The sequence below is a fragment of the Sarcophilus harrisii genome, chromosome 2, assembly GCF_902635505.1.
Source record: "Sarcophilus harrisii chromosome 2, mSarHar1.11, whole genome shotgun sequence".
In the NCBI taxonomy this organism is placed as follows: Eukaryota; Metazoa; Chordata; class Mammalia; order Dasyuromorphia; family Dasyuridae; genus Sarcophilus; species Sarcophilus harrisii.
In genome coordinates, this window is record NC_045427.1 from 211,537,072 (window position 1) to 211,803,949 (window position 266,878).

A 266,878-nucleotide genomic window follows, 5' to 3' on the forward strand; every position below is an offset into this window, starting at 1 on the left:
AGACTTAAAAAGAAAAGGGGGAAAAGAAGGGAAGGCATTTCAACAAAATCACCCACCCCATCCTACTTTTCTGCATAGGCAATATTCCATACCCAGCATGGTACAATGGAACATGCACTAGATTTGGAGTCAGGGAGCTTGAGATCAGAATCTCAAGCCAGCTACTTATATGAACCTCGGGTTATGTGGCCAAATCACTTCACCAAACTGGACTTTAATTTCTTCACCTATAAAATGAGAGCCCTAAACTAGATGATTCTGAGGTCCTTTAAACTCTAAATCTATGATCTATGATCATCCTATGATCCCTTTCTTCTATAATAAAAGGATGTAAGTAATTTTCTCAGCTCTTCTCCAGAGCCAGACTTGGTCATTATTTCATAGTACATTTCATAGCATTCAGTTTTCTTTTCTTTTTTTTTCTCTTTACATTATTTGAATCATTATATTTATTTTTCCAGATTGTGATCCTTTCACTTTATCAGTTTACAAAAATCTCTTTCCTGCTCAATAATCTAATCCCATCAAAATTAACCTGGGAAAAGCACTTCTATTCTGGGGTATTTCAACACACCAGTGAGTTGGTGGTATACAGACCAAAGTATGCAATGATGTCTTCAATATATACTACTCTACAGATTCTTTCTTTTGAAGTATACAGCATATCCACCACTTGCTCTCTCTTTAGTACTGACAAAATTCTATTCCAGGCTTCATCACCATACGCCTAGATTACTAAAATGATCTCCTAATTGGTCTCCCTGACCCTGCTTTCTCTAGCTCATATCCATGCCGTATAGCACCAAAATCAATTTTATCCTGTCACTCCCCTGCCCAAAACCTTTCTCTGACTCTATATCATACATAGGATTGAAAGCAAATAATGTGGTTTAGCAATCAAAGCCCTTCACAATATGGTCCCAATCTACCTTTCCAAAGGTATCTCATATTAATTGCCAACATCCTGCTTTGAGCAGGCCACTCTAGATGTATCCTCTTACATGCCCTGTTTACTCTGATAATCAAGTCTTTGATCCTGTGATCCTTCTTCTAGAATCACCTAATTGATTATGCATTGATTAAGTACCTACTGCATACCAGACACAATGTATTGTAATCAAACAATCCTGACCTTCAAGAATCTAATATTTATTTATGAAATTTAAATTAAAATTTTATTTAACTTAAAATTTAGGAAAAACAACATATGCAAAATAACTATATGCAAAAAGGTCATTTGGAAAGGGGGAGAGAGGAGATAGAAAGTATTGTTGGGGGAACAGGAAGACCAGCTTAGTCTTTGTGAAACAGAAGTCATCTAAAATAATTTCTAAGGCTAAAAAGTTAAGCTGGGGGTCAGTTTGAGAAGGCCTTTAAATGCCAGAAAGAAGAGTTCATATTTAATCCTAGGAGTAATAGGAAGCCACTAGAGTTTAAGTAAGAGAATGAGATGGTCAGAAATTTGCAGAAAATCAAAATCAAGAGAGACTTGATTAAGGGAACCTAATGGGCAAGTTATGAAAGCCAAGTTAGAGATGATGTGGCTGTATGAGTAGAAAGAAGGAACCAGATGAAAGAGGTTAGACTAGAAACAAGATTTGTCACCTGAGTCTTTGTGCAGTAAGGGCGTGTGAAGGAACAAGGGTCATACCAATGGCATGAGCCTGGAAACTATAAGAGTGACAACTCCTTTAACAATAAGGGAGAAGTTCTAAAGAGGGGGAGATTTGGGGAGAATGATAATAAGCTCCATTTTGGACTGAGTTTGACAAGGAAAATATTCTGCTTCTTTCTTCATATGCGAATCCTGTTCCGACTCAGGCTCCAATTCAACTTTTACCTTCTCCACAAAGCCTCCCCAATTCCTCCAGCCCACAATGATTTCTCCTTTCTGTAAGTCCCTGGAGTATCTGCTCTCTCATTCTGGCAATGTGATTGCTATATTACATTTATTCTTCTTAAATTTGTAACCCTGGATAAAAGTGAGGTAGTACCTAGGTAGTACAATGGATGGACCTAGAGGCCGGGAGACTCATCCTCATAAGTTCAAATACAGCCTCAGAACAACCTGTGTGACCTTGGGCAAATCACTTAATCTTATTTGCCTCAGTTTCCTCATCTGTAAAATGAGCTGGATAAAGAAATAGCTAACTATTCCAGTATCTCTACCAAGAAAAATCACAAAGAGTTGGATGTGACTGAAAATTACTAAACAACAATTAATGTGAGGGTTTTTTTTCTTTTCATTTATTCCACAAGTAACAAATAACTATTTTGCTTGAGGTCTTGTTGTTTTAATTTGGCTCCTAAACTAAATTGTAAGTGTCTGGAGGGTAAACCTGCCAAGTTCTATATTTTGTATAAGTAAATTTTTTTTTTTTTACTATTTATCAGAGTCGTGCACATATCCAGCTATTCACTGACTATTTTGTTAAATCCATGGATGGATAGATGAATGGATGGAAATATGTTTGGATGAATGAATAGAACATTCAATCAGAGCATGATTTCAAAGGAACATACAAATAAGCACACTGTAATATCATTTAGTATAAATAGCACAAAAAGGACTATCACATTATAGACAAGAACAGTGAATGAAAAAGTCAGAAGATCTAAACTGTAGCAGCAGTTCTGCCATTATCTCACCCTGTGATAGATACAAATCCCAATTCTTCCCCTTGCTACTCATAGGACTGTCAGCAAGTCACAGCCCTCTGGACCTTAACTTTCTCATCTGCAAAATAAGAGGGCTAGTCGAGATGGCTTCTTAGCCCCTTTCCAGCTCTCAGCCTATGATCCAATGACTATGAATTATTTAGGGTCAGGGAAGGGTTGGGACATTAACTTTTCTTCATATGTAAAATGAGAGAGTTGAACTTAACTGATCTCTAAAGATCTTCCCAGTTCTAAGACTCTGTGATTCTTAGGTCTAAGGGAAAGCAGAGTAAAGAAATAATTCTATTTCCCCTATCTCTTTCAATTAACCTGTGACACTTTTAACATCCTCAGAAGTAAGGGTGACAGGCTGTCCTTTTCTACATACAGCGACATTATTCAAGAGCAGATGCCACTGCCAATTGAAAAGTTTTATATATTTCATATAAATTGATTGGGTCTATTTCTGCTAAATACATTATCCACTCACTGTGGAACAACTATTAGAGATAATAGAATTTGTAGCTAAAGCCATTCAGTCATTAAGTTTTGAACATACCCTCCTGGGCATGACGACATCATTGGAGCCAAACTAGGACAAAACTCAAGAAGGCTATTTCCATTGGAACATTGTCCTTAAAATTATGTGTCTTTCTCTAAAGGTTGGAGGCAGATGTATACCTAGGATGGAGGGAACCAGAACTTTGACTCAGGACACCAAAATTGAGGAGGCACACAAAAACCTAATAACGTCTTCAGAAGAGTACAAATAACCATGTTTCATATCAAGTTGCCAAAAACAATCCGTTAAGTATGAAAACTAAAAGATCATGAGCATTTTAATAACACCTGTTTATGAGACTCCATAGTAAACAGTTTGTCTCCAAATAGAAATTTCTACAGGCTTCTGGGGAATGTAGTTTTCAAAGAAAATAACTTGTCTTGCATTCTTAATTACTTCTTATGTTATTTCTAATCATGAATTACCAAGTTTTTTTCAAGGACATATTTTGAACTGCTTGCCCCTGGTGCTTCATGCTACTTGCCTAGACTCCAAAATTGCTAATTATGGCTTAAGTTAAAGTATCCCTCTCTTTCAGCCTAGATCTTTTCAGATATTCAGGATTCACTGCTGATTTGTCTTCCAATTTTACTAAGTCCATTTCAGAAAAAAAGATGTTTTTGAAAACAGCTCATAAAATGCTATCTACTGTCCATCTTCAGAACTGCTTTATACCAGAGGTTTTGAATAGATTGAGAAAGGAAATTTGTCTGATTATAGTTTGGAGTTTTTCCTCCTTATTTTATTGAACTACACCCATAATTTAATTGGTATGGAGGAATTCCATAAGGGCACTCTCTCTACCAATGCAAATTAGGATACTTGTTCTTCAATTCATAATCTTAGAGACTTGCCTGAAGCTTTAAAAAGTCAGATTTGTCAATTTTCACCTAGATAGGACTTGAATCCAGATCTTCTCAACCCCAAGGTTGGCCCTTTATCTATTACTTCAGAATGTTTCTCTGTCTTAATTTTAAAGGGGATTAAATTCATCACCTTTTCCCTAAACTCACTCCTCTGAACTTCTTTAGTTCTGTTGAAGGTACCAACATCTTCCTGGTCTTCCAGGTTATTAACTTGGGAATTTTCCAAAATTCTTCTTTCCCCTTCATCCCTATTTCCAAACAGTTGCTAAATCTCATGTCTGCCCCCATAATATAGCTCAATTCTATCCCATTCTCCCCATTCACCCAGCTATAACCCTAAATCAGACTTTTTTCATCTCTGACCTGATCTCCTTAATTGTTTTCCCTACTTCCATCTTTTTACCTTTCAAATTCATCCCCCACATAGCCACCAATAATTCAGTGCAGGAGAAGATGGCTTCATCTGAAATACTGAGGTTTAGTTCCTCATTCGGCCTATGTGGTTAATCTTGGGCAAACAAGAATCAGAGATTTAGAATTGGAACCCACAGTCAAAATCCCTTATTTTATAAACACTGTGTAAATCCTGAATTTGGCTTGTTTGTACATACTTGTTTACCAGCTGCTCCCCTTCCCCATTAGATTGTAAGGTCTCTGTAGGTAGAGATTGTCTTTTGCCTTTCTTTGTTTCACCAACACTTAGCATAGTGCCTAGCATGTAATAGATACTTAATAAATACTTGCTTCTTTTCTTTCTTTCCTTCCTTCTTTCCTTCCTTCCTTCCTTCCTTCCTTCTTCCTTCCTTCTTTCCTTCCCCTTCACCCTCACTCACATTCGTATGAAACACATTTCCCCCCTAAGTACAGGTCATCTTTAGTTCAGATAATTTTTCAAAGAACATTAAAGCTGAGAGCAACTTTAACAGTCCTACAATACAGATAATAAGATTGAGATCCACAAAGTAATGTGATTTGGCCAAGCTCACAGGGGCAGTAAGTGTCAGAGCTAGAACTCCAGTCCAGTTCTCTGGATTCTTAAAAGCAGTATATTTTTTTACTACTGTATCTTCTGTCTTTATCATTTACCCAAATTGATGTGCTGTTTCAGGAAAAAGAAATTCTAAAGGATAATTAATTATTCATGATTGCTCAGTGTGTGTGTGTGTGTGTGTGTGTGTGTGTGTGTATTGTTCAGCATAGCTATGTCCCAAGAGCTTGATAAATATAGTGGCCTTTATGCAGACTACCAGGGAAGCACCATTTAGGAGTCTAAAAGAGGAAATATTCATCCGTAACTCTAGAACATGAGGAAAGGTTCCAGATGCCAGGAAGAATATGGCCAACCATGGTACTGGAAAATATTGGCATAATTATAGCTCACACTTCTATAGAGCTTTTGGATTCACAGAGTGTTTATATATGATGTCCCATTTGAGCTTCACACCACCCTATAAGACCCTTATTCTAGGTATAGTGCCCCTTTATACAGTTGAGGAAACTGAGGCTCAGAGAAGTTTAAGTCACTTGCCTGGGCCACTCAAATATTAATCATCTGAATATTCAATATTCAGTATCAAAACCTGGATCTTTACAACTCCAAGTCCAGCCCTCTATGCATTTTGTCAAGTTGACTCTGACAAAATTAAAAAGTAAAAAAGAATACTGGTCTGGGAGTTAGGAGACCTGGGAATCTGATGATTGACCCTGTCCTTATCTCACTGTGCAGATCTAGGAAAGCTTTGTCATCTCTCTGGGTTTTATTCTCCTCATGTATATATGGAAAGATAGAGTCAAGTCAGACATCCCAGCTGAGTGACCCTGGCAAGTTTTTAATTTCTCCAACTCAGTTTCCTCATCCATCTGGAAAAAAAAGATGCAATAGTATCATACCTCCCATAGATATCTACCAGGACACCAGAATCTACCTGGGCATTTTGCCATCTGCCATGCTCCCACAAGGATTGCTTCTCTGCTCTGCCCTTTCACCTTCCACTTTTACCATTAATAGAATTAGTAGAATAATTTACTGTTAATAGAATTATCCACCTGATGGCTTTTCTCACAAACCCGGGAGCTCTCTGGACCAACACTTCCTTCCCTTGTCAAAACCATCATATGTATTATTTCACCCATGGGAATGCAGGCTATTTCAGGATGGGTACTGTATCACTTTTGTTTTTATGTTCTATCTGCCTAACATGCCGCCCAGCAAGTACTTAATAATTTTTATTCTTCATTTATACTTACAATATCATTCCAGAAGATAATACTAACAATTGAGAATAAGTGTTAAAGACAGCTAGATGGCACAGTAGAAAGCATTGGACCTAGAGTCAGGAATCTGCCTCAGATGCTTATTTAACTGTATGTTTCTGGGTAAGTCATTTAACACCTATTTGCCTCAGTTTCTTCATGTATAACATAAAGAGACTGCACTCAGTAACTTCTAAGGTCCTTTCCAACTCTTAGCCTTTTGCCAGGTCACATATCTAGATAACAAGGGATCAGTCCATATCAGGGGATGTAGTGTCTACTACTCTAATTGGGGAAAGCACCTGGATCATGGACACTTTCCTGTTAGAAAGTATTTTTATTGACAGTTTTCTTTTTTCCCCAAGTTTATTTTATGTGAAGAAATAGAATAAGCAAAAAAAAAAAAAAACAGAAAAATAATACAAAACAAAAGAGAATATTATCATGTGCCCAGCTGAACATCGGGGAAGATTCAAAATATATAAAAACAAATACACTTTTAAGAAAGTATATACATATATATATATTAATAGAAGAAATTAATTCATGAGTATCCATCTCTTCTTTACTTCCTTGTAAATTGTTCTTTTGTTCTCTGCTGTGCATATTATTTACCTTATTCTTTCCCCCCTTTCATCCTTCCCCACAACCCCCAAGCAGTCTATCGTTAAGAATGCATGTATTTATATGTACATATATAGATATACGCATATATATACATACACATACACAAAGACACACATATAACTCCCTTTCATTCAAAGAGAATCATCCTCCTAAGCATCACTCCTAAGCAAATTACAGTTAAGAAAAGCTATATTTATATATAGACATATATGTATAAAAAGTAGATTCACATACACACACATAGGCCCCCACATTGACAGAAATTCCAAAGAGAATCAGTAGGTCTAGGAACACTTTTAAATTCACAAACTTCATCCCTGACCCTTCTTAACTCTGCAACCCTGAACTAATCACTTAATATTTGAATTTTTTCACCTCTAAAATGGGGATAATAACAATATCTTCTTCAAAAAGGCATTGCAAGGATCAAATGAGATCATAAGTATTAAGCCCTTTGGAAATATTAGATGGCAGCTATTAAGAGACAGCAGGGAAAGCAATTCTCATGAGTCTAAGCAAGTGGCATTTTTCTTTCTAGAGATAATAAATACCACATTAGAGAGCTTAGAAGGTACCTTGTCACCAAAAGATGAGGTTAGAATTTCCTGTGAAATAAAGCACTGAAAAGGCAACCTAGCATAATGGATGATGAATCAGCCAGTTGATCAGCAAGACCCAGCTTCAAGCCCTGATACAGACAATCTGATAGAATGATCCTGGTCAGGACACTTAACTTTTGGGGTGGGGGCAGACAACTTGCTAAAACCTGACCTAGCAGAGCAGATGCTGATCTGCTCTGGCAAAAGGAATTTGCTTAATGGGAGCTCTTTTTACCAAAGAAAGAACAAATCTAGTCTGAAACAACAATAATAACAGTAATAATAATGCTGGGCTCATTGGGAGGGGAAGAAAATCCTATACTTGAGCATCTGAAGACCTGAGTTCAAATCCCAAATTGGATGCCTACCAGCCATGTTAACTCTTTTTCCTTGAACCTCAGTTTCCTAATATACACAATGAGGATAAAAATCAAGTTCTACTACTTCCTTGGGTTATCTGTCATGAAGATGGTGCATTGTATTAACCGGAGATCTATAGAAATGTAATCTATACAAACATAGCATCACAAATCCCCAAGGGCTATCCAGTCCAATCCCTTCATTTTAAAAATGAGAAAACTGAGGTCCAGGAAAGTGAAATGATTTGCTCCCAAGGTCACACAGAGGCATGATTTGATTCTAGGTCTTCTTACCCCAGAACCAGAAGTTTCCACCAAACTATTATGACAAAAAAGGAAGAATGAATCCCACATCCTCCAACCTCAAACATCTATCTTCCTCTGACTTTCATCCCACACTTACTGGAGGGAACATTTCCCCATTTGCTTCAGGGAAAGGTTGTATAATAATAAATTTGGGAACTCCGAGCTCAGCATGCCTCGATTAAGGTCATTAAGCTTGCTGTCTCCTCAGCAGGCAGGAGGCTCCTCCATCATCATAAGAGAATGTGCTAAGCATTATTTGTTTGGGAGGGATGCTTTTAATTATAATTCCTCCCCAGATTTTCTGGCTCTGTCTGAGATATAATTCCATGTCCCCCTTGGCTCTGCTCAGCCCCCAAGGGTATCTCCCTCCCCAGCTTCAGTGGCCTTTTATGTGCTGAAGGTTCTTCTTGAGTTAATGTGCAGGTAAAGTAGGACTGACATGGGGGAGGGAAGGACTATTGAGAAACCAGCCTGAAGGACCCTGGAGGCCATGAGTGACCGCCACTGCTGGCTAATGGTAACTGAGCAGGAAAAATTGAATCCTGCAGTAGAATCCTTATGCTAATAATGAACATTCTCAGACCCTTCAAAGTTTGCAAAGTGGTTTCTAAATGTGATCTCATGATAACTCTGAGTTCTAAGCTGTAGATATTATCCCTATTTTACAGATGAAAAAAATAAGGCTAAGAGTTTCTGTGACTTCCCAAAGTCACCATAGTTGGTCATTGCCAGAGATGGAATTTGACCATGGTGTTCTTGGACACAAATCCAGCACTATAATATAGCATGTAGAATCCATTTAATATAGACCTTGTCCAAAGCATGATTCCCCTCTGCACATCTCCAGATGCTAATAAATAACAACCCTCTCCACCCCTTTCACCCCCATTCCAAAATAAGAAACTCACTACTGAGCAAATCAGGTCATTCTATTTTGAGGATTGGCATTAATTGTTAGAATGCTCTTCCTTCCACTGAGCAGATGTCTCCCTGGAGGTGACTTCCACTCACTGTCACTCACCATGATAACTCATATTCATATCAAGCTCTAAGGTTCCCTCACAGCCACCCTGTCAGATAGCTCCTATCATTATCACAATAGCATATATTTCTATTCTTCAAAAATCTATGATTTCTGTCACAGAGAGCACCCACTCCACCAAGACATATCACAATCTCTCCCCAGCTTAGTAGGTAGTCTTTGAAAGTTTCTTGACCCAAATAATTTATCTCCTGATTACCAACCAAATAATAATTCCTTACAAATTCATCTAGACTGGTCCTTAGAAAACAGATGTTCTGGCTATCACTGAGTCTTGAAGTGTATCTCAAAATCACTTAACCTCAGTCTACTTATCTGTACAATGAGGTCATTGGATTAGATAACCAGTTAAAATCCCTTCCTGTTCCAAATCTAAATATATAAGTTGCCAGAATTTACATAATCTCTTAAGTGGACATTAGACCTGTGCTCACAGCATAAGCTGTAAGATCTCCCATTTATGAAGTACTTTTGCAGATATAATTACATTAGATCCTTCTAACAGAGGAACTGAACCTCTATGTAGGCTTCTAATTCTCAGTGACAGATCCTTTAAGGTCTTTTCCAGGACTGAGATTCAAGAATTTAGGAAACAGAAAATTAGCAAAAGCTTGCATTCTATTTAGAGAACAATATAAATAAGTAGAAGGTATGAATGAAATAATAAATATAAGGGAATTTCAGGGTAGAAGAACACTAACAATTGGGGGGACAATGGGGATTCAGAAAGATTGTGAAAGGGATGACCCTTGAGTTAAGTCTTGAAGGACCACAGGAATTCTAAGAGGAAAAAATGAGGAAGGCAGTGTATACCAGGCATCACAGGTGATAACCTATGCAAATTCATTGGGATGGAAGATGAAGCATTGTGCACAGGGAACAGCTCCTCATTCTTCTTTCCTCTTCCCTCCACTCCCCTTCCTATTTCCCTACCATTTTCTCTTATTCTGATATCTTCTTTCTTTTATCTTCCTTGTCACCAAAATAGTTTCATTTATTTCTTATCTTTGACTCTCTTTGAAACTGCCTCCTCTCTCCTTCATTTCTTCTTTATTTATGCCCCTACTAAGACCCTTAGTTTGTTCTAACTGTCTCCTTAACACTTCCAGCTAAAATGTCATTGCCTCTCTGGAGTTATTGGAGAGAGGGAAGGAAGAGAAGGAAAATGAACAAGAACGAGGGACAAAGAGAGGAAAGAAAGAAAGAGGAAGGAGGAAGCTTCCTGCACATATTCCAAAGACTTGGAAGGAAATTTGTTCACAAGCACAAAAAGACCATCCTTGTCTCTAACATTCCTGAAACTTGCTATGCCATTGGGTGGATCTGACATCTCCAGTGGGCTTGTTTAGAGAGAAAGCACTAGAGAATGAGACATAGATCTCCCTTCAATTTTCTATAAGGGCTTTTCTAGCTAGAGTGTGGAAAACAGTGTGCTTCCTGTCTTTGGGGCTTTGAAGGGGGCCCAAAGATCACCGGAGACATTATAAGGACTCTGGGTTTCATAGTGAGAATAAAATGAGTCCTTGAAAGAGATTGATGGAGGGCAAGGAATTAATATTTCTTTTTTTAAATAGCTTTTTATTTACAAGTTATATGCATATATGCATGGGTAATTTTACAGCATTGACAACTGCCAAACTTTTTGTTCCAATTTTTCCCCTCCTTCCCTCCACCCCCTCCCCTAGATGGCAGGATGACCAGTAGATGTTAAATATATTAAAGTATAAATTACATACACAATAAGTATACATGACCAAACTGTTATTTTGCTGTACAAAAAGAATTGGACTCTGAAATATTGTACAATTAGCCTGTGAAGGAAATCCAAAATGCAGGCAGGCGAAAATATAGGGATAGGGAATTCAATGTAATGGTTCTTAGTCATCTCCCAGAGTTCTTTCACGGTTGATTTCATTGCTGAGGATGACCAGGTCCATCAGAAATGGTCATCATATAGTATTGTTGTTGAAGTATATAATGATCTCCTGGCCCTGCTCATTTCACTCAGCATCAGTTCGTGTAAGTCTCTCCAGGCCTTTCTGAAATCCTCCTGTTGATCATTTCTTACCGAACAATAATGGAATTAATATTTCTTAAAGCTATGATTTCATTGGAGTAAAATCCTCCCTTTGCTAACATGGACCTTCTTAGAAAAAGAGGTATCCATTGATCAATGAACCCTATAGCCAATCTATTGATGGACCTTTCCAAACTTTGTCATGCTGGTCCTTAAATGACATCCACTGATCCATCCCAACTTCCATTCTTAATGCCCATCCCATTTGGTGGAACCATCCAAAGTAGGACCATCTAGCTTAGCCTTGGAAGCCTGAGGGCACCTCCATATCACATAAGGTGCTGGAGTGAGAGCTGAGGGGACAAGCAGGGTTGTTGTGATGATCAAATGAGATAATGATTACAAAGTACATAGCACAGTGCCTGGCACATAGCCCCATATAAATGTTAGCTATTATTATTATTAACATGTTAACCAAAAGGATCCTTAGAGAACATATTTGTGGGTGAGACAAACTGAGGTCCAGTTAGTGAAATGATTTATGTGGAGTCACACAGTTATGGAGCAAAAGAGTTGTGAATAGAATCCAGCCCCCCAAAAGGCCCAGGACCTATGCCAATTAGCCCCCACTTCTAAGCAGGATCTCTTCTAAAGTAGTTGTAACTAATACTTGTCTAGGAAACTGAGGTTTTAGCATCTTCAAGTAGCTCAAGGAACTTGTGTTTACTGGGACTTGCTCTTTTCAGACCTTTCTGGATTTCCTTCTTTTCTTTTCCCATGTTCTCCTAAAAGGCAACACAATTATTCCCATTTGCAAAGTGTTCAATGTTAGTTGCCATAATGATGTTGATGATGTATGGCTGTTTTGGGCCCCACAAGTACTGGAATTCCTATTGGTACACATCTACATGGGTTTTGGGTATGATGAGTAGGTGGGGTTTGAAGATCAAGGAAAAAGACCTGCCCTTAAGTGATCAAATATTTATCTATTTGTATTAATTAGAATAACAACCTAGAGGAGTTTTCTGAGAGGAATACAATGTAAATATGAAGTCTCTGAGACCCTAAGAATATCCAACTTACTGGGTATGTTAAAAAAAAAAAAAAGCTATAATGGAACAGTGAGGAGATGGAAATTTGATTTGGTAATTAAGGGACAAAAAAAGGGTGAGTGAGCCCACATAGAATGCCAGAGTGCCAGGCTCTGGAAAGAGGAAGTACATAGTATAAAGTTACCAGGGCCTGAGAGGAGAGTAGGCACCAGAGGAACAAAGACCCCAAGAACAGAGATGGGAGGACACTAAAGATAAAAATGCCTACTTCATAATGTTCTTAGGCTCTCAGCTGATTTGTTAGAAAGCCCAATAACTATTATTTTTTTTACCAGAATTCAAATATGTGAGTGGATAGCTAAGAGCTCCCTTTTTAAAATCCAGGTACAGCTATTAAATTAGAAAGCTACATGAGCTTCAGTGTCTCCCAAAGAATGATATCCCCCCTGAGGTAAGAAGGTTATCTAAAATTCTAGACTTAAATGAGGGAGCCTAAGTGTTCCCAAACTCTTGGATTATTCCTCTTTTCTTTCTTCCCCAGCATGAAATTGCTCTTGGAGAATCATCAACCTCATCTCAATTAAAAACCTCAGTTCTCATTACTATGCCCACTACACACTTGATAACTTCCATAACTTTGCCTCCTCCTATACTAATTAACCAGTGAATCAATAAGCATTTATTAAGCACCTATTGTGTATCAGGTATGGTATTAATCACTAGGGCAAAAGTGAAACAGTCAAGAAACTTACATTCTAACAGAAAAGACAAAATGTACCTGTATATGTAAAACAAATACAAAGCAAGTCTGGAGGTAAAGGCATGAGCAGGGATCAGAAAAGACTTCAGTCATAAAGTGGTACTTGAGCTCAGGATATTAGAAATCTAAGAGACTGAGGTGAAGGAAAAGAAGGTTCTTGCACGGCTGCAATGTTCTCCCTCCTCGACTCCATCTACTAGTCTCCTCAGTTTCCTTTAAGTCCTAATTAAAATTCAACTTTCTATATAAACTTTCTCTTCCTCCCTTAATTCCAGTGCCTTATCTTGCATATAATTTGTGTTGTATATATTTATTGCATGTTCTCTTCCCCACTAGACTGTAAGATCCTAGAAGGCAATGGTTGGTTTTTTTACCTCTTTTTTGTATGCCCAGCTCTTAGCACTTAGCACTGAGTGCCTGGCACTCAGTAGGTATTTAATAAATGTTTATTTATTGCTTAATTAGTTGATATGGATGAAATAATATGTAATAAGGCTGAAAAGGCAGGATGGAATCCAGTTTTGAAGGACTTTGAAAGTCAAACACATGAATTTACATTTGATTTTGGAGGTAATAGAAAACCACTGGAATTTATTGAGTAGGACAGTGACATACTCAGATCTACTGCTATTGTTGTTGTTGTTTGTCCTTCATTTTCAATGACATTAAGAAGGGATGCCATGACATGCAACTGAGTTTGATTTAAGTAAAGATAGGTTTTGCAAAATTACCAGCCTGATTCTCTCCTGCAAAGCTATCTGGGTCCAGTGGCAAGATATAAATCAGGACAACTAGACATGGCCTTGGATACAGTGGGAGATCTTGGCCTTTTTTTCAGACCTACTATACATATTAGGAGAGTCATATAGTGGTTATGTGAAGGATGGATTGGAGTAGGGGAGGGTATTTGAGGTGGGAAGATCAATGGAGAAACTAATTCAGTAGTATGGGAAAGAGATGATATGGACCCAAACCTTCGCGTTGGCTATGTTCTTTCTGTGACTGGAGAGAAAGGGTTAAGTGTGAGATATGTTGTAGAAACAGAAATGACAAGAATTTGCAATTGATTGAATATTGGGGGGTTAGTGAGGAGGCAAGGATGACTCATAGATGACTCTATGACTCTATTTCTAGAGAAATAGTAAAGCTCTCAACACAAAAAGTAAAGTTCTGAAGAGGGATGGGATAATGGTGGGGGATGGGGTTGTGATTTTTTTCCAGGGTCATACAGCTAATAAATGTTTAAGGAGAGACTTGAACTCAGGTCTGGACTTGGAACACCAAGTTCAGTGCCCTATACAGTATGCCATCCTGCTTCTCACCATCTAGTCCTTTCATTTAATATATGAGGAAATTGAAGCCCAGAGATATTAAAGTAAACACATACCACCACTTTCTAGTCAACCTTCAGTGACTACATCCTACCCTGTTCCCGTGCTTTGGCTATCCATTTTGTTCAGTACATTAAGAATGCCTAAAAATGTCCAACCCATGAGAATCAATATCAGCCTGGTCCTTGCTTCTTCTATATTCTTTCCTGTCCTCCCCACCCATACCTAAACCAGAGCTCTTTTCTCTTGATCTTACAATGCTCCTAGTATTCCAAGTACATTGGTGTGGGGAACAAGAGGTAAAGGGGACGTAAGGATAGAGAAAAAGAAATTAAAGAAAGAAAATGAGAGAGAAGAAAGGGAAGAGGAAGAAGAGGAGGGAGAGGAGACAGAGAATATTCAGAATTTGAGACAAAAACCAGAGTTTAAATTATAGTAAACTGTGGTACATTGACATGAATCTAGAGCACTAGGATTAAAGCTAGATGGACACAAGCACCACTGGCCTTTTGAAAGTAACTAGATCTGGGGCAGAACATGGGCACAAAATAAAATGCCTAGCAGAGATAATTGGCTTTATGCTCCCAACAACTGCCTGTAGTGATGTTAGGTTTCTCCCATTACCTTTATTTTACTGTTTTAATCTTTTTCCAATTAAGGGAGTTAGCAGTGCAGGTACTACAGCTTTAGGTACAGCTTGGATATGGTTGTGATTGAGTTTCTGTCCCATATTGAATTCTGTGTAAGGTGCAATGAGCGTAGTCCCTGCCTCAGGGAGAGGAGAAAAGAAATGGAGTAGAAAGAGATTAAAGACAAAGCAACATTTTACTATTTTTATTATCATTATTATAACAATCAGATCAATAAAGATAGGATCAGAGGGTTTAGAACTAGAAGAAACGCCTTCATTTTTTTAGACGAGGAACCTCAGACACAAAAAGGGTGAAATAGCTTCTACAAGACCAAAAGATAACAGAGTTGGATGTCTATCCCTTGCTTGCAGAGGGAGGGGCCCAGGGCTCTGAAACATAGATCTTATTAATGTCAGGCTGAATGGATATGTTCTACTGAACTGGATGGATTGCATTTTGTTTGTTTTTTACATTTTGTCACAAGAGATAACTCACTGTGTAGAAGAGAAAGAAGGGATATATTCAGAAGTGAACGTGATGTGAGATAAAATATATCATTAGAATTTTTGAGTTACTGAGTCAGAATTTAAACTTACCATTTTATGATTTTCAAACAAATGTTTTTTTCCCCATTATAAAACAATGCCCTTTTTCTCATAATATAAACTGTTGTTTTTAACTCCTGGAAAAAAAATAGGAAAAGGAGTGGGGTGGGGATGGTCAAGGAAGGCTCCTTGGAGGAGATGCTTAAGGAAGGGCTTCATGGGTGCCTGCAAAGAGAGAGACAACAGAGAAATAAATACACTGTAAGCAAAGGAATAGAGAGAAACCTGGCTGTGCACGGGGCTCCCCCTGGTGGCGACACATGGGAGTTTTCACCTTCCTCAAGAGAAACTGAAGAGGAAAAATAAAAATGTCTCTTTGATGGATTCTCCTTTTCCTTGTCTTTTATTACAGTTCACTGGCTGTTCACCACATGTGGAGCCAGCGGGCCCCAGGGCCCCACGCAGACCCAGTGCAACAACGCCTACAGGAATTCCAACCTGAGCGTGGTCGTGGGCAGCGAGGGAGCCCTGAAGGGTGTGCAGATCTGGAGAGTGCCAGCCACCGACACATACAGGTGTGCCCTGCGTGTGCATGTGCGTGTGCATGTGCGTGTGCATGTGTGTGTGCCCCACGCGCACCCAGAGGCAGAAGAAATGATGATCACACCGGTTCTAACCGGGATGGAGCAGGGAAGAAGGCAGACAGACTGCACGACCTGCCTTTTTTGCATGGAATTTGAGCCCTCTTTTGCATGGAAAGACATTTAAAGTCTTCTTTAAGCGCCTACTGTATGCAGAGCGCTGTGCTGGACACAGCTGGAGGATAATCACATGCTGCCAACAAAAGAGGCATACCACAAAACTGCTGATAGGGTAGTATTTTGTCTATATGACCCTTTACACTTTATAGACGCCTTTATTCACAAGCTGGGTTCTCTGAGTATTGTTACACCCATTTTTCAGATAAATATGGAAAGTTCAAAGACATCATGGTTACAGGACTAACTTGAGATAGAGGCATTCTATCACAACCACTCTTCCCATGCCAAATCCAATACTCTCTGAGATCCTTAATAAACTGAGATGGCTTCTATTATATCCCATTGTTTCTCCTACATCCTAGTGTATACATACATAGATAGATAGGAAGACACACATATATTTACATGTATATATATGGGTGTGTATATATGTGTACATATATAAATATGCATGTGTATATGGGACATTTGTGTGGAAAACTCCCTATGTGAAAATTCCCTCCACTAATGCAGCTGGGAAGTTCTTCTGTAAATTATAATTTTAGAGAATTGCCCAGGATGGTGAGAGCTTAAGTGACTTAACCGAGGGTCACCCAGCTGATATGTTTCAGAGGCAGGGGCTGAAGAATTGCTAATATTTATATGGTGCTTACTTTGTGCCAGTCACTGTGCCAAGTGCTTTGTAATTATCATCTCACAAGAACCCTAACAGGAAGGTGCGATGCTTATCCCACTTTAGAGACTGAGGAAACTGAGGTCAATAGCAATTAAGTGATTTGCCCAGAGTCACACAACCAGTAAAGAGCTGAGGCAAGATTTGAACCAGGTCTTCCTGCTTCCATGCCCAGAGCTCTGTCCCTTGGACCAGCTCACTGCCTTTCTTGTCTTCAAGGCTGGCCTTCTTTCCATTATGCCATATTGGCTCTCAATATAACATTGTATAATATAGTAATGGCAGCAGTAGATTGTTGTTGCTCTTCTCATTCGAAGAAGATGCTACTGGCTCCCCATGCACAGGGTCCTTCATTCCCCGTGTATATTAAGCAGCCTGCTCTCTGCAGAGCACTGAGGGAGCTACCTGAAAGACACAAAGACATGATTACATGAGCCCTGCTCTCATGGAGAATACAACGTAGCAAGGGGATACAGCATATACATAGAGATACATGACTATATAATAGTGATACAGTAATTATAGGAGTTTCCAAAAGGAACCATGCAAAGAGAATGTGGCTGCCACTTAAACTCCTAATGCGCCTGCCTTGGGACATGTAAGGAGAGAAAGTACACTTCTGAATAGGCACAAGAGATGATGAAGATCAGGGGAGGATGCATGGAGGAGGTAGCATTTGAGTTAGGCTTTGAATGACAAGTAGGGAATATCAAAGAGCAGACATGGAGGGAAAGACATTCCAGGTGCAGGAAATGATATGAAGGGAAGCATTCAGTTAGAAGAAGCCCCAGGAGCCAAGAAGTCCAACCCCTTCCTCTTACAGATAAGTAAAGAAAGAAGTTTAACTTATTTTCCCAACATTCCTCAGGTAGCAAATGTCAAAAGTAGGCTTTGAATCCATGCTCTGTGACTCCAGAGCTAGGACTTTTTTTCAATTCATCTCAATATCAATTTACTGTAATCGCTGTCATTGTGTTGTTTTCAGTCATATCCGATGCTTCAAGACCCTATTTGGGATTTGCCATTTCCTTCTCCAGTTGATTTGACAGAGGCAAACAGGATTAAGTGAGTTGTCCAAAGTCTTATAGCTACTAAGTGTCTGAGGCCAGATTTGAATTCAAGAAGATGAATCTTAATGACCATGAACTCTATGTACTGTACTATATGTCAATAACTCTCCTGGAGTTACTCTGTATAAAAGGTAGAACTATGGAAAGGGAGGTTGGCAACAAATTATAGAGACCTTTAAAAATTAAACTGAAAAATACAGAGTTCCTATAATAAGCCATGAAGGATAATAAGGATTGTGTTTTTGAGCAGAGGAGTGACACGGTCATATTTGAGCATAGAGAAAGAACAGAAGAATAAAGAAAAGATTACTTCTGTAGAGGCCACAAATCAGGAGAAAAAACTATTATAGGACAAAGAAACTGTCAAAGTCTAAATGAATGGAGATAGAGGGAAGGCATAGTGAAGAGGAAGGTCCACCAAGAACTAAGCAACTGATGTGGATATGAGAACTGAAGCATCAATGACAAAGGCTTCAAGTGTGGGCAGCTGAGTAAATAGTGGTGGTACCAGCCATAGAAATAGGAGTCAGTACCTGCTTCTGGCTTTGGCCAAGCCAGAGGTTCCTGGTCCTTCATCACCTTCTTTCTAAGTGTGGTCAAGTTATTTCTTTTCTACAGGTTTCATTTTTCCTATCTGTAAAATGAGAGGATTCAACTAGACACCCCCAGGGATTCCATCCAACTCTGAATCTACTTTCTGATGAGATTGATGAAAAAGAGGTACTTATGGCCCTTTGTAAGAGAATCTTCTGTGGATATACAAAGACACAAGGCAGCCTGGCTAGGGGTGTGGACATGGAGCTTCCAAAGTCTCTTCTTTGGGCTTCATTATAGAGAATGGCATAAGGATAGCAAGTTGGTACAGTGCTGGGCCTGGAGTCAGGCAGACTCATCTTCCTGCGTCAAAATCCAGTTTCAAACAGTGACTAGCTGTGTGACTCTGGGCAAATTAATTAACCCTTTTAACTCAGTTTTCTCATCTGGAGAATGAGCTGGAGTAAAATGAACTGGTGAAGGAAATGGTAAACCACTCATAGCATGGGGTCACAAAGAGTTAAACATGACTGAAAACTGAACAAGAGCAACAACAACGGGCAGTGACACGTACCTCTCCAGATCTAGAAATGGCTTTGCATTAAGGCAGCAATATTTCCTACCCCATACCTCCTGTCCCCATTGGACAATGGTAGTCAGTCCATCAAGCGTTGTATTAAGTGTTTATTATGTGCCAGTCACTGTGCTAAGCACAAAGGAAGCAAAGCCAGAGTTAGAGATACATGATAGAGGATCATGGAAAGTTTGATTTCAGGATCAAGTTCACATTATATGGGTTTATGGGATACTGTGTCACTGAGGGAACCCTGCTTTCAGTAGTTAAACATATTCCTATACAGTTTCTAATAATAGATAATTTTTCTTAATTCAAAGCAGTAACCCCAAACTAGTAAATAAGCATTTATTAAGCATGTTAAGTATTAATTATGTTAAGTATGTTCTAGCCAGGGCAGCTAGATGGTGCAGATCTAGAGTCAGGAACACTCACCTTCCTAAGTTCAACTCTAGCCATAGACACTTAATAGTAGTATGACTCTGAGCAAGTCACTTCCCCCTCTTTGCCTCAGTTTCTTCCACTGTAAAATGAGCTAGAGAAGGAAATAGAAAACGACTCCAATATCTTTGTCAAGAAAACTTCAAATGGGGTCATGAAGAGTTAAAAATAAAAAATAAAAATAAAAAAAACCTACTGAAAAGCAACAGTAAATGTTCCTGTGTTAAGTGGTTGGGCATAAATATGCAAGCAAAAGGAAAAATGGCCCGGGCCCTCAAGGACCAAGTTGTTGTGCTCAGTATGTCAGCCTCTGCCTTACATTCAGCTTTCACTGACACTCCACCCCACCAACTCCACCACTCTCAGCTTCCTGCTACTCTCTTTTATCTGTTCCTAACTGGTTCAATTACAAGAGTATGTGAAACTATATCTCACTCCAGAGGAGTCAATTCTACCCTACTCACTTCTCCTGATCTCTTTGCTATAGCATTGTGGATTGAGCCAAGATCCCTGCTTCCCAGCTCTAGTTTTGCCATTGCCTTAATATATGCTTGCTAAAAGTGTAACAGAACACTGACTTCTTAAGGATGTACAAGTGCTCCATCACTTCTGCTGCAGAGGAAACTAAATGTTTATTTATTTTTCTTACTCTATCAACAAAGGCAACAATATCTTTAGTGTGACATAAATGTACCCCATAGATAATTGGTCTAAGTCAGATAAAGTAAGGTAGAAAAAGCACAAGAATCTAGAGTCAAAAGTCAAAAGGCTTAAGTCAAATCCCATCCATGACACTTACCTATCTGGGTAATACCTTTGGGTAAGGTATTTAATTTCCTTTCACCTCTATTTTCTCATCTGTAAAAATGGTGGTTGAAACCGCCAGCCTCTGCTTCTTATAGTTCTAATCTATATCTGTGGCCCTATAAATTGAATGACTAAGAACTACAGAGAACAGTTTACAATTCAATTCGATTATGCAAATATTTATTGAATGAATGAAAAAGCATTTACTAAGTGCATACTGATTGCAAAGCAGTATGCTCAGTTCTGGAGATGCAAATAAAAAATGAGGACAATCCTTCCTTTCAAGGACTTCATATTCTAAAAAAAGGGGAGACAGCATGATGCTTTAGATTGTGGGCTTTTTTTTCCTTTTTTGTTTGCTTTTTATTTAAGAAAAATAAAATAAGAAAAAAGAAAAACCGAAAAGGAATACAAAGCAAAATAAAACAAAACAAAAGAGAACATTGTCATGTGCCCAGCTAAATGTCAGGGAGAATTCAAAATCTATAACAACAAATTACCAGTTCAAGAAAGTATGTGTGTATGTGTGTGTGTGTGTGTGTATAATATATATGTAGAAGAAATTATATTCATGTCTCCATCTTTTCTTTACTTCTTCATAAATTATTCCTTTGTTTTCTGCTTTGTATCTTTTTTACTTTTTTCTTTTTTTCCCCTTTCATCCTACCTTCCCACCCCTAAATAGGCTATATTTAACAAATATGTATATATAGATATAGATATAGACATACATATATATACCCTGCCTCTCCCCCTACCTAGACACACATATCTTTCCTATTCCTACTCTTTACTTTAATTCTGCTCCTTGCCTTGCTATTACTTAACCTGCCCCCACCCATGGATCCTCCCTTGTCTTCTTCCTCCCCCTTTGCTACCCCTTCTACCCATCTCTCTCTCTTTATTTCCTAAAGATTTTGAAAGGTACTATACCCTTCATGGTATATATATACAGTGTTGCCTATTTAACCCATTCACGATGTGAGTAGGTTTTCAGAACTAGGAGCCCTCCTCTCTCCCCCTCCTCCACCTCCCCCCCACCCCGATGTTTCTGTGGCTATAGAATGCAGGTTGAGAGCAGTAAATGTTCTGAAAGTCAGGTGAAAAGGACCAGTGGCTCTTAGGTACACATGACAAAGCAGATTTTAAAAAATCATTTCCCCTGATAAAACCCTATCTGTTTCTGATGTTGATCCATGCACCAACAACTCTGGCATTGGGAACTTCTGGCTCTTTGCTCACCATGGCTTCTGAGGAATTTGGAAGTTTTTTGCATCTCCTATATTAGAGATAGTTGCCTGGTCACATCTCTGCAAGAGTTGTGTCCCTTGGACATTGGCTAAAGGGACTGGAGTTAGCAGGGAACTTTTTACTGAATAGTATCTAGATACTAGATCGTATTGACAAGTCTCTAAGGCATGGTAGTGGTGAACATTGTTGGTAGAGTTGTGAATTGATCTAACCATCCTGGAGAGCAATTTGTATCTATGCCCAAGGGGCTATTGTTTCTCCCTCATGTTGCCCTGGTACTTCAGGCAGACTGAAGTAAGTAGTATGATACCAGTTCAGATAGACTGCTGTGACTTACTTGCCCCAGTAGTGGCGGGTGATCCTCATTGGTGTTCGTGGTAGTGCAGACAGCAACACCCTTCTCTAGAGAATTTGCTTCCCTAAATGATGGCTGGTGACATAAATGGGGTTGGGTGATGTATAAGGTATCATCTTGGGCTCTTCAAGAGATACAAAGAAAATTAAAGAACAGTCCTCACTCACAAAAAAAACCTTTAAAATCATCAGGATAGACAGAAAGAGTACTAGGTTGGAAAGCAGAACCTGGAGTCAAATCCCACACTGATGCTTACTACTGAGGTGACTTTAGGCAAAAATCTCCTAATTTTTTTTAATAATAGCTTTTTATTTTCAAAATACATGCAAAGATCGTCTTCAATATTCACCCTTGCAAAATCTTGTGTTCCAAATTTTTCTCCCTCCCTTAGACAGCAAGTAAGCCAATATTATGTTAAACATATATAATTCTTCTATACATATTTCTACATTTATCATGCTGCACAAGAAAAAATCAGGTCGGGGGGGGGGGGGAATAAGGAAAAAAAGCAAGCAAACAACAAAAAAAAAAGTGAAAAAACTACACTGTGATCCACATTCAGTCCCCACAGCCCTTTCTCTGGGTGCAGATGACTCTCTCCATTACAAGATCATTGGAATTGACCTGAATCACCTCATTGTTGAAAAGCAGCTTGTCCATCAGAATCAATCATCACATAATCTTGTTGTTGCTGTATACAATGATCTCCTAATTCTACTCACTTCACTTAGCATCAGATCATGTAAGTCTCCGCAAGCCTCTCTGAAATCATCCTGCTGATCATTTCTTTTAGAACAATAATATTCCATAACGTTCATATATCATAACTTATTCAGCCATTCTCTAACTGATGGACATCTACTCAGTTTCCAATTCTTTTCCCCTACTTATAAGGCTGCTAAAAAACATTTTTGCATATGTGAGTCCTTTTCTCTTTTTTATAATTTCTTTGGGATACAGACCCAGTAGAGACCTTACTGGATCAAAGTTTGATAGCCCCTTGGACATAGATACAAATTGCTCTCCAGGATGGTTTGATCAATTCACAACTCTACCAACAATGTATTAGTGTTCCAGTTTTCCCACATCCCCTCCAACATTTATCATCACCATCATCATTATTATTGGTGAGCCAAGTGGGTTTAACTGACTTGTCGAGGATCACACAGCTAGGAAGTATTAAGTATTTTAGACTGGATTTGAACTCAGGTTCTCCTGACTTCAGGGCTGATGCTGTATCCACGGTGTTATCTAGCTGCCCCTATTTATCATCATCTTTTCCTGACACCTTAGCCAATCTGAGAGATGTGTAGTGGTACCTTATAATTGTCTTAATTTGTATTTCTCTGATCAATAGTGATTTAGAGAATTTTTTCATATGACTAGAAATGTTTTTAATTTCTTCATCTGAAAATTGTCTGTTCATATCCTTGACTATTTATCAATTGCAGAATGGCTTGTATTCTAAAAAATTTTAATCAATTCTCTATGTATTTTAGAAACGAGGCCTTTTTAAGACCCTTGGATTACATTATTTTTCCCAATTTTTAATTAAATTTAATTTAAAAATTATCCATTTTGCATTTCATACTGTACTCTAGTTCTTCTTTGGCTATAAATTCCTTCCTTCTCCACAGATCTGAGAGGTAGGCTGTCCATTGTTCTAATTTGCTGATAGTATTACTCTTTATGTCTAAATCATGAACTCATTTTGACCTTGTCTTGGTATAGGGTGTTAGGTATTGATTAATGTCTAGTTTCTATCATACTATTTTCCCATTTTCCCAGAAATTTTTGTCAAATAGTGATTTCTTATCCCAAAAGCTGGGGTCTTTGGATTTATCAAACACTAGATTACTATAGTTACTGTTGTATCTTGTGAACCTAATCTATTCCACTGATCAATTGCTCTATTTCTTAGCCAAGACCAAATGATTTTGATGACTGCTGCTTTATAATATAATATTTTATATTATCTATAGTATCAAGAAAGCATCTAAAAATATAAAATTTCCCCAAGAATTGCTTTGGCTGAATCCCATAAATTTTGATATATTGTCTCATTATTCTCATTCTCTTGGATGAGATTATCAATTGTTTCTATGTTTTGTTGTTTCACCTACTCATTCTTGAGGATTAGATTATTTAGTTTCCAATTAATTTTGGTCTATTTTCCCCTGGTCCTTTATTACATATATTTTTTGTTGCGTCATGATCTGGAAAAGATGCATTTACTATTTCTCCCTTTCTGCATTTGATTTTGAGGTTTTTGTGCTTTAATACATGGTCAGTTTTTGTGTAGATTCCATGTGCTGCTGGAAAAAAAAAATATATATATATATATTCTCTTTCTGTGCCCATTCAGTTTTCTCCAGAGGTCTATCATACTTAACTCTTCTAAAATTCTATGTATCTCCCTAACTTTTTTCTTGTTAATATGATAGTTTGATTTATCTAGTTCTGACAGAATGAGATTGAGATCCCTTACTAGTATAGTTTTGCTGTCCATTTCTTCTTGCAGCTCTCTCAACTTCTCTGGGAACTTAGATGCTATACCATTTGGTGCATACATATTTAGTATTGATATTACTTCATTATCTAAGGTACCCTTTAGCAAGATGTAGTTTCCTTACTTGTGTCTTTTAATTAGATCTATTTTTACTTTTGCTTGATCTGAGATCAGGATGGCTATCCCTGCTTTTTATTTTTTTTTTACTTCAGATGAAGCATAATAGATTCTGCTCCAACCTTTTACCTTTACTCGGTATGTATCACTCTGCTTGTAAACAACATAGGATTATGGCTTTTAATCCAGTCTTCTATCCAGTTCCATTTTATGGGAGAGTTCATCCCATTCACATTCACAGTTAAATTACTAACTCTTTATTTCCTACCACCTTATTTTCCCCAAGTTATGCGTTTCTCTTTCTTTTCCCTCTTTTCTTCCTCACCAGTGTTTTGCTTCTGACCACCACCTTTCTCAATCTGCCCTCCCATTTTACAGCCCCTCCCCCTTTCTTATCCCTTTCTCCCTCTATTTCTGTTCTCCCTTCTATTACCTCCCCCCTTTGGTTTTCCTTTCTCCTCCTACTTCCCTATAGGATGAGACAAATATCTGTATTAAATTAATTATGTCTGATATTCTCTCTTTGAGACAAATCTGATGAGATTAAGATTCATCTCATACCCCTTCTTTCTTTCCCTCAGTTGTAATAGGTCTCTCTCCCTTCCTCTTCTTCCAGTACAATCCTTTTTACATCCCTAATTTCTTTTTCATATCGTCACAGTATACCTACACTCTCTAAGTATATCCCTGACAAAGATGTAGTTCTCAAGAATTAAACATATCATCTTCCCATATAGGAATGTAAACATTTTAACTTTTAAAAAACAGGGTTTTTTTTTTCTTTCCTTTTTACCTTTTTATGCTTCTCTTGAGTTCTGTATTTGAAGATCAAATTTTCTGTTCAGCTCTAGTCTTTTCATCAAAACTAAATAAAAATCCCCTATTTCATTGAAGGTCCATCTTTTTTTTCCTGAAAGATAATGCTTAATTTTTCTGGATAGTTGATTCTTGGCTGCATTCCAAGTTTCTTTGCCCTCCAGAATATCATATTTCAGACCTTTTGATCCTTTAAAGTATAAACTGCTAGGTTGTGGGTAGTCCTAATTGTGGGTTCTCAATATTTGAATTGTTTCTTTCTGCCTGCTTGCAGTATTTTCTCTTTGATCTTCTCATTCTGAAATTTGCTTCAATATTTCTTAGAGTTTTCATTTTCAGATCTCATTCAGTAAATTATTGATGAATTTTTCCAATGGCTGCTTTACCCTGTATTTCTAGGACATCAGGGCAATTTTCCTTGATTATTTCTTAAAAGATGTTGTCTAGACTCTTTTTGTGTGTGTGTGTGGTTTTCAGGTAGTCCATTAATTCTTAGATTGTCTCTTCTGGATCTATTTTACAAGTCAATTGTTTTTCTAATAAGGTATTTTACATTTTCTTCTATTTTTTTCTTTTTTTTTTTCTTTTTGTTTTATTTGACTGATTCTTGATGTCTCATCGAATCATTCACTTCCATATGTTCAGTTCTGATTTTTGTGAATTATTTTTCTTCAGTTAGCTTTTTTATCTTCTTTTTCATTTGACCAATTGAATTTTTCAATGAGTTGCTTTGTTCATTGGATTTTTTTCCATTTCTGTTTTTCAAGGAGTTGTTTTCTTTTTCCATTTCACCAAAACTATTTTAAAGAGTGATTTTCTTCAGACAGTTTCTGTTTTCCTTTTTCAGAACCCTCATTTCCTTTTACCATTTTTCTCCTAACTCTCTTTTAAGACACTTTTTTAATTCTTCCAAAATAACTTTGTGAGACAGAGACCAATTTATATCATTCTTTGAGCTTTCATCTGGAGATGTTTTGCCTTTAGTGTTCTCAGGGTTCTTCCCTGTCTCCATAAAACTATCCATGGTCAGAGTTCTTTTTGCTTTTTTGTTTATTTTTAAAGATTGAGGTCTACTTTTTGGGCAAAGAGGAGATTTCCCAAGCTTCCTCCACAGGCAACAGGGACTTCATACTGATCTGAAGCTGGTGCTGCTAGCTTCCTTCTCATGCTGGGTGGGCATGGCTAAGTCCTGTTTGTTACGCTAGGGTTCAAGAGTTTATTATTTGTCTTCTGTGGTTTTTTGAAGGTCTCACAGCTACTTTGCTGATCCACTGGCTTCTGACAGAGGACAGAGTAAAAATGCTGCTGTATTTTGGCTATGAATCTTTCACTAAATTCCCCCAGAGCATGGAAGCCTCTCTACCCTGGGTCTTTTTGCACTGAGCTGTGCCTGCACTGGACTGTACCTCCTTCTCACTCCCACCTGACACAGACCTTTCCTGAAGTTCTTCCAAAATATCTTCTGCTGGAAGTTTGTTACATGCCAAATATTCAGAGGCTTGATCTGATGTTAATCTGAGGGAAGTCAGGAAGTACTCAGATAAAGACCTGTCTCTTCTCCATTACCTTGGCTCTGCACCACCCCCCCCCCAAAAAAAAATCTCCTAGTTTCTAGTTGCCACAATTTCCTTATTTGTAAATAAGAGGATTGGACTGGATGGCCACTGAAGTCCCCTCTAGATCTAGATCTTTGATCCTAAATTATTTAATCTCCCTGGGTCTCAGTTTTCTTACATAGAAAATGAAGGAGTTGGGCTAGATGTTAAATCTATGGTCCTATTTGTTCTTTGTGACAATCTTCCCCTCCTGCAGCAATACAGCACAGGGCTGAGTAATTCCATTCCCTTGCCCTACTCCAACGTGTAAGTCCTCTGGGAAGGAGAAGATGAGAGAAGTAGTTTTGTTTGTTTTCTTTTTTTCTTCTAAATGTTTTCATGGAAGAGCTGCCCCCACTCTTGGGACCAAAAGATAAGTGCATTTATAGGGCTGCTCTTGCTGGAGTGAGTGCTTTTAGGAGGACATTCTATATGGAAGTGCGATAATGAAGTTTGGTTGCAATTAAGTTAGCAACCCACATGACACCAGGCATCTCTTGGGAATCATGTTCCAAAGACAGTATTTGCATTGACTTGGCCTTTGGCTACCAATGAACTTTCCTGTGTTTGCCATCCCAAACCTCCCTCCTTACTGGAAAAGAAAACACAAGCCTTGTGGGACAGTCGCCTGGGATTAGGAGGATAAAGTAGAAAGAATAAAAGAGAATAGGTCTCAGCACACATGCTCTATGTGTGCATTGTGAGGCACCTATATTAGGAATCTCCTCTAAGAAGTCGTTTTGTGAGCCTAGAGAAAGCTGGAAAGGATAACAAATTCCTATGGTAATATTGATGGGTCACTTTTTGCTCATTCTCTTTTAAAAAGAGAATTCAATTTGGTTCAATATAGTAAGCAGTTATTAAGCACTTACTATGTGATGAAGTAGATAAAGTTCTAGTTTATCTAATAGACAAAGTTCCTGATTACAAAATCAGGAAGACCTGAGTTTACATTCTGCCTCGGATTCTTACTTTTTGACCCTTCACTTCTTTTTTTCCTTAGTTCCCCATCTGTAAAATGATGAAATTGAACTTGTTTTTTAATGCATAGGATTTGTATAACAGTTTCAGTTTTACAAACTCTAATTCTATTCATATTGTTTTTCATTTGAGCCTTACAATAATCCTAGAAAGTGAATGCTATTATAGTCCTCATTTTCTAGATGAGGAAACTGAAGCAGAGAGAAATTGAAAGGTTGTCCTGTGTGACAAGAAGCTAAGACTAAATTTGAACTGAGCTCCAAATCCAGACCTCTATCTACTTTATCAACTAGCTGCCCAAGTTCTAACTCTGAATCTATGATCCAATGTACCAGGTGCCAGGGATGCCAAGAAAAAATGACAATTGGAGAAAACATCAAAATAGAGGACTATCAACCAGCTATAAATGGGGGATGAGCTCTATATAGAGTCAATCAAACAAAAGGTCTTATTAAATTTCTTCTATGTTAGCCATTCAGGGTAAGACAAAATGAAAACAAAGACAAAAATGAGACAATTCATACTCTCAAGGAACTTATATAAGAGCTCTTCTGTGCTCAAAACACTTTAGATGGCTATAAATCATTTTAAAAGCCTTTACAAATCACCTACTATTAAGTTTTCCCATCCCAGCTTTATTAGAGAAGGAGGGAATGATACTAACTCCAGAGCCAGAAAGGAATGAACAGTGCTCATCTCCTCCTGTTGGGACAGAAATAGGAAGTAGTCAAATAGCTCACCATCTCCAAAAGCCCACAGAGGTCTCCCCTTATTGGGTTAACCCATCCTCTATTCCATAGGGAGATGGATTTAATAGATTAAAAATAAACTAGTACTATCCAGCCTATACCATATGGGCCCTCACAACTACACTTATTATAGAGTAAAAAAAAGCCTTTTTCTTGGAGGGGACCATGTCCAAATATAAATCTCTCTTTCAGTCTGAGATTCATTCATTGGGCTCTCTAGTTGTAAGTTATTTCCACCAGGTATTTTATTGCTTTTCCATCTTGACAACACTGAGAAGTAATAGGAGAACAGGGATTCTGTTTCCCCAGGAGTGTCCCTGAAAAGGAAATGGAGATACAACTATGGATTCAAACAGGGGTCTCCTCTACCCAGCCCTTCACCCACTCCCTCTCGTTCTTGCTGCCAGTTCATATTAACACTCACATTCAAGGTTTGTATTTCTCCTACAGCAATTCTGTGAAGTAGATAGGGCTGATATTATGCTATTTTATGTGCTTGGAGCTGGCAAGGTCCTCTAGGTCATCCAATTCAATCCACACCTTAAAACTAATGTGAACCATAGATGCCACATATAGTCATCCTACTTTTGTTTGAAGGCCCCTCTACCTAATCCTAATCCTGTTATGTGCACTAACCCAACTCTAATATACTCCTCCCCAGTGCCTTCCTTCTGTTGATTATTACAATTTATCCTATATCTATCTTGTTTATACATGATTGTTTGTACGTTGCCTCTCCAATTCGACTGTAAGCATCTGGAGAGCAGGGATTACTTTTCACCTTTCTTAAATAATATCTAGCACATATGATATCTTTCTGACCAAAAACAGTTCATTTTAAAACTAGTTATTCTAAGTCTATCCTCTGCTAAAATTGTTATTTAGTCATTCCAGTTGTATATGATTCTTATTGATACCTTTTGGAATTCTTTTGACAAAGATATTGAAATAGTTTGCCACTTCCTTTTCCAGCTTAGATTTTATAGCTGAGAAATTGAGGCAAAAAGGGTAAAATGACTTGCCCAGAGTCCACAGCTAGTAAAAGTCTAAGGCCAGATTTGAATTCAGGAAAATGAGTCTTTCAGACTCCAGGTCTAGAACTCTATCCACTGTATCAAGTCTAACACCCTTATTTTTACAGATGAAGAACTAAGGAAAATAGGACTTAAGTGACTTGTCTAAGGTAACACAGCTAGTAAATGTCTGAGGCTAGATTTGAATTCAGGCCTTCCTGATTCCAGGGCGAGTGCTCTAGCCATTGTGCCAGCTGGCTGCCCTTCTGTAGAAGTAGCCAGGAACAATTCTATTCCTGCTTCCACATACGCTCTAGCTATCGTGTCCACTGCCTTCTCTCTTTCTCATTAAATATTTCCAATTCCCACATTAATACTGATTAATAAATCCTCTTTCCTCAATTCCTCTTAAAAAGAGGATTCAGTTTGGTTCTCTTCTGCCATCACCTTATGTCCCTTTACCACCCTGGCTGCTCATGTTTGGACATCTCCGGCTTATCCACAACCTTCCTGAAATGTGCCCCAAGTCCTCCACCTGAGAGAAGCCTGATTGGAGAGTGTGCAGAGGGGCTATGATCTTTTTACTCTTACCCTTCCAGCTTCTCTTAATGTAGCCCCAGATAGCATTAGCTCTCTTGGCTACTACATCTGTCTCTTGGCTCATGCTGAGATTGTGATCCACAAAAAAACTCCCAGTTCTTTCTCAGCCAAACTGCCCTCAAGCTATGCTCACCCTGCCTTGAACCTGGAAAATTGATTTTTAAAAATCAAGCATATGAGGCCTTTCCTGATCCCTTTCTTATACCTTTTCCCTACCCCTAAATTACCTTGAATTGACTTTGTGTGCATATAGATATATATTTTTTAAATTCGTATAAATATATTTAAAGCTTAAATATATCAATATTTATTATTAAATAAAATGTAATATGCATTATATATTATACATTATAATGTATATTATATAACATGATAGAATTATACATTATCATGTTTATATAAAAATGTAGAATTACATATAATTCTAAAAGATATTAAAAGTTAAAAGCTATTCTAAATCTACTTATATGTATATATAGTTATTCTTTCCATGTAACAAGAGTCAGGGGTGTGACACTCCTACAATCCAAAAAATGTACATTAGAATTTTTTGGCACTCCCTTCATACTGGTGAAGTCTGAGTTATTATTGTAGATTAAAAGATAAAATATGTTTTTATTATACAACACTACACATATATTTTATGAGTTTCTAAACTTTTTCTGTGTTGCCTACTGGTCTTCATGTATCATTTGTGGCTTCCATAAAAACCTCAAAAAATTTCCATTTAATTTCTTATACTGACCTGCAATATATGCAAAAGGTGAAGGGAAAAATCATGATGTAGAAGGGATAACTGTTTTAATAAGCTCTTTTGAACAAGTGCACTTAGTCTTTTGCTTTTATATTCTCTATATACCAACATAGTGGCTGGTACATAGGGATAAATGTTTTTTGATTGGATGACTGATCTCCATTACCCTTAGTGGTATTTGTTTTGGTCCAGAATTCTAGCCTGTGAAAATCAGTTTTATCCTAATGCTGTTATCATCCTACCTCTTAGCTCTCTCTCCCCATCCTGTCATCTGCATACTTGTTAAGCCCAAGTCCAAGTCACTGATAAAATGTTAAATAATATATGACAAATAGCACATTCCTAGGACCCTTTGGTGGAGACTTTCCAAATTCACACTAAACTATTAATGACTGAAAATGAAAGAATGAATTAATGAATGAATAAAAAACATCAATTAAGCACTCTCTATGGGCAATTCACTGTGCCAAATGATGGAGTTACACAAAAAAGCAAGGCAGTGCCCTGTTCTATTCTATCTATCACCATCTTTTCCAAGTTGACATCCTAAAGTTCCTAGAGGGTAAGAACTGTTTAATTTTTGTCTTTGCCCTCTCTCTCATGTAGGGGCTTAGAATAGATCTTTATACTTAACAGGCACTTACTTCATACTAATTGATGGTTTCATGGAGCATACCATTAAAAGACTATTCTTTGGTTCTACCAATTAAACAGTTCAAAATCCACCTGTCTGTACTGTTTTATATCTCATATGTTTTCAACTTATACATAAGAATAGCAAGAAAGTCTGTCTAGTGAGACAGTTAAGTGGTACAATGGATAGAGTACTGGGCCTGGAGCAGGAAGACCCACACCTGGAAACAGGAAGAGTGAGTTAAGCCATAAGATTCAGACCTAAAACTAGAAAAGATCTTAGAAATCTTTGGGTCAAATCCAGCCTCAGACACTCCTAGCTGTGGGACTCTGAGAAAATTATTTAACTTTATGTGTACCTCTGTTTTTTTAACCATAAAATGAGTGCTTAATAAATGTTTATTCCCTTCCCTCCTAATGATGGAGAATGAAGTTCAAAGATGCTAAAGTTTGGATTTGCCCAGGGTCACATAGCTAAAGCGTATTGAAACCATCATTTAAACCCAGATTTACCGAAGCTAATTCCAGTGTCCTTTCTTTTTAAATATGTCTCATTCCAGGATTTTCAAGTGCATTTTATAATTTTAAGGTTATAAGAGAATCAATCAATCATCCTGCATTTATTAAGCATCTACTATATGTCAGGTCCTAAGTGTGGGGGAGAAATAATTCCTTCCCTCCTCTCACCCTGCCACCAACCACTTCCCAAGAATTTCAATGAAAGATGAAGTTAATTCCAGCATTTTCCCTACAGGAACATTAAAAGCTTTGGCACTCAGTAGATACTCCTTGGATTGCTACTCATCTTTTATTTTTTAAAAATTAAATAAAGAAAAAAGAATAAGACTACACCTAAATCAGGGAATAATAGCCTATAGTCAACAATACAAAAAGCCTACTAACCATCTATTCTGTGATAAAGACAAAGATGTAACCAAAAATCAACAAAAAACATAGCAACGGCTTGTCGGGCAAAATATCTTATGATCTCTAGTAAATTGGAATCCCTATATGACATTCCCCACATGAATGACAGGTGGGTTAATTCTTTGTTGGCAGTCAATAAATTGTTTATAAGTGATTGAGAAGAAGCAGCAGGCATGCGGGTTATAGTGATTACTCAGATGTGGCTCTTGGATATCTCTATCAAATTCATACTCCTAAAACAAAGGATCCAAATGCACTTGGATCTGTTTTCCCATCTTCTCCTATGCCTGGGGTCAGGGGGACCTTGGACTTCCTTTCCTACACCCGTCCTTCCCTTCATGTATCCTTTGTCCCATTTCAGAGATTTATAACTCTTCCTGCCCTCTCTCACTTCCACCCTGACCCCACTTTCATGTTCACCAGTGGGGTCCCACTGGGAAGTAATGTGTCCCAAGGCCCACAGCTAGGAAGTGCAGATACTAAATCAGGCTTTCCTTCTCCTTCCAGATCCAGCATTCCAATTAAGCCTCCTTATTTGTGAAATAAGAAGAGTGAATTAAACCACAGGAGCATAGACCTAATGCTAAAAGAGACCCTTAGAAGTCAATTAATGAATCAATTATTAAGGCTTTGTTAGGTATGCACCAGTTACTGGATCTGGAAGGAGAAGGAAAGCCTGATTTCAAATCCAGCCTCAGTTGCTTACTGACAGTGTAGGCACCCAGATTGTGCCTACACATTTTTTTCTATTTTAATGGGGGAAATTATGTGTATACATATAGGTGTGTCCGAGATGCTCTTAGAGACATGGAGGGAGGCAGTGACTGTAGGACACAAACCTGGAGTCGACTCCTCATGTGTTCCTCGCCTCACAGCGTAATCACGCTGTGGCAGCTTTAAGCCAAAGAAATGAATGTATAATTTTGGAAGTCTGAGCATCATCAAGCTGGTGATGGGAAGGGGCAGGAAGGGGACAAGGAGACTTCCCAGGATCTCCCATGTGAGACCAACAGATGCCTGTTGGAGCAGATTTAGAACCAGAGAATCTGGGTTCAGGTTTTGATTCTACTATTTATTTTTACCCTTGTGAAAACTCACTTCACTTCTCTGGGAAGCTTGAAATCTATACAATGAGAGAGCTGTGATGGATGGATTTTAGGTTCCTCCCAGCTCCAAATCTATGATTCTCCAAGTCCCTCCCTATTCACTATTTATGAGACCAGCCTTACTCTTATGCAAGATTTTCATGTTACAAATATTTGACTTTGACTCCAATATGATCAAATCAGTGTTGAACTCTAATTTCCCCATTATTAGCATCCCTATGGCACACTCAGAGAAATAACTAGGGCAGTGCAACTGGGACTTTATACTAGGGTGCTGGCATGAGGGAAGGGGTAACTTCATCCCTGTGGGGTTCCTCTAATTCCCTAATGAAAGGAATTTTCAGGAAAAGAGGCCTCCCAACATGTTCTAATTTGATTAAGAGGGTACTTTAAGACACTTCTCTGCACCATCCTGGGAAAAGAATAATTCAAGAACCAGGCATCCCCATGACCAAACGGTGGAGTTAAGAAAGAATTCTTGAGATCATAACCCACATACCCCCACCTCAACTGAATTTATCCCAAATTTAAAAAGTCATAGTTATGGCTGAATGCTTCATGCTAGCCGAATAGCTGAATTTCTGGCTAAAGATCTAGTCAACAAAGCACTTATAGCTGAGAGTCAGGCCAGGGCTTGGCAGCCAGAGGTGGGGAAAAATAGAGCCTAAAAGAGGGAAAATATTTAGGCATGAGCAACTTGTAAAATATAACCGTTTTTGGCTCAATTTAAATCTATGAGAGAGTTCAGGGTGATTCTTAATGTATGCAAATCTATGCAAATATTATTCAAAGGGAGGGAGGAGGGGGAAGGAATGCTGTTTCCAAGTCATCACATAGACAAGTGCAGACCCAACAGGACTGTGACTTTATCTACATGACAGAAGCACTTACAAGCAAACTGTATCTTTGGGGCTGAAATGAATTTTTCACGCAGATCTACATGGCACCAAAAATATGGAGCAGCTGCATGGGAGGTCTCAGTGGATGTGAAACACAGCTGGCCACCATCTTCTGTATTATCATTGCATTTTATCCATATTGCACTTGGAAACCATAATCAGGGCACCCTTCCCAGTGTTCTCCTCTTCAGGCTAAATGATCTGGGTTCCTCTCCTTATGTATCCTTTCCCCAAAAACCTTTTACTTATATTGGTTATTTTCTGAAATTTCTCCAAATTTTCCTTGTCTTTAAAAACTAGGTCCAGAATTCTGTGAAGGGTTCTGATCTCTGTTAGAAAGAAGAATTGCTTTGTAGTTTGTACATAATGCAATCCAAAGTCTATATCCCAGTGCCATATTTGAAATTCAGCAGACCCCCAACTGACCTCTCCAAAATTATCCTGTCCTAGTCTCCATAGACCCTCTGTTCCAACATGCCATGAGTATTCTTCCTTCTGTCTCTTGCTTCATCCCCTCCACATGGAATGCCCTCCCTTCTCTTTTCCTTTTGTCTTCCTTCAACCCCCCCCATCACGAAGCTTCTCCCAACTGCCCTAGGATTATAGCATCATAAGTGTTTTGCAATCCCTAAAAATTTATATAAGTCAGTTATTTTTATAGACTTAGAAGTGAAAGGAACTTTAGGGGTCACTTAGTTCTTTTTTTTTCTTTTAAAGATTGGGTCCCCCATCTCACTATCTCACTCAAGCTAAAAATGTAGCTGACACACACACGCTTAGACCCACCCAATTTCCAACTTTAGGCAATCTGGTGACCCCTGCCCCTAAGGGCCTGTCATTCTAATGCTGACCTTAGGGCAGATAGCCCTTCAGTATAGCCACTGAAGTTGGGAACTGCTCAGCTCAATAGATCTAGCATTCTCCACCTCCCTAGCAGCAGGGATTACAAGTATGTACAGCCATCCAGGCAAAATCAGGTAGTTTAACCATTCTTTTGACAACCAAGGAAACTGGGATCCATAGAAATTAGCAGTGGGGTGTTATGCTGGAAAGACTATTGGCTCTCCAGGTAGAAGACTTGGATTTAAATCCTGCTTCTGATATTTATCATCTGTATATGCTGAGATCTTTTACCCTCTTGAGTCTCAATGTCCTTGCCCCTTAAAATGAAGGAAATTGGACTAGATGGCTAGAGATCCCTTCCAATTCCAAGGCTATGATCCTATCATCTGATGATCCCATAAGACTTGCCCAAGATCATGCAATGAGCAAGAAGCAAAACAAAGCAAATTTCAGGGTTTCTCTACTTTAACAGGTGACCTCTCCTTCTCTGAACTCTTACTGCCTTCCTATCTATACCACTCATCTGGTACAAACATAAGATTTGTACTATTTTATCTTATGTGTACAGCTCAGCTAAGTAAACAAGCTCCTTGAGGGGAAGGACCCTTTTGTAGCTCTTTGTGCCCCCTAACATCAGGGGGCTAGTAAATAATCATAAGTGTTTAGTAGATAATTGTAAATTGTTTTTGTTTAAAAGATGATGATAGACCCAGGAAGAAGTTCAGTATGGTTTCTCAGATCTTTCTGTAATATTAAGAAAGAATTATCCATCTAGCATTTGTGATTTGTAAAACAGTTTAAGTCCTTGCCTGAGAATCAAGTCAAATCATTGAGTATTTATTAAATGCCTGCTGTGTGCTTAGTGCTTAGTGCTGCCACTGTGCTTAGTGCTGGAGATTAAAAAAATGCAAAAGCCATCTCTACATTCATGGAGCTTATGATATAAGGAGGAGAGAACATGCAAATAGCTACATACATACAAGATCTATACAGGATAAATTGGGGATAATCTCAGAATCCCAGACATTAAGGAGGACCAGAGAAGATTTCTTACAGAAGGGTGGATTTTAGCTGAAAGAAGCTAGGCGTGCCAGGAGGCAGGGATGTGAATGGAAAGTGTCCTAGTCATAGGAGAAAATCAAAAAAAATTCTTGGAGGCAGTAGGAAAATTGTTTTATGAGAGCAGTAGTAAGAAAGTCATTATTAATTAGACATAGAGTATGTAAAAGGGAGTAAAACATAAGATTGGAGAGGTAAGAGGAAACTAGGTTATAAAGGGCCAACCAGAAGAGTTTTATTTTTGTTCCTAGAGGTTAGAGAAAACCCATGGAGTTTATTGGCTAAGGAAGTGACATCAGACTTATGCTTTTTGTCCAATTTGCCCATTTGAGCCTGATTTGTCTGATGAGTTTGCAATATTAAACATTACTTAACCACCAGTGTATAAGATCATTACCTCTAGAATCAAAGCATCTGGCTTCAAATTTACTACCTAAGTAACTCTGGGCAATTCATTAAATCTCCATTGACCTTGGGTTGCTCATCTGCAAAATGAAAGAAATGGCCAAGATGGCCCCGAACATATTTTCCAACTCTAACTGTGATCCTATAAGTCTAAGTGTATGGAAGCCACTGAGCATGTGTGAATATGCAAAGCTACCTCCTGCTGCTTCCTCCCAGGTGCTTTTCAAAAAGTGCTTTGGATCCCAATACACTGGGGTTTGAAAATGTAATGCAATCACTTCTCACTGACAGGTAGTCTATTGGGGGAAATTTGTAGCACAGATACTAACAGTTCTAATGTCTGGCCATGCTTCTTATATAGTGCAGGAATTAAGTTCTATTTTTTCTTCTTGCTTAACTTCATCTTTATGACCTGGGAGGCAACTGAAGTAATGTCATTTTCCCATCAGACCATTTTTATTAGAATTTCTCCTTGTTGTTGTTTTCCACATACATATTTCTAAAAGGAAAAGCTTCTGGGACAATTGATTTAAAAAGTCTTTGCTCATAAACATGGCTGTAAATCTCATTCTCCCATTTGCAGTTGCTTGCTATCTGACTAAATGATGTAGCTTCAAAACACTTTACAAACATCAATTACTCAATTCATTCAGCACGTGGCACCCTCACATTTCAGGAAGGGGAAAAGGGCCCAGAGCATGACATCACAGAGACAAGGCTATAAATCAGTGCTCTGGGAGGGCCACAACCTCCCTTTCTATCAGGAGAATCTCTTTCAGAGCTTCTCTTCCACCCTGTCCTCCATGCCCATTTTGGTATTTGAACAATACCCTGGTGCAGAGCAAAGAACAATGACCTGGAATGGCAAGACAAAGGTCTACTTTGTGAATTTGCTAATTGTTCTTCCCTCCCAGGATGCTGCTCTCTTTAGCCATTTCTGAGACATGCAGACACTGTCCAAACACATACTGACCATTTATTAGTTTTATGATCTTAGGCAATCCACTTAATTTCTCTAAGCCTCAGATTATTCATCTGTAAAATTGGGTTAATAATGCCTATTGCACAGAGTTATGGTGAGAACCACATTGAATGAGAATGATGAGGTGTATGAATTTGCTGTTTGCAGCAAAGTGCAATACAGATGTTAGGAATTATCATTAAAATTGCTTTTTTCTTTTTGTAGCATCTCAGGCTACGGAGCAGCTGGAGGTAAAGGAGGAAAGAACACTATGATGAGATCCCATGGTGTATCAGTTCTAGGAGTCTTTGATCTGGAGAAGGATGACTTCTTATACATCTTGGTGGGACAGCAAGGGGAAGATGCGTGTCCCAGTGTAAGTGCTCATGGCTCTACTTTTATATCTACTAAGGTTTTCAAGTTGTGCTAAATTCTCTGTAGAATGGACAATCGACACAATCTTCTGGAAATCTGTATTCTAAGCTGATACAATTCTCCTGTAGGAAACCCACTGTTAGTTTTAATTTAGAGTGACCAACCTTCATTAATGTGCATGAGAAAATAGTGGGTTTGGAATTATATAATATGTTTAAATTTCACACAACATGGATCCTGACTCAGTCAATACCTTGACTGTGAACCTACAATCAAGACACAATCTAAACCAATCTATTATTCTATTTTATAACAGAAATGAAAGTAAAGACCCATTTGCTAATTGTTTTTCCTTGCCAGGAAATTATTTTCTTTATCTACAATATAGACCCAGATAATCTCTATAAATTAATTTATGGCTATTTAAGGCTTGTTACATGCTTTTGTTTTAGGTTTTATTACATTTCTTTTGCTGTTTCCTCATCTTTATTTCTCATCCCTGACAAGTTATATCTTCATGTCCTGTAGTCCTAGAGACATCTCATCGCTTGGGCTTCCTGACCCCACTGGAATGTTAGTGATTAAGGAAGCAAACAACAGTGAATCCAAAAGGCCAGAACTGGACAAAAATTAGAAGGAGGAAAATAAAACAGATAAAAATAATAGCACTAAAGTCATGTAAACTCTGCAGTGTCTCAGCTCTGTGTTTCTTGTGTACATATATCTTTTAAGAAAATCATTACCAAGCTCAGAATGATTAGAACTCATTAAAAATGAAGAGGAAAAAAGAGGTCAAAGACAAAAACAGAGATCCCATATGTTGCAGAATATTCATAGCTGCACTTTTAGAGATAGCTAAGAACTAAAAACAAAGCAGTTACTCATTAAATGGGGAATAGCTAAATGAACTTGTTCATGAATTAATGAAATATTATAGTCGAGCAAGAAATTATAGTTATGAAAAATTTAGATAAACATGAAAAACTTGTGTGAACTGATACAAGGAAAATGAACACAACCAAAGGAACATTAAACACGATTACTGTAATAATATAAACCAAAAGATTACTAAAGGGAAGCCAAATTCTGAGTAACTAGAAAGGTCAGTGATAGTCCCAGAAAAAGGTATATCCCTCCTTTTCGCTTAAGGTGGTGGATTAGTAGGCAAGAATGTTGTCCATATTATTGGACATGGTCACTGCACTGAATTTTTATTCTTAACCCATTTTCTTTGTCACAAGGAACAGTTCTGTTTCAGGCAAGGGATGAGATAGAGAAGGTATTTCCAAAAATGAAAGTGATGTAAAAATAAAAGGCATCAGTAAAACTTGTTTAAAAAAAATAATAACAACTGAACAGGGAGCAGATAAAGCACCATTGCTAGAGATCTACCATGATAAGAACTCAGAAATCTGTGTGATCAGCCTCTTGGGACATTCAACACACCTTCAGGGATAAGCCCCTCCTTGAAAGCCATAATGCCCCACAGACAACCTCTTTCTGGGTGGGAAAGAATCAGCATAGCAAAAAGACATTCCTTGTGGTTCTGATGGGCAGGACCCTGAAAGTGAATTGTCCAGGAGCCTGGAGGCAGGACATCTCAGAGAGTGCAAGAGAGCTGAGAAGGTCTAAATGCTCAGGATCTAGGATGGGAGCTCCAAATGGCCGAGATAATCATGGGGTTAAGCCAGAGGAAACAGGAGAAAGGTTAATGTGAACAACCTTTAGAATGAGAAATGCCCCAACTCTAACTTTTATTTAGCAACTATAATCAGGACATTCCAGCTTGATATAATATATGAAGTCATTAAATTACAGGCTGCTGTAATCTTAGCGAGAATTTATCGAGTGCTAATGCAATTCTTTCATCTGAGCAGAGAGATTGCATTGACTTCTGGAAGGGACTTTTACTTGATTGGATTGTAATCAGTTATGTCTTTCACATGACTACTTTTTTAAAAATTCAATTGTAATCTACTTGTTCCTCTGGGTCACCGCACTTTATCATGTTATTAATCAACCTACTTGCTCTCAAACTTTGGACTCAATTTAGAAACATGCCGTATTCCAAAAGAGGTAATTCTCTGCTGGCAGTCCTGGGCATCCACCTGTACTAGACTAGCCAAATGAGGTGATGGCATGTGGACAGAAGCATTGGCCTCCCATGCATCTCCTTTTGCCCAGATGGGAAAAGAACTGTAGGAGAGAATGGAGGGGAGGAAAGAGCCTTAAATCTGGATTCAGCCACCTGGGTTTAAATTCTAGACTTACTACTTACTACATATGTGACCTTGAACAAGTCACCTCAGTTTCCTCATTTGATGGCTTGGATTCAATGATTTCTAAATTCCCTTCCAGCTCTCCATCTATACCCCTGGGATCCTAATGTCCAATATTTTGTCAGTTTCCACTTCTTTGTTGGCAGAAAAAAATATATCAGTTAGTAAGATTCTCCAGACATTAAAATAGATATCTATATGATTAAATTCAATAAAAGCAGAATTACTAAAGAGGATTGGCTTTGGAACCAGAAAGATAAGGGTTCAAGGCTTGCCTTTGATGGGCAAGTAAATTAACTTCTTAGTGCCTATGAGGGAACTTCTTAGGACTCTCTATTACTGATACATTGCTTCAGTGCTAGAGAGTTCCCCACATCAATAACAAATGTGGAAATATGTTTAGAAGAACTGCACACATTTAACCTATATCGAATTGCTTTCTGCCTTGGGGAGGGTTAGAAAGGAGAGATAGAAAAATCTGTAACAAGGTTTTGCAAAAGTCAGTGTTGAAATTTCTTTGCATGTATTTGGGAAAATAAAATACTATTAAAAAAGGAAAGAAAGATTACATCAAGACACACATCTCACCCCCCTGCCAAAAAAAATGAAAGATAGACTGTCACAGTAGATAAAGTACTGAATCTGGAATCAGGATTCTCTGAGTTCAGATCCTGCCTGTGGTTCCAACTAAGTTCCCCAATTAACTTGTCATTTAAGATGTTGGAGAAAATTCTTTAAGATTTCTCTATAAAGTCACAGATGGGTTGCAATCTATATTGGTGTAGACAATATCCACACTGGTATACATTATTTAAGTGAAACCAGAGATCCTTCATACATTTGCATTATTAGATTGGATCACCCCAGTCCTATTTAATGTTAAGAGGGCCTTTCTTTTCCTAGAGCTTTGTGTACAAAGAGAGAAGTCAGCAGTCAGTTTTGGGGAAATGAGAACTGAATTCCTAACTCTTCTCTTGAAGCAGAATCATAGGATAAAAGATTAGAGAATATTGTAGTCCCATCTACATTACTACTTAACTGTGCATATGAGAAAATTATATCACCTCTCTTGGTCTCAGTTTCTTCCTCTGAAAAATGGGGATATTGGACTTCCTGACCATTAAAGGCTCTTCTAACTCCAGCCTTCTAGGAATTTATAAGTGCTGCTTGGGCAACAGTTTCATGAAAGCCCTTACCCTGGTACTCTAGTTACCCAAGAGTTTTGTGTCACCCAAATACAATTTGTACTCATAGAATATGAGAATGAAGATCAGGAAGATTGCAGAACAAATAAAGAAATAACATGGATTATCAAACAAAATCTTTTCAAATGGACCAGTGATTCTCAAACTTTTTGGTCTCCGATCCAATTTCTACTAATGAAAGCTATTGAGATCCGCTCCAAAGCACTTTTACTTATGTGGGTTATATCTATTTCAAAGTTATTGCATTAGAAAGTAAAACACCTTAGTTTCATTAAGAAGAAATGAGATGGCCCAGTGGCTAGAGCAACAGACTTGGAGTGAGGGAGACCTGAGTTCAAATCTGGTCTTAAATACTTACTAGTTATGTGACCCCAAATAAGTCATTTAGCCTCTGTTTGCCTCAGTTTCCTCAACTGTAAAATGGTAATCATAATAGCACCTGCTCCTTATCTCTGATTATTGTAAGGATCAAATGAGATAATAATTGTAGAATTGAGATAAGAATTGTAGAATTGTAGAATAATTGTAGAATTAATGCGATATTATTTTCAATTTTCCCTTCCCAGTGATCCATTCCTTACAACAAAGAATGTTAAAAGAGAGTTGAAAAAAAAAAAGTTTAGCAAAACTAATCAACATATCAAAAAATCAACATTATATACAGCATTCTAATCCTAGTCCCCGCATTTGCAAAGAAGCATAAGGAGTTTTCATATTTCATTTTTGGAGTCCAAGTTAGACTCCAAATATACATTTGTTTTATGTTATATATTTGTATATTTTATCTAATATATACATTTGTATAATCTAAGATTTACCAAGCATTTTATTCACCTTAACACCTTGAGATAGATAGCATGGTCATTATTCCCATCATTTTACAGATGAAGAAACTGAGTCTCAGAAAGGCTCAGCTATTAGGCCATAGTCTGTCCCTAAATAAATATTTATTGAGGATTTATGAGGGACTATACTAAGTACTGGGAATACAAAGAAAAGCAAAAGGCACTTTGGGTGCTCAAAACACTTTTAGTTTAATTAAAGAAAACAACCTACCAAAGGAAGCTCAAAAAGGCAGCCCCATAGGGGCTGGGGACATAGTGGAGAAGTCCCAGGAAATAAAACTCTGGAAAATGAAGAATCTAGAAAATATCATACCCAGTGTCCAAATCCAGAGGACATACCCTCTCTCTCTTGGGGCCTTCTCATGATCCTGTAGGACCAGAAGGGCCCCCCTGTGGTCCAGCCATTTCTTCTCTCTCTCTCTCTCCATCTCCTCCTCTCCCCTCACCCCTAGGTCTTTCCTTGCTCACATGAATAAGGAGAAAAACATATCAGCACTGTCAATTCAAAACCTTTCACCCAAACTCCGTCCACTTTAAAAGAGTTCAAATTATTCCCATCATTAAAACGAAAACACCGTAAAACAAATAGTGTCTCGACCATTCATCTCGATATTCCTCTGGTGCTGAGTCCTGGCGCCTCTGTAAGTGCTCCGGCAGAAGAAGCGGCTGAAGATGAATGGCCCAGCCATTTACTGGGTACATCGCAGCTGCGGCGTTAGATGGAAATTTGATGTTTTATTAGCTTTTTTTTCGATTAAACAAAAGAAAAAAAAAGTATTTTATTCTGACATCAATTTGATGAGAGAGGAGCTGCCTGGCTGACAAGGCAGCTGTGATTGTCCTGAGTGCTGCTGACAAGCTCCAAGAGGGAGTAGAGGGTGCTGGTCATGCAAAAGCAAAAATGAAGGAGTCCTCCCTTCAGAGAGCTTTCCTTCCACTGGGAGGTAACATACATACACAGAGAAGGACGTACAAAATATGCACTATTACACAGGAAATCTCGATCTTTTTCAGAGGGAAAGAAAGCAAGGGGGCAAGGGCGAAAGAGAAAGGGGGCAAACAACTCATGAAAACAGAAAAGTTTTCCTGAAGGGATGGTATTTGAGGTGGATCTCAAAGGAAGCAAAGGATTGGATGAGGCAGAGTGAGGAGGGAGAGTCTTCTAGGCTTGAGAAACAGCTTATACAAAGGCAAGGGGGTGGGAAATGTGCAAGTCAAATGAGAGAGTTTGAATGAAATATCATCATGAATTAAAGGGAAGCCATGGGCAGTCTATCTAGAAAAATAAAAAACAACCACAACAATGTACAATCTTTCTGGATTGTAAAGGGTTTTAATCCCAGATAAATGAGATTGCTTTTTATTCTAGAGCCAATAAGGAATTATTAAACTTTGATATGGTCAAATCAGTGCTTGGCAATCAGTTACATGAGTAGACTTATTGAACATTATTCCAGCAGGAATCCTAACATCTTTGAGTTAGAAGGAACTTGATGTCCTAACTTCAACAGTATCTCCAATAAGAAACCTTCCAGAGAAGGCAGTAGGCATTAAACTTGGTTCTCTTAACTGCCAAATGCAATATCTCTTTCTCAGTCTTCATTCTCCTTGACTTCTCTGCAGCTTTAATGCTGTCAACTGCTCTCTTCTCCTTGATACTCTTTTCTCTCTAGGTTTTCAGAATACCTTTGGGTTCACCTTTTATCTCCTCAGTCTCCTTTCCCAGACCTTCATCCAGATCACACTCCCCAATTGTAGATGTCCCACGAGGCTCTGTCCCAGATCTTCTTCTTCTTCTTCTATTACAGTCTTGCTTTGCATCTATTGATTCAATTACTATCTCTTTGCAGATGATCCTCAAATCATCTGCCTGGTCCTAATCTCTGCCCTGAACTTTTGCGATATCTGAAACTGGATATCTCATAGACATCTTAAAATCAACATGGGCAAAGCTGAACTCATTGCCTCTCTCTCCCCTAAACCCACCCCTCTTCCTTACTTCCTTATTATGGCCAAGTTTATCACCATCCTCCCAGACTCAAAAACCTCCTCCTCCTCCTCCCTCCTCATTTTCTGCTCCTCCCCCAAACCCTATCCGTTGTCAAGGCTTACTGATTTTACTTTTGTAAGGTCTGTCACCCCTCTCCTCCACACTGGCACCAACCTGGTCCGGGCTCTCAACAACCCTACGCCAAATCTATTGAAATATTGTAATGATCTGTTGGTTAATCTCCTTGTCTCAAATCCATCTGGATTTTAAAGCCCTTCACAAACTGGCCCCTTCCCATTTTCCTAGTTTTCTTACAAGTTACTTAACCCCACATAGTTTTTGATGACATTGTCCTCCTTGCTGTTCCTCCTAGGAAACACTCCATCTCCTGACTCCAGGCATTTTCACGGGTTCTGCTCCATGTCTGGAACTCTCCTTCCTCATCTCTACCTCCCGGCTTCCATGGCTTCCCTAGCTGAGGGCCCACTTTCTGCAAGAAGACTCTCCAAGTCCTTCTTCCTGGTCTTCCCACTGAGAATTTTTGTTGTTTAGTCACTTTCCAGTCGTGTTCATCTCTTCATGATTCTATTGGGGATTTTCTTATTAAAGAGTAGTTTGCCATTTCCTTCTCTAACTCCTTTGACAGATGAGGAAACTGAGGCAAATGGGGTTAAGTGACTTGCCCAGGATTACACAGCTAGTGAGTGTCTGAGAACATATTTGAACTCAGGTCCTGACTCCAGTCCCAGCACTCTGTGCACTACCAGTCAAACAAGAGATTATCTTCAATTTAATCTGCCTGTAATCTTATCTGTATATGATGATCTGCATATTGTCTCCACCATTAGACTGTGAGTATCTTGAGAGCAGGAACTGCTCTTTGGTTTTGATTTTGTTAGGTTATTATTTACTTTCTTTGTTTTCCCAGTGCTTACTCAGGTACCCATATAGTAGGCATTTAATAAATGCTTAGTGACTTGAGTTATAAGACCCAACTCTGATTTTGCCATTTACTAGCTTCCTGACTTTGGTCATAACATTTCCATTTTCTCATCTGCAAAATGAAATGCCAGACTCAATTATCACTAAGGTTCCTTCTAGCCTTAACATTCTGTGGTAAAATGGATCTACTTAAATGCCTGTAGTGATGGAGAACTCATCACCATTATATTTGGATAGCTGTAATTATTAGAAATTTCTTTTCAAGTCTGCCTTCTTATACCTTCTACCCAGTAGTACTAGTTCTCCCTAAGGCTGTAAAAAAATAATTCTAATCTCTTTCCATCAAGTTTCCTGGACTAAAAAGTCCCCTTTGACATATTGACTTTTAATAACTTTCCAGATGATACCTGTACCAAGTAACGGCAACAGAAAGGGATAAATTGAAGGTTGACAAAGCAAAAATACTTCCCAGGAAGAATATAGCCGGGGATCCTGACGGCTCGCCTAATCTCAAGCCTTGGAACTGAGAGCATCTAAACTCCAGGGAGATCCTGATGAAAACTGTAACTCTTATTTATTCATTCTGTCTACAGACTAATGAAATTATCCAGAAGGTTTGCATTGGAGAGAACAATGTGATAGAAGAAGAAATCCGAGCCAACCAAAGTGTGAATGAGTGGGCTGGCGGTGGAGGAGGTGGGGGTGGAGCGACCTACATTTTTAAGGTATGGCCCCCCTTTTTCTTCCAGGCTGCAGGCTATGCTACATAGCTCTGGGCCTTTTATTTTGGATTTTCCCCAAGGTGTAATACAAGCACCTTAAGTTTATACCATGCTTTATATAAGACTTAAAAGGGCTTTCACCAAATTTTTCTCACTGGCTCTTCTCTATAACCCTCAGAGGTAAGTAGGGCAGACATCATATTAATCATATTTCACAACTGGCTCATCCCTTGACTTCCTCAGTGACAACCATTTCCTTACAAGAAGATAGCCTTCTCAACTCTAAAACCACTCATTTATCCACCAGATTTTGCTGCCTCTAGAATAATGTCTTCCAATTCTAATTGTAATAGATATTTACATAGGGCTTTCAAGTTTACAAAGCCTTTTACATAGATTGTTTTATTTGAACCTCATAAACAACCCTTTAAGCTAGATGCTCCAGGTATTATTAGCCCCATTTAACATAATTTTAAAACTCAGAGAAGCTTAAGTGATTTATCCATGGTCTCAGAGCCAGCAACTGACAAGGTTGGGAACTGAGCCCAGGTACTTTGTTTTCGGATAACATGAATGTTCACATCACAGCAGGATAAGGTATAAAGATTTTAAAAGGCTATGGGTACAATGTGCCTTTTGCCTCTCTGGATCAATTAATGTAGAATAGAGTTATTCTCGAACCTCTCAGTAATTGAATACTTCCCAATATTGAACTTCTCTCCCTATTCAACTGCCATATTTCAAGCACATATTACTACCATAACTCCCTCCACAAAATCAAAAGTAGAAATTAAAAGTGAAATATTAAAGAGTCTTAATTGTGATTTAGTATACACTTTATCCTTGACCAAACCTAAACCATCCAAAAGGACAAGAAAATGAAAGCAGAAATAATACATTTCAGTCATATTCACTAGAACCAGCATCCAAATTAGGGTAGGACCATGAGTCTTTGTACAAGGGCAAGGAAATTTTGAGGGCACAACAATACTTACTGGAAATGCTTCCTACCTTTCCATCCAGCTCCTTGCAGCAGCAGTTTCTCCTTTGGGACAGCAGCCTAGAAACTTCTTGGTCTCCTACTTCTTCCCTTTATTAGCCTGCAACCCTGATAAGATTCCTTCAACTTTTACCCCAAGTGAAAAAATTGCTAGTTGTATCTCTAATTGCAACTGGGGAGACAGACAGAATGTAAGAGAAAAAAATCAATCTGAATTTGAGGAATTAAAATTTTACCCTTCCTACCCTTCAATTCATCCAACAGTGAGCATTTATTAAGTGCCTGTTGTATATTAGATACTGTGCCAAGTGCTGGGGGAGGAAGGTACCAAGTCCTGGGAAGAATTAAGATAGACAAGGTAGGTAACCCTCTGGGTCATTGCACATAGTCACACTTTTTATATTTGCATACTTTTAATACCTTTTCCATGGCATATGGCTATTTTTCTGTGATGTCAAGTTTTAATTGTTACAGTGAAAGATTATAGCCCGTGATGGATGGTTACAGAGGAGGCAGGTCAAATGGTGTAATTTTTAGCCCCAGAATTTTGCCCAGGCCACCCAAATGCCTCATCCCAACTTCCCCTCTCCCCCTACCAGCCCACACCTATCTCTGAGATTTACAGGATGCCATGGGCTTTCATGGGAAGAATCTGACAGATGGCAGAACAGAGATCCCTCAAAAAGTGAGCTTATTGCCTTACCAGCAGCTTTTCAGAGTGGAGACCAGAAGCCAAGTTAGGGTCCAGCTCTGGCCAGAAGAGGATGGCCCCTTCATTTTTGAATTTTTCCTTTGTCAGATGAAGAATGGAATACCAGTGCCTCTGATCATTGCAGCCGGAGGTGGTGGGAGAGCCTATGGAGCCAAAACAGATAAATTCCATCCAGAAAGACTGGAAAATAACTCCTCTGTTCTAGGTCTGAATGGCATTTCTGGAGCCGCAGGTAATGTGACCACATACCACTGCTCACAAAACGCAGCCAGGCTCAGGGACTAAGCTGGTCCTCTGGAGTCAGTAAGAAACAGGACCCACTCTTGGGGGTTGGGACGGGGCAGGGGGTGCTGGTGAGGGGAACATGAATAAAGTTGGGACTTGAGGAATATAACTTACTACAGCAAACAAGTAACGTCCTAAGGCGTGCTTGTAGAGCGCTTTCTTATTGCTATTGTAGGTACCAGAACCCCAATCCCTAGACATTATTTCTTATGGCATCTCTATTATTCTGGTTATTATAATAATAACTTACATTTCAAATATATATTAAGATTTGGGGAACCTTTGAAAGGGTCCCATGATGTCTGACTTTAAGGGTCCTGCCTAGGTAATCCAAAAAGTATCATGACCTGAGCTTTTACTGCCTGGGACACAGAACCATGATTGCCTGATCTTCCAGCCTTATCTTTGCCAAGACATCAGGTAGCATAGTCCTAAGGACACAAACAACACAGGAAATCAAAGATACCCAGAAAAACCCTCTCCGAAACATAACAGAGCTGTGAGATACCTGCGCCAAATAGTGCCCTCCAGATTTTGTAAGTGAGAAAACTACAGCTGAGTCAGAGAGAGAAAGAGAGACACAGAGACAGAAACAGAGAGGGACAGAGACACAGACCCAGAGTGAAAGACACTAAGACAGAGACAGAAGGAAAGAGACGGACAGAGACATAGAAATACAGAGAGACAGAGATAGAAACAGAGAGGGACAGAGACATAGACACAGAGAGAAAGACACTAAGACAGAGATAGAAGGAAAGAGACAGACAGAGACAGAGAAATACAGAGAGACAGAGATAGAAACAGAACAAGACAGAGACATAGATACAGAGAGAAAGACACTAAGACAGAGACAGAAGGAAAGAGACATTCAGAGACAGAGAGAAACTGAGAAATACAGAAAGACAGAGACAGAAACAGAGAGGGACAGAGACACAGAGACAGAGAGAAAGACACTAAGACAGAGACAGAAGGAAAGAGACAGAGAGAAACCGAGAAATACAGAGAGACAGACAGAAACAGAACAAGACAGAGACAGAAACAGAGAGACAAAGGACACGATTTGCCCAGTGCCATGCAGCTAATAAAAGGAAGAGCTGCATTTGAGCTCAGTTAGGTCTTCTGACTTCTAATCCCATACCCTTGCCACTATACCAATACCATCTGCACATACAAATCCAAATAATGGGACTCCTGCTATTTCAAATTACTTTGCTGTTCCCCATGGGACATTATTGCATTTTGACTTGTTCTTAGTCACAGAAAATCTCCCGAAGAATTGGGAACCAAATCTAGACTCTCTGCCCCAGAGTGACTAAGTTACCCTGAACTGAAACTCTCCCAAGGCCTCCACCACTATCACCCTAGATTTGTATCTAAAACAAGAATGAGAAGCTCCTTCAAAATCCTATGCCCTCTTATCCTTAGGAGAAATAGAGACTTATGGCAGAACAAAGCCTTTTGCCTGCTCTTTCCTACAATCTCCATCTCTCTGACCTCCACCACCTAACCCCTATAAACTAAAAAGCTGATCTCACTGACCCACAGCCACAGAAGTAAAACAAGAAGCCTGAGCTGGTTTCTGTTGAATAGTTTCCTCCGGAGTCAGCAATTATAGAAAGAAAAAATAAGATCTTGGGGCATTCATTTGTGTATTGCTTTTTTTTTTAATTCTCAATATTCAGTCCAGGAGAGAATATTTAAGTAATATTTCAGAACGGGTATTAAATTAATTCATGGAAATAAAAGAAACCAGGTAAATCAGTTTTCTTTTGGATCAGAAATGCACAGAGATAGCAGAAGGATAATGAGAATCATCACTTTCGAGTGAGACAAGACTCTATCTTATCCAATCCTCCCCTTTTATAGGAAGAAGATACAGGGCCAGAAGGATTAAGGGAATTTCCCGTGATTATACAGACAGCAAATGGCAGAACTGGGATTCACACCTAGGTCTTCTGAACCTTCCCTTCCTGATTTGTTACTTTTTCATGGCACCAGTCACTCTTATTGACTTTTGGTAGACTCGCAGCTAGAAAGAGAAGTGGAGGTCACTCTAAAACATGCAGAGGCAGGAGGGGAGGCCTGAGTTCCGGAGTTTCAGGGAACCCCGCACCACTCCACAGGCACTGGTGAGACCGGACACAAGTCAGTGACAGGAACCCATTTCTGATTCTGTTTTGCCAAACTGCTGCTATCAATGGCCCCATAAAGACCCATTGGTCCTGACTCCTTCAGGGACTTGACTCATGGACTTCTCTGTTCTCTGAGGTTCCTTTCCCCATCCTGCTATGCACAGGAGCAGAGGTTAATCCTTCTATTCTTTGGGAAAGCTGGGGAGAGGTTGGAGTGTTAAGAAATCTGCTGAAAATGCCATGAAAGGAAAAAAGGAAAATAGAGTTACCTAACTTTATGATATATTTAAAAGGAACAGCAAGTTGTACATTAGAGATTTGAGGTTTCATATACAATCATCTTTTTTTATTCTACTATGTTATGGAAATGTTTGTTTTATTTCAAATCTCTTATGTATACAGAATAAAATAATATTTTTTAAATGCCACGAAAAACAGTGACTAGTCCCAGCATTGGTAGGAAAGATCAGACTATATTGACAGAAAAGGCTTAAGATGCTTTAGAGTCAGTATCACTCACTTCTCTTTAGGAATCACCTTGAAAGGCACTCATGGGATTCTGCACGTGTCTGTACCCTGAACAGACAAAGCAGAAAGAGACCTGGTCTCATAATTACCAATGCCTACATTTAGATCGAGTCCCTGTCCCACCATGGTTGTATGTCACTTAATATCTCAGCATCTCCAGGTCACTAAAACTACAAATTGCAGAGAGGTCCTACCTTCCTTGGTTAACGAGTTTCCTCTTTGTGAGCTCCCAAACCTCTTGCCCAGCCTGGTAATCCCAGAAGCAATAGCCTCTGAGGCTCCAGATACCAGCAGAACACAACTTTCTGTGGGAGCTTTATCTGCCCATCTTCCTTCCACGCCCTCAGTTTGGGAGACCCTCTCAGGAGACCAGCCTCTTAATTCAGGCTAAGCAGGTCAGAACTGAAGCTGGAAGGAACTTCAGCTATTATCTCATTTGACTCTCCCCTACTTCCTCATTTTACAAATGAGGCAACTGAGTCCTGGCCCAAGGTCTCATAGCCAGGTCTGGTCCTGGAGCCCAGATTCTTGACTGATGCTGAAGTACTGGCTCCGATGAAGTCCAAGGGCCATTTCTCTTGTGACCCCCATGATTCTGCCCTCGATAGCACTCACCCCAAGGAGGCACTTGGACTTTTGCCTTCCTTGAAGATTAAGCCATGTCAGGGCCTCTTGGGATGAACCTGGGAGGGAGGGAGATTAAAGACCCAAGATTTTGGAGTTAGTGGAGCAGGGAAATGAGGATGAAACAAATTTAGTCAACTCCACAGCTCCCCAATCCCAGATGATACTCATCTCCAGGGAGCTGACCGCCACTTCTAGTTTGGGTCAAGTGCCTCTGAGGACAGAGGGGAACAGAGTGCTCCAACCAAAACAGGAACAACCCGGCCCAACAAACATCGCCTTTCTCCATTTCCAGCTGGGGAAACTGGACTCCACCATTTCCATGCAGATACCCCAGGGAAGGGAATATAGCACTTTAAAGATTTGCAAAATGTCTCTTCTGTTGTTATTGTTTAGTTGTTACAATCCTATCTGCTCCTTCATGACCCCATTTGGGGTTTTCTTGGCAATGATACTGGAGGGATTTGCCATTTCCTTCCCCAGTTCATTTTACAAATGAGGAAACTGAGGCAATCAGGGTTAGATGTCTTGCCCAGGGTCACCCAGCTTGTAAGTATGATTTGAACTCAGGAAGAATGTTATGCCACAGTCTCCTTGAACTGTTCTACCTCAGTTTCCCTGCATTAGTTTCACTTATTGTCCTGAGTTTCCCTGAATTGTTCTACCTCAGTTTCCTTAACTGTTCTGCCTCAGTCCCCTTAGTTGTAACCGCCCCCCCCCTCTGGTTTATTAAGACTGAGGACCATTTGCTCTAAGGTTATAAATTGTCAATGTGAGACTCAAAATGAGGGGGAGATCAGACTTCCTGGCTCCTAACCCTTCTGCCCTCAAGAATTTATGACACTACCCCCTCTAAAATATTCCAAAAGATAAGACTATCCTGGACAACTCATTGACATCTTTACTTCTGTTTATTCAGACATCCTGACTCTAGCTTTTAGTAAGAATTTATAATCTCCTCCCTCCCCCCCCCCATCCTGACAGAACCAAATGGATCTGTGAAGAAGTTTCCCGCTTCTTTTCCCCTCTTTGTTTGAAAAACATATATAAAGACTTGAGATTTCCCATTTGTCACTTTGAGACAAGAGAGTCTTGTTCAGTCAATGATACTCTCCAATTAATAAAATATTAAAAACTCTCTAGTCTCTATCTTGCCTCAGTTTCTCCGGCCTTACAAGATGAGTCTTTCTGACTCCAGGTCCGGCCACTCTGCATCATCTTATCTGAACTTCACAACTCTGGGAGGGAAACGCTGTGATCATCCTCATTTGACAGATGGGGAAACTGAGGCAGGCAGCAGTTTAGGGGATTTGCCCGTAGTCATAGAGCCAGGAAGCTATGAGGAAGTGCTTCCTGGTTACACGTCCGGCCCCCTGCCCGCTCCCAGACTTCCCGGCCTGCAGCTTTTTCTACCAGGTTCACTTTCTGGGCTCTGCTCACTCCGGGACCTTCTCCCTCTCTCCTCTGCAGGTGGCGGAGGTGGTTGGAATGATAACACTTCCTTGCTTTGGTCGGGAAAGTCTTTGCTGGAAGGTGCCACAGGAGGACATTCCTGCCCCCAGGCCATGAAGAAGTGGGGGTGGGAGACAAGAGGGGGTTTCGGAGGGGGTGGAGGGGGGTGCTCCTCAGGTGGAGGAGGCGGAGGATACATAGGTAAAGATGCTTCGCGTTCAAGGTGTCAGTTTCCCTCCTTTAGCCATAGAGGTCAGGCAGGCCTGAGCCCCACTTCCCTGGTCCCTGGCCTTCCCGCCCCTTTCCCTCTCTTCTCCTCCCCTGACCCTGCCTTGTGATGCCACGGCCCCCCTCCTTAGCCGGGCGGGGTGAATGTGCCCGGGGCGGGCATGGTGACAGCCTCCCTGCTGCCATCTTGCCTTGGCCTCCGTCAGGACAGCATCAAGACCTCATGTGGTTCTTGATCCCCCTCCCTGTCCCCCCCGCCCAGGCCTTACTGGGAGAAGAGGCTCCGACCTCTCCCTGTGACTCTGAGCACCCCTCGAGGCGCCAGAGGGGACCCCGGGCTGCGGCCCTGGGAGGGACGGCTGCTCACAGCCTCTGCCCGTCCGGGCCTCCCTCGGGGCGGCCGCGCCTGCTTCTGAGCCAAGGCCGGCCCCCTAAGGGACGGACTGGTGCCGGCCCATGAGAAGCCACTCTCCGCGCTGATGCTCCGGGGCTCGGCCCCTCCCGGCCCCCAGGCTCCTCAGCGGGCAGCAGGGCCATTGACCCGGCTGCCCTCCTCTTGGCTCTTGCCCCAACCAGCTAGGACTGACGGGCCAAGAGGAGGGGAGGTGGCACAGCCCCCTTAGAGCAGGGCACTGTGCATGCTCTGTGATCTCTGTGTGATTGTTTACTCTAACGCTTCGTGTAAGACGCTTGTGTGGTCATGCTTTCATCTTCCGGGTCCGGGAGGGTGAGGAGACCAGGCCAGGACTGCGGGGGCTTATTTCTGAGCAAAGAACAGGCGCCCCAGGGAAGGACCTGCACTAAATCCCGAGGCCCCTCATCTCCTACTACCCTGACCTGACAGGTCTGAGAAGTGGGGGTGGAGAGGGGGGGAGCTTTCAGCTCAGAGGGCTGAGCCTAGTCTTGTTGGGTCTGGGGGCGAATCCTGGCTCTTCCATTTCCCACCTGAGTGACTTTGGGCCAGTCCTATAGATTCTTGAGCTCCCTGAGCCTCGGTTTCCTTATATATAAAATGAGTTTGGACTAGATGCCCTGGAGATCACGCCAAGGCCAGTATGGCACCTATCCAGTACCCCTGGGTATTCCGGGCCCCCAATTTACAGCTGCCAAGTGGGCAACGGCATCATCCTGCACAGGAGCCTGTGGAGCTTAGCCTTGCCCTGCTCTGACCTGCCCCCCATCATAGCACACCTTCTGCCCTGCCTAATGTCGGCTCCCTCAGGACCCTGGGAAGATGTCAGCTGTTTGCTCTGCTAGCATGCTGTGACTTATGTATATGTGTCTGTGTTTGTGTGTGTCATGATTCCCTACCCAGTGTTCAGCTTTTCTCTGGTTTGCGACAGGGGGTAATGCAGCTGTGAACAATGACCCCGAAATGGATGGGGAGGATGGGGTCTCCTTCATCAGTCCAATGGGCATCCTGTACACCCCGGCTCTGAAAGGTACCCCCTCTCTCCCTCAGATGGCGGCAGTCAGGTCCCTCCAGGCCAGGCCACAGTTGGGCCTCAAGACAATATAGGTCAAGGGGCTGTTGGGTCTGTGGTCCCATGATAGAGATCCACTTGCAAATAGGAAGCTCCTGTACCTCCAACCAACTAATTTAATCAGCTATTAATACATCAGGCACTGTGCTAATCACTGAATATACGAAAAGAGGCAAAAAAAAAATGACCGTTCAGGCCCAGCAAAAATTTATAAAAGTAACTATTACATACCAGGTATTGTGCTAGTCAAGGAATTCAAAACCAAAAGTGAAATAGTCTCTGCCCTCAAAAAACTTACATTCTACACTCACACACTCATACACATAATCCCTGTCAAGACCCCTATATGATTACTTACTCACCCACCAGCCCACCCAGACAAATGTGTGCATCTTCTACTTCCCCTCAAACAGCGTAGCCTTCACTCCCTGGAGTGGTCCTACCCAGGGGGACATAGGAAAAAATGTGCAGATAACCCAAAGAAACCATATGGAGAACAGGATAGCCTCCGGTCCCTCCCCATCTGTGAAAGCATTGGTAGATGATGTGAGGGGGAGGCAGGAGGGCAGCCCCCCGGCTCAGGATGACCGTGTTTCCTGTCCCTCCCTTGTCACCCCAGTGATGGAGGGCCATGGGGAGGTGAACATCAAGCTTTACTTGAACTGCAGCCACTGTGAGGTGGATGAGTGCCACATTGACCCAGAGAGCCACAGAGTTATCTGTTTCTGCGACCATGGCACGATACTGGCCGAAGACGGGGTCTCCTGCATAGGTGAGAACGCATCCTGGGGCCAGAATGCTGCTGGGATGCAGATTTGCAGGGAGAGGGGCTGGTCCTATGGTAGTTCACAGCACTGTTTCCTTGCCCCTCTTCCTGCTGGGATAAAGAGAACTAAGGGCTTAAAAGCAGCCTGGAGAGAGGTCTCATGCTCAGAGAGACCTTAGAAGTCACTGAGTCGCCCACTGGTAAATCACACAAATCACCAGTTGTGTCCCACGACTCATGGGCATTTAGAGCTGAGTCTCAAATGGAAGTTTCTTGTCTTGACTCTCAATCCAATATATGTTCACTCCTTTAGTACCGTGGAAACAACTGAGATTATCACCCAACTAACAAAAAATAATGAGTCAGAATAGGGAGGCTAAAGCAAAAGGGTATTTCTTTCCCCATCTTATCCCTCAGTGGCTACCCCCAGGTGGTCTCCCACCACAGTGACATCCCTAGTGATTGACAGTCTCTGTTAGACCCTCAAACCCCAGTAGAAGTGAGAATATATTTTTGTGCCACTTGCCCCAGGGGCAAAAACTGCTAGTTTGAGCTCTTTAGATAAGAGAGAAGCACTTTCTTCCTGCTCCTAAATTATCTAAGCTCATTAAAAGGAGGAAAAAGTCTCCAGAATGTGCAGAATGAGGAAGGACCGGAGCTGGCAGCAGGGCTTGGGGGGAGAGGGGGGGAAAGGCCGAAGCCTCTGAGGTTCTCAGTCCCCCCTCCTGCTGTGTCTTGCAGTGCCTCCCACCTCTGAACCCCACTTGCCTCTCTCCCTGATACTGTCTGTCGTGACTTCAGCCCTGGTGGCTGCCCTGGTCCTTGCATTCTCGGGCATCATGATTGGTGAGTAGTCTGGGCCCATAGAATCGCAAGTGCTGGAGGAGCCAGGTTGGGGGGCTCTCGGACTGAGGAAGCATGAAGTTTCTGGGTCTTCTCGGGAGGGTTTAGAGAGCCTTGATGGCAGGAGGGTGGAGGGACGGAGAACGGGACCCTTTCACTGAGAGAGCAGCTATGGAGAGGCTCCCCTCGCCCCCAATTTTAGCCTCATTCTTTATGGATAGGGAGAAATGTGTCCTGCTCCCAGGCCTTTGCCCACCACTTGTTAGTGACCACCTGGGCCTTTCCAGCCCAAGCTGTTCTTTGCTTCCACAATTCCCTCAGACTTCCTCTATCGTGTCCCCTTGGGAAACTTCTCCACTCCACTTGTGGCGGGGTCACAAAGTTCTTCACCAGCCTGGTTACCTGCCTCCAGATGCTCCCCAATGTGCCAGTGTCCTTAGTGTGGTGTCCAAAAGGGGGTGGAGAGTGGGGAGAGGGGCTCAGAAATAAAGATGGGGGGGAAAACAAACAAGAGGATGGTTTGTTTTTAATGTTTAAAGAGTGAGGGGGGGGGAACTATGACACCAAAACTGACACAGTTCTGCAGAGGCGTCTGTCCGGCGCCTGGGCTGAAACATTAGGCCCTTCCCAAAATTGCATGAGCTTTTCTTCTTAGTGAAGAGGTGACACACCTTGCTTGGAGGTAAACACCTTCCGTCCCAGCGGACCCACAGAGAAGCCTTTCTGCAGCCCTTTCTATATCTCAGGCTTCCCAGGTGTAACCTTCAAAGGCACCTCCTCGATACAAAGGGTCACTGGCATAGGACTCCAATGGAGGAACCAGAGCAAGTGTTGAGAGCTCTCAGAGTAGCCAACACTGTGGCCTCTGCGGCCGATGCTCCTCGGGGTATTTCTGTGGGGTGCTGCTGTGTTTGGGTTCCTACTCTTCTCCCTGAACATCATCTTGGTCTGCTCAGTCTGGGATGGACTTCTCAGTGAGATGCACCAGAAATGCCCCCGGAGCTTCGACGCTCCTTTGGCTACATCCATTAAGCCCCCCGCTGCGGGGCTTGTCTCTGTCCCCAGTGTACCGCAGGAAGCATCAGGAGCTCCAGGCGATGCAGATGGAACTGCAGAGCCCCGAGTACAAGCTGAGCAAACTGAGAACCTCCACCATCATGACCGACTACAACCCCAACTACTGCTTTGCCGGCAAAACCACGTCCATCAGCGACCTCAAGGAGGTGCCTCGGAAAAACATCTCCCTCATTCGGTATGTCCCAGTCTGCCTTCTCTGACTGAGTCTGAGGATGGGGCCGGAGCATCCAAGATGGCAGAGCTCAAGGAGAGAGGGGGGGTGGGAGGGAGGGAGGGAGAGAGAAAGAGAAAAAGATAGAGAGAAAGAGAGAGAGAGAGAGAGAGAGAGAGAGAAAGAGAGAGAGAGAGAGAGAGGAGAGAGGAAGGGAGAGAAAGAGAGGGAGGGAGGAGGGAAGGAAAGAAAGGGAAAAGGAGAGGGGGAGAGAGGGAAAGGAAGGGAAAGGAGAGAGAAAAGAAAGAAAAAACAAGAAACTGGGTTCTAATCCCAGTTCTTTTACTTATTACTTATATGAATTAAAGCAAATCTACTATAGGTCTTGATTTCCATTTGCAAAATGCAAAACTTGGGATTAAATGATCCCTAAATTTCCTTCTAACTCTAGAGTTCTGGACTTGAAATCCAGAAGACCTATATTCAACTCCCAATTCAGATGCTACTCTGTATGTGATTCTGGATAATCTCTCTGTACCTCAGTTTGTTTGTTTGTAAGGCTAGGAGGTTGAATTCAGTGTTTTATATAGTATGTTTCAGTGTTAAATTGAAGATCCTATACAAATCATAAAATTGAAGTTTCAATGGAATTAGTCTGATGTTGACATGCCAACATTCCCACTGACTTAGACCTGATAATTAAGTCAGGTAGGAGTAACCTAATCAAGCCCCTTCATTTTAAGAAGTTTTACTAAGAGAGGATTATGCAATCCCTAAGAGCATTTCACACAAGCTTTACAAGAGCTAATCATTCTTTCTGCTAAAAAAAAAAAAAAAAATACACTTTTGCTGCTTTATATAACTTAGAGCATACACTTCACAATTCAAAAGAAAGCCAGGGGTTTCATTTTTAGACAGCTTCCACTACATATTTTAAAGTAAAGGTTTATTTTCAGTCTCCGCTTTCCATCAGCAAATTTGAATGAACATTTGGTTATTATACTTACTAATTGGGACAGCAGATAACTTTCAAGTGTTCTGTCTTCACAATGATATTTAGGGAGAAAATTTTGTCCCGCACTAATTGGAAAGACAATAGCCATTTATCAATATCACTGATATGCTGGATGGGCCAGTGGACCTATGTTTAAATCCTTTGTGACACCAGCCAAGTCATTTTCTAGGCCTCAGTTTCTTTATCTTAAAAATAAAGGGGTTCCACTAGATGTTGTTTTGAAACCTTGTCCAGCTCTAAACCTCTTGATCCTATGAGGAAAGGCAGGCTTCAGAGATGGGGTCATGGAAGCCTGTCCCTGCTGTCCCAATCCACAAAGCCCAGTGTCAATTTAAGGCAGGAAGTGGAAAAGGTAATTTCAAGGCTGGATGACCACATGTCAGGTATGATGTAGAAAGGATTCTTTTTCAGGTATGGGATATGGCCTGTGAAGTTCCTTCCAATTCTAAAATTTTGTGATCTGTGAAAAACAAACAATATTTTCTTTTATTTAACTTTTAAAATCTAGACTACCTATTTTTCTTTTAAAAATTAGGTGTAGTTTTAACAAAACAAATATATGTATTTAAAATTTTTTAAACTTTCAATTATAAATTGTGAAATGTATCATTTTTAAAATGGTATTTCATAAGCTTGTTACGAAGCCTTCAAGTCTTCTCACCCTTAATACATTTGAAAAGATAAGCTTTCCTACTTTTTCAATTCCCTGTGATTCCTGAGTTTGAATGAATGTATTTAAAAGAAGCAAATCTTTTTTTATGCTTATAGAAGAATCTGTTTTTGCAAAACACCAGGATTACCTCTTCAATCTTTTATAAATCTAGATGTTAATTAAGAGAAGGACTCATTTATGTAAAATTTCATCATTAAACAGCAACCGCTTATCTTTGTTGTTGTTCAGTTGATTCTTCATGACACTTCATGACCCCATTTGGGTTTTCTTGGCAAAGATACTGGAGTGCTTTGCCATTTCCTTTTCCAGCTCATTTTGCAGATAAAAAACCGAAGCAAACAGGGTTAAATGAGTTGCCCATCTTTACACAGCTCCTGAATATCTGAGGCCACATTTAAACTTAGGTCTTCCTGGCCCAGAGCTCTAGCTACTGTGCCCTATTGCTTGTCTGGTTCATCCTGAATCCGTGGATGTACTATACCTAGTATATTCCAGGAAAAAAAATTACTGTATAATCAGAACCCACTGCCTAAGCCTCTGAAGGCTTCCAATCTGTCCATCTCACTCTTTCTTCTGCTTTGTCCAGGGGTCTGGGCCATGGTGCCTTTGGGGAAGTGTATGAAGGCCAAGTATCTGGAATCCCCAGTGACCCCAGCCCACTCCAGGTGGCAGTTAAGGTAAGGGATAACCCACATTTCCACAGGCTCTAAGGCTTGAGGTCTAAGTCGCTGCTTCTGAAAAGCTTATCATCCTTCATGAATCCTGACTTAAAACTTTCCCTTCTCTCTTCCTTTTTCTTGTCTGTGTCCAGACCCTTCCAGAGGTGTGCTCAGAACAGGATGAGCTGGATTTCCTCATGGAAGCGTTGATCATTAGGTAAACTGAGTGCGGAACACAGAAAATCTCTCATGAAATGGTGAAATCTCAAACGGAAGGTGGCCTTCACATCGTCCTCTGGCCCTACTCTTTCACTTAGCCCTCTGACCACAGAAAATCTGTCCTCAGGGAAACTGGAAGAAATGCCAGTAGCCTTGGGACCTAGATAGCTATCATCAGTTCTTCTTGGTAGAGGGAAGCTACCATGTCCCTGCATACCACTTCTGTCCCCTTCCACTTTTCTGTGGACTTAAAAATTTCCAGTAATCTGGAGAAAGAGCCTTCATTCCTTCTTCATACTCAATATCAGTGGTTCTCAAACTTTTGTTTTCAGTATCTTTATCCTATTAAAAATAATTGAGGATCTCTCCAAAGCGTTTTTGATTATCTGGATTATATTTATAGACATTTACCATATTGGAAATAAAAACTATTTTTGAATTTGTAGACCCTCTAAAAGGATTTCAGAGATCCCCAGGATTCTCTAGGCTCCAGGGGTCCTCAAACTTTTTAAATAGGGGGCCAGTTCTGTCCCTCAGACTGTTGGAGGGCTGGACTATAGTGAAAACAAAAACTTTGTTTTGTGGGCCTTTAAATAAAGAAACTTCATAGCTCTGGGTGAGGGGGATAATCATCCTCAGATGCTGCATCTGGCCCGCGGGCCGTAGTTTGAGGACCCCTGCTCTACATCATACTTTGAGAACCACTGCTCAATATGGTAGATTTTACCTAGGTTATAGGAAACTCTTATATGGGTGGGAAAATTTAAATAGGTCTCTGGTTGGAGGCAAAGACATTAACTAGATTGAACTCTCAAGTTTACTTCTAATACATGACAGTAAAAGGTTATCATCAAAACTAAATATCCCAAGGGCTCTGTGGTACTTGGAAAAGTACTAAGATCTTCTAGAACCCCAAAATGATTCCAACTAGTTAACTCTAACTTACCTGGGTTACTGTTGCCCAAAAAGTGACCCGATATGTATTCTGTATATTTCTCTTTAACTAATGTTTAAATATTTAATAATTTTTAATTATTATGTGAATTTTAAAATTCTAATGGCTTCAATTATAAATAAATATAGTCTGTTTTTCAAAAATATTAGGTTGCTTCAAGTTGATCAATATGAGAAGCTGAAAACATTGGGTTAGGAAGCTAAGTCTGTCTGTTCACAAACTAGTAAAGAAAGATGAGCTTTCCTGCTTTTTTGTTCCTAAGTGATTTCTCAGGAAGAACTCTGAATGGGATAGTGAGCAGAGTATAATTTCTTATGGAAGAATGAGTGCACTTAGACAGCTGAACAAGTCTCTTTTAACACAGTTAACTTTTAACATTCCTTTCTTCTTCTGCAGCAAATTCAACCACCAGAACATTGTTCGCTGTATTGGGGTGAGCCTGCAGGCCCTGCCCCGATTTATCCTCCTAGAGCTGATGGCTGGAGGAGACCTCAAATCCTTCCTTCGGGAGACTCGCCCTCGCCCAGTAAGTGAGGTTGCTAGGTAAACAGTTTGATAGATGAAATAATTAGGATAGGGCTGAATGAACTTGAAAGACAGTAATATGCCAGCAGCTCAGGATGTAAGGGAAATCAGCCGGTGGTCTGAATAAGGGGAATGGCCAGGAAGGAATAATTGGACAATGGTACTAGTCAAAGTATCCAAAACCAATGCAAATTTTACAAGCTTAAGTTAATTGACTAATTAACTTTTGCATTAATTAATTTTTAAATCTGGTCTAATAGGAAGAGAATTGGACTAAGAATCAAAAACCTGATTTATTATCTGAGTTTCCACTTAGTGACCCCATAAGTCTTCATGAACTGGATTTAGAACTAATTAAACCATACAATTTAGGGCTAGAAGGAACCTGAGAGACGTTCTAATCCAAACTCTTCATTTCATCCCTAATCTCTCTCCTCACTTCCAATTTCACTTCGCCAACTGACATTTGGCCATCTTGAACTGGATGTCATGTTTTATTGTTGTTCCGTTGTTTCATTAATGTCTGACTAATGTCTTTAAGATTAATGTCTTCATGATCTCATTTGAATATCCTTGGCAAAGATACTGGGATGGTTTGCCTTTGCCTTCTCCAGCTCATTTTGATGAGGAAACTGAAGATTTAAGTGCCCAGGGTATCTGAGACTACATCTTCCTAATCATCCAGGTTCACACTCTCAGTGTCATCCCCAACTCCTCATCCCCATTCACCCAAAATATTCAAATCTTTTCCTATTTTCACAACATATCTCTCTTTCTCTCTGTGGTTCTTTGTCTCTGTCTCTCTGTGTGTGTCTCTTTGTCTCTGTGTATGTCTCTTTGTTTCTGTCTCTATCTCTTTTTCTGGTTCTCTGTCTCTCTGTATTTCTCTATCTCTGTCTCTGTGTCTCACTGTCTGTGAATGTCTCTGTGTCTCTCTGTTTTTCTCTCTCTCTCTCTGTCTATGTCTATCTCTTTCTCTCTCTCTCTCTCTCTCTCTCTCTCTCTCTCTATATATATATATATATATATATATATATATACACACACACATATATACATATATATATATATATATATATATATATATATGGCAAACTAGACAAGGAGTCAGGATTAGGAGAGAGCCTTCCTAAAATCATCCTTATTACTTATTATTATTTTAAGGAAAGCTCTCTTTATCTCTATGCTAAGTGTTTTTAATAAATATGGGTACTGTATTTTATCAAAAAAAAATTTCTGCATCTATTGAGATTATCATATGATTTCTGTTGGTTTTGTTATTGATATGGTCAGTTATAGTAATTGATTTTGATACTAATATTGAACTAGCCCTGAATTCCTAGTACAAATCCCACTTGGTCATAGTGGATTATTCTGTTGATAAATTGCTGTAATCTCTTTGCTAATATTTTATTTAAAATTTTTGCATCAATAGTCATTAGGGAGATTGGTCTGTGATTTTCTTTCTCTGTTTTGGCTCTTCTTGGTTTAGATATCAGTATCATATTTGTGTCATAGAAGGAATTTGACAGAACTCCTTCTTTATCTATTTTTCTAAATAGTTTACATAGTATTGTAATTAATTGTTCTTTAAATGTTTGGAAGAATTCACTTGTAAATCCATCTGACCCTGGAGATTTTTCTTTGGGAGTTAATTAATGACTTGTTTATTTCCTCTTCTGTTAATCTGGACAATTTAGATTATTGTAAAAATTCATCTATTTCAGTTAAATTGTCAGATTTGCCCCCATACAGTGGGCAAAATAGCTTCTAATTATTGCTTTAACTTCTTTTTCATTGGTAGTAAGTTTACCCTTTTCATTTTTGATGCTGATGATTTGGGTTTTTTTTCCTTTCCTTTTTCTAATCAAATTAACCAAAAGTTTATCTATTTTGTTGGGGGTTTTTTTTCATAAAACTAACTTAGTTTTATTAATTAGTTCAATCATTTTCTTAGTTTCAATTTTATTAATCTTTCTTTTTATTTTCAGAATTTCTAATTTTATATTTAATTGGGGTTTTTTAATTTGTTATTTTTCTAGCTTTTTCAGCTGTATACCCAATTCATTGATCTCTTTCTTTATTTTATTCATGTAGTTATTTAGAGAGATAAAATTTCCCCTAAGAACTGCTTTGGCTGCATCCCATAGGTTTTAGTGTATTGTCTCATTATTTTCATTCTCTTGGATGAAATTATGGATTGTTTTTGTGATTTGTTTGACCCACTCATTCTTTAGAATTTGATTATAATTTTTATTGCCTCATGGTCTGAAAATGAAGCATCTATTATTTCTGCCTTTCTACATTTGATCGTGAGGTTTTTATGCCCTAATACATGCTCAATTTTTGTGTAGGTGCTATGTATTGCCAAGAAAAAGATATATTCCTTTCTGTCTCTATTCAATTTTCTTCAGAGTTCTATCATATCTAGGTTTTCTAGGATCCTATTAACTTCCCTAGTTTCTTTCTTATTTATTTTGTGATTAGATTTTTCTGATTCTGAGAAGGGAGAGTCTCCCACTAATATAGTTTTGATATCTATTTTTTCCTGTAACAGGCTTAATATCTTCTCTAGGAATTTGTATGCTCTACTACTAGGTACATATACATTTAATATCACTACTACTTGATTATTTATGGTACCCTTTACCAAGATGTACTTTCCTTCCTTATCTCTTTTAATTTTTTTACTTTTTACTTATTTTTTCTTTTTTTTACTTTTGCTTTATCTGAGATCAGAATGGCTACCCCTGCTTTTTTTGCTTCAGTTAAGCATAATAAATTCTGTTCCAGCCCTTTACCTTTACTCTGTATGTGTCTCTCTGTGTCAAATGTGCTTCTTGGGTTTTTGTTTGTTTTTTTGTTTTTTGGGGGGTAAAATGACTTACCCAGAGTCACACAACTAGGAATTAATAAGTGTCTGAGGCTGGATTTTGAACTCAGGTCCTTCCAACTTCAGGGCTGCCACTCAATCCACTGAGCCACCTAGCTGCCCCAAAGGTGCTTCTTGTAAACAACATATTGTAGCATTATGTTTTTTAATCCACTCTGGTATTCACTGCCGTTTTATGAGAAAGTTCATCCTGTTCACATTCATAGTTATGATTACAGCTCTGTATTTCCCTTAGTCCTATTTTCTTCCCTTTATATACTTTCGTACCTGCTTTCCACCCTGTCCTTAGTAGTGTTTTGTTTTGGTTTTTTTAACCTACCCCACCCACTACTTTATCTTTTATCAACCCTTCTTCTCTTCTCTTACCTTTTCTCCTAGTATTTCTGCCCTCCTTTCTATCCTGCTCCTCCCTTTTCTTTTCCTCTTTCTCCTCCTACTTCTATATAGGATTAGATAAAATTCTATATCCAACTGAGTGATTAAATTATTCCCACTTTGAACCAAAACTGATGAGATCAAGCTTCAGACAATGCTCATTCCTCTCCCTTCTTTGCTTCAATTGTAATAGGTCTTTTGCATTTCTGGTGACCTATTTTGTCCCCTTTCCTCTTCTTCCAATACACCCTTAATGTCTTTTTCTTTGATATCATCATATCATACATTCACAACTACATCCTCAGGCCATCCCCCTCTGTCTGCCCCAGTGATAGAGTTTGTTACAGATATTGTTTTCCCATCTAAGCATGTAAACAGTTTAACCTTTAAATAACATATTTTCCCCTGTTTACCTTTCTATGCTTGAGTCCTGTGTTTGAAGATTAAATTTTCTGTATAGTTCTGACTTTTTCCAATAGAAAGTCTCCTACTTCATTGAAGATCCATTATCTTCCCTGAAAGATGATGCTCAGTCTTTCTGGTAGTTAATTCTTAGTTGTGACCCTAGGTCCTTTGCCTTCCCAGAATATGGTATTCCAGGGTCTCCAGTCCTTTGTGGTAGAAGCTGCTAGATCCTGAGTAATCCTGGTTGTTGTTCCTTGATATTTGAATTGCTTTTGTCTGGCAGCTTGCAGTATTTTTCTTAAGTTGTAGTTCTGGAGTTTTATAACAATGTTTCTTGGGGTTTTTCTTGTGAGAGCTATTTCCAAAGGTACTCAATGGATTCTTTCAATGACTATTTCCCCTTTTGTTTCTAGAATATTGAGGCAGTTTTTCTTGATGATCTCTTGAAGAATGCTATCCAGATTCTTTTTTTGGTTATGACCTTCAGATAGGCCAATGATTTTTAAACTGTCTCTTCTGTATCTATTTTCCAGGTTGGCTGTTTTTCCAATGAGGTATTTCACATTTCCTCCCATTTTTTTTCATTCTTTTTAGTTTGATGGATTCTTGATATCTCACAGAATCATTAGCTTCTATTTGCCTCATTCTAGTTTTTATTGTGTGATTTTTTCACCAATTAACTTTAATATTTCTTTTTCCATTTGGTTAATTCTAATTTAGAAGGTGGTGTTTTCTTCAGTGGATTTTTTTTATTTGGCCAATTATATTTTTTAAGGAATTTCCTTCCTTTTCCAAGCTGACTCTCTCTTGCGTACCTTTCTTTCCTCCTTTTTTCTTCTTTCTCTTATTTGCCTTTTAAAGTCTTTTGTGAGCACTTCCAAGAAGCTTCGTTGGGCTTGAGATCAATTCATATCACTCTTTGAGATTTCCTCTGTGAACATTCTGTCCTTGTCTGAGTTGGTGTTTTGGTCTGCCCTGTCACCGTTGTAGCTTTCTATGGTCAAAGTTCCTTTCTGTTTCTTGCTCATTTTCTTTCCTTTTCTTTTGGTATTTCCTTTTTTTGTACTTTTATGTTAGAACTCTGCTCCTGAGGTAAAAGGACCACTGTCCCGAATTTTCTGTGAAGCTCTGAGCCTTGGCTTTGAGCATAGGGACCCCTTGTATTTTCAGGGAGTAGTTTTATCTGGTCTTTCCAGGAAACATCTTGATTAAGATGTTTCCAGAGTTTGCTTTCTGAGCTGGAACTGAAAGCTGCCTCCCCCCCATCTGCTTCTCTACTAGGCCAGGATTAAGGGTCTCAGTTGCTGATCTGCTGTGATTAAGACCCTCTCACCAGCTTTCCCAGAGTCTATCTGAGCTGGGCTGAACTCCCTTTTAATCCCAGTGAGACTGACCTTTCTTGAAGCTTTTCAGTATATCTTGAGCCAGAGAATGCTTTCATTCCATCACACTCTGTTCAGAGACTTGGGGTCTCTCTCTCTCATGGGGTTTTCAAGGGAAACTTAGAAAGTTTGAGGAGCTTCTTGGCTTCTCTTCACCATCTTAGATCCACCCCTGGAAGTTGTGTTCTATAATGTTTTAAAGATGACAAAGCATTTTATATATGTTATCTCTCATTCTCACAACAAGCCTATGATGTTATTCACTTGTTTTACAAATGGGGAAACCGAGACTGAGAGAAGTTAAGTGCCCCACCTGGGATCCCACTGCCAAGTCAGTGTCCGAGGCATTATTTTGGGTTTTCTTGACTTTAAATCCAATACTCTATCCGCTGTTCTGTCTAGCTGCAAAAGTAAAAATACTCTTGAAGTGGGAAGTATGAGAGAGAGGAGATGGTGGGTACATACGGCCAACAAGCACTTATTAAGTGCTGCTCCGCACTGGGCACTGTGCTAAACATGAAGAATGGCAAACAGACCCAGCCCTCCAGAAGCCTGCGTTACAATGGGGGAAGACATCACACAAAAGAAAGGTACAAAAGAAGACTGTCAAGCAAAAGGCAGTGTACCTCCTTCCCAACCTGGGGGAAGATGAATACTCTATATCCAGTTTGCCAAAGAAAATATCTGAAAATTGCTACCCTTTCTGGACTCATCTACTTGGACAGATCTCCCACTTTCAGCCTCAGTTCTTCATTTGATTGGAGTAGATGACCTCCAGAGTTTCTTCCAACTTTGAATCTATGATCTTATGAATTGAATTGATTTGGTCTTGAAAAAAATGATCATTTGTAAATTTTCCAGGCATTTTTCTAAGAAGTCAGGCGATTCTTTTCCAACAACTACACCACCTCCCAGGCTGGGCTCTATATCCTGAGCTCAGAGGTTGCCTGTAGATGTTCCTGTTCAATGTAGAATTCCCCTTTCTCAACTATTACATCCTATTGGTGAGTCCAGTGAGCCACATCAGCCCTCTTTCTTGAGTAGGAAGGGATGTATTCAGGTGACAATCACATGTATATCTGAGAAGTCAAGGGGAAGCTGGTGGCCTCAGCATTTACGCCGAGAAACAATCATTTCTGCTGCCTCACCCAAAAGAAAGAGGGTTGCACATTAAGTAAAAAAAAAAAAAAAAAAAAAAAAGACACAGGGAGCTGAGATTTGCTGCCACAGGCTAATGATCGACTATGGGTAGGAACTAAGCCATATGGGCTTCGGCACAAGGTCCTGAGTATTTGATGCCCCAGTTATCTCTTTGTTGGCAAAAGAGTCAGTCTCCTGTGATGATGAAAAAAGGGCATTTTTCCCCTTGGGAATTCATCACCTGCAAACCATCCTTCTTCTAATGAGGGTGAGAGCAGCAGCCTGCGGGCTCCCTCCTCTCTCTTTAACGTCCAGGCCAACAGCCATCCCTGCCAACCTCTGATCTCAGACAGCAAGGGAAGGAAGGAGCCCGGCCAAGGCCCAGAGCCGAACAAAAAGCAGTTGGAAGACCAGTGAAGTGGTAGCTTTTCTGTATCTACGCCCCATGAGCTTCCTGACTTCTTCATTCCCTGCTCCCCATCCCTCCTCTTAAACCAGTCAGCCAGTCAGTCAGCATGTAGTAAAGCACAGACTATGTGCCAGGCACTGTGCTTAGTCATGGGAGTGCAAACAAAAGCAAAGCAAAACAAAATAAAACATCAGAATCCTCTCCCTCAAAGAGCTCATATTTGAATGATAGAGGCAGTATGCAAATAACTGTATATATGCAAAATACAATAGCTAATAAAAGTAACAGCTGACAGTTATAGAGAGCCTATCATGTGCCAGGTGCTGTGCTAAGCTGAGCTCTTCACAAATCTCATTTATTCCTCACAATAGTCCTGGGAGATAGGGCTATTTTTGCAGATGAGGAAACTGAGGCAAATGGCAGTCAAGTGACTTGGCCAGGGTCATTTAATTAGTAAGTGTCTGAAGCTGGATTTGAATTCAGGTCTTTCTCTCTCCAGATCCCAACTATGCTACCTAGCTGCCCTTAAGCTCTGTACACACAGTGTAAATAGGAGGTAGTTTCAGAGAGAAGATAGATGAAGGATGGTTTGCAGGTGATGAGGGGGAAGAATGGTGGAAGATAAATTGCTCCATATGGGGAAGGAAAAGCAAACTGCCACTTTGTGTGGAACTTAGTGTCTAAAGGGGAGGATTCAGGAGTCATAACTTAGTAGAAAAAAAAAAAGAAATTAGGGTAGGGCTTAGAGCAGAGAGACTGAAAGTGTATGAAAGGAAAGACATTCAATAAGATATTAGAAAGATATCAAAAAAATCAAAATAGAAATTTATTAACATTGTAGGAGAACCTACATAACTTGGCTTGCAACCAGGAGGAGTAGATTTTATAATTCATTAGATGACTGAACTCAAGGCCCCATCCTTCTCTTTACCCAGATATTCCCTGCCCTCCATAGAGGAATTATCCTCTTCCCCATTCCACCCTATGGCAGCTAAGTGGGGCAATGGATTTGAGTGCCAGCCCTGAAGTCAGGAATACCTGAGTTTAAAGCCGGCCTTAGACACTTCTTAGCTGTGTGATTCTGGGCAAGTCACTTAATCCTGTTTGTCTCAATGTCCTCATTTGCCAAATGAGTTGGAGAAGAAATGATAAATCACTTCAGTATCTTTGCCAAGAAAACCCCAAATTGCGGTCCCAGACAGTTGAACATGATTGAAATGATTCAATAACATTCTACCAATCCATGGGCACCGATGAGAGCCGAACTCTGTGGGGAAACAGTTGAAATCATGCAAGGACCACCTGAGAAGGAGAGAGAACAGGGGGAATCCTCTACCCTTCCCCCAGAAATTCCCTCCAGAAAGTGGAAGCCTCTGTTTGTGTCCTTGACATTTTCAGGACCAGCTACAGCAAAGAGCTCATTAAAAGGAAGGGCTCTCCAGTAATGAGAGGCACCTGGTAAAGAAGCTGCTTCAGCCTTCTCAAGTTCAGTTAATGAATCAATCAAGCAACAAGCATTTGTTAAGCACTTACTATGTGCCAGGCACTGTACTGAGCACTGGGAATACAAAGAGAAGCCCAAAGCGTCCTTGTTGCTTTTTAGCAGCTCAGTCTAATGGAGACGGCCCCATATACACATAAAGGTATGTAGAGAACACACACACACACACTAAATGCAACACAAGGTAGGGGAGTGATACCCTATCATCTGGGAAAGGCTTCATGAAAAAGTGATGATTCATTGTACATTAGGATCATAAAATCACACAGTTACAACTGAAAGGTTCCAGTGGACTCAAAAGGTTTCCTCTATTTTTATATTAAGACAAGGATCTTGAAAGTCATCTAATTCATGGATGTCAAACCCAAGTAGAGACAAGGAAAACTAAAGATCCCTGTCAACCACATTGATTTCAAAAACCTCACTTTAACACTATCTTTATCCTACTGTATTTTTATTTTGTTAAATATTTTCCAAATATGTTTAAATTGAGTTCCACCCAAGAGTTGCCGGTTTTTCTCATACTAGAAATGTTGAAAAGATTATATGAATATTTGTTGGGTGAGGTGGGAAAGGGTGTCCAGTTCCCCATGTTTCCCTTACTATCATTGCACTTTAAATTTGTGCTCACTCTTCCCATGGACACCATGTATATTTGTAAAAGGCTACATCCCAATTTTCTAGGTGAAAATATTCCGAGGATCCTGTTCTTACTATGCTATTTTAGTAAATGTCTTTGTCTTGGGTCAGTTATGTCTCCTGGATTACCAGGAAATGCAATAGTAAGGACTTGTGAACTATATTTTTGAAACAGTGATCTCAAAGAAATACTCTTGAACATGAGTCCTACAAGGATATCCCTTGTCTCCCCAAAAAGTATTACTTCAATACTTCTAGCATCTGTGATTTCATTGGCCTAAATGTTCCCTGCCCTGGCAGATTATAATCTTTCTATACCAGATGACCTTGTGAGTTCCAATATCTTAAAAATCGATCGCTCTGTAGACAAGTTAGTAATGAAATTGAACTTTAACTATGTGGTAGGATTTATCATGCTGGGTTCCTCTCATTTTTAGGCTATGATGAGGGAATACAGTAAGACTTTAGTGCATTGTAGGCTTTTAAATCCTGTAAAATGAGTTGCAGATGGAAATGGCAAACCATTCCAGAATCTTTGCTATGAAAACCCAAAAAGTCAAAAAGAATCAGAAACAACTGAAAAAATGGCTAAAAAAAAGTTGTTCGTTCTGGGGAAGAGGTTTCTGCTGAACCCTGGTTTCAGAACTGATTCTGTCAAACTAGCCATGTTTACATACAGTGATCTTGAGGACTTTTTTCTTCTAACAACTTGGAAAGACAATCAACTCCTTCAAGAACATTTTGTTAAATTATCAATGTGATTTTTTTGAAATCAACAGACACTATAGATCAGGGTTTGATTTGTTTCATTGATTGTCTAGACTCTAGAAAATGTAATGCACATTAAACTTAAGTATGTTGTGCATATGTGTTTGGTTTTTTTTCAGAGAGCATTAGCAATCTGTGCCCAAGAGAATTATCCCCACTGTTTCAGGAGGCAGAAGGGAAAAGGAAAGGAATGGCCATTTATTAAATACTTCTTAAAGGCTTTACACATATTATCTAATTTAATGAAATAAACTTTTATTTAATCAGATAAATTTAATTGTATCTTATTTAGGAGCCTGTTCTTTTTTTTTTTCTCAGTAATTTCTAACTCTTCTCATCCCATTTGGAATTTTCTTAACAGAGTCTGAAGTGGTTTGCCATTTCTTTCTCCAGCTCATTTTTACAAAGGAGGAAACTTAGTCAAACAGGGCTAAGTGATTTGTCCAGGTTCATACAACTAATAAGTGACTGAAGGCACATTTAAACTCAGGTTTTCCTGACTCAAGATCTATCCACTATGCCACCTAATTGCACAGGATTTTGTCATTTGTTCAATCATTTTAGTCATGGCTGACTCTTCATGACCCCATTTAGGTTTGGCTTTTGTTTTTTGGCAGAGAGATTAGAGTGGTTTGCCATTTCCTTCTTTCCCTCATTTTGTAGGATTTAGAAACCTTAAATAAATCCTAGTTCAGCTCTCCTACACACTTGGATATAATCATTTATACCACCCAAGGCTAGTTACTTATCTACCCAAGGTAGGAACTATATTTCTGCTCTTAGACATGCATATATACCTTCATATGGACTCCCTCCTCACAATATACTCGGTGCTGGACACTGGAGTTATCAATATGTCAACATCATCTGAACTAGAACAATAAAGAAAGGCTTTAACTTCTTTTTGAACTGCACAAATACATGTCCCAAATTGCCTCAAACAGGATAAATTTGTTGAAACTCCTCTAAAATAAAATAAAAATCTGGCCACAGTGGGAGCCAGATGCTATGAGGGCCCCAGGAGTGTGAACTGTTTGCTAATTTTAAAATCTACTTGTTCACAAATTTCTGCATGTTTCTATGGCCTAGGTTCTCTCTTTTTTGCATATGTATGCAAAATATATACATTTATACACATATGGACATGTACATTTAAAATATACTTTGGGGCAAAAGGGAGAGAAGATAGAAAGCCATTAGCATGGAAACTAGAGAGATGTAGCAGGGTTACAAGGAGAACAGCTGAACTTGTGTCACAAATATATCACCCCAGCCTGTGGCAGTAGCAGCATCTAGCTAGGATATTGAAGTAAAAATCATTATTATTAGTGATGTCAACCAGGTAAAAGCCCAACCCCCAAATGCAGAGGAGTCCATGCTGGGCTGAAAGCCGAAAGGTTTTATTAGGAGGAAAATCAGACTCTCTAGTACAAGGTACAAAGAGTCCACAGCTCAGGAAAGGCATGGAAGATTCATGCTTGAAAACCACAAAAAGGAGATTCAGGGGAGGGCGTGGGAAAAAGAATGGACAATCTCTCCCAGGAACAGGGAGATGGAAGCAGCATCTTTTGCAGGAACAGTTGACTTAAGGTTGGTTTGGGCCAGTTTGAGGGAAGAGTGTCACAGCTCAGCAAGGTCAGAGGCAAACACCAGCAAGGCTTTTGGCTAACTGCAGGCTCCTGATTGGCCCCTTACAGAGAACAGACGTACTCTGTGGGGTCCCATATACCTACATCATAAGGTGATCATAGAGAATAGACATGTTAATCTTAGGAGTGTTTCCACAGGGGCCACTAAGTTTGGTGGTGGTCAGTGGGCTAGGCAACGAAGAGAACTGAGCCAAGTAAGTCTTGAAGTTGTCAGGCTGGTTTCTTCTTAGTTGTAATAAACTTTCTGAGCCATTGGTTGGACCAGCATTATCACGATCACTAAACTTCCATGACTGAAACTATCAAATAACTATAAGAAATTTTATCTTGCCTATACTCCTCTAGGAATCCTTTCATATCTTCCAGACTTCAGTATCAGTAATTTAATAAAACCCTCCCCCTTTCTCTGTTAATCAGTCAATATACATTTATCAATCACCTACAATTGCTACCACTTGAGGATACAAATATAGAAAAATCAGTCTCTGTCCAAGTAGTTTACATTCTATTGTTGTACTGAGAAATTTCACACTAGGGGAGCTGGCTACTACATGACTTACAAGCTAGGATAAGCAGAATAGTCTAGGTGATAATGATAACAGCTGATAGCTAGCAATTTGACACTGATATTAATGTGTGAAAGCACTTTACAATTCTTTTGTCCTCACAACAACCCTGGCAATTAGATATTATTTTCCTCATTTTACAGATTAAGGCAGATACAAGTTAAATGATTTACCTAAGGTCATATAGCTAGTCTATGAATCAAATTTAAATTCATCTTCCTGATGGCAGTCCCAGAATTTTATCTTCTGTGCCCACATTTGTTTCTGGAAAAAGGTTCTCAAACTTTTTCGTCTCAGGACCCCTTTATACTCTTAAAAAATTTTAAAGACCCCAGTGGGATCCCAAAAGATATGGGTCACAGCTATTAATATTTACCACATTGGGAATTTACAAGGAAAATAATTTAAATATTTATTCATTATAAATAATAATAACAAAGCCACTACATGTTAATAATTAATATATTTTAATGAAAAATAATTCTATTTTCTAAAACAAAAAATTAGTGAGAAAAGGCATTGTTTCATACTTTTTTGCAAATCTCTTTCATGTCTGGTTTAATAGAAGACAGCTTAATGCATTTAATCTGTTACATGTTGTTTTGGATGAAGTATACAAAGAAAATTTGGCTTCACAAAGATATATAGTTAGAAAATGGAGGAATATTTTAATTGGCAAAAATATCTTAGTATTATGAAAAGAGTTTTAACCTAATGGACCCTCTAAAAGGGTCTCCAAAACTGCAAATTGTGCTTTGAGAACTACTTCCCTAAGAAAATTAAATGGAGCTGCTCTTGATCAGATGAAGAGACATTGGAAGATGAAAGACATTTTATGGGCTTTAAGCTCAGGGTCAAACTGTGTTTGAGGACCCACACTGAAAACTTGACACAACTAACTTCTATGCTAGAGACACAAGAAGGCTGATCACAAGTAGTTAAGTTAATGATTTTTGACAGCTACTAAGGGGCTGGGAAGAGGCAATACTGGTTGAGATATTTAGAAAAGGCTTCTGTGAAATAAAGAAACAATTAGTGGGGCCTCTGGTTCCTACAGAGCTGCCAGGATTAATAGATGTCACAGTCTAGTTCATTGATCATTTGGTCCCTTCATACTTTTCCAGTCTTATACTTTACACTGGCCTCCTTATAATTCTTCACACAGGACACTCCATCTCCAAATTCCATGACTTTCCAGGGGCTATCCCCCATGCCCAGAATAGTTTCTTTCTTCAGTTCTACCGCCTGGATTTCAGGCTTCTTGGAAATTCAGCTCAAATCTCACTTTGTGCTAAAGGTCTTTCCCAGTAGTTCCCCACTGCTCATGACTTCCCTCTGAGATTAATGTTTACTTCCACTGGCTATATTTTGTAAATAAAACTTTTTGAATATTCTCCTCCTTTCAAATGTGAGCTTCTTGAGGAAAGTGTTTAATAAATGTTTGCTTACTCATTGCCTGACTGATTGGATGAAATAAAGATGAATTCATGAGCATAGAAAAGAAGCAGTCATGGGGGCAAGATTCAGTCTGTATTATAACAGAAAAGGAGACATTGGTCTCCCCGGGATACGGACCAAGATCATTAAGGCCTTTGCTATCTTTGTTTCTTTGTGAGCCCAGTCATTGGGTTTGACTGTGTAGAAAAAGATCCTTTTCTTTTCTGTTTTCTCCTAAAATCGTAGAAAAATAAGGAGGAAAGAAACATAAGTTTGTGTAAAAGAGGGTTGAAAATCAAAATGGGGAGGAGGAGAAAGATGAAGCAGGACACCCGCGATGGTCAAGATACTTTGGCCCCACTCTTTCCCAAGGCAAAAAAAAATTAAAATAAAAAAAGAATCCAAGTACTGATTGGCTTTAGAGTTTCAGGCCAGTATTTCAGCCAGGGGAGGGAGAAATCTGCATCAGGAGCCTGTACAAGAAAGGGATCTTCAGGAGCAGGAAAAATTGGGAGACACTTAAGTGTGCTATGAGGTATCTCCCTTACATGGTAGGCAGATTATCGAAAAGGACAGATAGTCCTGGATTTAGTCTGTAAAATGTACACTCAGGTGGTTTTTGGACTCTTATGGAAGAGGTAGTGTAATCCTTAATCTGCATGAATTTAACTGTTTTTCAAATCAAAAACCTGGGCCCATGCCTAATAAGTGCCCAAGATTACCATTTCAGCTATGGACTTCTCCCTTTAGGCTAAGATTGATGGGGATGGAATTCCTTACAAAGGAAGTCTTCTAGACAAAAAAGGTAGATAAATTATTCCTACAGAGTGATTGGATCATCTCATAGATCTCCTGCCAATTTATCTCTTACTCCTATTCCCAAATACATGAATTTGTACATTGAATGAGCACGAGACAAAAAGTTACATAGGTACATATGTGTGAACATAAAGAAGGGGGTCATCCAGCTTTTATAGTTGTCAGCATGATTGTACCCCAAAAGGAAGCTAGGTGGGCCCCTAAAACCATTACTAAGAGATCCAAACAAACTCACCATTTGTAATTGTTGCTCTTGGATAATTTCTGTTAGTGTCCAAGGAATATAACTATAGAACAGCTAAATTGGTGTTGGGCATTTTCTTTCTTCAATTCAATCTTGGAATGAGTGGAAGACAACCTTGATAATGTAGTTTGGACATTATGAATACTTGATCATGCCTTTCAAACACATGAGCACTGAAATTCTGGTGAACTTTCTCAATCAATATGAAATAAAAATAAAATAAAAAAGACAAGAAATAAAAAGAAATAAAAGACATTTTAATTTTCTCTTAGCCTGAACAAGATCACATTATTTAAATGGGAGTACCGACTTGGTGCCTTCATCATGGCTTGTATTGCAAGGCTGAGAAGTCTGATTCTTATCAAGTAACTTTTTCAAAATTTATACGAGGTCACAAAGGGCTCTCTGTGTATAAGGGACCTGTCCAAGACTGAATTTCACTAACAGAGACAAGACCTTGTGGCATTTTTAGGTACAAAAAACAGCTGTGCAAGTCCACTGTAGGGCTTTGAAAATTGACAGAATTCCTGAGTCTCAGGAGACAAAATACCTTGAAATATATTGCCAACAATTCAGAAACTTGAAACCTGGTGGGTGTTATGTATCTTTGGAGTATGGCTCATTCTCTACCATTCTTAGGATGAGATTATGAACCTGATGCCTACTGTGAGTTCAGTCTAGCAATGAGAACCCAATCACCAGATAATTACTGACACAGAGGATCAGCCAGACTCCTAGGCTTATTTCAATCTTGTAGTTGGCACAGCAAACCAACTTGCTTGCGAGCTAATCAACTTGGAAGCTGATCCCCTTGCCTTTGTAGCCATGCCTTGTCAGTTTTATAGAAATCTGGAGGATAGAGTCCCCAATTAACTGATGCTATAGCTTACAAATTCTTAACTCTTTTCCATTTATTTCTATGATTCAAAGTCACTTGGTATGGAGAAATACTTTCCCCCGATACCTCTTTTCAAATTCCCATCCCTATCCCACTCATTCCTAATCACACTGCTATCCTAGATCTCTTCATCTCACATGCTTTCCATCTTCTGGCACTCTTAGAAACCTGGCTCTCTTTTCAGAAGACATTTCATCACTGGCCATACTCTTTAAATTGGTTGGTAAATCCAAATCTTCCAAAAGCCAACATCACTCTGAAGTCCTCCCTCCTTTGAGATTTGCTCCATCTAAATTCTTATTTCCATAATCTAAGTATTTTTTCCTCCCTTCTCAAGACTTTAGAACCTGATTTACAGTCTTTCTTCTCAATTCAGTCCTCACCTTCATAAATGCAAATTTCAATTGAAGTTTGTTTCCTGGAAGTTCATTAGCTTATTCAGTTTCCATCACTGGTAACTTCATTTTGCCTCAGCCACCCACAAGGATAGTATAGATCTTACCATTACCTATAATTGCCACATCTATAATCCTGAATTAAGAAATTTTCTTCATTGATCATCATATCTTATTTTTTCTCATTGTGAATTCTAAGTATTCCATACTTATCCCAATTCTTCATCCTTGTTCTGGCCTCTCATTTATCATAAAGTTGACTTATTCAACTTTATACTGCCTTCTACCAATGAGTCCCTTCCCCTCATACTAATTTTTAAAAACATAGTTATCCATATATGTGCCATATAATAGGCCATCCCCATATCTGCCTTTTCTATTCTTCCATGCTATGTATGTGGACTGCAGGGAAAGCAGTGGATCCATACAGACTGAGTGGATCTATTACAAAGTCATTATCTAATCTCAACTGGTCCCTCACTCCTACAGGCAATCCTTTTATTCTTCCCTGATTAATTCTTTAGCACAACAGCAACTGAGAACCTTTACTTATCTCTTGATTATAAAAAATCACCACTACTACTTCTTGTGCTCTACTAAACCAAGAAAATGAAAATCACTGTGAGCTTCCTTACCTCCTCAGTATATCGAAACTCTTCAGTATCTCCACTCACTTTCACCTTCATTGCTCTAGTCTCCAAAGGAGAAAAACTCTTCTAGGCTCTTAGTCCCATATCAGTCCTTTATATCTGGGAGCTGATATTCCCACCCTCTGTTCAGTCTGTCCCTTTGTACTGAAAACATATTGAAAAAGTCAGACTTCATTTGCCCAGGCCATTCCCCTGAACTTAATCTTTATCTTTCTTCCCTTTCATTGCCAAACTCTCAGAAAGTAGGATCACTCCTCACAATCCACTCAGCTTTTCAAGCTTCTAAGTCTCTACTGAAAGAGCTGACTCCAATGTGACCAAAAATCTTTAATAGTCAAATCCAATGACCTTTTGTTATTCATTATTAATTTCTGTGCAGCTTTTACACTATTAACCATCCTTCATATGCTATAACTCCTTCCTCATCTTCTATCGCCTATCCCTTCTCTTCATTTACATTGACTTTTGTAGATCAGAACTTCCTAAACTTTTTCTACTCTAGACTCCTTTTCATCTGAGAAATTTTTACAAGATTCTGGGTAAATAGGCATAGGAAATGGGTCTATAAATCAAACACTGATAACAAATCATAATTTATTGACTCCCACATTCAGTTAGGGAACTAGGGTCTTGAACCACAGTTTAAGAACTGGGGACTAGCTACTAGCCTCTTCATCAGGTTCCCTACTTCTAGTCACTACCTTCCAGCCTCTTTACAGATCTACCATAATAGTCTTCTTAAAGCATTTCTGACCACGTCACTCCCTGCCCCTCAAAAACTTTCATCGGTTCCTTATTGCCGCTAAACTACAAACTCCTAATAACTCTTTATAAGTCTTCAAAGCCCTCTATAATCTGACCCCAAGCTACTTCTGACATTCTGCTTATTGGCCAAATTCTAAGACTAATTGTTCTCTAAAATCTACATTTCTATCAATGAACTCGATGTTAGCACATGTCATAACCCCTCCCCTGACCTGGCAAGTCCTCCTGCCTTCTGTCCATCTTTCAGAAGTCTTGCTTTCTTCAAGGTTTCTCTATGAATCCTACATCCTACCTTGATCCCCACTGCTCTGACTCTTCTTGAATTATCTTGTATTTACCTATCTATGAATACGTTGCCTCCCCATGATAGACTGTAAGCTTTCTTGTCTCTTTTCACTTGTCTGTTAAAGAAGGGAAATAATATGAAAAGTTGAGCGGAGGAACAGACATCTTTTTAAAGGAGGTAGAGAGGGGAAAGCCCACGTATTAAGCACCTACTATGTTCCAGGCACTGCAAAGTGCTTTACAGATTTGATCCTCACAACTACCCTGGCAGATAGGTGCTGCTATTATCCCCATTTTACAGTTGAGGAGACTGAGGCAGCAGCTAAGTGACTTGCACTCAGTCCCACAGCTAGGAAGTGTCTGAGGCAGCATTCAACTCAGGTCTTCCTGCTTCCAGGCCCTACACAGCTGGAGGACTGTGAACTTTCAAGTGACATTTGAAGTCTAACTGCCCTTTATGTTGTGGATACAAGACACTTTTTGAGTGGCTCTGGAAGGTGCTGTTGGGGTTGGAAGGAACTCCAAAAATAGATGGGTTTCAGCTACTCCTCATACCCCTCCCTACAAGTCAGCAGATAAATCGGGGGACTAAGCAATTTCTGCCATGCTATCTGGCACCCTTACAGAAGAAAGGGGTCCCGTTCCTACAAATGGCACCGCCTGCTAAAAATAAAGTCCTGTGTTCTGTCATTGGCTGCTGACCTTTTCAGGAATCCTTTGGGTTCTCCCCATGAATTTGGTTAGCAGACATCCCAGAGACCCAGCAAATGTTAGCGGCTGGAACCCAGATGCTCATCCTGCTGTCCACGATGAGATGCCATGGTGGCAGTGCCCCTGCCGGGCTCCCCACCACACACCAGCTTGAATCCCTCCCCTGCCCTAGGGCCACATCCCAAAGACTGCAGGATGTTTCTGCAGAGACCCATTAGGGAAGCAATCAATTTGCAAACACTGACCAGAGACGGGGGGCCCTGATAAACGTGGTCCCCAGGGTTGGCATCTGGAAGTGTTTAATCACTTTATTATTCCAGTTGTTTTGAGATGTTAACATTCCAGGCATCCAGGGACAACTCAGCTGGCCATTCTGATGAGGACTAAAGCCCAGGAAGACACATGCTGGGAGGAAATCTTCCTCACATGATTTCCAAGGTTCAGAAATAAGTCCTGCTTTTGCAGGAAGAAAAATTATTTCCCTCACGAGGGGAGAAAAAACATTTTTTGACATCAACAAAATGAGTCAATTTTCCCAAAGGATTTCTATTAAATCTGTGAATTTAATTTTTTGTCCCAAAAATACAAGTGTCCTGCCCTAAATATACATATACACCCTTTAACCTACCTACCTCTCTTCTATCCCCCCAGAATCTCTTAAGCCTGTGTAAGAAACCAACATAGTCACAGCAATAGCACCCAAGTGGTACAGCCCTGTTCTTTGGGAAGGCTCTTTCTCTATCCTGGATTATTTATAGTGACATAGAATGATGATTTAATCATAGGCCTGTACTATATTAACTCAGGAAGGAACCCTAAAAAATAAAGATAGCTGACATCTGTTTGGCATGTTAAGCTTTGCAGTGCATTGAACATGATCTCGTTTGACCCTCACAACCACCCTAGGAGGCAGCTTCCTTTTACAGAGGAAACAGATTCAGAAAGCTGGTGACTTGCTCACAGGTAATAAAGGCAAGGGTTCACCAACTGGTTCTCATTTGGTTTGACTTACTGGTTTGTTGATTGTCTAGACTTGGGGAGGTAATGGAGTCAATGCAAATAATGCAAGCTAAACTTAGGTCATACATCCACCATCCCCCAGCCCAGTTAAACATTTACTAGCACACTCCTGAAATAAAATAAAAGTCTTCCTGTCTCTAAACCCACAACTCTGGACACTACACCATTCTACCTGTATGTATGAATAAGAATACTGAAGCCCAGACAGAGAAGGAAGGCTAGCTGGGATGCCCAGCCAGAGCCAAGCCTGGACCTCTTGATGGCCAGTCCATTTCCTTAAGCAGTTCAAAGTCACAGGGGGCCGGGGGCCATGGAGAGAGAAGAAAATAATAGCCAAGGGATTGGGGCCTGGCCACCCCCATCTACAGAGAGTTCCTGCTTATAGTTATTTGCTGCTTAACAGTTCTCAAAGTCTATTTACCTGAAGAGGGAAGGAGTCTAAATCACAGGGTGAAGTTACAAAACTTGCAGGGGGGAGGAGAAGGAAAGGGAACCATGGCATAAAAAGGATTCATCGATTGTAAGGCAAAAGGTGAGCCACTGACAACCTTAAGTTCAATTCTCTGACAAGAAGAGTTTATGAGCTCTTTGAGTGCTTTATGGGTTTTCCATATCTGTTTATGGACTACCTCCCTCACTCAATCAATAAGCATTTATTGTTCCTCTGAGTCCATTTTCTGAATTTTCTGGGTGAAGAAGTAAAGGCTGTCTGTTACTTGATTTATATTTGTTACCTTTAGTGCTTATATGGAATTGGGGAACTCCCTTTATCCAAATTTTGAGGAACTTAGACATGAGCTATGCCTACTCTATATTTGCATATTTATCTGAAAGTAAATTCTGGAATAACACAATAACCCACAGTGAGGGTTACTCTGTAACCACTGTAACACAGTGAGATACAGTCTCTATTGGTGTCAGCATCTAAGATCAAACCCAAGCCTTGTGAGCCCAGAGGTTTGTGAGGACCTGGCCACAGGTTCCATCATTGTTATTTGCCAGCTAGCTTTTCCCATCTTTTATACACTGATACTCTTCTGGGATTTTCATATGGCTTCAAGTATAGTTTCTAAAGAATTAAGTTTGAGATCAATCAAAGGAAAGTAAAGGGGTGCTAGTGGGCAGGAATACATTATAAATTGAGAAATTATACAGAAGTGTCGTCATCAGGGAAATGGGTAACTGAAAAAACAGACGGGCTGATGACATGGAGAACTGGCAGGCAGCTCACATTCCACTGCTGTCCATGGAACACCAAGAGAGACCCCGGCACAATGGGGGACTCCCTGGGACAGAGAAGGGGCCACATCCACATGGGATGGGTACCATGTGACCTGCAGTAATTGAAAGACATCTGTGAGATTACAAATCCATTGGAGTATTGTTGTGAAGCATGTAAGAGAAATAAGTGACATACTGCCATCCTCAGTGTGCTTGCAGAACACTTGGAAAGGAAAGTTATACAAATAGGAAACAGCTAAAAAACAAGAAAGTGAGTAAACAAGTGTGGAATTCTGGGAGAGAAGAGGTGCTTCCTTTCCCTTCCTCCCTCCCTCTCTCTTCCTCCCCCATTTCTTCCCCTTTTTGTCTCCTTCCCTTTTTCCCTCCCTATCTGTGTGTTTCCCCCTTTTCACTTTCTTTTCCCCTTTTGCCCCATCTCCCTCTTTCTACTCCCTTTCTCTGCCTCCTCTCTCCTTCCCCCTATATATCCTTTTTCTTTCTCCCCATCTTTCTCCTCCTTTTCTCTCTCTTTTCTCTCACTTCCCCTCTTCTCATTGTATCAGACTTGAGCCCCTGATCAGTTTGGTGGTGGGTCTTGCAATGAACTTGATTAGAATACAAAGTTGAATTTTTGTCCAAAAAAAGGAGCTTCCCATATATAGGTCTGTACCCTGGTCTCCTGATGGGAAGACTCAGTGAGCTCCTTGGTTGACTGGTTCCTAGTAACTGGAACTATTTTCTGAGTGTTAAGTGAGGCTGAGGGAGTCAGAGAAGGGGGTTAGAAAGGAAGTGGTGTACTTCTTTTCTCCTTCCCTCCCCTTCTCCCATCTATCTTGCTGCACTAATGCAGAAATTCTTGTTGAAACGAAAGGGAAAGGGGGAGTATAGGTTATTGCAGGTGTCTTATAGAATGAGGAGAAGGTCTTTTAACAATCCATCCTTTTCAGTCAACCAGTCATCAGGAGGCATTCCTATCATTGAGGACCAATCAGAGGAACTTACTGTATCCTCCCAAAGCAGCACTATACCCAAAGATTATCTGAGAGGGGTTAGGAAACAGGTCTAGTTCAATGGGAACTATTCTCTTCCAACAAAAGTTCATAGCCTGTAATCTCATCAAATTGATTCAGAAACCTACCAAGCTGACTGGTAGTTGTACTCTTTTTAAACTCGCCTCCTAGTAAATATTTAATAACAGGATCAGGGAGAAAGCGGGGGGGGGAGGGGGAGAGGGATTGAAATATATACAGGACATATTTTTACATTTAATTTGCATTCTTAAGATTTTCTCCATCACTTTTGAGTGATTCAAAGTTGTCAACTCCACAGAATAATAAACCAAACCCTGATCTGTAGTATTTGCCAATTTTAGAAGTATAAATGCTCATACTGAAAATTTAATTATCATCCAGCTATTCCATAACTTCCAGCATATAACTCTCTATTGGATCATAAACTCTTAAGGCAGGTAAGGGCAGTATCTTGTCTAAACTTTATGTCTCATCAAATGGTTGCTCATCAACCATTTAACCAGTATTAAAGCTTCTATTTGGATACTATAGCTAAACCTTTGCAGGTTTGCATTTGACTCGAAGCTTTTTGATCAAAATAAATTTAAAAGGCCTTTTTAAAGGTTTTTCTTTAAGTCTCATGAGAGCTAAAATCACAGCATTTACATATACAGAGCAAGTCCTAGAAATATATCAATTGGAGCCAAATGTCATTGATTAGCATGGGGCACAACAAATCTTTGGTAACCTAAACTGCATTTCAGGTTGAGATGAACTTCTAAGCAACGAAAAAATATGGAAAGTTTTTCATAGTATGGAAACTCATTGCACTAGAAAGGATATTAGGTTTAGAGAGAGAACCTGATTTAAATCCTAATTCACCATAGGGGCCATCCTAACTCTCAGTCTATGCTCCTATGATTTATGTACAGTATTTGGCACACAATAAGAATGGAATATTCATTGGCTGAATGTACTCATACCCATGAACAATGATTCAGATAGTCTGAGAGGTAAGAAGAGGGCATTTAGGGCAAAAAGAATAGATTAAATAAGAATGCAAAGAAAAAATGGCAGTGCTTAAAGAGTTCTATTAAGGAGGAAGAGAAGGAAATAATGTAGGATACAATCAACAGGAATCAGTAAGACTCATCTTCCTGAGTTCAAATCCTATCTTAGACATTTACTAGCTATGAGACCCTGCATAAGTCACTTAATTCTGTTTGCTCCAATTTTCTCAACTGCAAAATAAACTCATTGAAGGAAAGGGCAAATTACATCAGTATCTTTGCCAAAAAAAAAACACAAATGGAGTCAAAAAGTGAGATATGACTAAAATGATTGAACATCCACCACCAAAACTCAGAATCCCCTCATCTTCTCCTCCCCTCTCTCATTTCAAGAAAGAGAATTCCTGAAGATGCTAAACCTTTTATTCTCTCTGAACATTTTGAAATACATCTGGATAGAAAAAACCAGAACCATTTTAAAAGATTGTACTCAGTGGTTTTTCTTCCAAGCATTTACATAAATGCCACCCCATCCCTGTCAGTGACAAGCCATGTAAGATTAGCCCCATATCCATTTTCGATAGGTTTCCTAAACTCACTCCTAAATCAGAATGCTGTGGCTGTTGTTCATTCCTTTCCGTTGTATCCAACTCTTCATGACCCCATTGAGGTTTTCTTGGCAAAAATATTGGAGTGGTTTATCAATTCCTTCTCCAGCTCATTTTACAGATGAGGAAACTGAGGCAAACAGGGTTAAGTGACTTGCCCAGGATCACACAGCTAGGAAGTGTATGAAGTTGGATTTGAATTCAGATTTTCCTGACTCCACACCCAGCACTTTATCTGCTGCAACACCTTAGGTGCCTGACTTTATTCAGTTTTATGTAAGTAGTCTCTGTACATCCAGGATATAAGCTCTATCATTTGAATCTCCCTCCAGCTGAACCAATCCCTTACACTTCAGATGTAGGTATTTAAATCAACTGGAGTATAAAATATAGTATAAAAGTGTCGGACTTGGACACCTGGGTTTAAATCCCCCCTTTTTCACCTCTTTTTTTTCTACCTCTCCTCCAGTTTCCTTATCTGTAAAAAGAAAATGATAATATAATACATAGGACAAAGGGCTGATCCCAGGCTCAAATAAGATAACATACATATAAAGAGCTTTGTAACCCTTAAAGCACTATGTCGGTTCTAATTATGTGATTGGAGTAAGCAAGGGAGTGAGATAATGAAAGTCCAGTTGTAGGAGCTTTTGGAATGGGGAGAACTGGGTCTGGAAAAGCAGGTGGGAGGGGAGTTGTGGCATTTCAGATACAATATGGCAGCAGCTCCTTCGATGTGGGACTCCAGTCGATCCACTCAGAGCACTCAGGGTTAGTAGCTCTAAATGTATGCCATTGTAATGTTCATGTTTCATCCTCAACTCGATTGTTGTGTTTTAGATTTTTACACTTAAAGAGGCTGGAGAGAATATAGATTTGGAGTCAACAAAACCAAGGTTAAAAATCCCATTTCTGACACTTAAGGGTAGTGTGACCTTAGACAACTCACTTATTTCTTATCCTGAGGTTATTCATCTATACAAATTTATATAATAATATCTACATTATCCACCTCACAGGATTATTGGGAGGAATAAAAAATGACTTTACTCACCATAAGATCACAGATTTAAACATAGAAAGGCCTCAGAGACTATATATCCCAACCCTTAATTTCATAGTTGAGGGACCTTGGGCCCAGCTTACTCAGGATTACATAGGCAATATCAAAACAGGGATTTTAACCCAGGACCTCAGATTACAATTACACGCCTCTCCTTCCCACATGTGAGTTGTAATAATAACTGTTGTTCTCCCTAGTTAAACAAGCATGAACTGCTTTTCACCCGAGGGTGTCATTACTTCTGTCTCTGCAGAACCAGCCCTCCTCCCTGGCCATGCTAGACCTGCTGCATGTGGCTCGTGACATTGCCTGTGGCTGTCAGTATCTGGAAGAAAACCACTTCATTCACCGGTAAGTCAGAGGCGTCTGCTTGGTCTTGCCCGCCATGGCCTCGGGTAGCCTCATCTTCATTATGCTGTGAGGGCACCGACCTGCCCAAATTGGAAAGAAGGAACACTTGTCCCTTTCTTTGCCCAAGGGACAAGCTGCAAAAGCAAGGATATTTTTCTTAATCAACCAGGGATGCATTTTCAATGACTGCTGAATCCACTGAGATTTAAGTTTCCCCATCTGTAAAATCAGCAACATAATTTTGATTCCAGTGGCAGAAATGGAAACGATTTATTCTGGGAACCTTGGTTGTGTTATTGTATCCTGTATAGGAGGGGGAGGGAAGAAGGTTCAGCTGTTGATTATTCATGGCAGGCTCAAATGTTATAGGACTTTGGAGGGAGAGTGAAATGGAATTCAAAGTTTCCAAAATTGTGAAATCTGTAAGGATAAGGACTATTTTCTTTACTTCATAAATCTCATTCTCTCCCTATCAACATTTACTTTAAATGTATGACTAAAGGGTATCTAGATTAGGGACCCCATTGAAATACTTGCCATGTTACACTTGTTCCTTCTATGTAGTCTTCTTGTCTGGAGGTCTGACATTAGACTTAAAGCAAAGTGAATTAATGGATTCTTTTCAAAGCTTATTCAATCATTTTATAAGTTAAATTTCACTATTCTCTTAGTGGGTAAGTAATATACATAAATCCATATAGAGATTCAGATACTTAAGTATTATGGGGCTGTCTCCCCTGCCCCAAACCTTCCCACCCGCATACCCTAAGATGCCTGCCCTTAATGGATACTTAGAAATTTTACTATACAAAGTGTAACCCTGAAGTGTTCACACTAGACTTTCCTCACCAATAAAGGGCATGATGACAAGATGCTCTCAGACCTTCAATGTCCCAAGTCATCATTTTTTCCATCAATGAGGGTCTTATGCAAATATTTCAAGCTTGACTCCTAAATTGTTAACATGGTGCTTGGCTACCTGCACTGACAGGCTGGAATACATCCAGAGAAAGGTGATAACGGAGAGGACTGTCATATGAGGATCAATTCAAAGACCTACCCTAGACTGTATTGAACTGCCTTGGATTGTAATGGGCTTCCCCTTCCATAGAGGCTTTCAAATGAAGTCTGGATGAAATTTGTTAGTGATATTCATAGATATTATACTTAATCAGGGAAAGTTTGGACCAGATGACCTCTGAGCTTGTTTACAAATCCAAGATTCTCTGATTTTTTTTTTACTATGTCATCTAGTCTTATCCCCTATCTTCATCCTGGCTGGCTTCATCTTAACTAGTCCAGACACATGAACATCTATCAGTTCCTTTCAAGATAGAACAGCAAGATATGGTAGAATGGAAAACAGTGACGGATCAAACTTCACAGATTAGAGAGTCCTTGAGGCCCCTTTCCTTCCAACTCTAACAATCTATGATTCCAAGACCCAGTCAAGAATCCCAATTCTTACTAGGTTATATATTCCTTTTATATGTTCCTTCCTTCAGAATGCTCTTCCATCTAAAACCTCTTTCAAAACTAAATCCTTAGAGAAAGAGTGAGGCACAAGTCACCATGCTTCATGGAATTACTATGAAGAATCCCAGGGACCTCAAAGATCATCCTCCCAACCAAAGTGGAAATCCTTTCAACAAAAGCCCTGATGCTCTCATTGAGCATCTGATCAGGGTATATATACACAACATCGTGTAAGTTAGCCCAGACCATTATGAAGTGTTTCTAACTGTTAAAACTTTGTTATAAAAAGCCCAGACTTTCCTCCCAGTAACTTTTACCTGGTTACATCTTAGCTCTTCCCTCTAAAGCTATTCAGAATAGCTAAGGGTACAGTCATAGCTACGTACCTTTTGATTTATTGTTCTGTTCACTGTCTAGACTTAAAATGCCCATTATACAGATTAAAATTTAAAGTATGTGCATATGTTTTTCCCTTGAAATCCCAGTTGCTAAACATTTACCAATATATTCTGTACTGTTCCATAAACTTTCCTTGAGCTCAGGAAAAGTTCCATAGGTGGTTTATGGAATGAAGTCATCCCCAGCCTGGAAGCTTGGTGACTAGAGTATAACAACAACTGGCATTTATGTTATATTTTATTGTTCAAGAGGTGCTTTCCATCCATTATCTCATTTGAATCTCAAAACACCCCTGAGATCAAGTCTACTTTCTCCTCCACAGCATTGTCTTGTTCCCTCTAAATATCCTCATGCTGTTTCCCACAGGACATTCCCTATTCCATCATGCCCTTCGTCATCTTCCTCAAATGAACTTTGGTTTGTCAATACCTTTGCCTCCAATGAGGTGGTCAGAACTAGAATATTTAAGATGTGGTCTGGCTGATGCAGAATAGTTAGATCATTAACTCCCATTATCTAGACACTAAATGCCTATTAAGAGCCTTTAAAATGTGTTAGCTTTTTTTTTTTTTTTTTAGTACCCTTATATAACTCTGGGTTTATATTGAGCTTGTGGTCAACCAAAATTTCAAAGTCTTTTTTCACACAAAACCCCCACATCTCCTAAATACTATAATTGTGTAATTGAGTTTCTTAACCCTAAACATATAGCATTTCTCTGCTACATTCTATCTTACCTGGCCCAATTGAGATTATCGTGTATCTTGACTCCATCATCTCTCCTATTAGCCATCCTTCTCAGCGTGGTGCCATCTACCAATTTTACAGGCCTGCCTGTTCTTTGTCTTCATCCAAAACACTGAGGAGAAGAGAACCAAACACAGGGCCCTGCCACACATTAGAAGCCTCCCTACTGGTTGCCATTAATCCACACTCTTAGTTCAGCAAGCAGGGAATCCAATTTACTATACTATCATCCAGCCTGCATCTCTCAATCTTGTACACAATATCTCTCAAGACATACTTTGCCTCAGATATTGAAAAAAAGATGTTGCCCATGATTTCCCAGCTCACTAACCCTTTGAAAAAATGTAGAAGTGTGGCTGTGGGGAAATGGGGGTTCTCAGTTAACCAGTTAGCACACAGGGGACTTGAGTCAAAAAGAACCTCAGAAGCCCAACTAGTCCAACTTGACTTGAGCATCCCCTTTATGATGTCCCTAACAAGCAGCTACGTAGCCTTTGTTTAAAAAATTTCTGGAGAGGAAAAACGTATTACTTCCAGAAGCAGTCCATTCTACTCGAATTCTTAGAACATCATCTTTACATCTATCAAACTCATAGAAGCCTGTTTGCCACTTCGACCCACAGCATCTTTTTAAAAGTTTTTTTATTTTCAAATTACAGCAAAGATAGTTTTCATCATTCACTCTTGCAAAACCTTGTGTTCCAAATTTTTCTCCCTCCCTTAAATAGCAAGTATCTCAATATCTATTGAATATGTGCCCACTCACAGCATCTTGTTCTGCTGAGGTCAAGCAGAAAAAGCTTTCCAAATACTTGAACAAAACACAGGTCATATCCACAACTCCTTAACCCTTTTCTTCTCCAAGCCAAAGATCCCTGGCTTTTTTGGTCAACGGCATGTTCTCCAGTCTTTTCATCTAGTTGCCTTTCCTCACAATGTTCTCTGATTTGTAATCATGTTTCTTAAAATATGACATCCCATACTGAATACTCCAATTGGACAATACTCCAAAATGGTCTAACTAGAGAAGAATACAGAGAGACTATCACTTTCCCACTCTATTCTGGACCCATTAGCTTTATGGAATGCTATATCATTATTATTGTTGACTTATTAAACTTGTCCACTAAAATAATCAGATTTTTTTTTCAGACGGATTGCTAGTAGCCAACCTTCCTCTACTACTACTTTCTGTAGTCTAGTATTCAAGTATCCTCAGCCCTTGACCACCCCTTGCCAAAAAAAAAAAAAAAAAAAAAAAAAAAAAAAAAAAGTTCCATCATACCTTGTCAGACTTCTCTTGGATATTCCTCTTCTTACCTTCTGTGGTCCAGTCAAATTAGACCACTAGTCATTTCCCAATGGCATCTAATCATCTCCATCCTTTGAACATTCATGCAGGCCTTAAAATATCCTTATAACTGATTTCATCTTATTGAAATCATTCTTTTCCCCAAGACTCATTTAGGTGCTTCATTTTCTCTGGTCTCCCACCTTACCTTCCCCCATTTCCAGCAGGAAGTGATTCACCCCCTCCTTAGATCTTCCTAGAAGCCTTATGTCTGTATTTCTTTTGCCCCTAACATATTTTACCTGTGATTCGTGTGTGTGTGTGTGTGTGTGTATACATACACAATCCATTTATATGCATTTGTGTGTGAGATGTGTGTGCAGACATACACTATATATGTGTGTGTGTGTGTGTGTGCAATATGTATGTATATATCATCCCCTTTATTTGATTGTCAGATCCTCAAGAACAAGGATTCTCTTTTTTATACTCATGGCATTTAATGCAGTGCTTTGTACACTGTGCATTAAAAATCTATGCTGAATGAAATTCAGTTTTCATCTATTTAAACAAATTCAAACCATCTTTTTATCAAATTGTTCTAGAATTAATAAGCTTATCATTCTGAAGCTGGCATCTACCTTTTTCCGTTTCTTGAAAATCCAGAATTTTTTCTCATATCTAATATAATCTCTTCCATTCCCCATAAATTCAAAAAGGTTACTACCAGTGGTTCCATAATCACATCATGACAAGTGATTCATATGAGCCTAGAGACTTGAATTCATTCAAAGTGGTTACTATTTCCTTTTGCATTTCAATTCCTCCAGCTCATGCTGAATCTATCCTTTCCCCTTCAAAGACTAATGGAACAAGGAAGACATTCTCCTTAATAGAGAATATGGAAGCAAAATATGATTTGAGTAGTTCCACTTTTCTCTGTCATCTGTTAACATTCTATTATATTCCTGGAGGGTAGATGTATTCTTCTTGATCCTTCATGTTCTTTTTTTAAAAATTCTTTACTCATTTCTTCCCTTTCCTCATCTTTAAAATTTTCTGCAGGCCACAACTCATTCTAGGCTTTAGTCGAGACACCATTAATAGAGTAGGCATTATTATTTTCTGTTCAGACCTTTCCATCTTTTTATAGGACCTTTAAGGATTTGAACTGAAGAGAGAGCGTCCTGTGCAGCTATATTCATTTCTTTAGCTGCCTCTCTCTTTTATGATCTTCATGCTTGGATACTGTTAATTTTAAAGTATCTTATCCTTCTTGAGCTAGCTTCTTTTTAGAATGTCCATAAAGTCATCCTATCTATTCTCTGATCTTTTTGAAATCTGCTTTCCTAAAGTCCATGGCACATGTCTAATGCAGTCCAGCACCCTCTTCCTTTGTTATAATAAACTCTAAGATCATTTCGTCATTTTCCCCAAAGGTTCAGCACATTGGCACATCTCTGACCAAATTCTTCTTTGCTGGTTAAAAATTAGGATGAGAATAGCAATATTCCTTATGGGATCCTAGACTAACAGAGTTGGATGAGGGCTTGGAATTCATTGAGTCTCTCATTTATTTCATGGATATACAAGCTGTGTTGGCTCAGCTCCTCCCCATGAAGGAACTGCTTGGAGGGAAGATTAAGGAAAACTTAGCAGTTGCAGTCAAATGTGATTAATGAATTCACATGGAGTGACCATATAAAGCCAAAGATAATGTGCCATTTCCTTTGTATCTTTTCTCCTGCTATAAATGCATTTAGTAGATATACCTGCAGGTACAAAAATGTTTTTCTTACTCAGATTGATGCTTATGAGCAGTTCACTAACTTCCCCTTTTCCTTATCAACCCCTAAAGAGTCAAACAGTTCTAGATCTATTTTTTTATGAGAAAGTGACTTGCCCCAGGGTCACACAGCTGGGAAGTGTTGTGTCTGAGGCCAGATTTGAACTCGGGTCCTCCTGACTTCAGGGCTGATGCTCTTATCCACTGCACTACCTCGCTGCCCCTCTACATCTATGTTCATGACCACTGGATTTAATCTGCAATTCCAGGCAAGGGTATTTGGGCTTTACATGGATGCTGACTCGTTTTCTAGAACCGTACATGTTATCTACATATCCAGCTCATCCCTTCCCATGGCTTCTATTCTCTTCCAAAGTCATAGTTTTTAACTGAAAGAAGTGATGTTCCAGAAGCTATGACTTTCCCACTCGTAAATTTAAAGCTATTAGACACATATTCTAGATTTCTTCAGGTTGTATCATTTATTTCTACATATATTAGTAGTTTTACTTGTATTAGCAGGGAGGAGTACAGTTGATGAATTTTAGCAGGTTCTTAATCATATCAAGGAAAATTCCAGATTAGCCTTGGTGAGGTGTCTGTATCTCTGCCTCCCTATCTCACAGCAGAATCATAATTATTTGAAAATATGACAACCCAATATTTTCTTCTCAGTGTTTCATAGGCTTAACTCCTTTGACCTTTCTTCACGGATCTGTGGGACCAAGGAGATGAAGGGATTTCTGTATAATGACAAATTAAAAAAAAAAAGACTTCAGTGAGTAAAGTTGGAAAGGTGATATGATTGAAGTCTATTGAGGTAAAAAGAATAAAGATGGGGTATAGCCTTAGACTTATTTAGTCGATCCTAGAGCACTTTCACCTAGAAACACTGCCTGAAGTATAAGGAAATGGCTTTAGACAAATAGAGAATAATATTGCTTTATGTAGTAAAGGCAAACAACATGAATGAAGAGCTGGTATTGGAGTAGGAAAAACTATGTTTGAATGTCTCAATGACTTCAAGTGATTCTAAGACTGATGGACAAAAGATCTGGAACTCCTTAATAGGGAGTTTCTTCACAAGAGAGCCCCATTCTCATGAAATCGTAGGACAGAGTAATTACTTTACCTGGTGGGTAGTAAATATATAGCTTAAAATTTTGATGATTTCATGGGTGATACATCTAGAAATTTATTTAACTGAAGCTAAAAACTTTTAGAGAACATTCCTGGTTTTGAGGGGTCAATATCCTGGAAAACAACTGCAATTGTGCTTCTATAAAATAACCTTTGGTTCCATTATTTTTAATTCATTTTTTTTAACCCATTGGACACTTAACATCTTTTCTAGTGCTAATCCCCTTTAAAAGTTACTGAGCCTCCAAATGTAATCTCTCATACTGAAGTATATTCTAGGAATGCTGGACAGAGGAACAAGCTTTCTGGACATAAGATGAGGAAGAGAAATTAATCTTTGTATGTATATTCTCTTTTCACTTAAATTGTTTGGGAAACTTGAGCTTGTTTCTCTCTCTCTTCCAGGGATATTGCTGCTAGGAACTGTCTCTTGACCTGTCCTGGACCAGGCAGAGTGGCCAAGATTGGAGACTTTGGAATGGCTAGGGACATCTACCGGTGAGTAATAATCATTATTAACCTTCCATTAACCACAAACATATGCCCAATTTCCCTTGTGATGTGTGGATAGATTCAATAAAGCTGTCACTTAGAATGCTGGATCCGGAATAAGGAGGCTCTGGGGTCAGATCTTGGAAATGCAGATATTATCCCACTTTTACAGAGAAGGAAACAAATTTACCAATAGTCACAGAGCTAGTATTTTTCAGAGGCAAAATTAAAGCCCAACAATCTTACCACTATCCCCTTTTTTTTATAAGCTAGCAGGGTAGCTGCTCCTTATACCAGCTTGCTTAGAAAGAAAAAAGATGTTCTGTGCTCTGTTGATTCTTTAAATTTTTCATATGTAAGCTATGGAAAACAGTGGCCAGAGACCCAGCATCAAAACCTAGTGTTGCAATTACTTTTTAAACAGCTTAACAAGTCACTTTGTTATACACAGTACATTTTTTGTCAGCTAAAACGCTAAGCACTTTGAGAACAAGATCTATGTTGTTTTTATTTTTGGATTCACTAAAGAATAGTTCCTGGTACATAGTAAGTGGGTCATAAATACTTCTCACCCCATTGGATTATCAACAAAATAATCATCATCAAGAAAACCAAAACTAAGATTGGGTTAAGGAAGATGAATGTCATTGTAATACATCTTTGAGGATTGTAACAATTTGTAAGTTCATTTGAGAAAAGGAGTCTAGAACAGTATAGGAGTACAGAGCTTGTTCATTCAAGTCTGGCCTTGGACAAGTCCCTTAGCCTGTTTTGTCACAGTTTCTTCAATTTTAAAATTGGGATAACACTAGTACTTATCTCCTAAGAGTGTTGGAAGAAAAATATATTTGAAGTACTTTGCAATGTTATACATTATTGTCGCTGCTATTCTTATATCACTACAGTGACACCGTTATGGTAGTCATTGTATTTAGAAGTTTTTTTTTTATGTTTATAATTAGTTATCAATTATCTAACAGTAAATTGTCAAAAATAATTTTGTTGCCCATCCCGCACTGCTTCCCCTGCTAAGACTTGCTTAGCTGATTGAGTAGCTTGAGGACACCTTCTACCACATACCTTGACAACTTTTTACAGTCAATATTTATGGACAATTTCATTCATCCAAGCAACACATTCATTAAGCACCTACTGCATGTAAAGCATGATGCTATAGGGGATAATAAGATATTAAAACAGCTCTTAACTCTCAATTATTCTACTCTGAACAATCTGATGTGGCTCATCAAGTCTATGCTTATTTTTAAATAGCTTTTTATTTTTCCAAATATATGCAAAGATAGATAGTTTTCAACATTCATCTGTGCAATATCTTTTGTTCCAGACAGCAAGTAATTTAATATAAGTTAAACATGTGCAATTTTTCTAAACCTATTTCCATATTTTTCACAAGAAAAATCAGATCAAAAGGGAACAAAACATGAGGAAGGAAAAAAATAACAAAAATGGTGAAAATTCTATGCTTTTATCCATATTCAGCCTCAATAATTCCCTCTCTAGATGCAGGTGGCTTTTTCCATCATACGTCTACTGAAGTTAAGGTTCTACTTATTAAAAGACTTTAGTGATATTATTTTAAGACAAATAAAATAGAAAAAACCAAAGGGGGAACCTCTAAACCTTTGTTGAAGCTAGTATTTTCTTCTTCTATTTGATTTTTTTCATCTATTCCTCTTATGTGTCTCCTTGATCCAACTAATGATTTTAACTAATGATCTTTCCTTCCCTCAACCAAGCCTCCAATCCCTCATTAAATTTTAATTTCTTAATACACTGTCAAGTTGTTAGTTGAAGTCTCTGCTCAGTTCTCTGGCTAGAATGACTTGTTTTCCTCTTCTGTCCTACAGTGCAAGCTACTACAGGAAGGGAGGATGTGCCATGCTTCCAGTTAAGTGGATGCCCCCAGAGGCCTTCATGGAAGGGATATTTACATCCAAAACGGATACCTGGTGAGTAATCCTCCTTGCCCTCCTTTGAATATCATTGATTATCTGCCTTGCATGGGTGAATCACAGACTACCAATTGATCATAAGGATCTAGGTTAGCAAAGAATGGAGCAGATGTTTGAGCTAACTGTGTTCACAAGCAATCTCAGATGTCTCTATTGGGCATTATTGACTGATCCTGTTTAAAGACATGGGTTGGGTTATTAGAATGAGAGGACCCGGATGCAAATAATCACCCTGCCTCAGATGTTTACTATCCATGAGACTTTTGGCAAATTATTTAACCATTTAAAGTCTGTTTTCTAGTTTGTTTTTTAATGAAATGATCTCTGATATTCCTTCCAGCTCTCAAAAACATGTTGGGCCAGGGACATTGATGTTCCAAGATGATTAAATTATGCCAAAATGAGATTTCATACACACACATTTCTCTGCTGAACACGAGTGATAGAAGGCAAATAAGAATTTCAAATACAATTCACCATTGGCATGGTGAGGAGGAAAGGATAGTAACCTGCAAACTACAGGGGTATGTGGCTCTCACAAGCCCCCTAGTGTTCAGCAAAATTTCAGTTTTCTCATCTTAAGTGGCGCCATTTGGATGGCCAGAGTTATGTAACATTATAATTCATTATCTCTCTTCTTTGTGCTTGAAAACTCCTAACTTCACTCACTCATGTCCTGACTAAAGAGTGCATCTCCATCCCAAGCACTTACACCGCAGTGAGCTGACAAACTAAGGATGAGTCACATAATTCAAATTCAACATTTCAGTTCCTTTCAGGAGCACATGCTGCCAATTGTCACTCACTTTTTTTTTTCTCATGAAAAGTGACTTTTGCTATGACTCAGGGCTACAGTGAAAAAGTTTCTCATGCAAAGATTTGCCCTTTGTTGATCCCATACTGGGCAGTTTTATATATAGAGGGACTTGAATGACACAGTGAACAGATAAGAGTCAAAAAGGCCTGAGTTCATGTCTGGCCTCAGATGCAGGAGAAGAGAATGCAAATCATAATCTTCTGCCTCAGTTTCCTCATCTATAAAATGGAGATAACAGGATTAACGTAATGCTCCATGAGATGATGTGTGTAGTGCTCTGGAAATGCTGTATGAGTGTTAGCTGTTATTATGGTGATGATTTAGTGACCTCTATCAGAAAAAGTTATTGTTGGATGGAAGCTTACTCCATCAGTAGACATGCATTAAGCACCAGCTGTGTGCTGGGCACTATGCTAGAGTTGCAAAGAAAAGCAAAGAGAATCCCTGCCCTTAAGGCTCCCAGTTAATGGGACTGCAGCATCCTGATTTCCTTTATGTCCCCAGTGAGAGAGGGACAGCAAGGGGAAGAAGAGAAAGAAAAATGTGCTGGAAGTTAACTAGCAAATGCTAGGCTAGCTGCAGACTTGAAAGATGTCCAGTAGTTCCATCTCTGAAACCAAGGGGCTCAGCTTCAGTCTTCTCTTCTAAAGAGGGGAATGGCATTTGCCTCCTGTGCTTTCAAGGGTAATAAAGCACTTGGATTCCTTGAGAGAAAGCTCTTATCTGAGCAGAATGCGGCAGATTTAAATGCTCCAAGGCCAAACCACTGTGCAGCACCAATTCTGGCTCTTTCTCCTATTCTGTATGTTCCAACTATGAGCCCAGAAAACAGAGTCCAAAGGCGACCAAGATCATTTATCTTCAGAGAGACATTACCAGAAGGCTGGCCACGAGGTGATTAGCTTTCAAAGACAACTTTTTGGCCAGAGAAACATTCAAAGACATTAGTTATGGTGTGGAAGGGCTGTGGTTCCTCTTGGGAGGAGGATGATGAAATCATGGCTCTTCAATAATTAACATATTTATGAAAACACAGTATCTAAGTATAAAGCCCAAGGTAGGCTCTACTTGTTCAAAGGTTAACTGCATCCTCTGCTCTCTGTCCAGGTCCTTTGGTGTGCTTCTTTGGGAGATATTCTCTCTTGGATATATGCCATACCCAAGCAAAAGCAATCAGGAGGTCCTGGAGTTTGTCACCAGTGGAGGACGGATGGATCCACCCAAAAATTGCCCGGGGCCTGTGTATGAGACCCTCTACTAAGTATAATTTTTCTCTTTAAAAAGTCTTTTAATTTTAAACAGAATTTTAAAACAACTCTGCATTTGAAACTGAAGCTTTAAAAAGCACTCTGCTCTTTTTTGTTTCCCAAGATAGATCAGAGTTGCTGAAACAAAACACTGTACTTGAATGGGTGAATGGGGGAGAAAAACATTAATTAAATGATGAATGAATATGTTCCATGTATTATACTAAAGGCTGGGAATATATATGGGAATCAAGAATAAGAAATAATGGGACATTTGACTCACCAAGTCTACCACGGTTTAGGTGTTTCCTAGGACTTCACATGTGACTTGAATGCTGGTAGCTGAACACAAATGTTCTGTGCGATACCCTCAGTGGAAAACTTCCAAGGAGTTAGGGGAACTGGGGGGCAGCCCTCATTTAGGGAAGTTGTCAATGAGGACGCTAGATTCCATTCCTTCCTGATCTCATTTTGCCCAGCTCTGCCTGTCTCACAGCTCACTATTCCTTGGCCCAACAGCAGAGGGCAGCTTGGGATGGCCCCACGTTCCCTTTCCAGGGACCTCCTCTGGGTTCTGCTGCTCACCATTCCTTTTCTCGTTTTCCTGGCAGGTACCGGATCATGACTCAGTGCTGGCAGCACCTGCCCGAGGACCGGCCCAACTTTGGCACCATCTTAGAGAGAATTGAGTACTGTACCCAGGTACCAACTAATTTGTTTTTACCTTGATGGACGTTCCCTCGTCTTATGTCAATAAAACTTCTGAGAACAAAACTGAGAAATAGGAAACTTAAATTTTAGGTGATTTACAATAACCCAAAGTTAATGTGAATGATCTCTAATGCAGACTCTATAAAGAGAAATGTGGTATGGAGAAAGCAAATACACATGAAAGCATCTGTTTCTGTGTCAGTTCAGCCAATGAGAGTTGGAACGAGGGCGAGCAGGACCGGGGGGGATGGCACTGACATGGGTAATTGAGGAAGGGGGATACACTGGCCTGGCCTTGCCATCTTAGGGCAGAACTGGTTCATAAGGAGAGGGGAATCGACAAAAGCCTTCAATACACACAGACCTCTGGGAGTCTTTCTTCACTGCAAAGACATTCCCAAGAAGGGACAAGGGGATTAGGACATTTCTGTCATTCCTCGGGGGCAGAGGTGGAGGGTGAATGTAAAATATGATATTCCACCTATAACTGAGGATGCATATCTACTAAATGATCACCTAAGACTCTACTCAATCCTTCTAAGAGCATGTTTGAATGCCCCAAATATTGCTGGATTTACAGAGTACTGTACTTGTTCCATGACAAACAAATACAGAAAGTAATTCTTGCCTTCACGAAGTACTCAATCTAGCAAGAGAGAAAGGACAGGTCCATTACAATCCCTCAGACCTTTGGAAACTAACCATTCTTGTCTTAAGAGTATCTAGACCTTTCATCATAATCATCCTCCTCCGGACATTCTCTAGAGTTTGTTCACATTCTTTTTAAAGAATGGTCTTTAGAACTGAGCAGAACATTCCAGAGTCAGTCATCTTCTCAGGAGGGTGTAAGGGAAGAGTACTTCCCAGTTACCTGGACAGTCTTTGTCAGTATAACGCAGCATCCTCACCTGACATGCAAGGAACTAAGGCTCAGTTCTCTAGCAGGTGATTTTTGAGAGCAGTAGCTAGGAAGTCAGCTCAAAGCCAAGAAGACCTTTGGTTTTGTGACCCTGTGATTCTAAGTGCTGTGAGCAGATATTTAAGACTCAGATATTTAAAGTATACAGGAGGTACCAAGATATGTTGGCAGATGTCCATCCTATATGAATGAAATCCTAAGTCCAGTGGCACACACTATCCTATCTCAGAAATATTCTGTTAACTCTATCTAAAATTGTTAGCTTTTTTAGGGTTTGGCCTTTTGTTATACCTTTCCCTGAATCTTTGCCACATGTTCTACCATCAAATCAGGGCTCCTCTAGCTTACAGATGTGTAGTTCATCTTTTTTAACCTAAATGCAGGACTTTCCATTATCTATGTGACATTTAATGTTGGTCTTGGTTCAGTAGTCCAATTCTGTACAAGGCAATTTCAAATCTCGATTGAGTCATCTCTTGTTTATTAGGTATTCCTCTCAGTCTTGTCCACTTCAATTTCGAATCAAGATTCTCACTTCTGTGTTTTGATCAGTTATTGGCCAAAACCAGACTTGTGGTACTTCACTAGAGAGCCAACTCTATGGATTAACATTATTAATCACTTTGGGTATGATTCTTCTACTTAGATGCAAATTTATCTAACATTGTTACCTCATCCATATTTCAGTCTCTTATCCATAAATGTGACATGGGAGACTGCATTTTGATGCTGATGTCAAGATGTACAATTGCCAAATGTTCCTCTGATCTACTGACCTAATAAACCTAACAGAAAATGAAGTGAGTTCTTAATTCTTCATGTTGGTCCCAGTGATCATTGTTTGCTTCTAAATGCCCACAACTGAGGTTTCATAATTTCAGAATTTTCCCAGGATGGACATCAAACCTACCAAGCCTGTGATTTACAAGATAATCTCTTTCTAACCCACCAAGCCTATGATTTATAAGCAAAACCCCTTTCTACTTAAGAAAAATATCAGATTTGTTTATATCATCTCTTGATTCCTCTCCTATCTTCCATGATTTTTTTAGAAATTCCATCTTGTATCCTAAGATCACATCTGCAAGTTCATTCATCACCTTGAGAAGATTCTGGTTGTGCATACTATAACCTATGTGCCTCTGAACAAGTCACAATCTCTCTGGTCATTAATTTCTTCACATGTAAGGTGAGAGGATGAGTCGAAATCACTTCTAGCTCTAAATCACATGAAACTGTGAAGACAACCTTCAGGAAATAGTGTGATATTCTCTTACCATATCCCCACATTCTTTGGGCTTCCACTCTTTCCTTAAAATGGAAAACCTTACTTTTTCCAGCATCAATATGGCATAGAAAGTTAAAAGTTCTGATTTTCCATTTCCTTCTAACATCACTCCAGCTGCCTCCCACCACCATCAAGAAGTGGGCCCTACTTTATTCTTTTATTAAACAAAGTGAAAAACATTTCTTCTTCAGTTACATTTCTCATCTCCCTACTAAATGGATTTGTTGTTTTTCTCCTTTCCCCAATCCCCCCAAGACTGCATATTTGGGATAAGGGTTTATTTTCCATAGTCAAACACAAACTTCTCTTCATTGGTCCTATTGAAAAAATAAAGTCTTCATTCCACATCCTGAGTCTATCAGCTCTCTTTGTTCTCAGGCAGGGGGTAGCATGCTTCATCTTTGGTCCCCTGGAATCATGATTAAATAACGCATTGATCAAAGTTCTTATCTTTCAGAGTGTCAGTAAATAAATTGTTCTTCTGGTTCTGCTTACTTCCCTTAGCATTAATTCAAACATCTCTTCCCACATTGCACTAAAACTTGTTCTTTCATTATTTTTTACACAGTATTTCATTGCTTCAAGTCAGTTAAATGATACAGCAGTGGAGAGGGTACTAAATCTAGGCTCAACAAGACCTGGGTTTCAAATTTCAGACATCTGCTACCTGTATAAGCCTAAGCAAGCCACTTAACTTTTGTGAGCCTCAGTTTCATCTGAAAAATGGGAATAATTACACTTACCTCCTAGGGTTGGTATGAGGATAAAATGAGCTATTTGTAAAGTGCTATTATTGTTGTTATTTTATATAGTTATTTTATATATTGTTTTATATATTTTATATATTGTTATTACTATACCATAATTTACTCACACTCCCTACCTTTACTCTTTAGTTTTTGGCCTCTATGAAAAGAACAACTATATTTTTGAAAATATGAATCCTTTTCCTCTTTATTTGACATTTTGGAAATAAAGGTTCAATACTGGCATTGCTAGCTCAAAGGATAGACATAGTTTAATGAAAGTTCCAAGTTGCTTTCCAGAACAGTTAGACAAGTCCATAACTCTAACAATAATGTATCCATGTATCTGTTTTCCCTCTAATGAGTGATTTGGGACATTTTTCAGCATGGCTACTGATAAGCTTGGATTTATTTTCTTTGAAAACCACCTGCTAACATACTTTGACTTTCTCAGTTGAGGCTTCCTACTAAATTCCTAATTCCTCAGAACAGATAGTATGATTTTTTCACACATTTTTTTTGCCATGCTTGTATTTTAAGTAGTGGACATTTAACAAATGCTACTGAATTTCATTGAATGTCTCTTAATAATTTGAGATGACATTTATCATAAAGTTCTAAGTCTGGAAGAGACTTTAAAAATCTAGTCCAACCTCCTCATTTTACAGATAGAGAAAATGAAGTCCAAAGAGGTTAAGTTTATACAGATAATAATTGACAGAGTTATAACTACAACAGCTCTAAAGATGTCCATTATTTTTCCTATAATCATTATTGCTATGAATATATTGATCTATTAAATGTCTATAAACAGATGACCTTGAGCCTTGGCAAATTATCATAACTATGTAAACTGTAAAGCATTATATAAATGAGCTGCTGTTATTCTTAATATTTTTGCCAAAAAGATGACACTCTCTCCCTTCTCCAAACCCCTTACGATTTGCTCCAACAGCACAGTGATGTGCTTTCCAAATGTCACCTATCATTATATTCCATTTTCGGAAGGAGTTATCCCTAACCACCCCAATATATCTATTACACTTGGCAAGCCTAACAGGATTCTTCTCAGTACAAGTATGGAACATGGGATGTTCATTCCAGAATATTGAGAAGGTTATTCCACAAGAGAAGACTTGTAGCTCTCAAGCAAGTCCAACAGCACGAAAGATGTTTGTTCTCTTGTTGCATCCCATTCTTTTTCTCATTTGTCTCCTCCTGTAATTGATTTCCTTCTACCTTTTTGGAGACATTTTCTTTCTGGTTTCATTTCCCAGATACTTCTTTAGTTTTTCCTAAGAATGTTCAGCCTCTAATAAATAGATGTATAAAAGAGAAGCTCTTCAGGCATGTTAAACCTTTTCTTCTAGTCTTGAAGGGAGAGGGGAATCCACATTGAACATTCTATTATGTCACTTTAACCTCAGTCAGGAAAAGCAATAGAGCACATCTTCTCTACGGCTCAGCAGTCCCTCCTTTGCATCGTTAGCTGTAGCAGCATAGCTCCCTCTGCGAATTTCTCTGGGAACTGCAGATTTCCTGGTGCCTCTGGATTACAGGGGTTTCCTTGCTAACACCTCATCTTCCACCCCGCCCCCGATTGTAAGCCATAGTGTAAAACGAAACTAAATGAGCTGTTCTTCTAGACTGACTTTTCTCATTAAAAGTGTGCATATCAAGAAAACTTACTAGGAATTTCTTATGAAATACTTAAAAGCTTAAACTTAAGAACTAAAAAAAAATCTAAAAGACCTAGGATTCTACAATGTGTGCGTGTGTCTGTGTATCTGTGTGTCTGTCTGTCTGTCTCAAGGGCCTCTGGATAAAAGTGCCTCAGACCTCTCCCTTGGTCTCATCCAGTACCAGAAAACTGAAGAAAATAATACCTTTCTAAATTTCCAAAAAGAAATTTGGATAAAACGCACTTACTTTCTGATCAAACAATTCTCAAGTTTTCTCACTCCATTCCCAAGAGAAACGTGTTGTAGAGCTGAACAACTACTACTGCAACATCTCTTTTTCTTTTTAAACCTACCTGGGGCTATTTATGTGAAAGGCTATACTTTAAATGTCATTTTGAGATGTATGTATATATGTGTGTGTTTACTAGATATTATACTATTGATCTTATTTTAAATATTTATAAATCTTTGGTTCTGAATTCCATAAGATGATGTTTCATTGCATAAGGGAGGTTGTAAATGGGTCATTTTTAAAATAACAAGTATGTTAGATCTAAAGAACTCAAGGGGGGATGGGGAGGAGTCATTATTATTTATGAAATTTTACACATGGGAGTAGAGGTATTGTGACAAATACCAAAGTTTAAAGTTTTTTAAGGCCCATATATAATTTTAACATGGAAGGTAAGAGAGAGTACCTGAAGAAAAAAAAAGTGGGCAGCTCCTTGTCACTTAGAAACGCTTTCAAGGTACCATAGCAATCAAGGCGAGAATGTCTTATAAATTGGTCTCTCTTACCCCTAGGATCCAGATGTGGTTAATACTGCTTTGCCAATAGAATACGGTCCAGTGGCTGAAGAGGAAGAGAAGGTGCCCATGAGGCCAGAAGACCCAGATAGAATACCGCCTCTCTTAGTCTCTCCACAGCAAGAGAAAAAGGAGGACGTGTGTCCATCACCCGGTCCCCCTCCACTGCCCACCACTTCCTCTGGCAAGCCCTTGAAGAAAGCCCTGGCTCTGGAGCCCCCAGTCCGTGTCACCAGAGGGACGCCTGGAGGAAGAGGAGGAGGAGGACACGTCAACATGGCATATTCTCAGTCCAATCCACCCACAGAGCTGCACAAAGGGCGTGGATCAAGAAACAAACCAACCAGTCTTTGGAATCCCACTTATGGTTCTTGGTTTACAGAGAAATCTACAACCAAAACCAATCCACTGACCGAGGAACAGCAGCCCGAGAGAGGTAAATCTGGGCCAGATGGACACTCTACCACCAGCCCACCCAGTGTCGTTGCTGGCAGGCTGCCAGGGTCCTCCCTGCTCCTGGAACCATCATCCCTGACTGCCACCATGACGGAAGTGCCTCTCTTTAGGCTCCGCCACTTCCCTTGTGGGAATGTCCACTATGGCTATCAGCAGCAAGGCTTACCGTTGGAGGCCACCCCGGCAGCTGGCAGTTATGGGGACTCCCTTCTTAGAAACCCGAGTAGCGTGACCCAGCCTGGTCCCTGAGCCTGTTCTGCACTCGCTTCTCCCCCTCGGGATTCTGGAGCCCACGGAGGAGAGAGTTCTACACAACAGCTCCACCACCAAGCAGAGACCAAAACATTGCCTTTCATTTTGTGCCAACCTGCTCTAAAGTGCCACACACACAGAGACTGAATTCTCACAATGCACCAGAAAGGATGTGAGCATGGGTTCCTCCTACTCTTTCAAAAGAATAATATGTCATTAAAAAAAAACAAGTGTTAAATGCAAGGCCCCAAGTTGGTCGCATAAGCTCCCATGCATGGTCATTGTGCTCCTCCTTATGCTTCATGTCGTAGCTTCTTGTCACACACAACTTGCTGCCTGCGTGTTCCATAGCTTGGCGTCACAGGTGTCATGTACTTACCAGTCAATGTGGACATAAACCATTTGAATGTGGGGGGAGGTGGGAGAAAATTATTTATCTATTGTAATTTAGTATAATGAAGCCCATCCATTTGGAAAAAGAAAAACATCTTCAGCTGTGGGGGTTCTTCTGAGGAAAGTAAAGGGATGGGGATAGGCCCAAGAGGAACAGACAGTTACAAGTTATATATTTTCACCTAAATGGAATACAGATGTACAGAAGAGGAATATGAAAAGTCACCAGCAAGAGGGCCAGAAACTGAAATATCCCTTTACTGTACCTCTCGCCTTAAGAATATCTTCCTAAAAGATGAAAACTCTGAGGTTTCCCATTGGACTTTAAAACCTAAACTGTCTACTTACAACTAACAAAAAGTTTCCATTAACAAAAAGTCTTGTCAAAGTTGAATGAAGACCAAAAATGATGGGCAAAACTGCAGCCATAGCCACGCATTTCCAAAGCATAGAAACATGGCCATTTGGGGCCAAATATGTCAATAAATGATATACCAAATCCTAGCAATGATTTCAGCCACACAGCCTACTAAAGAGAAATGCCTCAACTCATAGCCATACCCTGGCTTGCAGGAGCAATAGGAAATCCAAAAGAAGAAACATTGAAATAGCTATCTTCTTCCCAAGTATGGCCTGTTTTGTTTTGACTCCTTTGTTCTCTATTAGCTGATCATGATGTGAGTAGAACACCTCTGAAATATGCACAACATATTTTCTGGATATTTTTCAAGCAGAAGGAAAAATGGTTTTGCAATTTTCTTTGGTGTTAAAAGGCCTAAGGAATTGGGAAATATTTGAGGAGTTGATCATATCAGTGCACCATGGTTTCCTCAACTTCCATAGATGGACATGACGGTGATATAAGTGACAGTTTGGAAGTTCTGCAAACTCATCAACCTCTATTTTAAAGAAATGATAGTTTACTTTCAATTTTTCAAGGTGTCACTCTAGTCTTCCCTTCACTTCTACATGTTTTTCTCTCACCCTTCTCATTATCAATTCCTTTCCCTACTCACCAATGTGTTTCAATTATCATTTTAGCCTCCTTTGGGGCAAAATTTTTCAGTAGTTGCCGAGTATCATAATGTTCCCAAGCAAAATGTCAATGCTTTCTATTCTCTTTCTGGTTCTATATCTACTCTGTCCAGCTTGACTAGGGTTAGAGTAATATTTTAATGGACAGGTGCTTGGAGTCAATGCTAACCAGTTGGAAAACTTCATTTCTCCTGATCCTGGGATATTAATCACCTGTAAAATAATAACCTGATCCAGGTTCTCTAGCTGCTTTGTTCTACAGAAACCATTTTTAAGACTGTGGCAAGACAAAATACCCTGGACACCTTTCCTCTTTCCCTACCACTTACTTACAATTGAGGGAGAAATAATACCATTATAATTATAGCATAGAGATGAAAAAAACAGCAAGTCTATTTTAGTAAACTTAGTAAATCCACCTTAGACTCTCAAGTGAACAGTCTACAAACCACCTTGAGGGCTCTTGTAACCACACTAAAGATAACCTGGAATGGAGGCTATGGCCAAGGCCAACACTGGCTATGAGCAAAGGTTTCCATTTAAGAGCATCCAAGACTAGCTAATTAAGCAGAAACAATAATGCATTTCAAGCTGATGCACTCAAGGACTTAGCACAGAACTTAGCCCTTTAAAAGCCTATTGATCCACATAGGTTCAGAAGAATTTTTATTCACTGAACTACTACAGCTTCCAGTTCAATACCCAGTCCAGATGATTTCAAGAAGCTTCATGTGGCCTTTTGGTGTTCCCCAAGAGAGCCGGCTTTACCCATTAGTCTTTGATTGATGTCTACCCACCCCTAGTTAAGAGCCCTTTAAATTAAAACTGCATCCATTAAAGCTATAATGAATCAGAGTCAAAAATGTTTTTATTTCTTCCCTTACCACATCTAGGGATAGTTCTATAATGTTTTTCTGTCCAGACATCATCCAACCCATCTAATGAGTTCTTCATGACATGTTTTACCTCACCTGTCAAAAAGGTGATTTCTTGAGTATATACTTCTGTGTACAGAGCCCAACTAATATTAATACTAGATTCTTTTCAACCTAAAAAAAAAGTAATCCACATTTTCAAAATACTACTTTAGTTTCACATTTACCATTAGGGCAATACAAATGGCACTAGTCCAGGAGGTAGGAAACTAAGTCTAATCCTGCTTCTGCCAATCTGCCAGCTAGGAGACCAAGCAAGTCAATTCGCTTAGTATTTTCAGCTATTAAATAAGGGGAATGTGTGGGATGATTGCTAAGGTGGTTTAGCACGCTAAGGTTTTATTATCATAAAAACCTAGAGTCAACAGGTTAAGGTCCCCAAATCATCAAAAGACATGTTTCCTTTTAAGCTCTGCTTTAACATATTTTCTGAATCCTAGATGGTTACTCAACTGTAACCTACATTAACCTTAAAAAGCAATTTCCATAGCCATCCTCAAAGGAGACCCCAATACATGAATCTCAGTGAAGGGTGCTTTTCACAGTGTCTCTTATCCCCAGGAATGGCAATATCATCATTTTGGATACTAGCGGTACTGTGACATGCCAAGAGAACATTGTACACAGTGGCCAATTAAGCTGTCTTTACTAATAACTTTCCAAAAAAGACTCCAAAGAAATTAAAATCTGATTGGCTTCATTTCCTAGTAGCAAACGATGTTCTGTGTTCTTTTGTGGGGGTACACGAAACAAAAATTAAAAGTTCCCAGAAACCTCAACCTGCTTCCCCTAAAAGAAAGGATTATTATTGAGAGCAAGCAGCAAAGTTTCTATCAGGAGCTCATTTTCACTTTGTATGCTGCATGGGCATGTTTAATTTTTAATAGCTTCTCAAGAACAAAGATTTATTTTTAATTCTATTCATGGCTTTAGAAAAGTATTTTAAAAGTTTGGTAAGAAAAGCCAGCCAACTTACAAATACTTAATGAGGGAAAAGTAGACGCCAGTCAGCGAACTAAAAAGCAACAAGCTTTCTGAGTCTAAAACAAGACTGTGCTGATCTAAAGCTATCAATACCTGTGTTAATCCATGCAAGATCACAAAAAAGATGTCACTATCTCTTCTATATTTTTCTTCTTTTTACCACCCCCTTCCCATATGTGTATGCGCCCACATAATACTTTCTCCAAGTTATTTAGTTCTCTCATGCTGCCTTTTGGCTGACAGCTTTCCTTTCCCAATGGCTCTGTTACCCATCTTTCCCTCACCCCATCAAAATGTCAACAGAATGAGGGGACCAATTGTCAACTTTATTTAAACTAGCTCTGAATGAGGCAGGAATTGTGACTTTGGGATTTTCCAAGTTGTCACTTTTTAATCACTCTCTCATTGGAAGAACCCCTTGACAACCTACAAGAAAGGCAGAACAAACACAAAACCACAAGACCATAATTCCACTTGTGACCATTTACTAACTGTGTGACCAAAGACAAAGTAATTCCCCTCTCAGAGATTTGATTTTCATATATATATATATATATATATAAACAAAAAGTTCAGCCTAGATAATATTTAAGGTTCCCTTCCACTTTTAAAAGCCCATATTAGATTCCCTGTAATCAAGAAGTCATATGTATCTGACTTACTCTTTCCAGAGACAATGTGGGATAAAATCTATGGTCAGGGTTTTCCATGACCTTGGCTGCTGATTCAAATTTAAGATTAAAGCAAAATATTAAAGAACTAAAGGACAGGTTTGACTCCTTTGCAGACCTACACACAATATGGCATATCACACATTTTACTGCATGATTTTGGAATAAGGAACCAAATTCAACAACATGCATTGAGCACTTACCATCTGCATTTGTAAAAAGAGCTGGAAATACAAACCAAAGAATTTTAAGACATGACCCCTACCTTCAAGGAGCCTAGAATGTGGCAAGCAATACAGCCCAGGCAAATTAAAAAAAAAAGAAATATGAATTAATAGATAAGACAAAAAATGTAGAAGACTAGATTTTTATATGGACTGACCCACTGGATATACACAAGTGCTAGGAGGATAATTATGTGAACAGAGAGAGTAAAACTGCATGGGCTTTACAGGTCTCATGGATTAAATGAAACTGACAAGATAGAAAGGAGAAACAAGTCTATTTAATGAGAAAATAGTGGTCCAGTCTTGGAGGGATCATTATTATTTCTCTCCTACCTGGAGGGTATCAAAATTGGGACGCTACCACAACAGCAACCCTATTTGAAGTCAAATTGAAACACTATTATTTTTCAAATTACATATTCCCTTTTTAAAATATGTCTACTTTAAAATATCTGTTGTATTTGCTGATAGAGGAAGTTAAAGTATGATGCAGATAATTCTGAAATAAACTCTGGCTCAACTCAACTCTCTTAATCTTCCTCATCGAGATAATCTTGAGCAGGTCAGTTGACCTCCTTAGGTGTCAGTTTCCTCACGTATAAAATAAGGGGACTGAACTAAATTGACCTCTGAAGACCCTTCCATCTATAAATCTATGACATTATGTATTTTATTCTTAAAAGATCAACACAGAAACTCGTGGGTAGCCTTCTTTTGGGCTGTACAATAAGACCCAAGATAAACCAGATGTCACTAGGGTACAGCATCTTCTCACCATTACAGCAGCTATGCTGTCTGTGACCATTGGAAAGTCACTAAAAGTGACAGTGATGACAATCAGTAACGTCTCTCAGAAGTCATGGTCCTGAGGTGAAAAAATCTTTTCCCTTATATTTCTATATACATTGAGCTGCAGAATCAATTGGATGATAATTCTTATAAATTCTCCTTGATGACAATTATGTTTATTTGGAAACTTTCAAAAGAAATGAAATCTTATGCATCTCCTCCCAAAAAGTGTTCACATCTGCCTGATAAATCAATTTCCTGCATCTTAGTACATCTACTAAAATAAATGGCAAATTTAAAAAATTCAATTAAGCCTAACTCTTGTTCCTTTAAATTTTAAGAAACTGCACTATTCTCAGAAGAACAGATATTACTCAGGACAGAGCTCATTCTCATGTCTCTGAGAACTAAAGCAATGTTTGAAAAGGAATGGGCAGAGAGGGGTCTGGGTTTTTTAGTAGTCACACAGCACACCAATGCTAATTCAAGCCATTAACTCTACATCCTGTCTGCATTTCTTTCTGAGACAAAGTAGGGGGGAGAAGTCTTTTGAAACAATTATCATAGTTCCAATTCTGTCTTTCGCAATATATTGGAATTACTATCAAGATACATTTTCCCCTGGCCAGTTTAAGAAAAGAAATTATTCCCTGCTGCTAGGCCTATTGTCTAGATGAAGGTTAAACCATAGTCTCCCAAGCTGTCATTGCAGTACTACACATGATCATTAAAACATATTTTAAATCTTTCATAAAAAGTTTTTCTGTCCAAAGGTATTTGCTAGTAATCGCCTTCCTTTATTAAAAACACCTCTGTGGAAGCAGACTTTGTCACTGACACTGCCTGTTTGGTGATGTTCAACTGAGCCTCCAGAATCATATTGGAGTCAGAATAAGAGAAGAACCTGAATTCTTCTCTATTATTTCATCCTGGGTCTTTTTTTCATGATGGACTGACACAATGTATTACTATAAAGAAAAACAAAATTATCAGTTCAATTTTCAAATGACTTGGTCTGACTTTAGTTAAAATCACAAATGACTCAAGATAAACTTAAGAGAACATGTTCCCAATAAGATGGACACATAACCAGCAGAACACAGCACAGCCACTGGATGCTTAATTACCCTCTAATGCTTTATAGATCACTCAGTTATGACACAATGCCAGGCAAGGGTCAAGAAAAGTGGTTTTATTTCACCAATTCACAAAATACAACCCATGGAGAATGTTGAAAGCATTACTTAAGAATATGCTAAGTGAACAGCAAGGATTCTTAGCTACTGGAGTTTGAATCGAGGTAGGATGGCCTGTATACACACATCTATGTGTACATACATACATACACACACACACACACACACAGAGCAAGAGGCTGAATGGTGTATAAAATACATGAATTCAAACAACATCCTTCAGGCTAGGCTGATTTCTGATGGAAGAACTAAGGTTGAAATAGATTTATAAGTAGTGTGCAAAACCCATACTGGTTCTTAAATGACGCCAGTTATCATAGGTAGGCAGGTGACATTTTTGGCTAACAGTCTCTCTTTAATAACCTGAAATATGGTTCTCACTATCCCCTCTAGTTAAAAATCACTCTCAGTTCGTCTGTCCAAAATGTGCAGTCACAGAATTATATACAAGCACAATAACAAGCACTTGGTTATGTTGTCATCACAGAGATTAGAACAAATTCTCAAAGAGGGACAGAAAGCTCTTCTTCTCTCCTCCTTGTGCCTTTTCCCACTGAGGGAGAGGTTGTAAGAAGTAGGTAGTGGTCTTACATGATGAGATTCCTTCATTTGCTATCTATAGCTCTAAATTTCTCCCCCTCAAATGGCTTCCATAAAAGCTTTAGCAAAATTTTCAGTAGAAAATTTCCTTTTGCTTACACAAAGATATCTTGCTGCTCTGCTGTTAATAAAATCTTAACTTGTCCTGCTTAATTTATTCAGACCCACCATACAGAAAAGTTTCCTGGGGTCATCTATTGTATATACAGCAGCTTATGTGACATTGTTTATAAATAAGGGCCTATGTACTTCAGGGATACTATTATGAGACAAATAATACTAATAATATATATGATAATGAGTTTTGTATTGACTATTGTATTTGTATTGTAACCAAGTGTAGTGAAACAAAAGGCATGAAGAAAAATGAAAAATAAAGTCTCATTACTGGCTTGCAAACTGTGGTGGTCTATGTTACAATGTCTCTGAGTCAATTAGGAAACCTGGAATCCTAATGAGAAGCTTTAAGGAGTAACAATGTTGTGTCTGACAGGCAAAATGATATGAGTGCAAATGTTGCCTGTGACACTTAAAACCGGGGAGGATCATGGGCAAATTATGACCTTATCTGAGTTTCCTCATGTATAAAATATTACTTCACCAAGATTGCTGTAAAGCTCAAATAACATAAGGTATATAAAGTACTCTGCAAACTTTAAAAGTACAGTACAAATGTCAATTATTAGAAATTTAAATTATGGTCAGATCTATTCCCCCAATAAGAATGATTCCAACTCCCATTTTCAAACATATACATATGGTTTGAATGATTTTATAATACAAGACAATTCCAGTGTGGAGGAATCTGGTTGTCAATCCTCAACTGGTCACTTCCTCCTTCTTAAGTTTTCCTGGGTGGGGCTCAGTTCCCTCATATATCAAATTGAAAGTTTAAACTAAATGACCTCTTAGGTACCTTCTACCTTTTAATTCTGAAACCCTGTAACATACTCACATAACAGCACCACTAAAAAAAATCATTATAGGAGACATTCCCTGGGGAGTTACTCAGTCCCGTGGGTTTTCTAAAGGCGCATTCTCTGTGCTGAATGATTATTTTAGCATACTTCTTTCAAACTAAAGCTATAGAAGACTTAGAAGTACAAAGTTTATAAAGTTCAGTAAGTGAATTTACAGCTACAAATTAGCATACCAGATGAATAAATCAGTCAACTAGAAATTAAAAGTTGTTTCTTGACTCTGAAAATGATACTCATTTATCATGATTTTTAAATACTGTCCTAATAGGACAACAGTTATCCTTAAACAAGGAAGCCAAATTTAATTCTGATGGCCTTTCAAAATCTCTATCCTATACCTGACTTGAAATCATCCCATCCTCATTTTAATCCTTTCCAGAAAGCATTTTTAGGTAACCTCCTACTAGCAGGCAACATTTCATAATTCAAATATGTTCTGACCTCTTCCCACCCCTAAAAATTAAAAGCCCTATGATTCTTACAAAGCCCTGGAAGTTGACCAAAGTTATTCTGGAATTGATTCACTAAATACTATAAATTTACATTTTTACAAAAGCCTTCAGTTCCCTTAATCTAAATGGGTAACCATGGGAATATAAAACACTGTAACTGGAATAGAAAGTATTTTGAGGGCAGGAGAGCCTTTTTAGATTTGACAGATAAGAGATTAAAATTTTTTGGCTAAAAATCTCTCCCCCCAAAATTGAACTTGTTCTAAAACAAGCACACCAAGAGTGAAACACATCTCTTTGGAGTTTGACTCCAGTGAACAAGTATGTATTGAAATTTAGTAATAGAAAAGTTTTGAAGAGTTTGATATTACTTCTGATGTAATAAAGTTTCTTCTAAGTATTATTCTTCTTGACTATTTACATTATTTGACTTTTACAAGTTGTTTGAGGACTGTAGAAAATATCTGCAAATAACTTCTAAAGACTCTCAAGAATTATATGAACACAATTATAAAACACTCTTTACAGAAAAGTCATTGCTCATGGCTGAACCATACCAATATGATGAAAATTATACTGCCTCAATTAAGTTATATATTTTGGGCTGTACAAATCACACTAGCAAAGGGCTACTTTACAAGGCTAAAGAAAATAATTCATTTGGAGGAACAAAGTGTCTAGAACAATAATAAAAAAGTAGGAATGAACTTCCAGTACTTCCAGACCTCAAACTATATTATTAATTTGTAATTACCAAAACTATTTGGGACTAGTTTAAAAAAAAAGAAAAGTACATCAGTATATCAAACTAGAAAAATGAGTCATAAACACCTAAACTTAACAGCCAAGTGTTCAATAAGCTCAAGAATAAACAACTTAGGAAAACACTCCCCATGAGATAATCACTACTCAGAAAATATAAAACTATCTGACCAAAAAAAATCATTAATAGCTTTAAACAAGCATCTACTATCATATATTATATTAAATTCCCAAAAGATATATGAGCATAAGAAAAAAATTTCATGTTCAACAGAACAAAATACCTTTCACATCTATGAGCAGGAGAGAATTCTTAACCAAACAAGAAATAGTGACTATAAAGGATAAAATAGACTATTTTGGGGTAACATGAAAAGCTTTCATGCACACAAAAACAATGCAAATAGATCAAGAAGTATGGATATCATAATTTCAGGGGGGGAAAATCTTTCCATCAAATATTTCTTATAAAAATATGCTATTCAAGCTATAGAGAGCATTAAAATATAAAACCCTGAGTCATTCCTCAAGATATGTACTTAAAAGGACATGGACATATAATAAATATGAAAGATTGTTTCAGATGGCTTTTAAGAAAAATGCAGATAAAGCAACTCAGATTTCTCCTCACGTTCAACAAATTAGCAAAGATACTAGAAGATAGAAATAGTATTAGAGAGACTACAGGAAAACAGGGAACACTCTTGACAGATCTATGATTCAATACAACTGTTCTATAAAAACTAAGAATTATGCAAAAACAAGTGACTAAAATATGCATACCCTTTTATTTCAGCAATTCAACCGCTAAGCATATAACCCAAAGAGAAGACTTTGACCCAGAGATACCAAAAAAATTCACAATAAAACTTTGTCGTAGCAAAAAAACAAAAATAGTTCCCTCTCTTCACCCCATCTCCAAAAAGAAAAAAAAAAAAGGCAGAAAGGCAGCCAGAAGGAATCAGACAAGCAGGATAGCTTTGAAAGTAACATGTTACATTTATCATATACTCAAAAAGAAAATTAAGTTCTACAGAGATTTGAAGTTTCATGTACAACCTTCTTCTATTCCACAATGAATATGGAAATGCTCATTTTATTTTATGTCTGTCAAATTCAAAACTTTTAAAAAATTAAAGTGACTATGGGGGCAGAAAATCACAGACCCTTCCAGATATAATCAATATGTCTGTTGATTTTACTTGACTGTTTTTCTTCTCCTGTTACTAAGTAAGGTTTATTCAGTAGGGGAAGGCAGAGACATTTAAACATGACTGATGTCAAAATAAATAAAACTTATAAAAATAATAAAAGCAGTTTTCTGAAGTATTACAATATCTGCATCTTTAGTCTGAGGAGGCGGTATTGTCATTTATTTTAATGACATATTTTCTCCTCTTTTGTTCTGGATTTATGGATAATCATCTCAGTCTATACAAGTTTAAAACAATCTGCAAACACTGCTTTCCAGCATAATTTTTTAAGTAATTCTTTTCTAAAATGACCATATCACACTAGTTATGTTTATATCTAATAGAATGGCACTTCTATTTAGATCGTTACTTTGAAACTTCTGCAATCTTTCCCAAAACTTCACACTTTAAGGATCCATGATTTCAGCACTAAGATTACTAACCCTATCAACTCATCAGAAGCTCTCAGTGATTTCACATAAGGGTTTTCTTGAAGGGTTGCTGTGGCCCCAAAAGAACATCACGTTCTGAATAACCTGGTGATGAACCTCCCCAACTTGATTAGGCTATTTCTTGGTTATTGGACAATAAAAGGGTAGTGTCCATAGTCAAAGTCTTTCAAGTTTCGGCAAGTCCTGTGGAGATAATTAACAGAGCTAGCTAGCATTGTAATGAAAAAAGTTTTGAGAACCCAGGGTCACATCCTTGCCACGATAAAGCATCAAATCATAAATTTTAGTAAAAGAATATATTCAATTCAAAAATATTCTGCAAAACATTTTTTTATTCAACACAGACTGATGAAGAGCCTACTGCGTGTCAGGCACTTAATAACAGTGATGATATACTGCACAAGGTAATGGGAGAGATGTATTAGGAAGTTTACCATCTTGTCAATTAAAAAAGTGTGAATAATAAAATATAAAAATGTAATTAGTCTGATAGGACCATGTGTATGGATTTTTCCTAAAACTGTTTTCTTTGCATGTGTATAAAAAAAGCAAAACGACTATCTTCTGTTTCTAGCAAGTGTTTGTGAAATAACATTCCATTTATTAAAATAATATCTGCAATAGATGACTTGTTTGACCAACTTGGATGTATTAAAGAAAGCACGTTCATTTTTGAGAAGTGTTTAACTTCTGTTAACAGTAAGCAACAACAACCCAAATTCTTTATGAAATGTTTTGTTTGTTTTTCTAAGAAAGTGATTGTATATTCTAATATCCTAGAACATGGAAAAAGAAAAGAAAAATAGAAAGAGTCCATCAGACATTATTCCAAAACATAATGGTTTCCATTTTATTTATATTTGAGAAGCTACAATTGAGCACAAGTAGACTGACAATAAGCTAAAGGTGAAAAAAACTGTTTTCATGTATTTATGCAAGAATGTATAAGTCTGTATGGATTTAATAGATATTCTCTATTCACATATTATATGCATGAAAGAAAATAAAGGTTGCAAGAGAGAAAAAAATAGTGGTTTATGGTTTCCTTAAAAGCAAATCATTGTCAACATCAATATAACAGATTTTAATTTATAGGGCTCTGATGTACAACAGGAAACATTTCGGACTTTGTAAAAGTTCAGTGAATCCACATACATCTCAAAGTATAAATAAACAGTTTTTAGGAAACAGTATAATAAAATAAGTTTACATTCAAAATCACAGTACATTCATTTTCTTTAGTCAATAAAAATATTCCTTGATTAAAAGGCAGTGTATTACAGCCTTGTTTTGCAAACCGATTTCAGGAAAATAGGTCTAGCAGTATTCGAATACCAGCTTTTTTCAAAAGAGCAGCAGAGCAGCAGGATTCAGTTTAAAAATAGTATATTGCAAAATATCTGAACATGTTATTTCTAAGTGCAAAGGCAGTTCCATTGTTAAGGATAATTTTAAATCTTATAAAGTGAACCATTTTACTATTTCTGTAGTCTCTTCAAATCTAAATATGTACAATAAAATATAAATCTTTTACATTTATGGAACACAAACATCCAGACACAGACATAACACAAATTCCTTGTAACATTAATTCTATTACAAAGTTTAAAGTCAAAGATGGGCACAAGCCACAGACTGAAAATGGGCTCTCCCGCCAAATTTGTGTAGCATTTAGCCAAAGCTCAAATACTTGTGCTTTGCTACAGTTGGGAAAATCCAAAACCAACTAAGGCAAATGTCATGGCTGCCTTAGGAGTAACACTACAAAGAGAACTACAAAGACGTGAAGAAATACTTAAATGAACATGTACCACATATACCTTGACTAACTGTGCAATATTCACTTCTATTCTTGGGTGAAGAAAATTATGTGGTAAACCACACTGCTCTCTATATGTAAGCCTAGGATATGTCAATCTGCTTCTTGCTTTTAAGTGAATTTTTAAAACTGGGTTGTTTTTTTCAACTTCCATAGCCAGCAGGGAAAACTGGCAAAGGACTTCAAGATACAGCGAGGACTTTCCACAAAGATGAAAGTGCATCAAATTTTAAAAGTGCTTCTTCCCAATATGGTCTTTTATGCAACAATAAGGTGGTATTTAAAACAGGACCTGATTCGCTACATGGTGCTTTGTCAGTGATTCCTGTTAAGTGATTCAGAAGAATGCCAAGGATCCCTAAAGTATATGTGGTGCAGATGGCACAAGACTGGGGGTCAGGAGGCCTGCTCTGCACTCCCTACTTTGCTATCAGCTATGAGCCCATGGAGAAATGACTTCATGTTTCTGTACCTCAGTTTCCTTATCCATAAACTAAGAGGAGTGGCTTAGATAAATCATTTCCAGTCCTAAAATTCTAAAGACTGCAAATCTTCAGAGCAGGGATCTCTCAGGAGGATCAGAGAGGAAACAGATGTTTTCACGTATATAGCCCTTATTGATGAAAGCGCAGAAAGGGATAATTATTCCCAAAGCACTATGGACAGCTAAATGAAATACCAAAGTAATATGCTATTCAATACTTTTAACAATAACCCAATTGTATATGCTAAAAGACAGAACAAGCAACAGAATACATCAGTTGGTCTCCTAATGGCATAATTTTCTGGCATCTCAGGACCACACTTGGGTCTAAAAACTTTAAAAAATAAGTTCCCTTTAAATGATCTTAAGAGATTCATGATTCTTAAAAATTTCATACTCCTTTTGTTTAAAAGTTAATCTATAAATTGTCTTAATGATACTATGAAGATTGTTGTGTTATCAAAATGTGAGTAACAGTTAAGTAAGTCACCATTTCCCATGCACTCACATATATCAGAGCCTCTAGGGTGACACAGTCTCTGCACATGTAATACAGCTGACCTCATTTAAGAGATCAAGTTCATCAATCATCATCCACAAGCTTTGACCCATTAATCCCCCGATAGGTTACTCTGCTTGGCCGAACCAACACTCCATGATTTGGCTTACAGGTGAAATAACGTTTGTCCCCCACTGAGCCATCATTCTTTCCCCTGGCACTTTTGAGTTCAAGTCCAAGCCAGGTTCCTGGGGCAAAGTCAGTGGGGCCCACATACCTAATAATGGCCATTTCATTAGAACTTGTCAGGAGAACCTGAGAGCCCTCGTGCAGCTTCACAGCTCCTTCCATACCCCCAGTTGATGGAGTACTGCTCCAGCTTCGACGAAGTAAAGCATTTTTTGGCCTATTCGGGATAAAAAAAAAAAAGGATATAATATATATTTTTAAGTAGTCACAACATATAATTTTTATATTGATTTTCAGTGGCAGAAATAATTTTTAGGTTCAATAATTTTTTATAATTAAACCATAACACACCATCATCAAAAAAGATCACCAAACTATCATTTTACAGAAATATTCATTATTACTGCAGGGATCAGGATAAGGGTGAGAGGAATTATGGTTATAACAAAATTAAGATGACTTTTTGTTCACTTTTTAGAATATTTCTGTCATTTCTAGCTTCACAGTATTTCCTATACATGGCTTTTCTCCACACTCACACAGATGGTACCCTACCTGACTCAGGCATTACTTTTTCCCTGGATGGCTAAAATAATGAGCCTTCTATCTTCAACCTCAAGTCTCCGCTCCCTCTTCCATCCTTCTAAGGTATGGGCCTGATCATGGCACCCTGCTGCTCAGTAAGTGTCACTTTGTCCTGCTGCCTCCAACAGCAAGAGACCTCTTTGCTTGGCATTTAAAGCTATACCTAATGTGGCCCCTTCCTACCTTTAAAGCATTCTTGTTCTTTCTTCCTCTAGAGGCCCTTTCCATGCCAGCATCGGCAACCCTGGTCACCTGGCAGATCATCCCTCAATTACCCTCCCCTCCCTTCTTGGTGTTTCTACCTCCTCCTTTCCCCCCTCCCCCCAGAAGTGCTAGGGATATTCTTCAAGTCCTAGTTCAAACCAATCACATGAGGGTCTTTCTGATGTCCCCAGCTACAAATGCCTCTCACTCTCTGATGCTTTCCTTCAATCTACTTGGTATGTAAACACAAAGAAATAGATGTGTGTGCATTTGCCTAAATGTTTATATATCTTCCTGACCATCATAATATAAGTTCCTCAAGGAAAAAAGGATGTTTTGCTTCTCTTTGTATCTCTGGTACTTAGGGCAATACCTTATGCATATTGAGCACTTAATAAATTAGCATTCTAGGGGCCTTCACAACCCTCCCACACACACACTTTCCAGTCTTCTTACATGTTACTTCCTCCCCCAGCACCTGCTTACCCTCCAGGCCTAAAATACCCCATAGGCCTGAAATACTCTCCATTTTCATCTCTTTTAGCTTCTTTAAGTCTTAGGTTCCACAAGAAGCTTTGTCATCCAGCATCCCCCCTTAATTCTAGTCTCTCTGATAATCAGATATTCTGACATTATCTTGTCATTATCTCCCCTATTACACTGTGAGCTCACTGAAAATCAGGACTTTGATTTTAACCTTTCTTTTTACCCCAAGAGTTTAGTACAGTGCCTACCACATAGTAGGCAGTTATTAAATGCCTACTGACCACAGACTAAATATTTATTGACTGGTTGATTACTTACACATACACACACTCTCACACATCATAAGGCAGTATGGCACAGTAGAAAGAGCCCACCTTAGAGTCAGGAAGCTCTGGTGTTCAAGCCCTACTTCTGGCATACAACTAGCTGGCTAAGTGATGTAGCCTCCCAGTGGCCCTGACATAGAAGACTTTAAATTGCAGAGAAAATGCAGACTTGCATTGGTAAAGGAAGCTTCCTCATGGCTGGGGAAGTGGGAGAGGAGGAGGTACTCTATTCATGAAATTACATATCTCTACATATCTCAGTTCATCCTGTGTACACCTGTGCATCAACATCAATGAATACAAGCATTCAAGTATACCCACATCCATGGACAGTTAGGTAGGTATACACCTACACATATAAGCATAAATAACCAAATACATACAGATAAGCAGAATCACACACAAATGCACAATACACATGCATTTTAAGGCAGTTTGGTGCAACTGGACAGAACACCAGCCTAAGAATCAGGAAAACTCTTGACTCCTACTGGTTGTTATCACCCTGGGCAAGTTCCATAACCTTTGGGTGCCCCAAGCAGCTTTCTAATGCTATCAGCAACTGACCTGCATTGATAAAGGAAGCTTCCTCACATATTAGTGACATCACAAGTTCTAAATACATATGCACACACATATGCACTTACTTGTAAGTACAAACCCTTCCATATGCACATACATATGCATCCACATATGAAAACACACTCAAATGCACATGTGCATGCAAAAGTATGTGTATATACATATGTGTATATGCACCCCTACATACACAATACATAATTACTACATTCACAGATATGTGTATATAAGTACACATATACACACAGGCACACAGACACATACACACACATATACACCCTTCTTATCTCCAAGGCAGTCATTTCCCCAAAACTCTCCCCCTTTCCAGTCTTTTCAAACTATTCACTCGAAAAACAAATACTGAAGCTACATAATGAGAAGACAAGACTCATTAAAAAGATCCTAATGTTAGAAAAGATTGAAGGCAAAAGGAAAAAAGGGATGGCAGAGAAAGAGAGGGATATACATTGTCATAGAAGCAGAGAGACAGTGAAGGATAGAAGAACTTGGCTTGCTGTAGTTCATGGAGTCATGCCAAGAGTCAGACTACCAAACGATAACACTGTGCTATGCACTGGAGATGCAAAAAAGGATAACAACAGTCTCTGGAATCAAGAAACTCACTCAGTCTTATGGTAGAAACAACATGTAAACAAATTTGTACAAACCAGATTAATAGAGGATTACTTGGGTGATAGATGGCCAGAGGAAGGTGCCAGGATTAAGGAGGATTAGAAAATGCCTCTTAAAGAAGGTAGGATTTCAGCTAAGACTAGAAGGAAATCAAAGAAACCAGGAGGCAGAGATGAAGAAGGAGAGAATTCTAAGCACAATGGTTGTTGTTGGACAACCAATGAAAATACCCCAAATTGGAAGATGGAGTTTCTTGTAGGATGAACAGTCAGAAGGCCCCTGTTACTGGACTGCAGAGTAAGTGAAGTGAAGAAAGATGTAAGATGATCAAAAAGGAAGGAGGAGGCCAGACAATGAAAGGCTCTGAATGCCAGAGGTTTAACATTTGATCCTGGTAGTAATAAGAAACCACTGGAATTCACTGAATAGGTGGGGCAATGTGATCAGACTTCCTTTAGGAAAATCAATTTTAAAACTAAGAGGCCATTAGAGTAGAGGGGAAGAGACTCATGGCCCGGAGATCAGACAGCAGACTACTGTGTGTAAATTATAGTATGAGGGCTTACACTTGGGTGATGATAGAGTTAGAGGAAAGAAGGGGAATCTGTCAGAGGTTACAAAGCTAACATTAACAGGCCTTGACAACAGATTGAATATGGGGGTATGAGAGAGGTAGGAATCTGAATGACTAACAGAATGGTGATAATCTTGATGAAAAGAAAAAAGTTTAGAAGAAGGCAGGTTTTGGGGGAAAAAATAATGAGTCCAGCTTTGGACACACTGACTTCAAGATGTCTACAAGACAATATTTTGAAATGTCCCATATTCAAAGTCTACTAGCTAGTTAGAACCAGCCAGAGTTTGCATAAACATAACTTTCAAGAGTTTGAGGTCAGCTCCATATCACAATGAGGCATTGGAAAAATTCTAGTTTACTGAAGGTATATGAAAATAAGGCATGGCAGTTCTATTATCTTCCTATCAGTTTGTGTCCACAAAATAAAATTTTATCTACAGCATGTTTATAAAGTAGTTAACTACCCTGAAATTAATATCCCTACTTCCATATAAGTAATTCACATCAAGTTGATTCTTGCTTTAAAACATCTGAGTTGTATTTACTTGGGGACAGCACATTTGATAAAATAAAAATCCTTAATACTCTTGACTTAGGATATAGTGTGGTTCACAGAAATAGGAAGGAGAAAACAGAAATAATATATTTATGTAGTATTGTAATTTTTTTAAATAGGTAACTGGCATATATTTTATTAAAAGAAGGGCAGCTGGGTAGTACAGTAGCGTGCTAGACCTGAAGACAGGAAGACTCACCTTCCTGAGTTCAAATCTGGTCTCAGACACTTAATTCCTAGCTGGGGGATCCAGGACAAGTCATTCAACCATGGCTGCCTCTATTTCCTCATCTATAAAATGAGCTAAAGAAGAAAATAACAAATCATTCCAGTATCTTTGCCAAGAAACCCCCAAATGGGGTCATGAAGCGTGAAACAAAACTGAATAAAATATTAAAAGAAAACTGTCAGGGGGCAGCTAAGTGGCGCAGTAGATAGAACACCAGCCCTGAAGTCAGGAAGACTTGAGTTCAAATCTGGTCTCAGACACTTAATACTTCCAAGCTATGTGACCCTGAGCAAGTCACTTAACCCCAATACCCTCAACAAAAAAAAGAAAAAAAAAGAAAAAGAAAACTGTCAGTGTCTGGGATGGGGCAGTAAGAACTGAGAGGAAGGGAAAGAGAACTCAACATTTAAAAAGGAAAGGAAAGTTAAAAACATTTTTTTAAAAAAGAGAATATTGTGTTAAGTTTCTTGGGGGTATCTCTATAGATTATTTCAAAATTTTAAATTATTATGCCCAAAGACAATAAAGAAAATAAGTGCTCAATTAGGCTAGAAGAATCCATGAAACATCAAAGATACACAGTTTATTTTCTTAAACTGTGAAGGTTTTTCTGTAAATAATATAATTATAGTCAATATATGTATATGGAGATGAAACATGACAACTATCATATAGCTGTGAATTTGTGCCTACAGAATAAAGCACTTAGCTTTCTTCTATAAAAAAAAGTTCAAATCTAAATGGATAAAAGGGTTAATGTGAGAAAAGTAGATCTAGGGAAAGTGAAAGGAGTGAGATTTAAAGAAGGCAGAAATTCTCTGTTTAGATAAACTTAAAGCAGAATATCTCAGAATATCTAAGTTACACCAAATAACAAAATATTGTTTTCATTTAGGCAAAGTGGTTTTAAGGTTCTCTTACATACTTATTATTTGCACTTAATAGGAAAAACACTAAATCAATTTTTCCTAATTAGTTACCAAAGTATATTTGACCAAAAGAGAGTCAAAAGGGAAATCCATCCAATGCAGTGGTAACACAAACAGCAACCTTTTTTTACAGACCCCTTAGTCTTCAAAAAGAGAAAATCATAAAAGATAACCTGATAGACATATATATATATATATATATATATATATATATAAATATTTATACATATATGTGCATATATCTAAATATACACATATATGTATATGCATATATGATATTAAAACATTAAAGTTTTTTATAAATATTTACAAAAGGATGATATACTCACAAAGTATTTCATTCCATTATTAATGCAACCATTACACCAAAGAATAAATCGCAAAATAATAGGTTCTTCTTTCATAACATTCCAGGTCATATTTATTTCATTTATCTATATTTCTAATTAACTTGATACTCACTTTTCAAAAGCATTTCTTCTGTTTATCTCTTTTTGAGAAGATGCAGAAGTTGTACTGAAACTTCGTCTAAAACCTAATTAGGAAAATAGTAGAAAAAAAAAATTTTTAATCCCAAACTTATAGGCCTATTAAACCCCATATTCTGTCTCTACTACTGCAGATGTTCCATTATATCAAATATTTCCTTGGAAGCTGAAGTCAAAGGGAGAAAGCATATATATATATATATATATATATATATATATATATATATATATATATATATATGGAACATAATTATAGCTTAGATTTGTTGAGAAAATTTTATCCAAAATAAAAATGATTTCTTATATCCTCATTAATCATACATATAAGAATATAATCATTTTTTAAGAGTACATTCTTTTTTTTTGTTAGAAGACATTGGATATGTCTTCTAAAAAAGTTTCATAAAAGAAAAAAAATTTTAAAAGGACAACAAAATCACTCTATATACTGATGAAGCTACTATTTTTTTCTATCAAACTTAATGGTTTTAATATGCTATCAAAAATTAAAGATAAAAATCAAAGTACATATGCCAAGAAAAAAAAACAATGTTTATCACTAAAGACACCTAATTCTTTTTTTAAAAAAATTTTTTATTATAGCTTTTTATTTACAAGATATATGCATGGGTAATTTTTCAGCATTGACCCTTACAAAACCTTCTTTTCCAACTTTTCCCCTACTCCCCCCCACCCCCCCTCCCCAAGATGGGAGATAGACCAATACATGTTAAAGATGTCAAAGTATATGTTAAATACAATATACGTATACATATCTATTCACAGTTATTTTGCTGCACAAGATGAATTGGACTTTGAAATAAGGTAAAATTAAACTGAGAAGGAAATCAAAAATGCAAGCAAACAAAAAGGGATTGGAAATGCAATATAGTGGTTCACACTCATATCCCAGAGTAAAGATACCTAATTCTTTACATGTTCAAAGAATTAATTCCTTTAGTATCACAAAAAGCAGTATGCATTGATATCCTAACAATATATCCTTCAATTTTTGACTACTGGAGGCTCTATCGATTGCTAGTTAAAAATAATGAAATAGCTTCCACAAAAATGTCAATCAAGGAATCTATATGTAGTCTCTTTCTTTTAAAAATGTTAGAATATAAACAGTTAATAATGCAATACAGAATTAGTAGGGTATTTTTTAATTTTAATAAAATTCTTAGCCTTACCTGGAAAAGGATGATTTCGTTTACTTGATGCATTCTCCAAAAGAGTATCTTTTAGTCTATTGGTTAAAAAAAAAATGCAAGTATTTCAGTACAAGTATTTAATATTCAACTGCAACAAGAGCCTATTGATTTATGAATGACATTCATTTATTTGATATTAGTTTTCAATGTAGAAGTGACAATAGTTGTGATATTAATTTCTATTCTCATAAAGCAATCTTTAAATGGTTCCTCACTCTGAAAATGATCTGTTTTCTCCAAAATCTTAATGATCTTTTATTCTAAAGGCTATTTAGTCTCTTAGGTTTGAGTTTATTTGGACTTTAAATTCCTCAAAAATAGAGACTACATCTATTCTATTTGCTTAGGAATGGCCTCACATAGCACTACACGAGGATTTAATAACATGGAGACGACAAGACAACCGAGACATAACATAGAGTATAAAAAATAGACCATTTAGAAATGGCCACCTTTGTTTTTATTTTTATTTTATTATTATTATTATTAATTTTTTTTTTGCTGAGGCAACTGGGGTTAAGTGGCTTGCCCAGGATCACACAGCTAGGGAGTGTTAAGTGCCTGAGGCCACATTTGAGCTCAGGTCCTCCTGACTTCAAAGCTGGTACTCTATTCACTGTACCACCTAGCTGCCCCTCTTCCTTTATTTTTAACAGAGAGAAATGGAGAAAAGTCAGAAAGAAAAAAGATTTGTCTTCATCAATAAAGAGTAACTGAAATTATGAGGGAAAAGGTAATTTGGAAATATGATATATACGAAAGAAAAAATAACGTAATGACCAGAGATTTAGGGTCACTTATCATATTAGAAACAGTACAAGGTAACACACAGAAAACAGATATTCCCTTAGCCTCTGCCACTTATAAGTCATATAATCTTGAAAAGAGTCAATTATCCTCAGCTATAACGGAAGGACAGTTAACTCTTCCCAGAATTTCAGTGGCAATCCAATGAGCTAATAATATCTATGATTGTACTCTGAAAACCATTTTATAAAAAAAATTTTTTCCTGTACTAAATTTCCCCTAACTTTCTTACTTTTTCCTTCCTCTGAGATTTAATTCAATTTTTATGTCATTATTATTATTAATATCTTAACAACAATACCATCATATATAGGTGAGTTTAAATGTGTATACATATATATACACACATACAACATATAAATGCCATCACCCAGCCATAATTAAGACAGCTAAATAAGAAGTGAATTATAAAATGTCAGAAAGGAAAGAAAAAAAAAACATTAATCAAGAAAAGTCTAAATTTAAAGTTTTAAAATTTCTGTTAAAACTGTGTTAATGAAATAGAAAAAAAAGTTATCATAAATGTAAAAAAACAAAAAAATTTAGGAAAGATTAGAAATTTACAGAAAAGAGTGGGGTAACAGAAAAAAAAGTATGATGTGGTAAAAGGTTTGGAGTTTTGTAATTTTAGAAAAGGGTGTATGTATATACATATAAAAGCTATTAAAGCTTAAAGCTGCACTAAGACTTGGGGCACACAAATGGAACAAGAGTTAGCCTTACAAATTTATAAAATCATTTCAGAGATCTCCTCAAAAAATTTTGAAATAAAAACAAGGTGAATGACTCAAAACTTACTTTTTATTTAAAATAATATCACCTACTTCCCATGGTTGTTGTAAAATGTGTAATAAAATATTTTGTCAACATTAAATCACCATATAAATACAAGATATTGTAACCATATTAATACATGACCAGCATATGCTCCCATATCCAGCCCAGTTCTTCTCAAAATACTGTGTTCAATATGCACCATATTCAGCTCAATAATTATTAAATGACTAAGAATTTATGTCCTTGTTGCCCAAATAACAGTAATCCTTTTAAAACAAATAGTACTATTAAAAGAATAAGGTATAAAGGAAATTGCTTTCCACATTTACAAAAACGGGAAACAAAACCACAAGGAAATATGAAATAATTTATCTGGGACCTATTTTGACTGTATCTGTATTTATATTCTATTATCTAGTATTTCTACTGAATTAGATGAGGCTCACAGCTAGATAACAGCTGGAAGAGCTCGTGGTTACATCATTCATGTTATTTTGCATTTAAAAATTATACCATTTCCCTTCCACTGAAGTGTGTACCAAGACACCATGTTTCTCAATATATCAGCATATATGACAAGTCATCTCACATAATGATGCCTAGAATTTGTAGAGGATTTGCTTCCAGTAAACTTATTTTTTAAAACCAAAGTGAACTAAAACAATTTTCAAAATGCAGTATCTTAACAAAAAATAGTGAGCTAGTTTATTACATATTAAAAAAAAATCCTTGAAGCTCCACTTCCCCCAAAGATCTACTGTCTATCTATTTTTGAGACCAAAAGGAATCAAAGGAAAAAGCCATTTTGGTTCCATTAGGTTTGTAAGAGAATGAATGGGGTGCCTGCTGGCAGGAAATGTAATGCAGTTAGGATGTGACTGAAGCAATCAGATAGCATTTTAACTTTTGTTTGCATGACAGATTAAGCTTGCTGCTCTCACTGTTCTTAGCTGCAATGCTCTAATAGCCTACATGTACTCATATGCTATGCAAATGAGGAAGGATGTTTTTTTTTTTTAAATTGCAAATCCTCAGCAAAAAGAAATTTTGTTTTCCCATGAGCCCTCTCTCTAAAGGTAGCTACTTAACCCCTTGAAAGAAAGAATAAACTGCACCCAGTGTTCCATTCTTAATATTAAAGGAAGAACAAAAGCCAATTAGAAAATGTGTGTCTGGAAATAAATGTATGTGTATATATAAATATTCCATTTTTACCTCTGCACTCTGGTTGGGGGAGCAAATATCCCATATCTTGGTTGACAAGTAAAGTACTGCACACCTCCAACTGAACCATCATTCTTGCCAAATGGTTTTTCAAGCTCAATACCACACCAAATTCCTAGAATATGAACACAGAGTTTATGAAGTACCTAAACTTTCCCCAAGACCAGTATATTAGTCCTAGGTCCAGTGCAACTGAACATTCTCAGAAATGTATTATATAGTATAGGCAATAAATTTTCAAATGATAAAAATTACATTGCACAAAGTGATCAGAAACAACAATATGATTTAATAAGCATGACTGTAGGGTAGCATATTAGAAAAGGAAAAATAAACTCAAGAAATAGATGTCTGACAAACACTAACTCTACATAAATATAACCAAAGTACATACAAGAGCCCATAATAGATCAGAGTGGAGAAGGCAAACATGATATTAAAACCTCAAGACTAAATTGAGGAGCTCTTCTTACAAGGTAAAACTGTAACTATCATCTTCTAAGGTTGATTACTATGTCTAGTTTCACGCTACCCAATTAAGACAGGGCATGTAGAAAAGTCACCCAAGATGACTTTGTGGTGGGCTTTTAGAAAGTATGACAGAGTATTACAGGAGGAAATCAGTTACAGTTCAAGTACACAAAGAATATTCAGATAAGACAGCAAGCAATTATATTCTAAAATGATCCAGAACAAGAAAGATAACATCATAACAGGTTTTTAAGTGCTTGAAGGAAATTACACCTAAATTATATTAGCAGATTTTTCATGGAACACCTAGAGGTACAGTGGAAAAAGTGTTAGATAATTAGCTATATGACCCTAAGCAAGTCTGCTAACTTCAAGGTGGAAAACACTAAAGAAACCAAAATGTGAAGCTACTTTTAAGATATAAAAGGAGGACCAAGGATGATTAAAAAATTCAAATAAATGTTAGACTTAAATATTATAAAGTTATCAAATTCATAAATCAATGTCTTCTCTTGGATGACCAATTTAAAGATTTAATTAAATAACTAGTAAAAATAACCCAGAGAATATTTTACCATTAGTAAATGTTCATGTTCAAGTATCATGTTCAAAGATGACAATTTTCCACATTTGAGAATGCAGTGAAAAGACTAATGTATAACTTATTCCTATTCTATGTACAGGCTATCCAATAATGAGGAGCTGTAGAGCAGGGAAGATGGGACTACAATGGTTTTTAGCTATTTAATGTCTTACAAAAATAAGCCATCATGTGTTCCATGATAAGTCATTATCTGCTTCTGCCATTTTCTATAACATATCAGCTATGTCATGTTAACTGAAGTCACATTTCATTGTGCCCCGAAGACAGAGGTATCCTGTCAGCACAGTCCCTGATCTGCTCCCAGGAGAACTTCTGCCCCTGTGCAACTCGAAAAGGCTGAGCAACATCATGATGTTTCAACAGGCTATCCCATCATCTCTGCTGATGATCCCAATTTATCATTTATTGTTTGCTAGAGTTCACAAGTGACAGATAAAACTGCTCAGAAAGACAACATATTTAACACATCAAGGTTTTGTAGTGATATTGAGGGTCAGAAATCACATTGCTTGGTAAGGCCTTGTGTATTCTGAAACCTAATGTTTTTCATTTCCATCTTTGTAGTCTTATCACTTATCACATTGTCTTGCACTAAGAAGACATTAATATTCAATTAATTATAAGTAATATACTTGACTTACTCTCCCAAAAAGACTCTATAGAAGGAATAAAAAGAATACCCAAGATACATGACCTCAGCAGAAAATGTCCTTTCTAGAAAGGGAAACATGACTCTAAAGGACCTCTAAATGACCTATGACTAAGTTTTTATTTGGGAATCAACAGGAAAATGCTAGCTGATTTCAATTACCATATGAAGGAGGGAGAGGAGAAGGGAGGAGGGGGGGGGGGGCAGGCAGGCAGGGAGGGAGAGAGGGAAAGAGGGAGAGAAGGAGAGAAGGAGTGAGGGAAGTGAATTCTAAAAAAGGAACCAGCCAACAATCAACCTGAAGTATTATATTCAAAAGCAGACAGGTAACCAGTAAAGGATAAAAAGAATAGAATATTATGTGCTTATTTCTCATCAATTTTTCAGCATGCATTTTCTTTTTGAAATATTGCAATGCCACCATGTGTCAAAATGGCAATACTGCCATTTAAAAATTTTAGCATAGTTTCACTCAACATGAAACTAAGCTTCCATTTGAAAAAGTACAATAATGTATGGTACATGAAAGTACTTTGTAAATTGTAAAGCATTAAATATACAACCTAATCACAGTAATAAAAAATGCAAAATAAAGTCTCTTTTACATAAAAACACAAGATTAAGTCTAAGTTTCTTTTACATAAAAACACAAGATTAGGTCTAAATATTTCTTTAACCTTATGAGAAGTCCAGATATAAATATAGGGATATATCAATGTTTAAGTGAGTTGTATTTACATAAGCTTTTAGTTTGTGTTAGCATAGCATAATCAAGCAAAATCACTCTTCTGGAAAAAAAGAATTTTCTGTTCTCTGCAAACAGAATCTTCTGTTCTCTACTCTAAACAAAGTTATATAGCCAACTCTTCATTGTCTAGAGAGAAAATTATTCATTTTATTAATTATTTCAGGAAAAAACCATAAGCCCACCCTTATTTTTCTCACCCAACATTATTATTAAAAACCTAAAAGAAATATACCTTGAAAGAAAAATCTGTTGTGGAAAAATGGAGAATGTTATCAAAACAAGTATAAATGGAGGGAAGATTCTCCACTTTATATATATATATATTTGTTACCACTACATCATCCACTGAGAAAGTTGAATGTAATTCAGTTTCTCAGATGCAAAGTTCTCAATTTTTTTAACCTAAAAAAATAAATGAACCAAGGTATGCTACCTGGAGCAAAGTTTGTTGTGCCAAAGAACCTGACAGTGCCAATCCTCTGGCCTACCACCAACACTCGGTCACCAACACGAACCTCTTCTTCCCGTTTATTTCCCAGAGATGTAGCTGAAGTGGTCGACCCTGCTTTACAAATAAAATAACAAGTCACTATCAGTCCCAATCTGAAGAGAAATAAGCATATAAGGCTATTAAACATTTTATAAATGTGTCTAGGATCCCTGGTCTTGATGAGTATCACTTGTTCCTTCTTTGATGAATTCTGCATTCCTCTACGCCTTAATATATAGTCTTTTGCTAGTCAATGTGAATAAAAGTTATTATTTCACAGCTGGTCTGGAGATGAACTTTTCTGAAAGTGGCTAAGCCATAGTCTTTTGCTAGTCAATGTGAATAAAAGTTATTATTCCACAGCTGGTCTGGAGATGAACTTTTCTGAAAGTGGCTAAGCCAGGCTTGGATGCCAAATGTAGACTGTGACATCGCCTTTCCAACCTAATAAGATATTCCAGAGTTTGTACTGCATTCCAAGGCCGATATGGCCTTGGGAAAATTCAGAGGCAGCTCTATACCTCAACAACAAGGTGTTCAAATAAGACCTTAGCAGAGAAATGATGAGACATTGCTTCTTAAAAAGCCTGAAACAAGCCCATACTACAGTAATAGAATTCCTGTGACAGATATCTCAGGAACTGAGAGTACCTCTGCAAGCTGCCCTGGACAGACATGTTAAAAGAATTATGCTCAATTCTTGATGCCATATTTTAAGAGGAACAATGACAAATAAGCATGTATAAAAAATGGAAACCAAGATGATGAGGAATATGAAAACTACATGTAAATAATGAAAGGAAATAGGAATAGTTAACCTGGAGATGAGAAGACAAAAGAAACAGATGGTAGCTGGACACACATAGGCAAAATAATAGTATATATGGCTTTACAACCGATTGAATAAACAGACCACAAACAGCAAAACTGAAAATCTTATTAAAGGTGGTATCTAGTGGGTTGTCCCTGGGATCTGACCTCAATTATATGCTGTTTAACAGTTTTGCAATTATTTGAAGGAGTGCATAACTTATAGGCTTCTCAAATTTGCAGATGACATTAAGTTGAGTAAGCTGATACACAACAGAATCCAAACCCCCAAATACCTGTATAGTCAAGATATATTAAATCTACTAAGATTAAATTTAACACATATACATCTCTAGTCTTACAATTCAGCTGGGAAAATTAAATATACAAGTAGAAGACATGAGAGGTGTACCTAAACAGCAACTTATATGAAAACACCTCTTCCAAGAAGTGGCAGGTCTACAGAAGTGCAACATTGTATATACTGTCAGATTTTTCTATAAGCGCATCAGTTTTATTGATTTTTTTCTGTTTTTCTTTTTTAAAATTATTTGTTATAAAAGGATGGCTCTTAGGGAAAAGAGAGAGGAATAAAGGGAAAAATTTAATGTAAAACCAAAAGCTATCAATAATTTTTTAAAAGGAAAAAGACCTGAATGTTTTTGTATAGGATCAATTCAACATAAGTCAATAGTAGAATGTGAAAATAAAAAATACCTAAGTCAGCATTAGGATGCATTAAAAAAAAAAAAAATGAAGCACAAAAGTTGTACTCTCACTCCCTACCATCTTACTTAGATCTGAAGTGCTATACTGAATATCCAAATGAGAGTCATGTTTAGAATAAACCTAAGTGGGGCCAAAAGAGGATATCAGGTGAGGGGGTTATAAACCATAACAAATTGATTAGGTAGAGGGTTCAGAAATCATTTTTAGACTAGAGAAGAACAAATTTAGTGGGAATATGCTATCTATCCTCAAGGAATCAAAAGATTGCTGTATGAAAGAAAGATATGACCCGGTCTGCTTGGTCCCAGAAGCCAAAGCTAGAAGCAATGGGCCAAATTGTAGGCAGAAAAATCCAGTTCAACACAAGGCAAAATTTCTAAGAACTGTCCTTGAATTGCCCCAGGAGATAGTAAGTCATCAAGCTGTCAAGAGATGCCACAGGTAATTACTTTTCACTTGAACTAGATGATCTCTGCATATCATTTTAATCACCCTTTCAACTATGAGATTCTAGACTGCTTTCCTTCATATGGTATCCCTCTGTCTTTTCAGCTTTATCTCCTGCTCTTCCTCTTCAAATGTTCTCCCTTCCAACTCCTCTACTGAACGTAAGCTGTCTCCTGTACTCCCACATCTTCTTGCCATGTCCAGTCTCTAAGCCTTTGGTTCATGCAGGTCCTCATGCCTGGAATAACCTCTCCCTATTCATACCCATCAGCACCTTTTAAAGTCCCTCCCCTTTAATCTTAGCTTCAGTTTTCACGTCTGTGAAAAGGGACCATTTTCACCACTTGCCTCACTGGACTATTGTAAGGAATATGTTTCACACCTCAAAACTCTTTATGTTGAGTTATTGTGTCTCAACTTTTGCTACATGTTTTTCTCCAAAAAGATCACCATATGTAACAGAGACTTCCTTTTTGTAGAAAATTTCCAGAAAAAGGTCACTTGGGAGTCCTTATGGGGAGTAAAAAAAAATCACTACACTCAAAGTCAGGAGAATTGAGGTTAACTTCCAGTCCTTACACTAACTAGTTGTGGGAAAGTCATCTAATGTCTCTTTACTTCAGTTTCCTCAATTGTAAAATGGAGATTATACTTTACAATCCACTTAAGCTCCATGAAGTTATAATGAAAAAAGATCTAGAAAGATCTTCATAAATGTAAGCTACTATTCAAGTCTTTCAAAGGCCTACTCAAATGCCATCCATTCCCTCTCCCCCTAAGGTCTTCTAAGACCTATCTCTTCCAGCCTATCGCTGTCCAAATCTGATATAGCTAAGCTGTTCTTTAATTACATTTTACCTTGTATCACAGTATTTGTGTATATTATCTTCTCTATGCTATTAAAGAAGAGTCTAATTTGAGTTTGTCTTTGCATCCTATAGATACCTTATATATACCAGATATTTAAGGAATGAAATAATAAAAGTGATAATGGAAGAAAGCAGTGAACTCTAATATTGGAAGTATTCAAGCAGGTATTGGACAATCATGTGGCACAAAGGTTAAAGAAAAACTGCCCAGTCAACACAAATGTCTTCTCCCACTTTTAAGTTCCTAAGCTATTCTATGACAAGGACACTGAAAGAAGCAAAAACTAAGTCTAATGCATAATAGTTTTTTTTTTTTAAAGTAACCATGAATCTAAAAGTTAAGACTGCAAAATATGCAAGTTCCGTGAGGAATAGCTCCAACTAGACAGCAAAAAATCATCTATACAGATGCATGTCATATAAAGACTTGTCAGTCACCAACTGGTCTCAGCTATGCCCACAAAAACAGAACACAGTTGTGAGAAATTTCTTCTTCAAATAGAAAAAGACAGCATTTCCTGCTACCCATTTTAAAATCTAAGTCCACTGAAATTGAAAGATCAAAAACCAAAAAAAAAAAAATTTCTTTTTTAATTTTAAAAAGACGGAAAGAAATCCAGGATAAAAAAGTCACAAGTACCAGCACTGGCTCTCGATGAAATGGAAGAACTTTTCATCGACGCCTCCTTATTATTGTTGTTTGGATTCCATTTCTTGGGGTGCATCTGTTTGTTGTCCAAGGAGGAGATAGAAGAGGAGGAACTGATAGAAACAGGTGGAACAGCTGAAACAGAGAGAAAGGAGTTTCAAGAGATGGCATGAAAATATTGCAATGAGAAGAACTTTCCTCTTGGATTTCCAGCAATTAGGTGAGATATCAGGTGTCAAGCGTGGTGCAATGAAAACCTATACTGATCAAGGCCTCACTTTCCTTGTGCAAGGCTCCTTTTTGAAATGTCAATAACTGCTACCCAACCCTATTTCATTAGCATGTTCACAGGAGTTTTATTAAAACCAAATGAGAATATATATGAAAACACTGTCAACTTCATAGCAACAAAAATGAATGTCCTTTCTTAAATGGATTGTAAATGTTGATATCACTTGTAAATAATGCATTTCATTAACAAGAACAAAAATAAATATTGCCAAGTGTTTGCTGGGAAAGCGATATTACTAAGAATTAAAAGATAAAAGAGATGGTGTTTGCTCTGTTTAAAGGAACAAGGTGGTAGGATAAAAGTGACAAAAAGCAGATTAATATAATAAACAACAAACATTTTGAGAACAGAATATTTTAAATTACCTTCCTTCCCAGGTACAGTTTTCAGTGCTTCACCAGGAGACAATAAAGATGTTGACTCAGAACCACCTTCTTTTTTGGATGTTGTTAATCCTGGAGTCAAAAAAAAAAATCAACACTTTTTCGGAAAACAGGAAAAGATTGCCAAATAGTTTGGAGTTGAACACACAAATGAGTCTTTAATAAAAATAGTAAGCATGATTGCTTTTTTAAAGTACTGCATTAGTAGTGGCCAAAAAATGGAAACTGAGTGGATGCCCATCAATTGGAAAATGGCTGAATAAACTGTGGTATATGAATATTATGGAATATTATTGTTCTGTAAGAAATGACCTGCAGGATGATTTCACAAAGGCCTGAAGAGACTTACACGAACTGATGCTGAGTGAAATGAGCAGGACACCAAGAGGATCATTATATACTTCAATAACAATACTATATGATGATCAATTCTGATGGACCTGACCATCTCCAGCAATGAGACGAGATGCTCCAATAGAGCAGTAACGAACTGAACCAGCTACACCCAGTGAAAGAACTCTGGGAGATGACTATGAACCACTACATAGAATAGCCAATCCCTCTATTTTTGTCTGCCTACATTTTTGATTTCCTTCACAGGCTAATAGTACACTATTTCAAAGTCTGATTCTTTTTGTACAGCAAAATAAATGTTTGGACATGTATACTTATATTGTATTTAATTTATACTTTAACATATTTAACATGTATTGGTCAACTTGCCATCTGGGGGAGGGGGTGAGGGAAAGGAGGGGAAAAATTGGAACAAAAGGTTTGGCAATTGTCAATGTTGTAAAATTACCCATGCATATAACTTGTAAATAAAAAGCTATAATAAAAAAAAATAAATTAAAATAAATAAATAATAACCGAATACCTATACAAGAGAAACTTATGAAAAAATCTATGTTAAAAAAAAACTTTTATAGTCACATATTACAATCCCAAAGCATTTCTCTTCCACATGTCTTACAATTCTTGGATCAAAATTTAAATTATTAATATGTCATAAAAGTATTTTTAGAACAACTTTAAAAAACCAAATGATCTTATAGATCTTGGCACTTTGGAATTGTTAGATCATGTTGCCTATCTAAATGAGAAGTGAGTTCTGTCTGATTCCAACTTTCATGACCCTTAGCCTTCTTATCAAGGAGGCAGCTGGTGGCACAACAAATGTAGTTAGTATTGTGCTTGGAGTCAGGACGAAACCTGAATCCAAATCTAGTCTCAGAAGTTTACCAGCTGTGTGAATCTAGGCAAGCCACTTAATTTCTGATTTCGTTATTTTCCCAACTGTAAAATGGGATAACATTAGCATCTACTTCCTAGGGTTGTGGTAAAAATCATATGATTTTCATAGCATCACATAGCATAATACTTGGCACATTAATAAATACCACTGCTTTCCGACTTAGTATCCTTAACTGTAAAATAATAACAACACCACCTATGTCCCACCCAGGATTGTGGTAAGAATCAAATTTGTAAAGGGCTTAGTATAATAGCTGGTTCATGGTAGGTGCCACATAAATGCTTATTCCAGTATGTACTTATTTGTGAAGATGACCATTTATATTCTTTCCCAACAATATTGTAAACTCCTTGGAAATAGCTATAGATCCTGTGATAATCATGTACCTGGACCTACAATGCTTAGCAAAACATCTTTGACTTAGAAAGCACTCAGCAAATGGTTTAATATAACCACTAAAGTCAATGTAAGACAAAAGTCTTACAGAACATATCTGATATATATAGCTCTCTAGCTTTTTCACAGATAGCAGATTCCACGACTAGAATATTGTATACACTGTCACATACACTCAATATACAGAATGTTTTTTAACTTTTCATTTGTCACAAAGGAGGGTAGCAATGAGGATTCATTATCGTTATAACAAGTTAAACATTTCATTGCTTGTTATTAAAAGTTATTTTTTAAGTTATAAAGATACAAAGTATTTATTAAATATTTATTACATATCAGGCACAATATTAATCACTGGGGACATCCATAAGCAAGACAGTTCCTGTCTTACTACATCCTGAAAAAACACATAAATATATATCTATATATCCCTTTAAGTAGGGTAGGAGAAGAAATGGTAGAAGAAGAAGAAAATTGGCAAATACATACTCCAGGGAAGTTAAAGCCAAAAACATACATTATGTCCACTCATTATTTCTATTCCAGCCAACTATTTTATTCCTACCTTCAGTCTTTCAAATGTTTAAAGTTATATGACCTAAAAATAAGCCCTAATTCTGATAGACATTAATTGTATCACTTGACAAGTCTTACTTAAAACTCTTAAGAGTCCAATTTTCCTTATCTAAAACATGGGATAACAGAATGTGCACAACATAATAGCAAAATTCAAAATGCCATCTTAGAACCACACTGCTTCTTGCTCTTCTGGTAGCTCTCAAGTTTTCAGTATTTTATGATAAACAATGAATATAAATAATTCAAAAAAGTATGCAAAGATTTATATGAGATGACACAAAATGAAGTAAACAAAACTAAGAAAACTATATACGCGTGTATGTTTTATATATATATATATATAAATGTAGATATAGATATAGATATAGATATATCCTCCTAAGAGTCTGTCACAGTGGATTCACCAAACATTTTTGAGGGAGAGGCTTTACTTTTTCTCCCTTGACACTCCCTTATAAGACCTTCCAAATTAGATCAATTATACTTTGATAATTATTTTAATGCAAAAACAGTCAGATGGAAAGATGGAAAAATTACTAAAAAATATGGGTCAAGAGTAAGAAATGAGAAATACTGGGAAAAGAAGGGCTTTTATTCTCACAAGAACTATAGAGAAAATTGGCAAAGAGAATTCCAACATCACATACAAGACCATAAAAACACACACTATTTTGACTTATACCAGAATATGCAACATTAAAAACAAATTACAAGAGAACAAGATCAGATAACTTTTATTTCTTAACCAAACATGAGAAAGGGGAGATTACAAAAGACATGAGAGAATTTTGATCACATCAAATTTCAAAGTTTTTGTACAAATAGAATCAAAGAATACAGAAGTAGAAGAAAAATCAAAGAACAGAAATGATACAGGGTATCAAAATCGTAATGCAGTTTTAAGCTGTTTGGCAGCTTAATAGCTTTAAAGTACACTATCGTTTTGGGCACATTCTGTATTTGCAGCAAATATCACCAATAAAATTCTGATATTCAAAATATATAAGAAATTGACACAAATATCAAGAGACTTTTCCAAACAAATCAGTGAGCACAGTGTATAATTTCCAAGAGAATAGCACAAACAATAAATGACCACATGAAAATGTACTCCAAATTGTTAAAACCAAGAAAAAATGAGCATTAAAACAACTCTGAAGTTTTGCCTTATACTATGAAAATTGGCATATGTAATCAAAGATGGAGATAGTAAATTCAAGAGAAATGATGGGAAAATAGATACTGTGTCATATTCTTGGTGGAGCTATGAACTGGTCCCACGGTTAGGAATTTTGATATGAAATTTTGCAAGATGAATAAATTGCCCATCTTCTTTTACCCACTGCTCTCACTACAGGGCATTAAACTCCAAGGATTTCAAAGTCAGGAACAAAGATTCACTACTTAGGAAAATATTCACAGCAACCCTCTTTGCAGTAGCAAAAATCTAAAAACAGGGATGCATAGCCATTGACTGGCGAATTGTTGAAAAATTTTTGATAGATTAATATAACAGAATCTAACAATAAAATAAGGAATTAAGAGAAACTCAAAAAGTATGGGAATATTTAGATGAACTAATGCAGCGAAATAAGCAATACCAATATAAATTACCAAAAGGAAATCAAACTTTGAGTAATAGAAAAATCAATGAAGTTCTTTGAATGAACTGAATGAATGAAAAAAGAATGTATTAAACAATTAGTATGTACAATGCACTGTGCTAATTACTGAGGAAACAAATAGAAAATACAATCCCTCCCCTTCAGGCTCCCAACGTTCTAAAAAAGAAAATACACATAAAGTTTTAACTGCATGTTAAATGGAAAAATCCCTTGTTAATGCTACCTCTTATCAGTCTCTGACATTTGAACCAAGTGAGTGAGTGGCATGAAGAATTTTGGTGGTAACAGCTTCTTTTTCTAACTCTTGAGTAGCTGGGGGCAAGAACAGTTGCCAGCCTGTGTCTATTCTGGGGTTAATTTCCAAGATGTACCAAGATCTACTCTGTGGACCCTGGGTACAAACAATGCTATATCCAAAGGTTTGATTGGTGAAAGTAATGACCGGCACGGTGGGGGACAGAAGAGGTACTATTAGCCAGACCTGGCACATGCTGCCCTCCTGTCTCTGCCTTAGGATGCCTGCTTCTCCAAATAAACTGTCTGTCTGCCCTGTGTGTGAGAGCTACTTTGGTGGATGGTGGGGGAAACAGGCCTCTTGCAAGGCGGCTGCTTCCCTAGATAATGGCTCTGAGGGCTGAGTTGAAAAGATGGAAGTTAGTGGGATTTTCTACTTTTATGTCAACTGGCTAGCAGTTGCATGTGGTAAAGTAGTATGGAACATGTTCCACACATGGTTCATGTTCCACACTACATAGACCCCTTCTCTACAATAATTTCTCCACTCAGTGATGGTCATGAGCTTATGATAGAAGCAAGTCTGGTGGTTTGGTGGACATATCACTATTCCCGAGCTGTTGGGCTCAGGGCCTGGGCTATCTTCATCAGGGTCTGAAAGGAGATGATAATCAGAATAATAGGGATGATTCGACTTGCCTAGCATATGCTGCCTCCTGGCTCAATTTCAGATGATAAAATCTATCCTTCCTTCCTCTCTACCTCCAATATAGCAGAGAGATGGAGGATTCCATGACCAGAATATTGTATATACTGTCACATATACTCACTATACAGAATGTTTTTAACTTTTCATTTGTCACAAGGGAGGGTGGCAATGACTGAAATATAATGTTGAAAGGCATCAATAAAATATATTTTTAAAGTAAAATACATAACCCTAATGAAAGAACATAAGCCCAATGTATCTAAGCAGAAGAGTTTATATTATCAAGTAGTGTGAACGCTAACATGGGTACAAAAATATATGAAGAATAAAAGCTAGTTGAAAAAATGTTATGCACAATGATATTTCACACTTATAGATTACCACTAGTACTATTCTGTAGCCTAACCACTAGACATGTCCCTTATGCCACCAATAATTTCAAGTCTTCAGAGAACATGGCAGAGTCTGAAAGTAGCAGTCACAAAGAATCACTGGGAAGATAAGAGTATAAAAAGACAAAGACTTTGGAGAAAATAGTGTATATATAGCTTTCCCTGGACATACATACTAATGGCTGGCTTCCATGGGCCACCTCTTCCCTCAGAAAGAAGTAATATGCACTACTTTGTCCATTTTGTTTTTCTTGCATGTAATGATACTTCCTTCCCCCCCCCCCTTTTTTTGGTCAGTTTTTATGGAGCAAACTTTGTGGTATTCTGGGGCTCAAGGTAAGAAATGCCAGATTCTACACAGAAAACCCACCTCAGACTTACCAATACCTTGAAAGAATGGTTCCCTGATAAAGCCTAACTAAATGCTGATAGGATTGGCTCTGTGATCATATCTACTATAGAATCATGTATGATTTTGACTGGAGATAACATACTTGAGGAGAGTCTCTGAAGATGCCTTCTGTTATAATAGGCCAAAACTTCTCTTGAAATCATCTAACAGTAAAAACAATAAGTTCTTATAATCTCTGCAAAGACAGCCTTAGTCCTACTCTGTAAAATTTAAAAACTATCAGAAGCAGAGAAAAGTCTCTCCCACACTGGATGATTTCTCTATTAAAGATTTATAGACACACACAAACAAGTACAAGAAGGCATAAAGGACTTTTAGTCTGAGCGGGTAGAAGTGACTACAATCAAAAGATCAGGGATCCACTAACAAATCAGATAGAGGGCCATCCATCACCCCTGCTATTTTCTAACACTACAATATTCTCCATTACCCTCCATAATCCTTTAAAGCCTACCTTTATGCTACTCTCTCTCAAAAACAGCAATGACCTCCCATCTTACCCTCACATGTCACTTGGCACCTTCTTTATACATTTAGACATTATAAGGCAAAATAATGCTTGGTGTATGCCATGGCCTCCCTCTATAAACTTCATGGGGACATGAAGTCCTATCTTCATCTAAACTATGCATCTCCCCTGTGATGCTGCATTTGTTGCTGTTTATGACATTTGGAGTTTTCTTAGCAAAGCTACTGGAATAGTTTGCTATTTCCTTCTCCAGCTCACTTTACAGATGAGAAAACTGAGGCAAACAGGGTTAAGGTACTTGCCCAAGGTCACATAAGTAGGAAGTGTCTGAGATTAGATTTGAAAATCTTCCTGAATTCAGGTCTGGCACTCTATATACTGTGCCACCAAGCTGCCCCACATATAGAGGGTACTTAATAAATGAAGGTTAAATTGAACTCAAATTCTCCTACTATTTTAAGCTTATTTCTATTATCTACTACATTGGATAAAATACATGCTTAAAAAAAGACTGGCTGTGAGCACCGACTTCCTATCATGCCATAAACTTGAATTTAGCCAGCATCCATACACTAAGCAAGATTTGGCTGCCCTATACCAATAAAGACCCCAAAGAAACAGCTAATTTTTCAAGAAGTAGTCCCACTGGCATCCCTACTTCAAAATTCTGATTCTATTTATTTCTAAGTCAAAGGACTGAAAGAGGATGCCATCACCTTAAGTGTGAGAATTTAATTTCCTCCCTAATAGCTCAAAACCCCCAGTTTAACACACAACTAACTACCTTACAACACCCACCCCTAGATAGCAAAAAGGGCAAATATTATCTCCATTTCACATTGGGTGAAAATGAACATGTTATAGTTAAATTGATAAGTGATTTGACCTAAGCAGATAATGCTTTTAGGAAGCAAATAACTGTATCCATAAATGACAACAACATGCGGTTTTGTTTTTGGATGCAGCACTCCAATTAAAGCTAAAAGTTGAACAAAATTTATCAAACTGTGCCCTGATTAAATTTCATATCTTTTAATAAAGAAATAAAATCAAGGGAATGCAAGAAATTAAAATCATCAGCATACACTCACACTTCAAAAAAGCTCTGAATTTTTAAGACATCCTCCCACACTACCAGTTAATCAATTACCTAGATTAAATCTAATGGGTCCTTTGGCACAAGTACATCTTAAGACAAGAGCTCGACTTATACCATTTGCACATCTAACCTCTTGGGGAAAAGATGTGGAATTTCCTCCCTCACTGTATTTTACATAAACCATTTATCAATTTAGGATCAACTTCTATTGTGTGAGACTTTTAGAATAAACCTATAAGGAATGCATTATCTTTCCGTTTAAACTGTGTTTCTTAAACTAGAGAAAGAGAAATGGTACACAAGAGAGTTAAACATAAACTCCAGGTAAGTCACAGATTCGCAGATTTCCCAGATGTGGGAAGCCTGTAATGTGCTGTAGGAGTATGACTGCAACAGACATGTGGTCCAACACTGTTTTGATCCCTGCAAGGCCATCACACTCACTGTTTCCATATGAAGGCATATGAGTCCTACGTGCCTTATCTCCAAGAGCAGCACTCAGACTGAGTTTATCCTGGGGACTCTGGATTCTGTTTTCCACCTACTCAAATATAAAGAAGGCCCCCCTCAAGTGGCAGCTTCAGATTTTTCACTTCTCCCTCTAAGAAGGATACCTGGAAGGTGTGCTGATCAGTTTTGATTTTTTTTTCTTCTTTTCTTCCTATTTTTAAAAATTCTTTGCTACAAGGGATAACACTCTGGGAGGGAAGGAGAAATACAATGGGAAAACATAGATGACATAAAGATAAAAGAAATCAACAAAATTATCAGATTTTATTAAAAATAATAAATGCAAGCACATATACACATACTGCAAGTACGGACTTTCTGTGGGTGATACTTTAGCAAGCTCTGATCTTATAAAAACAACCAGATTATTTTGATGAAATGATGAGATCAGGTTCTGGAAAGTCATGGAATAAGAAAAGCTGAGAATTTTTATAATTATATAGTCAAGGTTCTAGACTAGTCTACTTTGCCTACTTCCTCTTATCATCAATGGAGAAAAACAAAATATCAATCCAGAGAAGAAACACAGAAATCCTGTGATTTCATTAGTGTAGGGAGTTCCTGGAAAGGATACTCTCTCTATAAATGCAGATCAGCAACTGTTCTTAGGGAACTGATTGAAGAACAATTAAAAGTTAAGGGACTTGGGGTGGGGGGGAGTCATACAGCCAGTAAGTAGTGTCAGAAGTGGGTCTGGAACCGATTTTCTTGATTTTGAGGCCAACCTTGTAAGTACTCTATCCTGCCTTTTTGGTAATACCTCCTTAAACCTCCCATGACTCTCCCTGAGATCCTCTTATTTTATTTTTTAAAAAATGAAGCCATTGACCGTGAGATCCCCTTTTCCCCTTCTTACTCATCTCCTATGACTCAGACACCTTTGGTCACTATCTTCTCCCCCTCTTACAGGAAGAGGTAGCCTTACTTCTTGCTAAGGCAAACCCTTACCTGCACAAATGATCAAATTCTGTCCCATCTCCTCCAACAGACTGCTCCCTAACTTCTGCCTACTGATTTCCCTAACTAACTACAAACATGTCTATGTCTCCTGCACCCTCAAAAATCCCTCATCTGAGCCTTCCATCCTCATGATCATCTGATATTCTCCTCTGCCTTTTGTGGTTAGACTTCTTGAAAAGGCCATTGACAAAAGGGGTCTTGCTTCTCTCCTCTCATTCTCTTAAACCTGACAGTGTAGCTTCTGACCTTATCATTCCACTAAAATTGCTCTCTCCAAAGTTACCAATAATCTTGCCATACCTAGTGGCCTTTTCTAAGTCCTCATTCTCCTTGACCTCTCTGCACCTATGTCAGTGTCCACCATCCTCTTCTCCTTGATATTCTCTTCTAGGTTTTTAAGAGACCACTGTTCTGGTTTTCCTCCTCTCTACTTCTCTTACCACTCTTAAGTATCCTTTTCTCCTCATTTTAGATCATGCCCATAAACTCTTGAGTGCCTCATAAGGTTCTGTCCTGGGCCTTCTTCCCTTCTATATTATTTCATTCAGGGATCTCATCAACTCCCATAGATTTAATTACCATCTCTATTGCTGATGATTCTGTCAAATCTATCCATCTAGCCCTAAATTTCCTGCTGACCTCCAATTTTGCATCTCCAACTGCTTATCATACATCTCAAAATGGATGTCCAGGAGACATCTTAATCCAAAAGGTGTCTAAAATTGAACTCGTTATTTTTCCTCCTAATTTTTCGTTCTACTTTCCCTTCCCTCTATCTATAGAGGCCACTACCATGTTTTCCAGGCCCTGCTCAAAACCTAGAAGTCATCCTAGATTCTTACTATTATCTCTAAACCCCTATATCCAATTTTTTGCCAAGATCTCTAGACTTTACTTTGGCATTATCTTTTTAAAATGCTCTCTTGTATACTCTGACACTGCCACCATTCTAGTGCTGGTCCTCATTACCTTCAATTACTTGACTTGGATTACTGCAATAGCCTGCTAGTAGATCTGCCTGACTCAAATTTCTCCCTTCCAATACATCTTCCATTCAGCAACTAATATGATTTTCCTAAAACTTTAGTTCAGCAATGTTACCTTCCCCTCAATAAACTCCAGTGGCTCCCTATTATCTCCAGGGTCAAATATAGAATCCTCTGTTTGGTCTTCAAAGCCCTTCATAATCTACCACATAATCTACACAAACTACATATTTCTTGTATGTACTTTTTTTTTAATGTTCCATTAAAGCTCTTTGATAATAAGGACCATAATTTTGCTTTTCTTTGTTCCCCCAGTGCTTAGCAAAGTGTCTGAAATGATAAATACCCAATAAATGACTGACTTTTTAATCCCAAAGTAGCTTTTCCCTCACAAGTTCCTGAACCTCTCCCTTCACTGCCAGTTAATATGTACTCAATGAATAACAATTCATTTAGTATTAGCCTAAGTGAACTCTAATTAGAAAGGCAAATCTTCTGGATAAAAAATTAGATACCATAAAATGAATTTAGAAATCACTAAGAACAACTCCAAGGCTAACTATTGTTTTGGATATCCTCCACCATCACTCCAATGTAATAGTTCACTGAGAATTGATTATGCTTTTTAATCATTTATTCTTCTTCACAAATTTCTAATGTGATGAACTTCCTATATCAATGTAAAAATAGGAAGAATGTAGAGGATTTCCAAGAGAGGAATAATACTAATTTGACCCAAGGTCAAGTATTGACCACTGAGTAGCTTAGAAAGAATGGAAAAAAAAAAATCTTCTCTAGTTTTTAACTGCTGCCCAGAGTAGCAAAAATAAACATTCCTTTCTATCAGCCACCCGACAGCCAGCATGTACTTCTGTTTCTAACACTGAGTTTGTTATGACTTTAACACCTACAAAGAAGTCCCTTTCAACCCTTGAGAAGATCAGTCTCATTGGATAAATACACTTCCAGATATTAAAGCCAAGAGACAATAAGACCAATGCTTCAATGGCTCTGTGACTGCACTGGTATGGACAGTACCTCCAACATTCCAACAAGCCAGATTGCAGTCTCTATCCAAGCAAAGATGCACTAATCACACATCTTCAGACACTGTCTACTGAGCAACTTGAGTAAGGTTACCCTAATTCATGAATTCTATAGCCATTACTACTCTGATGCAACCCGATAATTAGAGCACCAACCCTGAAGCAGGAGATCTGGCTTCAGACAGTTACTAACTGTGTGACTTGAGGTGAGTCACTTAATCTTTGTTTATCTCAATTTCTATTTTTTTTTCCTTACTGAGGCAATTGGAGTTAAGTGACTTGCCCAGGGTCACACAGCTAGGAAGTGTTAAGAACTCAGGGCCTCCTGAGTTCAGGGCTGGTGCTCTATCCATTGCACCGCCTAGCTGCCCCTCTTAATTTCTTCTATTATAAAATAAAGATAACAGCACATACCTACAAGATGTATTAACAAAATCAAAGACATTTGTAAAAGTGCTCAGTAAAGTACCTCACATATAGTAGGTGTTGTATAAATGCTTATTTTCCTCCCCACCTTCAGATTTCTGCTACATTATTTGTGTGATCTTTTCATTTCACCTCATTTGTCTATCTTTAAATCAAGAGGTTGGAGGAAATGTGTTCTAAGATCCTTTTCTAGCTATAATCCTACGAATCTAGGATCCCTGATAAGTGTCTTCTGTAGTAGCCTGTCTCTCCTTAGCATAAGGTGGAAGGCCTTCTTTCCCTCCTGCACAAAGGAGGGCAGGAATCCCACCGAGGAACTCAGCATCACTAAATTATCCATCCAACCTGCAAAGACATTCAAACCTGATAACCCTGAGACTTCCTAGGTTCAACCTTCACAAAATGTTGATTACAGGCCTTCCAAGCACTATGAGTTATCGCCTACTTTTTCATGTGTGAGTAAACTGCCATAATTGTATCCCATTTATGCTTTGTTCTAGCCAGCCATCAAAAACGATCCTCCAAGTAAGCCATGAGACATGCTACTGTCCATAGCTGCCCCATGACCGGCACACAATGGATAGCAAATAGCCTCTCACAGTCTCTCTCAGGCCCAAGTTGGTAGTAGATCACTGCTCAAACAAGAGGTCCTCTCCCCCCCAGTTGTCCATTCACATCATCCATAAGCTATCCTTTATTCTCTGTAACAGGCCTCAACTTGTTCAGAAATCCTTATTGAGAGTTTAGTAACTAATTTCCAAACATTTCCCCTTTCCAATTCTGAAGGGACCTGGGAAAGCCCCATCGTTTCAGGCAGCTCAAAAACACAACACTTGCATTGCCCTTCTACCTATTCTCTTCTGTGCCTTCCCCAGAGAACAAAGCATTGTGTGAAGAGCTCCCACCCTTATCCCCACAGCAGTCAGCCAAACCATAGTCAGTAAAAATATAGGGTATAAATATAATTTATGTAGTTCAGATAATAAATACAAAGAAGGAAGGCATTAACAAAAACTAAAAGTCAGCCATGATGGCTTCCCAAAGGAGATGGGACTTGAATCAATTACTAACTAATAGTTAAGTTTGTGAAGAGGGGGTCAAGTTCTAAAGTGCTTAATACGGTTTCTAGCACACAGTAGGTGCTTAATAAAAGTTTATTAATTGAGTGATTGAATACTAAGGGGAAACAGAATATGCAAAGCTCCAATGGTAAAAATAACATGAATATTGCATTATGAGAAGCAATAGGAAGAATAAAACTGAACCGATGTATATATGTGGGGAAGGTGGGGGAGATGAAGCTGAATAAAGTTATGAAAAAAGAAGACTATAGAGGACTTGGGACCTAATTAGAGAAAGAATAGAAAGGTGAAAGTTGTGCTATGAAAAGATTATTCTGGCAGTAATTTTCAAGATAAGTAGAAAAGAAGATTCTAAAGCAAAGGTTCATAACCTCATAAATAGAGATCATAAACCCCTTTGGCAGTCTGGTGAATCCTGGCAACCTCTTCTCAGAAGCAGTAGGAAAAAAAATTAGGGTAAAAATACAGGAAGGGATTTGTTACTATTATTAGAAACAGAAATCTTGAAGCAATAGGGAATGCTAAACATATCCAATGTTAAATTCTTACCAACCTCAGGCTTCAGAGCAAACTACATACCCCAAATTCCAAACCACAAGTTATATGGAAAATCTTTTTATACAAAAGAAGTGTTAATGTTTAAGGAGGTAATGAAATTTCCAGTATTACTTACCAGTGTTTACTTTTGAAGTTACATGAGTAACATCAATTTTCTGGGATCTGACGGATACTGTAGTGCGTGCAGAAGGTGTTCGTCCTATAGTTTTCTTTCGATCTGTAGCTTTGCTTATCTTTGAAAGAGGTGCAAAAATGCCTAAAGGAAAATGCAAGTTTCTGATTATTACTAAATACCAAATTCAGAATTTCAAATAAAAAGGCCGAGTTCAATTATTTGGTATTATTATCAAGGAACATTTAGTTAGCACTTAACTTAGTACTGAGATTGTGAATGATGACAAGAAAACTTAAGAAGTAGTTCCTGTCCTCAAGGGGCTTAAAAAACTGGGAAGAAAATCTAATCATATAACACAAATATACAGTCTAGCAATTAGTAGTATGGTGCAAAATATAAGTTTGGTAAAGGAAAAGATTAACAGAAGCCAGAATTTTCAATAAATTCATTTGGAGAAATAGTTAATTTAATAACAATATATAAAATACAAATATCTTCCACAAAGTTTAGCCCTCTGTTCCAGTAGGAGAATCTTTAGGCTTTAAATAGACGTGTTCATGTATATACACACACACATACACACACAAACACACACAGAAAGAGGGAAGTAGGGAAAAAAGAAAAAAAAATAGAAAAGAGAGGGAGAGGAAAAAAGAAAGGGGGGAAAAGAAGGGGAAGGGAAGGAGGAGGAGGAGGAGGAGGAGGAGAAGGAGGGGAAGAAGGAAGGGGAGTGGGAGGGAGAGGGGGAAAAGGTGAGAGAGGGGGAGAAGGTGAGGGAGTGAGAAGGGGAGGAGAAGTGGGAGGAGGAGAGGGAGAGAAGAGGAGAAGAGAAGAGATTATGAAATAGAAAATACAACAAATAGCCTCTTTTTAACATTAAAATATAATCACCTCTGAGTTCTCTTGATCACTAACACTGTGATTTCTAATTCTCCAAATTCCAAAATTTGGAGAATTCCTGGCTGAGCTTTTAGTATACACCTAACCTTCTCACTTAATATCATCTCACTATTCAACCTTCTTTGTAGCTATAATCAATTATGGTATTTTTTAGACTCAACTATAGGATACAACATGGTATGTTATTATGTATTCTATATGAAACCTAACATAGTAACTCATATATAATAAACTAACACTAGTTTTATGAATGGAATTAAACCATGGTATAATCACAAGGTCAGAGACAACCTGACATAGAGGCTGACCTATAATAATATAAGCAGGTTTCCATTTAGCTGTCATCAGCTCTGATGGAAGTAGTAGCACTCTTCTCTTGTCTCGCAATAGAGTTCACAAACAACCTGTATTCGTTTTCTACCAATGGCAACCGAAATGACAAGTGAGAATGGGAATGATTCATATACCAGAAGACTATTAATCAGGATGAAACTGATTTAGGAAAAAAATTTTTTAACTTTAAAAAGTCATATGCTATGATGTAAGGTGCCATGAGGGTTATTACATAAGAAATGTAAGACAGCATCTCCTCAAGGACTTTTTTATATCTAATGGGAGCAAAAACATAAGAAATCAAGAAAGTAATATATAAAGTCTAAGTTAATGAAGCTGTTAAAAGCCAAAAGAAAGCTTTACAGAATAAAGGGATCAATGTAACATTGTAGTTTTCACATAAATTTAACTTGACAATTAGGATTTTTGGATTTCCTTCTAAGAAGAATTTGTTACATTTGCAACCTTGTAAATACCACATATAGCTAAGATTCAAGCAAATAAGTACCATTTGTACAAATAAACCAGTTTTCTCAATTTTAGATGGATGTCCTTTCCAAGCCATTTCTCAGCCATTTCCTCACTCATATCTCAACCTCCATCTCTGACTCTTTTTTTGTGTTATCTCCCCCCTTCATTGCAACAGAAGCTTTTTTTGTGTCTTAGAGCTTGGCAAAATACCCAACTGGTTGCTTCTACTATGCTCACCAACAAAGATTCAAAATAATTTAATACAGTAATAAAGTATAATAAACTTAAAGAATCTAAGTACAGAAAGTTTTAAGATTGCTCAATGGAAATCTATTAATGGGATAAATAGCAAATTAAATTTGGAATTAAATATTAATATAATTGTTGTAATTTATATAGGCTGAATATCCTAACAAAGTCCCATATCTAATTATCTGGAGCAGAATTTTAACAGGAGTAAGAGACCAAAAGCAGATTTAAAAAATTTATGTGAGTTTATTTTAAATCCTACAACTTTGCTAAAGTTATTGTTTCTAATAGTTTTTTATTTCTCTAGGACTCTCTAAATATATCACATCATCTGCAAAAAGACAGTTTTGTTTACTCATTATCTGCTCTTAATTCCTTCGATTTCTTTTTTCTCTCTTATTACTAAAGCTAACATTTCTAGTATAATATTAAATAATAATGGTGATAATGGGCACCCTTGTTTCATCCCAGATCTTACTGAGAATGTTTCTAGCTTATCCTTATTACATATAGTATTTGGTGATGATTTTATATAGATGCTTATCATTTTTTTAACTAAAGCTTTTTATTTTCAAAATTTAAACATGGATAATTTTCAACATTCACTTTCACAAAATCTTGTGTTCTAAGTTTTTTCTCTCCCTTCCTCCCACCTCCTCCCCTAGACGGCAAGTAATCCAATATGTTAAGGACGTGCAATTCTTCTATATATTTCCACAAAAATCATGCTGCACAAGAAAAATCAGATCAAAAAGGAAATAAATGAAAAAGAAAACAAAATGCAAGCAAACAATAACAAAAAGAATGAAAATACTATGTTGTGATTCACACTCAGTTCCCACAGTTCTCTCTCTAGGTTGCTCCTTATCATTTTAAGTAAAACGCCATTTATTCCTATGTTTATTAGCACTTTTAATAGGAATGGGTTTTGTCCCATTATGTTATGTTTTGTCAAATGCTTTTTCTGCATCTATTAAAAAAATCATATGATTTGTTTGGTTATCAATATGGCCAATTATACTGATAGTTTTCCTTATACTGAACCAGCCTAGGATTCCTGGTATAAATACCCCTAGATATCATAGTGTATTATCCTAGTGATAAGTTTCTATAATCTCTTTGCTAATACTTTATTTAAGATTTCTGCATCAATATTCAGTAAGGGAATTAGTCTAATTTTTTCCCTGAGGTAATTGGAGTTAAGTCACTTGCCCAGGGTCACACAGCTAGGAAGTGTTAAGTGTGTGAGGCCAGATTTGAATTCAGGTCTTCCTGATTTCAGGGCTGGTACTCTATCTACTGTGCCATCTAGCCGCCCCTAAAATTTTCTTTCTCTGTTTTGGCCTTTAAGCATCAGTACCATATCAGTATTATAAAAGGAATTTTAGGACTCCTTCCCCGATTCTCCTAATAGTTTATATAATATTGAAATTAATTGTTCTTTAAATGTTTGATAGAATTCACTTGTAAATCCATCTGGCAATGGAATTTTTTTTTCTAAGAGACCAAACTCCTTTTATAAAAACAAATATGATACTAATACTTAAACTACAAAAAGTAAAAACCAGAAAAAGTTATAGACTAGTTTCATTAATTAATATGAATATAAAAACCCTAAATAAAATACTAGCTAAAAGATTATAACAATATATTACAAAGATTATAAATTATGAATCATACCAGGAATACAGGGATGAATATCAACAGATGCATAAAAGCATTTGATAAAATATAACACATTTCTATTTAAAAAAACCAACACTTGGAAGGATAGGCATAAATGGACTTTTCCTTTAACTGATTTGAAGTATATACCCAAAATCATATCTAAAAGCCTATCACCAATATTATTCAATATTATATTGGAAGTCCTAGCAGTGTCAATAAGAAAGAAAAAGAAATAGCAGGAATAAGAATACAGAATGAGATAATACAACTCTCTGTTTTTGCAGATGATATGATGATATACTTGGAAAATCCTAAAGATTCAACTAAAAAGTTAACTGAAATAATACTTTCAAGCAAAGTAGCAGAATATAATGTAAATCCCCATAAATCATCAGTATTCCTATGTATCACCAACAGGATTCTGCAAAGATCATCAGATAAAATTTAATAATTTTATTAATAACTAATTAATAATTAATTTAAAACTATTTAATTATAAAATTAGATTGTTTAAAATAACTCCAGACAGCATAGAATACCTGGGAATACACCTACCAAAACAAGTCTAGGATCTATATGAATAAAACCATAAAAAAACTTTATGTGCAAATAAAACCAGATTTAAATAAATAAGAAATAGCAATTATTCATGAACAGGCATGGTCAACAGAAGAAAAATGAAAATTTTTACCAAAATTAATCCATGTATTCAATGCTGCCTCAATTAAGTTACCAAAAAATTATACTGAGCTAGAAATAAACAATAATAAAATTCATTTTGAAAAAATAAAAGATCAAGAATATCACAAACTAATGGGGGGAAAAAATGTAAAGGAAGAAAGTTTAGGAGTATCAGAACTAAACTATATTATAAGGTAGTGATTATCAAAACTATTCGATTATTGGTTAAGAAACAGAAAAGTTGATCAGTGGAACACTGTAAAAATAGAATCAACAGAGTAACTTGGTGTTTGACAAATGTAAGACTTAAGTTTTGGGGTTAAGAATTCATTACTTGGTAAAAATTGTTGAGAAAGCTAGAAAGCAATATGGAAGAATTTGGTCAGACCAATATTTTACATCATTATAAATACCCAAATTAACTTTAGAGATATAATCTCTATATAATTCTGTCTGAATTAAGAGAAAAAAATATATAGATACAGATTTGTGTCTAATGGTAACCATTTTGAAGTCTGGTAGAATAGAAACAGGGGAAAGGAGAAAAAATAAAGTGTTAACTTTGTTGCACATTTTAAAAGGAACAGCAAGTTGTGCAAAATAGACTTATAATTTAAGGTCAATCCATTTTTCTATCTCACTTAACTGAAAATTTTGTTTCATTTCTTAAGTTCAGAATAAAATAAATTTTAAAAAAATAAGAGGAAAAGAAAATGAAATAGCAAAGAAATGGAGTAGAACCAAAGTCAAATAAGAGGATGAATAAAGTCTGTATTTCTCTTGAGAATATGGATTTTCTATTCATTGCAGTCCCAGATGTTCTAGGAATAAGTAATATGTAAGATTATTTTTCCTAGCAAATGATGCACATTATACACACACACACACACACACACACACACAAAATATATACTATTAGGCTGTTAAATTTATAGTCAATTCCAAAAACATAGTCTATGAATGGAACAAGAACTATTTTCTTAGGTAAAAGGAAAACACAACCTTGATCTATAAAGAATTCTGTGTCTGTCAGATTAGAGAATGTTTAGCATGGATAACACACAAAATCATTAATACAGATAATATAAGACTAACTGTAATCGTAATATGCTACCAATCTAGTGTGAGGCTTCTAAATTATTTTTAGTTATTGTAAATTCTTTACAATTAAGATTAATATCTTACCGTATTTGGGAGGACATTTAAAGTACTGAACTTTCCCAACACTTCCATTATTCTTTCCTTCTGGTTCACTCAACTCAATGCCAGCCCACTGTCCACTGGCAAATTCAGTTGTGCCACAAAATCTTAATATTCCAACCTATGGATATAAATATAGATTATTTTTATAATTATAGTGAAGGCAGAAAAATGCCTATAGCCAACTACTTTGTTTTTAAAAAATAAAATTCCATTCTGAAGCATAAGAATACCTGAGTTCTGAACTAAAGTTGTTTAATCGAATTTAAATCATTAAGTTTATAATCTTTATAATTTGCTAACCCTTTCCTAACACAAACACAAAATAGTAACCTTTGTAAGTAGCCTCTCTCTATCCTACTCCAATGACAAGTTTTAAATGAGATTTTTCTAATGCCCTATTCTAAATGAAGACTGCCCAATATCAAGAGGAGAGAATAAACTCCCTTTGCTAAGAAAATTAGAAAATGGAATGACCACTGAAAAAGTTTTCAAGGGAAATCGAATGTCAAAGTTTATGTCAGGGAAAAGATATCCTCTGTACATCATCCTTTATTTCTAACATTCCCCATTTCCTCATTTGTGAGGTTCCTAGAATTCCCCCACAAAAACTTTATACTTAAAAATTCTTATTGGATTAGTAGGGAAAAAAATCCTTTCTTCAAATGGGTAAAAGAAAACTCTCTTAAATCCCCCTCTATTCGCCTCAACCTTAACTCAATCTTCTTCCATTTGTTTTCATTACCTCTTTAAACACAGTTTGTGGTTTTAAAATGCCTTTGGTACATTGCTATTCCCAATCAAAGTTCATATTTTTTTTTTACTTTTTTTCTTAAATAAATAGGCATGCTAATCTTAAAGATTACTTTGGTGATTTCTATCACTTTACCTTCTGTCCTGCAATGATCACACGGTCTCCCAACTTCAGGCCTAATGATGTAAGCATACTTTTGCCACTTGTAGGATCATAATTTGGGAGCATGGTCTTTGAGGCATCACATAACAAAGGGACAGCATCCAATAGCATTTGTTTGATTTGTTTAGCACTGGCTGCTGCATCTGCCATCTCTAATGGCATATCGACTGGATCTGGAACAACATCCGCAGGGATTTGTCCTTTGTCATTCTACAAATATTGAAAGACAAATGTCACAGCTTAAAATTGACAAAAAAGATATATCTACTTTATGCAAAGAATTATATTAGCTATTCAAAGGGATAAAAATATAAATGAGAAATAGTCCCTTCTGCCCCAGTAATGTGTAATAAAAACAGAAATAGAAGAAAATGTTTATTTTTAAATAGTCATTACCAAACCTTGCAATTTTATTCTATTGCACATAAGTAACTTTGGAAGAACTCAGAATGCATCCTTGCATTTCAGGAACAGGATGAAAATAGCTTAGCCCAGAACATGCTCCTCTAAGAAGAGTAGTAAGGGTAGGACAGTTATAGTGACAATGAACAAACTAAATGTCCATATGTCCTAGATTCTAATGTTGTGTTTTTTAGTGTTTTGTTTGTTTGGGGGGGGGGGGGGGTTGTTGTAGTTTTGGTGTGTTGGGGGTTTTTTGGTATTAAGAAAAAGGAAACATTTAAATGACCACTGACCAAAACAGTTATCTGATTTACTATAATAAAGTAATTAAAATGGTATAATCTAAGGAGAAAAAAATAAAAAATAAATGCTGACTTATAAAAATAAAATGCAACACAAAAGAATGTGGGGAGGAAGGGAAACATAAATCGAAAAAAAGGAGGCATCAAAAGCAAAGCATAGGGCACAAAAGTTGACAGGCATAGGGTACAAAAGTTGACAGAAGTGAAAATTTCAGTCACATAAATAATTAATCTGAGAATGCTTATAAAGAAGAAAATGTCCATAGTAACAATAAATTGAAATTCCATGAGCTAAATACCACAAGGGGATAGCTACTAGCACTTTTTGGAAACCTGCATACACTCTGGGGAAAAAAGAATTTAGTTTATCATTGAAATAGATAAGCCTTCCACTCTTATCTGTCTGCCAGTTGGACTAGGTCATATAAAGAACCATATAAGGCAGGGATCCTCAAATTTTTTAAATAGGGGGTCTGTCCCTCAGACTGTTGGAGGGCCAGAGTATAGTAAAAACAAAAACTTTGTTCTGTGGGCCTTTAAATAAAGAAACTTCATAGCTCTGGGTGAGGGGGATAAATGTCCTCAGCTGCTGCATCTGGCCCACGGCCATAGTTTGAGGACCCCTGAATAAGGAATAATTAAGACTGGCTAGCCTACAGAAGAAAGATGATAGCAAGAGTACTGATTACTGTCACCACATATTTGAATGGTTATCACACTGATCAAAGGAGCACGGATTTAGACCTGGGAGGGATCTAAGAAATCATCTAGTCCAACACTTTCATTGTACAAATGAAGAAACTGAGGCCCAGGGAGGTGAAGTGATTTTTTCTAAGATCACAGAGGTGAGGAATAGATTCAGGATTTGACCAGGCCTTAAAGTTCAGTGCTCTTTACATTGTATGATACTACATCCCTGAAAGCATTAAACTTATTTTGCCTGAGCCCTGATATATGCAGAACTTCAAGCAGGGAAAGGCACAGGAAAGAAGACTTCAGCTTAGTATAAGAAAGAACATCCTAACAATTAGAAATGTCAAAAGCCAAAAGGGGCTCCCTTGTACCACCTGTAATAAGCTCTTCTTCCCTAGAAGTGTAAGCAGCAAGGAGAGAATTTATGATTCAGATAAAGGTCTGAAAAAACCAGTCAGACCCTTCACAAAGATTCAATTATTCTTCTTTATTATTATATATTACATTTTCTGTTCCAGATTATGATTTCAATCTTACTTCACTGTTATTTTTGCAAGTGAGAACATTATGAAAGGGAGAAAATTATCTTCTTTTCTCAAAATATATTTTAAAATGTACTAAACTTTTAAATGCAATTTTTCTTAAACCATCTTGGAATAAATTCCCCAACATACACACGCGTGCGCACACACACACACACACACACACACAAATATATGTCAATTTTTATTATTGAATATTAAGCTATAGAATGTCACCTCAACTTTTCAAATTCCTAAGAACAAACTGAAAATTTATGATTTAGGAGATAAATCTGAGGAAGGTACTGGAAATAGACTGCAGTTAAGTAACTTGATGAGGATCACAGATATTTCACTTAATGGTAGTATCAAAAGATGGAATTTGAAACCAGAGCTTCCTGATCCCAATTCAGCAATATGTCCACTAAGCTAATTCTCATTCTTTATAAGGTAAGTAAATTAAGTGGAACTGAGATTTAATACATAAATTTGTACTTAACATGAAACTTTTCAATAACACATCTATCTATGAGGCAGCATGACCAGCTTCCAATCATGGCTCTGACATTACTCATATAGCCTAGATAAAACATTTTCCTTCTTAAGGCCTCAATTTCCTCATCTCTAAAGTGAAAGAGTTGGACTAGATGGCTTCTAGATCCCTTTGGGCTTTAAACATACAATTTCAGAATCCTAACATATAAACTTTATCCACAACTATACCAAAAATAAAAGAAATATCTTCCCATTCTCTTGCAGATATACACTTTTAATTAATCATATTTAGTAAATAAAAACTCATTCTTTGGCTATAGGCATTAAGCAACAGAAACTCTATTTAAAATGGGATACAAGACAAAGAAAGGAGGAAAGGCTAAAAAGAAACCCAAAGTAGCTTTAGCAACAACAATATTATATGCAGCACTGATCTTTTGCTGAGGATGGTATATTAATTACATTTTAATGTTAGCAGTCATTCCTTGAATTTCTGAGAACTGGATTTTATTATCAATTATAAAAGATAGGCAATTAGTCCACACTCTGGGATGGCAGAAATCTGGCTTAGACCTTGGGAAAGCCGAACCTAAATTACAATCTGTCATTACTTTCAGTGAGCTATCCTATATCCAAACACAAAGTTTGGATTACCACTTAATTATTAGCCAAAATTTTTAAACACAATTATAGTTGATAATTTAATTTTTTTCCATTTATCCATTTGGTTGGGGATAATAAGTTTAGGGGGGCATAGGAGTAGTTCTTCCTTAAAAATCTAGACCCTTACCCTAAATGCAGGATTTGCTCCATGTTCCAGTAAACACTTCACAGCCCCCGTGCACAAGTTAAATGCTGCAATATGCAGAGCTGTTCCAAAAGCAAAGTCACTGCATGTAGCATCCACATCTGCAATTAAATATCACAAACATGTTAACTCATTCATCCGTAGATATAAGAAAAAAACAATATAGGATTTTATTTTGAAGAACTCTATCATGATGAAATAAAGTATGACCATACTCCCTGAAAGACAACTTAACCAAAAGAGATAAGAATTCCCCATTATGATCAGCTGGACTCTTGATGTTCAGAACATATGATGGAATCCATTTATCTGAGTAGAGGCTATGTAGGGCTTTTCAATAGTCAGCAACAAAACTACTCTTTAAGAACATAAAGTCTACAGAACCAGGAGATCATTATATACCTCAACAACGATACTGTATGAGGATGTATTCTGATGGAAGTGGATTTCTTCGACAAAGAGAAGATCTAATTTAGTTTCAATTGATCAAGGATGGACAGAAGCAACTACACCCAAAGAAAGAACACTAGGAAATGAATGTAAACTGCTTGTATTTTTGTTTTTCTTCCCGGGTTATTTATACCTTCTAAATCCAATTCTCCCTGAGCAACAAGAGAACTGGTCGGTTCTGCATACATATATTGTATCCAAGATCTACTGTAACCTATTTAACATGTATAGGACTGCTTGCCATCTGGGGGAGGGGGTGGAGGGAGGGAGGGGAAAAATTGGAACAGAAGTGAGTGCAAGGGATAATGTAAAAAATTACCCTGGCATGGGTTCTGTCAATAAAAAGTTATTAAAAAAAAAAAAGAACATAAGCTCTAGCTGCTGAGTCCAATATTAGATTCAATTTTGATTTTTCACTATTTCACATTTGTAAAAAATGCAATGTAACTTCCAATGACAAGATGGTACAATGAGAAGCCTTCTGAAGCCCTACCAAATTCCCCTCCAAACAACTACAAAACTGCCTCAGAATTGTACTAGGAGCAGAGAATCAATTTACCGGTACAGCAGAAAGAATCTGTCTCTCACTGGCATGGGAAGCAAACAAGTTCTAAAAGCAGCACTGCCACAGCTAGCCTCAGAATAGGGGGTCTGCAGCTAGGTTCCAAGCTTGGGGAAAGTCACCACAGACCCATGTTCTCCAGCAAATCAGCAGCCCCCTGCTGATTTGCAACGTGAGCAGTCTGCAGCCCAACAAATTCCCATCCCAGCACTCCCATCCCCAGAATAAGCCACCAGCAAGGCTTAACACCCCACTGCTGACCAGTAGGGAAGCCCTTCCTCCCTCATGGGCCAACAGGGAGACCCTGCTCCTGCAGGACTATCAGCAGATAGACTGTTTCCATACCAACCCAGCAGTAAGGTCCCACCCTTCAGGCAGATCAGTAGCAAAATTACTCCTCTAGGATCTGCTACACATAAAGGCCTGTACCAAGCCAGCTAAGTCCCACCCTAAGGTTGACCAGCAACTAGAACTCTCCTGGGGCCAACTACCAGAAAGACTATTACTAAAGCAACCCAGGAGCAAAGCCTCACTCCTAAAGCAGGCCAGCACACACAGTGGAGATCAACAGAGAGGCTCCACATACCAATACTAGCCATAAGGAAAGCCTGCCCTGGAGCCCAGTCAAAGTCAACACAGTAAGACCTGAGACCCAGTACAAAAAGCCTGGGACTATGTAAGACAAGAGTCCACTTCTCATATTAAAAACCCCAAGTCACAAAAAAGGCAGAAAAAATGAGGGAAAAAAAAGATATTGACTATAGAAGCTTACTATTTTATATAGGAAGGATCAAGGCATAAACTTAGAAGAGGACAAAGTGATGTCAAAATGTCTACATATGAAGCCTCAAAAAATAAAATTTGGTCTCAGTCCCAAAAAGAATTCCTAAAAGAGGTTAAAAAATGATTTTTAAAAGCAAATTAGGAAAATAAGAGAAAAAGTGGGAAAAGAAATGAATAATGCAAGAGAATCCCCCCCCCCAAAAAAAAAAAGTTAATAGCACAGGAAAAGATATACAAAAATTTATTGAGTAAAATAACACCTTTAAAAAAAATAGGTCAAATGAAAAAGGAAATTCAAAAGATCATTGAAGAAAATAATTCCTTTAAAATCAGAAGTGACTAAGTGGAAATTAATACTCTATGAGACATCAAAAGATGATGAAAATCAAAAAAAGTTTCTTTTTTTAAGTGAAATTTCTCATTGGAAAAACAAATGACCTAGAAAATAGATCCAGGAGAGATAATATAAGAATTACTGAACTATCTGAAAGCCATGATTTAAAAACAAAAAAAGCCTAGACAACATCTTTCAAGGAATTATAAAAAAAAAAAAATTGCCCAGATATATTAGAACTAAAGTGAAAGAATCTACTGATCACTGCCTGAGATCCCAAAATGAAAATTCCCAGGAACATCGCAGTCAAATTTCAGAGCTCAAAAATCAAGGAGAAAGTATTGTGTACAACAACAACAACCAAAAAAGGCAAATATTGTAGAACTACAGTCAGAATTAAGCAGGATTTTGGAAGCTTCCATATTAAAGAACTAGAGGGCTGATATACCAGAAGATAAAGGAATTAATTAGGATTAGAACTAAGAATCATCTATCCAGCAAAAACGAATATAATCTTTCAGGGAGAAAAATGGATATTTAACAAAACAGAAGATTTTAAGCATTTCTAATTAAAAGACCAGAACTGAATTTTAAAAAACTTGATCTCCAGATTTAAGACTGAAGAGAAACATTAAAAGTTGGAAAAGAAACAATAAAGAAAAAAACATAAGAAAACCAATAAGGTTAAACTTCATATTTCTATATGGCAAGAAATTTGTAACACTTAACAACAACACAATAAAGAGAAAGAAAAGTGCATTGAAAGGAGGGCTAGATTATTCCATTAAAAAGAAGCATAAAAGTGCTATTATAATAGAGAAAAAGATGGCAGGAATAGCCTTATTCTCATCAACATTGGTTTAAAGTAGAAATTAACATACACCTTCAGAATTCTATTTTACATGCTAAGGAAGTAAAAAGGAACAGGATAATAGAAAGGGGGAAAGGAACTGATAAAAGGGAGAGCATGTTGGGGAAGGTGATAATCAGAAGTAAAACACATGTGAGGAGGAAAGGGTTGGTGGGTAAGAGGAAGATAAATAAGAGGAGAAATAGTATGTAGCGAAACACACAGCTTAACTATGAATGTGAATGGGACAAACACACATAAAAATAGAAATGACAGCAGAATGGACTAAAAACCAGAATTCTAAAACATATTGTTTAGAAAAAACATATGAAGCAGAGAGATCTACACATAAAGGTGTAAGGGGCTGGAACAAAGTCTATTATGCTTCAGCGCGAATTACCAAAGACAGATGCATCTAAATTTTTGAATAATTTGAATGAGTTACAGAAGGAAATCAATCAAAATCAAAATTGATTTTAAAAAAGCAAAGAAGAAAACTAAATTACTAATATCAATAATGAAAGGAATGAATTCACCATCAATGAAGAGGAAATTAAGACAATGTTAGGAGCTACTTTGCCCATTATATGTCAATAGACTTGAAAATCTAATTGAAGTGGAAAAATATCTACAAAGATTTAAAAAAAATTAATAGAAGAAATGAAATGATCAATCTTAGACAAAGAAACTGAACAAGCCACCAATGAACTTTCTAAGAAAAAAATTCCCAGGACCAGATGGATTCACGAGTAAATTCTACCAAACATTTAAAGAACACAATTAATCCCAATATTATATGAACTATTTAGAAAAATAGAAGAGTAATACCAAATTCCTCTTGTTATATAAAACCATTAGAAAGTATTATCTGTGGTGGGAATAAGCTAAGATGCCTTCCTAATACATTCAGAGTGAAGCAAGGGTGCCCAATTATCACCTCTAATCTTTAATATTGGGCTAGAAATGCTAACTATTCAGCAGTCACCAAAACCATTTGGTATTGGCTAAGAAATAGACTAATTGATCAGTGGAATAGATTAGGTTCACAGGACAAAATAGTCAATAACTGTATCAGTCTAGTTTTTGAAAAACCCAAAGACCCCAACTTTTGGGATAAGAATTCACTATTTGACAAAAACTGCTGGGAAAATTGAAAATTAGTATGGCAGAAATTAGGCATGGACCCACACTTAATACCGTACACCAAGATAAGACCAAAATGGGTTCATGATTTAGGCATAAAGAATGAGATTATAAATAAATTAGAAGAACATAGGATAGTTTACCTCTCAGACTTGTGGAGGAAGAAGGAATTTATAAATAAAGAAGAACTAGAGATCATTATTGATCACAAAATAAAAAATTGTAATTATATCAAGTTAAAAAGCTTTTGTACAAACAATAATGCAGACAAGATTAGAAGGGAAGCAATAAACTGGGAAAACATTTTCTACAGTTAAAGGTTCTAAGAGGCCTCATTTCCAAAATATATGGAGGACTAATTTATTGGAAATCAAGCCATTCTCCAATTGATAAGTGCTCAAAGGATATGAACAGACAGTTTTCAGATGATGAAATTGAAACTATTTCTAGTCATATGAAAAGGTGTTCCAAATCATTATTGATCAGAGAAATGCAAATTAAGACAACTCTGAGATACCTCTACACACCTATTAGATTGGCTAAGATGACAGGAAAAGATAATGATGAATGTTGGAAGGGATGTGGGAAAACTGGGACACTGATGCACTGTTGGTGAAGTTGTGAACAGTTCAACCATTCTGGAGAGCAATTTGGAACTATACTCAAAAAGTTGTCAAACTGTGCATACCCTTTGATCCAGCAGTATTATTACTAGGCTTATACCCCAAAGAGATACTAAAGAAGGGAAAGGGACCTGTATGTGCAAAAATGTTTGTGGCAGCCCTCTTTGTAGTGGCTAGAAACTGAAAATTGAATGGATGCCCATCAATTGGAGAATGGCTGAGTAAATTATGGTATATGAATGTTATGGAATATTATTGTTCTATAAGAAATGACCAGCAGGATGAATACAGAGAGGCTTGGAGAGACTTACTAGTGATGCTTAAGTGAAATAAGCAGACCCAAGAGATCCTTATACACTTCAACAACAATACCATATGAGGATCAATTCTGATGGAAGTGGCTATCTTCAGCAATGAGAGGATCCAATTCAGTTCCAATTGATCAGTGATGAACAGAACCAGCTACACCCAGCGAAAGAACACTGGGAAATGAGTGTGGACTACAACAGCATTTGCACTCTTTCTATTGTTGTTTACTTGCATTTTTGTTTTTCTTCCCAGGTTATTTTTACCTTTCTAAATCCAATTTTTCTTGTGTAACAAGAGAACTGTATAAATATGTACACATATGTTGTATTTAACATATACTTTAACATGTTTAACATGTATGGAACTGCCTGCCATCTAGGAGAAGAGGTGGAAGGAAGGAACGGAAAAGTTGGAACAGAAGAGTTTCCAAAGGTGAAAAATTAGCCATGCATATGTTTTGTCAATAAAAAGCTGTAATAGTAAGAAGAAATGTTGGCTATAACAATAAGAAAAATGTAACAGCAATATTGTTTGATGAAGAGTTGTAAGTGATTTTACTTTTCTCAGCAATACAACGATGTAAAGAATCCCAAAGGACTGATGAAATATACTATCCATTCCAGAGAAAGAACTAATATTGACTGAATACAAACTGAAGCGTATTATTCACTTTCATTTTTTTCCTATTGTTCACAGTATCTTATACAAAATACAGAAATGTTTCACATAATTACTATGTATGACCTATATCTGATTGCTTATTGTCTTATTGGGGGATTTGAAGTTCAATTTGAAATTTGAAACTCAAAACTTTAAATAATTTTTTAACTGGAAAAAATATAATGGAATTTTTACCCATGTGAAATCTCATTAAAATTCTGAGTTAACTTTTGAAGTGAGAAACAGTTAAGATTTTGAGACTGTAATAACAATGAATTCTGAAACAAAACAGAGGAAGGGCTGGAGCTAGAATCAAGAAAAGCTGGGTTCAAACTATTAAAATTACACCAGCATCACAAGTGTGAGCAAGTCACAACTTCCAGTTTATTCATCTATAAAATAGACATCACAGCACCTATCCTAACCACCCTCCACTAAATCCTACTCCAGTGTCTCATGATGGCCTGAGTTCCTGAAGGCTGTATCCGAAGAGCACAAACTCCAGCAGTTAAGGTTTCAAGTACGATAGCAATCCAAGAAGGCCAGCCTAGGTAAGTAGAAAAAGACGCAACACCAAAAAGACTTGTCATTTCAGGGAATTATCTCACCATGGCAAAGAAAAATACAAAATGGTCTTCAAACCAATGCAGGTCCTTCTGCTTCTGCAATTATTGTGGCAAACCCTGAGCTGTTGATACTTTCCTCTGTGAGATCCTTCTTCAATGGCCATTAAGTAGATAAATGTATATAAGAGATTACCAGTCTTTACCATTCTTTATATGACAAAGCCAGCAGGCAGAAGAAATTTACAATGAGATAAAAAGAAGGTTCACTGATTCTCCTTGGAAAGGCAAATAAAGGAGCTAGCAGACTTGGTTCTAATATGTGCCTCAAAGACAAGGGGAAAAAAAAACCATTTCACAAGATATTTGGTCATCCAATATCACATTTAAAAGAAATCGGAGGGGGAAAAAAAAACACTACCATGAAAATAACAGCAGCTGATAACAACAACAGGTAGAAGAGGATGAGGAGGTAAAGATATTATACTGAGAAGTCAATAAAACCTTCCAAATTAAATTAGCATACCTTCTGATTCTCAATGACTAACATAAAGGTAGAAAAATATATAGATGGCAAAAAATAATTAGAAAATATGGATGCAAAACAAGGAAAAAAAGAGAATCCCAAAGACTAGTATCACAGACTACACAAAAGCTTCATGTCTACATATCATTAATACTTTTCTTGAAGAAAGAATCAGGAAGTACCACACCTGGAGATTAAATCTCATCACAAAAAAAAAAAAAAAAAAAAACAAGAAAGAAAGAAAAAAAGAATGATTATATTTTAACACAGAAGAAACAACACATTATTAATATAGGACTTTTCTTGTGGCAAATGTCTATGCATAATTAGGCCACTGCCTTGTTAAAATAAAGATCAAAATGAACAAAACCAGAAAAATAAATAAGAATGATAAAAAGATGTGGCACACAGTTAAAACAACTCTATCTCAACTTATTTCAACAAGTGAAAGTTTTTTTTATCTTATCACTAATGATCAAATTTGATCAGTTAATAAGCTTTTATAGAAATATTAAATGTTTTTCAAATTACATATAATAGGAAAATATCTTATATAGAGAGATTTACATATCGATGTCTATGTAAGGCATAGCTATATAGATCTATAGATATGTTTATATCTATATCTATATATAATATAGATGTATAATCAATCTATAAATATAGATCTATAGATCTATATAGCTATAGATAAAAAGGTTAATAAAAAAATTATTTGAAAATACAAAAAAGTTTTTAAATTAAATTGATGAAATATTATCAACAACATTACTTCACAAACAGGAATAAATCATAAAAAAATTAGTTTGTTTTTTTTTTTAAATCTTAGTAAAGCACTCACCAAAGTTATTATAGGGCAGTTACATACCAGGGCTTCTCCAACAAAAGATGACTCTAGACCTAGATTCATATGGATCTGGATTCATATCCCAGCTCTTCTCCAAAGAAAATCTTTTGATTGTAATTATAGATTATTCCAGGACCTGTGGTCTTTTACTGTAACTGCTGATAAATCCTGTATAATTCTAATTGAAACTTTAGCATATTTTAATTGTTGGAGGGGGTTGTTTTTGTTTTTTTTTGTCAAATTTTCTTTGTTCTGGGGGTTTCAAAATTTAACAACATTCATTTTTGTTTTCCTAATATTATCTCTCTGAGGTGATGATTGGTAGGTTTTTTTTCCTTTTTCTACTTAACCTTCATGTTCTATCACTCCAGGACAATTTTCTTTGATTATTTCTCATATTATTTGTGTAAAGGTTCTCTTTTTGGTCACAGCTTTTAGGTAGTCCAATTATTTTTATGTTTTCTCTTCTTGATCTGTTCTCCAGATTTCTTATTTTTCTTATGTTTCACACTCTTCATTCTTTATATTTTGTTTTGTTATTTCTTGGTCTAATAGCTTTCCTAGTTTCACCTTGCCCAATTCTATTTTTCAAAGAATTATTTTCTTAAGAGTTTGGATCTCTTTTTCTAGTTGGTTGACTTTCTTTTCATAATCTTGTTTTTCTTGGATGACTCCTTTTTTTAAAAAAGTTTTCCTGCAATCTTTCATTTGATTTTTAAAGTCTCTTTTGAGTTCTATAAATTTTTTTTCTGGGCAGGTAGTAATTTAACATTACTTTTTAGGGTTAGAGAGGCTTTTCTTTCTTTATTATCGTCTTCTGAAGATGAACTCTAGTCTTCCCTATTCCCATAGTAAGTTTCTTTGACTAGGTTTTCTTTCTCCTTTGCCTGCTCATTTTTTTTTAAAATGAAAACTTAATATAACTACTTCTAATCCTGGGATGAGGACCTGAAATCCCAAACCAAAACTTCCACCCTCCTGCAGGCTGGCCCACAGCCAGCAGAGTACTGCTTCTGAATTCTCTAGGTGTCCTGGTTCCTCCTTGCCCAGGATTTTATCTCTGCTGCATAACTGGGATTGGCATTTCTTATCAGGAGAGTCATCCAGGACTCACACCACCGGCTCCCCCACTCTGGGAAGTAAAAGTTCCTGTGATTTCAGTGATGCTACCTCAGAACTCCGCTAGCCTCAGAACTCCCCACTTGCTTTTTCTGTGGAGCTAGCCTGAAGGTGTTTCCAGTTAAAACTCGGTCCTGACATCTTTCTTCAGGTCTTCTCAGATTGTCCCAGTAGGACCCTTGTTCTGCCCCATGTCTTATTTGTTTTTTTTGCCAGTCTATGTACACCCTCAGGTACAATTTTGTTTTGTTTGTGAGGGAAACATGGAGAGTTTGGAATTTTCTGACCTATCCATCATCTTCCCAGATTGCATTTTAATCTAATTCAGGATGTGCTGGGGAGGGTCACATACATGTTTGACAGTCCACCCTATGCTCCTCTTAAATAGAGGAAAACCTCTAAAATCAAGAGCTTGAGTATCAAACCTATACTTAACAATCTATCTATCTGATGTTCACTCATCCCTGAGAACATAACTGGGTACATTCATTATCCTGATAATAAACCTCACTGTAAAAGGATAAGGAGATCTATCACAGACAGGTGAATTATCTAATTAAGTCTTTTTCCCTAATATACTGAGGGCTGAAAGGGCACAAAACATCCATGTGTGAAACAACATGTACATAGATGAATAAAGACAAGATATATGCAAAATCAGTAATGTGTGCTCTTCTTTCTCATTTCTGCTTCTTGGATATCTAATCCCTTTATAGCAACATAAAAATCAAAAGAGTTCTGCATTCATAGAACATGGGTCATAGCCCCCTTGTGCAGCCTTACAGAAGGTACTTACCCTCCATAGGCCTTAATTATCTCATCTGTAAAAAGAGTGCACAGGACCAGAAAACCTGTGGGAGTCTCTCAACCCTACATCTATGTATAAATCTGTAAGTGCCACCTCTTCCAAGAGGCCTTTCCTGATATCCCAGTTTTACACATGGCCCTACAAAAATTACTCTAAATCTCTTTTGTGTATGTTTTGTATTTATTTATCTATATGAGTTGAATCTTCCCAATAAAATATAAGGTCCTTCAGGGCAGGAACAATTTCATGCTTGTCCTTATATCCTCATAATGCTGGGAATATACTACCCCCTTAGTTGTTCTCTAAATGTTTTGAGTTTAATTGAACTGTGATTCAGGTGATATGATTAGGCAAAAGAACTCAGGTGGTATAATAGTCAAGAATGCTGGGCCTAAAACAAGATTTGAATGCAAATGTAATGGCAGACACTTGCTGTCTGTGTGACTCTGAGCAAATCATTTAATCTATTAATCCAGTTTCCACAACTGTAAAATGGTGCTAAAATGGTACCTATCTCCCATGTGGTTATGCCTCTGAGGTTTTTAATTCCATCCCTCTCTGAGCTTCAGTTTCTTCATTTATGAAACTGGAATAATAATACCTGTAAGCAGCTAGCTTCACGAGGCTTTTGTAGGGATTAAAGGAGATGATGTGGGTGGTTGAAAACTTTAAAGAATTCTACAAATACCACCAGAACAATACAATGTGTGACTCTAGGTTCACAGTCATAATTCCATTCCTTAAATTCAATTCCATTCCTAGAATGGGAGAAGTCAGAAAAGAAATAAAGGAAGCTCTTTAAAAGGCCAATAGTGAATCAAAGTTATGCCCACACACTCATAAATTCTATTCTGGACTACTACTGAAACAGATTTCTATGTGGAATATCCACCAAGGGCCTTCCCATCTCTACCTTCTCTACCCACCCCTCAACACACTTTATGCCAACTTACTAAAAGAACCTTCTTTGGAGATCATCTCATCTTGTCATTCCTATACACAAGGAACTACAGTAGTTACCTATTACATGACATTCAAACATTTAACTTAGGCTTCCTTCCAAGCGTTTTACTAAAAAGCTTTATCAACAACAACACTATGTATCTTGTCACTTCCTGCTTGAATTCTCCAATCCAATCAAGCCAATATATGCTGGTCATTCCCCAAGAAACTTATCACATCACCTTTTATAATGTAACATGGCTCAGACAATAAAGAACTGGCCTTGATGTCAGGAAAACTTGGATCCAAGTCCCATCACAGATAAATATTCCATTTGAATCTAGAAAAGCAACAATTTCTGAATACCTGACACACTTCCCCCTAAGACTGTAAAGTCCCAGAAAAATGGCAATTTGCAGTCAGTAAAGAAAGCTGCTCACTGGAAGATCCCACAATGAAATTTCAAGTCTAGTTTTTAAAAACTGAAGTACAATGTTTTCCAACTATGAACTTTTACCACTCTATTAAAATGCCTAGCACACTTAATCCTTTTTACTCAATGGATGCATAATGAATAATAATGTTCTGACATTACCTACCTTTTGGTTTTGAAGCCTTCAAAATTAAAGTTATAAGTTCTGGGACATCAAAGTAAGCAGCATAATGCAAAGCATTCATGTTTGTCCAGCGACTTCTCAAACTGACATCTGCCCCCAGTTCAATGAGATGAGAGGCAAATTTTACAGCTGTCTCAACATCACCTTAAAAAAGAAGTTTTCAAATTAATTTTCACCAGATAAGAAAAACTGTATATGCCACCAATGACCCATCTTTTTTATCCATACGAAAAGCACAAACAAAACAAATATGTATAATTTTAAAAAGAAAAATCACCCGAAGGTAAATTGTTAACTTACATGTTTTGTCACAAAAATATTCTAACAAAATAAATTGTAATACATCATTCATTAAAATATATCATGTCTTAATGATTATATATTTTCAATGACTCTAATAAAAAAAAGTGCTACTGAAATTTTGAGCTGAAACTTCACTATGAAATCAAGAATTAAAGAATAAATTTCAGAACATTAATTGCATACTAAAACTTGTACATTTCAAAATGATACCCTCAAAACTGAGTATTTTTCAAAAAGAAACACTCCCAAATCAATTTTTCTTCCCTTCTAAGAGCCAAAAAATGTAAACATACACTAGCCTCCAGATGAGACATGACAACAAACTTTGGGCAGTTATGAGTGATAACTCTCTCAAGTCTCTATTATTTACGCTAATCAAGATGATGACAGATAATATAAAACTTCATAATTGTCTTTGGAATACTATTTTTCAGTGTTTACAATCTGAATATGCATTTGTTTGTTATTCTGGAAATTCAATTCAAGTAAATCAATAAAGCCACACATAACATGACTTAAGTAAACTCTCTCTAAAACCCACTTAACTCTAAGACCATCTCAGAGTGAAGCAAAACATTAAGCTTAGTCAATTGTTCCCATTCTGAAGCAGAAAAGGTGAATGATGACTGCATTTCAACAATTTGTCCTATAGGTGTCAAGCAATCTACAGAGACCAAGCTGTGTACTAAAACAAGAAACTGCAATTTGTAAAACTTGAGAGAAATTATCTGGCAGAACAGAAAATTTGCAGAATTTACCTTTAAATAATCAGGATCATCTTAAACTTGACCCTACTTCATCAGGAATTCCCAACATTCACAGAATCCTCTTTCTCCATAATCTAATTATGCTTAATAAGTCAGCATTCTTTCCACAAAGACAATGTGGGTAGATGCAAGTTCCACTTTTAAGATCATATGACAACACACTTTATAGCCAGTGAAGGCCAGGAACATGTGGTTTGATCTAATATTCTACTTCCAAAGTCCTAAAAAGGTTGTCTGTTAACAAATCTGTTAAATCTGCTATATACTTACCAATACCATGAGCTCCAGATTTGCAGGTATAATGGAGAAGAGTCATATCAGTCAGTCCATCTCTATCATTAACATTACATCCTCTCTTGATAATCTAAACAACCAATAAGAATAAAATCAGTGTTATTACTAGTGTTGTTTTTAAATTACCATAAATCTAGAAGAATTAAATCAATTTACTCAAGAACACAGCTAGTCCAATATATTCAGTTTAGTGTTTAACTAACATGTTCCCACAGAACTGACAATTCCTCAAAATACTTTTCAATCTGATCTCATGAAACAATCTTTATCATGATAGACATCACCAGAAAGAAGGTAAAACATATTACAAAATAGCTAAAAACAGTCCTCTCTAAATATATTCTTTTTGACTTTCACTAATAATGAGTAAGTTCCTATTTCCAAAGGGATGTTAACAAAAATAAAAAATATCAGGTCACTCTACCCATTGTGCCAGCCGTTTTATAGTCAAAACAACAAGTATTGATTAAGTGTCTACAATATGTCAAGGACTTCACTAAGTGCTGGAGACACAAAGGCAGACAAAAGAGAGTCCCCTTTCTCAAGAAATTCACAGGATAGTAAAGCTAACAATATGCAAACAATTGTGAACAAACAAGACATACAGAGGATAAACTAGAGATAATCTCAGGGGGAAGACATCAGGGAGACAGGGAAAGATTTCTTGCAGAAAGCAAAATTTTAGCCAAGGAATCCAGAAAACCAAGATGAGGGGAAAGAATTCTAAACAGCAGATAATCAGTGAAAATTCAGGTAGGAGATGAGAATATTTTGTTGTAAGGAACAGAAAAAAGGCCAGTATCATAAGACTGTAGAATATGTAGAAGGGAATGAGGTGTAATAAGATAATGGGAAAGATAGATGTCGATAGGTTATAAAGGATTTGTTTGTTTTATAATGAAATATTTTAAAGCCAAGCAGAAGATTTTATATTTGATCCTGGAGATAAATAGGGAGCCACTGGCACTTACTTAATGACAATTCTTTGAAATAATAATAGATCCAGGAAAGTAGGAATATCTACCAGATAATACCAAAACTAAAGAAAAAAAGGCACAGTCTGAGACAGCACCAAAGTTAAGCCTGTCTGTCTCTTTAGGAAAATATTTTTTAAAATAGCCGACGTTAAGTCACAGCAGTCAAGAGAAAAACTACAACAGAACAAATCCCAGCCTAATAATCTCTAAAAAACATACAAGAGTTTTTAGCTATAGTAAAATTACAACCTGCCACAAGGGCAATTATTTCTATAAAATTTCTTTGACTGTAATAATCAAAGCCAGTGGCTTTGTTATGCTGAAACCTTCCTTGAAATGATATTCCTCATAATCAGATTTCACACAATTATATTTTTATAGAACAGTTTCCTCTGCTCACTCATGTTCATCAAAAGGTATCATAGTCTAATCTTTCCAATTTTAACAATTGTCATTGTATTACAAAGGGTATTATCCCTACATTAGAGAACATTTCTATACTTATATCTTCTCATCACAAATGTGCTTGAAAAAATAATGAAGTCAGTTCCTGAGAGCATCGCAAATCTAGAAATATGAATAACAAAATAACACACTATCCTGGTTTAAATGAGAAAATGTTGTTAAATTCAATTTAGGCAATTATTTTAGTATCCTTAATTTATATTTGTAGTCAGGGAGAAAATAAGTTATAAATCTAGGATTATAGATTCCACTTCTTCAATCTTACCTTATCTTTTTTTCCTTATATAATTTGTGCTTCTAACAGCTCATTTTTAATGAGTAATTTTTTAATGAATATTTCAGAAATGATATATACCAAATGTCCTAAAGAGAGCCTGAGGAAAAATTAAATGATCAAATAAAACTTGCCTACATTCATGATCCTATTGGTCATTCAGTCCTCTACTTTGTACACACCCCACTATTCAAATGAATATCTGATCACATCATTAAAGACATTCCCTCCAATTATGCAAGGCCTAATCCTACAGTCTCTCCATGTGAGGTCCACTCTATGTGCTAGAGGACTTTCTCACTTTCTCCTACCATCACAAAGACAGCAATAGAACACTCAGATTCCCCAATAGTCTATATGTCCATCATGCATCTTCTCCTCCCTTGCCCTCTAAAGGTGGGCAATCTTATTAAATTTTCTGGATGGAAAGCATACTCAAAAGAGTACAGTTTGAGAGATGAAGTCCAATTGCTTCATTTTATAAGTGAGGAGATGAGGTTTCAGTCAAGAAAAATGAAATGACTTCTTCAAGGTCACACAACTACTAAGCACCTGGATAGGATTCAATTGCAACGCCTCTGATTACAAACAATCGTTTTCACTCACTAACATGCTGCCTCTTCACCTCTGGTTTTTCCTTTGCAATCTATTATATCTATTTCTGTTGACTTGTCATTGGAGCTCACTTGAAGATAGATGCCCTTTATTATTTTCAGGTTTAAAACAAGACTACCTGCAAATGAGCATGTCCACAGGATCTCACCATCTATAGAGAATCCTTCTTCCATTTCAGTACTTCACAAGAAGCCTCTGCCAGAAGTGAGGAATTTAATAAGGACTTTCTCATTAATTTATGACTCACCCAATACTGACAGAGGATGGATGAACAAAATTATCTCTGTGGCTGAATCCATTGTATGATCTTAACACACAATGTGTGTGATCTTAGAGGAAAACTTTTAAGGCTATATTTTATGATACTGAATATTTTTTTAAATCAACAATAGAATAAAATCTTGCATTCACTACATCTTTCAAGCAACTGCATGACTGGAGATGCTATAGAAAATCATCTTCAAAAAACTGCCCATTCTATTCTCATAATGAAAACCCTTTAATTTCCATAGATTTTGGGAAAATAGGAAGTTAGGCATGAGGGTTTATAGTTACCAACATTGCCTTCATCACCTCTTTCTAAATAATAAGCAAATTTTTATTCTCTTCATTCAATATTTTTTCCTCTTGCAGATTGAAACTTGAACATAACCCTCTTAATGCTTTTAAGATTGGTTTCCTTCCAAAATATTTTTCTTCTGTGTATACTTGATCTGGCCCAGTTATTCTTTCCAGTGTCATTAACTTCATTCTTTTAAATACCATTTCTAATGTCACTGCCACCACAAAAGGACACCAAGGGTTGGTCTATATTTTCCATTGTTTCATAGGTTCACTTGGACAAAAGTTTCATCACCAAATCATCAGCCCATTTGTAGGATTACCTTTCTATACTAGAACAATCTTCAGAGTATAGAAACAATGACCAGGAATATCCTCAAAAAAAATTTAGAAAATATTGGAAACTACCCAAGCTTGAGTTCACCTAGCTACATTCTCAAGAACCCATTTTCACTAAGGAAGTAAGATTTTCATAAAGGAACAGATGAATACAAAATATAAGTAAAACATCAGGGTGAAAAAGGGATCTTTTATATAAGAAACATTTATTAAATGCCTACAGTGTTTAGAGCACTATTATAAGGATAAATAAGACATTACCCCTGATAAAATAGTGTTTACAATTTAGCATAATTATTAAGTTTCCTTTCCTAACTTTCTTCTTATGAGGTCTGAAATAGGATACTACTTACTAAGCAAATGTAATTCTAGTAAAATCCCCAAATTTAGGTATTATATTTTAATAAGTATACATTGCTTACCTCATTCCCAATAATATCAATGTTCTGTTGGACTTGGGGAACCCATTGTCTTAAAATGGCAAATAATTCAGATACTGATGTTTTAGGATCAAAAAGGATTTCTTGGCACGATGCATCATTAGGATCAAAAAAAGAAAACTCTGTTTAAAAGAGGAAAATATTATTTTAAAAGATAAACAACAAAAATCAATCCCCTAACACTCATTACAATAAATTTCACAGATTACAAAGCTAGAAGGAAGATTCAACAGAATTCATTTAGTCCAATGCCAATTTTATAAATGAAGAAATTGAAGCCCAGAGAAATTAAGGGACTTGCCCAGGTTAGTCTGAGAAAGAGTGAAAATGGAAATCCAAGTCTCATTCTCCCAACAATGAATTTAACCTTCCAGGTATACTTCCTGCTTCTTTCAACTCTAAAATACTATGATTACAAGCTAGAAATTGTTAATAGTATCAAACTATATCTTTTTGTAACACATGCAACTTTATGGTTAAAAAAGCACAATAAAATCTGTACACAATAGAAAATCTAGATTTCAGGAAAGACAAACTGCTAAGATAAAGATGAATGAAAACTTATTTATTCACTCACAATGTTAAAAACTCATGTCTCCTGAACACATGTTTCTTCCTAAAGAACCAAAATTACATCTCAAATGTTTAGCAAAATTGGGATATTTCACCATTTTACCAAATTCATCTTCACCTTTCCTAGACATATTATTCTTGCCAATAAAATCTATTAATGATGAAATAATCCTTAAGAACATTAAAGCCTTTTTTTATGGAAAGGTTATATAAAAGTATCTTGCCCCTCTGACATCTTGAGAAGATAACATTACATCATAATCAAAAATGATGGCATATCTATTCTCTTTTTGTGTACTTATTCTTTGGGATGATCTAGATAGATCTTATAAAAAGCTGTCCCCCTCCACTGCCCTTTGCTATTTTGTAAAGTAATATTCCACTTCTAATGTTCTATAATCTCAGAAGAATTCTGGAAGTTTATGTCATTTTCTAAACTGCAAATTCAGTTAGTCTGCTACTATTGCTTAAAATAAATATATACATTTTTAAGTGAAATGCAAGTGTTGACACAAGAAATAAAGCAATCAGTATGGGAATGCAGAAGCTTAAAGTAAACTATAATAAAAACAGCTTTTGAATTTTGTACAGGATACTGTACATAGTTTTAGAATGATTGAAACAAATCAATTTGCCAGTTAACAAAAAGTTAAAATTACTATACTACATACCACAGTCTGAAGGCATTGGTGCTGCAGAAACTGAAAAGATAACCGGTGTATCAGAACCTGAAAATAAAAATGGGTATCTTCCAATCAAAGAATTTCCTTCTGAGGGAAGATCTGGAAGGTCTTCTATGGTCATCCTCTAGAAAGCCACCTTTAAGGCAAAAAAAATTATTCCCATAAAACTTATAATAGTTAATTCTTATATCATTTTTTTGTTTTTGTTTTTGTTGGGATTTTTTGGGTGGTGGCTTTAAAAAAAAAAAAAAAAAAAAAGGACAATCTTTTAATGGATCTTGCGTTTTCAGTTTCCAATTGCTGGGTTGTTTTTTTCCTAGGCCTTTCAGCATACTGATATGAGATAATAAAAAAATTTTTCTAATACAATCTCTGTCAATGACAAAGGAAATTTTTCCCAGAGAGGCATGGGTGATGACACATAATATTTCACAATAAATAATAGGTGAAACCAGTTTCAAAATTCCAGACTAATCTAAAAGGGTGGGGTTGGTGTTCTCTCAGTTTTACTAAGACACACCACAAAGTATCCACTAGCAAAAAGTTAGCTATTTAGGCCTAGTACTCCGAAATGCTGACAGGGATGATATCTATCATCACATATGGCATGCAATACAATAGGCTTGTGTTTCTTCACATACAAAGAATCTCTTCTATGATGAATTTCCATTCTGTCTCAACATCCAAGTAAAACTTATGGAAAATTATAGTCACATAAAAGTATTTATTGATACTGTCTTACAGTCATAATTTCTTGTGTATACTACATAGGATCTCTGCTGATTCCATGCCATGAAAGAGTTTGAAAATAGGGACTTTTTGAAACAACTGCATGTTGCTTCACTGTCCGCAGGAAACATGAACTAATAACCAGTAAATTCATTCTACTCTGGTGAGTTACTTAATTCAGCACCTGACCAGCATAATGAGGTGGAGAATTTGACAGACTTATTCTCAAGCTGCATGGTAATAACAGGCAACCATGTTTCCTCCCAAGACAGTTGAAGAGTCTTCCTGGAAGACAAATTCAGGCATGACATATTAGGGACCAAGAGCCTTCTAAGATTTGTAGAACATGATCATCACTGTTCAATCCTTGTTATTTCTCTTGGGACAAACAATATTACAAGGACCCTGGAAAGTACTACAAGGGACTGTGAATTCTAGGCAGGAAACTTAAGACCTCTGAAGCATAGGTAACACGTTCATCACCATTGCTGATTGAAGGTTTGGCCTCAGAAGAGAAAAGCAAACTTGGGAAACAAACAGCTGCTTAAGGAGGTATTTGGATTTCTATGCTAGAGATTAAGACACAAGAACGACAGGCTTTTATAAAAATACACTGGACAAATCAAAAGTCAAAAGAGGCAATAAGAGATGACAGAATTCAGAACCTCAGTAGCCAGAGCACTAGTTGAAGAGTCCAAAGATTTAGATTTAAATCTCACCTCTGACATTTATTCCCTGAATGATCTTGAGCACTTAACTTTCCCATGTGATACAGAGTAGACAGGATGGCACTTAAGGTTTCTACCAGCTCTAGAACTATGAACTTATGAAATAGAAAAATCATGAGAAGGAAACAAAGGAAACCAAAGACCTTAATGCAACGAGAGAAGTCTGAGATTTGGGTGGGTTTGATTTAACTGGAATATGGAAACTAACGAACTTATCAAAAGAAATAAAGAATAGTTGAGCAGTAGCACATATAACTAACATGTATATCATGCTTTTAGCATTGCAAAGATCTTTATATACATTATCATATTCAAATGAATAAATCCACGAACTACAGGGACTAAATATAGTGAAGACCATTTGAGCTGAGTTCAACAAAGAGAGGAAAAGAGGCAGTATCAAGGCTGGAATGCCTTTGAGCCCCTAGAGAGAAGAAAATGGATGGGCTCAACAAACATTACAAACCTGCCCGAGAGGCAGGTTATAAGTGATGGGGCCTTCATCAACACCTGATATATGTTCTTTTAGCTTTCTGCTGAAAGAACAGCCAAGAAATGTCTAGTTTGCCATAATGGTTGTTTCATTCTTCAAAAAACAAGTGGGACAAGGAAAATGGTTACTGACACTGCTAAGAAACTACTTGTCTAAGAAAAAAAAAAGGGCTATGATTTTTTAGTGTCCACCATCACATTGAACTTTGGGTCTGAAGTCCTAGGCTCAAATGCTAAGTGACTTTTTCTGGCCATAGGAACATGGGAAAGTCACCTAACCTCAAAATAACTTCATTTCCTCATCTGTAAAACAGGGATATTAATTCTTGTCCTACTTACCTCACTGGGGTTGTGATCTATAGAACCTCAAAATTCTATAGAGCCATCAGCCATTATTATTACATAGGACCAAATAATTGAACACATATTCGTAAAATAGATTTCAAAGACATTTAACAGATTTAATAGAATGAAATTTTAAAAAGAAATAATCCAATCCAAAGAATGCATGGAAGAAGTAATGTCCAGAGTGTGGGACATAATAGTCCTACTGTATTTAGCCAGGATTACATCACAATTAGAGAGAAAAAATATTGATAAGCTGGAGAGTGTCTAAAGGCAGTTATGACAATGATGAGAAGTTGTGCCATATGAGGATCGAGGGAAGAAATTAAACTACTACTAAAACAAAATATTCAATTATCTTCAAGTATTTTAAGAACTATGGTGTGACAGAAGGATTACATTTTGTCTGGTTGGCATTAGAAGGGAGAATTAGAAATAACAGGAAGAAGCTGGAGAGAGCAAAATTCAGCATCAGTATGAAGGAACGCTTTCTAATAAACTGTGCTGTCTAAAAGAGTTGCCCACGACTACAGTCCTTTGAAGGGATCCTAGATAACTTTCTGGGGATATTATAAAGGAGATTTCTACCTGAAAGGTTCAGGTTGAAAACAATGACCTCTCAGGTTTCTTCCCACTCTGAGATCCTACAATCATATGGTGCTTTATCATAATCTGAGGAGGGATACCACTCATTCCTGGAATTGAAAAGGAAACAAAATTTTTGGTCAGGAAAAAAATGGAATAAGGATAGCTTCCTAGATCTTTTTGTGTATTTTCACATCTGTGGGCAACTGAAAATCATTAAATTACATTTTAAAACCAAATAGAAAAGAAAATCAAGGTTTCAACTTAAAAGTTTCTTTTTCTTTTGATACAAATGCTCTTTTGAACTTTAACCTGCTCCATCTCTAACCTAGGCCAGTTCGGTGCTGGGGATTGACCATATTGGTTCCTGCCTAAGCTCTGAGCCCCACTGCAGCTCAGAATTCTCAAGTTCAAGGAAAAATATCAACCAACCACAGCCTTCCAGGTAGCAGGGGGTCTTAGTAATCACCATCTTTCTCCAACACTACAATTTATCCCTAACTTCCTGAAACCTGATGGCCTTTACTTTTGGGAAAAAGAAAAGGAGACTCAAGAGACAAATAAATTTGGAGCTTCAAAAAATAGTATGTAGGCTATAGCTGATGTTTCCTTTCAGGTCAAACTTTTTTACATAATGGCAGCAAAACTTTTCTCTGGAGATTGTGGAGGAACAATATATTTTTACAAGAGGAAAAAAAAGTTATTTTCAGTTTTAAGGGGGAAAAAGTGAATTTGTGGGGTATAATAGTCCATCACTTGCTAGCAATTACCCATTTAAAGCTTAAGTTGATTTTGTTATGAAAAGTTATGACAAGAAAAAAAGGTAAAATGACAATATTTATTGTTGCATCTACCCACATACACTTTCTTTTACTAGATGTTGGTTTATTATGTGCAACTCAACATTACTCATGTGCTTTTTTAGTGGAGGGAAGAGAAGCAAGTAAACACAGCAATTAATCACAAGCACTTCTTGCTGATGCTTTAGCTTTGTAAAATCAATTATTGTCCCTTTAGATGGCATAGCATTACAGAGAGTACTTATTTTTTTTGAGAAAGAGCTATGGGAAGCAATATGGAGCTAAGGAAGGAAAGAGAAGCAGCCAGGGCTACCTCCGTAAAAATCCTAGCATTACAGTAAAGTGTGGTTATGTTTTAACAATATATTAACAGCGACAATATTATGCAAATAATGATGTACATGAAACACAGCAATAGCTGACATCTGCTGAGGTAAGGTAGTATTTGTTCTAAATTACTATGCAAATGATACCACAGTTTTTTAAATACTTGAAGATAATTGAGTATTTTGTTTCAGTAGTAGTTTAATTTCTTTCCTAGGTCCTCATATGGCACAACTTCTCATCTCCTCATCATTATGACTGCCCTCCTTTAGACACCCTCCAGCTTATCAATAATTTTTCTTTCTAGTTGTGATCTAATCATGGCTAAATACAGTAGAACTATTATGTCCCTCACTCTCCCAAGTTTCTCCCAAGTTTCAATTTGGAAAATACTGAGAGAATTCCAGTTTCATTTTATCCATCATGAACACCACAATCCTACAATGTTGCTCTGAGGGACTGCTTCAAGGAAGCCTGGTCAATACCCAGTTAAATTCTAATCCAGAAGCAGAACACAGGTTTCACCAAAATAGCTTAGTAATGCCAGGAGCCCACCAAGCAGTGGTTCTGGAAAGAGAGTATACCTTTTGTCTGCCAGCAGCTAGGGGTTTCCTGTCACATTCACAGAGAATTGCACAGATCAGATTCCTTTACTCAAAATGCTTATTAACCACCACCAATCATTATTCTTTATCATCCCCAAGAAATTTCAAAGTAGTACCACCAAAACAGATATTTTGGTACACAATCAAAAACCTATTTATTTGCTTATAACACAAAAGTTTAATTTATTTGACCACCATTCGTTGAATCTATTCTATATGCTCAGAATAATACCAGTCATTGTTTAAAAAAAAAAAAAAAAAAAGTACAGAAGAAATAAATGAGTTATTCCTGCCCAAAAGCAGCTCTCATTCCTGATTTTAAAAAATTTCTTACAAGGCCACCTGTAATTCAATCCAAAGTTGCAAAATATAGACTTGTGTGTATGTGTGTATATACACATATATGGGTGTATATATGTGTATATATACACATATGTATGTGTATATATGTATATATATATATATATATGAAAATAATCACACTGGGACACAGTCATTCAGGGAGAAGACAGCATGTCAATGTCATAACTTAAGGACTGCTAACAGATTTTTCAGGATGAATAACCATTTATAACAATTTAAAGCAACACATTTAAGGTCACTTTTTTTTAAAATCCTAAAACTTATTCAACTCAATGTCATCTTTTTAGAAATAGACACCATAAATATTAGGCAGTTTGGGAGACAGTAGTCACCACATCTCAAGAATCAATTTTCTAGCATGAACACATAGAACATGTCAAATTTAATAAAGCATTTTTAAAAAGCATCCACATAACTGATTACACTTGAAAACAGAAAGGATTTGGATATGCTTGCATAACAATAATTTAACGAATTTATCTTACAAAGACTTTTTTTTCCCCTTTATGCTACAGTTTTGTTCTCCTCCCAAAAGGACAAATGTCCTAAAACAACCAGTATGGGCAATTGTCAAATCAAAATTTCACATTAAATGATTTCACAAGAGCCACTTTATAAATATTTTCATTACCCTTTTGTGCACAGGTTGATTTCCTTCAATAGAATAGAAGTTCTTTGAGGGCAGGGACCATTCAGTTTTCATGCTTATCTCCAAAGGCCCAATTCGATTGGCATATATAAAAACTTAATAAGTGCTTGCTGGATAAAATTTTAAAAGACTTCACAGAAACCATATAAAAATTTCAGTGTATAACCATGAGGAAGCCACTTAACCTCTTAGGGCCTCACTTTTCCTGGTCTTTAATTGAAAGAGTTGAACTAGAAGATCTGTCAATATCCAATCCAGCTCTAAATCTGTGTTCTTTTGATCCTAAAAGTAAACAATGCAATTTAATAAACTTGGAAGTCTGCATTTTTCATAATCTCATTCAGAATAAACAAAAAAAGTAAAAAAATAAACTCATTAGTAAATTGTGAAGGTGGAATGTCATTAAAAATAGTGTTGAGTAAAATTCTCCTTTCACTTATCATGGCAGTTTTTGTTTTGTTTTTACTTCAAAGCAAATCCCGGTATGATCCTAGATTATAAAACGATTTAGTAGGTACCGATTAAGCAATGAGTATCCACTTTCACAAAACAAATTTTTTAAAATCTCTTTTAATGAATAGATCCACTCACTGATGGATATCAATTCAGTCCGACACTGACTTTATAAGTTGCTTAATCTGATTCAAGAAAACAGAAAAGAACAAGTCAAGGTGTCCCAAGAGCAAGTATTTCCCGTCAAAATGCAGGTGACTTGTCAAAACCCAAAAATGTCAATGCGGCTCACACAAAGCGGGAAGGAGAGAAAAATTCTGTCAGCAACCAGCCACCTGGCACAAGAAAAGGAGCTCCCAGATGCTTCCGTTTTGTTTTATGCTCCTTTATCCTTACACCTTTGCACGCATCTGTACCTGTACAGAATGAGATACCGCCCTCCCCCATACGAGTCAGCAGTCTCTCTCTTACTCAAGAGTAATAACCCTGAGCCATCCCCCTCCTTGTCAAAGGCGGGCCTCAGACCCGGGTCTTTTCTCCTCCGAAGCCACTGCGCTGCCCCCACTGACTCACTTTAACAAACCGCAGGGGGATGCGCGGCGTCGCTGGAGTCTGAGAAGCCAGGTTCGGACTGCTCCTGTGACATCACCGCCGGCGTGATCTCTAATCCCATCTGTAAAACAAGACTGGACGGCTCGCGAGACCCCTTCTAGCGCTGGACCTGGGAACCGACCCCTCTATGGCCTTTTGCCCGGGAACAACCCAAAACCCAGATATGAGGCTTCCTGGGTCTCCTTCACCAAGCAAGGAGCACTCAATCTGGAGCGGGTTCGGACCGCAAGCTCCGCCTGGGCGACACTGGCAGGTCACCTCGAGCCCCCTCCCCCCTTGCTGCAGTTCCGCACGGGTTTGGACTAAGGGCCTCGGGTCCCCCTCCCCGTCCCAGCTCGCCGCCAGCTGAGATGTTGCGGGAAAGCCCGCGGCAGGGGCGCCCCTCGCCGCAGCCAGGCTCCCGGACGGGTCGGATGCTGAGGCTCCCACGCCCCGTGGCCGTCCCCAGCCCGGGCCAGAGGCCCGCACGCACCCTCACTAGGGGTCCCTCCCCGCGCACGCTCCGCGCGCCCCGGCCCGGCCGCCCCGCTTCCCATCGCTCCCCACCCCCACCTGCGCTCCTCCGGGTTCTCTCGGGGAGCCGCGCCGAGGGCGGGGGCGGGGGCGGGGAGGGAGCCCCAGCCTGAGGAGAGCAGGCGGCGCCGCCTCCGCCGGACGCCGCTGTGAGCCACACTGAGCGGGCCGCGGCCGGCCCGCCGAGCCTCGGGAGACGCCCCGCCCCGCCAGCTTCTCCGGGCCTCCCCCGACCCGCCTCCAACGGCCGCCGCCTCCCGGGCGCTGGGACCGAGCGGCTCGCGCACGCCCGCAGCGCGCAGGCGCGCACCGGCGGCCGTGAACGTGACCCTATCCCGCGGCCTCCTGACGCTAACCCGGTAGGACGGAGAAAAAATACACGCGGCCCGTGCCCATCCCTGGCGTCCTACCACCCCCGAATGGGCCTTGAGGCTTAGGCCAGGGGCTCCCCCGCCAGGGGCCACGGAGCTCCGGCCTAGGGGCTCGTTCTGGAGAAAATGACCTCTCTGTTCCCCACAGCCTCGGAACGAGATTTCTCATTGCCTCCGACTATGAACGTAGCCAGCGAACGTTAGCGGGCCCAGGGGCTCCCCCGGACCGCAAGGGATCCGTGACGCACCCGCGCAGTTCGGAATCCCCGACCCGATGAGTCCGGGTCGCAGACCCAAGCTGCAGGCCCCCAGACCTCCAACCCAAGCCCCCGCGGTCTAACTGAGGAGGCCGCGGCCTGGGGAAGGAAGCCGGACCCAGAGTCAGCCAGGTAGGATGACCGAAGCAGGATGCAGGCGCACGTTCTCCGACGTCAGAGCCAGTGCTTGCCGAAAATGCCGAGGGAAGAGGCCCGCGGCCCGGGGGAGGGGCAAGCGTCCCCCAATGCAACTCCTAATCCCTGTGTGCTGGCGTTCCCACGGCGGTAGCAGGAACGACACTCGCCTTCGGGAGGCCCCGGCTCTGGGACCGACCAAGGGCTGCTGATGAGTTCGGTCTCACCCGGAGCAAACTGCGCCAAGGCCTCTCTTCTCCCTCACGGCACACTCTCCTTGCACTACCAGGAGGCTGGGGCAGCTAGGTGGCGCAGTGCATAGAGCACCGGCCCTGAAGTCGGTTCAAATCTGGCCCCAGACACTTAACCCGTCCTGGCTGTGTGATCCTGGGCAAGTCACTTATCCCCAATTGCCTCAGAAAAAAACACCAAGAGGTTGTCTTAGGTTCTGCCAGAAGCAACTTTAAACAGGGTCTCTATTTAAGAAAGTTAAGGGCTCCTAACTCGTGGTCCCTGAACTTGTTTTTTAATAAGTAATAATTCAATATAACCAGTTTCCTTCATAGTCACACATTCTACATTTAAAAATTCTGCATTGTCTGATTCTTTTTGTACAGCAAAATAACGTTTTGGTCATGTATACTTATTGTGTGTCTAAGTTATATTTTAATATATTTAACATCTACTGGTCATCCTGCCATCTGGGGGAGGGGGGGAGGGGTAAGAGGTGAAAAATTGGAACAAGAGGTTTGGCAATTGTTAATGCTGTAAAGTTACCCATGTATATATCCTGTAAATAAAAGGCTATTAAATAAAAAAAAATAAAAATTTTGCATTTATAAACATTTTCTACATTTAAAACATTCTGAGAAGGGATTTATAGCCTTCATAGAATTAGGACTAATTAGACACACACACACACAGTAAATGAAGAATGCTTAAAGTCCAAACCATAAAAGTTTGATGGACAACTCAAAACTAGTCAATACATCCATCTAGGACAAACATTGCAATTGGACGATGAACTGGGTTGTGATTTATATTGTTGGAAAGAAACTACACATCAATGACATCAGATTCTCCAAAGTAATATCTGTTTTGCCAGAGACACAACCCCAACAAATGGCAATATGAAACTTCTTTTTTTTTTTTTTTTTTTTTCTTTTCTTTGCAGGTCTGTAGTATGCTCTCTTCCATAACACTTCTCTTGGTCCTCATACAAATACCCTTTATCTAGTTGCTGGATTTTCTCATGAGTCTTTCATTAATCTATCTCCCTTTTTCCATTTACACAGTGTGTACACATTTTTACATGTTCAGTAAGCACCCTTTTAATCTTACATTAAATTTAAAATTAAATATTTGGTTTAATAAATTGAATATTTTCTGGTGAGATTCCACAATAAAAATGGCAAAACTAGTTAATTAACAATTATCTCAAGGAATAAGTTGAGCAAGTGCTTAATTATTATTCAGTGATGTTTTTCCAAGATGCTCCCTAGAAAAGAGGAAGACAAAAGTAAATTGTACTTTTCTCTGAAGCCTATGCCAGAGACTTTAAATTTTATCCTCAAAATTCTTTTCTTCTTGGCAGTGATTTTTTTTTATCACATTGTGTTGCTTGGAACACTTTTTGTTTGGGTTATTTTAAATATTCATGCCATATTAAGTTGCTTCCATCTTTCTCTACAACATCTTTTATGTAGGCCTAGAAAAGCTATTTATGTTGTATTGGATTTACCTCTTCCTTTAGGCACCTGCATACATTCTCACTAGCAGCTGTTGGAAAATCCTAGAGCATATTAAATAGTATAGCAATATTTGGCAATTTGACATCAAAATCAAGTTACTCTTTTAAAAAGTATTTGGCAGTGCTCAGTGCACTCATATAATTTTTTTGTCATCTTTTGCTTTTTGGTGAAAAATTTATAATATTTACTACATTTCTACCAACTAAAAAAATTATTCTGAGGCTCTACAACTCTCCAGTTCCTAAGTATCTTTTTTTCTGGGAGGAATCATTGAAAAACTGCTTATATCTGGATGCCAATTAGTGCAAATGGTGAATTCTACCCATAAAGCGGTCACATCATTTGATTATGCACTACATATTTCCACTGGGCTGGAACCAATCGTCTTATCTGAGATAATTATAGTTTCAGGTCGTACTAAGTGGAATTTCACTTCACAGGATTCACTATTTGCACTAATTGGGATACAGCTATATTTGAAATAATTGCTCTGTCACAAAACAAGTGATCTCAAACTCAAACTCCATTCCCTCATGGATCATTTAATTCCACTCTGTTACATGCTCAAACTAAATCCTTAACCTCACCCTACCAAAAAAAAAAAAGCTTTTGTTTATAAGAAAGTCTTGACAACATGGTAGATAAATATGTGCAATACCATATTTTATTGACCACCCAAGTACATATTCTTATTACAAGTGGCCACTCTCATTGTGGCTTCATGATGAGACTTACAAAGACCTTTAACCAACAGGTGGGAATAACTACATGGCATAGTTTTGGTCTCCCAACTGCTGATAATCACACTTAAGAATGAGTGAGGAATTCAGGCAATTTCATCAGAAACACAGATATCACCTTTGGATTTATCAGTACTCTTGATATCTCAGTAAGCTCATAGCTCAACTCAGTATACAAAACTTCCCTAGGAATAAACTTAATCATCATATGGGAGAAGACAAAACACAGACACATAGGGAAAGGCACATAGAAAGCCTTTTCCTAAAGCCATAGAAACACAGATTTGCTAAGAAGAGATGTGGGCTGCAGATCCTCAGCTCCCCACCTTCACACATACCTTAATGGCAACTAATTCTTAGAACTTTTATTAAATGGGTCAGGCCCATAGCAAAAACTCATCCAGAGAATCTAATTATGCCCATTTGTGTGTACTGGCTACAGACAGTCTAAAAGTAGAAGTGAATCTGTTACTTTCCACCTCATTTGTCCTTTCCTGGCTCCCTCCCTAGATGAGTATTTGACCACACTTCTCTACTAATACCTGAGAAGAAATGATTCATGCTTTCAAAGTTATGGATATCTTTAAGTCAAAGTACTACTTAATTATCAGTCTAATTACAACCAGCTAGTGTAGATCAGCTACCTGCAACCAATGTTAGCTTTTTAAAGTGAACTAAAAACCTCTTATTACCTATTACTATGTCCTATCCTCTTTGTACATCTGATCATCTTTTCTCAATCTTTATCCTTGCCTTCTCTCCTCCCTTTAACACTGCTGACCACCTACCCTCTCCTTTTTAGATTTTCATGACACTTTCTATTCTGCTACTAGTGTCTGGTTTTTTTTTCACTCCTTCCCACTTTCCTTTGCTGATTTATCTTATATATCACAACCACAACCCCTACGGGAGAGTGTTTCCCAAGGCTCTCTCCTGGGCCATCTCCTCTCTTGGCAACCTCTTAAGTTCCTGTAAACTCTCACTCTCCTTCGCCCTACATAGCCTTTTAGTTGCCAAGCTTCCCATCTCTAACTCAACAGTGACTCTCAAATCTGACCCCTTCTGTTCACTCACACAACCACCACTTGTAGATCATTTCATCATACCTCACCTAGACTATTACAGTGGCCTCCTACTTGCTCTTCCTGCCAGAAGTCTCCCTCTACTTCACTTCATTCTCCACATGACTACAAAAATGGTTTTCCTAAAACTCATGTCTGATCATGTCCCTCCCTACTTAATAAATTTCCATGATTTCATATTGCCTCCTTGGTTTAGCTTTTCAATCTGACCCAGACATACATTTCTTATTTTTATGTTACTCCCTTTCTACACTCTGCAGATCCAACTAAATTTTTCTTCTTTTCTTCACACTTGATCACTGGATATCCTCCATGCCTATAATATACTTCCTCACCTCTGCCTCTCAGAATACCCCACACACATTTTGTCAGCACTTCATTTAGACAAGTTTCTTTTTTATTTTTTAATCTATTGCTTTTCTAAGAAAAAAACCAAATAGCTTAATCTATATACTTGATGAACATTAAAAGCAATCTGAATTCAAAATGAAATTGACATTATACAATTGCCCTTGAGTATTGCTAAAGTATTTCTTCAGCTACATCCCAATAGCACATTAGGAGCACAGTAATAGCTATACCATCTAAACTTAAACCATTCCATTTTATCTAATAAATTAATAATGATCATTTGAATGTGCCATTAGATAAAAGCAAAAATTCCAAAGATACATGATAAAAGAACAACTTTCATGATTCATTGTTACCTCAACAAATGAGGCAGCTTTAAAGATATTAAGTATAACATGGCTATATCTTAGTATATCAAAATTTGCAGGAACTCAGCACATGAACATGGTACCTCAGACAAGCTGTGGACCATCTAGTGAATACCACTTTCAACAGATATGTATTAAATATCCATTATGTGCACCCCAGGCTAACCATTCTGGACTACCAAAAAAATCAAAACTTTAAGATATTATACCTGCTTTCAAGGAGTTTATAAATATAACAAAAAATACTAAAAATTAAAGCAAATGAATTGATTAAATAATAAGATATAATTTTGTTCTAAATTGTATATAACAGATTAAAAATAATTCCAGAATAAAGAATGGTAAAAATCATAATTGTAAGGCTCAGTGGAGAAAATGATAAGTGAGCTATGTTTTCAAGGATGGGAAAGAGAGGGAGGCAAGAAGAGGAGAAGAGAGGAAACATTTCTAAATGTCCAATAGACATCTTTTGTTGTCCTATTACCACCTCAAATTCGATATATCCAAAATTTTGTCCCCTTTAATCTGAACTTTCCACTTCTGTACTTATTTTTATGTCATCACTTTGAACCAGTAAGGCTCATATGCTCCAAGTCTTTTTTGGCAAGGTATATGACAAAAGTTTTTTGCAGTTTGATACCACTGTTAAACTGGGGCAACAAAACTTGTAGTACGTGTGATACCTCTGCTCTCCATTCTTTTGCTCAGGTCTCTGACAAAGAGCTGTCTTTTCTTGCCAAGGTCAACCCCTTTTTGTGTGCCCTTGATCTCATTCCTTCCCACTTGTTCTTGGAGCTTACATCTTGGACCAAGACCATCCTCTCTCCTATCATCAGTCTATCTTATTGGGTTATTCTCCCCCACTTAAAAAGGGATCAAAAAGCAATACTTTTGACTTGACCATGCCATCCTGTCTATCTTTGCTCTTTCATAGCCAAATCGCTAAAAGCAAACAAACAAAAAACATTTTATGTAGCTAATTGGGATGTAATAAAGTCAGTCAGGGAAGAATAATAGAATTGCCATGAACAGTGAGTACCCAGCAGAAAAGAGATACCATAACTTGGTGGTGGACCCAGCCAGAAGGTGGTTTATGTATGTGATTTCCTCAAGTGTCAGTTAAGAGTAAATGTTATTGTCCCCACTTCCTCACTTCCCATCAACTTCCTGGCTACTTGCAACACTACCCTCCTACTTACTTCTTCAACATTACCAATGATCTCCTAATTGTCAGATCCATTGATCTTTAATCAATCTTCAAATTTCTTGATCTCTCTTCCGCTTTTGATATTATTGAATATGGCTTCCTCTTAGAAATTATCTTCTTCAGATTTTCTGAGATTTTTCTTTGTTGTTTTCCTATCTTTCTGACTGAAGTCTCCTTTGTTGAAATATTATCCCTGTCCCATCCCTAAGCACTGGTCTGCCCCAAGGTTCTATACTGGCCCTTCTCTTTCTATATCTTTTATCTTAGCAATGTGATCAGCTCCAGTGGGTTCAATTGTCATCTCTGTGGAACTGACTCTGAAATATATATTTCTAATTTTAGTTTTACAAAAAGTTGAGAAAAGAAGAAAAACAAAAAGTGAAAAAGATATACCCAACTGAATACAGAATTCCAGAGAACAACAGTGAGAGATAAGGTAGTTTTCTTAAAAGAGGAAAGCAAAGAAATAGAAAATTACAACAGGATGAGAAAAGACAAGAGATCTCTTCAGAGAAAGTACAAATATCTAGGGAATGTTTCATGCAAAAATAGGCATGATAAAAGACCAAAACAGTAGTGATTTACCAGAAGTAGGAAAGATTAAGAGATGGCAAGAATATATAGAAGAACTACACAAGAAAGATCTTAACATTACTAAAAACCACAATGATATGGTATAATTAGAACCATACATCCTAGAGATTGAAGTCAAGTGTGCCTTACGAGCATTGCTAACAATAAGGCTGGGGAGATGACCAAATTCCAGTTGTATTATAAACTACAAAATCCAAAAGATAATGCTGTTAAAGTTCTGCACTCAATATTCCAGAAAATTTGTAAAAATCAACAGCAGTGGTCACTAGACTAGGAAAAGGCCAACTTACTTCCCAATCCTAAAGAAAGGCAATACCAAAGAATGTTCAAATTACCAAACAATTCATTTTATATGCCAGCAAGGTTAGGCTTAAGATTTTGCAAGCTAGGCCTCAATATGGAACCAAGAATTACCAGAATTTCAGGCTAATTTTCAAGGAAACAGAGGAACTGAAGTCCAAATTGCCAACATTTATTGGATTATGGAGGAAACAAGAGAATTCCCCCAAAAAATCTATTTTTGCTTTATTGAGATCACAACAAATTATGACAAATCCTCAAAGAGATGAAAATAATAGATCATCTTGTCTCCTGAGAAAATTGTATATGGATCAAGAAAAAATAATTAGAAACAAATATGAAACAACTGATTGATTCAAATTTGGAAAAGGAGTAAAATAAGACTATATAGCAAGAATGGGAAACAACTAGCCCACAGGCCACATTAGGCCCTGGTCTAGTTCTGCAAAGACAACCACAGACAATGATGAGCTGAAAGCTAGTACAACTACCTCCCACTGCTAAGTTTTTAAGGTGATCAATTTGTATGGTCTTTAAATGATGTAATAAATATCCAAATGGCTCTTGACAGAAAAAAGGTTTTCTACCCTTGCTGTATAGTGTCACCTTATTTATTTAATTTGTGTGCAGAATACATCTTGCAAAAATGCCAGACCAAGCAAATCAAAAGCTGGAATTAAGGCTGCTGAAAGAAATATCAAAAATTTCAGATAAGCAAATGATCCTATTCTGATAGCAAAAAATGAAGAAATTAAGCATCTTGATGAAAGTGAAAGAATAGAATGTAAAAAAAGCTGGCTTGAAGCTTAATATTAAAAAACTAAAATCATAGTATCTAGTCTTATCTCTTCCTAGCAAACTAAGGCGAAAAGTAATGGAAGCAGCGTAGGTTGTTATATTCTTAGTCTCAAAGATCACTGCAGACTGACTGTAGCCATGAAATTGAAAGATGCTTGCCCTTTGGAAGAAAAGGTATGGCAACTCTGGACACCCAAGCTGCAGAGATATCACCTTGCCAACAAAGGTCCATATAGTCAAAGCTATAGTTTTTTTCCAGTAGCGCTGTATAGCTGTGAGAGTTGGACTATAAGTTGGACTTCACTTAGCGGTGAAGATTTCTGAAAGTAACCTTGGACATTAACAAGGTCAAATCAATCAATACTTAAGTTAACTTTGATTATTCTTTGAAAAGACAAATATTGAAACTTGAATACTTTGGCCATATAAAGAGAGCACAGGATTTATTAGAAAAGACTTTGAGGCTGGGAAATATTGAAAGCAAAATGAACTTGGACGGACTTCAGGAGATAGTGGAAGGCAAAAGAGCTTTGCCTACTTCATGGAAATCATGAAGAACTAGACAGACTAAACAGCTAAACTTGAGCTTTATTCTTGAGCTTTAGTTCTGCATCGTCAGTTAGCTAACGACATATCTGTATGTCCTATTGCCATCTCAAAAACAAAATAGATTACATTCTATCTCCATCAATCACCACCAGTCCAATGCTTTCCTAAACTTCTTTATTTCTTTTGAGGGCATCTCAATCCTTATAATGCTCTACATATGCAAACTTAAAAATATCCTCAATTCTTCCATCTTTTCCCCCCATATCTAACCAGTTGCCAAATCTTGCCATCTAGTCCCTTCTCTCTACTTATAAAGTTACCATCTGAGTTCAGATCCTTATCTCATCAGGACTCAGCAGGATTAATTCTAATTAGAATCCTTGCTTCCAGTCTCTTTCTTTAGTAATCCATCATCTAATTCAATCCAACAATCCTATTAAATAACTAATATTTGAAAGATATTGTATTAGAAACCAACAATATAAAGACAAAACAAAAATAGTTCCTGCTCTCAAGATGTTTATAGATACATGTAGTCAAACAAAGCAATTCCTATAACTGGTATGGTCTGAAAACATAATGGCTCTCATTCTGCATCCAAAGTAGAGTCCATTACCTCAGTGAGTCTTTCAAAGTTGATTTTTACAATGTTGTTTGTTAATGTATAAATTGTTGTTCTCCAAATTGTGCCCTAAGAGAAAATAATGAACTCTGGAAATGTTAAGCCTGGACCAGGAGAGAAGCCTGAGAGGAAACATCATAGTAATCATCTTTAAAAGCTGTCATCTACAGGGGGTTGGCCCTTGTCCTCCAGAGGCCTATGAGAACCAGATTAAATTGACAACTATTTAACACATAAATAAAAATATGATACAACACAGTTAATGTTGATCTATGATTTTCTAAGCAGAGATCCTTATGAATGGTTTGGTGCCCTGTTTCTATTTGGGTTTGACACAACTGATGTAAAAGAGGGAACAAGTTGTTTCTATGTAGCTTCAGAGGGCAGCTATGAGTAACAGGTGAAATTAGAGGGAGACAGATTTCAGCTCAGAATAAAAAACTTCTTAACATTTGGAATAGTTCAAAAATATAATGATATGTCCCATAAGGCTAATGAGTACCCAGTTTCTGTGTACATTTAATGTGATAAAGAGCAAAGAGTCCTGGATTTTGGAGGTAAAAAGAAATCTGGAGCAGATTCTGCCTCTGCAATTTATTAGGTAGATAAACTTGGTCGTCATTAGATTTCTCTCCCCTCCCCCGTCACTTCATCTATCAAATATCCTGTAGCTATGGTAAAATTATCAAATAAAGCAATTTACATAAAGCATTTAACAAGCTTTAAAGCACTTTATGAATGGCAGCTATTATTTTTTTGTGGGGCTTAGATTCCCTCATTCTAAAGCTACTCTATATGGCTGCCTCCTACACCCTTTGAGATTCTTGTGGGAGACCACACATAGTTTTATTGTTAGGCTAAAATTCCAATGATCCCAAATGATAGCAAATAGAACAAGTGAGAAAGCTTACTGGGATACAAAACAGAGATTCAGTAATAGTCTGCTTCTGGTGTCCCCAGATTACATGGATTTTTTTTTTTAATTTCTTAAGCTGTTTGCTTTCCTCTTGATGTTTACCCACAGATTCTGTTCTTACAATGGTAAGTGGAAAGCCAGAGTTCCATTTCTGACCTTCTCTCTGAAAATCATTGTGGGGAAGAGAAGGCAATCCATTCCACGTGAGAACCTCCTCCTCCTCTCACCGGAGAGCTTTTGGATCTGAGTCAAAGAAAAACATGGTTCAAAGCAACCCAGGTCTTCATTTCTAAGAAAGCAACCAACTATAAAACCCAAGACTACAGAAGACTATTCATAAATTCACAAATGTAGGGAATACAATGGTTTGGGATGCAGTGGTAAGACTAGATTCTATGATCCCTGCAAAACTGCATATATGAGAGTCTTAAAAGACTAAAATAGCTAAAATGCAATACATAGTTCTCATCTACACTCAACACCTCTAAGGTTAAATGTTTTACATTTTAAATCTCTAAAATATTTTCCAACTCATATCTTTGCAAGCAAGACAATTCCCAAGAGGAAGCAGTTAAACAGTGAAAATTATGGAATGCAGCTTTATACCTTTAAAAAATAAAAAATAAATTAACGGAATAAGAGGCACTCAAAAGATGAGAAGTCACCTCTATTATGTCAAGGTTAAGAGAAGCACGTATGTCTTTTCAAACTTTCCTTTTTAGTTAGAGAGATCATGGCATTCTGACAGACATAATATTCCTGACAGCTGGGATGAGTCAGATGCTATGTATGTCAGCTGTCTTTTTCAGACTGAGTAGGAGTGATTCCAATACAGCACACTTCACTCAATCTATCTGACCATGGATTTGAAGGGATTTTACTCCCTAAAGCAAGTCTCTCCCCTAGAAATAAATTACAGTTTACTATGTAAAATACAATAAATGTGTTATTCCGACTCAGGTGCTCTTAACCATTTTTGGTCGTGGATCCCTTTGCTGAAAATCTATGGACCTCCTCAGATTTTTTTTTAAATTCATAATGGAAATAAATGCTATTTTTCAGTTGTTCAATCATCTTCAGTCATATCCAACTCTTTGTGACTCCATTTGGGGTTTTCTTAGTAAAAATATTGGAGTGGTTTACCATTTCCTTTTCCAGCCCATTTTACAGATGAGGAAACTGAGGCAAAAAGTGTTAAGTGACTTGCCCAGGAGGTAATATTTGAACTCAAGAAGAAGAGTCCTTCCTCACTCCAGACTCAGTGCCCTATTTGCTGTACCGACTATCTGTCCAGGCACATAATAGGCACTGAATATTTATTGAATTGCAAAACTGGTAAATGTTTAATAGCTGAATGTATGGGGATGGGGAATATCTGCATAACATACTTTTAATTTTAATCTATATTTTCTCCATTAGTCTAAATTTAGACAAATCATCAAAACAATAAACGAAGGCCTGATTTGCAGCAATCCTCAATTTCTAAGGGATATATATTAATACTGAAAAATTAAAAATAAGCTATTAGACAGTATATAACCTAACTCCAGTATAATCCTGATAATAACACGAAGATGTTATTCTCCTTTTAAAATATTCCCCTTTTCCATCTATATATCTATGTGAGCTCAAGTTTTCTTCATAGACTTCAATCAAAACAACATATCCCAAAAAATTGACTCTTAGCAGCAGATATGAGAATGAAGCTGTCTTCTATATTAAGCTAGACATTAAAAGAGGTTTGCAAAAATATGTAGAATAATGTCACTTTTTGCTATTTTTTGTTGTTTTGGCAAAGTTATTTTTTATACAGAAATAGGTTAACATGTAATGGGCTTATTATTTTAAATAAAATTAACATTTTTAAATGTATGATCTTCAGTTTCTAAAATGGTACATATCAATAGATATAACCTGCATAAACAAAAAAATAAAAAAATGTTAAGACTATAAAGGGACCCTGATCTCAAAAAAAAAAAAAAAAAAATTGAGATGCACCACTCCAAACTGCAGCAGTGATTGTATGTGATTATTGGTTTTTCTTTTTCCATCAACTTTTATTACTATGCTAAATGCTAAATATTTTGAGGAATTAATGAGGTAATTAAGAGGTAGCTGGTGGCTCTGTGGATAGAATACTAGAACTGAATCAGAATTCAAACCTAGCCTCAGACAGTTTCCAGGTGTGTCACCGTGAGCAAGTCATTTGACCTCTGTTTGCTTCAGTTTCATCAACTATAATATGGGGACAATAGCAGCAATTCTCTAGGTTGTTGTGAGAAGCAAATGAAATATTTGTAAAAAGCAATTAGCATAAATTTTGGCACATATGGTAGGCACTATATGAATATTTATTCCCTTTTTCTTCTTTTTCTCTTCCATGTGAGGAAGATGGGAAAATGTCCCTTAGCACTGGAGTCAGAAGATTGGGATTGAATCCCAAATTTGCTAATCACTTAACCACTCAAGTACTCAATACAACAGTTGTGAATTATAAAATTTGGATGATCTCTCCATTCTCTTCTAGCTCTACACTCAGGATCCCCTGATTCTTAATGTTTTCCCATCATCATAAATCATCTACTCAATGCAATAAAAATTTGTGTAGTCTTAGTATCTTGAACATTATCATTTGGACTCTCCATTTGTTATCCCTCATGGTGGTATTTGAATGACCCACCTCTCTTCCTAGACAGAAATATCCTAGATCTGATCCTTCATGCTGCACTTAATGTACAATTTATCATTGCTGACATTTTGTGGTCTACTTCCATCCACCATGGACCTTTCATTGTTGATTTGAATCGTGGTCATTTCAATTCACCTGAGGGTGTTCCAATGTTTGCAGAATCATTAAGACAATAGTATTTAGAAGATAGCCTCTTCCAGCTGTGGGTAGATTCAGTAAGAGGGAGATGCAATTTCCCTTCTTTCCAGGCTGCTCTCCTCTTCTACTCTCAACCTGATTGAAATGTTTCTTTCTGTAACCTCTACCTAACACTGCCCTCTGGAACAGCACCTAGGCTTTCCAGTCAGGTTGTCACCTAATATTGGACTTTCTCTCGGTCACAAAGCTCACAAATCAGCAGTGAGAGGCAAATTATCTTTGCATTAGTCACAAGCTATTCACCCTGCCTAGATTAGTCACTGTAATTAAAGGAAAGATCCAAGTTTGCCTTTCCAATAGTACTAAACAGCTTCGGAAATCTCTGTTCTCTCAGCCTCCTCTGCTTCAAGATTTCCTGCTTCCTTTCTCCTACTATTTAAAATAAAGTAATGGAGAAAGTTCCGGAAGAGAGTGGGAAGGTAGGATAGTAGCAGTTGGGTCAACTAAAAGGATAAAGACTCATTTCTCTTTTATTCAATATTTTTCCACTTTATTCTCTTTTGCTTCTCTCTTCTCATCAGCTTTCTTCAGGGAAAAGTGCTGGCTAAATGTGAATTCACTAGGATTTTCTAAAAATGTATATCTACTAACAGTGACTTGTGGTAGCTTTGTTATTATTCAGTCATTTTTCAGCCATGTCTGACTCTTCCTGACCCTACTTGGGATTTTCTTGGCAGGGATTCTGGAGTGATTTGACATTTCCTTCTCCACATCATTTTACAGAGGAGAAAACTGAGGCAAACAGGGTTATGGAACTTGCTCAGGATCACACAACTATTATGTGTCTGAAGTCAAATTTGAATTCATGATTCTTCCTGATTCCAAGCCTATCACTCTATCCACCTCACTGTCCTGTGAGGAGAGATACTGGATTCTCAGGCCATGCAAGTTCTATTGTGTTCTTCCAAGAAGGAAAGGCTTGGAGGAAGGTCACAGGCTATGAAAAACCTCAGGAAGAGAAGAACAGAGAGACCCATCACCCAGTACAAGCTGGCCACTTGAGGACAAATCCTTAAATCTGAGTAACAAATATGAGAAAAGAAAAATATAAACAACCCTGAATCTTATGAACAACTCCATGTGACCATGGCAGGGGAGTGGAAAAGGGAACGAGGGGTGCTAAGAATAATACAGTTTATAGGCCATCTATCAACATGAATTTCATTTTTGGTACCCTGTTTCATCTAAATTCTGAGATAAGAAATATCCTTTCGTGGGATACTTTGTCTTGATTGATTCAGAGCCAAGATTAAGGTTACTTATTACCTATATGATTTGGACAAGTCAAGTCATTTCATTTTCCTCATTTGTAAAATAAGACAGTTCTAGATGCCTTCAAAGATCCCCTTCAACTCTGATTTTCTGATTCCATGATTCTATATTCAAGAGAATAAGCTCTCTAAGCAGTAAGGACATGCCCTATAGATTGCATTTCAGAACTCTTAGATGATACCAGTCATAGTAAAGCTCAGTCACCCAATTACTGGAGGAAATTGCTCAGCCATGGGCATCTTCAACCCAAGTAAGATAATATAACACCAAACTATTTTTGCATGTGAAGCAAATTAGATTTTTATAACATTTAAGAAACTTCATTTACAAAACAATTAAAATGCAAATGTCATTTTAATAAGATTCTTGTCCTTGGTTTTTTACTTTTGAGTTTTCCAGTTTCAAGATTGGATACTTGAAGAAATAAAAACACTTCCTTCCTCAGTATCTCGTATAACACTTGAGTTCCACTCCCAGGTATGTTCCTGGATGGTCCCAGCCCTGGAAAAAGTCAGGTTTGCTTCTAGAATTGAGCCAATGGAAACCAAGTTTAAGCCCCCCACTCCATGAAGACCATTGAGGAAATTGCCTTTGGTCAATCCACCTCATTTAATCTAATTCAGTTTATGACATTTTTGACTCTGTGGTGTACTTCTTAAAACACTGAGAGATAACTATAATATATAGGTTAAAATGGAATTCAAGAGGTTTGGAGTAACTCAGCCTACAATAACTTAGTCAGCCACCAGGTGGGGCCCTTAACATCTCAAGCTGTTAAATTTATTTACAGACGCTCATAGCCTGAGTTGTTTCACTCTGGCAGCTAGGAAATTGTCTTTCCCTTTCGGCCCTTGAAAGTTATTTCAGTTTCATGCATGACAACTTCTCAAGTTCATGTTTAAGAAATCAGTAATATATTTAAAGTAATAACTAATTCAATAATCTTGGCTCAGCCCCTATTCCTTGGGATAATCCTATCTCTCAGTTTCTTTCAACTGCTCTACCCAATGAGTCAAGCTAGCAACATACAGGCTATTACAGTTTCATAAACAGTTATCCCCACTCCCTCCAGTTCTGATGAATTTTTTCCCTCTTTATTTCTCCTTCCCTCAACTCTTCTGGGCTGAAGAATGCCCAGAGGAAAGCTCTTGGAGGAAAGGTCATGAGCCAAAGTCACCAAAAACAAGAGAGAAGGTCAAAGTGTCTCCAGGTTCTCTGTCTCACTGCTAGATGGATTTCTTATAACTGTTTTATCAGTTTTCAGCAAAATCTGGGTAATAGCTGACACTGCCATTTCTTTCCCTTGATTCTATGCTTGTTCCCTTGTTATTTCTTCTGTTGGAATGATGGTGCCAATAATACAGATGAACACAAATCAAAATCACCAACCTTTTATCATGTTACTCTTCCTAAGAAAATTAACATACTCCCCCCCCCCCAGGGCAATTCTTTAAGGTAGGAATGTTCCTGAATCTACCTCACCTGGTTCAGTCTCTAAATCTCCTATCCCCTTGAAAGATCTCCAGACCAAAAGTTTCCAGAGTTAAAAATTCAACAAACAATACCATACTAAGTATAAAAGCACTTTGTTAGGTACTGGACATACAAAGGCAAAAATGAAAACAGTTCCTGTTCTCAAGCAGCTTTTCCTAAGGGAACACAATAAAACTTGCCCTGGATTTTTAACTACTGAGATAATATTCTGAGAATTTAAATTCATCTTTGAGGAAAATAATTATTCATTCAGAAATCTTTCCATTTCTTTCTTTTTCCTTTTCTCATTAAGCTTAATAAAATTTTATTCTGTAAAAGTATTCCAGTATGCTAGGAAAAGGCAGGCATATCTGTTCCAGCTTCCCTCAGTGGGGCCCATGAGCAAAGACAGAAAATCTTTCAAAGTCCTTATCTTGTGTCAATTAAATGGGCACTACTTTTTTCAATATAGCAAACCTTCATGTAAGTGTATACACCATTCTCCCAATTGCAGAGGCCTGACCCTTCCACAGCCAATCAGTTTGCCCCAGTCTAGTCAATACTGTAGCTTTCTCTCATCCCTCCCCTTATTCCACAACCTTCCTCAGCCCTCTATCACCTCTCACCTAGATGATTGAAATGGTCCCTGAGTTTGTTTCCCCATTCAAGGTTCTTCCCTCTCCCACCCATCTTCCACATTGCTGTTAATTTGATATTCCTGAAGTACAAATCTGACTCTTAAAGAGCTAATGTGGAGCTTTAAGGCTAGCAAATATCATCACTTGGGATTCTCATGACAACTCTGGGAAGAAGGTGTTATTATCTCTATTTTACAGATGAGGAAACTGAGGCAAAGAGAGGTTAGGTGACTTGCCTAGGCTGACCTACCTAGTAAGTGTCTGCGCTCAGGCCCATCCTCAGTACCACTAGCTGCCTCTGCATGGCTGTCCTGCATTCCTGGGATGCCCTCCCTAATCTTTATTTCCATCTTTTTTTAACTTCTTTCTTCAGGTCCTGGCATAAGTGCTACCTCTTCCCAGAGTCCTTTGCTAGTGCCTCTTTACCTCCAAAATTCATTTTGTATGAGCTTTTTCTACATAGGATATTCACTTCTCTATAAGTATGTTGCATTTCCCAAGTAGAATATTAGCTTCTTGAAAGCTGGGTCTGTATCACCAGGGTCTAGCACAGTATCTGGTACCTAGTAGATGCTTAATAGATATTTCCTATCTAAGAGACATGTGACAAAAAGAATTTTGAGAGATTCTCGCTCTCTTTGCTCATCTGCTCCACCCAAGGAAGCTGGAGCAGACATCTGCCTTGTTCCAGCATATTGGAATAATTTTACAGAATAATGAGAAATTAATGAGAAAATCAAATTACTTGATTAGAAATCTTTCTACTTCAGATATTAAACCTTTATTGTTGTCTAATCTTTGATTCATTCTCAGAAGAATGCTTTTAGGTAGTTGAAAGTAATGCTATGATAAATATGGAAATATGTTTAAAAGAATTGAATGTGTTTAATTTATATTGGATTGCTTGGTGTTTAGGGAAGGAAGGAAGTAGAGAGGGAAGAAAAAAAATTGAACATAAGATTTTGCAAGAAGTGTTGGAAACTATCTTTGCATATATTTTGAAAAGTAAAAAGCTATCATAAAAATAAATTTATAAAAGAAAGTAATGCTAAATTTTAACTACAGTTTAATAAAAATTAAAATGTAATTTTGCCCCTCCAAGTTTATAACCCCTTCTGTGAACCCCAGGTTAAAAATCCCTGCCCAGACCACAGAGAATTTAATAGATTCACCCATGGTCATACAACCAATAAGTATCAGGAGTGAAACTTGAACCCAGTTATTGTCAATTCCAGGGCTAGCTCAGAGGTTCACTTTGTCACTTTATATAAGGGATGAATATGAATATGAGGGGCTGTATTTCAATGACTCAGTAAATAGCAAAGAAGGGATTAAACCCACATTTTCTGACTCTCATTTAATTAGAATAACAATACCCCATTCATCATCTCAAACAAGAGATCCAAGGCATAAATCTTGCAGCTTCTTTCCCAACATCTAATCCAACCCAAAGGCTGGGCCCCCGGGGCAGCTCCCTCATCCCCTCGGGGCTCAAGGGTTAATCCTGAAGGGCTGGGGGCAGTTTGCAAATTCTGTAGAAATCTAGTCCCAAGGGAGAACTTTCTTCCTCCTGATTCTCAGCTGACAGCAATTAGTCAGCCAGGCTTAACTAGCTTTTTTCAAAAGAGTTATTTACTAAGGTGGGTATCTCAAGAATAATTGACAAAAAAGCATTCCCCATAAATCTGTGACCTTTTCTCACACAATTTGGAGTAAGTGGGAAACTCACCGATCCAGCTGCTGGAAGTCCTTTTCTCCCCTCACCCCCACCTTTTTTTGGGGGGGAGGGGGGAGAGACAGGGTACTCACGAAGTTCCCTTACACATGGTATCTAGCTTTCTGGAAGGCTTTTTGTAGTCTTAAAGCGACCTTTCCTCGGTCTTTAGCTCCCAAAGCAGACACAACCACCAGCCATAGCTGCCCAGTAATGTTACTAAGGTCTCGATGAATCCATCCAAATTCTCTGTCTGGAATTTTGGAGCTCCTCCATTGGCCAAGGGGAAAACGAAAGGAGGTACACAGACTTTTTCCTCCCCACCCCCTCACCGGCCCCAAGCTGTATTGCCTAGAACTGTCCTCTCCCAGCTTGCCAATGAACTCTCCTAAATTCTAAAGTGATCAGCTATTTTACATAGAATCCGCAGGATATGACTACGTTCCTTCAGCCAAAATACACAGCCTCCCTAAAAGTCTTCAAGAGTAAGACCTGTCATTCAGTAGGGATATCCAGGCCTTGTTCACACCTAGCTGTTACCTCTGACCTGATGGAGGTAGTCTCAATCTGGCAAAGGAAGTTAAGTTATAAAGGAGTGATTGACCAATTGAATGCACTTCCCTTCTTTCCCATACTTAGTTTTCAAATATCTTTCTCTTGGACCCACTACAAATTTGCATCAGATCTCTCCCCCAGGCCAAAGCTATGAGATACCTCTCCTTTTGGTTATTATTCCATCCCAAAAATACTGTCTCAGAAAAGAAATATGCCTATTTTAATGTTGAAATTATATTCAGTGTTGATTACAAATGTCATGATTTGAGAGAGAGAGAGAGAGAGAGAGAGAGAGAGAGAGAGAGAGAGAGAGAGAAGAGAGAGAGGAGAGAGACAGAGACAAAGAAAGAAGAAAGACAGAGAGAGGAGAGAGAGAGAAGGGAGAGAGTGAGAAAGACAGAGACAGAGGAGAGACAGAGAGACACATAGAAAGACAGAGAGAGAAGGTGTAATGCAGGAGAAACTGAGGCAAGATAGAGATTAGAGAGTTTTTAATATTTTATTTGGATTTCTGAAGAGAGATTGTACTGGGGGCATGTTGCCCCCCAGGGCTGATGTCTCAAAGCATCCAGCATCGAATGTGAGTTCTCAGTGATATATATATGACACTAAACTTGGGTACACTGAAGGGGGGGTGGTGGGGAGAGTCAAGTCCAAACTCTGGTGAGTGAGAATCTCCAGGCAGGGACCATCAATCTGGTTCTGACAGGTTGGAGGTAGGACCATAAATTCTTACAAATTGGGAGGACTTAGAAGATGTCCAACTAGAGCCAGGAAAGTCTGAAAACTTAAGAGATATTAATTAGGTATCTGAGATAGAACATCTGGAGTTTTATTTTTTGGAATGCCACATCTCCACAGCCCTAATTATTTCAGTTCTAATGAGTGGAAAAGAGGGGTTGCAACCAGGGGGATTGAGGCAGAACAATTCAAGGAAACTAAGGCAGAACAATTAAGGAAACTTAAGCAGGACAATTTAAGGAAACTGAGGCAGACAATTAGGGAAACTGAGTCGGGACAATAAAAGGGAACTGTGGCACGACAAAGGAGAGAGAGAGAGAGAGAGAAGAGAAACATCTTGTATAAAACAGTTCACAAACCTTAAAATATTGCAGAAATTACAACTCTTAATACTTTCAATGTCAGTATAGTTATATAGATTTGTAACTCTATAAATAGCCAGTCAAAAAAAAATAAAAGATCTGTTTTATAATGAGTATTATAGTCATTCTGAGAAGTGAGTAATGTCTTTCCTTAGTCTTGTTACTCTGAATGTTTTAAATTTGGATAAAGGCACAGACTGTATGGTTATTAAATATACAGATATCACAAAGCTGGGGAGAGTAGCTAAAACATCGGATGGCAGGGTTAGGATGCAAAAAGAGCCTGGCAAATTAGAACACTTGAGTCATTTTGAATAAGAATAGATTGAATAGAAATATTTTTTTTAAGTCTTGAATTGTTTTGAATTAAACTTCTGAAAAAAGTTAAGAAATGTTCAGATAATTAACTGCACATGTATAGGATGGAAAGCTAGACAACAGTTAGTGCAAGGGAAAGAAATCTATCCATAGGTATAGAGTACAATCTAACCACCATCACTGAGTTCTTTAGATTCATTCTTCCCTTCCTACAAGGTTTCACTCCCTTTTATTTCTCCAACGCTGACCTTTACACCTTGCCAAAATCATCACCAAGTATGTGTTTTCCCCATTAAGGGCCTGTCCTCCTTAAGGGCAGGGATGGCTTTTCTTTTTACTCATGTTGTTATGCCACAATCTTTTTGAACTGTTCTACCTCAGTTTCCCTGCACTAGTTTCCCTTATTGTCCTGAGTTTCCCTGAATTGTTCTCTCAGTTTCCTTAACTGTTCTGCCTCAATCCCCTTAGATGTAAAACCCCACTCTAGTCCATTAAGACTGAGGACCATTTGCTCTAAGATTATAAATTGTCAATGTGAGACTCAAGAAGAGGGGGAGATGAGACTTCCTGACTCCTAACTCTTCTGCCCTCAAGAATTTATGACACTACCCCCTCTAAAATATTCCAAAAGATAAGACTATCCGGATACCTCATTGACATCTTTACTTCTGTTTATTCAGACATCCTGACTCTAGCTTTTGTTAAGAATTTATAGCCTCCCCCCATCCTGACAGAACCAAATGGATCTGTGGAGAAGTTTCCCACTTCTTTCCCCTCCTTTGTTTGAAAAGATATAAAAAGATTTGGGATTCTCCCATTTATCACTGGATACTTTGAGATGAGAATCCTGTCCAGTTAATTATACTCTCCAATTAATAAAATATTAAAAACTCTCTCATCTCTATCTTGCCTTAGTTTCTCTGGCATTATAATATATGCATTCCCAGAACTTAGCACAACCCTAAGCATATTCTTAGTGTTTATTAATTGCTTGGTGAGTGACTGGTCCAGTACCATTTTTGTCTGACGTATTTCCCAATTATCCATTGGGTAGAAAGAAAGTTGAATTATGTAGCTTTCCCTTCCATTACTAAAGTGCTATATGAAAATTGCTATCTCTTTTTATATTGAAAAAATATCTCAAACTATAATTCTACAATGAAAATCTGTAATTTCTATTCAATTTGAAGTTAAAAAGAGCATACTTTTCACACTACTGTTTTGTCTAAAGTATGGCAACAACTCTTTATACTAGGCTGACTGGAAGGACATACAAGATAACTAGATACAATGGATAGAACACCAGTCCTATATTCAGGAAGACCAAATCTAGCCTCAGTCACTTATTAGCTGTATGACCCTGGGCACATCACCTTAACTCTGTTTGCCACAGTTTTCTCATCTGTAAAGTGATCTGGAATATCTCTGCAAATACCCCAAATGGAGTCAAGAAGACTAGGACAGGACGAGGATGATTCAACAACAACATGATGAAAGTTCACACAGAATAATAGCTTTCAAAATGCTTAATTAATTCTACCATCAATTTAAGCTGTAATAAACTTGGCATTAATTTGGGTGGTGATAAATATACCACAAATATCACTAAAGGTAATGCTAGCAGATAAAAGGCGAAAAGTATATTCATGAGTTTAAAGCAGAACCATTCAGTTGGGGCAACAGGGTGCAAAGAAAAGAGTATTGAACTTGGAGTTAAGAGGATTCAGATTCAAAACATACACTTCTTATATTTATCAGCTGTGTGAATTTGGCAAGTACCTGAACCTTAGTTTCTTCTTCTGCTAAATAAAAATAATGATTTTTTTTTATTATCTGCTTTTCAGGGATGTCAGTCAATAAATATTGATTAAACATCTATTGTGTGCCAGGCACTGTGCTATTATAAAGAAAGACAAAAGACCATCCACTACTCCTGAGGATCTCTTAGTGTAATGTGGAGAAAACATGCAGACAACATGCTATATGCAAGAGAAATAGGAAAAAATAGGCAGAGGAAGAACACTAAATTTAAGGGAGATTGGCATTGGAGATGACACTTGAAGGAAGCCAGGAGGTGGATTTGAGAGGAAAGAGCAGTCCAAGCTCGAGAGACAGAGTGAAAATGCCAGGTGTTTGGAAATGGATGTTTTTGTTAAAGGAACAGAAAGTAGATTAGTTAGTTTCACTATATCAAAGAAGACCTATAGAAGTGTAACAAGACTGGAAGAAGGATGTTAGATTATGAAAGAGGGATGCTATTAGTTTCACTGGATTAAAGAATACCTGGAAAAGTATAATAAGACTGGAAGAGGGAGTATTACTTGTGAAGTAACTTGTGAAGAATTTGAAAGTAAAAAAAATTATATTTAATCCTAGAGAAGACAGGGGAGCCATAGGAATTTATTGACTAGAGTAGTAACAAAGTCAGACCTATGTTTAGGAACATCATCTTGGGAACAGAATGGAGGATGGACTGGAGTGGGGAATGAGGCAGGATCAAGTTGTAAGAATCAAGTGATGAACATCACTTTGCAAATCTCTTTAAAAGATATATAGATATAGATACATACATACACACACACACACACACACACCCTATTATAATTTACCTCCTTCCAAATTTAAAGACTGTTAAAAGAAAAGATACAGACATAGCCTGGAGATACATTAGGTTTGGGTCCACATTATTGCAATAAAGTGAAACTTGAATTTTTGGTTTTCCAGTACATTGAAAAATTATATTTATATTATACTGTAATCTATTAAGTATGTAGTAGTATTATATCTTTAAAATGGTAAACATCTGAGTCTTCAGCAGTCATAATGTTTTTGGAGTATGAGGTGTTAGGACTAGTTGCTTTGCTGTGAGGGCTTGCCAGAAATCACAGACGCTCATCTTCCTTGCTTGTCCACCTGACTCACCCAATTGTCTTCTATGGCTCCAAGAAACTGTTGCATGCATAGTGCCCACACCCTGGCAAACCATCTCCTCAGACAGGTTAAAACAGGTTGAAGGTAACTGACAGTCCTCAAACCTGTATCTGAGTTAGGAGATGCCCACACCAAGTACAGGAAGACTTCTCCCAGTGGAATGATCAGATGAGAACCATCTGTTCCATCAGCCATGAGAGTGGCTGAGCAGGCACTGGGAAGCCCTTAGAGTTTAGTCAGACATTGAAGAAACCAAGGTCATCCACTGCATCACAGGTCCTCACCAGTCACTCTGACTGTCAGTCCTGACACTGGACTTTGATGACTCTGGAAGAGAAAGTGAGGCTGCAGACTTTGCACAACCTGCCTTACTTAAATCCAAATCATGCACAAGTCAAAACATCACCTTGATGACATGGATCCTCTTAGAAAACAAAGGACAACTTTTTTGCAGTGAAAGGGCGATGTTAATGAGTGCTGACCGATCAGGGTGGTAGTTACTGAAAGCTGGGATGGCTGTGGCAATTTCTTAAAATTAAAAAAAAAATGAAGTTTGCACATTGATTGACTCTTCCTTTCATGAAACATTTCTCTGTAGCATGGAATGCTATTTGATATTATTTGACCCACAGTAGAATTTCCTTCAAAATTGAAGTCAATCCTCTCTAACCCTCTTGCCGCTTTATCAACTAAGTTTATGTAATATTCTTCAATATTGTTATGTCTTAGGGAATCAGGAGGCCCAAGGAGAGGGAGAAAGACAGATGAATTGTTGTTCAGTGAAGCAGTCATAAATCACACAACATTTATCAATTAAGCTCACTGTCTTATGTGGGCAGTTTGTGGAGCCCCAAAACAATTACTGTAGTAACATCAGAGATCACTGTTCATTGTTAACAAATATAATAATAATGAAACAGTTTGAAGTATTGTGAGAATTACTCAAATGTGATAGAGACATGATGTGAGTACATGCTGTTGGGAAAATGGTGCCAATAGATTTGCTCAACTGCAGGGTTATCACAAACTTTCAATTTGTAAAAAAAAGAAAAAATTATCTGTGAAGCTCAATAAAGCACAATTCAATAACAATATGTTTGCATAGATTATTGGCAGGATTGCTTAATTGTTTAAAAACCAGCTCTCTGGGAAAAAAAAAACAATTTACTCATGATACACTAAATGTAATCTGCATTATTAATATTTTCTTTCCATTGCTTTCTTAAGTCTACACAACCAGTGAAACAATAAATTAAGTTCTGATTTGCAGCAAAATATTATCTGAATATTCATGATGAGAATTTAACCATTGGCTTTTGGGAGTCACTTCAAGTTGGACTCTCCAAAACACCTCTGGATTTGGCACAAAAGAAAATTTGAGAACTTAGTAGTTGGTAGGGGTAGGAGAGATAATTAGTTCTTAGTTGTTTATTTCGACTTTGTTCATTTTTAATTTAATCTTTGTTTTAAATTAGCATGGTCAATCACCTCTCCATTAAGCTTTCTAAATGTGAGCTGACATTAAGCCCGAGGTATGTTCCTTTCTTGGGGCAGCTCAGTGGTGTAGTGGATGGAGTGCCAGCCCTGAATCAAGAGGACCTGAGTTCAAATATGGTCTGAAGACACTTACTAGCTCTGTGACCCTGGCCAAGTCTCTTATTTGCCTTATGAGCTAGAGAAGGAAATGGCAAAACCACTCCAGTATCTTTGTTTCAAAAGAAACAACTCACTAACATGTTCCTTTCTACTGTCCAGAATATTTTAATTGTCTTTGGGTGGGGTTGAGTCTTGTTTTGTTTTCTTTAAGGTTGAATAAGAAGAAACTAAGAACCCTTGACCCCTTCCATGTTTCTAAATAAAGACTGTTCCCAAAGTATAAATTAATTGTTTTCAAGAAAATGAGCAGAAAGTTTGAAATCCCAGATTTTCCCATTGAAACAGTGTTATAAAGGCCAATTGGCCTTTATAACTGGACCACACACATAACATTTAATCTACATTTGACAAACAACTGTTCATGGAAACTCTCTCACATATCCATGGCCTTATATACTACACAGGACATGCGTTCTCAGGGTGCATAGTATTTCAGAGTTTGAAAGGAGGAAAGGGGAGAGGAAGGAGGGGAGGGAAGGGCACCCATTGTGTACCAGGTACTGTGCTGATAATTTTTTTTACAAATATCTCATCCTCACAACAACCCTAAGAAGTAGCTGTTATGATCTCCATTTTACAGTTGAGTAAACTAAGGCAAACAGAGAAATGATTTGCCAAGAGTCATTCAGTCCATCCCACAACTGAACAGGAAACCAAACCCTCTGCACTACCCTATCTAGAACATGGTAATGGAAGGATTGTTTCCTGAGTATAGCCCTGAGTACATCAAGTGGTTCCTGGCTCTCTTAGCTGGGTTAAGTATTGCTAAGAAAATAAGAGATTATCAAGTCAAATTCAGACAGCAAACAGAGAGGAAGAGAGAAATGACTTTTGATACAACTATGAAGCAGCAAATGTAGGATTCAAACTCGGCACCTTGGGCTCCAATTCCCTGCTCTTTCCACTATTCTACCCCACCTCATTGTACTTCACACCTAGTAAAGATGAGCCCCCATTCCTTCTAAGACATTCCAAAACCTACATTGGCAGGTATTCCTGTGCTAGGGAGTGCTTGGATTATATAGGACATTGAGGGTCCTGTTTCAGACTCAGAGTCAGAAGACTTGAATATAAATTCTGCTCAAGTACTTTCATTCTATACTATTATAGATTAACCCCTCAGTTTCTACATCTGGAAAGTGGGAAAAAAATCAGTTGACATTACTTACCTTGTATTGTTGCTGCGAGGACACATACACACACATCTAATGTATATAAAGCCCTATATGAACTCGAATGCTGGCTTTCACATTAGTAATCGTAAAATAAAATAACATTTGTGAGATGACACTGTCATATAATGAAACAAGTATTGGACTGGTTATAGGGAGATATGAAGACTTGACTCCAACACACACTTACTAGCTGTGTGTTCTTGGGCTACTTCTCTCTGTATTTAAAATAAAGATAATCCAGACAGTGGAGAGAGCACTGGTCCTGGAGTCAGGAGGACCTGAATCCAAATATGATCTTAGATTACTAGCTGTTGGACCCTGGTAAAGTCCCTTAACTCCAATTGCCTCCAAAATAAATAAAGATAATTATGTTTGTTCTGATTGTCTCCTATGATCAGGAAAATATTTATGTGATCATAGATCTAGGGCTGGGAGAAATACCAGACATCATCTAATCCAACACCATCTAGTCCAAACTCCTCTTCTTACAGATGAAGAAACTGAATCCCAAGAATTTAAGTGACTTGGAAAGGTCACTCAGATATAGTGTCAAAAATGGATTTGAATCTAGTTCCTCGCAGTCTAAATCCAGAGCTCTTTCTACTGCATTGTGCTGACTACCCTTTTAAAATTTGGAGTGCTAAAGATGTGTGTATCCTTCCTAGTTCCACAAAAATAAATACCAGTGATCTAGGAGCTCATCACCATGGGTTAAAACCTTAACCACTGAAGATAACTGAGTTGCTGAGGTTTATATTGGATAAGTGAATTGTTACCCTGGGTAGTAACACACTTGAGTGTCAGAGTCAGGATGTGAATCCAGACCTTCATCCCTCCAAACCGAGCTCCCTAGCCAAACTCCCTTCCAAACGCCACACTGCTTCTTACAGAAGTAAAAGATAAAGAGAAAATTACATAGAAAGGTACCTTAGTATTCCAAGGAGATCAGATCAATCCTACCTCATCCCATGGTAATGCTGGGAAAAGCAAGCAGACAAAATTCCAGATTTACATATCAACTAGAATTTATCTTATCTCCAATAGATTTTTTTTTCTCTAATCTGGCAAGAAACCCAGAGAATAGCAACTAAGAAGAAGATACTATTTTAAGAATAGTTTGTACTACAAGTACAGGCACTTTCCCAAAGCCTTAAATATTTATTTAAAACCAAATACATAAACAACCCAGAAAAATATTGAACATAGTGTCTCAGCTGTCTCTTTTCTTTGGGGAATGGGTCAAAGTCTTCCCATCACATAGCACAGTGTTTCCACTAGACTTACTATTAACTACACAGGACACAATAGAGATCTTCTCCCTGAACAAGGATTTGTTCCGAAAGGGGAGAGTAGAATGGAGTTCAACCTTCTTCTAGCCCATCAATCAGGATGTCAGTGAAAGCCAAGCCTAATGAGCCTCTGAAAATCTCCAACCAAGCAAAAAGGCAAGGAGAAAATTTCTTAATTAGGAAATGCAGCAAGCAGTGTGTTATGGTAGAAAGAACAATAGTTTAAGAATAAGAAAATCTAGGTTCTAATCCCCATTTGAAGTGGTTCAAATCTCCATTCTACTACTTATTAGCTATGTGATTTAACACAAGTCATTACCTTCTTCTAGCCCTTAATTTCCTCATTTTTAGAATTATGGAATTGGATTCTAGCGCTAAATAGTCTGAGCTCTGAACTTAGATCTTCTAAACATAGGGCTGCTTAGAATAATAGAGCTATTTTGTATCTGTTCACTGTAGTTACTCATAATCAACAACTCCTTGCTAAGATACACATATGATTGTGTACATGTCCACATGAAAAAAATAAATACTTCCATGTTCGAATCCTTTTTTTTCTGCACACCAGTGAAGAAAAAATGGGCAAAATTGAAAATCTCAGAATCACAGAGCTGGAAGGGATCTCAGAGGCTAGTGCAAAAGATCAAACTGTGCCTGACTGAGAATCTTTTTACATTCCCAATAATTAGCTAATCTATGCTTGAATACCTCCAGTAATGAAGAAACCATTATCTTTTCTCTAGTGTTTAACAGTGAGAAATCACTGTGTGGCTCACAGGAACTCAAGTACTGTACCCAGCCCCTATTCTACACATATAGGCAAGTAGATGCAACTAGAAATCCAGGTTTAATCTGGGGAGACTAAGCTAATGAAAGGTAGACTCCTGTCCTCATACTCATGCATTTTTTAAACCCTACTCTTGCACTCCAGCACCTCAGGAACAATTTATTTACAGGTTAGACTATAGCTCATATCCTTGGTTTCACTAAAAGGAAACTAAAAAGCTACTCAGAGTTCAATGTGAACCAGATATGGCATAGGTAAATAAGCAAAAAAACCAAAAAAACCAAAACAAAAACACTGAATCTAAAAGACTCACAGCAAGCATTAACAGAACAATTTGAACCAGAATTCAGTAACTTAATTTAAACTACTGATATATTGATATTTAAATCTCAGAAGAATATAAAGCAGTTTATAGCAGAAGTCTCAAACATGCAACTAGCAATAAAACAGATTAAAATGGAACTGGGAAATATTTAACAAAGAAAAAATACCATGGGACATAGATACTATTCATATATTAATATTAAGACAATAGATAACTTTTTCTGTTTTCTAAATATGTGGCCCACATTATCCATGTTCAGTGGCTCCATTTCTATTTATATTTGACACCAGTGGTTTACAGGACAACTAAACTAGAAATTTTACATTTCCCCTGGCTTTGCACTATCCAAACAACTTGAGTATTCCTGCACTTGGTGCCTTGTGATTACAGTTGCCATAATGCTGGGGTGGAGAGACTCAACTCTTCCCCACCCCTCTTTTGAAATCTAGCACTTACACAATACTACCTGAAGTGTCAAAGTCTGGGAATCTAAACTGGGAACTTTCTCTTCTTTCACACAGCACCCACCAGTTTGCCAGTATCACAGGGAAGAGTAGGAACAAAGAACCATTCACGGTTTACCACATCAAGCCAAAACACCAACTTCTTTCAGTGCTGGGTCATCCAATGTACAGAAGTAAAATTCCTACATAGTCAACCAGAACCAGGAAGCAAGTGCCCTGATTATAAGTGTCTATTCTCATCTTCCCTCCCATCCCCACCTTGATACTCAGAGTCCCTACCCCTTTATTCTTTTGCCTAAGGTCACACAAGTAATAAGTCACAAAATGAGGGTTCCAACCCAGATCTTCTGACTTACAATTCAAGCATCTTTCCTCTGCCCCAACTGCTTTGTATTCAGTCATTTATCTTTGATGACTGAGGTGACACTTGGCTAGGAGGAGAGGTTTAAATCACCTGGTTTTTGTGTCATTTTCTCTAGATATTTGTCACTTAAAGCTTTTACTTTTCTACTTGCCCAGTGAAATGTTAAAGAATTTAGGGATTGACAAACAAGAGGAGAAATACAGAGCAAGAGAGAGGAGGAGAGCACGAGGCACTTCTCATTCATTGCCTCAAAAAAAAAAAATCTTTCCTATTTATAAGGCTTGCCTTAGTGGAAAACTTGACACAATGAATAAATGAATTAGCTAATGAAAAAAATGAATTTATTAAATTATTAGTATATACAAAACATTTCACTGAGAATTGGGGAAACAAACATAAAAGCAAATGTTTCCTGCTCTTGAAGACATCATGTTCCGAAAGAAAGATAATACACAAAACAGGTTTAACTTGACAGCCCCTAGAAAAGCTTCCTGGTCTACTGGGAGCAGCAGCAAAGCAGATGGCAATGCATTTATTTTCTCATTTTCAATAAGACCATATCTAGATCCACTTGTGATGTTGACCCATTTGACAATACCAAGGACTTTGGTAGAAAGAATTTCCCTGGAAGACTATATGTGACATTAATTTGCTTTAAAGATTATAAGGTCTATTTTTATATTTAAATGTAGTATAAAACTTGCTTTTTTTTTTAGTTTATAGACAATAACATATAGAAGGCTAAACATATAATTATATGTTTTAGTTCATCAAATTAAAAAGTTGATGACTATTGAAAATACATTTTAAAAAAAGATAAATAGTATCTGAATACAGAGAGACACATACTATTTTTCACTTTTTTCTATTTTTTTTTTGTTTTGTTCAAGTTTTATTCCACAAAATGGCAAATATGGAACTGTTTTACATGATTGCACATGTATAAATTATGTCAAATTGCTTATGAGGGGATAGGGAAGGACTCAAAACTTTAAAAAATTAATGTTAAAAAATGTTTTTACTTGTAATTGGGGAAAAATAAAACATTTTAAAAAAGAAAATACATTATAATCCCAATTATTTAATTATTCGACCCAACTATCATTTATTTCAATTATTCAACTATTGTTCAGTTATTAGATTCTAAATCATTCTAACAAGTATCTCTATTCTCTTTTTTCTTGCCCAAAATATCTCTAAATGAAAAAGAATTTTTCTCATATATTAAGAGATGAATACAAATCAAAAGAAAGTATAATGAGCATCTAAGTCATGATATTTATACAAACATTTAAATTATGATTTCATAAATATCCTACCTGGTCTCTAAAAAATATCCAGTAATCAGAAGTAAATCTCAAAGAGAAAAAAATGTATCTCTTCCCCAGCTGCAGCAAATTCTAGATGAAAAACGAGGTAGACCAAGAACTGTAGTGTAATGAGTGGTCATCCCTGTGGATGATTCATAGGAGAACAAAGACAAAATAAGGAAGTCTGGATAAATTTCAATTTTCAACACTAAAAGTAGACTCACATCAATCAGATAACAGAGTCATTGCTATGACAAAACACTAATTTTTTTCATTGCTGGGTCATCCAATGTACAGAAGTAAAGTTCCTACATAAGATACCAGAACTACTTCCCAATATCTATGGAACATACCTTATTATAATACTTAGCTCATTTTAAAACTATAGGCAATACAGTAGCTACTAAAGTCTACTTGGTTCCCATTTCTTTTAGGGAATTTTGGTTGAAAAGTTCTGTATTCAATCAGAATTACTCTGAGAAAACAATCTTTATATCTTAGACAGAGGTTCAGTTATTTGTTGTTCAGTTAATTCTTTGTGACCCCATTTGGGATTTTCTTGGCAAAGATATCACAGTAGTTTGCCATTTTCTTCTCCAGTTCAATTTCCAAATGAAGAAACTGGGGCAAAAAGGGTTAAATGACTTGCCCAGAGTCACACAACTAGGAAATGTCTGAAACTAGATTTTAATTCAGAAAACTAAGTTTTCCTGATGCCAAAGCCTGTCATTCTATCATCTGCACCAACTGGCCTATTTGTGGTTGAGACAAAATTTAGTTTATAGGAAGCATTTAAATTTATAACATTTATAGATAGATATTAACAGAGAAAGTTGGGTTTTTCTTGAATGTTCCCTAAGCCTGGGTTCCAAGGTGCTGTAGCACTCTGTAGAGTCAATGACTTTCCTGTGTATATCCATTCTCTACCTCAACTTAGTCCTCTTTTTCCTTCACATTAGTTCCAGCATCTCAATCCAAACATTTAGAATCTCTTCTTCCATAACAACTTTTCTGAGATAACCTCTCTTTTATACAAATTATTTAGGGTAAGATTCATTTAACAGTTTCTATTGATTCAAACTGGTGTATAGGGCCTGTTCACATTCTATTCTGATTGAGTCAATCAAAAATTGTTTTCACCCAGTCAAGGCAGGCTTTGTCAGGCAAAGGTCCTAGATAGTTCTATGGTAACCTGAGGAGGCTCTAAATTATCTGATTTGAAGAAGTCTTTGTAATCAAGTCTGGTAATTAACATTTTTTTACATATGTATTATATATAAAGATAGAATAGCAACTAATGTCTGAGACAAGGAAAAACAATTATAAAATTAATGAAATGACATTCTGTTTATTATAAAAAATGATCATTTGTTAATTTAAGTAAAACTCTTTTGATTGCAAGTGTCAGAACAGGAAAATAGAGGGTCCTACTCTGAAATTCAAGGCCATATGAAATTAAAATTAAAAGCCCCCACCATTCCATCTCACCTCCACTATATTACTTCATTTGGTAATCTTATCACCTCCCATGAGTCCAGTTATTATCTCCAATACAGATGATTCTCAATACATTTATATAGCCCTAATCTCTCTCCTGACTTTCAACCTTCCATTACCTACTGCCTTATTGAACATCTCAAACTGGATATTCCATAGCCACCTCAAGCTCAATATGCCCAAAACATAAATGATTCTCTTTGATTATCTTCTCTCTCTCCTCTCTTTTTTTCTATTATTCTAGAGGTGCACTTTTCAGTTATTCAGTAATCTTCCCAGTTCCTCAAACCCACAGTTTTGCTTACTGTCATCCTCAACCCAGTTTCATAATCCAGCATACCCAATCTATTGGCAAATCTATGGTCACTCTACCTTCGGTCAGCCCCTAAAATGTGCTAGGCACTGTGGTAAGAATTAGAGATAGAAAACCTTCAAGGAGTTAACATGTAGTATTCAAATTACTATGTACAAATAAGACACAAATAGAGAAATTGGAGATGATTTCAAAAGAGGAAAGACCGTAGCATTAAGGGGTATCAAGAAAGGCTTCTTTGAGAAGGTGGAATATCAACCTATAAAGGGAGCCAGGGAAGCCAGGAGGCAGAAATAGAAAGAAAGAATTACAGGCATGGCAGACAGTTAGTGAAAATGCCCTGAGTCAAGAAATGGAGTGTCTTGTTAGAGAAAAAACCAGAAGGTAAATGCCATAGAATCATAAAATACATGGAAGGGTTTCAGGTATAAGAAGACTGGACAGGTGGGGGAAGCAGCTTATGAAGGCCTTTGAATTCAAACAGGATTTTATATTTGTAAAAGGGAGTCACTAGACTATCAAATAGGCAGGTGACATAGACTTGTGTTTTAGAAATAATATTTGACAGCTGAGTAGAGAATGGAGTTTGGAGTGGGGAGAAACTTAAAGTAGGGAGACTAACTAGTAGGCTATTGCAATACCTCTATCATAAAATGATCGCAGGGCTGCATCCGGGGAATGGCAGTTATCTGATGAAATAACGGGAAGTATAACACACATGTTGTGAAGACCAAATCTACATGCCTTGACAACAGATGGGATTGGGGAGGAAAGAGAAAGTTGAGAGATAATGAGGAGTTGAGAATCATATGTAGGAGTTTGGGGCACTCAGAGAATGTTGGTGCTAAATAGTGGTGCCCTTGATAGTAACATAGAAGTTTGGAAGGGAGAGATAGTTTTCGGAAAAAGATAAATAGTTCAGTTTTAGACGTGTTAAGTTTAAATGTATGTAGGACATCAATTGGAGATGTTCAATAAGCTAGAGATTCAAATCTAGAGTTTAGGAGACAGGTTAGAGCTAGATACGTCGTTTTGAGAATAATCAGTATATGATGCTGAGTGAAATGAGCAGGACCAGGAGATCATTATTCACTTCAACAACAATACTATATGATGACCAGTTCTGATGGACCTGGCCATCCTCAGCAACGAGATCAACCAAATCATTTCCAATGGAGCAGTAATGAACTGAACCAGCTACGCCCAGAGAAAGAACTCTGGGTGATGACTAAAAACCATTACATTGAACTCCCAATCCCTATATTTATGCCCACCTGCATTTTTGATTTCCTTCACAAGCTAATTGTACAATATTTCAGAGTCTGATTCTTTTTGTACAGCAAAATAACGGTTTGGTCATGTATACTTATTGTGTATCTAATTTATATTTTAATATATTTAACATCTACTGGTCATCCTGCCATCTGGGGGAGAGGGTGGGGGGTAAAAGGTGAAAAATTGGAACAAGAGGTTTGGCAATTGTTAATGCTATAAAGTTACCCATGCATATAACCTGTAAATAAAAGGCTATTAAATAAATAAAAAAAGAAAAAAAGAGAGAATAATCAGTATAGAAATGATAATTGAATCTGATGATGTCACCAAGTGAAATATCCTAGGGAGAAAAGAAAAAGATCCAGGAACAAGACTTGGGGAAAACCTACATTTAGTATATGCAAGCTGGATGAATATCTAATAAAGAAGACTGAAAAAAGTGGTTAAAAAGGTAGGAAGAGAACCAGACAAGAACAGTGTTAAAAAAAAAAAAAAATCTAGAGAGAAAAGTATTATCAAGAAGAATGTCAAAGACTGCAGAAGGGTCAAGAGGGATGAGGAGTGGAAAAAGAAAGTCACAGATTTGCCAAATAAGAAATCATTGGTAATTGTGAAAAGAGAAATTTCAGTTGAATGATGAAGTCAAAAGCCAAGCTAGCAAAAATTACAGAGAGTGAGAGGAAAGGAAGCAGAAGGACTTCTCAAGTAGTTTAGCCACTAAAGGGAAGAAAGTTATGGGACAACATTAGCTAGAAAAAGTTGGATGAATTAAGTAAAGGTTTTTAAAGAAGGGAGAAATGAAAATGTTTAAGAAGCAGCCAGTAGACTTGCAGAAAGTGAAGATAAGTGAGGAAGTGGAGATGATAGAGAGGACAATCTGCTGGAGAAGACTGGATGGGTGGGGTCACTTGTAGGCAACATCTCTGAACTACATCCTATCCATTTTCCACTCACTTTTAACAGTGATATTTCTAAAACACAGATTTAACCATGACATCCTACACCCCTATTTTTTTTTTAATTCCCTATTACCTCAGATAAAATATGAAGTCCTCTGGCTTAAAAAGTCCTTCACAAGCAGGTCTTTTCTTCCCTTTCTAGTATTATTACACTTTCCTCTTTTCCATATCCTTCTGTCCTTAATGTTTGGATTTCACTAGCTGCTCCCAAACCTGGAATTTGCTCCCTCCTCACCTTTTTCCTTTCCTGGCTTCCTTCAAAACTTAGTTCACAACCTTTCTATTTTAACTGACCATTCCCTGTCCCTTGTGAGTGCCTTCTCTTGAAATTAGTTTCCATGTAGATAATTGTTCTTGTGTTGCTTCCCCCAGTAGAAAGTGAGCTCCTTGAGAACAGATACCACAGTTTTGCCTTTTTTCATATCCCCTGTGCTTAGCACTTTGCTTGGCATATAACCAGTGCATAATAAATGTTTGTGGGCTCACTCCCTGACTGACACATTTCACTTAATGAGATTGACTTTAATCAAAGGAAAATGTCTTACTTTAAACAAATGATTTTATTTGGCAGCAGAAGGTAATTAGGATCATAATTAATGATTCACTCATTATTCTTCCTTGCTGTAGACATTAGTCATTATTGTCTTTAGCCTCAAAATATATATTATACTCTCAACCTCTTTCTTGTCTACTTACATCATTGCCCACAGGATACATAAGTGCGCATGTGTATATATATTACTGTTAATATCAGGTTTTGACTAATGTTTGTAGCAGGAGAAAACAATTAGAAAATTTATGAATTATATTTTGTTTTCACTTCCAGTCTTAAAGCTAAATGTTAAAACAAAAGTTTTTGAATTGGCTCTATTTTGTTTTTTTAAAACAGTAATTATGATTTCATTGGTATAAGGGACTCTCAGGTATTCCAGAGGGGAAGATCTTTTTACCAATAGAAGTTGATATATTCACTGCAACTCAGGATTTTAAAGCGTTGCCTAGATCAGGGATTGTTTTTGGTCAGTTGTGTCCACCTCTTCATGACCTTATTTGGGATTTTCTTGGCAAAGATAATGGAATGGTTTACTATTTCCCCCTCATTTCAGATGAGGAAATTGAGGCAGAATTAGGTGATTTACCTAAGGTCACATAGCTAGTTTGAGGCCAGACGAGGTCTTTCAGGCTCCAAGCCTGGCACTCCATCCATTGTGCCACCTAGCTGTATCAAACTTAAATAGAAAAGGATTTCACTAAACCATACATAAGGATCCTTGCAGGTGATATATTGACTTAGAAAACCACAGATTAATATTATTGTGTTTTTATTTATTTTGTTAAGTATTTCCTGATTTTCCCCATTTTAATCTAGATTTGGCTTCTTGTTTGACCTAAAGAACTGGGACATTCAGGAAAGTGAACAGGAACATAAAGCCAATATATATCAGAAGCTAAACTTGAATCTAAGTCTTCCCAGCTGTGAGACCAGCTCTCTATTTACCATATGGCATTGCTTCCCTTTTAAAATCCATATTAAATGTAAATCTTGTCAAATTCAGACCTATTTATGAAATATAAACAACTTGTCTTTACCAAGGCCTGGAGAAGATACAATTTTATATTTAAATCCAAAACACTCAAATTACCCAAGGAACAAAAATATAGAAGAAATACAATTTAGAAATTCACTAACTATCCCTCCTCTTATAAAACATTAGTCAAGATACGTTCTTAAGAGTATCACAGAAACATATCACCATCCTTCTTATTTTGACTGTGACTGCTAAGTGCACGTATAATTAAGTGGGTATCAAACTAACCCATCAACACTTAGCACACTGAATCTTAGCTAATTCTGTATCTTTGTTTCTGGTTGTTGTACTTTGGACCCTATTTATCCTGATGTTGGACTATTCTGTATCAATGGATCACCACTTCAATCCTGAAAAGACCAAATATTTTTTTCAAGAAATCAAGACTGATAAAGAATACAACATCTTAAGGAGCAGGGACTATCTCACATTTATATTTGTAATCTCCAGTACTCAGCATCTCCATAATCATACCTGACATAAGGGAGGCCAGATTTGCTGATTGTTTCCCTGATGATATTATCTTGTCTTTGAACATCTGGCTCTTGGTTGAAGCCAATGGAACTCAAGAAAGCCATTATTACACTTGCATCCCGCCTCACAATCCCATCAAAGTTTTCACTTTACAGATGGTAAAATGACCTTCATTTTAATCTAGAACTCAGTGTTATAAGTAGAGTCATCTTCAGCTTGACAAGATAAGAGAACTCTTTCTGGTCAACTAATTCAGATGTGAAACAAACTATGGTGGAAATCTCTAACCTCCATTTATTTGTAATTCTGTATCTTATGTTCACTAAACATTACTCTGACATATTCATGTCACTTCTCTGCTACTTATAGTTTCCTCATCTGTAAAAATGTAAGATAATAGCATTTAGGCTACCTATTTCATAGGAATAATTTGGGAAATCAATATGTAAAATCTTGAAGTACTGTAGTAACAAACTAATTATCATGGTTATTTTTATTATGATGAAGATAACATTATTTGACTTATAGTTGAATTTGGATAATAAAAAGTTGCATTATAAATGAATTTCACTGTAACTGTGGTTCATTATTGAAACAAAAAATTGCTATATTGTATAAGAGCCCATTTTTTCATTATTGGACCTCAAACTAACTTATCAATCATACTTCTATTAAATGCTTATCATTGCTTACTATGTTTTAGTACAATGAATATTGTTGCAACAAAAATAGAAGTAGTGATATTTTCAAGCCCCAGCAAAATTATTTCCACCCATATCTCAAAAATAAAAATTAAGTACAATGGAAGCATATGGATACTTTCTTGAATTAACTATAAGAAATCTACTTTATTTTGTCATGTTAAATGTCAAATCATTTAAGTGCCTGACTGTGGAAATATAAAGATCTGGAAGACAAGGTATTTGCTGCCTTTAGAGGATATAAGAATTGGATTTGTAGTCAGAATCAAGGGTAGAATTCCAACTTTGCTGCTGCTTAACTTTTTAATGTGACTGAAAATGTCATTCCATGTCTCTGTGACTCTTGTTTTCCTATCTGTAAAATGAACGAGTTAAATGAATGGTGTGGAATTTTTAACAAACTAGAGTCATCTTAAAATTTTGTCTGAAAAGGAAAATGATTCACCTGCTCTTGTGTCACATAGTTGGTGTTATTGGAACTTTAGAAGTCTTACTTTGTATCACCCTTACAAAAAGCTGTTGACCTACATTGATTAAAAAAAAAAAAAAAAAAAAAAAAAAAAAAAAAAAGGACTCTCCTCACCTAGGAGTTCTCTTTAACAGTTAAATCATAGGTCCAATCGCTTTTTCTATCCCTTTATTCATGGGATTGTCAGAACACAGGCTCATGAAAGCCAATTGTTAAATTATCAACCTGAGCACTTAACAACTCAGTCACCAGTAAACACCACAAATCATGTTTTGATTTATTGTTTTCTTCATTGTCTGGACCAGAAATGTTAAATTGCATGCTGCTCACAGCACTCCTGAGTATAGCCCCAACCAGATTAAAATGTAATTCAAAGCAGCCTTGTTACAGAAATTGTTCTGGTTGTACTTGTTTCAGTCTTGTCACCTCTCAATTTGATAGTCACATCCAACTTCCTTGTCCTTCTTGAACTTCTGATTTTGTCCTATCAACTTAATTCATATATTCCCGCTTTTTATTCATGTATTCTTCCCTTGCCTTACTTTATCTTATTGTTTATGCTTTTTATTTTATGTCACATTGTTTTTATTATTTTTTATTTCCTTACCCTCTTGTTTATACTGTTCTTCCCTGAAGATTTTATTCTTCAGTTTTATTCTTTTTCAACTTTTCTTCAAGCTCTCCCAAAATCAATCTCTAAACAGCTGCATATTTCTAAGGTTCTCCAAGTTACCTACATAATGTCCTTAACCTTCCTATTGAGCTCAGGTCTTTTCTTTTGTCCCTTCTTCCATACAATCTTCTCTTTCAAAAAACAGGATGATAATTCTAAATACAAATGTTCACAATTCAAGAAATAACTTATTCAATAAATCAAGCCACCATAAGTTTTTTTATCAAGAGCAGTGAGGATACAAAGACAAAAAATGAAAGAATCTCTATCTTTGAGGAGCTTACAATTTATATGTATATAAATATTTATTAAAATATACACAAAATTAATACAAGTTAAACTGAATTCATCATACTCCCCTGCCAGAATCTGTTTCCCAACAGAGCAATGGAGAGTCTGGGAGGTCAATATTGGCTACACTATGAGAAGTTTCCCCTATAATTACTACAATGCTTTTGGAGAAAGTGAACCCAGGAGGAAGATCAAAACTCTTCTTCTGTCTTGCCAGAAGACATTTATCTTAAGGGAGGTGTTATAAGAGTATAAAAGCAAAGAACTGGAAATTGAAGAGATATTCATCAATTGGAGAATGAACGAACAAGTTGTGGTATATGATTGTAATATTATAGAGCTATAAGAAATGATGAGCTCAATGACCTTAGAAAGGCACAGAATGAATTATATAAAAGGGGGAAGAGTGAAACAAGCTGAACCAAGAGAACATTGTATGTAGTAACAGTACTTTTTATTGACAGAATCCATGCCAGGGTAATTTTTTTACAACATTATCCCTTGCACTCACTTCTGTTCCGATTTTTCCCTCCCACCCTCCACCCCCCCCCTAGATGGCAAGCAGTCCTATATGTGTTGAATATGTCCTAGTATATCCTATATACAATGTATGTGTGCAGATCCAAACAGTTTTCCTGTTGCACAGGGAGAATTGGATTCAGAAGGTAGAAATAACGCGGGAAGAAAAACAAAAATGCAAACAGTTTACATTCATTTCCCAGTGTTTTTTCTTTGGGTGTAGCTGCATCCATCATTGATCAATTGAAACTGAATTAGGTCTCTTTGTCAAAGAAATCCACTTCCATCAGATTACATCTTCATACAGTATCATTGTTGACGTATATAATGATCTCTTGGTTCTGCTCATTTCCATGTAATTCTCTCCAAGCTTCTCTGTATTCATCTTGCTGGTCATTTCTTACAGAACAATAATATTCCATAACATTCATATACCACAATTTACCCAACCATTCTCCAATTGATGGGCATCCACTCAGTTTCCAGCTTCTAGCCACTACAAACAGGGCTGCCACAAACATTTTGGCACATACTGGTCCCTTTCCCTTCTTTAGTATCTCCTTGGGGCATAAGCCCAGTAGAAACACTGCTGGATCAAAGGGTATGCACAGTTTGATAACTTTTTGGGCATAATTCCAGATTGCTCTCCAGAATGGTTGGATTCGTTCACAGTTCCACCAACAATGTATCAGTGTCCCAGTTTTCCCACATCCCTTCCAACATTCCGTGTTATCTTTCCCTGTCATTCTAGCCAATCTGACAGGTGTGTAGTGGTATCTCAGAGTTGTCTTAATTTGCATTTCTCTGATTAATAATGATTTGGAACACTCTTTCATATGAGTGGTAATGATTTCAGTTTCATCATCTGAAAATTGTCTGTTCATATCCTTTGACCATTTATCAATTGGAGAATGGTTTGGTTTCTTATAAATTAGAGTCAATTCTCTATATATTTTGGAAATGAGGCCTTTATCAGAACCTTTAACTGTGAAGATGTTTTCCCAGTTTGTTGCTTCCCTTCTAATCTTGTTTACATTAGTTTTGTTTGTACAGAAGCTTTTTAATTTGATGTAATCAAAATTTTCTATTTTGTGATCAATAATGTTCTCTAGTCCGTCTTTAGTCACAAATTTCTTCCTCTTCCACAAGTCTGAGAGATAAACTATCCTATGTTCCTCCAATTTGTTTATAATCTCATTCTTTATGTCTAAACCATGGACCCATTTTGATCTTATCTTGGTATATGGTGTTAAGTGTGGGTCCATGCCTAATTTCTGCCATACTAATTTCCAGTTATCCCAGCAGTTTTTGTCAAATAATGAATTCTTATCCCAAAAGTTGGGATCTTTGGGTTTGTCAAACACTATATTGCTATAGTTGACTATTCTATCTTGTAAACCTCACCTGTTCCACTGATCAACTAATCTATTTCTTAGTCAATACCAAATGGTTTTGGTGACTGCTGCTTTATAATATAGTTTTAGATCAGGTACAGCTAGGCCACCTTCATTTGATTTTTTTTTTGTTAATTCTTTTGAGATTCTTGACCTTTTATTATTCCATATGAATTTTGTTGTTATTTTTTCTAGATCATTAAAATATTTTCTTGGAAGTCTGATTGGTATAGCACTAAATAAATAGATTAGTTTAGGGAGTATTGTCATCTTTATTATATTCGCTCGACCTATCCAGGAGCACTTGATATTTTTCCAATTGTTTAAGTCTGACTTTATTTGTGTGTAAAGTTTTTTGTAATTTAGCTCATATAATTCCTGACTTTCCTTTGGTAGATAGATTCCCAAGTATTTTATGCTGTCGACAGTTATTCTGAATGGAATTTCTCTTTGTATCTCTTGCTGTTGGATTTTGTTGATGATGTCAGCAATATTGTTTTAAGAATAATGCTGTGACTAAGTCATTTTGACTATTATAACGATAAAAATTAAAATAAATGATACATACCATTTGTGTTCAGAGAAAGACTGATAAAGAAACTGATAAAAAAAGATGTATAGAATAATAATAATAATATGTATAGAATAATTTTACATATATACCTATTTGTGTCTAATGGAAGCCAAATCCAGGTAGGAGCTGGGGAAAGGGAAGGAAAAAAAGAAATTTACGTGACAACTTTATTATACATTTAAAAGGAATAACAAAATATACATAATAGATTTGCAGTTTCATATGCAATCATCTTTTTATTATAATATATTAAAGAAATGCTTGTTTTATTCCATAAAACAAATTTTCAAAAAATAATATAAAGACTCTCAGTCTAGTGAGAAAAAGAGATGGTATTCGGTAACTTGGAGTGGACTAGAGACTGATGATGAAGTTCATCACTGCTTCAGTGATTGCTGACATCACTAGTGTGGTAGAAATGGTCAGAAGCACACATCCATTCTGCTCTGTGGGTAATGGTAGTAGTTAATACAGCAAGCAAATACTATTGACAACAAACGTTCCAAGTGGAATGAGCATCATTATAGTTTCCCAGAACAATGGATGACAGTAGGATCCTTAATTAAGGAGTCAGTGGCAACAACATGGATCCCAGCAAAGATGGACAGCAAATCAAGCACTGGCATGAGCAGGAACACAAGCAGGTTCTGGAACTTAGAACTAATGAGATCATCCCACTGTGTGGGCCAATAAAATACCCTACAGACAGAATTATTGAAGGATACCTTGTTTAGAAGGAGTAAGGAATGAATTCAATGGGATGTGCTACATAAAAGCCTGGAGAAAACAGAGTGGATAGTAGTACTAACCTTAGTCCTAGAACAGCAGGCGGACAAAAAGGGATTTGATAGATGACCTTAACCTACAAGGATCACCAATGACTGTGCCAGAAATGTCATCATCTGCACAGTAGTGCTTATGTTCCTGCTGTAGCCCTTGCTCATCAGCAGTGCTTTACATAGTGAGAAATTGCAAATGGTCCACTACATGGACCAGATCATTAAGATTCAGGACTCCATCCTTTCAAAGGCAGGGGGTGAAGCCTGGGATTTCTAGACTTTATTCTTCTCCATATTCAGTCACCTTGGTACTCTCCTTCTTTAGAAGCTTTCCTTGATAGTGTACTCTACCTTTTTGACAGTCATTACATTACTTGTTTTTTTGTTGCCATTAGCTGTCTTTATGATCTTCATTTTTATTTGTACCAGTCCCTTCTTTCCTTGCTATCTACACATGCTAAAGTCAAAATTATCTAGCAACAGCCAACAGAAGGTCCTCCAGTAGATTTTTATGACTGCCATCAAAGGGTGGTTTGTAATAGGAACATCTATTTCCTATAGGCTAAGCCATTTAACCCAAAAACCAGTAAAGAAAGTGTCATTGAGACAATTTGTACAAGGGAGGAAGACTATATTATTTCCTGGTTAATTAAAACATAAAAAGTCGACCCTGCTAACAATCAGCCCCCCTTAGGTTTAATGAACTTTGTTCATTAATTCATACTGTTATATGAGACAATACACTCCTATGTAGACTCATTTCCCCATGGAGACAAGGAGAACTTCAGCCAACTTGAAACAATGCTGTATCCTTGCTGAATTTCCTTTTATGAACTAAAGTTCTTTTATTACAAGTCATATGGTCTGTAACTGTCTCTCTTTGTTCTAATATCAAGTCTGAACCATCAGAGTGGCCTGATTAAGGCTTAGCCCAGAACAGGTAAGACAATAATGAGTTCCATTTTGAACATGCTGAGTTTTAGAACCAGAACATCTGATTTGACATTTCTAGTAACTGTTCAGTGATAGAGGAGTATAGTTCAGGAAAGAGAATGGTACTGGCAAATACTTACTATGCATATACATAAGACACTATAAACTAAAAGAATAGAAAGAAAAATAAATTCTAACATTGTCTACTTGTTGATGTGTCATTTCAGCCACTTATGACCCTTTGTGACTCCATTTGGCGTTTTCTTGGCAAAGATACTATAGTGGTTTGCCATTTCCTTCTCTAGATCATTTTATAGATGAGAAAACTGAGGCAATGATGTGACTTGCCCAGGGTCACACAGCTAGTACAGGGATAAGACCAGATTTGAATTTGGGAATACAAATCTTCCAAACTCTAGGCTCAGTGCTCTATCCATTTTGCCACCCAGCTGCCCATAAGGAGCTTACAATCAAATAGGAACAATTAGATATACAGGTATCGACTATACAGGTAGGTAGGTATCTACCTACCATAAAAGGTAGAATGGGAAAGTGCAATGAGAACAGTACATGAGTTTGCTTAATTCAGAAGGGAAAATTAATTTCTGTTGAGTGAATAATATTATGGTTAACTAAATTGTTCTCAGACTTTGATCTTTCCACCTCTTTTTCCTGAATGTTCTACCTTTGCTGTGCTGTTTGAAAATTCTATAGAAAGCACTTAACAAATGCTTTTTTATTCATTCATTCATTCATGCTCAAAGGATTCACTTCCTTTCATGCACCTTGAGGTACCTGAATTAGCAAATATAGCAGCAACGGAGAAAACATGGAATGACTATAAAGTAATGATGGTTTTTGCAAACCAGACCAGAACTTATTAATTTAAATAGGACTGCCCCTTTCAAGGGATCACTTTAGAAGGCTAATGATGGATTTATTGCTAAAGGCACATTAACAACTCAAGATTGCCCTTAGAGAGTGCAGGCATTCTTTTTGAATAGCTCTGCACATGGAATATTTTCATCTTCTGGAAGCAGATTGGATTTTTTTGGAAAAAGCCAACATCTTTTCATGAATTGAGCTTTGTTCATGAATACAATACATGACACAGCTGAGAGTGCCTTTGCAACAGAAAAGTTCAACAGATTTGAAATGTGATGACACAAGTATGAATTCCAGTTTTATCACTTGTCACTTGTATGACCTTGGACAAGTCACTTATTTCTCAGGGTGTCAACTGTAAAACAAGGGACTCGGAAGGGATGAACTCTAAGGTCTCTTCCAAATCTAAGTCTATCATCTTATTTTAGGTCAGAAATGAGAAGTGGCTCAAAGGAATGAAGTTATGAGGTCATTTTCTTAAAAAAAAATTTTTTTTGAATAGATTTAATTTTTAACATTGCCTAAAATGTCCCTTTTTCTTCTCCCTTTCCCATTCTCAGGGAGCCATCCTTTTAACAAGGAGAAAAAATTTTAAAGAGGAAGAAAAAAATTCCACACGGCAAGAGAATATGGCATTATATAATATTTCATACTCCCTGAAGGACTGGGATGAGGTATCTTTTTCATATTTTTTCTTTGGGAACAAGCTTATTCTTTGTGGCTTAGCAACACTAATTTTCTATTATCTTCTGATTGTTATTCTTCCCATTTACATTATATGTATTATTTTCTTGATTCTTCCTATTTCACTTTGTATCAGTTTATGCAAGTTTTCCCATGCTTCTCTATTCTCACATTTATCTTCTCTACGTAACTGCTACCAACAAGTAGGCAAGCTCCAAAGGCTCCAAAGTGAGAGGCAGCAGTACCCAACCTCCTCCCTCCCTTCCTATTCAGCCCTCACAGCCATCATCTGGGGAAACAACCCTTTGGGAAATGAAGCCTGACAACTATTGTTGCTGGTGCTACAGAAGATTCAGAAAAGGAAGTTTTCTTCACCAAAGTGATTCAACAGCTGAACAGATAGAATTTTAGTAGTTCAAATGGCATTTTAAAAGATTCATCACTTTCTGCTTTTTCTTCCTGCCTTTCAGTTGAAATCTTCTGTAATTAGAATATGAGCTTCTTGAAAGCAAGGACCGTCTTATTTTTTTTATTTCTATCTCCAGTGCTTTGCATATATAAACTTTTGATACATCATTTTTCATTCCTTCCTTCAGTCATTCATTCTTTGTTTCTTTCATTCATTCATTCTTGCAACCCAGTAACTTCATTCTATTACAACCCAGTAACACTCAAATACCACAGTTTACTTAGCCATTCTCCAATCAAAGCATAGTTTACTTTGTTTACAGGCATTTACTACTACAAAAAGTGCTGCCAGATATATTTTAGTATATAGAGAGCTTTTCTTTTTGTCAATGATCTCCTTGGGGCATATGCCAAGCAATCAAATCTCTAGCTTGAAAGGTATGGACAAAATGTAGAGGTTAATTTTCTTGTCTGGCTCATGAACAAGCTCATGAAGCAATTCATCCCCAAAGAAAAGTGCCAAAAGAGCTCTATGCCACATCAAAACATCCCGGAATGAAGTGTCTTCCCTCCTGAGGGGGCCTGCTTGAGAGGTACAGTACTCATTTGGATGGAGGAGTACAGTCAGGTCTTTTTAAAAAATCAGCATCATTATTTCATATATCCCCAGTCATGCCCCAAAGTCAGCAAGTACCTACTAAATTAAGACAGAAACTTTTACTGAAAGCACTGGTCTGGGATTTCAGAACTCTATTCCTAGAATTCTATTTCTGTCCTGGCCACTGATACTCCCACGTGGTCTTTGGCAAATCGCTTAATCTCCCTAAGCCACTGTTTTCCCAGTTCTTATATCTCCCACAAAGGATATTCTTAAGGATTTGAAGGTAGTGGAAAGATGGCTCTTCATGATGGCAATCAGTTAAAAAAAACCCAGCGTTTCAAAATGGCTATCTTTAAAAGGTACAGAAGTACTCTGGGGCCCACTCCTTTAGAAAAACTGGCAACATGCAAGCTATGGAATAAAGGAGGCAGTGCTGCATAGTGGAAAGAGCTTCAGCTTCGGAGGCAGGGGATGATGGTTCAAAACCCACCTTTAGCATCACTATCCATGTCCTATTGCACAAATCAGCTTATTTTCTCACCTTTGAGTAGTTTAGGCTATATGGCACTTGAGCTCCAGTCTGGCTCTAAACTGGTGATCCTGGGATTATTATATTATAGTATCCCCCAACCTACATCTGAGGGAAATCTTTATTTCTAATCACTCCCATTTAAAGTGAATAAAGTGTTCTCCATTTTCTGAAATGACCATATATATATATGCATATGTATATGTGTTTACATGTGCATATACACATATATAGAGAGAAGTGTGTATATTATGTATATATATACACACATTTGTGTATATATAAGATACATAATTTATGCATATGTTTGGTCCACACTTGTGATTTTATTGGTGTCTGGAACTCCCCAGGGACAAAACTCTCTCCACCAATACAGAATACCACCTGTTCTGCAGCTCACTACCTTTAAAGTTGCCAAAGAAGGATGAGGGATGACATGATTTCTCAGGATCACAGTGTCAGTACTTGTCAAAAGCAATCTTTGAACAGTTCTTCCTGAGTAGGTCTCTAGTCACTCCCCATTGTTGTCTCTCACCATGAATTGACTTTGTATAGATCTTGTATTTATCCATTCAATATTGTTCCACTCCATAGAATGTAAGATCCTTGAGGGTAAGGATTGCTTCACTTATGTCTTTGTATCCTCAGGACCCAGCAGAACTCCTGGCACACAGTGGGAGCTTAATAAATGCTTGTTGAGGAGCAGTTAGATGGTACAGTGGATAGAGCACTGTAGTCAAGAGGACCTCAGACACTTAATACTTACTAGCTCACAAAATAAATAAACAAAAATACATGCTTGTTGAATGAATGTGCGAATGAACAAACAAATGAATCAATGAATGAGTATACAGATTTGAGTGAAGTTTGGGGGTGATGTGGAAAAACAAGTCATAGAGTAACAGAACTATTTCAGGTAATCAGATAATTCTTCTCAGGTTGCAAACTTAGACTTTGCTGCTTGGTTTGGGAAACCCATGATCCATTTGATTCAAAAGTTTTCATGAGAGATGATTCAAGTCCTGGACCTGAGTCTTGAGAGAAAGAATATTTGCATAATGAGCCCTTTAAAGGAACCTTCATTGTAATAAACAGAGAAGTGGAAGAAGAGAGAAGAGGAAAAAAAAGCAAGCCATTCCCCATTTGGCGTCCTGTTTACTGCTCCAGACGAGCCCTGGGACAGGCACCAAAAAAACATCGCTTTCTGAACTCAGCCCGTCCCCAGGCACCAGTTCTGTTTTCTGCTTCCCATTACCTCCATTTCTAGTAAACAGATTGGGGAACTCAATTAATTATGCACTCTGGGGCATAGAGCAGTGATTGGCACTGGGGCTCACGCTCAGCCTCCAGCTTACAGCATTTAGCACTTCCTCATGGCAGAAGATGCTTCTCAAAGCTGAGAGATCTCTCAGTGACAGACAGGGGCTGGTGCATTGTCTTCCAAAGTTATTCTCTCCCCTCTTCTCCCCAGCTCACACCCTCCAGACTCCCCTGTTCCTGTCACTGGCAGCACCGTCTAACTCCCCAGCTCCGAAGCTCTCAAGAATCTTGGACTTCTCCCTGCGTTCGTGTCCATTTGAGCCCCACAGAGGCTCTCATAGCCGTCCCCCCTTCTTCCCTCCCATGGCCGCCTCCCTGCCTCAGGCCTTTCTGGCACTTAGGGTCTGCTCATATAGAGATTCAGGTACCAAACCGGGAGGGGGGCGAGGCTCTGAGAAGGACACATCACCCTCCACAATGGAGCCCTTCCTAATCCATATGAAAGAGATGGCACGCACAATCCGCAAAGGTATTTAGAGAGAGGGAGGGAGGAAACAAGGAGTGAGCAGATCCTGATTTGGAGCCCAGAGATCACTTGGTGAAGGAGCCAGGACACCAAATCCTGGACCTCAGTGTTTTCTTCTTCATTATCCCAGAGAAGCAACATCGGTAGCAAGATGAAGCCCTGAACTTGGAGAAAGGAAGGTCTGGGTTCAAATTCTCACTCAGATTCTTACTAGATATGTAAGCTTTGGCAAGTCACTGAATCTTTCCAAGTATCAATTTTCTCATCTGTAAAATGGGAGCAAAGGAGGAATAATAATAGAGTCTTCCTTACCAAGACTGACTTGAGTATAGAATGAAATACAGTATATGAAATACTTTGTAGGGCTCAACAAGCTCTACAAATGTCAGCTTATATTATTGCTAATTTTTTTTACTGGCCTTGTGATTTCACTGGCACAGGGTATTCTCAGTAAAAGGCAGCCAGAGGGGGAAAAAGTGGTGAGTCTGGAGTCAGGAAGACTTATCTTCTTGAATTCAGATCTGGCCTCAAACCCTTACGAGCTGGGGGACCCCTCAGCCTGTTTGCCTCATTTCCTCCTCTGCAAACCATATGAGAGAATGGGACAAACCACTCCAGGACATGGCCAAGAAAACCCACACAGTCACAAAAAGCCAAATGTGACTGACCAGCTGCAGCAAAACTAACCATCAATGGTTCTCTGCTCCACAGAGCCCCACGGCGTTGTTACAGGATCACAGGTGCAGACTGAAAGGGACCCGAGAGCTCATCCGGACCACTCCGCTCATTGTATAAGGAGACTGAGGCCCACAAAAGCTTCCAGACTTGTCCAGAGTCACATGGCAGAGTCAGAATTTGAACCCAGGTCCTCAGATTTTAAAGCTACTTCTCTATCCACTGTACCATCTGAGACAGAAGGTGACTTAAGTACCCAGCGTCACATGGCCGTAGTTTGTCAAAAACGGATTTTGAACTCAAGCCTTCCTGACTGCAGTGTCAGCACTCTGTCTACTATACCATCACTTTTTCCATGTTCTCTCTCTCTCTCTCTCTCTCTCTCTCTCTCTCTCTCTCCTTTTTTTCCCTCTCTCTTCCTCTCCCCCCTCTCTGTCTCTTTTTCTTATCTGTTTGTATGTGTGCAGACACATATACATACATTTTGTTGCTGATCACTTCAGTCATGTCCCACTCTTCATGATTCCATTTGGAATTTTCTTGGCAAAGATCTTGGGGAGATTTCCCATTCCTTCTCCAGAACCTTTTACAGATGAAGAAACTAAAGCAAACAGGGTTAAGGGATTTGCCCAGAGTCACAGGCCTTCCTGACTCCAGGCATCTCCCTACCTAGCTGTATTCCCAGTATGTACATACACACACATACACACACATATATACATATATATATATATTATTTATATATTGATTTATATATTATATATATATATATATTATGTTTTTTTAATATGGCCTGTTCAGCTCCCTGGTGATAGAATTCTTTCTACCAATGCAAGCCAGCCCCTATTCTCCAGCTTACAGGCTGAAAGAGCTCCTTAAACATTGACTCACTCAACTTGTCCAGAGTCACTCAGCTCAGATGTGTCACTGAGCTTAGGCTCAGACCTTCAGAGTCTGTAGTTAGCTCTTTACCTCCTAGAACAGGGACAAAGAAACTTCTATCATCTGTATATCATCTGTATCATCTGTAACAGAATGTTGGACCTGAAGCTCCCTTATAGCTTGGGCATTTTGTGATGATTCCCTTGCCAAATGTGTTATTAATGAGCCTAGAGTCAGTGTCTCCTAATATCTCAATAGGAATATCCCAAAATAAAACCAATCTAAGTATAATTAATACAAGGTAAACTGCCATGTCAGAAACTGGAACTTGTTAATAACAAATCAAACAGAATATCCGGACAGACTTTAGGAAAAGCAGGGTTGTGTATGAGGAGTTTGCCGATTCATGTTTGGCACTATTGGGGGAAGTGGGCATGGCACTATGGGGAGGGGTATGCAGGGATGGAAAAAGCCTCTGTGGAGACCACAGGAATAGGTCTGCCTATTTGATATATGAATCCATCCTAACAGTGAAGAAAGGGTGTTATCAGGCTAGATGACACTTCCCTTCCCTTTGTCTTTCTGACAAGAACTTTATATCTCAAGTAGCCTTTCCTACTGGGAAAAAAACACAAGTCAACATGAGTATTGGAACATACAGGCCAATTATCTTGCTCTGTGAATAATAATAAATATTTTGGTTACAGCATCTCATTAAACAATAAATGTTTATGATGTTGCCAGTCATTGGTTAAGCCTTTGTGACAAGGGATGACCAACTGGGCACTGCAAGGGGAAAGAATAAAATGGAGAATTATAGTGATGTTTAAAATATATATATATATATATATACATATATATATTATTAAACCTCAATAAAAACTAATTTTAAAAAATGAAAGCTAAAGTTGGAAAAGTACACTAAGACTATTGGTACATGCAAGTGTAACCAGAAATAGTTGGCCAAGAATGGGCTATGGTTTGACTCCTTGACACTGGCGGGAATTTTCTTAAACATCATCTCCCTATTTCTTATTTATTCATAAATTGTTCACCTATTCCTAAGTCTGAAGGGTAATATGTTTCCATGTTCTTCAAATTTTCTTGTACTATCTCTTTCTATTATATCTAGATCACGTTACTCTTACCTTGGTAAGTGGTATAAGATATTAGGCAATGTCCAATTTCTGCCAAACAGCTTTCCACTTTGACAATTTTTATAAATAATGAATTCTTATCTCCAAATCTTAAGTTTTTATATTTGTCAAATACAAGAGTAGCCACATTTTTATATGTTGAAGGACCCAAGCCATGGCAAAGCTATACCTTCCTTTCTCACACAGATTTTTGAATAAGTGGTTTATCATTTGAGAAAGAAAAATACATTTAATCTCAAGCTCTATTTCAAGCAGCCTAAACCACTGCACAGCTTTCAGTTCTAACCCAGAGTGGTTAAGCACATCATTCAAGGTCACTCAGATTGTTAGCTGCTTGTGGGAGAGTTTATAAGGATCTCTCTGTTCCCTTTCTGCCTTGTCATTCTTGGATTCTGACTGACTTAGAGCCTCCCAGAATAGCTTTTGTGCTCCCTGCCCTTCTCTATTCAAATGGAGTCTGTTATTGTGAAAACTGACTCTTTTCATCTCTATCATAAAGAATATGAAAAACTACTTTTGTTTGTTGCCTATTCATTCAAAGGAACTTTTTTTCACGAATGCAGTTCTATTTATTATACTAGAGAAAGAAAATAAGTAATCTCTTCGACTATTGCCTATCGTTTGTTCAGGCACTTTTCTCCAGTCAAGGAGGGAGCCTTAACATTCTCTACTGACATGCTCCTAGTAAGTCACTAAGGTTACATTCTCTCCCAGGGTTGTTCTATCTCCTTCCAGCACATCTCTCCAAGAGTCCTCCTGCAATTACAGCCCCTTTCTCTTGATTTCCGGCACAGTGTTGGATGAGGATTAAAAGCATAAACACGTGCAGAAATAATCCATCTCCAGAAATAGTAAATGCTGAAACACTGTATGTTGAAACACACTGCAGATGCCGACTGCCTAAAGCATGATTAACCTAATAGGCTTAAGACTTTATTTGCTATTCACATCTGTCAGGACACAAACTAAAACCCTGGGGTCCTTTAATTCCACAGGGTAAAGCCCTTTAGAATCTGCCTGTGGTTCACTGACCGCTGAGAATTCAAAACAGAGATGGAAAACAAGTCTTCAGGTTGGGGGTTAAAAGAAATGAGAGGAGGTTGATTGCAATCCATGGGTTATTGCCCCAAATTTGGCATGAATGGGCAACAATTGTTGGGATTTTGTGGGATGGAGAAGAGAAGGGGCCTGGATTCCTGCCCAAGAGATGCTCAGTGCTGCTGGATGAAATGGTGAGACTGATTTTTGCTTTTATTTTTAATCTAATTTTCTGAACATGGGAGAATAGTAAAAAAAAAAAAATCCTTCAAAACCATGGGGTGTACCCCTTCCCGTAGTGACATTGTATCTAGGAGCGGTATCCAGTTTTGGAGAAAACCCAAGGCCATTTTATCAGTGCATCAGGCTTGCTGTGAAAGGCTTTCCATCCCTCTGCTGGTTCAAAATTCTACCTATTATGGCAATGGAGAAGCTGCACCCGGAGGGTGGAGGCAGCAGGCGAGAGAGCATCCAGATCCCAAGAGAAATCAAAATATGGTCAAAAGTCTCCATCTGTTCCCTGGGAATCCCTCTCCAGGCAGGAGGAGAGATGCAACCCTTGATGATGAAGTTGCTCTATCGGAAACCATGGATTCTCAGAAACACTTGACCAAGGACACACATTTAGAGAGTCAAAATTCCTCCAGGGGAGACTTCTGTTGGGATGAAAATAAGGAACAGAGTGCCAGGGAGTTTTCTAAGAAAGGAATTGTGCCCACTGCTCACATATTGGGGAAAGACAGTTGTTACTGTCAAGCCCAAGACTTTCTTGCTTATGGGCCTGAAGACAAGGTGAATTTTCCTGAAGCCCTGGTGAAGGCTCACCACAAGGCTTATGCCTTTCTGCACCCTAGTCTCTCCAGATATGAAGCAATCTTGGGCATTGCCTACGAGGCTGCTCAAACCCAGCAGTACCTCCAGCAAATGGTGGGATTCTTGCTCTGGCGCTTTGATGAGATCAACAAGCTCTTGAGAGACATGGCCAATGATGGAGAAGTCCTGCTCCAAGAAGCTGGGGCCCACTTGGCTTGGCCAGCTAAAAAGGAAGATGCCCCGTGGCAGCCCGATCTCCTGCAGCAGCTGCTACAGTATACGGCCAACCGGATGCAGGTTCTCCATGACACAGTGACTACCCTCACCTCCAGTTCTCTACAGGACTCCAGTAGCTACCTCCACTCTGCTGCCCAACATCTGGACAAAAAACTAGAGACTAAAAGAGAACTGGACCAATGCCTCCTGAAGGCCATCGGGCTCCTCAAAGGCTGCGTGGCTGGCCCCGGCACACCCAAGGTCGACGACCGACCCCTGTATTCTGAAGACAGTGGCATCGGGGCTGACAACGAGTCTCTGCATTCTGTGGACAAACTGGGGAAACAAAGCAGCTGGGATTCTTTGGAGGAGCCCACAGAAAGGAAGCCATGGGTTTCATCCCACCGGGAGACCAAGGCAGACGCCTGGCTGCATTACCCATCAGCGTTGGGGCCCAGCAGACCCCAGGATGGGGCTCTTGAGAGACAAAGAGCTCAGCCAGCTGCACTGGGTAACCCTTCACAATCGGATGAAGCTCTAGCAAATTCACACTCCAGGTCTCTGCAGCTGGAGAAGAGGTCTTCACATAAGAAAGGAGAACATTCCAAAGACTGTGGGTTAACAGTGCCTCTGCTTCTCACTGATGAGGAGGATGGCAATTCAGAGGAGGAGGAGGAAGAGGAGGAGGAAGACAGTGAAGAAGGCACCCCTAGCCTGAGTCACAGTCAGAGAGAAACCTGGTTTTTGAGGCCAACAACCTCCCCAGCCCTCACAGAAATTATGTTGTGGCCACATTTTAAGAGAATCAAGAGCCCCCAGGCCCATGAGATGATTCTCAAGATGAAGAATGCAATTAGTGAAAGAATCAAGTTTGTCCCAATTCAGCCTGTACACAAAGAATGGATGGAGGATGAAGAAAAAAAGATAATCCTCCATGACAGACCCAGTACAGCCAGTGAGGGCAGGACGTGGTCTGAGGGACCAAAGAGATCCAAGTCTGAGGAATCTCTGAAGAACTACACTGAGGACCCCACACTCTTGGAACTGCAGAGGGTCCAGAAGGACCTCAGCCAGCGGCTAGAGATGTTTTATGACTTCCGTAGGAAAAGAAAAACACAGAACAAAGAAGAGCACCCCAGAACAGCTGTGTTGTGCCTGGACAGCAGAAGAGGACCCACCCAGGGCTCCTCCATCAGCAAGCTGAAGGCCTCCCTTGCCAAGAACCTCAGCATTCTACCTAGTCAGGAAAAGATTGTCTGGCAGAAACCTGATTCCAACTCTAAGTGTGAGCAACCCAGCAAAGGAAAAGCTGAGGTACTTTCAAAGACTACCTCACCTGTCCAGGAACACGAATCATGGGAGAGAAAAAAGGAGGTTCCTGAGACCCAAGGGTGGAATGGGGAGGGATGTAGCCCTCAACCATCTGTCAAGAAACTCATCGAAACGTTTAGTCCGGCTGAAGAGATGGTGAACCCCAGACCCTCAGGGGAAGTCAATGGCATCAAGAAATTTGGCTTTCCCATAACACCTCCCAGGTTCCCTATTTATAGGGGGCTTGCTCCTTTGTATCCCAAGCACCAGCTTTTCCCAGGAACAGCTGGAGAGTCCCCCAAATTGGGCTCCAGCTGGAGGCCCTTTGCTCCCATCTTCACACCTCTTCCCACAGTGGCACAAGTTTCCAGGAATGCTCCAAACGGTGAAACAGAGGAGGATTTAGAGGACTTCCCTCCCCCACCTCCAGAAATCCTGATGGACAATTCATTTAATTCACTGCTGAACCCTGGAGATCCAGAGCCCGGAGGAGGAAGCCCTGCTGAGGTGCCCAGCAAGCTCCCCCCACCTAGGAAAACATCAGCTTCCCAAAGACTGAAGGCTTCCCTGAACCCTATTGACTTACTGCCAAGTAAAAACATTCCCAATCCCATCCCTCCCAGTGGCAAAGGGTCAGGGGACACCAAGGCCGAAAGGAGAGGCAGAAATCTCTACTTAGAATTGATCCATGTGCCCAGAACCGGCCACAGCCAAGAGAGGTCAGCTGTGGCCCCGAGGAGGCCCGAGGTAGAAGAGGCTACAAGTCTCAGCAAGCAGCCCCATAAGGTGATCCCTTTGCCCCAGCTCGGCAGCACAGCTGGGCTAAAGGGAAACAAGGAAGGCAGCACAGGCAGGCCATCCCAACCAGAAGGGCCAAGGCAGGGCCAAGAGAAAGGCCCCTCTCTGGTCAGGAAAGTCTCCCCTACAAGGCTGCACTGGTCACACAGGACCGAAAGGAGAAACCTTAGCCCACCTGCCTCCCACAGACCCACTGGGCTGCCGACCCAGCCAACCCTTCCCCAGGTGCAGAGACAGGCCAGCCCCCCTTTTAGCCCTAAGACAAGCCCTCCAGCCAGGGCCAGGACACCAAGCCCCCCAACAAGCCCCCCCACATTGAGAAAGTCAACTTCTCCACTCCCCCATCCCAAACATCCCAGTTCTCCTGTGGAAGTCCCTCAAAGCCCCCCGGCTCCCCAAGAGCTCTCAAGTCCACTGGTCAGTCACAGAGAAGTGAGCCCCCCTTCCTCTGGCTCCACCTCTACCCCTCCAACCTCCCCATCCCAGGAACCCAAGGAGCAGAGTTCATGGGGGGACCGAGATCCAGCTCCGGCCAAGGTGGCCCCCAACACCTGTTCTATATTCTACCCTGCATCCCCCTCTCTGTTTGAGGCCAAATCTCCATCCTCCCCCAAAGCATCCCACCCAGAGAGTGGGGAGCATCCGGAGATGGCAGCAGAGGCTAAGAGAACAGCCGTGTCCCCAAGGCCATGGGGGGAGCCCCAGAGGAGGATGGCCTTGTGTGCTCTCAACCCTCAGCCTTTCATCAGAAGGACTGCCTCCGACCATCGGCCAAGAGTCCGCCTCCGGCTCCCAGGCTCAGCCTCCGTGGGGACCACAAGTGAACTGTGCAGCCAGATCAGGTGAGGCCGGCCCCAGGCTCAAAGTCCTCGAGCTGGGGCCTGTGTTCAGTGGGAAAGGACCTGAAAGAGCATCTAGCCCATAGACGCAAGTTACAGGGGAGGACACTGAGACCTAGAAAGCTAAAGTGTTCATTTAAGGGGCAGTCTAGTACAATGGAAAGAGCCCTGGAGTAAGGAGACCCAAGCTAGAATCCTGACACTGATGCCAATTAGCCCCCAGATCCTAGGCAAGTCAACTCACTTCTCTGAGTTTTAGTCTTCACATCTATAAAATGGGTCTAACATTTGAAGGAACTACTTCACAGGGCTGACAACATGGTAGAGTGGATTGGAGACTCAACTGGGAGTTGAGAAGCCCTGAACTCCAATCCTGCCTCCAGGCCTTTAATGACCTAATCTAGAGGTATCAGGTTACTCATCTTTGAAATAGGAACAAGAATAACTCATAGGGCTGGTATGAGGATCAAATGAGATACTGTAGATAAAACCCTTCACAAGCCTATTTAAGTGTCAGCCTCATTGTAATAATAAGACTTTATAAATGTTAAAAGTGACTTGGAAGCAAGAGTTTTGATGACTAAACGACACAACTATCAGAGAGGGAATCAGGACTTGAATGCAGGTAGAAGCGGGGAATGTGAGAACCGACAGGCCCCCCAGAAATCACCTTTTCCTGTTCTGTCTCATTTGTTCAGTTATTTTCAGTCTTGTCTCACCCTCTGTGACCCCACTGGGGGGTTTCTTGGCAAAGATACTGGAGCATTTGCCATTTCCTTCTCCAGTTCATTTAACAGATGAGGAAACTGAGGCAAACCGGGTTAACTGACTAGCCCAGGATCCTAGAGTGAGTTAGGCATCTAAGGCCACACTTGAACTCAGGACCTCCTCCCTGCAGGGCTGGGGCTTTCTGGGCTGGGCCACCATCCTCAGATTTTACATTTTATACAACAGGAGAGACCTGTAAAGGGTATCCCCCAATGGACAGGGCTTCCTGTCCCTTTACAGGTGATGCCCTTTACAGGTCTCTCCTGTTCCTTATTCTAGAAAGCAGTTTTCTGTGGTGGAGAGCCTGCCTCAGGGCTCTTAGAGCCCTTGCTTCAGCTGCAGGAAGGCCTGAGGGCTAGGGAGCATGGGGCCTCTGCAGCATTCCCCCTCCTGAGGAGCAGCCTGGGCAGGGGGTCTTCCTGTTCCCAGAGGCAGACACCACCAGGATGAGGATGAGCCCAGGCTTTCCCCTCATGGAGGGAAGGACTAACGCCTTTACACCTGTTCTGGCTGGTTTCTCGGGCTGTAGAATGTCCGGGGTAGGAAGGCCTCCAGAGCCGCCTCTGTGATCACTAAGTTTGTCTCCTGACTGCCCCTTTAGCACAGGAGGCCAGGGCTCCAGTTCTGCCTCCCCCAGCTTCCCGGGGCCTCCTCATGTAGACAATGGCCGGTGGCAGCCTCCCCCTCATGAATGTGAGGATGGATTGGGAGCCTGTGGGCAGAGCTCTTTGCACAGTTCCTGGCACTGTGAGAGGGTCCACTCCCATAATTACCTGATGGAGATGGACTGCTCAGTGCTTCTAGATTTCAAGTGAGAAAAGACCTTGGACCAACCTCTTCATTTTTAAGGTGGGACACTGGGGCCCAGAGAGAACAGACTTCCCCCACTCACCCACTAATAAGGTTACGTGTAAGTGGCAAAGGCTGAATTGGATCTCCGACTTCAAGTCCTTTGTCCTTTTTGACATGTGAGCTAATGAATTAGGTCCCCCTCAGCGTGGGGGTGCAGATGACTTGTCCAGGGTCACTTGTCTGGTCACTGACAGAGACAGGGCCAGCCTTGAGCCCTCCATGTCCTGTCCTTCCATCACTGTCACCCATTAATGAGCTTGGAATCACTCGCCCTTTATAAAGTGCCTCACTCGCTCATATTTGATGTTCACAACCGCTGAACGGAGGTAGTAGCAGGGTCAGGATCCAAACTGAGCCCTCGGACCACAGACTCGGGGCTGCAGGGACCGTTGGAGGTCACAGCCTGGGGCTGGATTTCAGGCCTGGTCCTCTGTGCCCAGCATCACCTGGCTGTCCCTCACAGCTTACACAGAAGCCGGGCTAAACGATCAGTGGAGAGGCTGTGGCCCCAGAGGTAGGGGAAGCATGGGCCTAGAGCTGGAAGGGACTTGGGTTATACAATGCAAGCCTCATTATGCAGATAAGGAAACTAGAGAGTAAGCAAATGGTAACAGTTGGAGAGGGATTTAAATGGAGGTCCAGCTTTACCTTAGAGCACATTTGGAGCCTTGCCCAAGACTGCATAGATAGCTGGTGGAGCTGAAAGCTGAATAAATCCTTCCTTCCACATTCTAGTCTCTATTGTGCCCTGCTAACTAACCTGGGGTCTGAGGATAGGTTTCAGGGGGAACAGGAACTTAGAAGAGAAAAAATTCATCTTTATTTCACTACTATTGGTTTCTTTGTGACCTTCTATGTATTATTTTATGCATTAGACACATTATTCAGGGAAGAGGTCCACAAGCTCTGCCAGGTTACCCAAGGGATCCATGACACAAAGTTAGGATTCCCTCTCCTAAAACACGCTGGCTGCTGCGTTAGGCTATAGAGATTCAGACAAAAACAAAAATGGTCCCTGTCCTCAGAGAACTTATTTACTTTTTCAGCCAACATTAACTAAAATACTAAGTATGATCCATGGAAAAATTTGTATTCTCACAGTTAAAAATTATACATATTGGGGCAACTAGATGGCACAGTGAATATTAGCACACCGGTTTTGGGGTCAGGAGGATGTGAGTTCAAATCTAGCCCACAGAGTTAAAACTTCCCAGCTGTGCTGATCCTGGCAAGCCACTTAACCCCAATTGCCTCAGGGGAAAAAAAATCGTATGTATTTTCCCAGCCACTGAAGGAAATGAGGTATAGATTATTTATAAGAATCTTCTAATGATTTTGCTCATTTCTTAAAACAATGATGAGCTACCCACAGCTGGGAATCTGAGAGTAAGTTATTAATGTTACTTCTCCAGCCACTCACTTTTCTTATCTTTCTAAAAGAGGACCTTTAAAAAGGGCATTGATCAGAAATACCAACATTTCCAAACAGCAGGAGCCAAGAATCCATGACATTAAACTCTGCAGGAATAAAATACCCTTTTTTTCACATTCCCTAAGAAAAGAAAAAAGCACTTTAATTTAGAGTTAAAGGTCCTGAGTTCAAAAGCACTCTCCTACTTACCACCTCTATCATCCTGGGCAAATAAGTGGTTGTGGTTGTGGTTGTTGCTGCTGTTGTTGTTACTGTTGTTATTGTTGTTGCTGTTGCTATTATTGTCATTGTTGCTGTTTTATTAAGTTGGACCCCATGGACCAGAGGATGTCCAGCTCTTTTATCCTCCACTATCTCCCCAAGTCTGTCCAGGCTCATGTTCCTTGCTCCCATGAGTCTCATCTCATCCTTTGCCATCCCCTTCTCCTTTTACCTTCAATCTTTCCCATATTACCTTTCTGTAAAATGAGGGAGTTGGACTAGATGATCGCAATCAATTTGGAAAATTGATCATTCAGAAGAGATAGGAAGTTCTCAAATCATAAAGAGTGGGACATGAAGTCAGGAAGACCTGAGTTCATGGACATGACAAAGACATATATTAGTAGTGTGTCCACCTGTTTGCCTCAGTTTCCCTATTTGTAAGATGTAGGTAATAGCGGCCACTCCCTTGCAGGGTTGATATGAGCACTAAAGAGATAACCTATATGGAAAACGCTTTGCAAATCTTAAAAGTACAACCCAAATGTTAGCCAGTGTTGTCATTAACCTAATTAAAAGGAATTTTTAGATCATTCTATTCTCCCCCAGACAACACTGTGCCTAATGGAGTGCTTTCAAAACACAGCCTTTTATGATTACTTAGGATTATGGGATCATCAGTTTAGAACTGCAAGGGATCTCAGGGGCCAACATTTCTCAGAGTGGGGTTGTCCCATCACCGAGACCCTTTCAGGGTGGCCAGGAAGTCAAAACTATTTTCATGATAACATTTCTTACATGGTAATTAACAGTGGGGCAGTTGAGTCAGGGAGACTCATCTTCAAATTTGGCCTCAGACACTTACAAGCTGTGTATCCCTGGGCAAGTCACTTAACCCGGTTTGCCTCAGTTTCCTCATCTGTAAAGTGAACTAGAAGAGGAAATGGCAAACCGCTTAATTATCTTTGTCAAGAAAACCCTCCAAAAAGGGGTCACAGAGAGATGGACATGGCTGAAAAACAACTGAACAAAAACATCTGGCTGCTGGGTGGTGCAGTAAAGAGAGTGCTGGGCCTGGACTCAGGAAGATTCTTCTGAGATCAAATCCAGCTTCAAATGCTTGCTAGTTTGTAAAATGGCAAACTACCCCAGGGCCTTTGCCAAGAAAACCCCAAAATAGGGCCACAAAGAGTCAGATATTACAGAGTAACTGCAACAATAGTTGTCAGCAGGATATAATCCACATAAACAAAAGCTCCTTGGGGGGGGGGGTTCTAGATAATTTTCTAGAGTTTAATGGATTCCTAAAACCAAAAACTTGAGAACCACTGATTTATGCCAAACCTCTCACCTTACAGAGAAAGAAACTGAGGCATCTTGTCCAAAATCACACAGGTGGTCAAGTATAAAGCAGGATTTGCACACAAGTTTTCTGGCTCCTCATTGTACTATGCTACTCCCCCCTTTCATCTCCCCTGTGATTTTCTTAAGCTCTTTTAAGGATAAAGTTGGCTGCTGGGTGTTAGGGATTGTTAAGGGGTTCCCTGCCCTTGTAGCAGAAGTAGACCAGTTGAAGGGGGTACAAATACAGGCCATCATTTCAGAGCTGGCACTTCCACAAATTTGTAGAATTTCAGAGCCTTTGATGAAGTTGTGGAATGTGACACCCTTACTTTGGAGATGAAGGAAACTTTAGACTTGCCCAGAGTCCCCTAGTGAGATGGTAGAACTGAAATTCTCTGATCTTTGAACTGCAGATGTCAAGTGTGCCTGGGGCCTGGGGCAGCTGCTCTCTGGGTGAAGGCCCCACTTGATCCTAAGATCATGCTTTGAGACAGTGGCAAAAAGCCATTTTGGTTGTACTTGAGGCAGGATTATCCAAACCAAGGTAACTCCCATCACACCTTGAGGCAGTGAAGACAGCTGGGTGCAATTATCCTCAAATTCTGCCTGCCCCAGCTTCCTGACATTCACTGGAAATTCTTGATCTATATATTTTTCCAGAAAATGAGAATAATATTTATAATAAGTCTGTACTTAGAGGTCAGGGGCTCAAATGACAGTGCATTGTACCACTCATTTGTGGGCAGAAGCTTCTGTTCTTTACCACTGAATCCCTCAATGGGTCTTCAAGTTTCAGGACACTAGATTCAAAAGAGCATCAGTCTGTTTGATGAAATACAAAGTAATCACTCTGCCTAAGATCTCTCAAACACCTGCTGTTTTCTACCCTGTCCCACTCACTACCCACCTTCCTGAATCAGGTTACATAGAAAACTGATTGCAAGGTGTGTGGGAAGCCTGGAGCTCCTGAGTCCCTAGAGAAAGGGACAGTAACATCAGAACACCGTGGGTCTAGAGCTAGATGGATAAACGGAAGTCCAGAGAAGGGAAGTATCTCACCCATGGTCACACAAGGGGCAAGAATCCAAGACGGGATCTGCACTAAGCTCTTCTGACTCAAGAGCAAGGACCTTTCCACTGGTCCATGCTTCCAATTTATTGCCTAGGGTCAGCCCTAGGCAATATAGGGACTGGCTCCCCACTAGAACATCCTTCGGGAAATCACATCTATCAGTGAAAATGGAAGGAAGGTCATGGGAACATGAGCCAACTCCACCAGCCCTCAAGTCACCTAGCAAGGGCTTTTCTGTTCCCTCACCCTCTCAAAAGAATTCAGTGCTAGTCCATCCCCTCTCTGAAGTACTACAACTTTCTCTTCTTGTCTCAGTTTGTATAATAGGTAGATTCACTATAATACTTCTTGTTGTTGCTGTCATCTCTGACTCTTCGTGATCCCATTTGGGGTTTTCTTGGCAAAGATACTGAAGCAAATTCCCATTTCCTTCTCCAACTCATTTGACAGATGAGGAACCTGAGGCAAACAGTTAAGTGATATGTCCAGGGGTTACACAGCTAGCAAGTATCTGAGAACAGATTTGAACTCAGGAAGTTGAGCCTTCCTGATTCCACTGGCCACCTAGCTCCCCTCATTCACATTTTTGTAATGCTTTAAGGAATATGTGTTATTTATGGGTAGCTATGTATGTATGTATGTATGTGCTTTGGGGAATATACAACATATTATATATACAGATATACATATTGCAATATGTATATGTGTGTGTGGATGTATACATACTTATACATATATACATACAACTCGGGAAGGGGATAGTAAATATTGACAAGCCCCTTTTACAGATGAAAAAGCTGAAACTCAGAGAAATACCAGGACTTTCCCAGAGTCATGCAGTTAGTAGGTACCAGATCTAGCTTTCTCATCGAACACTAGGATTATATTTTTAGAACTAGGAGGGATCTTATAGTCCATTTAATCTTACCATTCATTTTTCAGAGGAACCTGAAAGCCCAGGGGTCAAATAACTTGTATTTGACCAACAGGTAACAAGAGCAGACCTTGAATCAGGACTTCAGACAGCAATCCTTAGGGCACTATCCTCAGAGCCAAGAGGACTGAGTTCAAATCTGGCCTCAGACACTTGACACTACTAACTGTGTGATCCTGGGCAAGTCACTTAACCTCAACTGCCTTGTGAAAAAACAAACAAACCCCCAAACATACAGCAATCTTTCTACTCTATTAATCCATGCTCTATTTTTAGTATACTCTCCTTTAAATGTTGCATGAAGAAACAGAGCAGGAAGGTCGAGGAGGTATGAGGACCAAAGGCATGGCTTTCTTCCTTAAAGAGATACGTTTTAAAGGGGAGTAGGGATGGAGAGAGCAAACAATGGCCCCTAAAGCCACTGGGCCTTGGATCAGGGCAGGAACGAAGGGTCCTGGCCAGAATCATCTGAAAGGTCGGCTCGTGGTCTGTACCACTCTGTAGGAGTTACACTGCCTTATGATTGTTTATGTCAAGATCCAAGCCTGGTCTCCCCATAGGGATTATGGAGCCCTGAACGCAAAAGGGGGCTCTGGTCTTCACCTTTCCTGACTCTCAACAGATGCTTGAAAATCTTTGTTTGGGCGACTTCCATGGAATGGAATTTCACCACGGTGCCATTTTCTGGGCTTCATGGGTGGGAAGCCACAAAAGAACTTAGGAAATGTCAGAACAGACAACAGATCCCCAAGTCCTTATCTGTTATCTGCCATGCAGACCTACTGTATAGCTTGTATTTCTGTCTCCCTGTTTGTTACACAAAGACCGGCATAGTAGGACTATTTGTTTTGGAAGCAGGAGAACTGATTTGAGCCCTCACTTTAGCAGTTATCAGCTGTGTGGCCCTGGACATCTTTGGGGATAATGACATTTTCACTGTTCAATGAAATGTTCAATGAAATCACAGGTCCCCTTAAACAAGATCGTACCAGAATCAGATGCCACGGTTCAGGAATTTGCTGAAATCTCCCCTCCTTTGTTGCTCTTTCCCAGAGAGGTAATGAGGGCATCATAAGTGGGTCTTTGACCCAGGGCACCTAAATTTCAAGGGGGCTGACAGCCTTCTTAATCCTCCAACAGCCCAGCAATAACTGAGCTTAGCACCTAGTTAGCAAAATAATGACCAGTCAGCAAGTGCCAGATGGCATCCCAGCAGCTGCCTGACCCACTATCCTCCCTAGGAACGTTCGAGGTACACTCAGAGCTATTTGTCTAAGGTCCAGTTACAGCTGTTCTGTCCAGTGTATGCTGACTGATCCAATAGCCACACACCCCCAGCACTCAGCATTGTGTTAGACACAAGGCGGGGATACAAAATGAAGTGATACATCTCTGCTCTGCAGGGGCTGACAACCTAGCTGGGGAGACATGACACAGGAGAATAATGTAGAGAAAGGCACAGCATTTGTGGTGTTTCAGGCCAGTGCTATCAGGTATGAGTTTCAGAAAGGTTGTAATCAATCAATTCTGTTCAATAAACATTATTAATCAGGGGCCTGCCTTTTGCCAGGTACTGTTTGAGGAATTGTGGAAGCAAGGAGATACAGTGCAGAGTCAGCTTTAGGCATTTACTGTGTGACCCTGGTCAAGTCACTTAACCCTGTTTGCCTCAGTTTTCTCATATGTAAAATGGGCTGGAGAAGGAAATGGTCAATAGCTCCAGTGTCTTTGGCAAGAAAACCCCAAAAGGGGTCACAAAGAGTTGGACATGACTGAAAATGACTTAAATGACAATGCCAGATACAAAGAGAAAAGTGAACCAGAAAGCACCCCTTGAGTAGCTTTCATTCTATTGGGGAAAAAGGACAAGTACACAACTAAGCAAATTTAAGGGGACAAACTAAGTAATCCCAAGGAAGCTAGTGAGCATCGGCTAGCAAGGGGAACACGAAGTCCTCCAGGAGGAGCTGGAGCCTCTACATTGAAGCAAGCTAGAAAGCTGCAGCTTCTCTGAGGCAGAGGGCAGGAGGGAGAGTATTCCAAATATGGGGATTTTGTGCAACACATAAAGTCAGAAGATGCAGAGACATTTTTAGGGACCAGCTCATAGACCAGTTTGACCAGAACAAAGCTAAGGAGCATGAAGAGAAATAATAGAAAATAAAACTGTACAGAAAGGCAGAGGCCAGACTATGCAGGGCTTTTGATATCAGCCTAGGAATTTTATATTTTCTCCTAGAGACAAGAGGGAATCAGGAGAAAGGCAATGTCAATGATTGCTGTTCATAGAATCATAGATCTAAAGCCATAAGGAACCTCAAAAGCCATCTAGACCAACCCCATATTACAGAGGAGGAAACTGAGATTCAGGAAATGTGAAATGACTTTCCTAGGATAACATGGATAATATTCACTCCAAAGCAGGATTTGAATGCAGGTCTTCTGACTCCAGAACCAGGGGTCTCTTTCACTGGACCATATCTTGTAGGAAAGTCATTTTGGCAGCTATACAGACATTGGGTGGGAATGGGAAGCAAGCAATGTGCCCTTTTGGAGTAACTGGATCACTTGGGTGGTAGCTAAATACCAGAACTCCCTTTTAAAACAAACCCCCTTCTGGTGGGGGCTGGATGTAGAGAAGTCTCTGAGCCTCATCTAAGCCCTGGCTCCTCTTCTCATCTCCTCTTGGGGGAGGAAGGTTGTAATGTCTCTAATTCAGGGGCTTGCATTGTTTGTGCCATTTGGGGGCCTCTTTTAGGAGCCTTTGAGTGTCCATGGAGGGGATTAGGTCAATAAAAAAAAGAAAAGGAAAGGAAACTCATGAGATACAAGGAGATGTCTCCTTTTAAAAGAAAAGCCACAATAAACTTCCAGCCCCTGCAGCTCTCAAGTTTGAGAAAAGCAGGTGTTGAGCATCAAAAGGCAGAAAAACAATAACTTTTGCTGTAGATGAACACTCAGTTATTCCCATTTCCGCAGTGCTGAGCACTGTGCTAGTTACTTCTGGAAAGATAATGGAAAGGGAGCCCTGGTTCTTAGCGCCTGAAGAATTCACATTGTATTACAGAGGAGAAAGGCCGTCCAGTACACTATGATTAATAACAACAACATCCATGTCAATGGGCCTTTAAGGGTTACAGATCACTGTCCTTACAACTCTCTTAGATTAACTTCTTGCGGGTCTGGGGTGTTTTTTGCCTTTTCATAATACTTGCTGACAATAGTAGGTACTTGATGTTTACCAATTGAGTGTTTACCTGTAAAGTAGACACTGCAGGTCTTATAATTGCCTTTTACAGAAAAAGACTTGGAGGATCAGAGGGGTCAAGCACTGGCCCATGGTCACACAGCCAACACACCCTCAGCATTCCTTCTGTTGTCCTATTAACAAACCTCTGCTGCCCTCTCGTTTCTGTCTCTTCTCTTTGCAGCTCAGAGGAGAGTTCCCCGAAGGAAGCAGCAGCTTGGAATAGCCTCTGCTCACCGGACACAAAGGGGAGCAGCAAGTGGGCCTCTCAGCCGGAGCTCTATGTAGTGGGGCGAGGGCTCCAGAGGGAGTGATGGTCTGGACCGGAATGCTGGGGGGACCCGGAATCCTGGACCCCGCTACCTTTCTGAATCACCAGCCTTACCCTGGGGACAAGGGCCCCAGTCTGTTACCGTCTCTTCGGTGGGTAGCATTTTGTATCTAAATAAACCCTCTCAGAAAGCTCTTCGTGAACTCTGGCTGTTTCTTCCGTGTGAGGACTCAGTGGGTGGCTAAGGCTTCCGGCTCAGAGCCCCGAGCCTGAGTCCTAGAACTGGCATCTTTCAGCCACAGACCTTGGCCAACCCACAGAAACAACAACTGGCATTTATGAAGCACTTTAAGAATTGCCATTTTCAAAGTTCTTTGCAAATAGATTTTAGTTCTCTCATGGGACGCAGTTACTTTAAGAATTGTTGCCTCCCATTTTACAGATGAGGAAAGTGACTCTCAGAGCAGCTGAGTAACTTTTAAAATATTTGCGCAGCCAGTGTCAGAAGCAGGATTTGAATCCAGTCTCTCCTAACTCCAAGTCTTTCACCTATCCTAGGCTGACTCCAACTTAAAACTCTCTGAGATAGAGCCCTTACCTATAAAGGAGGCTAAAAATAACCTACCACCAGGCGCAGTAGGTGTACCCATGCTCACCCTGGGGAGGGCCCCACAGGCGATTAGGTGCTCCACCCTGCCAGAAGGGGGATACTGGGGAAGGGCAAGCTCTCTCAGGCCCACCTGCTTCCTCAATCCAGTTGGCTGTCGCCTCCCTAGCCAAAGGATGTATTAGCATGGATCTACCCTATAAGAACATCTCTGAGCTCCCAGCTACTGTAAAAGCCCACCCCCTCCCCTAATTTGCCCCATTCCACTGAACCCTTCTTCCTCACAGGAATGGGAAGGAATACTTGGATACCGTATACTGTTTGGTTCTTTCCATTCTTTCCAAAGAATAAACTGAGCCCTGGTGAACATCTCAGCTTAAAAAGCCAAGGTCTCCCATGCATCCAGGGCCATCTCCACTTGTCCTGATCTCCATCTGGCCACCGGACCCAGGTGCCTCTGGAGGGGAAGGTGAGGCAGGTGACCTTGCACAGCCCTCCCTCACGTAAATGCAGTTTACTTGCAGGTCATTTCCCTGATGTTAGGGAACTCTTGGAGAAAGAAGGACAAACAACTCCTCTTTCTAAAGAATAAAAAGATTAAATAGCACATAATAAGGCATTCAGCTCATGCATGCCCATGGCTTCTCTCCTCCACTCAGGCACCCTAACCAGTCCATAGGCAGAATTCCAATAAAGACACAGTTAATGGGTTTATGCCCTGCATGGCCACTCCTGTGAGAAGGCAAAGAACAAATAAAGTACAACTTAGTTTCTAACTTGCATATGCTTGACTTGTATATAGAGTAGAACCAGTCAATGGAATGACCCAAGAACTCTGAATCCAGATCTCGGCTTCTCCTCACAGTACGAGTCATGGAGTTCATGGGTTCAGGCAAAGATTTTATGATTCTAGTTTTTTAAAGACTTTTAATTGCTTCTTAACACCACCCCATTCATCATCCTATTACCTGGAGGCAACTCGGTGGGTGGTGAAGTAGACAGAATGCTGGGCCTGGAGTCAAATCCAGTCTCAGACACTGCGTGAGTCACTTAACCCTGTTTGCCTCAGTTTCCCCAGCTGCAAAATGAAAATAATAGTATCTAACTCCTCAGGTCCTTGTGAGGATCAAATGCTCCATGTAAAGTGCTTCGCAGAGTGAGTAACAGAGCATACAAATGCTTAATCTGTTCCATCCCCCTCCTCTCTTCCTTATCTCTCACCTTGAGACCTTCAGTCCTCATTTCACATGGCTGAGAGTTATAGGATGTCCTTTTCCCCTCCTCATTTATGGATGGGGCCAAGGCAAGGTATGGACACAGCCACAATCATCTAATGGTTTTAAGTCTTTTATCCCCCATTCCACCGCCCTGGGTATAAGGAATCGAGAGCTGTTCTTGGAGACAGGAGGACCTGATGCTTTAGCACATGCCAGCTGGGGGGCTCCAAGCAAATCTCTAAGACTGCAAGTTAAAGAGAAGGGACTGCTCTGCCTGGGTAGAAGACCTACACGAGGTTCAGTCCCTCTTCTCATATTGTCCTACGTCTCACTCCTTGAGTTTCTGTTTTTGTTCAGAAACTCTGAAGGTCTTCCTTTCTCACACTGATTCTTCTCTGAAGTCAGACTAGGACATCTTCTGCCTCAGTTCTTACCCAGCCTTTGTTTGCCTCAGACAAACTGAGACTTTAGCTTAAAAAGGCCAGGGGCCCCCTCTGTGCCCTGAGCCTACATAGCCAGTCTTGTTGACCTGTGTCTTGGCTCTGGACTCCGATGACTCTGGAGGAGACTATGAGACGGGTGGCTCTGCACAGCTCTCCCTCACTTCAATCCAATTCACTTGCAAGTAAAAATATGAATGACAAACAACAAAAGTCCCTATCTTTAACAAAGGTTCTGAGAAAAACACTTTGTAAAGCACAAAGCACTTTAGAAATAGGAGTTAAAATGATGGGAGCTGCATTGTTGCTGGAGTTGTGAATGAATCCAACCATTTTGGAGAGTAGTTTGGAACTATGCTCAAAAAGTTATCAAACTGTGCATACCCTTTGATCCAGCAGTGTTACTACTGGGCTTATATCCCAAAGAGATTATAAAGAAGGGAAAGGGACCTGTATGTGCACGAATGTTTGTGGCAGTCCTGTTTGTAGTGGCTAGAAACTGGAAACTGAATGGATGTCCATCAGTTGGAGAATGGCTGAATAAATTGTGGTATATGAATATTATGGAATATTACTGTTCTGTAAGAAATGACCAACAGGATGATTTCAGAAAGGCCTGGAGAGACTTACACGAACTGATGCTGAGTGAAATGAGCAGGGCCAGGAGATCATTATATACTTCAACAACAATACTATATGATGATCAATTCTGATGGACCTGGCCATCCTCAGCAACGAGATCAACCAAATCATTTCCAATGGAGCAGTAATGAACTGAACCAGCTACGCCCAGAGAAAGAACTCTGGGAGATGACTAAAAACCATTACATTGAATTCCCAATCCCTATATTTATGCCCACCTGCATTCTTGATTTCCTTCACAAGCTAATTGTACAATATTTCAGAGTCTGATTCTTTTTGTACAGCAAAATAATGTTTTGGTCATGTATACTTATTGTGTATCTAATTTATATTTTAATGTATTTAACATCTACTGGTCATCCTGCCATCTGGGGGAGGGGATGGGGGGTAAGAGGTGAAAAATTGGAACAAGAGGTTTGGCAATTGTTAATGCTGTAAAGTTACCCATGCATATAACCTGTAAATAAAAGGCTATTAAATAAAAAAAAAAAAAATGATGGGAGCTACCCAAAGAATAATATAGATAATACTTTACCTCTCAGAGATAAAAAAAAACTTTTCTTATAAATTTACTGAGCCTTTGTTTAACAAAGCTGCTTATCCCAGGGACATGAGAATGAAGTTAGATCTAAGACACACGTTGCCCTCCTACCCACCCCAGCTCAATTCTGCCTTTCCCCTCAAAGATATCAGAATTTTAGGGGTCCTGCTGAGTACCTGAAGCTGTCTCAATGGGCCTCCAGAGCTTGAGCCATCCCTTATGCATATTTAGCATAGGAAGGGACCTCCAAAAGTCTCAGAGACAAAGGGATACTATTATTCTTTGGTTGTGTGCTAGAGGTTAAAAGATTATTGTATGGTGTGCAAATCCAAGGTCTCACCTTTTCCATAGCAGACACCGAGCAGAAAATGACACCCTGCAAGCATCAGTAGCCCCTCTCCACCCCCAGCCTATTATTATTATTAGAAGGTGAAACTGTGGTTCAAGAAATAAGACATTCAAAAATCCAGGAGAAAAACTATCACTGCTCCAGCTTTTCCTCCTACAGAGAAGGAGCAGACAAGAGGAGGAAAGGTATCTTCCTTAATGATGTAGTTCTGGGAGCACTCTGGACTAAAAGCACCTTCTTAACCAGCCTGCCCTGCCCGAGGCAGCTAAAGGGGGCTCAGGGGATAGAGCACTGGAGTCAGAAATCCAGCCTCATTCAGTTACTAGCTGTGTGACCCTGTACAAGTCATTCAACTCCAGTTTCCTCATCTGTAAAATAGGGATGGTAATAATAGGGCTTAGCTCCCAGAGTTGTTGTCAGGATAAAATGAGTATTATAAAAAGCTAAGTTACATAAGCTACAAATAAGTGTTATATAAATGTTAACTATTGTTATTATTATTATTGTGTTGCTTCTTGCAGGGTTTATGGCAAAGATACTGGAGTGGTTTTCCATTTCCTTCTCCAGTTTATTTTATAGATGAGGAAACAGAAGCAAGCAGGGTTAAATGGCAGTTGCATGTTTCCTTGGCCTCCAAGGTCCTGTCCAACTGTAAATCTAAAATTCTTTAGCCTTATCCCATTAGTACCATCAAAACAGACTATATTAGATACTACATACATTTCCATTTCGATCAGGTTAGCTATTATCATTTTGGAAGCACTGAGGAATATGTGTCCGATATAAGAGGGATAAGTTTCAATGGTTTGGGGCTAGATAGTTTAGGAATAATTGGACAAATGGCAGGTACTGGGAAAGAGGGATGGGACATTAACCAGGACAGGCAAGTGTTGTGGGGTACTCAGTGGGGACCCTGGCTTTCACCAGGACAGCAGGAGAGCCTTGAACCTTGAAAGGCAGGTTTTGTAGAGAGTATCACTAGTGTGATGGGCCATGGTTTTCATCCAGGGTCATCTCCAGTAGTCATGATCTCTATCTGGCAACTCTTATCTGGCAGATGGCTCTGGAGGAGAAAGTGAGGCAGGTGACCTAACTCATCCGTCCCTCACTTAAGTCCAATTTACATGCAGGTCATGGCATCCCTTCCGTGATATCATGATCCTCTTCAAGAACAACGGACAAACAACGATAAGTTCCAATCAACAGGGCAGTGAGGCTATAATGTGAGAAAGGAGAGCCAAGGTAAAAAGGATGAGCAGACATGGGAAGAGGAGATGAGGATGGGGGTAGGGAGCCTCTCTTGCCCCTTAAATAGCTAGTCAAGGACCAGGACAGTTCAATCAAAGGCAGGGCAAGAACGCCTCTCCCATAGCCCCTTACCATGTCTATTCCTTCTTTTCTATATTCTATCTACTCCACATTTCTGAACTTCCCACACGTACACCTTCTCCTCAGATTTGCAGAACATGGATAGAGGCTAATTGTACATAGGAATAAGCCAGAAAATCAGGAACTCTGATCAGGAAGGTAAGGATGGGGAGGGAAAGAAAAGAGATTCTCCATTAAAAAAAAAAAGAATAATGAAGGAATGAATGAAAAGAGAGAAATGATGAAATAGAAGCAAGAAAGGAGCTAAAGAAAAAAGAATGGGAAATGGAAGGAGGAATAAAAAGAAAAGGTTGGAAGGAGACCAAAAAAGGTAAAGAAAATTAGGATAGAAGAGGTAAGTCCAGAAGGAAAAGCATGGGCTAGGAAATCTAGGGCTAAGGCCCATTAACTAGATATGTGACCTTAAGCCTATATATCTCCCTGAGCCTTAGGGGTTTTTTATTTTTATCATTATTTTTTATTTTTATTTTATTTATCTTTATGTACAATGAATCATTAGAAAATCTTTAAGGTCCCTTTCATTTTAACATTGTATAAATCTCTAACTACCAAGGAAGAATATCTTGGAATGGTAAATAGACATTTAAGTAATTTTTCAAATAGACAACTTCCCATAAATGATAAATGTGATGTCTAATTATTTTGAGTCAGTTGCCAGGAAGTATGTTCAAACATCGTGTGTGTGCATGTTTTTAAAAAAAAAAACAAACTCCTGGTAAGATGGACTCTTCCAGGTACCCAGAAAAAAGATAAACATAATAGACTTGGTTCACATAGACACAGCCAACAGCAGTTTCCTACCCATCACCTTCATTTATCTGTTTCTCTCCCCCTCCCTTTTACCCCAGATCAGGACGGCATGATGGAAGAGAAAAGGAAAGTTTAAAGACAGCTAAAAGATGCATAGGTGCCATGGTTGTCTGCATGTTTTAGACCAAGAGTTCACTTTTAAATGTATTTCTGATTTATCAGAGAATTGCATCAAAATTTTCATTCTCTAAATCTTAGAGCAATGAATTCTGGTCTCTGTTCTCCCAAAGTGATGCTGAAGTATAACAACTAACAAATATAGGGCCTTTTAAGTTAGCCTGAATATCAAACAAGGCTGTGATCTGGTTTATTGTGAAGGAGAGATTTTTGGTTTAGACTATTAGCTGTTCTCCAGTCTGTGCTCCTGTACAAGTCATCTCCTTTGCCTACAACGAACTTCATCTTTCCTTTCTGCCTATTAAAAATGTTCCTCACTCTGAGGTACTTTACCCCTCTCAGATTGGCTAAGATGACAGGAAAAGATAATGATAAATGTTGGAGGGGATGTGGGAAAACTGAGACACTGATGCATTGTTGGTGGAACTGTGAACTGATCTAACCATTCTGGAGAGCAATCTGGAACTATATTCAAAGGGCAATCGAACTGTAGCTACCCTTTGATCCAGCAGTATCTCTACTGGGACTGTATCCCAAAGAGAATGAAGAAAAAAGGACCCACATGTGCAAAAATGTTTAGGGCAGGCCCTTTTCTTATTCTTTGTTTTATTTTATTTTTTGTCTATCGTTTTTATTATTATTATAGCTTTTTATTTACAAGATATATGCATGGGCAATTTTTCAGCATTGACCCTTGCAAAAACTTCTGTTGCAACTTTTCCCCTCCTTCCCCTTACCGCTTCCCCTAGATGGCAGGTATACCAATACATGTTAAATATGTTGAAGTATATGTTAAACACAATATACATATACATATTTATACAGTTCTCTTGTTGCACAAGAAAAATTGGACTTATAAATAAGGTAAAAATAACCTGAGAAGGAAAACAAAAATGCAAGTGGACAATAATAGAAGGAGTGCAAATGCTATGTTGTGGTCCACACTCATTTCCCAGTGTTCTTTCACAGTATAGCTGGTTCTTTTCATTACTGAACAAATGGAACTGATTTGGTTCATCTCATTATTGAAGAGGGCCACATCCATCAGAATTGATCATCATATAGTATTGTTGTTGAAGTATATAATGATCTCCTGGTCCTGCTCATTTCACTCAGCATCAGTTCATGTAAGTCTCGCCAATCCTCTCTGTATTCGTCCTGCTGGTCACTTCTTGCAGAACAATAATATTCCATAACACTCATATACCATAACTTATTCAACCATTCCCCAATTGATGGGCATCCACTCAGTTTCCAGTTTCTGGCCACTACAAACAGGGCTGCCACAAACATTCTTGTACATACAGGTCCCTTTCTCTCCTTTAAAATCTCTTTGGGATATAAGCCCAGTAGTAACACTGCTGGATCAAAGTATGTGCACAGTTTGATAACTTTTTGAGTATAGTTCCAAATTGTTCTCCAGAATGACTGGATCCATTCACAATTCCACCAACAATGTGTCAGTGTCCCAGTTTTCCCACATACCCTCAATATTCATCATTATCTTTTCCTGTCATCCTAGCCAATCTGACAGGTGTGTAGTGGTATCTCAGAGTTGTCTTAATTTGCATTTCTCTGATTAATAATGACTTGGAGCATCTTTTCATATGGCTAGAAATAGTTTCCATTTCTTCATCTGAAAATGATCTGTTCATATCCTTTGACCATTTATCAATTGGAGAATGGCTTGATTTCTTATAAATTAGAGTCAATTCTCTATATATTTTGGAAATGTGACCTTTTATCAGAACCTCCCAGTTTATTGCTTCCCTTCTAATCTTGTCTGCATTAGTTTTGTTTGTACAAAAACTTTTTAATTTGACATAATCAAAATTTTCTATTTTGTGATCAATAATGATCTCTAGTTCTTCTTTGGTCATAAATTCCTTCCTCCTCCATAGGACTGACAGGTAAGCTATCCTATGTTCTTCTAATTTATTTATAATCTCATTCTTCATGCCTAGATCATGAATCCATTTTGACCTTATGTTGGTGTACAGTGCTAAGTGTGGGGTCCATGCCTAGTTTGTGCTATACTAATTTCCAATTTTCCTAGCAGTTTTTGTCAAACAATGAGTTCTTATCCCAAAAGCTGAGATCTTTGGGTTTGTTAAACACTTGATTATTACAAATATTGATTACTTTGTCCTGTGAATCTAACCTATTCCACTAGTTTATTTCTTAGCCATTACCAAATGGTTTTAGTAACCACTGCTTTATAATATAATTTTAGATCTAGTACAGCTAGGCCACCTTCATTTGATTATTTTTTTTTTCATTAGGTTCCTTGAAAGTCTTGACCTTTTGTTCTTCCAGATGAATTTTCTTATTTTTTCTAGGTCATTAAAATAGTTTTTTGGGAGTCTGGTGTAGCACTAAATAAATAGGTGGCAGGCCCATTTTGTAGTGGCAAGAAACTGGAAACTGAGTGGATGCCCATCAGTTGGAGAATGGCTGAATAAATTATGATATATGAATGTTATGGAATATTATTGTTCTGTAAGAAACGACCAGCAGGATGATTTCAGAAAAGCCTGGAAAGACTTGTATGAACTGATGCTGAGTGAAGTGAGGAGAAACAATACAACCTTGTACACAATAATAGTAAGATTACATGATTAATTGTGGTCGACTTGGCTCTTTTCAACAAAAGAAGATTCAAGACATTCTAATAGACTTAAGATGGAAAGTGCCATCCACATCCAGAGAGAGAACTATGGAGACCGAATATGGATCAAAGCAGAGTATTTTTTATCTTTTTTGTTGTTTGTTTGCTTGGAATTTTTTCCTTCTTTTTTTCCTCTTTTGATTTTGTACAGCATGATAAATGTAGAAATATGTTTAGAAGAATTATATATGTTTAACCTATATCAAATTGCTTGTTGTAAAGGGCTGAAACTCTAGAGTTGATGCACTGAGGTCGGACAACCAAGCAATTAAGGCTAATTACTGATTGGACAATATCCTATTAGCATATGCTCAGAAAATGGCCCTTCCCATTATCCTGTGCTGGCTCAATAATTATTGTATACAGAGAATTGTAGGAGGGACAAGGGGGTGGAGTAAGATGAGCCAGAGTCACTTTTGGAGGTAGATGAGGAAGAAGGCAGTCGTGGAGATCCTGTGTCCATCCAATTCACTCCCATCTCTAAAGACCAAGAATAAAGAACAAGGACTTTTGCTTATCCTGACTCTGGCTTGATTCTAAGGTATCCAGGGTGCTAATGCAGTCATCACATTTGGTGCCCAATGTGGGGCCAAGGACCCTAATTTCACTCAATAAGTCTCTGGTGACCAGGAAATAGGGTGAGTATTTTAATAGACAAACAGAGAACTTAGTTTGTTAAGGGCTAAACTAGTAACCTTTTCTAGCTGAAATGGGGCAGATATTGGAAAAAGATTCTCCCCCCAGCCCCAGCCCCACACCCACACCCACCCCAAGGCGGGGCTATAGAAAGCATGCTCAAGTTGATCAAAGGACAAAACTTAATTGTAACTTGGGAACAAATGGCTAGACTCTTGGGTACATTAGAACGCATATCCCCTTGGTTCTTAAAGGAAGAAGATATTGGGCCAGATAATTGGAAACTAGTGGGAGATCAATTATGTGAATACTACAATGATAAAGGTCCTCATTCAATTTCCAAGGAAACATTCTATACATACAACATAATACAATTGGCCTTAAAAAACCTTTTTCTAGAAAAAAGAAAAGTTTTCAGAATGGCCAGATGAGGAAGTGTGAGGAAAAAGAGGAAGACAAAGGAGGGATTAAAAGTGGTATCACCAGAGGGCATGAGGAGTTAAGTGAGGATGAAGGGTGTGGTGAAGGGCGTGGTGATTCTCACTCTCACAAGGCAGCTTCAATTCCACTTAAATCAGAACTGGTTCTTGACACGCCCCCATCAACTCCACCTTCCAGAATGGAGGGGGAGAAGTAGTAGGAGGGGGTATGACACCACCAGCACATCCCCCTCAGCAATCACCCCCTTCTATGACTAGATTGCAAAAGGCAGTAGTTAAAGCCAGGGAAGAAGGGCAGAATTTAAGTGATTTGCAACTGGAAATGTATCCAGTGATTCAAGAGTTTGATTCTTCAGGTCAAGAAAGTAGAAGATACGCTCCTTTTGATATAGAAATCCTCAAAGACCTGAAAAAGGCTTGCACTCTTTATGGGGCTACATAAGCTTATGTTAATATGTTATTACAGAATTTGGCTTTTGAAATCTTAACCCCTGGAGACTGGAAATCTATAGCAAGGACATTTGTGGCTTTCTGAATATAGTGAGCTCTGTAGGATACAAGCCCAACAAAATAGTCATAGTGATCATACTCCAATCACCTATGACCAACTAACAGGTGTAGGTTCTTATGCAGACATTTTAGTATAAATTAATTACCCCATAGCAGCATATGAGCAAATTGCTGCTGCTGCTGCTATCAAAGCATGGGCTTTTTTCCCAGATAAAAACAACAAGGGTGAAGCCTTCACAAAAACTGCACAAGGGCCAAATGAACTCTTTGCTGATTTTGTGGGACTTCTGCAGACAGCTGTCATACGAACTAAAGATGAAAATGCAGTAACAGAAATTATGATAAGGCAACTTGCTAAAGAAAATGCTAATGAGATTTGCAGAAGAATTATACTGGGACTGCGCAAAGATGCTCCTTTAGTGGAGATCATAAGACGCTGTGCCACAGTGGGCACAAATGCCTTTTATAGCCAGGCTATGATGCAGACTTCCCAAGATTTGAACATGGGAAGACAGGGTCCCTTCTGGCAAGGGACTTCCAGAGAGACTCATCAATGCTTTCAGTGTGGTAAAGTAGGGCATCTGAAAGCTCAATGTTGACATAGAGACAGAGTGAGAAAACAGGGTGGGAGAGCAAGACCCAAAACCCCATGTCCGAAATGCAACAGAGGCTTCCATTGGGCATCAGAATGGAGACTGATTCAGGGAAATGGGATAAGGGGCCCAGCCCCACAGCCCAACGCAAAAAATACGTGGGGCATGATGGCACCCAGAGAGTGCCTAGAAGTTCAGTACCCAGCCATGACCAATCAGCCAGGAAGCCATCTGATGGGAGAAAGGGATTACACATTTAATCAGCCAGGAAGCAACCTGATGGGAGAAAGGGATTACAATTGGGGAGAATAGAGTTGTATGTAGCTGGGACAACTGAGATACCCCCTGGAGAGATGAAATCTGTTCCTCTCCAGCCTGTGGATCCCTTGTCTCCAGGCACAATAGGCTTGACTATTTCACCTCCTTTTTGTACATACAAAACAGTGTCCATCCATACACTGATGTGGGAAACTGGAGAATGTGTAGATAATATCCCAGTCACTAATACAGGTAGACAATGTATGACTTATCAATCAGGAGAAGTAGTAGCATCAGGTTTACTGATACAGACTCCTAATAAGTAATCTGGTGATAGTTGCCTGGATTCTGACTCCAAGCAACAAAATCCAGGAATATATGAATCTTTAGACTAGTTTAGCTGAAAGGTCCTTTCAGCCTGAAATCTATGCTCCTACCCAATGTGCTTTAGTGACCTTAAAATTCCAAACTGGGGGGAGGGCAGCTGGGAGGTACAGTGAATAGAACAGATTCTAAAGTCAGAAGGAGTTCAGATTCTGCCTCAGACACTAGCTGTGTGACCCTGAGCAAGTCACTTAACCCTGCCTTGCCCAAAAAAAGTCCCTGAAAAAAGGTCCCAACAAGGAAACTGGGAGGGTGGGAGGGGAAGGAGAGGGAAGGGCTTATAAGAAAGATCTGTTAAAAAAAGATAAGCTTTGTTATAGCCACAACCTCAGAAAGATAAAAGGGAACTTTTTCTGACCCAGAGAAGTGAAGTGATTTGATCTTTATCACACAATTAGTTAATAACAAAGTTGGGATTCATGTTAAGAACCTTAATAACAAAGAAAAAACAGAAGGGATCAGAGAGACAGTGCAGAGAAGTGGAGCAAAATAAGAAAAAAAAAAAGGGGAGAAGGAAGAAGGAGAATTTGAGGAAAGGGCAGGCACAATGGACAATGAAGTTATCTAGTAAATTAAAACATTGCATATTAGAACATAATAACAATTAAAAACAATATTATAATAGCTAATATTTACAAAAGAGCATTTAAACAATGGAGAGTGTGCCAGGCCCAGAATCAAGAAGACTTGAGTTCAAATATAGCCTCAGACAAAAGCTGTGTGACCTTAGGCAAGTCACTTAACTCTGCTTCAGTTTTCTCATCTGTGAAATGAGCTGGAGAAGGAAATGGCAAAAACCTCCCCAATATTTTTGCTAAGAAAACTCCAAATGGGGTCATGAAGGGTCTGACATGACTGAAAAACAAACAAAATATTTATAAGGGGCTTAGTATCAAGCCACTTTACAAATATTATCTAATTTGATCCTCACAACTCTGAGGAGATATTACCCCCATTTTATACATGAGAAAACTGAGACAAACAGGGTTAAGTGGCTTGTCCAGGGACGCACAGTAAGTGTCTGAGGACAGATTTGAATTCCATACTTCCTAATTCTAGGCCCCAATATTCTATCTATTGTACCACCTCACCACCACAATGAAAAGTTTTATATTTTTCTTCAGTTATATTACATTAATATAGGAGTAGGAAAGAAGGAAGGAAAGGAACTGAGGCTCCTCAAGGAATATGACTCAATAACTTTTAAGGTCCTTTCCAGATCTATGATCCTATAAGAAATATCTAGACAAAGTCAAAGTTGGGCAAGGCCCAAAAAGAGACAAGCTTTGTCACAGTCATTATTTTCCCTACGACCTAGAGAAAAAGAAAAGGGGGTATTGGCTGGCCCACATAATTTTTTTTTTTTTTATTGAGGGCTAATACTGGACTGAAGTAGACCTGACACTGGGCAGACATAAAGTACAGCCCTTCCTGCTTCAGTGACTTTATTGTTAATGATAGACGAGCAATTCAGACACATACTACCTTTGTAGTAGGACTTTCCACTAAAGCCCTGCTCTGAAGCTTTATTGGCATGTGGAGGTCAGCCAAGGCTATGCTAGCAGACTCCATATGCAGACAGGTTCCACTGGCTGGAAAAGATTCCGTTATGTTCCAGACACTGGCTGAATCTATCACACAAGGACCAGCCTCACTAAATGCAGAAAGGCTTGCCACCAGAAGAGAAGCCAGTAGCTAATAGCTTTATTTTAGTCCCAGCATTTAAAAATTTTTTTTCCATTAACAAGCATTTATTTTCACTCCCTCATATCTTCCCTTCCCAATGTAAAAGAAAGAAAATACTTGAAATGTACATAATTGTGCAAAATACATTTCCACATTGCCCAGGTCCAAAATGTATTCCATTTAGCATTGGGAATCCATAACTTCTCTTTCAGGAGGAGCATATTTCTTCATTGGTTCCCTGGAATCGTTGTTTTGGTCATCATACTTGCTGGAATTCTGGAAGTTATCCAAGTTTGTCTTTACATTGTTATTTTTATTGCATAAATTGTTCTGGATCTGCTTACTTCACTAGGTATCAGTTCACACCAAGTCTTCCCATATTTCTCTAAAACCATCTCTTTTATTGTTTTTTATTGCCTAATAATATCTCACTATCTGCAAATACCACAATTTGTTCAGCTATATCCTAGTTGATGGAAATCCCCTTAGTTTCCAACTCTTTGAAACTACAAAAACAACTGCTTATATATTTTTACACATATGGGCGCTTTTCCTTTTTTTTCTTTTAATCTTTTTGAGGTATAGACCTATACACTTTTTTTCAATAAATGAACACTTATTAAGTGTCTACAATGACCAGACACTATGCTAAGCGCTGGAAGAGATTCTCAATCATTTTGAATATGAAATAATGTTTGCTATAATAATAGCCAGAATTTACATAATATTTTAAATACTTTAGAACTATTCATTTTACAACAACTCTAGAATGTAGATATATTATTTTTAAAGCTTTTTATTTTCAAAACATATGCATGGATAGTTTTTGACATTCACTGTTTTGTTCCAAATTTTTTTCTCCCTTTTTTCTCTCCACTCTCTCCCCTAGATGGCAAGTAATCCTATTTGTTAAACATATGCAATTCACATACACACATACACACACACACACAATTATCATGCTGCACAAGAAAAATCCTATCAAAAAGGAAAGAATGGGGGAAAAAATCAAGCAAACAACAACAAAAAGAGTGAAAATTCTATATTGTGATCTATACTCAGTCCTCACAATCCTTTCTCTGGGTGCAGATGGTTCTCTCCATCACAAGACCTTTTGAATTGACCTGAATCAATAGATACTATTATTATGTTTTACAGATAAGGAAACTGAGGTAAAGAGAAATTAAATGAGATAGAATTTTTAACTCTGATCTTCCTGACTGCAGGTGCAGCACTCTAGAGTCTGGTAGCATAGATCAATCCATAAATATTTATTGTTATTATTAATAATTATTCATCAATTAGTGGTATTAATATTAGGCACATATTAATATGTACCTAACCCTATGCCAGGCCTGGATATAACAAGATAAAGATATCATTGGGTCAAAGGATAGATACAATTTAGTGACTTTGAAGCCACTCTAAATTCCTTTCTGGAATGGCTAAAGCAGTTCATAGAGCAATAGGGTATTTAATATGTTTTTCCACAACCTTGCCAACATTTGTCATTATTGTTTTTTTGTTATTTGACCACAGCAATTCAGAGATACAGCCCCTAAGGCTTGGAGGGTATTGTCATCTGCAAATGAGGTGGGAAGAATTAACCAGTGAAATCAGAGTTCATACTAAATACTTTTAATTTCCAAATTACATAAAATGAGGAGCTTTCAAAATATTGTGATCCTAATGGTAGAAATTAAAATAGCAGAGGAATAGTATATATAGTATATAAATGTCCCATTATCCTATCTGTTTTCAAGGATCTTATAGATGTTCATATGGATTTGGGTCTCTTCAACAATGAGGTGATTCAAGGCAATTCCAATAGACTTGGGATGGAAAGATCCATCCTCATTCAAAGGGAAAACTATGGAAACTGAATATGAAACAAAACATAGTATTTTCACTTTTTTGTTTTTGTTGTTTGCTTATTTGTTTTTTTTTTCATATTTTTCCCCCTTTTGATCTGATTTTTCTTGAATATGGAATTCCACATGTTTAAGCTGTATTGGATTGCTTGCTATCTTGGGGAGGGGAGAGGAAGGGAGGAAAGGAGAAAATTTTCGAACACAAGGCTTTGCAAAGATTAATGTGGAAAACTATTTTGGATGTATTTGGAAAAATAAAATGCTATTAATAAAAATAATTAAGAAGATGTTCACAATCCAATAGTTTTTTTAATTTACAAGAAAGGTGGCATTTTATCTACCCATTTTACAACATATTAAAGAATAACAACAGGATTATGACTTTTCCCAGGAAAATTGGATGGTGATGATGATGATGATGATGATGATGATGATGATAAGACAAATTGTGTGGGCCAGTGGAAAGAATGATAAATTTGGAGTCAGAGAACCTGGATCTGAATTTAAGCTTTTAACTTATTCCCTTGGGTGACCTTAGGAAGTCATTTAACCTTTAGTCCTCAATCTTCATCTATAAAAGTAAGGGATTGGACTAGATAACTTCTAAAATTCCTTCTAGCTTTAAATCTATAATCCTATGAGGCTTTCAGATTTACAGAGAGTTTTACATATGTTATCTCATTCAAAAAAAAAATATTTGAAATGGCTCAAAAGAATCCTTGGAGAGAAAGACAAATAGAAGATAGTGGTAGAACATCAATAGCTTTTGCCTAGGTAAGTGTGACCTTCAAGATGAAATACAACCACCCTCCATCCCCGGTGTATGTCTGGAGGTGAGCAGTTTTTAACATACCTGGCAGTCTTATTTCTTTCCTCCTATTACCTTCTAGCTCCAAATCTTAAGTTTATTTTGTTATTCAATAACGGGCAGGGGGAACAAAGCTAACCTTCTTTCATCCTGAAATGCCCATGTTTGACAAGATCTGTCTCCTAAAAACCCACAAGGTGGCTGACAAAGGAGTCTAGAAAATTTATTACTGCTACAAAATAAAATGGTGCTTTGCATGTAGCCACAATGAATGCAGCCTATAATATATGCATTGAAATGGGCATAGATTGATGGCTGCCATTGCCTGCTGACACTCCCCTCCAAGTCCCCACAATGGTTTGCAAAAGAAACCTTTTCAAGCGTACCGTGCTTTAAGCGGTCCCACGTCAAAGACTGGCTGTTGTCAGTGGCCGGTGCCTGTATTAAACAGAACTTGTTATACTGTGATATCATTTATTCACGGCACCTGCCTGAAGTTTACACAAAGTGCCATCAATCCATCTGGACGTTTTTATGAATTGTAATTAAAGGTACATACCCTACACAGGGGAGCACGTCCTCAATTCACTCGACACTTTAAGTCCGTTTTATAGCAGAACTCCTGGCACTGCTGAGTTGATTGCACTCACAGGGTTCACAATGGAATTCGGTGAAATTTCCTTAGGGCCTCCACCAGAACAGAGAAGCAGAAAGTGAAAAAGGAAATCTAGAGACAACCTGGGGCTGATGGCAAGGGAAGCCAGAGGGGAGGGGAGCCATGGACCCTGGGAAGGCAGAAAGAGAAAGAGACAGAAGCAGAAAGAAAGAGCAACAGGGAGACAGAGGACAGGGAGGTAGAGAGTGAAACATGGACATATTTGGAGACAAACATAAAGAGAAAAAGAGGAAAAGGAGTAAAACAAAAAAGGAAAAGGGAAGAGAAGAGAGTCAGAGAGAAAGAGCAACAGGGAGACAGACGGTCAGGGAGATAAAGAGTGAAACATGGACATATTTGGAGACAAACAAATAGGAAAAGAGAAAAAGAGGAAAAGGAAAAGGAGTAAAATGAAAAAGGAAAAGGGAAGAGAAGAGACAGAGGCAGAGAGAAAGAGTGACAGTGAGACGGAAGAATAGGAAGATAGAGTATGAAACACAGGGACATATTTGGAGACAGACACAAATAGAAAAAGAGAAAAAGAGGAAAAGGAAAAAGGAAGAGAAGGAAAAAGAAAAGTTATGTGACCCTGGGTATATAAATGTATAAAATAGGTAAACAAATCAAACATTTACTGATGATAAATCATAATTTTGCGACTCCCACATTCAATTATGAGATCCCACATGGGGTTATGATCAACAGTTTATGACCTGGATGACCTCTTGAGGTCTTGTCCAATTAAGAAGCCCTGATCTAGTCCAATTCTTTCATTTTTACAGAGGGGGAAACTAAGGCCCAGGAGGTTAAGCAGTGAGGTCAAAGTCATTCAGACGCTAAGTGGAAGAGTCCAGATTTAAATGCAAGTCCTCTGACTTCCCCAGAGGTGCTTCTTAAACTGTACTACCCCATCTTCAAGGACAAGAGTGTCTTCTTACTGTCTCATTATAATTCACTTTAAGACATTCTGTCTTGAACTGTTTCTAGAAGAAAAAACAAAGCATCCAAAAAAAACCAAATACATGTGGATCAAGCAATCTGATCCTCTCCCACCCTTCCCTTTAGATCACTCTATAATACCAAGAAATATTCTATTTTCAAAATTCCCCACTAAGGCTGCTTCCTTCCCAGAGGATGATCCCTCCATGTCGATTGTCTTATATAACAAGGAGAGATAACACATCTGGGGGGAAAACAGTCAGGACAGAGATAGCTTCTTTCCCACGATTGAATGGGCTTTATATTTAAAGGGTCCCTGAGCAATTGAAACTAAAGGAAATGACATAAGGAAAGATGTGGACCACCACCATGAATATTAATCAGTTGGATTTTTGGAGAGGTGGGATAAAAGTTGAGGGGAAAAAAACATAGGGCCTGCATGACTTTAAAGGCTATTTGTCTGATAGTTTTATGATTTTTGACACTGAATCTTTTTTTTTGACCCTCAAAATTCTTAAAGAGAAGCCAAGGAGAACTTAATGTGAAATGACATCCCCCAAGGAGGTTATTATAAAAGGGTAACTTTTGGGGGGGGCAATTGGGGTCAAGTAACTGGCTTAGGGTCACACAGCTAAGAAGTGTCCGTGTTTGGATTGGAACTAAGGTCCTCCTGGCTCAGAGGATCAGGTAACTTTTTTCAGGTAAATTTAGGGGTAACTAGGTGGTACGGTGGATAGAACACCAGCCCTGAAGTCAGAGGGGCCAAGTGGATATTCCTAAGCATGTCTGACTATGTCATTCCCCTTCTCAAGAAGCCAGAGTGGTTCCCAGTTGCCTTTAGGATAAAATATACTCCTCTGTTTGACATTTAAAGTCCTTCAAAGTCTACCTTTCCAGGCTTATTGGGATTAGAGATTTATAAATGAAGGGGCCCTCAGACACTCTCTGATCATATAGATGAGGAAACTAAAGAACAATTTCAGTTCAAGTCAATTGCTCAAAGTCTCACGGGAAGAAAATGTCTGAACTGAGATTTGAACCTGAGTTCATCCATCACTCTTCACTACGTTAGAGCTTTCCCTTCCCCATCTCTTATTCCACCTGATTTTCACACACTCTATTCCCACCAGACTAGCATAGCTGAAATTTCCTGTATACAACAACTCCCTCCCAATCTCCCTCCTCACCTTTACCAGGCTATCACAGTTGCCTAAAATTGGAGAATTCCCAGCTGTTCTCAAGTTTTAGTTCAAGAATTAGCTCCTACAAGAACCTATACTGATTCTCCCAGTTGCTACTGCCTGACCCTGAAAATTGCTGTTTACTCTTTATGTTTATCTTTCTGTGTTTTGTATTTATACTGTTGCCCAATAAGGCAAGAACTCAGTCTGTTACAGATGGCTCCATGTTGGCAAACCACCTGAAGCTTTTGGCTCAAAGTCAGTTCACCCAAATCTTTTTGCTGTGGTTAAAGGGCCCATTTAGACCATAGAGGCTTGATCTGGTCTCTGGGAGTGGGACCAAATCAAATCAAGGACAAATTAGAATTTTTTGGAGAATCCTCTGGGCCCTACGCAAACTCAGAATTCCATAGAATATCTAAATTTTTAGATTTTCCCTCGCAAGTTCAGGTCACTTTTAGGAAAGGCAATTGGTGGCCCAAGCTGACCTGCAATTGGCAAAGGGACTGGCAGACATCAGTTAGTCTTGGATGAAAGAGATTCATGAAATCCATTAATGAAGACCAGGAAGAGAAGCATCAAGGACAGCTGGAGCTAGTTTCAAAACTGCCAATGGACTAGCTTTGGGTTTGTCAGTCCATTAGTTTGAGATCGGAGTGCTCAGAAGATAAGGAAATTGAGGCATCAGATCTAAATGGCAAAATAAAAAAAATTACCCACATCTCAACAGTCTGCCCTTAAACAGGATACAGAGGAGTAGGATGAGGAGATTTAACAGGGATAGGCAGAAGAGAAACCAGGTCATTGAGAGAACCGTGATAAAGCTAGAACAGGAACGATGGGGCCAAATTGTTCAATAAGCATGGCAGACACATTCACAGGGTCTTCAGGTGGCAGTGAGGCAGTCCTGCCCAGCCTGGGTTCTAGACAAAGCCAGGACTCAGCTGCA

The 266,878-nt window shown here is 38.2% G+C and overlaps 3 protein-coding genes across 17 annotated transcripts; 2 read left to right on the forward strand and 1 right to left on the reverse strand.

Moving 5' to 3' along the window:
* Positions 1–54,570: 54,570 nt before the first annotated feature.
* ALK (ALK receptor tyrosine kinase) lies at positions 54,571–104,168 on the forward strand. The gene is made up of 13 exons (XM_031951322.1): positions 54,571–54,803; positions 55,465–55,617; positions 56,353–56,457; positions 57,520–57,706; positions 59,957–60,047; positions 60,182–60,246; positions 61,600–61,729; positions 85,845–85,942; positions 93,187–93,279; positions 95,142–95,243; positions 97,171–97,305; positions 97,922–98,012; positions 103,461–104,168. Exons 1-13 carry the CDS (start codon positions 54,737–54,739, stop codon positions 104,166–104,168), a joined length of 2,025 nt encoding a protein of 674 aa, XP_031807182.1. The 5' UTR covers positions 54,571–54,736.
* Positions 92,085–218,188, reverse strand: CLIP4 (CAP-Gly domain containing linker protein family member 4). 15 transcript variants are annotated; one of them, XM_031951318.1, is made up of 20 exons: positions 181,743–181,801; positions 181,152–181,251; positions 180,108–180,407; positions 174,494–174,641; positions 173,232–173,371; positions 169,555–169,648; positions 168,197–168,358; positions 157,061–157,179; positions 153,831–154,067; positions 152,927–153,062; positions 147,440–147,580; positions 134,569–134,658; positions 133,903–134,046; positions 130,351–130,482; positions 127,437–127,560; positions 124,617–124,672; positions 123,398–123,470; positions 117,920–118,048; positions 103,455–103,509; positions 92,085–92,384 (listed from the first exon to the last, which is right to left on the reverse strand). In XM_031951318.1, the coding sequence occupies exons 4-20, from the start codon at positions 174,624–174,626 to the stop codon at positions 92,349–92,351; spliced, it is 2,001 nt and encodes a 666-aa protein (XP_031807178.1). In that variant the 5' UTR covers positions 174,627–174,641; positions 180,108–180,407; positions 181,152–181,251; positions 181,743–181,801; the 3' UTR covers positions 92,085–92,348. The 15 variants fall into 15 exon arrangements, 14 of the variants coding, with proteins under 14 accessions (XP_031807178.1, XP_031807181.1, XP_031807168.1 ...); XM_031951321.1 differs by lacking the exon at positions 103,455–103,509; XM_031951308.1 differs by lacking the exons at positions 92,085–92,384; positions 103,455–103,509 and adding an exon at positions 177,388–177,494 and having other exon boundaries at positions 115,677–118,048.
* Positions 218,189–232,893: 14,705 nt separating this feature from the next.
* On the forward strand, positions 232,894–247,377 carry PCARE (photoreceptor cilium actin regulator). The gene is made up of 2 exons (XM_012539845.2): positions 232,894–237,070; positions 247,102–247,377. The coding sequence occupies exons 1-2, from the start codon at positions 233,367–233,369 to the stop codon at positions 247,229–247,231; spliced, it is 3,834 nt and encodes a 1,277-aa protein (XP_012395299.1). The 5' UTR covers positions 232,894–233,366; the 3' UTR covers positions 247,232–247,377.
* Positions 247,378–266,878: the final 19,501 nt, after the last annotated feature.

What these genes read in the sequence shown, in the direction of transcription:
- ALK (XM_031951322.1), top strand. Translation starts at nt 54,737, where the DNA reads ATGGATGGGGAGGATGGGGTCTCCTTCATCAGTCCAATGGGCATCCTG. An exon ending in GTACACCCCGGCTCTGAAAG is followed by an intron (nt 54,804 to 55,464) that starts GTACCCCCTCTC and finishes TTGTCACCCCAG; the next exon opens with TGATGGAGGGCCATGGGGAG. An exon ending in GAATTGAGTACTGTACCCAG is followed by an intron (nt 98,013 to 103,460) that starts GTACCAACTAAT and finishes TCTTACCCCTAG; the next exon opens with GATCCAGATGTGGTTAATAC.
- CLIP4 (XM_031951309.1), bottom strand. Translation starts at nt 174,626, where the DNA reads ATGACCATAGAAGACCTTCCAGATCTTCCCTCAGAAGGAAATTCTTTG. An exon ending in ACCAATGCCTTCAGACTGTG is followed by an intron (nt 173,372 to 174,493) that starts GTATGTAGTATA and finishes TCTTTTAAACAG; the next exon opens with AGTTTTCTTTTTTTGATCCT. An exon ending in ATCTGGAGCTCATGGTATTG is followed by an intron (nt 168,359 to 169,554) that starts GTAAGTATATAG and finishes TTCTTTTTTAAG; the next exon opens with GTGATGTTGAGACAGCTGTA.
- PCARE (XM_012539845.2), top strand. Translation starts at nt 233,367, where the DNA reads ATGGGGTGTACCCCTTCCCGTAGTGACATTGTATCTAGGAGCGGTATC. An exon ending in GAACTGTGCAGCCAGATCAG is followed by an intron (nt 237,071 to 247,101) that starts GTGAGGCCGGCC and finishes TTCTCTTTGCAG; the next exon opens with CTCAGAGGAGAGTTCCCCGA.